The 288,358-nt window shown below is 44.4% G+C and overlaps 2 protein-coding genes and 1 long non-coding RNA gene across 8 annotated transcripts; 1 reads left to right on the forward strand and 2 right to left on the reverse strand.

Annotated features, from left to right (window-relative positions):
- Positions 1-3,648: 3,648 nt before the first annotated feature.
- LOC115086759 lies at positions 3,649-7,161 on the reverse strand. Its single transcript, XR_003855332.1, has 3 exons — positions 7,032-7,161; positions 6,300-6,364; positions 3,649-4,057 (listed from the first exon to the last, which is right to left on the reverse strand). It is a non-coding gene; the product is annotated as an uncharacterized LOC115086759 (long non-coding RNA).
- Positions 7,162-57,109: 49,948 nt separating this feature from the next.
- Positions 57,110-225,916, forward strand: LIN9 (lin-9 DREAM MuvB core complex component). Of its 5 annotated transcripts, none has more exons than XM_029593048.1 (14): positions 57,110-57,244; positions 108,002-108,096; positions 109,364-109,468; positions 117,455-117,588; positions 147,036-147,161; positions 154,957-155,114; positions 198,397-198,530; positions 208,251-208,370; positions 208,815-208,916; positions 221,474-221,554; positions 222,375-222,500; positions 222,936-223,118; positions 223,682-223,779; positions 224,548-225,916. In XM_029593048.1, exons 1-14 carry the CDS (start codon positions 57,229-57,231, stop codon positions 224,651-224,653), a joined length of 1,584 nt encoding a protein of 527 aa, XP_029448908.1. In that variant the 5' UTR covers positions 57,110-57,228; the 3' UTR covers positions 224,654-225,916. The 5 variants fall into 5 exon arrangements, with proteins under 5 accessions (XP_029448908.1, XP_029448912.1, XP_029448909.1 ...); XM_029593052.1 differs by having other exon boundaries at positions 57,122-57,244; positions 109,372-109,468; XM_029593047.1 differs by having other exon boundaries at positions 57,131-57,405.
- A 24,831-nt stretch (positions 225,917-250,747) lies between these two features.
- Positions 250,748-259,333, reverse strand: MIXL1 (Mix paired-like homeobox). Of its 2 annotated transcripts, none has more exons than XM_029593054.1 (3): positions 259,187-259,333; positions 256,692-256,918; positions 250,748-252,872 (listed from the first exon to the last, which is right to left on the reverse strand). In XM_029593054.1, exons 1-3 carry the CDS (start codon positions 259,302-259,304, stop codon positions 252,159-252,161), a joined length of 1,059 nt encoding a protein of 352 aa, XP_029448914.1. In that variant the 5' UTR covers positions 259,305-259,333; the 3' UTR covers positions 250,748-252,158. The 2 variants fall into 2 exon arrangements, with proteins under 2 accessions (XP_029448914.1, XP_029448913.1); XM_029593053.1 differs by having other exon boundaries at positions 256,692-256,921.
- Positions 259,334-288,358: the final 29,025 nt, after the last annotated feature.

Here is a 288,358-nt window from a genome sequence, read left to right on the forward strand (position 1 = left end):
TGGGGGAAGGTAAGGGGTTAATTTTAAAGGGTTGGGCCTCACTACAAAAAAAATAACTATGTGAATCGGAACCAATTCCGATTCACATCACCCACGATCAGATTTTTCCCCCCCTCTAGCCGAACCCGATCGTTAAGATGATCGGGCACACGATTCACATCTCTAATTATAGGCAATGTTAAGGAGATCAAGATGTACAGGAGCAGTTATAACAAGAAAAATTAAACCATAATTACGGTCTAGAAATTTACCCATACAATTACCATTCAAAAGCCATGTCCCCATGAAATATTATTTTAGGAGTGCGAGTCCAGATATGTACGGAGTTGAGTAGGTTCAGTGAATATATATTTAGTGTTTTGGTACATTAACAGGCATTTACACAGATAACGAAGATTAAATTTAGCCCCCCCTCAAGGTTACTTCAGCTTTCATCAATAGAAACTTTCTTCTTCACTCCTGGGTATTTCTCGTGATATCAGGGAATATCCAAATTTTCTGTCCATAAAAACATTGGGTCTGATTGTGAAAATATAGTCTCAGCACAGAGTCCCTTTCTGAAATGAATGCGAAAGAGACCAAAAGGGTAGCTCTTGTTTCAATTACCGTCTCTTGTGTTAAATCCAAAACTTCCAATATATTCAAAGACGTTGATAGATCTTGAGATTGCTGCGCGGATTTAGGTGCTGGAAGGTAATATATTTTGGTGATTGCAGGTATAGCTTGTTCTGGAAATTTCAATATATTCACCAAATAGTTCTTAAATAAATCTCTTGGTGGTACCAGTTTCAACATCGAAAAATTCAATATCCTTAAATTTGGTCTTCTCATTGCATTCTCTAAACTCTCCATTTTATTCAAATAAAGAGACTCGGATTTTATAAGATTACTCTGAACCGATTCAACTCTAGAGATTTTCATATCCATTTCTTTCATTGAGGAATCTATAGAAAGAACTTTAGTGTCCAAATTCTGTGCTCTAACAGTGTTCTCTTTCAACATACTTGTTAGTGAATTTATAGCTTTTTCTATTGATACCAAAACAGACCAAATAGTATCCAGAGTGATAGTTTGAGGTCTGACTAGAGGAGGATGGCAAATCATATGTACCTCTGGATCTCCTTTTCCTACTTCCATGGGATTTCCATTGCCGTCATGGTGAGGCTGCTTCTCCACCAAAGGGCCCGTGGAGCCTTGTAAATTAAGGCTCTCCAAAGGAATTAGTATCTCACCATTCCTTCTCGGGGCAAAACTCCTTGCTGAATCAATTTGCTCCTCTTGGTGATTTTGTTATCCAAGATATCGGTAATTTTAAATGGCGGCAGTGGGGCTAACAGCGTACCAGGGCTGAGAGATGTTTCTATGGCCTGGAAATTCGGCGTCTGCTCCTCGTCGTTTCCTGCAGCTCCTCCCACCGGTGTTGCTTGTATGGGCCCCACAAACAGCGTCTCAATCCGAGGTTGTCTATTATCTTGAATCTGAGTTGAGGTAAGGGAATCTCTCACCTTTGCTTTTCTTTTTGTGTGTGGCATGCTCAAAGGTCCAAGGAAATCAAAATTTTAAGGTATGAGGAAAGGTTTCAGGAAATCCCACAGAGAGAGAGTGTCAGCATGTGCTCTAGACGGTGGCCATCTTGATCTCCCAACACACATATTTTTACCCTCCATAAATTAACACCTGCCCTGGAGCAGGCATTAATTCTTGAAGAGCCCAAAATTTTACAGAAAAGCAAAAAATACTGCTTTTCTGTAGTTCTTGGACATAATATTGTGGCGATATTTAAAGTTTTTTTTATACCGACATTCATTTGCACATCACATCGGTTTACATGGAACAGGTATAACAACAACGTATGAGAATTACATGGAACTGGTAGAACAATAACATAATTGAGGAATGGCAACAGGGAAAGATAATATCCCAAGTTCTTGAAGGTGGATTGCAACGAGTATAAATAGGTTGATCATTAGGTGAGCATAAAGTAAGGGGCAAGGCACATAGAAAAACTACATGAACAATTGCGTACAAAAGGTTAGAGCAAAGCATTAATTAATACCATGTGGAGAGGGCATACATGGGTGGGTGGGATTATGCAAAGGCCTAGGTGTCATAGTGGATAACACATTGAAATCGTCGGTTCAGTGTGCTGCGGCAGTCAAAAAAGCAAACAGAATGTTGGGAATTATTAGAAAAGGAATGATGAATAAAACGGAAAATGTCATAATGCCTCTGTATCACTTCATGGTGAGACCGCACCTTGAATACTGTGTACAATTCTGGTCGCCGCATCTCAAAAAAGATATAATTGTGATGGAGAAGGTACAGAGAAGGGCTACCAAAATGATAAGGGGAATGGACAACTCCCCTATGAGGAAAGACTAAAGAGGTTAGGACTTTTCAGCTTGGAGAAGAGACGACTGAGGGGGGATATGATAGAGGTGTTTAAAATTATGAGAGGTCTAGAACGGGTAGATGTGAATCGGTTATTTACTCTTTCGGATAGTAGAAGGACTAGGGGACACTCCATGAAGTTAGCATGGGGCACATTTAAAACTAATCGGAGAAAGTTCTTTTTTACTCAACGCACAATTAAACTCTGGAATTTGTTGCCAGAGAATGTGGTTAGTGCAGTAAGTATAGCTGTGTTTAAAAAAGGATTGGATAAGTTCTTGGAGGAGAAGTCCATTACCTGCTATTAAGTTTACTTAGAGAATAGCCACTGCCCTTAGCAATGGTTACATGGAATAGACTTAGTTTTTGGGTACTTGCCAGGTTCTTATGGCCTGGATTGGCCACTGTTGGAAACAGGATGCTGGGCTTGATGGACCCTTGGTCTGACCCAGTATGGCATTTTCTTATGTTCTTATGTTTGAAAAGCCAAGTTTTCAGGTTTCTTTTTTTTAAATTTCTGGGTGCAGTGTTCTTGGTGCAGGTCAGGGGGCATAGAGTTCCAGATTGAAGATCCTGCAATAGAAAGTGCACATTCTTTCGTGGAGATAAGATGGGTGAGATTAGGAGAAGGGTGTGTGTAGGGTTCCTTTATAGGAAGATCTGGTGGGTCTATTAGAGGTGTAGAAATGTAGGGAGTCGTTTAGCCAGTGCATGTTTTGGTTGTGTAGAGTTTTGTGTATGATTGTGAGCGTCTTGTAGAGAATTCTGAAGGAGATTGGGAGTCAATGGAGATCTCTAAGGATGGGGGTGATATGATCTTTTTTACGAGTGTTAGTGAGGATTCTAGCGGCAGCATTTTGTAGCATTTGGAGTGGTTTAATGGCAGTTTTGGGGAGGCCTATAAGGAGGGCGTTGCAATAATCATAGTATTGTGGTGGGGAGAGATAAGGAGTTCAGTTTTGGATGTATTAAGTGCAAGGTTAAGGTTAGTGAGGAGATTGTTGATTGAAGAGAGTTTTCCCAGGTTTTGAGGGATTTGGATAAAGAGTCTGTAATGGGGATAAGGATTTGGACGTTGTCCACGTAAATGAAATGAGTAAGACCTAGATCGGAGAGGAGTTGGCAAAGGGGCAGCAGGTAAATATTAAAGAGGGCAGAGGATTCAGAGGAGCCTTGGGGAACGCCTTGAGTTAGGTTGATGGCTTTGGATTCACTATTACCTATTTTGACCTTGTAGTGTCTGTTATCTAGGTAAGATTCGAACCAGCAAAGCGGGTGGTGGGGGAGGCGAAGGTAAATGAGAGTAGGGAATGAAATATGAAGGATGGGGCAGGGGAGAGGCAGTTAGGCGATGAGGGAGGGAACCCCGATATTGCAAGGTAAAAAATTAGAGCCATTACTAACAGAAGGAGGAGATGTTTGAGACTGAGGGAAGGCTGGCAAGATAGGTTGTGTAGCCAAGGGGCTTGCTCCTTGGTTGTGCTCCTTCGGCGCGCGATGCCTGAGGTGGGTGCCATGCTTTAAAGGCCATCCCGATCGCAGATGGTGACGTCGTGGGGTGGGCGGGCCTCTGATCCGGTCAAGGAGGGGATGAACAAGGCAGTTGCGGCGGCTCCTGACCCCGATGAGTCTACGCCGATCGCGTGGAGCTGTCAGTGGGCCGAGGCTGCGAGGCAGGTAGAAAAGATATTAAGTCAGAGGAACCGAAAAAGGAGAAGCCTAAAAAAAAAAAAAAGTGTTTTTAAAGTGTGCCGGCAGTCAGGTTAGGAAAAGGGACGCTCAATTAACAAGCATCCATTTTCCTAATACGTGACTCTGCACAGGTCAGGAGAACAGACGCAAGTGAAATTGAGCGTCCGTTTTCTTAACCCACTGACAGCCACTTCTCCTGGGCGCCCAATGCCAAGGTGGCACTAGGAACACAAAACTTTCCTTAGCACCTCTTTTTTAAATTGGACGCCCAGGAGAGGTGGATCGGCGTGTGTTAAGAGAGCCGGGGGCTCAATCCTGAGCGCGTTTAACGGGTGCCGATATTGCATCAGCCTGGTGTGTGAATGAAGGAGGAAGGAAAGAAGAGAGAGAATAAAAGAGACCCTGAAAAAGGAACAAGGAAAAGATAGACAAGGGTGGGGGGGGGGGGGGGGGAAAGAGATTGAGACCAACTGATTAGAAAAATAAGATCAGAAGACAAAGATTAAAAAAACATTATTTTGCCTTTCAGTGACTGGAAAAGTGCAGTTCTTATATATTTTTTATTTTTCTGTTTCTTCAGTATTCCAGTGCTCACAGTCTGGTTTCTCAGGCTTTCCATTTCAGTTTTGTCTGCATGTTTGTTTCTAATTTGTAGTCTTAGGTAAGAGTCTGTCTGGGTTGCGCATGTGTGACAGAGATGCAGTATTTTGGCTAGCGTCTACCATAGTTTCTCTGTAGGAATTTGAAGCAGTCTGGTTTGTTCTATTTTCCCATTAGGTAGAGTATTGGTGTTCTAGGGCCTGGTCTAATGTTTGCCTTGCTGCCTTTTCATAGATAAGGTTGGTGCTGTTTGAGTCCAGAGAGTTACTGCTGTTATGGTAAGATGTTATTTATTTTGCAGGGTTTGTGTTACTTCACAATCAGGCTGATACAGAATGATGCACTCGGCCGAGCGCACCATTTAGCCCCCGTTTGGCTGTGCATTTTAGTTGCGCTATTATTACCCCTTATACTGTAAGGGGTAATAGCGCGTGCAAAACACACGGCCAAACACCCCAAAACTAATAGCGCTCATCACATGCAAATGCACGTTGATGAGCCTATTCGTTATTACCCCAGAATACTGAAAGTAAAATATGCGGCCAAGCCACATATTTTATTCTCAGAAATTAACACCTGCCCAAGGGCAGGCGTTAACCTTAGAAAGCACCAGGAAAGTGTATAGAAAAGCAGAAAAAACTGCTTTTCTGTACACCCTCAAACTTAATATCCTAGTGATATAAGTCGGAGGCACCAAAAATAAATATATTAAAAAAAATGTTTTTTAATCTGCCCGACAGTCGATGTGTTCAAAAACAGAAGCTCAATTTTGCCGGCATCCATTTTCCAAACCCATGGCTGTCAGCGGGTTTGAGAACCGAAGCCAGTAAAATTAAGCATCGGTTGTTGGACCTGCTGATAACCGCCTCTTCCGCTAATGAGGCGCTAGGGATGCACTATTATCCCTAGCACCTCCTTATTAGCGCGACACCTAATTTAGAGAATCGCTCGCCCAGGAGTAGTACCTGGGCGCACGTCGGGAGAGCAGGCGCTCAACTCAGAGCACCAGCTCTCCCACATGTTTTCTTGAATCAGCCTGAAAGTGTTTGGCAGTGAAGAGAATGTTTTGCTGTCACTAAGTTGACACCAGAATCAGATTTTTTTTTTCCATGTCCTAGTTCTGCTCTGCACCTGCTGCAAATCTTTTTATGTTGATTATTATGATTATTGTTGTATTGTATTTTTATGCATTTTTGAAAAGAGGATTCCTAAAAATATATTATGTTTTATTACGTGATTGGAGCTGATGTTTCTGAAGTGTTCTTTGCTCAGTTTTTACATGATATTGTGTATTTATAAATTGCAATAAATATAAAAAAAATAGATTAATATGGCATTTTTAATCTTGGTAAGTGCTTGAAGTAATAGAATTAAAATATTTTAAAATGTCACTCATGCATGATGGCTGTTGCAGATTACTCAGAAATCCATGTTAGGGTGCATGCTAAGGCATTCATCAATAAGAGTACAACTAGTAGGGCCTAGATCTGTATGCCTACTGCCCGCCTATGTTAAGCTTGGTCCCCCCCCAAAAAATTCAGCTCTGGTTACGCCACTGCTGTACAGTCCTTTTCACTCTGAACTTGATTTTATTAGATGTTTTAAAAGAAAATCACTTTTTTGCAAGATGTACATGCTCATTATTTGCATTTGCAGGAATCTGCACAGGTACAGGATGCATCTGTAATTGAGAGGAGAAAATATATAAAAAAAAAAAATTAGAACAGAATATAACTTCTGAATTAAGATAAAGCTCAGAGAACATTGCTTTTTAGGAATATCATCAGCTAACTTACATCAATTTTTTACAACAGAAATAAATATATATCAGGTGCTACCTTTTTATTGGACTAACTTACATTTCTTGACTAGCTTTCGAGTGCCAATAGTCTGCTCTTCAGGTTAAAACACTACTTTTCTGACAGAACAGAATAATTATATACTATATTGTGTTTTGTTTGCTCTAGAAAATATCTGTAAAAAAGTGACTGCCCCAGTTCTGTTTTATTCAGCATTTTAACTTTTAAAAAAATGCCACAAACACCTCTAGGCTAATCATTTTCTTGCCTTAGATCTACCAAAATTCATTGTTGTAACCCAGATCTATCATTTTAGATTTTTAGGTTTAAATATTGCTCTGAAAAATGAAAGATTAAAAAGTTCAAAACAACTGAGAATTTTATTTAGTCTTTTAAAACAATATTGGAGACAAAAGCATAGGCGCCTAAAAGCCTAAATAAATTATGCATAAAGCATACTGCTCAGGCCATACCTTTCTGACCTACACTGTTCCTTTGAAAGAGAAGAAAATATTAAGAATGCACACAGCAAATATACCAAGAACTCACCAGCAGCGCCGTTACAATCCTGAAGAAACATTTCCAGTCTACGGAGCTGCCAGGGAAGGGTAAGAATGCTGCGTTTGCTGTTGAGATTTTCCTCTCCTATTTATACACGTTTATTGCCATCAAACCGAGTGCAAACCCCTAAACAGCCACTAGCAAGCTCCTCCCACGCTCTCCCAAGTCCCACCTTCCCCTCCCAGTATCTGTAGCGTTTACGCTCTGCGCACGCCCCTTTTTCTCTTCCGGCCGCGTGAAGTGGATTTGACATATGTAAGGGGTGGCTTTAAGCAATAGGCCCGGCAGCGCTTGTTGCGGGCACAAATACCAGCCCAGGGGATTGCAGTCAGCAGGATCTTTTATTAGCTGGAATCTGTTCAGAGGTCAGAGCAAACTTCTCAATAACTGTCGTCACCTTAGTTTTGCTGGAAAACAGCGCGCGATCATAATAAGAGTGGATTTTTTAACATATAAAGCTCCCAAAGGGACGCAAACTGTAATGCATTTCTCCTGCTAATCAAGCCACAGAGATGCAGCCTGCTAAAATGCTGCTGCTTCCTGAGCTCTCAAAGTTACTTTCCCATCAAGCCACTTCTAATGTTTTTTCTGCTAAAAAAAAATAAAACGCAGAAAAGTTGTCGATCAGCACATCTTACCTGCTCTGAAGTGTGACACAGGCAGCTTGAGGAGGGAAGCACAGAGGGGGGAAAAATAAAGTACTCGGGCACAAAACACTGAATTAACAGGGTGCTTCCATGATCGCAGGATGCTATCAAACAGACCTGTACAAAAAGGAGCAAGGACTTTCGGTTGTTTGTGGAAATGAGCAGGCACAACAGGTTCGCTCCCCTGCAGGTTGCACACCAGAAAAATCCAGCACAGCTCACAAGCCCAGCTAGAAATAAAGAAAATTTCCAGCAGAATACAGTCAACGGGAGAAATATTTCTCATGCTATTATTTATTGCTCCAAGTTTTTTTATCCCTTGTTTAATGTAAAGCATTTGTACATGCTTGTTATTGTTATTCTGTAAACCAAAGTGATATGTAATTTTTCTACATGAATATCAGTATATAAAAGTGTTAAATAATAAATAAATAAATATTCTGTCTGCTACACGTTTTGATTCTTCTGGCAGCAAGTGCAGCGCGTAGTCCCTAGCTGTCAGGGCCAATGATGTACTGAGCGAAGAGCACTGCTTTTACAGTTCATAGCCCAGGAGCGCTACAGTAGGAATGACAATAGTAAGAACACGCCTCTGTTTTTGAGAGAGAGAGGAGAGGAAGAACATCGCTGGATTCCATATTTGCCAAACATTCAGCCCGTGATTACTGAATTCATTGGCGGATTACTTCTCTATCACTGATGTTCTTATTTACTTAAAAGGCACGGTCGGAGCAGTTGAGCATAGAGGCATAGCCTACCTAGTGGTTAGAACAGCCGGCTGAGACCTAAGAAAACCAGGCCCAGATTCCGTTTCTCCCACTGAAGCTCCTTGTGACCTTACATATAGAAACAGAGAAATGACAGCAGAAGACCACCAAACGGCCCATCCAGTCTGCCCAGCAAGCTTTTGCACTTTTTTTTTTTTTCTCTCACATACTTATGTTTCTCTTGGCTCTTAGTAACCTTTTTTATTCTATTTCCCTTCCACCCCCGCCATTAATGTAGAGAGCAGTGTTGGAACTGCATCTAAGTGAAATAGCTTAATTAGGGGTATTAACCACCGCAATAAGCAAGCTATATACCCATGCTTATCTGTTTATCCAGACTATGTAATTCAGTCCTTGTTGATTGTTGCCTGCATATAGATCCACCTTTCTTCATTCCCCCTTGCCGTTGAAGCAGAGAGCCATGCTGGCTATGCATTGAAAGTGTGAAGTATCAGTCTTGCTCCCACTTCACCCTTCATTGCCTCCGGTATAAATGTATAAATCTTCTGGGGCAGGGAAGCCACCTGAAATGTAACTTGCCTTGAGTTTGCAAATCCAAACTCAAGTAATTAAATCCAAATCCAGTTACTGATCCTACATAGAAGACAGTAAGTGGATCTGTGGCTGGCGCATTAACCCAGCCACACATGCGGCAGCAGCTAAAAAGGCAAATAGAATGTTAGGAATTATTTGGAAAGGGAGTGAGAACAGAACTGAAAATGTAATGCCTTCGTACAGAGCCATAGTGCGTCTGCACTTTAAATACCGTGTGCAGTTCTGGTCGCTCCGTCTCAAAAAGACATAGCAGACGGGAAGGTACAGAGAAGGGTGACAAAAACGATAAAAGGGGATGAAAAAAGCTCCTGTACAGAGAGAGGCTGAACAGATTAGGGCTCTTTAGCTTGGAAGAGAGGTGACAAAGGGATTGAAATTTATAAAAAACAAACAAACCACAAAACAATAATTGGGGCAGAATGGGGAGATAGGGAATGGTTATTTACTCTTTCAAACACTAGGACTAGAGAGATTAACAGGTGGATTTAAACCAAATTGTAGGAAGTATTTTTTTCACTCCGCACACTATAAAGCTATGGAATCTGTTAGTTGTCTTGACCCTGTCTTCTGCCAACAATGTGGGGTTCAAAAGAGGTTTGGTCAAATTCCTGAAGGAAAAGTCCATAAACAGTTATTAGCCAGGTAGATATAGGAGAGCCAGCGCTTATCCCTGGGAATAAATTATAAGAAATAGATCAACTATTGGGGATCTGACAGGGAACTTGTGACTTAGACTAGCCACTGTCAGACAGATTGCTGGGCTCGATGGACCATGGTCTGACCCAACATGGCACTTCTTATGAACTCTTGTGTTCATCACTGAAAGACAGTAAATGATGCCAGATAATAAGCAATTGGCCCATCCAATCATAACATAAGAAGTGTTATGCTGGGTCAGACCAATGGTCTAAAAGCCCGGATTGCCTAAAAGTACCCCACAAATCCCAGAATTAAAGTCTGTTTCATCTCTACATTTTTTATTGAGGGAAATGCATAGCTTTAGCTTGGTATCTGGGTTCAAAGCCAATGAAGATAAGTCTGAGATCTTGAATATATCAGTTAATGCCGAGTGTATTCAACATCTGAGAGTTGAATATTTTCCCTTTACGGTTCACCTGGGGGTGAAAACTGGCCCTGAGAGAAATTGTCTTTTTCATTTTAATTATGATTCTTTGTTTCAAAATATAGTCCGTGACTTGGCTAAGTGGGATAGACTGGACCTTTCCTGGTTGAGCAGGATTTCCTCTGTGAAAATTAATGTCCTCCCTAGATTTTATTTATTTTTTTCAAACTCTGCCCGTTCCTATCCCAGGCAAGTCCTTGCGGCAGTGGCAGAAAAAGATATTTCGTTTTATTTTGAAACGCAGACCTCCGAGGGTGGCAAGGGGGACCCTTTATCTGGACAAGCTGAGGCGTGGCTTGGGGGGGGGGGGGTACCTGCTGATTCCCAGCTGAGAGCGATTCTGGATTGGCACAGACCCTGGGCGGACATAGAAAGGAGCTGGGCTGGGAAGCTGTCCCTTGATATGAGAGTGGCACGGGTGCAGGATCTATCTCCTTACTTGCCAGCTACCTTTGAGGTTTTGGAAAAAGTGTGGAGCTTAGCTTGGGTGGGGGAGCGGAGATAGTATTAATGTTCTTCCTTTTTTGTTTGGAAAGGATTTTTCCTCCAGGCTGAGATCCCGCTCTCTGCTCTAGATGGGCATCTGCGGGACTAACCCTCCTGGAACAAGCCTGGGGAGGTCAAGGGGAGCTTCCCAGTCAAGTAATTCAGACACTTACTCTTTATCCCGCCGGGCATCTTTGCACTAGTTCAATGATAAATATTCAAGGGCCTTGGGTGGAAACTATTTCATGTTTTGGGTCCTTGATGGACGGACGGTAGTTCTGGATCCCAAATTGTTTCTATTGGGTATTTTGCAATCACTCCCCGAATTGGAATATAAACTCTTAATGCAAATCCTGCTTGCTGCAAAGGGAGAAATAGCATGTAAATGGCATTCTCCAGAGGTCCCTAACATGGTTTCCATTCAGGAAAGGCTTCAGAGAGAGAGAGAGTATCGTATGGAACAGATCGCTGACCCGTTTTCATTGTATTTGGCAAGTGTCGTTTAGTCATCAGTGAGTGCATATGCCAGTGTTTAATCATTTTCCTTTGGCCCTGGGCCACTAAACTGCGTTTCTTTTTTAAATTTTTCTCTGTATTGCGGTATCTAACAGCGAATATGAGCATGGTGCTATCCCTGGGATGTGATTGGGAGATTGGGGGGGGGAGGGGGTGAACAATTTATACCAACAGTTAATATCTAAAGTGGATACTTTGACTTTCTGTGTATGAATATGGTATTGCTACTCTCTGCTTCAGTGTTTTGTTTTTCTGAGAGTTTGCTTGTCCTGTATATTGATGGTTATCAATAAAAACTTTAAATGAGGGGGGAAAAAAAAAGTCTGTTTCACGTTGCTCTCCGCAAGAATAAAAAAGGTGGAGAAACCAAAGTCTATCTGGCTGGCCATTATTTATGGATCTATCCTCCCAAAATCCCTGAGGTTCTGCTATATCTTTTTTGAGGTGTGGAGACCGGAAATGCACACAATACTCAAGGAATACAGCGACCTTATTATATTCCCAGTTTGGTCTTCTGTTCCTTTCTGAATAACTCCTAACATTTTATTTGCATTTTTGGCTGCTGCCGTTTCTTTTCAATATATTTATAAATGATCTGGAAAGGAATACGAGTGAGGTAATCAAATTTGCAGATGATACAAAATTATTCAGAGTAATTAAATTAGAAGCGGATTGTGATAAATTGCAGGAGACTGGAAAATTGGGCATCCAAATGGCAGATAAAATTTTAGGCAGTGATGCATATAGGAAAAAAATAACCCATGCTGTAGTTACACGATGTTAGGTTCCATATTAGGAGCTACCACCCAGGAAAGCTCTAGGCATCATAGTGGATAATACATTGAAATTGTCAGCTCAGTGGGGTGATGCATTGGTGGCTGTATATAACTCTTGCTAGCAGATTAATCCCTTCTACAAGCTCTGCCTGAGCCTGCTCACTCTCTAGGATCTTGTCCTGGAGCTCCCACAATCTATCCTTTTGGTTCCTTTGTTGCTTTTGGCAACCAACCTTCTCTTCTAACTGGCATATGCTAAGGCTCACCCTTCGTTTCTGTAGAGCCTTATCTTGCAACAGCTTCTGAGTATCTTGAAGTAGAGATTCTATGAGTGCAGTAATCCTGTCGAATGAGCCTTCATGACTTACCCACTCACCTCCGGACATAGCTCGGCATCCACAGTGGCCTGGAATTCATCTTCCCGCTTCACCAGTTGAATTCTCATCTCTTGGATTTGGGCTTTATAATTCTTAGTTTCTTCAATTATCTTCTTTAACTCCAGCATTTCCTGAATTTGGGACCCCAGTATCCAGATCTCCTGGGTCTGGCTATCTGCCTCTCTTTTCTTTTGCGATAACTCCAGAGTAACCCTCTCTAGTTCTGCAGTTCTCACCCCGGCTCTTTCTTTCAACTCTATTCAGACTTGTTTGCTTTCTAGAAATTTAGTTTGAGACGTCTGTATCCTCACTTCAGCTTTCTTCCATTCTTCAGCCATCTCTTCCCAGATTATTCCGTGATTGTTAGTGAAGTCTACCAAAAACTGATTTAACTGCTCCCACTGTTCCCTTTCATATTTCAGCAGGTTTGAAGCTTCCTCTAACTGCAGCTCCACCTCTAATTTACCTGTAGGGTTTCTGCCGTTTGGTTGGCACAGTTCTTCCCTTCAGATTCCCTCTCTATACCTTTTCCCCAAGCTAACGCCATTTGCTTTTGCCCTGTACCTGAAGCTTGTCTGGTTGGGATTATTTTCTCCTCTTTTAACCTATTTACATACCCTTAATTTCTTTTTCTTGTTTTGTCTTTTTGACTCTGTCTCCCTGTGTTATCACACTCCCCTCATCCTGGTCTGTCACTACCCTTTTGCGCAATAACTAATGGGGCCTAGTTTTGGCAGGTGACCCAGTCTTTCCAGCCTGACTACCTAGAAAACAATCTAAGGGGTCTTCAATCCCCTCGGGTATTTCTTCATTCATTTCTGTATCATAAGAACACAAACTCCTCCTCATGGCCATTCTCTGCACAAAGCATGCAAAAGGAGAAGTCACGGTATCTGTATATTTGCTTGCACGCACGGGTACCTCAGACCCTTCTCCTTTTATAACACTGCTCCTATAAACCTTTGGCCTTTGTCTTGGCCATATACTGCCCTTTATGTCTCCCTTCTTCATAAAGATATTGCTACTTTGGTCATAAATAATGCCACCTGCAACGTAGTATTCCCCAAACTCCCGTGTTTCTGACTCAGCCTTTGTAAAGGGACAGGTTTCTGTGGCATGACCCGGTTGTCAGCACAGTAAACACTTAAACTCACTATCCATCTGGCTTTTCCCTGTCATACCTAGTTTTGGCAGTGCTGCCCCAGCTCCTCCTCCAGAGCCTTAGGGTCTGGACTTTGGGGCTCCTTCTGACGGCCGCCTCTGTTTCACCCTCTTACTTTTGTTTCCCTGTGGGATCTCCTACAAATCATTTTAAAGCCCTTTTATCTTACTTCAGCGGCTAGAACACATTCACATGCTACTCCTGCAGCGAGTGCGCCATCGTGCTCTACTGCTGCAACGCGCGCGCACCTCACTGTGCTTACAACCCTTGCGTGCAGGCAACATTCCTTTATCGTAAGAACATAAGCTTTGCCATACTGGGCCAGACCAAAGGTCCATTAAACCCAGCAAAGGCCAAGCCAGGTCACAAGTATCTGTCAAGATTTCAAAAGGTCAAAAGATTCCATGCTGCTTATCCCAGGGATAAGGCGTGGATGTCCCCAAGTCCACCTTAATAGTTTATGGGCTTTTCTTCTAGGAACTTATCCAAACCTTTATTAACCCAGGTATACTGACAACTTTTACCACATCCTCCAACAACAAATTCCAGAGTTTAATTATGCATTGAATAAAAAAATATTTTCTTCTATTATTTATCTTAAATGTATTACGTGGTAACTTCATTGTGTGTCCTCTGGTCTTTGTACTTTTTTGAAAGAGTAAACAACCAATTCGTGTTTACCTGTTCCACTTCACTCATTATTTTATAGACCTCTAGCATATGTCCCTTCAGCCGTCTCTTCTCTAAGCTGAAGAGTCCTAACCTCTTTAGCCTTTCCTCATAGGGGAATCACGTCATTGTCTTTAAGATTATTATCGCTTTTGTTTGTATATTTTCTAATTCCACTATGGGCCTTATTTTCCAAGGCTTGCGCTACCTACATCGGGGTGGAATCGGCCCCGGAAGAGGAGGAGCCGGGGCCAACTGCGAGGACAGCGAAAAGGTAAGGGCCTTTGCGCTGCCTATTTCGCGCCCAATAACTACACCATAGAAGGTGTAGTTATTGGGTGCGAAATAGGAGGTGCGATCACTGCCGGCTAGCGCAGGACCCCCCCCCCCCCCCCCCCTCATTACCGCATTTTTCTAAAGTATCGCAGGCCTGCGATACTTTAGAAAATGGGGCCCTATATCTCTTTCCTATATCTCTTTTGAAATGCGGTGACCAGAATTGCCCCCAGTACACAAGGTGCAGTCGCTCCAAGGAGTGATTTAGTGGCATTATGATATACTCTATTTTATTCTTCATTTCTTTCCTAATAATTTCTAGTATTCCATTTGGTTTCTTGGCCACTGCTGCACACTGAAAAGAGAATTTCAACATATTATCCAGAATGATGCCTAGATCCTTTTCCTGTGTGTCGACTCCCATTGTGGAACCTTGCATTGTGTAGCTATAATTTGAGTTGCTCTTCCCTACGTGCATCATGTTGCACTTGTCCACATTAAATGTCATCTGCCATTTAGATGTCCAGTCTCACAAAGTCCTCCTGCAATTTTTTTTTTTAATCCTCTTGTGATTTAACAACTTTGAATAATTTTGTACTATCAGCAAATATGATCACATCACACATCATTCCCATCTTTTGGTCATTTATCAATATGTTAAAAAGCAGATCCCTGGGGCACTCCATAATTCACCTTTCTCCATCAAGAAAATTTACCATTTAGCCCTACTATTTTCCATCTTTTAACCAGTTCTCAGTTTACAATAGAACTTAAGCTTCCTATCCCACTGACTTTTTAAGATCCTTAAGAGTCTCTCATGAGGTACTTTGTCAAACATTTTCTGAAAATCTGCAAGGTCAGGCGGGTCTTGTACCTGACTGGCCAACGTAATATGGTGTTAGGCCTTTCCCTGGCAAGCCAGGGATTTTACAGTCAGGTGAAGCTGCGGTCGCCTGTATCCGGGCTCGTGCTGCAGGAGTAGGCAAGGGGGGGGGGGGGGGTGTGAGGAGGTTTATTTTCAAACCTCGGGATTCCTAGGGAACCTATTGGTTCCCCTGTAGCCGGGGCACTTGGGAGTGGGAGGAGTTGTGGGTGAATTCTGTGATCCGGCAGGCATTTGCTGCTTACCTGCCATGCGCCTGGATGCCGATAGGGCTAGCTCCTGCTGTTTTTAATTTCAGCTTGCTGGTGGCCATGGCGTCTGAGGAGGCAGCGATGCCTGCAGGCGAGGAATCCCTGGCAGCTCCGGGTGAGCCCGATGACGTCTGGGCCGGCGAGGTTGGCAGGGCTGGTGCGATCACGGCACGTTCTGATGTGGATGGTCCTGGGGAGAGGGTCCCTGCGGGTCCAGCGAGGTTGGGTGGTTATGTGAGAGCCTCGCAGCCAAAATCGCGAAGTGGGAGGGCCCCAGGATGGCGGCGGAAGGCGGGAGCACCGGTAGTTTCCCCGGAGCTCAAACCTGAGCTCGACCACGCCCCTCCCGAGTACAGGAAGCTCCTGCACTTTTCTCGGCCCTCCCAAGGTTTCTGCTCCTTCCCTCACTGCTGTTACTGCTGTGGCTGCAGGCATGGAGCTGTCCAGTGCTGAAGCTGGGGGAAGCACAGCACATCCTGCTGTGATTCAGCCTGCTCCAGAGGAGACGGGCTGTGGGGAAAATCCGGTGCCCAGGGGGATGGGGGGGCTGATGGGACAGGACCCCAGGTCCTTCGGGAACCGGGATGTGCGGAGGGGTTTTGGTGGTCCCTTCTGGTGGGGCTCAGCAGGGCAAAAGGGGTGGCGATCGTTGGAGGGCGTCTGATCCCAATGGAGCTTCGTGGCAGGAATTGGGGTAGTGATTGGCTGGGATCAGGAGGTGCGTTAGATTACGGTTGGGGGCCCGGTGAAAATTGGGGCCCTTTCATTCGCCCGTGGGGCGAGGGGATTCCTCCTGCTTGGTAGGGCTTGGGGGAGACAGGCTTCTTTGCCCTCTTGGGGGGGGGGGGGGGGGGCTCTGCGGGCTCCTGGAGGGGTTCCGGCGTCGCCACCTTTTGCCACGGGTTCCAGGCAATGGCCCTACTTCCCGGGGGACCCTGCTAGTGGCCCTCTAGTTCCGGCATCTCCCAGGCCTTTGGCTGCTGCTCCTTTTTTTCCATAGGCTTATCCTGCCGGCGGTTTGGGAGATGGCCCTGGTCCTTTGCGGCACGAGGGGTGGCGCGGTGATCCGGTTTCAGCTGCGGCATTTACATCTGGTGGCCGTCTCCCTGCTCCCAGTGAAGTGGATCCTTCTAACAGTTTTTGAGCTCCGAACCCCAATGGTGCAGATCCTATCAGCGTTTCCTGGAACCCAACACCTACTGCGATGCATACTTTCGACTGTGCCCAGGGATCAAATACCGCTGGGATTCGCGCGGACAGCAGACCACCCAGTGAGTATGAGGCTGATCTGGGGGATTCAGTTTCATCCCAGGGTGGGGCGCTCGTCCGATCAGGGTTAGGGGATCCTTGTTCCTCAGAATCGCGGCTAGTGGCCCAGAGTGAAGGGCAGTCTGTTCCTGGGTCCTCAGAGCATAGGAAACTTGAGAAGTCGAGGTACAAGAAGAAGCTTGCTTGGTCCAGCTCCTCTGACTCTTCTTCCTCTTCTACCTTTTCTGGTCCCTCGTTAGTAGGTACTGGTGGGAAGAGTCGGGTGGGAGAGCAGGGGCAGGCGAGGGGTGCACCCGTGTTAGTCAGTCTTTCTTAGTTGTGGGAGAATGTGCCCAAGTCGCTGCATAAGAAGATCAGGCAGCGCAGGTACATTGATATTTTCCAGTTGTTAGAGGGTCATTAGGGGGAAGCGAAAGGAGAAGAAAAGAAGGAGGGGGTGGCTCAAAATGTGCTCAACTGGATCTGCTCATTCCTTCGTTTGGCTAGTGTTGTGGGCCATCATGACCTGACTCAGTATGGTCCCATGTTGGCGTATGCGGATGCTATTCTGGCAGCCAGCCAGTCATATGAGGGCTGGTCATGGCTCAATTATGATGAGCACTTTAGAGACCAGATGGAGGAGAATAAATTTATGGTTTGGGGCAGCAGGGATGTTGGATTGTGGTTGTCGCAGATGTGTGCTAAAGTTGGGCCGGCAGGCAGGGGGGGGGGGGAGGTATTGGCTTGTCTGGGGCATCGGGTGGTTGACCCTTTTGGATGGGACCTGCTCCGGCAGGGAGCAGTTGGGTCCAGTTTCCCAGATGTGTGCTGGAATTTCAACCGGTCGGCATGTAACTTCCCTGACTGCAAGTTCAAGCCCAACTGGGGTTGGGCCATCCCGCCCTCAAGTGTCCTAAGTGATCCGGCGTTGGGAATAGCAGCGGTCCCGGGGCAAAAGGCCCCCAGAAGTGAGGTATGAGGGTTGGCTCCTAACCCCATCTGCCTGGTAGCTATGGCAGTAGGGCTGGGTAGGTATCCCAAGGTGGAGGCTGCGTTGCTTTTGTTTCAGGGTTTTGTGTATGGTTTCCCTATCCCCTTCGAGGGTCCGATCGGGGTGGTTGGGGGACAGAATTGTCTGTCGGTTCACAAACTGGCTCATGTGGTAGTCTCCAAAGTGCAGCAGGAGATCGACTTGGGCAGGATCGTGGGTCCTACTCAGGCTCCCCCCTTTGAGGACTTGGTCCTCTCGCCGCTTTCAGTGGTACCCAAAAAGGAATCTGGTAAGTTTCGATTGATCCACAACCTGTCGTTCCCTGAGGGTAACTCTGTCAATGACTACATCCCCAAGAATCTTTGCACGGTGAGATACGCTTCTTTTCAGTCAGCGGTGTCGATGGTTAGGCGCTGCAGCGTGGGGGCCTTGATGGCGAAGGTGGATATCGAGTCTGTCTTTCGATTGCTGCAGATACATCCTGAGTCGTTTCTGTTGCTGGGCTTTCACTTCTGGGACTCGTTTTACTTTGATAAATGTCTGCCTGTGGGGTGTTCCGTCGCCTGTGCCTATTTTGAAACATTTAGTTCTTTCGTGCATTGGGTGGTGGCAGAGCGGGCTGAAGTGGCGAACATTGTGCATTATCTAGATGATTTTCTTTTTGTGGGGGACTCATCTTCGCCGACTTGCTCACATCTGTTGAATTGTTTCCGGAGCACGGCCGTGGAATTCAGCATCCTGTTAGCAGAGGACAAGACGGAAGGTCCTTGTACGGTATTGTTTTCTTGGGCATAGAGTTGGACTCTGTTGACATGATCTCTCGCTTGCTGGCAGACAAGGTGGTAGTTATGAGGGATTTGGTATCCAGGGTACTGCGGGCCAGGAAGATGACATTGAGACAGATGCAATCCCTGGTGGGTAGCTTAAATTTCACTTGCCGTGTGATGCCTATAGCTAGGGTATTTTTGAGAAGGCTGAGCGCTAGTATGGCGGGCTTGCGGAAAAGTGGTCATCATATTCGCGTTATGGGGAGGTTGAAGGAAGATCTCCGGATCTGGGATTGTTTCCTATCGGATTTTAATGGTTCTTTATTGTGGCAGGATGATTCCATGTCCAATCACGATTTAGAGCTATTTACGGATGCAGCTGGGTCAGACTGTTTCGGTGCTTATTTTCAGGGTGCCTGGTGTGCAGCAACTTGGCCTGACGATTGGAAGGAGACGGGGGTCACCAGGAATATTACGTTTCTCGAGCTGTTCCCCATTGTAGTGGCAGTGTTCCTATGGAGATCGCAGTTTCAAGACAGGAGAGTAGTGTTTTTGTGTGACAACCAGGGAGTAGTGGATGTCATTAACAGGCAGTCTGCGAAGTGTGTATTAGTCTCTGACCTGTTGCGGGAGTTCGTATTGCGCTGTATGGGCTTAAATATCACTGTTTGGGCTAGGCATGTGCCTGGGGTTTCTAATGCCATTGCTGATTCTCTTTCTCATTGCAAGTGGTCCTTGTTTCGGGAGCTCGTACTGGAAGCGGATCAGCGGGGAGCTTCAGTGCCGCATTTCCTTTGGAGTTTCGGTTCCCGGAGGCGTGGAAGTTGCTCCGGGCATCCCTAGCTCCATCCACCTGGAGCAGCTATGTGGCGTCTGCTAACAAGGTGGTGTCTTTCCTGGCTGGTTTGGGTTGGACAGGGGTCCTGTATTGGATGAGCACATAGTACAATTTGTTGAATGTGCCAAGGCGAGCGGGGCTTCCCGGGCGTCAGTGGGTAGGCAACTGTCCGGATTCTTCTTCTTTATGAGGGCTCATGGCTGGGGCTTTCCAGTAGGGAGATTCCTGGTTCAGCGGTTGCTGCTGGGTTGGGCCCGAGGTTCCACGGTGGTCCCAGATAAATGTCTCCCGATTACTCATGAGATCGCGGGAAAACTGTGGGAGGCATTGCTCACTACTTGCAATACTAAATATGAGTGTTGCTTGTTTTGGCTCGCATTTGTGTTCGCCTTTTTTGGCGCTTTTCGCATCAGCAAGTTGGTGGCAAGAGCTTTCCAGGGGTCCGAGGCTTCCGGCCTCTTACATAGGAATGTGAGTTTAAGGAAGGATTCAGTGACCTTGGTTATTCAGAGGTCCAAGACCGATCAGGCGGGTAAAGGGTCGCGGGTGGTGCTTCACCCAGTTCCAGGATTACAGACCTGTCCGGTGGCGAATGCATTGGCTTTCGTGAGAATTCGCCCAGAGGGAGGGGTTCATTTTCTGGTGCACCGTGACCTGCAGCCACTGACGAAGTTCCAGTTCGAGGCGGTTCTGTGGATGTGCTTGATTTCACTGGGGTTGGATGCCTCGCAGTTCGGGACTCATTCCTTCCGGATTGGGGCGGCGACATCCACGGCGAACTCAGGTTTGTCTGGGGGAGTGATCCAGAGGATTGGTAGGTGGAAGTCGGCCGCTTTCACTGGCTATGTGCGGCCCAGTAATCCCTAACTTGTCCAAAATATTAATTCCTTTCTCTTTGCAGGTGTTGCACAACAGGGGACTATGGTGTGGATTTTGGGACATTCCTACATTGCTTGGGCCCATTCCCACGCTTGTGGATGCCCGTATAGGCCGCATTTGGACTTGGAAGGTCAGGGAGTGCACATTTGCTGGATGGGGTGACGAGGGATGCTTTGGCAAGAGTTGTTGCCTGCAGGAGGGGCTCAATCGTCTCAACCCTCCAAAAGTCTTAGTCATTCATTTGGGTGGGAATGATTGGGGCAAAATGTCGGGTTGCAGGTTTGTCGGCATGATGCACAAGGACCTGTCGACTGTTTCCTGTTTGTTCCCAGACACTGTTATTTGCTGGTCTGACATTATTCCAAGGCCTGCTTTGCTTACACATAAAATTTGGCGCCGGTGTCGGACCAAGGCAAACCAGCAGATTGGCTCCTGGTTGGTGGGTATGGGGGTTTTCATATCCGCCATGACTAGGTTTGGGACCTGGAGGCTGGATACTTTAAGGGGGATGGGGTCCATTTATCTTTCGTGGGTTTGGATTTGTTTTTAAACATGCTACAGGAGGCCTTGGAATATGTATTGAGTGGGGATCCTGGCCGCACCTTTGGGGGTCGCAGATAATTTACCTGCGCCTGTGGCGGGTAGCCCAAACCGATTGGGGGAGTATGCAATTGTTAAAAGTGTCTGACTTGACAGGTGTCAGGTCAGTGCTTCCTAACTGAACAACTGGGTGCAGTTGTTGTTGGTACGACTCCTTGCTTGGGCGGTGGTCGACGTGGTTGGTCCTTTGCTTGGCGGCGGCAGGAGTTGTGGGGGGCATGATCGTGATGTGACTGCATACAGGCTGGGATAGCCTCTGATTACCCGTCTTGCTGATGGGCGGGGGAGGGGAGGGGTAATTGATTGTTACAGTGAGCTGGCTCGGGCTCCGGGATGTTTGTTAATAAAAGCTGCAGCCTGTTGATCCCAACCTGTGTTATGTGTATTTATTGTTTGTAAAGGGACGGGCGTGGGCAGAAGCGTCAGTCCTGGCTACCCATATTACTGATATTCTTTATCAGCTGGCTCACCTTTATCCACCTCTATTCACACCTTAAAAAAAAAAAAAATGTAGTGGTTTGGGTGAGGCAAGATTTCCCTTGGCTAAATCCATGTTGCTTTGTCTCATTAAACTATGACTAGCTATATGTTCAGTAATTTTGTTCTTTAAAATAGTTTCAACTATTTTTCCTGGCACACATGTCAGGCTTACCAGTGGGCAGTTTCCTAGATCACCCCTAGAAACCTTTTTTAAAAAGGGGGGTTACATTGGTCACTCTCCAATCTTCAGGTACTGTAGCTGATTTTAATGATAGTTTACAGATTACTAATAGTAGATCTTCAATTTAATTTTTTAGTTCTTTCAGCACTCTGGGATACATACCATCTAGTCCAGGTGATTTGCTATTCTTTAGTTATTAATTTGTCCTATTACATCTTCCAGATTCACTGGGATTTGTTTTAGTTCCTCTAAATCATCCCCTTTGTTTATTTATTTATTTATTTATTTACTTACTTACTTACTTACAATGCTTATATACCGCACAAAGGGTAGGGAACTATCCGTCTAGGCGGTTTACAAAAGGGTACATACATAAGCAAAATTACACATTAACAAAGCAAATCGTAAAAACATATACAGACAGATCAAATTTTATAAAAATCAAACAAAATACCAAGGTCATATGATATTTAAGCTTAATATAAATTATCACTTCAGGCATGGGTATTTGCTTTACACCTATCTCCTGAGACCTGGCCTGATTCTTCTTTCGTCTGTTGCTACCCCGACCTCTCCTGGTTTGAACTCTGTTTGCCCTGAACTTTGGCCTGACTCTTGCTCTTGAATGAACTCTGCCTGCCTCGACCTTTTCTTGCCTCCTGTGTTGAACAAACTCTGCCTATCCTGACCTTGCCTGTCTGACCACGCTTCTGCCTCTCAATCCTGTTCCGCTGTGTTGACCCCGATTGTCAGATGCTTCAGAGTCCACCCTCAAGCCCGAGACAATTTATGAATGTTGATGTTATGTTATCCGCTTAGCATGATTATTTTGTTATAAGCAGGGCTATAAGCATTTTAAATAAAGACCAAAGCAAATAATTCATTTAATTGCTTCGCTATGGTCTTGTCCTCACTTAGTGCCCCTTTTATCCTTCGATCATCTAATGGTCCAACTGTTTCCCTTGCTGGCTTTTTGCTATGAATGTACCTGAAAAAGTTTTATTTTGAAGTTTTGCTTCCACAGCAAGCTTTTCAAATTCTGCCTTTGCCTTCCTTATCAATGGCTTGTATTTAACTTCTCAGTGCTTATGCTGGTTCCCGTTTTCTTCATTCAGATCCCTTGTCCATTTTTTGAAAGATGTTCTTTTTGGCAAGAATAGCCTTTTTCACCTTAACCATGCTGGCAGTCGTTTGGCCTTCCACCTTTTTTAATGCATCTGATCTGGGCTTCCAAGATGGTATTTTTAAACAATGGACATGCCTGATGTAAATCTTTGTAGCTGCTCCTTTCAATTTTTTCCTAACCATTTTCCTCATTTTATCATAGTCTCCCTTTTGAAAGTTAAATGCTATCACAGTAGCTTTCATTAGCTTCCTCCCTCCATGATCAAGTCAAATTTGATCATGTTATGATCATTATTGCCAAGTGACCCAACCACCATTACCTCTCACAACAAAGCATGCATTCCACTAAGGATTAGGTCTAAAATAGTTCCCCCTCTAGTCAGTTCTTGGACTAGCTGCTCCAAGAAGCAATCATTTCTTTCATCTAGAAACCTTACCTCCTTAGCATGTCCTGATGTGACATTATCCAGTCAATTCTGGGGTAATTTAAATCACCCATTATTACTATGCTGCTGATTTTGTTAGCCTCCCTATTTTCTTTTAGCATTTCATCATCTGTCTGTATATTCTGGCCATGTGGACGGTAGTACATCTGTTCCCCTACTCACATTAAATTTCCATTCATAATTTTCTACAGTGCATTGTTTACTACAGAACTTTTATCCTGTTTGACTCTATGCCCTCTTTAACATATAGCACCACCCCTCCACCAATCTGATCCATCCTATCATTGCGATATTTGTACCCTGGTATCACAGTATCCCATTGGTTATCCTCCTTCCACCAGGTCTCTGAGATGCCAATTATATCTACCTCTTCATATACTCTAACTCTCCCATCTTATTTTTTTTTTTAGATTTCTAGCATTTTGTATACAGACATTGCAAAGTATATTTTTGTTTTTATTAGCAACCTGCTCATTAGTTGACAGGGGTAATTTGGAATCTTCTTGCTTTGTCTGCTCTTTGTGTAAAGGCACCTGCGATATTTTAGCATTTATTGCAACCTCTCTATTGGGATGCTCTAACTTCCCTGTTTTGTTAGTATCCTTCAAAGATACAGCATTCTGAACCATGTGCTTCTGAATGACGGTGGCTTTCCCCCCATTATCTAGTTTAAAAGTTGCCTAATCTCCTTTTTAGAGGTTAGTGCTAGTGTCTGGTTCCACTCTGGTTAAGGTGGAGCCCATCCATTAGAATAGGCTCCCCCCGGGGAATCCAAGATGGCGAACTAGCTCGGTGACGCTGAGAGTCTCTCTTTTCTTCATGGTAATTGTTGTTTCCCCAAGTTTCGATGCTGCATTCGGGTTGTAAACAGGCTCGGGAGAGGCTAGCTGCAGAAGCCTCCCCAGCAAGTTGGGTAACCGGCCGGATGGACGCTCATGTTGTGCATAGAATTGCTTACCCAGGAGAAATGCAGTCACTGGAGAAGTGCCAGGAAGGTATTGAGACATTGGACCTTCTCCTTGACTCAATAACATCTTTGTCCCTGGTTCAAAAAACTCCTCCAGAGAACCCCGCGGAAACTAGGATGGTTACACATGTTCCCCATCTGTGGCAAGCTGATGATGTCAGTAGCACAGGAGGAGCCGTGAGAGCAACATTGAGGGAAACTGCGGTGGAAGCCGTTGTGGACAGCATCGCTGGAGGGATCTCGGCAGGAGGATTGCTGCAGTCTCAAGCCAAATCTAATGTTGCGACACCTGAAATTTTTAACTTCGAAATAAAAATAACTTCGATGGCAAGACCACAGGTCTTTTCTTTGGAAACTATTTGGGAGACTTTGGTCATTTTGAATGAAAATGTAACTTTACAGTTGAAGCCATTAATTAGGAAAATGAGTGATATTGAAGTTCAAGTTAAAAATTTGCAAGATGAGAATATTAAAAGGGATCGGGTTGTGGATTCTGTTAAAATATAGGAAATTTGAGTGAACATACAACTTTAATAAAGGAGAACAAACTGTTAACTAAAAGGGGCGGATTTTAAGAGCCCTGCTCGCCGGTGCGCCTATTTTACATAGGTCTGCCGGCGCGCGCAGAGCCCTGGGACTCGTGTAAGTCCCGGGATTTTTCGAGGGGGGCGTGTCGGGGGCGGGGCCGATCGGCGCGGTGTTTTCGGGGCAAGATATGGCGTTTTGGGGGCGGGCCCGGGGGTGTGGCCGCGCCCTCCAGAACCGCCCCCGGGTTGCATCTAGGTGCGCCAGCAGCCCGCTGGCGCGCGGGGATTTACTTCTCCCTCTGGGAGGCGTAAATCCCCCGACAAAGGTAGGGGGGGGTTTTAGACAGGGCCGGGGGGGTGGGTTAGGTAGAGGAAGGGAGGGGAGGTGAGGGGAGGGCGAAAGCGAATTCCCTCCGAGGCCGCTCCGATTTCGGAGCGGCCTTGGAGGGAACGGAGGTAGGCTGTGCGGCTCGGCGCACGCCAGCTACACGGAATAGGCAGCCTTGCGCGCGCCGATCCAGGATTTTAGCAGATACACGCGTATCTACTAAAATCCAGCGTACATTTGTTTGCACCTACAAAAGTACGCGAAGGCGCCCTTTTTTAAAATCTACCCCAAAGGATTGAAAATTTAGAAAACCATATTTGAGGAAAAAATCTGACTGATTAATTTTCCTAAAGTTCTTCTAGTGTCAGCAAAGGATATGTGGAACAGATGCGCCTTGGAGGTCTTTAAAGATCCCTCAGCAAACCTTCCGCCACTATGTACCTTCAATGAAGATAAATCCAAATGAGGGACGATATTTTCAATTATCACCACCACTGAATGTTTCAGAAATTTTAGAATCTTCTGATATAACAGAGGCCCAACCTGCAACGTTAATTGTTTCCTTTGTACTTGATTCTGACAGAGATTGGATACTGAAATTGTATTTTAGAAATCATAAAGAAAAGTTTCTTCAGTTGTAAGTTCAAATATTTCCAGATGTGGCCAAAGACACCCAAAAAAAGAAGAGAGCAGTTTCTGATTATGAGACCCAAATTGCTACAAATGGGAGCTTCATTCATGTTGCAGTTTCCATATAAATGTTATATCAGGTACTGTGATGTTAAGTATATATTTTTTCATCCATCTCAACTTACTAAATTTATTTCTGATAGAATTTCTTCAGTCAATGTAGATGATAGGCTTGATACTGCACCACCTCATTAAGTTGAGAAGTTCTTTATAAATGAATGGTACAATTCTATATGCTAGTGCTTGCTTAAAAACTTTTGTTTCTTTGAACAAGATAGCCTTCTACGTGTTTAGGATTCCCTCATTTGAAGACTTTGATTACATCAACATTATGGGGCAGATTTTCAAAGCAGTACGTACGTACCCCCCGAAATCCTGTCCCAAGTTCCCCCTGTGCGCGCCAAGCCTACGTTGCATAGGCTGCCGGCGCGCTCAAAGCCCCGGGAAGCGCTTCGGGGGTGTGTCGCGGCCGGCGTGTCATCAGGGGAGTTCCATGGGCAGGGCCGTGGCCTCCGGAACAGCCCCTGAACCGGAACATGGCACTCCGGCAGCCGGCCCGGTGCAAGTAGGTAGGGGAAGGGAGGGGAAGGTGGGGGGGAGGCGGGAGGGAACGGAGGCAGGCTGCGTGGCTCGGCGCATGCAGGCTGCTGCTTTTGCACAGCCTTGCACTCGCCGACCCCGGATTTTGTTTGCGCCGGTCGCGCGAACAAAAGTACGCACGAGCGTAGCGTTTTAAAATCTACCCCTATATATTAAAACATTGAAGTGTATAATAAGATATGTTGATTTTTCCTTTTTCTTGTTACAATTGTCGATGTTAAATTTCCATTTCTTTCAAGCTTGTATTAAAGTAAAATTGCAAAAAAAAAAAATAAAAAATTCCCCCTTCCCCAGAATGTTTCTTAGTTTCTAATAAATCTGAAACCCTCTTCTTTGCACTGTCATCTCATCTACGCATTGAGACTTTGGGGTTGCGGAGATCCAAGGTTACTGGACCTGCATCTCAGATAGTCCCTGAGCCTTTGATGTCCCAGGTTTCTAAGGTTGCCTCATGGTCTGTCTCCCAGCAGTCTCTGCGGCTTAGCCTCTTCCAGACTCTTCACAAGTTTCTCCAGTTCCTCTCCAAATATCAGCCTCCCCCCCCCCCCGGCCCAAAAAGGCAGTTTCCCTAAATGAGATTTAGATGTCTCGTCAGCTGCCCAGTTTCAAAGCCATAATAGCCTCTTTGCTGCCATGTATGAAGCTGTTGCTCGAGCGGACATCCTAAAGAGATCAGAAAGGGCATCTGCCAAAAAGGCTACCTCAGATTCCATACGAGATGTTGCAGTAGATTCGGGCAACTGCAGCCCGAATCTACTGCAACAGCCATTGCCTTTGTGGAAAAATCCCTACTGTAGGATTGATTCAATCTTTCGATCCTGATGGTCCTTTAGGGCTGGTCTCCCCCTTCTACCGGGATGGTGGTTTTAAGAACTGTAGCTGATACCAAAGCATCCACTCTAGGGATTCTCAGAAGAGAGACTCCTTCGTCTCTTATGATATTCACAAGTGAGCTCTTTCAACAGCAGGCCCACTACATTGGAATTCACTTCCCCAAGACTTACGCCAAGAACAATGCCATTCAACTTTCAGAAAGAAATTGAAATCCTGGCTGTTCGCAGAAGCCTACCGCTGAAGGATCTCCTCAACCATCACTGACTCTCACTCCCCCACCCCTCCCCAATCCCTACCCCCCCTCTTTTCCCTCTCACGTTCCCCCCCACCCAACCTCACCCTTTCCTTCTCCCTCTGGACATACCATGCTAATAACTGCCTAGGATAAACCTATGTTTATGTATCTTACAGTTTTTTGTTGATTTATATATTTATCTCTCTCATTGTTTCTTAGTTTAAACTCTGTACTGTCTTCCATTGCCCAGGTTTTACGCTCCCTGTTTAATGTAACTTTACTTTCTACCTTGATGTTAATTGGTTTCCCCCTCAGTTACATTGTAAACCGGTACGATAAGACCTAGTCTTGAGCATCGGTATAGTAAAAGAAATTAAATAAATAATAAATAAATAAAATGATAGGGGATATAACTTCCCTAGATAGGGCTCTGGTCCCTTTAAAAAATCCCTGGGGGGGGGGTTTCCCATTCAGCCATCCCATTTCTTTCAGGGTTGGGTGGAAAGGGAATGCTTTGGATGGTTTACGCAGGACTTGGATGGTATCCCCTTCGACCTGCCTCTCATGCACCCAATGCTGCCGCCTCAGAAGCTCCCCGTTGTCTTCGATAGACACCGTCAGTGTGGCCTGTTCCCCCATGTTGCTGGCGTTGTTCTTGCTTCTTTATAGGAGCCTCTCTCTCTTTTTCCCAGGGGGGGGGGTGGAAGAGAGTGTGCGTGTGAGGATAACCAAAGTTCTTGATCCCATTAAGAAGTCACAAGGTGTTTGATTATACAACAATTTTTTGGTAATTAACAAAATTAATTAATCAAAATAACTATTATATAATGTAATAGATGTGGAGCTTTAGTCCTAAAACAGATTATCTGGCCGCTCAGAACTTGTCCAATTTGTTTGAAGCTCTCTATAAGGGAAAAGGAGTTTGCTCAACTTAAAGCAGAACTAGTTATAATTAAGGAGGTCAAATAGGAATTAGCTACTATTAAATGCTTCTCTCCCACCATCCAGCAAGTCTTCCCCCACTCCCTCAGAGCAATAAAAACCCCAAAACCCAAGAAATAAATGGGTTATTTGTGGGCTCTTGTAGGCTAAGACCTGTGATACTAAGATGGCCTGGAACTCCCCTCCAATACCCATTCAAAATGCATTTTCTGCATTAGAAACTTCCAGTATGCCAGGCATGGAAACTGAAATGCTATTTAAAAAAAAATAAAAAATATCACCCAACATACACCCAAACCCCCACCATACTACCAAACATCAAAACAGAAAACTCCTTCTGCTGGGGGACTGTCAAAGGTACTAACTTGGGGACTCCTTTTGAGGGACACAATAGTTAAATGCTTCCAGGATCCTCAGCTTGCAATTGTACGGATAAGCTGGTTTGCACTATCAAAACAAAAAAGTAAGGACTATAAAATCGATGTTATCCATCTGGGGACAAATGACCTTACTAGAAGCAGCATTCGAGTGGTACAAAGATTTCCAGGTCCTAGGGCAGCAGCCTAGGCTCATAGTGAAGACCATTACCTTTTCAGAAGTATTACCTGTTCGTGAGAAGGGAAAGGAAAGACTAAACCATATACACAACTTTAATATGTGGCTGAAAACATGGTGTAAAGAAGGTTTTAAATGCTGTATGTAGGGGGCTGGGGCCATGTATGGAATTAGAATAGGCGATATGGTAAAAATGGCCTAACCATCTATCTGTGGCAGGAAAAAAAGGATCCTAAGTGAGAATTTCAGGTCCTATATCATCAGGCGTTTCAACTAGAGGATGAGGGTGACAGAAGGAAGACAATGGACTTGGAATGTTGCCTGTGACAAATTCAGGAAGTGGGTGTAGAAATTAACAATATGAATCAGCTCAATAGTCTGCTTCTAAGCAAAAGTGATACAAAGGAAGCCAAGAAAAGCAGCAAGCCAAGAAAGAATAGCTGGAAAGCAATATGCACAAATGCTCATAGTCTGGGTAATAAAATTCCTGATCTCCAGGCCCTAATGGTGGAGGCAGGCTTGGATATTGCTGCTATTACAGAGACATGATTCAGTTTCTCTCATGATTGGCAGCCATACCAGGCTCCAACTTATTGAGGAAGGACAGAGATGACAGAAAAGGGGGAGGATTAGGTCTCTATGTCAAGGACAATATCCAAATGTTTGAAATGCAAGCTATTTAGGGAAAGGAGGAAACCTTGTGGGCTGTATTGAAAAGAGATGATGGCACATCTATGTACATTGGTGTGGCCTACAGGCATCTGACTCAGAGAAACTGGACAGAGATCTGGCCAAAGATATCCAGAAGGTGGGAAAAAAATACGTAAGATGGTGCTGGTCTGTGATTTTAGTCTGCCAGATGTGAATTGGTATATCCCTTCTGCAGAATCTTAAAAGTGCAGGAATCTCATTGATATCTTCTTCCATTGAGCAGACTTTTTGTTCCACCAATTCAATCTGTTTGCCAAAATCAGAAAGTCTAATTTAAAGTGTTCAGTGGAGAATGAAGCTTCCCAAAGTTGGATTTTATAGCTTGCACCACTCTCCAAGGTTACTTTCTTAATCAATACCTTGTCTGTTTCTCGTGGCACCGCTTCTTCCTCTCTTCTATCGGCCATCTTAGATTCCTCAGGCCACATTTTCTTCTTGTCCTAGTTGCTGATTTTTGTGGCCATAATGCCCTGCTTCAGCTTCTCACCATCTTTCCATACACTCCAAACAACCCTGGAGTCTTTTATTGGGGAAAATTTGAATTTGTGAGCCTAAAAAGTTAAACAAAATAGAGGGATGATGCCAGGAGCTCAGCAGCCACACATCAGCCCGAGCTCAATGCATCACAAAACCTCCAATCCAACTTATTTTAAAAACATGAAATGGCTATGTAATAAGTCTCAAGTGAGTTATGAGATCTCCCATATCTACCATTAATGGGTAATAAGGATTTTGCCCCGGGTTACAGAAAGTTTTTTTTTCACCCATAACAGATTAAGGGGCTTAATTCCATTTCTTCTTTGATTGGAACAGAAGGACAAATGTTAACATTTCAGGAACTTAAAGATGTTGTTTTTGTAGCATTAACCATTTATGTATACTTGCAAGCACAAAATTACACCCATTCCTTAGGGCAGTCAGAGCTTCAGCAGCATTTGTCTAAGAAGTTAATAGAAATGGTCAATATAGAGAATCAAGAATCTCACCCTGTTTAATTTTTATGCCACTTTAAGTCAGACAGAAATAATAGAAACATAGAAATGATGGCAGAAGACCAAACGGCCCAGCCAGTCTGCCCAGCAAGTTTCGCACTTTTTTTTTTCTCATACTTATCTGTTACTCTTGGCTCTTAGTAACCTTTTGGTTCTATTTCCCTTCCACCCCCACCATTAATGTAGAGAGCAGTGATGGAGCTGCATCGAAGTGAACTATCTAGCTTAATTAGTTAGGGGTAGTAACCGCCAGAATAAGCAAGCTACACCCATGCTTATTTGTTTACCCAGACTATGTAATTCAGTCCTTGTTGGTTGTTCTTCATTCCCCCTGCCGTTGAAGCAGAGAGCTATGCTGGATATGCATTGAAAGTGAAGTATCAGGCTTATTTGGTTTGGGGTAGTAACTGCCGTAACAAGCCAGCTACTCCCTGCTTTTTTGTGAATGCAAATCCTTTTTTCCACATTTCCTCTTGCCGTTGAAGCTTAGAGCAATGTTGGAGTCGCATTAACCGTGTGTATGTTTATTGAATAAGGGTATTATCTCCAGGCAGTAGCCGTCATTCCCGCGAGCCACCCACTCTTCATTCACGTCCTCTTGACTTTATGGATCCACAGTGTTTATCATAGATATCATTGTATGGTTTTGTATAAAAATGGCATGAGGTAGATACACACAGTTAACAATAAGGGCATATCAGGGATATTTTCAAACAAATTTCAGGAAATACCAGTCTAAGAGAAATACAATATAAAATTTTGATGAGGGATTACTTTTCACACAGGAGTGTTGTGGTTGAATAAGCACCCACAGCAGGATGATGTTCAATGTTTGTGCCAAATGTGGGAGACTGGATATCCCCTTTTGATCTTGTGAGATGATCAACCTTTTTCTCCAAAAATTGTTGAACTATATGGAGCACCTATTGGGTTGTAGACTGCAGCTGAGTGTGGATAAGATTTAATTTGGAGACATGTCTAAATTTACTGCAAGCAAATTCCAGAAAATGTGGATGAGGAAAGCTTTACTTGCTTTAAAAAAAAAAAAAAAAAAAAAAGAGAAATTACTACTTACCTGATAATTTCTTTTCTCTGGTAAAGGCAGGTCAATCCCAGCGAATGGGTTATGCACCTCTGCCAGCAGATGGAGACTGAGCAAAAGCTGATGTCACAGCTATATAGCCCTGCTCCGTCATCAGCCCACCAGTATTCTCTGGAAAAGCCAAACTGTGTACAAAACTGATTCTACTTGAACATCATCATCAACAGCCAAACAGTCATGTTTCTCAAGCAACAGGAACACTGAGCTCAGCCAAAAGAAAGAACATATCTAGCAAACTAAGGGCTAGAGAAGCCACTTTCCAGTATTTCACGAAGCGCAGGAATTATACTCTGCATAGCTCACCTGAAGAAGGCTAACCACAAATTTATGGTCACTAAAAAATGAGCTGGTAATATAAAGTTTTATTAAATTATTTGCTAAACAGTGATTATAAAATTGTCCATGCATGCAATTGTAATAAATGCCAGTATTGCTCATCTATAATAGAAGCACAAAATACAAAATTCAAAATCTAGATTTAATTTTAAAAGGAGGAAAAAGACTTCAGAAGCCAATTTGCAGGCAACCACCTTATGAATTGGACAAAATCATTAGTCATAGCTTCCCCCCCCCCCCCCTGAATCAATTGGCAGCAAACCTCAGTCTTTAATCAGTTATATATTTTATGCTTGCATTAAATCCACAGTTTATTTCAATTATCTTGTTTTTCAAAAAATGTTAGATCCTGCTAAATGCAATTTAGGGTTAAATGGTTAACAACCATCAGGGCTGTGGAGGAGGGATTTTTTTTTAAAGAAAAAAATATACCTTTTTAAAATGTTCAATGTCCACGGATACCTAACATATACTTTCTTCCAAAGATTCATAAAATGATAACACAACTACTGGGAGACTGATTGTTTCGGCAAATGATTCGCTCCTTGAACCCCTATCCATATATACTGATCATTTTTTAAAACTGTTTGTGTTTGAGATGTCTACCTATATACGAGAAATATTATCATAAATGATCTAGATTTATCAACAGAAAGCAGTTTAATTATGGCAACACTTGATGTAAACTCTTTCTATACAGTGATACCACAGGATGAGGCATTGCAAGTAGTATCAATCTGTTTGGGGGGGGGGGGGGGGGGGGGAAGGAGTATGACCATACACAGTACTGTCATCTTGCATAAAAGATCTTGTGTCATTGGATTTGAAGGACTTTTTTTTTTTTTCAGAAGCAATTATATGTACAGATCAGTGGGACTGCCATGGGTGCTTCATTCGCACCATCTATAGCAAATCTGTTCATGTTTCAGTTTGAGAAACAATGGATTAAATACTCTCCGTTTAATGAGAAGATAATATAGATGACGTGTTTTTCTTTATTTGGAGAGGTAGTGTCCAAGATTTACATATGTTTAATTCTTGGCTCAATTCTTGCGATGAACATGTTCAATTCTCATTGAAATATGATCCAAAAATAAATTTCCTTCTTGGATGTCATAGTAAGCATTGATTGCAGACAGTTGAAGACCACAGTATATAAGAAGTCAACAAATTGACATACATTATAATAGTGCCCATCCTAAGAGCCTACATGACCATTTACCATTGTCACAGTTTTTAAGAATTAGGAAGCTATGTTCCTCTGTCATTTTGTACAAAGAATAATCAAAATCATGGCAAAAGATTTATCTGAAAGAGGTTATCCTAATGCAGTGGTGCATAAAGCCTGTAAAAGAGCTCTATATTATCCTCAAGAGGATTTATTCATGGATCAGCAAAGGACTTTAGAAGATGATGAAGTGATAATCTTTGTTATGCATTATACAAATGATATCACTTGTATCTGTAGATTGATCAGGAAGAACTGGAAGATATTAAAGATTACACCACTCTTTCAGGAAAAGCAATTGCAGTTTGCATTTTCAAGAGGTCAAAATCTGAAAAAGAAGATCAGTCCAGCATATTTAGAATCTGATTGTAATGTTATTTCTAAAATGTAGGGACTTCATAAGTGTGGTTCTTGTCATGTTTGTAGTGTCATGACTGTTCTTCAAGAATTTAAATATCCTGTTAATCATCAAGTTTTTTCCCCTTAGGTTACTATTCGGATTGTTCATCAATGTTTATGTAGTGGTATATCCGTGCAACATGATTTATGTTAGAAAAACCTCAAGGAATCTTAGGACAAGGGTATCTGAGCACCGGAGTTGTTTAAAGCATCGAAGAATGAAAGTGCCTCTTGTTGAACATTGTCTATATAAAGATAATAAATTTCAACAACTCAGATTTTGTTGTTGATACCAAAAAATCCAAAAGGAGGCGATTGTGCAAGCATTCTCTAACTGAACAATGTTGGATTTACAAAATTAAAAAGTTTAGAAACAGAAGGTTTGAACATCCATCGAGTGGGGACAATTTTTATAAATGCTAAAATAAATAAACAGAATGATTTTCGATCATATGTTTTAAGCAACAAATAATCTAGTCACATCATTGATGATTTTGTTTTTCACAATATTAAATTCCAATAGCGATTAATGACAAATTCTTAACTAAACACGGACCAATCTTATTTGACTACGTGGCACATTGTGATTACACTGGGGCTACATTTAAAGATCAAAACAATGTTCTCGCAGTGCTATCAGCCATTTTTTTTTTATTTGTTAGACGAGTGCCATGATAAGTGGAATACTCTGAGTCGGTATGCTTTCGATTAGTTTATTCATTGCATTTTATGAAATACTTTTAGTACACATGCTTTATCATCCACAGTTATAAATGAGCAGAGAGCACTTTCCCTGAGGCAGTCCGTGAGGGTGAAATGCTGAGTGTTGTAACAGTCTGACAGGACCGCGATGCTGATCTAAACTAAGTGCATTATTTGAATTACAAGAAGATATTTTGATGTGATGAAGTGAGGAAGATGAACTCATGTGCTTGGGCTATATAAGGAACAATAGCCAGAGTGAACTGTAAATTTGATTGAAGTCAATGCATTGGTTTGAATGTCAGGAAATATATTTCCAAATGAACTTTTAATAAATAATTTTTTAAAACAAGATTATTTAAATAAGCTATGGATTAATGCAAGTATAAAATTGATTAAAAACAGAGGTTTGCTGCCAATTGATTCGGGTTTTTTTATGCCCAATGATTTTTCCCAATTTGTCGAATTCATAAGACGGTTGCCTGCGGATTGGCTTCTGAAATCTCCTCCCCCTATTTAAATTTAGATGTTGAATTTTGTATTTTGTGCTTCCATTATAGATAAGCTAATACTGGCATTTATTAGAATCACGTGCATAGATAATATTATATAATCATTTAGCAAATAATTTAGTAAAAATGTATGTTACCGGATAATTTTTTGGTGACCATTGTTTTGGATATATGGAGTTCCTGTTTTTGGTATAGCAACCACAATTTTAAACATCAGCAGCCAAGGGTGGGTCTGGGATTGATCTACCCTTACTAAAGAAAAGGAAATTATCAGGCACGTAGTAATTTTTCCTTCCTCAGCACTTAGGCAGGTCACTCCCAATGAGTGGGATGTACCAAAGCTAATCTCGAAAAGGTTGGGAGGCTGCCAGCATGTCCTAACAATATCGCCCATGCAAATGCGGCATCCTCCCCAGCTCTAACATCCAAGTGGTAATGCTTGGAGAAGTTGTGCGAAGAGGACATTCACCACTTGGCAAATTTTAGCAGGCGACAACAAAGTTCTGCCCATGATATTGCCTGAACCCTCGTGGAATGCGATCTAATCTGTTTTGGTAAGGCAACCTCAGCAGCCACATAGGCTGTAGTAATGACTTCCTTGATCCAACGGGCTATCATTGCCTGCATCACCAGAGCTCCTTGTTTACTTCCACCATAGAGCACAAACAGGCAGACTACCGAACAAGCTTTAGTCATCTCTAAGAGCAGCAGTAAATGACACTTGACATCCTCTGTCTCTATCCAAGGCGGGCAGGGACATGGGTTGATTCAAATGAAACTCTGAAACTACTTTTGGCAAAAAGGAGGACACCTGGAGTCACAGAGAAAAGGCTCATGGCAAGAAAGAGCCTGCAGCTCAGAGACCTGACACACCAAATAGATTGCTACCAGAAAAACTGTCTTAAAAATAAGCAGCCTCAAGTAAAGAGTATGTAGCAGTCGAAAGGTTGGATCCGTCAAAAACTTGAGGATCAAGTTAAGGTCCCAAGGAGGCATGAGAAGCCGCAATGGGGGGTGAAGATGCTTAACTCCCTGCAAGAAACAGGGACACATCTACATGGTAAGACAAAGGCTCTGCATTGACTATCTCTCTAACAAGCCAGGATTGCAGCTTGAACCTTCAAGGTGTTAAGGGCCAAACCCTTAAGTAAGCCATCCTGTAAAATTTCCAAAATCAAAAGAATATCCACTTTGGGTGGTTTAGTACCTCACTCAGAACACCAGGCCTCAAAAGACCCTCCAAACTCTAACATAGGCTAGAGAACTAGAGAAGTTCCAGGCCCAAAGTAGAGTGGAAATTACAGCAGGTGAACAACCCCACATAAACAGAGCCCTTTCCATGGCCAAACCATAAGAGAGAATCAACCCAGATCCTTATGTAGAATGAGCCCTTGATGTAACAGATCTGTCAGACAATAGTCTGAGAGGACTGTCCACCAGAAGTCTCTGGAGATCGGCATACCACGCCTTCAAGCCCAATCCGAAGCCATTAAAAAGGACGGTATTGGTTCGACTTGCAATCTTCTGGACCAGCCTGCCTATCAAAGGCCAGGGTGGAAACGCATACAGCAGGGCACCTTGTGGCTAATCTGAATAAGAGCATCTATGCCCATTGATTTTGGGTCCTGCCTGTGACTGAAGAAGCATGGGACTTTCGTGTTGTTGAATGTCGCCAACAAGTCTAGATCTGGTAGGCCCCAGCGGTTCACCAGGAGTTGAAACCCTTGCCCACTAGCTCCCATTCTCCTGGGTCCAAGTTTATCCTGCTGAGAAAAATCAGCTCTGATATTGTCCTTTCCGGGAATATGAGAAGTGGATATGCCTAGAAGATGGTGCTCTGCCCATCTATCTCCTCCGACACCTGTTGATTTTTGGTTCCACCTTGATTGACTTAAGCCACTGTTGTCACACTGTCATACATTATCCGAACTGTCCAAGCCTCTAGCTACTCAGTGAACCGCAGGCAGCTAACCGAACTTCACGTGCCTCCAGTCTGTTGATGTTCCACTGCCACTCTACTGCATTCAAGCACCCTTTTACCACCATCATCTGATAGTTAATCCCCCCAGTTCCGGTGACTCTCATCTGTTGTGAATACCAACCAATCCAGCAGCTCCAGGGAAATGCCCTTCCTGAGATGATCAGTCTGTAACCACCAGTCCAACTGGGACCTCACCTCTAATGGGAGGAGCAGCCTCACTGCATAGTTCTGCCATTGCAGACTCCATCAGGAAAGCAATATGCACTGAAGAGGATGCATAAGTGCCCTCGCCCAGGGAACAACTTCTAATGTGGCAGCTAAGACCACATAGTCAGATGAACAGCGTTCCTCAAGGATCAAACTCACACCACCAACATGCGGATCTGAGACTCTGGCAGAAATACTATGCCCTGCCTTGTATTTATTTATTTTATTTATCGTGTTTTGTATACCATCATTCGGTTTTGCCATCAGAATGGTTTACAGTAATCAGGAGAAACATTAGCTATCAAACCCCAAGATATTCTAGGGTCTGAGATGGATGCAAATTACTTTTGGCCAGGTTCACCACACAGCCTAGTTCCTGTAGCAAGAACACCACCCTCCAGGAAGCACAAAGACACTCTTCCTTGTTCTTGGCCTGAATCAACCAGTCGTACAGATAGGGGTTCTTTGCAGAAGGCCACTGTTACCAGCACCATGACCTTGGGAAAAGGTCCTGGGCACCGTGGCTAGCCCAACAGGCAAAGCCTGAAACCGGTAATGACAATCTAGAACAGCAAACCAGAGGAACCGCTAATGTTCCTGACGGGTGGGAATATGCAAATATACCTCCGTCAGATTCAGAGACGTGAAGTACTCCCCTGCTTGTACTGCCGTTATGATAGAGCACACCTTTTCCATCATGAAATGTGTGACTTGTAAATGTAGGTTGACACCCTTGAGATCCAGTGTGGGCCAAAATTACCCTTCTTTCTTGGGCACGATGAAATAAATGGAATAGCTATTTGTATTTCGCTGCCATTTGGGAACAGGAATCTCCACTTTTAGGTGCAACAAACAGCCTTTGTAATGTCGCTTCCACTTTTACCCTCTTCTGAGGGGAGATACATAGAGAGATCTTAAAGGCATCTGGTGGAATACGAAGAAATTCTAGAGCATATCCCTCGAGAACTTGTGGACTTTGTTTTGTACTATTGATTGAATGTGAACCTTTTTTAAATACTGTGTTTATCAACTGGAAGCAAAGCTTTGCCCTTGATATGCTAGAAAATGTTTGTTTTGTATGTGCAATTGAAAAGAAAAAAAATGAAGATATTTTGTGCAAATTTGTGATGTTTTGAGTACTGGACCAATGATTATAGAACTGCTAATGAAAATAGGCTTGAAGTTCACAGCTGGTTGCTATAACTTCTTTAGCTAGTGATGGGCAGTATGATGGCCTTATTTATAATATTTAATGATATGGTAAAAAATGAATGGATGGACCATATGTTCTTTTTCTGCCTTCATTACTATGTTAAGTGGGTAAAATACATTTTATGATATCTTGAATGTTTTTTTTCCTATTGGTTTTGATTTTGTATTCTGTGAGGTTTGACTCTACTGTGCAAAGTGATAAACTCCTGCTAGATGGGGGATGAAGTGATTTGGGGTAGCCAATGCAGCACTGGCCCCTTTTTTGCAGCCTTCTCCCATCTCACGTACTTGTCACAATACAAATAGAATGAAGCATCAGCAGCAGAAGCTGCAAGGAATCAGCACATGCCCAGCACTGCCTGACCTAGTGATGGGTCGCCTTCCTCCTATCTGCACACTTCCTGTATCAAGCAGAAGTGTGAGGGAGTAGGAAAGAAGTGGGCCTTAGGTACAGGCTGCACTGTGCTTGTGCTGAATCCCCTGTGAGTGGCGCTGCTGATAGCATCGGTGCTAGAATGAGCTCAATCTGCTGTCATTCTGGGAACATTTAGATGGCAGGAGGGGGTGGAGGAGAGAGCAAGAGGTGAAGGCAAAAGATGAGGGACAGAAGAAGGAGGAGAGGAGGGAGGAGGAGAGATGAAGACAAGGGAGGGAAAGAGCACAGAGGAAAAAGTGGAGGAGAAAGCAGTGAGGGAGGGAAAGAAAAGGGGTGTAAAACAGACATGAGGGAAGGATGGCTGGGTCAGTTGTTCTTTCTGCTGTCACCTACTATGTAATTATGTCTACAGTTATGGCTGGCAAAAGTTCTAGGAATCAGGTGTACGGGAGGGATAGGGGACAGGGCAGGTGGATTTTTTTATTTTAAAAAGTTGGCAGTCTTACCGCTGCCTGGCACAAAGGAGTATCTAGAAATCTTTTCTGCACTGGACAGATCTCTATGGCAGATGTGCTCATGGTGCTGGCATAGGTGCTGGCCAGCAGCAGGACAGATTCCATTCAGTTACATACATGAGCCTACTTTGGGGGGGGCAATGTCCCTCCAAAGGTGTCACAGCAGCACAGTGGGCCAGAAGAAGATGCAGTTGCGTGGCCCCATGGCCACAAGATGGAGGCAGAGTAGAGAAGAGCAGGAGCCCACACAAAGTGGAGGAAACCTCAAAGGTGGGAAAGGTGAAACAGGGAAGAATGTCGGATTGGGTCAGACTGAGTAGGTGAACATGTTCAGGCTGGGCTGGAGAGGTGGAGAGAGAACGGGCTGGGGTTGGGTTGAGAAGAGGAGAATGCTAGGGTTGGATAGGCCATTTAGAGGCTGGAGGAGTCTGGTCTAGCAGGAGAGCTTTGAGATTGGGAAGGGAGAAGAGTAGGAGATATTGCTGGGGTTGCAAGGAGAAGAGAGAAGCACTGAGGCTGGTGAGGGAAGGAAAAGGGAAGAGCGCTAAGGTCAGGCATGGGTAGGGGAGAGAGGGAGTGCATATTTGTAGGTGAGTGAGAGAAAGCTTGTGGTGTAGTGTGTTTGCAGGGTGAAGATGCACTTTTTCACTTGGCCATAGATTCCAAATTGTCTGGCCATTTTGGATAATACTTACCTTTATACAATAAAAGCTATCACAGGCTGCAGTTTATTTCAAGAGACAAAGCTACTAGATTGCTGTATGCTGTACGCCAGTTAGTAACCTGAACATAAAATGGTTTTCTCTAACTTTGCTGTCCAGGTAGAGTGTTTTTCTAATCACATGGGTTCCTGTCCCTTGTTCCTGCTTTTCTCGTGTCTGTCTTCTCCTTACTCCTCTTCCAGGCTCTCTTGTCAATTTTATTTTTTTCCTCTTTCGTTCTGCCTTCCTCACTTCCCTCAGCTTCTGACATAGATCTTTTCTAAGTAATAAGTGTTAGTGACATCATTCGAGCACTTGGGCCAGGAAAGCCATAGAGAGGAGAGCTACACGGTCACATTACAAAAAGTGAATGTGTGGTGCCATCTCCCAGCAGCATGAAGCACAGGATGTGCACCACCTTAATTGCACACCTGCAACCTACCCAAAGCTGGAGAAATGGGTTTGTGAGGTCATTTGCAGTCAGAGTCCCCTAGCTTGTGATAACTTTTAAAAGGGCCCAGTCTGGCAGGTTGCCCAAAACCAGCAGTAATCAACTGGATTTAGATATTGTAGAATCAATGACAAGGCCGCTGGCACTTAGCAGCAGGATGGTAGGGCACTTCCATTCTTACCAATTCTTTTGGTTAGATATGAGAGGGGTGCTGGCTGGGAACTGGATAAGGGATCTGGTACACTCCTCTGCTCAACATTGATTGATTTGTTTAAATGTACGAGTTGCCCAGCTTCCTAAAAACTCTGAGCAAGTTAATCTCAAACAATATTTATTTGTTTGTTTTTAGATACCGATGTTCGATTTTACATATCACATGGGTTTACAGAGAACTGAGTGGTGCAGGAAACCAAGCGTTTCCTTTTGTTTATTACAATGGAACATATAACATGAAGACTGTTAAACAAATAATCAAAGGTGTATATATATTATATATTACAAGAGAACGTCTATAACTGATAAACGGTTAAACAATAATCAAAGGTATAGATATTACATATCAAGTCGGTATACAGGGGACTGGGTAGAGCAGGTAAGCTCAGCGATTCCTATTGTCTGTTACAAAAAAAAGAACATCTATAACAGATAAGCAGTTGAACAGATAATCAAAGGTGTAGATATTACAGGTAAACAACTATTATTGATGAGCAATTAGACAGGGATTCAGGGGGGTAGAATATGGAGGTAGATGTTAACTGAAGTGGTAGCGGTAAGATTTTTCCATAGGTACAGGGGATAGGGTCGGGTTTAGGATTCGGTCACCTTATTGCTGCAAAGGCTTTGTGAAAGAGCCAGGTTTTAAGATTTTTCTTGAAAGATTGGGTTGACAGATCAGTTCTTAGTTCTACTGGGAGTTTATTCCACAGGGTGGGGCCGGCAAGTGATAGGTTATCAGCAAGGGAGTAGGAGTCCGGTGTTTGAGGAGCGAAGGTTTCTTTGGGGAATGTGGAGGTGAAGGGGAGTAGTGAGCCAGTTGGATTTGTCGTTGTGGAGAATTTTATGTATGACTGTTAAAGCCTTGTATTGGATTCTCTGTTGAATGGGCAGCCAGTGTAATTCTTTGAGGATGGGTGTGATGTGATCCGATCTTCTGCTATTTTTGAGAGCTCTGGCCGCAGCGTTTTGTAGTAGTTGGATAGGTCTAAGGGTGGATGCAGGGAGACCTAGTAGTAGGGTGTTACAGTAGTCGAATTTAGAAAACAGAAGGGCCTGTAGGATTGTTTGAAAGTCTTGTGGGTATAGAAGTGGTTTGAGTTTCCTTAGGATCTGGAGTTTGTGGAATCAGTCTCTTAGCATGTAGTTAATGTGTTTTTTTGAAGTTCAGTTGGCTATCAAGGACGATGCCTAGGTTTTTTTATTGAGGTGAGTGTTTGGTGGGGTCAATGAAGGGGGTTTGTTGGATATGTATATAGATTATATACATACACACATTATATACACATATGTAAAATAAACAGCCAACTCCTATGCATTTGTGGTATAGAGGAGGGATATCACACAAACTCTCTTGGATAAGGAGAGATCTTATAAGCAGTCATGTTCGCTGGGAAACATTTAAAACAACATGAACAGGAATAAGTAGGTGGACTAGATGTATATATTTATGAATATTTGATATTCTGCCTATTCCCAAAGTTGGTCTCAAGACAGATCATATGGATCAATTGGTCGGGGGTTTTTTTTTTTTGCTGTTATCTACTATGTTACTGTTTTCCTATGTTACTATTTACCTCATTTTCCTCCATTTCTGCCTTCTCTGCCTCTGAATATCTCCATCCACTCATACCTGGATCTCACCCCCAGGCTGGATTTTAACATTATGGCATCTATAGGCAGAGGACCAAGGGAGGGGGTTCTCGCCATTGGAAGTCAGAGAACAAAAGGGGGAGTCCTAGTTTTTGGGTGCCTTCAGAATTCGGCACCCTGGGTATGTATCTATATTACCTAAATCTGACCACTCACCCCCTCCTCCTCCACACTCCCTTTGTTCACACTTTCTCATCCTTCTGTCCCAACACCTCTCCCCTCACATCATCAGCCTGTTGCTATCTGGTTTCCTTCTCTCCTCACAGACAACCCTCTCAGACCCTTTCACCATTCCCCATCATCCCCTCACCTCCTCTCAACCATTTCATTTCCCTCACCTTCCTTATAAAGAAGGTCACTATGGTTGGGAAACTGCTAATTCTTCTTCAACGGAGAGATGTTAACCCCCCTTCCTTTTGGATGTGGCAGAATTCTATGCACCGCATGATGCAGATGGACAATATGGCCTCTCAGATTTCTCCTCAACATCGATGGAGGTTCTTATCAATTTGGACCTATTACCTGCAAACATTACTTCATCGTTCCAGAAGTCTAATTCTGAATGACTGACCGGGGTTGCAAAATGATGGAAACATTCCACACAGCGAACAGTTATCAGTTTACATATGGTAGGGGTGAAATAAAGGGAAGGGGGAATTCGGGTTGGGGGTACAGATGTATTGCAAAATGTTTGTACTGTTCTACTGCAGTGTTATACTCTGCAGTTACTCCCTGCGGTGGCTCAGAACCAAGCCCCGCAGGACGTTTCTTATTTCTGAAAAATAAAAATTGTTGAAACTAATTTCCCTCACCCTCTCAAGTTCTCTCATCATATCCAGGCTGACTTCCTCGTCTCATGCTTTCCCCATTATCCCCTCTCTGATTCATTTTTACTCCCATACAGGTGGTGCATATTTCTGTGCTGTGTATTTTGTAATGTGTGCATGTAAAAGAAAATTATCTCCTTACCTGCTAATTTTCATTCTTGTAGTACCATGGATCAGTCCAGACCGTGGGTTATGTCCCCCTTCCAGCAGATGGAGTCAGAGCAAAAACTGAGAGGGTGGTCCCTCATGACTGGTGCGCCCTCTGTAAACCTTCAGTTTTAAGAATATCCAAGCAACAAAGAAAAACCCTTGGATGGATCAATACAAAAATGAATATCAACTAAATTGAACATCAAACTGTAAATCTGAATAGGCAAACTTGCAATGTGAACTCTGTCAGTCCCCAAACAGGTCCCTGAAAGGATTACACAGTCGGAGCTGAAGGATTATCCCAAAGAAAAAAACCCCAAAATCCTTAGGGTGGGCGTCTGGGACTGATCCATGGTAGTACAGGAACGAAAATTAGCAGGTAAGGAAATCATTTTCTTTTCCCTGTACGTACCAGGATCAGTCCAGACTGTGGGATGTACCAAAGCTTCCCTTAAATAGGGTGGGCCACTGATATCCCAGCTCGAATGACCCGAGCCCCAAAAGAACCCAAGGTCTTTGACTGCAAATTCAAGCAATAGTGATGCACAAAAGTGTGCAAAGACTTCCAAGTGGCCGCTCGGCAAAATTCCTGTGGAGAGACCGCTTGGCTTTCTGCCCAGGAAGCTGCTTGAGTTCTGAGAGAATTAAGCTTTAGAATACCTCCTGGGGGCTAACACCCCATGACATTGTACGCGGTAGAGATTGCTTCCTTCATCCATCGGGCAATGGTGGTCTTTGAAGCCTAGTGCCCCTTCTTGGGACCACTCCAGAAGACAAAAAGATTATCTGATAAGTGGAAGTCGTTAGTAACCTCCAGATATAGAAAGAGGACTTGCTTGACATCTAGGCCCTGGAGCTCCTTGGAATCCTCAGCCTGGAATGATGGAAGTTCCACCAACTGATTCAGATGAAAAGACGAGACCACCTTTGGAAGGAAAGATGGTACGATACCAGAGGATACTCCGGGATCAGTAGAGCGTAGAAAAGGCTCTCTACAGGACAAGGCCTGCAGCTCCGAGATTCTGCGAGTGGAACAGATGGCAACCAAGGAAACTGTCTTAAGAGTCAGGTCCTTGAGGGTAGCGCTCTACAGCGGTTCAAAGGGTGGCCCGCCAAGAATACGAAGGATCAAATTCAAAAACTCCCAGAGGGGCATAAATTGCGAAATCGGTGTTTCACATGCTTTACTCCCTTCAAGAATCGGACCACGCCCGGGTGTGTGCAAGAGGAGGGCCATCCCAATGAGGAACTAGAGCAACTAGTCTGCCACCGGAACTCTGAGAAAATGTAAGGCTAAACCCGTCTCCAGCCCTCACTGTAGATCTGGGCTATGGTTACACGCCGTGGAGAGAGACACGAGGACTGGCAGCAAGCCTCAAACACTTTCCAAGCTCGGACATAGGACATGGGAAGGCTTCCTAGCCTTGAGAAGAGTGGAGATAACCGCCGCTGGATACCCTCATCTCCTCAGCCGGCACCATTCCAAAAGCCAGGCTGCTAGACAGAAGTGATCTACCTGGTCGAAAAATACTGGTCCCTGCTGTAGGAGGTTCAACAGATGCCCCAGGCGCAGCGGGCTGTCCACCGCTAGGTTGACTAAGTCTGCAAACCACGGCTGACAAAGCCACTCTGGAGCCATGAGGATCATAGGCCCCTAGTGACCCTCTATTCTTCGGAGCACTCTTCCCACCAGGGGCCAAGGTGGGAACACGGAAAGTAGGATGTATCTCGGACACGGGAGGGCTATGGCATAGATGCCTGCTGCTCCATGCTCCCTTCTGTGGCTTAAAAAGCAAGTAGCCTTTGTGTTCCCATCAGATCCAGATGGGGAGTCCCCCATCATGTGACGAGTAGTGCCACTGCCTCCTGGGACAGGTCCCATTCTCCGGGATCTAAGCATTGGCGATTTAAAAAAAATCCGCCTGATCATAGTCTACCCCTGCAATGTGAGACGCTGCCAGATGAGACAGGTGGAGTTTCTGCCCACGGCAATCAACCTTGTTAGTCTCCTCCCCGAGTCACATGGAGACTTCTTGTTCCTCCTTGACTGATGTAACGCCACAGTCGTGGCGTTGTCGGAGAGGATCCGGACTGCTCGGCCTTGTACTAGGGGCAGAAAACGCTGCAGGCGCAAGATGGACCGCTCTTGTTTCTAGACAGTGGATTGGCCAATTGCCTGTTCGGTGTCCACTGACCCTGCGAATGCTGACCGCACACTGCCCCAGCCAGTAAGGCTGGCGTCTGTAACGGAGTACCCATTGTGGAACCTAGAGCTCTACTCCTCGAAGCAAATGATCCAGGTCGAGCCACCAGGTCAGGCCGTCCTTGGGTAGGGGCGGTATCGGCAGAGGAGCCTGAAATTCCTGAGATACCGGCTTCCAACGGGAGAATAATGCTCTTTGTAAGGGACGCATGTGGGCAAAGGCCCAAGGCACAACATCTGTCGTGGAGGCCATGGACCTAGCAACTGGAGATAGTCCTAGGCTGTGGGAAGTCAGAAGTCCCGAAAACGCTGAACCTGAGCAAGGAGCAATTGGGCCCACTCCACAAGAAGAGAGCCTGTACCTTCTTTGATGTCGAAATGAGCTCCCAGAAAGTCGAGGGACCAGGATCCCTTCCTTCCTCAGGGACGCCGCCACCACTACCATCACCTTGGTAAAGGTGAGAGGAGTGGTTGCCAGGCCGAATGGCAGGGCCTGGAACTGGAAGTGCTGCCCAAAAATCTTGAAGCAAAGGAAGCGCTGATGCTCCTTCAGGATGGGGATATGAAGATAAAAAAGCCTCGTCAAGTCCAAGGATGCCAGGAAATCTCCTCGGTGCACCGCAGCAATCCCTGAGTGCAGAGTTTCCATCCTGAAGTGTGGTATCTGAGCATCCTGTTGACCATCTTGAGATCCAGGATCAGCCGGAAGAGCCTTCTTGCTTGGGGGCTACGTAGCCAAATAATGGCAGAGTCCTTGGTCTGGAGTGGCACCGGAAGAATTGCTCCCAGATCCAGGAGGCGGTATAGCGTTTGACGTACTGCACCCTGTTTCCTTAGTCCGCACAGAGAAAAGACAAACCTGTCTCTGTAGAATATCCAGGACGCCCTGGTCTGAGGTGAATGTGATCCACTCCTCATAGAAGAGCGACAAGCGTCCTCCTATCTGGGGAATCGAAGAGTGGGCCGGCAATGTTTCATTGTGAAGATGTAGTGACAGTCCCTTGGGCGAGGGGTGGTCTCGGGCTGATCTTGATCCCCAAAAGGAATGAGACCATGACTGCGAGCTAGACGAGGGCGACCTGTGGGTCACTGGACTGCACCTGGCGGAAGCGCCGTTGTCCTCTGAAACGGTTCCGTGCGGAGCTGTATGTTCTGGATCTCAGAGGAGAGCGAGATCTACCGGTAACCCTAAGCTCGCCGAGCGACTTAGTAAGTTGCTCCATCTTCCTCTCCAAACAACAACTTACCCTTGAAGGGAAGGGAGCCAAGTTGAGACTAGTAGAAGATCTCGCGAGACCAGTCCTGAGAAAGAGGAGGCGCTGAGCTGAGACTACGGAAACCATAGACCTGGCCAGCACCCGGAGAAGATCATACACGCGTGTCCGCGCCATAGTGCTATGATATAGCTTTATTCTAGCCTTTCCGCTTGTTTCAGCCTCCCCTGAGGCAGGTCCTGAGTCCCGAGTAGTTGTTGGACCCCACCGAGTCATGCACGCTGCATCCGGGAGCTACAAACAGCAGCCCGAACTCCCAAGGCGGACGCCTCAAACACTCTCTTCAAATACACCTCAAGTTTGCGATCCTGCAAATCCCTGAAGGCTGCTCCTCCAGTCACAGGAATAGGTGTCCTAGCCGTGACTGCTGATACCGACGCACCCACCTTCGGTACCTTAAGTAGTTCCAGGGACTCCTCGGGAGTGGGTACAGTTTGTCCATCACTCTGCCAACCCGCAGCGAAGCCTCCAGAGACTCCCACCCTCTGGACAGCAATTGGAGGAGCATAGAATGAAAAGGGAAGTCTTCGAAGGTGGCTTGAGCCCTGGTAGGACGGGATCCCCTCTCTTCGGTGCAGTGCTGGCGGCAGGAGCCTCCTGGGGGGCCTCAATATCTAATCCAGCCAGGACATGTGAGATAAGCGGAACCATCTCATTGCTCTGGAAAAGGCGTAGAACCTGAGGAGCATACCCGCTTCGACTTGCGGCCGAGGGATGTCGGGTCATCTGGATCAGGGTCGGCGCATGCAGGGTCGGGCAATCGGGGGTGGGAGGGTCAGGACGCAGTTGTGACTATTGAGGCAACCGGCTGAACCCTTAAGAGGATCCCAGAAGGGGCCACTGGGACAGCAGGGCGCATGAAATACTGGTAACTGTGTACTAGAGGCCAGTGACTGTACGCGATTCACCAGGGCTCCCATGCAACTTCCAGGAAGTTCCCCACACTGACGCACATTAGGAGGAAGGGGGGAGGCCAAAACCGCATCCATGATGCTAGGCTTAGCCTTTGGCCAAATAAGCCCATGGCATCAGCTGAATAAATTATGCTGAATGGAAAAAGGTATCCGGGGAAGGGATGGGTGCGGCAGTGGGGGGGCGGTAGGGTTACTCTGCAGGGTCGGCTCTAGCGTCTGGTTAAGTGCGGCCGGAAAGAGAGACTGAGGAGAAAGATGGCCATCCTGGTCTAGATCGGCCCGGAGCAGCGCTGGAACAGGCAAGTAGTGGATCCAAGATGGCCATTGTTCCCGCGTTGGACGGGAACGGAGCCGACCTCCTCAGAGCCTGGCATGCATTTGCGTGCGAACCAGACCGCCCTCTAGGGCTCAAGGTGCCCTACCCGCCGAGGAGGCACCGAGCACATGGGCCGTCCCCGGAGAGCCGCGATCCGGGCTCCCCGTAGGCGCTGCATCACGTCAGCCGCGGCATGGAGGCAAGTAATGAAGGGCTTGGAACCCAGACCTCCGCAAACCTTCGCTAGCAGGAAAGAAATCAAAGTCCTGCGCTGCCTGCCTAACTTTAACGTCCTGGTCTGTTTTTTTTTGTTTTCCCCAAGCCAGAGGGATGTCGCATCTCTGAAGCTTAGGGGCTGCCCTGAGGAAACGACATCTCCGGGCAGTGGGTCGATATCGAGGGGGAGAGGTTGGACCACCAACTTCACCCCTAAAGGCAGCAAATGACAGCCCTGTAAAAGGACAGTTAAACTTTCACCCAAAACGATACAGCAATAAATACAAATCAGCTGGTTTAGATCATACCTAAGCAACAGATATTTTCAAGTTCAAATCAAAGATTCTATTTCAGAAAAAATTGACCTTCAAACAGGAGTACCACAGGGATCCGCCCTCTCTGCGACACTTTTCAACATATACCTGCTCCCATTATGCCACTTACTAGCCGGCCTGGGAATCACTCACTACATATACGTGGACGATATTCAATTTATATTACCCATTGACGATACAATGGAGAAAACATTAAACATAGCGAACATGTATCTAGACATTATCAAACAACTATTAAATCAAATGGAACTAGTAATTAATATAGAGAAGACAGAATTCCTTCATCTAGAAAGGAAAAAAAAACATGGAGATCTCACACAACCCTATCACACTCAATAACAACAAACAAATAATACTTGCAGAGAAAGTATGAAATCTAGGAGTAATAGACACAGAACTAAGCTTAAAACAACATATATTGTTGAAAACTTGGTTGAAAACATGGTTGTTCAACCAAGCTTACCCAGAATAAAAAAAAAAAAAAAAAGGGCCACCAACCCGTGCCAAAGAAGACCACACTACGTCTACTCTTTTTCCTCATATTGAGGAGCTATGTTTTATACTCCCTCTCCTCACTTCGAGGAACTTCGTTTTGTTATCCTGTCTGTTCTCAGCTGCCTTTCGTTACCCCCTCTCCCAGTTTTGACTTCCCTGTTAAAATGTAATTTTCCAATCTTAACCTATTTACTGTAAACTGACATGATGTCCACAAATAATGCCGGTATATAAAAATGTTTAAATAAATAAATAAATAAATATATCCATAAAAGTAAAGGAAGGATACGCCAAACTCATGGTCCTCAGAAAACTTAAACCACTCCTAACATCCGCCAACTTTTGGTCAGTACTTGCAACCGCTAATATTTGCAAGCACTGACTATTGCAATACCCTTCTACTAGGTTTACCATACACCTCCATAAGACCACTACAAATATTGCAGAACACAGCTGCAAGAGTATTAACTGGAAAAAGGAAAAAAGAGACCACATTACGGAAACACTGGCTGAATTGCACTGGCTTCCCATTGAACAAAGAATACAGTACAAAACACTATGCACCATACACAAATTAATACTCAACGAAAATGCATACTGGCTTAACACAGCCCTTCGTGTACACATCCCCAACAGAAATCTAAGATCAGCCAACAAAGCACTTCTAATGATTCCATCAGTCAAAACAGCAAGACTAACCCAGGTAAGAGAAAGGGCATTATCCTTAGCGGGACCCATACTATGGAACTCCATGCCCTTGGAATTAAGACTACAACGAGAAAACAAATCATTCAGAAAAAATCTAAAAACTTGGCTATTTAAACAAGCCTTTCAAAAAGAGAAGGGAGAATAGATTCCAGGGAATTGCAAGGTTCAAACCAGGGAAGTGCAAGCTACAAAACACCCATACAAACTAAGGGCGTACGTTTTTTTAATTGAATTCATCACCAAAGGATAAGTTAAATCTAGAGAATGAGTCCCAGACTCAAAACTGCTATATAATTGACCTGGACACAATAGTCATCACACTCGTTTAACAACTAGCATTGATTAAAAACTATGTTACCGAACCTAATGGCACCTGTGTAAACTGTTAGATTTTAATAAAATTACTTTTTGTGCCTTACTGTAAACCGTTGTGACTGTATCCACCTTAATGAGGGTATAGAAAAGATTTAAATAAAAATAAATAAAAGATGACAGTTCTGTCACTGAATGAAAGCTCTGCCTGCAAGCCTGCAGCAGGACAGCCCATAGAAAGTAGAGCAAAGCTACAAAGAAAAGCCTTTGCCTTTCTTTCTTTTTTTTTTTTTAAATAAGATCCATCCAAGTAAAAAATGTTAATAAGAAAACAGGAGAAATAAAACAAAGACTATTCTCACAGAAAGAAATGGGAGAGAACTGAACGTGCAACCCGAATCTGCAGGAGTCAGAGAAATACTGAAGGTTTACAGAGGGAACACCAGTCATGAGGGACTGCCCTCTCAGTTTTTGCTCTGACTCCATCTGCTGGAAGGGGGACATAACCCACGGTCTGGACTGATCCTGGTACGTACAGGGAATACCCGTTGTGGCTTAGTAAAGGAACAGGTAGAATATCAAATGAATACAAATAAATCCCTTTCTATGCTCTCCTTCCTCCTAATACTCTCCCTGTCGCTCTCTCATTACCCCCTCCCCATCATCTCTTCCAGCTCTCATGCACTTCTGTGTATGTGTGTCTCCCTCTGCCAGATAGCCCATGTTTTCTTTTTCTTTGTTTTTAGTTTTCTCTTTATTAAATATTAAAAATAATTACAAAGCATTTAACATCTTTGCACAGAAATATTACAGAAAAAAATTATATGTGATTGATCAAACTGATCTTTTAACAACTTAAAGAAACCATTGTTTTTAGCAGTCCACTAGTATACATTAAAGGGGGGTGGACTTAAATACAAAGGAAGCCAATTTTATAATCCAAGAAAGATACAAAGGAAAATGCCAATAGCTTGCTTTACTCAATCCCATTTTAATTTTGCTGAGATATTGGACTAACTATAGGTGATGATACTCTCATCAACCTATTTTGGGAATTTAGCCATGCCCCTTTTACCACACACCTACATGGGTACCACAGCTGGTAATTGGCACCCAACTGCGTGGTCTCTTGCCTTAAGGCTTAAAAAAACCCCTCTTTCTCTCCTGCGTGGCTTTCACCAGATCCAGAAAGATCTGTACGAATTGGCCCAGAAATTGGGATCCCATGTTCTGGAAATATTGTCTCATACTTATTCCCATATCATTTTCATAAATAAAGGAAATTAACAAGGTGGCTCTTTCCACAATTTCTGTTGTCGACAATTCTAGAAAGTCCGTCAGATTTCCCCAAGTCAAGCTGGTTGTGGTTTCCATCTCCCCTCGATCGGGTAAAAAGGTAAAAAAATACACCTTATTAAAGGCAGGAATATCATCTGAAGCAATATGTAATACCTCGATCAGGTATTTGCGTAGAGTCACCCTAGGTAACTCTCCCATTACCTTGGGGAAATTCAGCAGCCTTAAATTTAATCTTCTGAGACGGTTTTCCAGAAATTCTGTTTTATTTAAAGCAGTACAGTCTTGTACCGTAGTAACTTGCAATTTCTGGATATCAACAAGTTGTTTTCCATTTGTTGTATTTTATTTCCACGCTCAGTCAATTTAGAGTTGTGGTCTTGAGTCACCGTGTCTAATCGTATAGAAATTTGAGTGAACTGAACCATAGTCCCATGGATAGCCAAATTTTGCTGGGCCAAAAGTTCCCAAAGCAAGTCCAAAGTGACCACTGGTGGCTTAGAAGGCATAGTTAACTCCTGTTGGTTTCTCTGTAATAACATCTCCGGTGATGAAAGAGCAGGCAATAAAGCTGACGTAGTTTTACCACCATTCTGATGAGTAGACTCTTTATTTGGAACCAGACTCGGGCCTGCTTTGTTCTCTTTGTTCTGGAATTCCTCCCAATGCTTCACACGCCGCTGCTTCCTCCATGGTTCCCGGCAGGCTCTGTGGCCTCGTGCGATCCACAGCAGTATCGACGATATCGCTTGTGGATCTCTCAGCATTGGAGGGCTCAGTGTAAGTTCCCCAGAAGAGATGGCGGCTTCTATTCCAATCTCCTCAGCAGGGGGCTGGCTTATCCTGCTTCGAAATGAGTTGAGCGCACTCGATGATTGTCTTCTGTCCCGTGGAAAGGGAGGGTGTTGAGGGAAAAACCCTCACTTTCCCTTTTTGCTTCGGAGGCATAGTACGGCAAAAGAAATTAAATTCTCTGTGGAAAAACAGCAGCGGGAGCTCTGAGACGAGCTGCTAGCAAGCAGCCATCTTGACTCTGCCCCCCAGCCCATGTTTTCATTGCTGCCTTCAGGGAGATGAAATTCATCCCTCTTCTCATTCTCCCCTGCATTCAAGCCCCTCATCTTCCTCCACCATTCAACCCCTTCCTCGCTGACCCCCCCCCCCCCCCAAGCAACCAGCACTGGTGAGAAATGTCTCCTGTTTGGAATTACAGTAGCTAGCAGCTCCCTCTTCTAAGAACATAAGAAGTTGCCATACTGGGTCAGACCAAGGGACCATCAAGCCCAGCATCCTGTTTCCAACAGTGGCCAATCCAGGCTACAAGTACCTGGCAAGTACCCAAACACTAAGTCTATCCCATGCTACTGATGCCAGTAATAGCACTGGATATGCCCTAAGTCAACTTGGTTAATAGTAAATAGACTTCTCCAAGAACTTATCCAAACATTTTTTAAACCCAGCTATTTTAACTGCACTAACCACATCCTCTGGCAACAAATTCCAGAGCTTAATTGTGCGTTGAGTGAAAAAGAATTTTCTCTGATTTGTTTTAAATGTGCTACTTGCTAACTTCATGGAGTGCCCCCTAGTCCTTCTTGTATCCGAAAGAGTAAATAACAGATTCACATTTACCCATTCTAGTCCTCTAATGATTTTATAGACCTCTATCATATCCCCCCTCAGCTGTTTCTTCTCCAAGCAGAAGCCCTAACCTCTTCAACCTTTCCTCATAGGGAACCCATTCCATTCCCTTCAACATTTTGGTCAGCCTTCTCTACCTTCTCCAGTGCAACTATATATTTTTTGAGATGTGCGCCAACTCATTCAAGAACAGGCTAATCCTTTTTTCACCATAAAACACAGGTCCTCAAATAACTGCACCACAACAACCTGGGACGCTGCGGGGAAAACCTATCATCATAGAAAACTGTGTATCAGTGACAAATGTTTTTTTTCACAGTTTAACAAATGCAATCAAAAATAGTCCAAAAAAAAAAACAAAACAAAACTTTCTTGAAACACATTAACTTTTTTAGGCAAAAAATTCAGACCGGTAACCAGACGCTGTCAGTGTTTCGGGAGTACTACCAGTGTCTCTCTGCCTCAGGGGAACTCTCCACCATCACAATAAGGATCCTTGGGTGACCCAAACCAATTTGGTTGCAGAAAAAATATCACTCAACAGCAATCCTACTCATCTCCTTAGCTGACCCTGTACTACAAGGGTTTGACAACAATGAATCAAATATCCTGGTATTAACTGATCTAACAGCAACATTTGATACAGTTGACTAGTCCCTGCTATATCACCAGCTAAGAGAAATTGGTATACGTGGAAATGTTAACAAATGGTTCTCTTCCTTCTTAAAAGACAGGACATTCCAAGTCAAACTGGGTAATCAAATTTTTGAGACCTTACCAATCGATCCAGGTGTCCCCCAGGGTTCAGCTCACTCGGCCACACTATTCAACAGCTATTTGTTGCCTGTATATGCATTACTTGCAAATCTAGGAATCAACTGTTTCCTCTATGCAGATGACATACAATCCTACACCCCTTTTGATAAAACATTTGAAAAGACCGCATCGTCTCTACATGAAGGACGTACAACATAAACTCTCAACTGAAACTAACTCTAAACCCTAAAAAACTGAAATTGTGTGGTTAAGGAGAGATAATACGATAATCAAACTGCCATCCCTTGACCAAGGAATTATTATTACGCCCTCAGATCAAATACGAGACCTAGGAATGCAGATTGATCAGAACTTTACTATGAAAAAACACATAAGCAAATTAATCAAAACAGGATATGCCAAGCTGAGAATATTACATCGGCTGAAACCACTGCTAACATAGGACTTCCGCACTGTCCTACAATCACTAATATTCTTGAACCTGGACCCCTGCAACTCCCTATTACTAGGCCTATCATCAGGGCTTTTAAAACCACTACAGTTACTTCAAAATACCTCTGCTAGACTCTTATTAGGAACAAGGAAATTCGAACACATCACCCCCTCACTAATAGCACTGCACTGGCTTCCTATACAATCCAGAACTCATTATAAAGTATTAACTCTAATTTTCAATATCAACAATATTAACTTCAACTTTACACTCCACAGGAAGCCTTAAGATCAGAAAACAAAGGCCTCCTAATGATTCCTTCTCCTCGGGAAGACACACCTAATGCAAATAAGACACCAAATGTTTTCCATAGCAGGTTCCAAGTTGTGGAACTTTCTCCCAGAATCTTTACGTCAGATAACAGAAAGAAAGAGTTTTAAGAAAGAGCTGAAAATGTGGCTCTTTAGAAAAGCATACAACTTAACATAATATACCAATATCATCATCATCCTCAATACTGAAGATAATGTTAGTGTAGAGAGCAATAAGTAATGCACAATGTAAAGTGTTTTGTAAGTAGAATTAGAATCTATATGTGTTGAACTAAAAAATGTACAAACGAACTAGATTATATCCTATTATGATGTCCTAGAACTTTTATGAATATGAACAAATAACACATTTATTGTGATTTTAGCCTAGAATGTGAATATGAAGAATATTAATGCTGATATTGTAAATGTTGTGATCTTCATTTGGAACGACAGTAAATAAAATAAATACATAAATATGATGGTCACTTTTCAGTGTCTATCACAGTATCTTGTTGTCATATAATTTTTCTGCCTTGGAGGTTTTGTTTATATATGGTAAAAAGTATGTTTGCAGGGCTTGGGTGCTACCTACTTTTCAGGAGTTCTTGTGGGTGGAGTTTGGAATTACAAGCATAACTTTTGCAATTTCAAAATTGAATGTGGATTTCCCTCCCCCTCCCAAATTTGGTCGGTGTCCCCCCCCCCCCCCCCTTTTCTGCCCCATCCCCCGCCCAGGTGGCAGTATATTGCGGGCCCCCTGCCTCTGAGGTTGTCGGTCCACCCCCCCACCCCCTTTCTTTACAGCGGCAGGGACTGCCGGCGGATGCGTGACGGGGTTGACCCCCCCCCCCCACACCCCCTTTCAGCGCCAAGAGGGCGCGCCAGGCATCGTTGGCGGCCACACTCCCCTCTCCAGGGGTGTAGCAGCAGCCGTGATTCTACGCCAGTACCAGGTAAGGTGGAGCGCCACTGCCCCCCCCGGTTGGCATACCTGAGGCGAATGGGCTGACACGAGGGTTGTTGGCTGCATGTCCACCTGCAGCCCTTTGTTTTGAGGGCCCCCCCTTTTTTTTTTTTTACTCCCTCTCTTTCTATCAGTCCCTGGTTCCCTCAGATGGGGGAAGCAGGGAATAGTATTCTCCTTCCCTGCTTTGTTTACTTTTTCTCCTCTTTACTTTCAGGAGGCGGGAGGGCCTTTGGCTGCTCTCTTCACAGGACCTGCTTTGTTTACCTTTTTTTCCCCCCCCCCCCCTTTACTTTCAGGAGGTGGGGGCGGCCTTTGGCTGCCCCCTTCACCGGACCTAAAAAATAGTCCTTCCCTCTCCTCCCTGAGAAAGATCTGTGCACAAATTAGCAGGGGCAATTGTGTGCAGGTAGTTTTGGTAGGATCTTTTTCAAAGGGAAAGTACCTGTGGCCTGTCCCTTTGGAAACTGGTGTAAAGTACCTACAGACTACATCAATATAAGTAGCTACACTATTAACTCCCCTTGTTGAAAGTTTCTGCATACTTTCACTGAAAATTACCCCAGCAACAGTAGCTACACCCATTTATTTCAAAATATTTCTTAATAGCCTTCCCTCCCAGCCCTCAAGGGTTGCCCAAAGTGGTGTACAACATTATAGATAAATAAGCAGTGCTCTTCATCATAAAGCATATGGGGACAGACTTAAGGATCTAGACATGTATACTCTGGAGGAAAGGAAGGAATGTGGAAATATTATAAAGACAGTCAAATACTTCCAAGGAATACATGGACAGGAGATGAGACTTTCAAAGGAAAAGAGACTCTGGAATGAGAGCTTATGGGATGATGATGATGATAGGGTGGAGTCTCCAGAGTGATCTCAGGAAATATTTTCTTAGGCAAAGGGAGGTGGATGTATAGAACAGCTTCCCTATGGAGGTGGCAGAGACAAGACCCAAATCAAAACTCAAGAAAACGTGGGACAAGCACTGAGGATCTTTAAAGGATAGGAAGGGACAGATATGAATAGACAGACTGCATAGGTTGTAGGGTCTTTACAGAGCAGTTCCAGAAAGGAGATTTTGAGTTGGTCCTGGATTTCTGGCAACCCCATTCCGATGCATTATGGGACCTACAGCACTGATTTAAATGGTAATATCAAAGACTATAACTACCACATAGTTTCGAAATTTAAACCAGGACAGGCCAAAAACTCCCTCCTGCAACTGGGTAAATTGGCAGCCCTGCCAATGTCTATTTATTTAAAATACTTATAAATCGCACTAATCCAAAGTTCTATGTTTTAATCATAACGCAACCAATTTCACACATAAAAAATAAATAAAATATCAACGGCAACAAAAAAAACAACAACAAAACATCACAGAACAAGTACATTAAACAAATATCCTCCCGGCACAGAAAACCTAGAGAAGAAATTCAAAGGCCGTCTGAAACCTAACGAAAAAACATAAACAGTATACCCCAATAACTATCGTCTATCGTTCGCACCTGCTAATTTGTGTGCAGCCTTTTTGGGGAAAAATGCCAGGAGTCCGTGCCCGGGTCCAAATTCTCGCCTCCAGGAATGCCTCTCCCTACGTGCACACAGGCGGGGCAATTTTCTAAAACTCCATTTCCGCGGGGAAAGTCCTGGCTTGCCCGCAGAAACGGCTTTTAAACGGACCCTCCACGTGTACCACGTCGGTGACACATGGACAAGCTGTCATGCCAATAAAGTTATCGCAAAAGTGGCTCGGGTTTCGGTGGGGCCTCGCTCGCTCCGAGGGCTCGAAGCCCCGCCCCCTCCTCTCCTCTAGGTGCAGGGGAAGACTTTGAGAAGCTGTAGCTCGTATGCGAGCGCTTCCCGCTTGCTACGGAGTTCCGACGCTGCTAGGCAACGGCGCACGGGAAAGAGGGGAGGCAGAGTGAGGCGCCTGGTGACGTCACGATCCCGCCCGGCCCGAGAGCGAGATCGTGAGCCGCGGGATCCCAAATGGCGGCGATCGGAGGCGAGTTTAAACAAAACGGAGGCTGCCTTCCGCGCGGCGGCCACTTTTCATGAAGCGGCTGAGGGTGTCGCGGACGGCGGCGGTGGGGAGAGGCGAGGAGGAGGCGCGGCCGCGGGTTCCTTCCGCGGCAGCGACGGAAGAAGAGGAGGAGGAAGAGGAGGGTAGGCGCCGTCGCCGCCGCTCAGCGCTCGCTCCTGTCACTCGCTCCCCGCCCGGTGCGGGACTCCGCTCGGCGACTTTTCCCCCTTCCTCCCCCCACCGACCGGCGGTCCTGTGTGAGACGGAGCCCGCGCCTGCTGACTCCTCCGATGAGGAGGAGGTGCCCGCTGTAACGCGCGCTGTGCAGCGGCTGCTGGAAGATACTCCGGGCGCTGCAGCGCCGGCAGAGCCTGGTTCTCTTCTCCCCCCCCCCCCCCATCCCCCTACCCCCAAGAGCTGAGGGATGACAGGCCGGAGCTGTGCAGTTGATATTGGCCACAGTGCAATTAGTTATTAAGGAGTTCGATACACCTAATCGGATGGTGTATGAGCAGTAATACTTGTCGTAGGTTGAAGTTCGGGCTGTTATGACTCTCTGGTAATCTCCTTTTCCGAGCTGGGAGGTCCGAGGGTCATACCGTCTCTGCGCTGCACTATTCCCTTGCCCACTTTTCTCTTGGTGGTGTCACTGTGCTGTGCCTGAACTCTGCTGGACCCCTCCTCCTTCGCTCAGTACTGACATTCCTAGTTTTGACCGAGTCTTGCTTACCTGTGAACCATTTCAGCCTGTCCCCCATCCCATTCATAAAGATTAAAAGCTGCTAGATCTGTCAGCAGTGGAAATCCTTGTCGCCTTTGTTCAGCAGGTCTTCTTTTTTTCAGTGTTTTGGGGTACTGGAATGCTAATCTGTTTTATAGTTCATAGAGCATCCATTGTGGATTAGGTTTCTTGTGGTGATTTGTTTTTGGTTAGGTAGGATGTATTGAACACATGTAAAAAGTGTTCCATTTTCTTGAGGAAGACAGTAGTAGCTGATATTAGTCTTAAAATATATCTTGATCAGGTCAGATTTTTGTCCAGTTGGAAAAGGGGGAGCCTATTCATTTACAATAATTTGCAGCCTGCATATATTAAAAAATGTTTGAGGTGGGGAGCATAACACACAGAGTAAAATACAATCCGAGACAAACACATCTGGAACTGGAACCTGTTTGCTAGTGCTAGCAATTAAGAAGGTGACAAAGCAGTTTTTAAATAGTACACAGAAAAAATCAACAGTCAGGCAGGTGCACATGATTTGGAGCAGGGTATCTGTAAAATATACCCTTAAACTAGAGAAATAAGTTTGTTCTGACAGTGACAAAGTGAGAGAAAACAGATTCCAAATTACTTGAATCAACTGCTAGTCAGATGGTGAAAAAATAAATAAATGTAGGTGTCTTTATGCAAATGCCAGAAGTCTAACAGATAAGATGGGAGAGTTAATGTTTGGCCATGGAGGAAGATATTGACATAATTGGCATCTCTGAGATCTGACTGAGAAGGTACAAAATATAATGTAATGACAGAACAGCGAGAAGTGGTAGTATGGTGTGGCATTACATGTTAAGGATTTCTTAGTCAAGTAGGCATGCTGGAATCCTTATCAATAGAAATTCCATGCTTGATGGGGAAAGGGGAGCGTAGCAGTGGGGGTTTACTACCATCCAGTTGATCAGGATAGTGAAACGTAATGTAAACAGACATTAGCCAGGCTAACAGGTGTGGAAACACAATGGGAAATTTAAATGACCTCAGTATTGATGGTGTGAATATCATATGAGGGAAGCAAAATTTGTAAATGACTGCTTCATGAAGCAACTGCTCCTAAAACCTGATAAGAATGGAGGACTGCTTCAGATCTGTTTCTCATTGCAATGTGGAATCTGCAAGTGTAAGGGTTAATAGTGATGGAGCAGCTTGGTACTAGCAATTATAATACTGTCAAATTTGAGATGCTTACTAGAGGGAGAATAATAAAACTACTGTGGTAATATATAGCTACAAACAGGCAATTATGATAAAATGAAGAAATTAATAAGAAAACTAAAGGCAGCAGTTTTGAGGGTTAAAAGTATGAAATATCAGAAGCCCAGATATTACTTATATTCCATAGGTTAAGAAAGAACAAGGTGTTCATTAAAAAAAAAAAAAAAAAAGGAAGCCACATCGGCACTGGAAAATTAAATGTAAAACAAAGGAAGCCAAGAGAGAATTTGAGGGGAGGCTTGCCAAAGATACAAAAGCTAATACAATTTTTTTTCAAGTATATTAAAAACAAGAAACTGGTGAGTTGGGCCATTAGATGACCAGGGATAAAATGAGCTGCATAGGTAAAGCCATAACAGAAAAACTAAATTATTTCTTTGCTTTAGTCTTTACTCTGGTGGATACTGGGGAGATACCCGTGCTGGAACCATTTTTTGTTGGTGATTAAGAGGAATAGATAAATCAATGTGACTCGAAGTTGTAGAGCAGATTCACAAACTGAATGGTAGTAAATCACTGGGTTCTGATGGTATTCACCTCAGAGTTCTAAATGAACTAAAATATGAAATTGCAGATCTACTATTGGTAACGTTTAATCTCTAATTAAAATCTGCCTCCTGTGCCTAAGGTCTGGAGAGTAGCCAATGTGACACCAAAGTTCAAAAAGGGCTCTGGTCTAAGCCAAGTAACTATAGACTGGTGAGCCTGACTTCGGTGCTGGGAAAAATTGTGGAAATTGTTAAAGAATAAAATCACAGAACATGTAGATAGACATGGTTTAATGGGACACAGCCAGCATGGATTAACCCAAGGGAAGTCTTGCCTCTCAAATCTGCTACATTTTTTTGAAGATGTGGATAAAAGTGAACCATTAGATGTGATGTATTTGGACTTTCAGAAGGTGTTTGACAAAGTCCCTCATGAGAGGCTTCTAAGAAAACTAAAGTAATGAGATAGGAGGCGATGTCCTTTTGTGGATTGCAAACTGGTTAAAAGATAGGAAACAGAGTAGCATTAAATGGTCTGTTTTTACAGTGGAAAACATTAACCGTGGTGCACTTCAGGGATCAGTACTTGGACTGGTGCACTTCAGGGATCAGTACTTGGACTGGTGCTTTTTAATATATTTATAAATGATCTGGAAAGGGGTACGATGAGTGAGGTGATCAAATTTGTGGATGACACAAAATTATGCAGAGAAGTTAAATCTCAAGAGAACTGTGATAAATTGCAGGAGGACCTTGTGAGGCTGGAAGATTGCACATCCAATGGCAGATGAAATGTGATGTGGACAAGTGCAAGGTGATGCATATAGGGAAAAATAACCCATGCTGTAGTTACACAATGTTAAGTTCCATATTAGGAGCTACCACCCAGGAAAGAGATCTAGGCATCATAGTGGATAATACATTGAAATAGTCACCAGTCAAAAAAAAAAAAAAAGCACAAAGCAAAAAAGTTAAAGAAGTGAATGTAACTTAAAAAACCAATCCATTCACCAGAATAGCATTCAGCTTGAATTTAAGTTGAAACTTGTTTATTCTTCACATTTAGTAGAAAAATAGATGAAAAAGAGACACAGATGCAACAAACAAAAAGGTCTGAGCAGATCAATTTTTCAGCATGAAATGCTTGGATCATAACGAATATATATATATATAAAGTGTCCCACTTCTTAATCGGGCCGATACAGAAAAAAGTGCGGGAGAGCCGGCAAGCGCCCGCTCTCCCGACGTGCGCACAGGCCACTCTCCTATGCGCGCGATTTAGTATCAGCCCGCATGCAAATGAGGGCCCGCGGTAAAAAGAGGTGCTAGGGACACTAGCGCCTCCTTTTTGACAGGAGCGGTGGCTGTTAGCGGGTTTGACAGTCAACGCTCAATTTTTCCGGTGTCGGTTCTCGAGCCCGCTGACAGCCACGGGTTCGGGAAACGGACGCCGACATAATTGAACGTCCGTCTTCCGACCCGCGGGCCGATTTTTAATTTTTTTTTTTACTTGTGGGGCCTCCGACTTAATATCTGCTTCTCTGTTCACTTCCCCGGCGCCGGCCGAAATTAACGCCAGCCTTTGGCAGGCGTTAATTTCTGAAAGTAAAATGTGCGGCTTGGCTGCACATTTTGCTTTTTGAATCGCGCGGGAATAACTAATAGGTCCATCAACCTGCATTTGCATGTTGCGGGCGCTATTGGTTTTGGGGGATTGTCCATGTGTTTTCGACACGCTATTACCCCTTACTGTATAAGGGGTAAAAATAGTGCGTCGAAAATGCGCTGCCAAACACGGGCTAACAGTGTGCTCCGACGGAGCGCACTGTACTGTATCGGCCTGAATGTTGGGTGCATTACGAACAAGCTTTGTTGCTGCCGATACTTCCAACTACTAAGGGAAGTTTCTTCTTTTTTAATTTGCATTAAACATTTTCAAAAACATTGAGAACGGTGGGACACTTTATGTTTAAATGATGGACCATAACCATGACCCAGGCATTTCGTGCTGAAAAATCGATCTGCACATACGGGTGTTATGTCAGTCCTATTCACAGCTTTTGTTTGTAGCATCTGTTTGTCTCAGTCAAAAAAAAGCAAACCATGTTAGGAATTATTAGGAAGGGAATGGTGAATAAAACAGTGGATGCCATAATGCCTCTATATCACTCTATTGTGAGATCTCAGCTTGAATACTGTGTGCAGTTCTTGTCGCCGCATCTTGAAAATGATATAGTTGCACTGGAGAAAGTACAGAGAAGGATGACCAAAATAAGGGGCATGGAACGGCTTCCCTATGAGGAAAGGCTAAAGAGGTTAAGGCTGTTCAGCTTAGAGAAGAGATGGCTGAGTGGGAATATGATAGAGGTCTACAAAATCATGAAAGGACTTGAATGGGTAAATGTGAATTGGTTATTTACTGACAGATAACAGGACTAGGGGGCACTCCATGAAGTTAGCAAGTAGCTCATTTAAAACAAATCAGAGAAAATTCTTTCACTCCACACACAATTAAACTCTGGAATTTGTTGCCAGAGGATGTGGTTAGTGCAGTTAGTGTAGCTGGGTTTAAAAAAGGTTTGAATAAGTTCTTGAAGCAGAAGTCCATAAATTGCGATTAATCAATAAGGAATAGTTGCTTGGGATCTATTTAATGTTTGGGTACTTGCCAGGTACTTGTGACCCAGATTGGCCACTGTTGGACACAGGATGCTGAGCTTGTTGGACCCTTGGACTGACCCAGTATGGCAACTTCTTATGTACTCTTCATGAAATGAAAAAGTCATGGGGTAGGTAACTGGTTAAAAGAGAGGACTAAATGTCAGTTTTCCATATGAAAAGAGAGAAATAGTGGAGTGGTCTGGGCATTTGTACCTGGGCCAATATTTATCTTATTCATTAATGATATGGACAAAGGAGCAATGAGTGAAATTATCAGATTTAAAGATGACAAAAATATTCAAAGTAGTTAAAACACAAGCAGATTGAGGAACTGCAGAATGACTTGCCAGTCTGGGGAACTTGGCATCTAAATGGCAGATTACCATACATTTATGTGGACAAGTGTGTTCCACATGGGCAAAATAATTCTAAATGTAGGTGCACCAGGCTGGGTTCCATATTAGGAATCGCCACCCAACAAAAAGATCCTGGAGACCTTGGGGTGTCGGCAAACTGAGGCAACTACCTTGCCCTGCCCCCCCCCCCCCCCCGTGTAACATCATTAGTCTCACCCTCTCAGTTACAGCTCACATCCAAATAAAAAAACCTATCACTGCTGCCCTGCCCCCTCCCCCCCCCCAAGGCAGGTTGGACAGGGCTGGAAACCTTGCTTGTGGCTGAAACTCAGAGATCAGAGGCAATGCTAAGCCCCTCCACAGACAGATCAGCTGGCGAGCCTGAGCTAATTCACTCTCCCTCCCATGCAAGTGAAACCGTGATCTGACCCACATAGGAGGGAGAGGAGCTTAGGGCAGGAGCGTGGCACCATCGACTCTTTCAAGCTGATCAGGCCATAGATGGAGGCGGGAGCAGCAGCTTTCTCACTGGTGAGGCAGGGAGTGGGGAGTTGGGATGAGGTGGAGAGTGTGAGGACTGAGGGTTTGAGTGGGAACTTGGGAGAGTGAGACAAAGGGATTGAGGATATTGTAGGAGGAGAGGCATGGTTGTTGCATATAAACATATTAGAGGCTCTATGCTGGCTGATTCATCCTGGGCCCTGCACCCTCCTCCTAGGGTCAGCCCTGGCTAGTGATGCTCAAAAAAGCAAATAGAATGTTAGGAGTTATTTGGGAAGAAATGGAGAATAAAACTGAAGGTATCATAATGCCTCTGTATAGATGGTACGACTGCATCTTGAATAATGTGTGCAGTTCTGGTTGCCCATCTCAAATGGTTTATAGTGGAACTAGAAAAGGTACAGAGAGAGACAACAAAAATGATAAAGGGGAGGGAACGGCTTTATGAAGAGAGGCCTAAACAGGTTAGGATTCTTCAGCTTGGAGAAGAATGGCTGAGAGGGTTATGATAGAGACTTATAAAATCATGTGTGTGGTGTAACAGATAATTAGGAGATGTTTGTTTATTTACCCTTCAGATAGTGCAAGGACTAGGAGACACTCCATGAAGGTAACAGATTTAAAATAAATTGGAGAAAGTATTTTTTTTCGCTTAATGGCACAATTGAGCAGTGGAATTTGTTGCTAGAAAACATGAGCGAGACATTTAGCATAGCTGGGTTTAAAGGGGTTTGGACAAGTTCTTGGAGGAAAAGTCCATAAACAATTAGCCAGGTAGGCTTGGAAGAGCCTTCAGTTATTCCTGGGGGGTGAACAACAAGGAATGGATCTACTCTTTGAGATCTGCAGAGTGCTTCCAGGTGGTGATGGTTGTCGTCTGTGGGTTGCCTCGGGAGTGAGCAGCCTAATACCTGGAGAGGAGAAGCCAGGCCGATGACAGTCAAAGTGGGAAGCCTGGATGTCTTCCACCTATGCTGAACAACTTCCCCTCAGGTTGAGCCCTCCGATTCTAGTGGCTGGCATGAGAAATGGGGATAAACCCTGATACCAGCAAAAAGTATGATGTTTAGAATTGGCGCAAGGGACTGAGAAGCTTGGGAGTGAGCGCCAAGGTGGTGGCGTGGATTACAATCTGGTTGACGGATAAAAGACAGCGGGTGATGGTAACTGGAGAGAACGGTGTTGAGTGGAGTGCCGCAGGATCGGTGTTGGGACCGGTTCTGTTCAACATCTTTGTGAGCGACATTGGAGAAGGGGATAGACGGTAAAGTTTGTCTATTTGCAGATGATACTAATATCTGCAACAGAGTGGACAACGCCGGAAGGCGTGGAGAGAGTGAGATGTGATTTTTGGAAGCTTGAAGAGAGGTCAAAGATATGGCAACTGGGATTTAACGTTACAAAAAAGTGGCCCTGTAGCAGAATTGCCGTGGTTTCCATCCTTTGTGGCCTAAGAATATCAGGGCTGCCAGAGACCTCATCCTACTGTGGCCCAAGAAGAGCAGGCTCTGATAGTGCAGTGTGTGTGAAAGAAAGAGAGAGTGTGTGAGAGTGCGTATGTGAGGGACAGCATGTAAGAATGAGAGCTTGTGTATATGTTTGAGAGAAGAAACAGAAAAGAAGGGACCCTGAAAAGGGAATTAGGAAAAGACTGAGAAGGGAAATGTGGGAAAAAAAGAGGCTGGGACCAACCAATTTAGAAAAATAGGTTCAGACAACCAAGGTAAAACAAATATATATATTTTGAGTTTTTAGTGATACTTGGCATATGCTTTCTTTGGGAATGTGCATTATATATTTGTATTTTATTCTTTTGTCAGTATTCCACTGTTCGGAGTCTGGTTTCTCGGGCTTTGCATTTTAGTTTTGTCTGCATGTTTCTGTTCTAATGTATAGTCCCTTATTCTGAATTGGGTAAGGGTTGTTCTGTGTTCTGCATGTGTAACTGAGGTGCAGTATTTCTGTTAGTGTGTAGTTAGTTTATCTGTAGGGATTTGTAGCAGTCTGGCTTGTTCTGTTTGCTCAGTAAGGTTGTGTATTAGTGTTCTAGGGCCTGGTGTAATATTTGCATTGCTGCCTTTTCATAGATAAGACTGCTGCTGTTTTGAGTCCTGAGATTTAGGGCTGTTATGATTATAGTATGGCAAGGTTCTAGGTGTCTTTTTTTTGCAGGGGTTTGTGTTACTTCACAAAATGTTTGGCACTGGAGGCTGTTCGATTTGCTGTTACTGATATGTGTGTACGTGAGATGAGTGAATGAATGTGTGTGAGCAGGTATGTGTGTGAACATGCAAGTGTTAGTGTATGTGAGTTTGTGTGCATGCTGTTACATGTGCATATGGCCCCTCCCCCATCCTCTAATCTACAATAATCTCAGGGTGACTGGAAATCAAAAGTTCCCAGTTATGCTGACAACTGACTGACGAGCTTTCCTCAGTATTAAATACAAGTTTATAATGGAAACAAAATGGTTGCTGGGGAAGAAGCAGGGTGCCCAGGGCTGGGAGGACTGGATAGATAGTCTAAGCAGCTCACAGTGCCACCTGCAGGCTGGAGGAGAATTCGGCAGTGGATCCTTACACAGCTACAGGGACTGGCCACTGTCGGAGATAGGATGCTAGGCTTGATGGACTTTTAGTCCTTCTCAGAATGGCATATCTTCTGTTTTTATGCCTAATGAGAGAGCGAAAGTGAGATCAGACGTCTGACTATGATGATGCTCTGCTTGATGTGGTTAGTGGCTGAAGGTAAGTTTAATCAGAGTGTTCTTTGCTCACCTTTAGTTGAACTAGTAACTGTTAACAAGGAAACTACATTTGCTTGTGTATATTCCTTTTATTTTGTCTCCAGTGTATGTTTCCTCTGACAAAGTTAGAAAACATGCTGTTGGTCTGTGGTTTTCATCAGTTTTAAAGTTACAAATGGATATGTTTTAGTGCCCTTTTGCCCATTAAGCTGCAAGGTATGATTTGCTTAGTAACACTTAAACTATAGGACTGCTAATATTGGCAGAAGGCACTGTACAAAGGGTTTTTGTTTTGTTGGTTTAAATTGGTGGTCTTTGGCCCCAACCCCTTTCTTATATTAGTAGTGGTTCTTATTCAGTGAGATTTGTGATATATTGATGACCCAAAATTGGCAAAGCCTGGTGAGTTTGTGGCTTCTCTGGGCTACGTTCGGTTGATGCAGGGTCACATTCATATAGCCAGCCAGTCTTTAGATTTATTTTTTAAACCTATCTCTGTTAAACCCAGCTGAAACATGATTTACTAATACTGAACCTCTTGGATGATCAGATCATGTTTTATCCATTCTGCAATTTGTGACTCTGACCAAAATCGCTAAGACTTTTAGGAACTTACAGGGTCATTCATTAAAAATGCGTTACGGCGTTAATGCATGCGATATTAACAGTAGCGCACGGTACAGATGCAAATTTTTGGAAGGGGTGGGATTAGAGATAAGTTAGGGTGGGATTTATGAAAATTAGGGGCAATATCGCGTGTGATAACATAACGCATGCAATAACTTCACCTTTTTTCTTGGCATTAAGCTGTGCGATATGCCCAAAATGGCCGTAATGCAATTCACGATAAATTTTTAGAATTCCATTTCGGCCATTTCTGGGCTTGGGAAGGGGGAGTGGGGGAGTGGAGAGAGAGCCTCTGGGGAGACCCTCACAGTATGCAACTATTTATATCTATATAGGAGGGCCATCTAATAGCTTGAGGTGAGGTGTTGGTGGTGGTTTACAGGCCAGTTTCTCATGTAGAGTGAGACGTACGAACAGCACAGTACACCTCTGTGAAGATTTGACATCAGTTAGAATGAGGAAAGTCTCACAAAGATGAAATTTTGTACTGTTATCTCGCCCTATCTTGATGGTACCCTGTTTTAGAGTCCATCAAGCTAGGGTGAGAGAACATTTATTTATTTAAAAGAATTTATATACCGCAAATTAGGCAGGAATCTGTCTAGCTAAGTGGTTTACAAAAAGATAAACATACTTAGTAAAAAAAAAAATACACATTTAAAACAAAGGCAATGTACATCAAATTACTACACCTCCAAAAACAATAAAAACATGTAAAACTACTTAAAAAACATTAAAAGCATATGGCAATCTTATGGTTATATTGTTGTCAATGTTGTCAAAAACTAAAAATTGTTAGGTGATGTTATATGCGGTGGCAAAGAGAGATGTTTTTAAAGCCTTTTTAAACTCTTTAGTATTTGCCATTAAACGAAGTTCTTCTGGGATGGCGTTCCAGAGAATTGGTCCAGCGACTGAAAAAGCGCGTTTACGTGTAAATTCCAGATGTGCAAGTTTTACTGAGGGTACCTCCAACATACATTTGTCCATTGAACGTAGTTGTCTTGTTGGTTTGTAGATTCTAAGAAGCGAGCAGAGCCATATTGAGTTTGTATTATGTAAAAGATTATGTATAATATTGAGAATTTTATATGTAATACGGTAGGATATAGGTAGCCAATGTAAATGTTGTAACACCGGAGTAATATGTTCTCTAAGTGGTATGTTTACAGTACACGGGCTGTGGCATTTTGGACCAGTTGTAATGGGTGTGTAGTGGATTTCGGCAGGCCAAGGTACAGAGCATTGCAATAGTCCAAGCTAGTTAATATGAGGGATTGTGTCACTGAGCAGATATCTGAAGGTGGTAAAAGAGGTTTTAATTTTCTTAGCATGTGAAGCTTAAAAAATGATTGCTGATTGTTTGTCATGGACAGTCTTGCGTCTATTATAGTGCCCACGTTTTTTGCATGAAGTTGTATTGCAATTTCTTGCCCTTCAAATGTAAAGGTAGCAGGAGGTTGAAATATAGAATTTGGTACTACCGATAGAAATAGCGATTCAATTTTTGCAGTGTTTAGTTTTAGTCTATTATGTGATAGCCAAGTTTTTATTGCAGTTAAATACAAATGAAGCAATGAAAAGGTTTTATTCCAAGTATCATTGAAAGGAAGTTAGCAAGTGGCACATTTAGGACTGATTGGAGAGGGTTCTTTTTCACTCAACGCACAATGGAGCTCTGGAATTTGTTGCCAGAGGATGTGGTTAGTGCAGTTAGTGTAGCTGGGTTCAAAAGGGGTTTGGATGAGTTCTTGGAAGAGAAGTCCATTGACTGCTGTTGATCAAGTTTACTTGGGGAATAGCCGCTGCTATTGATTGCATCAGTGGCATGGGATCTTCGGGGTGTTTGGGTGGTTGCCAGGTTCTTGTGGCCTGGTTTGGCCTCTGTTGGAGGCAGGATGCTGTGCTTGATGGACCCTTGGTCTGACCCAGCATGACAATTTCTTATGTTCTTATGAACCATAAATTGAATGTCATCGGCATATATTTTAAAAGATAGGTTTAAGCCTGTTAAAAGATGACACAGTGGAAGCAGATATATATAAAAAAGCAATGGTGATAGTGTGGATCCTTGTGGGACCCCAGATTTAGTAATGTACCATTCTGATTTTGAATTACCAACAGTAATTCTTTGAGTTCGATCAGAAATAAAAGAACTGAACCATTTTTTTTACTGTACCATAAATCCCTATTTGTTCAAGGTTGAGCAGCAGGATGTTGTGATTCAAAGTGTCAAATGCTGCTGAAATGTCCAAAAATACCATGAGATAAGTCTGTATTAGAGTCGAAACCTCTAGTAATAGTATCGAATGATGAAATCAGTAAGGATTCAGTGCTGTGTCCTTTTCGAAAACCGTGCTGATTTACATGAAGTAAGTTATTATCTTCTGTGTATTCGGAAAGTTGACGAAAAATGACTGATTCAATGATTTTTGATATTGAGGGAAGTGAAGCAATGAGTCTGTAGTTGGATACATAGTAGAAATGTCATCTTTGTGAGACTTTCCTCACTCCAAATGATGTCAAATTTTCACCGAGGTGTGCTGTGCTGTTCGTATGTCTCACTCTACATGAGAAACTGGCCCCTAAACTAACACCTCACCTTGAGCTATTAGATGTCCCTCCTATAGAGATTTAAATACTTCACTACTATAAGGGCCTTGTAGATAGTGTCAGTCTCTCTCTCTCTTTCTCTGTGCACAAGATGCGAAAATAGGAATTATCGTGGGGCGCGATATGTTTACTGCACCATGCAATACTACCGATGCCAGGTGGTAATTTTAAAATTTCCATAAACATGCCCCTTTTCTTATCGCGGACGTTATCCATGCGTTAACGCATATTGATGAATCTAGGAGTTAGCTTGCTGTCAATCTAAATTGGCAGAGCTGAAATTTTTAAATGAACTACATTTTCCCCAGCCATCTGAGAACTTGTCAGCTGAACTGAGTTTCGGAGGTCTGTTGATTCTTGCCCCTTTGAGAGAAGTTAGTACTCAATGCAACTTTCCCTGTTCTCTGCTGACTTACATCTTATGAAAGTAAAACAATCCCATCAACTTGAAAGAAGATGGAGAAGGAGTGGGTCCCCTGCAGATAAACTGCTGTATAATAATTTTAATAAGTAACATTTTGGGAAGATTATTGTAAAGACTCTTACCTCTAATCTGAAGCGCCCCCAGCATCATGCTGCATCCAAAGAACATGGCTGAGCTTCCTGTAGCTCTGAACTCCATTTATAGGTCCTCCAGCCAGGACTTCCTGTGGCACTGATTAATAACATCACATCCTGCATGAGATTTGAATTACCAACAGTAATTCTTTGAGTTCGATCAGAAATAAAAGAACTGAACCATTTCTGCTCTCCAGTTAGAAATTGTTAATCTATCCCTTTTTTTCTAACAGCCTTGTTCCACATTCCCTGTTGTAATATAACTTTTCGCTTTCTGTGTTAACTGGTTTACCCCCTAGTTTTATTGTAAACCGGTACGATAAGACCTGGTCTTGAGCATCGGTATATTAAAAGAATTTAAATAAATAAAATAAATTTAAGGAAGTCCTTTGAGACAAGCCAGCACCCCAGCAACAGGTCTCCCTGCTCTGCAGTACGTGGTGCTGTGTCTGTTGTCCTGGTCATGCCTTGTTTGCATGTATGACTATCTGTCTCTCTCTTGTGTTCCTGATCCTATCTGTGACTTCAGTCCTTGTCTGAGCCTCCTTGCTATGTTCTCTCCTGCTTTCTTCCATTACCTGTACCCTCGTCCTCCTCTGTTTGATCTCCCATTCTTGACTTCTGCTTGGTATCTGATGTCTGACTTTGCCTGAACACTGCCTGCCTTGGCCATTGCTTGGAATATGACTCTACCAAACTCTGCCAACCCTGACCATTGGCCTGAACTTGGACCCTCCTTGCTCCTTGGGAGTTTGCCTAAGTCCTACTGGCCTTCAAACACAAGGGCTCATCCTGTGGGGAAAGGGGTTGGTAAAGATGAAAAATAGACCCAATCCCTGAGTGTGTCCACTTACAGTGTGGGCCTAGTGGGTTCGCCTGAATCAATCACGCCTCAGTCCAAGGGCTGACTGACCGTGACAAAAGTAGTAACCAAGCAAATAGTTTTTTCACCAGGGGTTTCTAAGACTAAGAATCTGACTGAAGAGTTGTTCTCCATTGTAAGTTTGCTTGAACCACCAACATGTTCTAAATTACGAATTGATCCTACTCAAGCAAATTGTAAGAAAGTTATGGGAAGTGATGAGAATTATAATGCTAAATTAATTGGACGGATGGCAGACTGAGGATGGGTCATATAGTCTTTTTTTTTTTTTTTTTGCTGACATGTTTCTATGTTAGTGCATATATCACTGAAAAGGTGGCTACAATTAGAAAAAAAACCCCCTCATTTGGTGGACATAGGCTTTCCTCATTCCTTCTCTGACCTCAATCCATCCTAGTTTTCTTAAATTCGAGATAATCTCTCAGGATGATCTGCAAGATATGCTTAGGAAAACATATTTTCTCTCTTTAATTCGTGAAGGGAGAGATTCCTTAATGAACTGGTTACTCCAGATTGTTAACATGCCATTGGGAATGGGCTTTTCCCTGTACTACTCAAAGGTTTGATCAGGCCCATTCTCAAGAAACCAGGGGTAGATCCTAACACCTTAACTAATCTTCATCCACTGTCTAACATTCCATTACTATCCAAGGTTGTTGAGAGTAGAGACCACGTAGCTAACAGGCTGTGTGGAAAAATGTAACATCTTGAATCCCACACAAATGGGCTTTCGTAAGGGCCAAAGCACAAAATCGGTTTTGGTTATTGCATATGACACTAGCTCACTGTGCCAAAGAATAATTTCCAGCCATACTCGTACTTCTTGATCTAAGTGCAGGGTTTGATAACAGTTGACCTTATCATTTTGTTGAACCATCTGGAACTATTTGGAATTGAGGGGTCCGGCTGTGATCAGGTTAAGATCATTTTTGGAAAATTGCCAGCAATTGGCTTTAAGAGATTTCCATTCTCTGCCATAAGCTCTCGGTTTTGGTGTACCACAGGGTTCACTGATCTCACCACTGTTTTAACTTTTACCTAAAGCTCTTTAGCAGATCTGTTAAATTTATTGGTATCCATTTTTTCTGCTATGCGGATGAAATTCAGTAATCATCCCTAAGGTCCAGGCTAATAACACTGGGTTTATAAATCAAGATCAAGTTCATCCATGAGTGGCGGTTAGTGAATACATTTTGTTTAAATGTCAGTAAGACTTGACGTGAAACCACCTGGCCAGAATGTAGTCGTCTTTACTCTTGGATGGAGTAACTCTGATACCCGCTGACTATGTGAAGAACCTTGGAGTAACGTTTGATTACTTGCTTACACTTGAAAAACACATTTCTAATATTTCAAGAGCGATATTTTGCTTACTCCGCTCTCTTAGATGGATTCAGCCTTGATTAAATAAATCAGACTTATTGGCAATGGTCCAAGTGTTTATACTTTCTCGCTATGACTATTGTAATGGTCTGTTAGCAAAATCTGGCCATAAATTTTAGCTGATCCAAAATAGTGCTGCTAGACTTCTTATGGGCAGCAGTGTGCAAGAGCATGTCACTCCTGTGCTTTGTAGTCTGCGTTGGCTCCTTATAACCAGGCGGATTCAGTTCAAAGTCTTACTAGCTTTGAAAGCGATGTACATGTCATCTGGGTCTTGGTCGCTGAGTTCTCTGATATTTTATCCACCTACTAGACAACTGACGTCCTCTCAGACTTGTTTTCTTTCACTACCAGCTTTCAGGCCGATACAGTAAGGACGCGTAAGAAAGAGTGCGGCAGTGTCGGGCGCACCCTCGTTTGCTGCGTGCACAGTTTGGATCACATACCGCTCGATACAGTATTCAAATGAGACGCAAATGCAAGCCGGGTCCAAAGCGTGTCCATGAAGCTGTAGGCGTGCGCAATCCATTTTACTGTATAGAGCGGTATACAGCGCCTGTACAGTATCCTGGGTACGCTGGTACCTGTCATTTCAAATGTCATTCCACCAGGAAAGTGGATGGTTCTCCTACAGACTCCGCTGCCTTGAGCACCAGCGGCAGCAAGCCCCAGCAGCCAGCGATCGGCAGCAGGGAGCACAACAAAGCACCTGTGCGCGCAACTCCGATTTTCCTCCTCCTTCGGACGGCGTGCTTTCATGCGCCTGTACGCCCAATTTGGGCGCTCAAGGCAGCAGGCGCATGAACGCGTGCCGAACGTCCAGCCGGGCGCTCAGGTCATGAGGTCACGGCGTGCGTTCATGTGCCTGTTGCCTTGTGCGCCCAAATTGGGCATACAGGCGTGCGTTCATGCACTTTCGCCAGCGGGGGCTGCTGGGAGCCGCCTCGCATAGGGAGCGCCCGATCCGCCCCGGGCTGCTGAAGCCGCTCTTGCCGCTGGCTGCCCCCGGGAGGCAGGGGAGCCACGGTGCGCACCTCGGGAGGAGGGGAGAGAGGACTGGGGCTGCTCCGGAGCTGTCAGCGCGCCCGCACGGGAGACCGGCACCCATGGACGCCCTTCTGCTGCTGCTGCTGGGGGTTTGCGTGGCTGCGGCCAGGGCAGGTGAGCGGGGGCTGGGGGAAAGTTTGCCCGTGAAATTTCGTCTCTCTCTTGCCCGTCCGAAGGAGGCGGAAAATGATTTTCGCCCTGCGCCTTTGTAATAATTTTTCCCCCTTGTGCGAGAAGCATTTTTTTCTGTGGATTGGGTTGGTTTGGGACTGGGCGGCTAAGTTCACCACACTAACGCCAGGGTCAGGGTAGGCGGTAAATTTGCAGCTTAAAGATGCGGCAAAATAGCTGGTTAAAAAGGCGATAATCTGGGCGCATGTTACTGTATCGGAGTGAATAGCTAATCCGATCATTAACATAACATATATACATGCCGCGGGCGGAAAGGGATACGCGTCGATCTCAAGAAGCGGTAAGGGCGCGTAAAACCGGATACTGAATCGCGGGTTAGACATACGCGTCCAAATTGTGCGTACAGAGCGGGTTAGAAACGGGGTAACTGTGGCCACGCTTTACTGTATCGGCCTGTTTGAAAACAAGAACGAGCTCGCATTTGACAGTGTGCATTTTTGTTTTGTACTCGTGCTGTGGAATACTTAGCCCATTGAGGCCAGGCATACCCATGATGTAGGTGAATTTGAAAGAATTATTCAAACAGGCTTACTGTATTTTGTTACAACTTTGCCATATATTGCTCTGATTTTATTATGTATTTCTGACTGATTTCAGTTTTTTGTTTTTATTCATCAGACAGGTTCTATGTAGTTGTCTTGTGATTGTCTATTTAGAAAAATTCTTTGTGATGCTTGATTTTGTCACTTTGAAGTGAGAGGTTTCTAGGTTTATTTTGTGATCAATTGCAACTGTTTTTAATTATATACTTTAAAATTGATGATGAATTTTGTATTGTGTACATTTTAATTCCATGTCTAAACCATGCTCGATTTGTTGTCAGGTGTACCTTAAATAAATGGATAATTAAGATTTTAACAAACTGTTTAAATACTCTGCAAAAGTGCAGAAATGTTTTCAAGCATGCTTGCTTTTCGTGATTGTGTGGATTAACTGCCAGGTTTCCACCCTGCAACGTTAAGGCCAAATTGGGTTTCTCTCTGAGAGAGACAGAACGGTAGAGAGCATAATTAGCTTTTGACGTGTGAAAAGCTCAGATTTTGGTTTTGTTCCAGTTTGGTAATTTCCCTGGTAAAGATTCAAAGTGCTTTGCAGCATTACCTTTTCATGTCTGTCTCTGATCTTGCGTGATCCCTAGTCATCGGTACTCGGTTGTTGTAGAAATTAGATTGTCCCTGCAGGGCCCAGTTGTTCAAGCGATGTGTCTCAAAATAATAATTCTGATGAACTTTGAAGCTGTTACTTAATCCCTCAAAACCAAGATTAGTACATGGCGGCTAGGGTTGGGTTTTTTTTTAAAATTTGCCCAATGGGGTCTGATTTGAGCCAATCTACGATTCCGGTTCAAGAAGGATTTAACGTGATTGTGAATTGGTTAGAGCATAGTAAACTCCTTTTTAAGTGGTTTAAAACAGAATGGGTTTTTATTCACGGGAAGGATCAGCTTTTGCCATCATTAAGAGTAAAGAGGCTACTGTGGATTATTTGCCGAAGGTCAGAAGGTTGGGAGTCCTTTTTGATGAAGGTGTTATGTTTGATCCTATGAGAAATATGGGGTTCAAACAGACATTTTTTAAATTGTCAACATTGTAGAGTAAGAGGATTTCTGAGTTTGGCAGGATTTCAAGTAATGGTACAGGCATTAGTGACCCCGGTATTTGATGATTGCAGTGGGATTCTGGGGTGCTTCCTGAGAAGTGTCTGTTACAGATTCTGCAGAATGTGGCGGCATGGGTAGTATTTTTTAATGCTCTTGAGGTTTCAGTGCGAGACCTCTGTTGTTGCAACTCCACTGGCTACCCATCAAGGAGCGAATACAGTTGGAAATCTTGGTGTTAATGTTTAAAATCAATCAGGGTTTGGGTGCCAGCTATTTAAGAGAGCTGGTTAACCATGTTCCTAAGTGGAATCTTTGGTTGGCGCAAGTTCCAACTTACAGGGAGGTACGTACAGTGGTTTGTTAAAAAATAAATAAATAAATAAAGAGCATATTCAGAGATCGGTCCCAAACTGGGGAACTCTGTGCCGCTGTCCATTAGGTTGGAGGCCAGCTTCGCAACTTTCAGAAAGAAAGTGAAAGGATGGTTATCGCCCAGCGTGAACTGTTGATGTCAGTGGCAACGTGAGTGGTTATAGGGTCTTCAGGCCTATTTATTCTCTAGGAGTAAGGTCTCAAGATTTATGATGTTTTAATTAGTTTTTAGTTATTTTATTATTTTTTATTGTTAGTTATATAAACTGATATTGTGGTCTGGTACTGGGGGAACGGTATATAAAACTTGGAAATAAGTTAATAAATTAAAAGTGGAACCATCTTAAGGGCTGCTAAATTAAGTACTTTTTTTTTTTTTTTCTTGTAATGGAATATGTTTGGTGTAATGCCCAATTAAGGGGGGTTTATATCTATTTGGAAGAAGAGGACCAGGATCTCTTAGGTTTGGAGTGTGTAAATGGCGGTACTAAAATAGCCCGGGACTGTGCACGTGCTTTTTATGTAAACTGAGCAGAGGAAAATGCAGCACGTATGTGCTTGCTTTGTGATTTGAAAATCTGTGCACGCAAGTTACACGGTAACCTGCACGGAGCAGCAGTTACTGCCCTTAACAGAAGGCATGGGGGATTACTACCCTTAACCAATAAGCCTTGATGTTTTTTGTCACAACTGCGTCATCGCTCTCCACTTTAATGGTAGTCAGTGGGGGATGGTGAGGGTGGAATTGGATTCAGACAGCAACCTTCACAGGCCCTGACTTTTACGGTCTGGGATACTGATAGGAAGACGTAAGGGGAAAAAGCCCAGGACTGCTTCTACGGCCAAGTCCATAAGCAAAGCACGTAAAGCTGCACTGTCTGAATTTTCAAGGAGGCTCATCAGCCAGTAAAAATCTTGCTAGCTGAAAATGTTTATGGGTTATCATAAGACCTGGGATAACTGCACAGAGCGGCATTTGCTACTCTTAAGAGAAACATGGGGGTCACCTGCACGGCATGGCAGATACTACCATAAGCTTTCTGGGCAGTCTGGATGGATCATTTAGTCCTTTTCTGCTGTCCTTATTATGTTAGGAAGTGTAACTTTCTGCGTGTGAATGTGTGCATGTACTCAGCCAGTTACTTGAAGGTTTACAAATATCCAGTGAAGCCTGCACGCAGACAATGTGCGTGCAGTCTTTACTGCTATGTGGGCTGTTTAGAAATTACCCTTCCTATGGACTGGTTGCAGTGGACACAAAAAGGGTGGGAGGAACCATTTAGTGCAAGCAGTTTTCACTCCCAGCCCTTGAGAGCTGCCATCAGGCCTGTTTTTCAGGATATGCCTAATGGATATGTATGAGAGAGATTTGCATGCACACTGCCTCCATTGTGGGCAGATCAATCTCATGCATTTTTATTAGGGCTATCCTGAAAACCTGACCTGCGTGCGGCCCTTGAGGGCAGTTAGTAGTGCATCAGGCCCAGTAAGAGATCTCTGCAGTCTGAGGCGAATGTGCATGTGATGCGTGGTCTCCGTGGTAAACTGCAGGGTTTTGAGGGCAAACGGCAGAAAACTGCAAAGATGATGCTAAAGGACCCAGTGTAAGGAACAGTCTGGACCAGACAAGCATAAAATATTAAAATTATATATAGTAACAAGATCTCCCATCCCGAGAGGTGTTTGGGTGGCTCCTCACCAGGCGAGCTGGCACCTGTTGGGCCGACTCTAATCTTTCTGGCAGGTAGGAGATCCCTGTGGGCTTGCTTTCTGTGGTGCTGCTCCCACTGAATAGGGCTTTTATGAAAAAAAAACTTTTGGCACTAAATATAAAATACAAAATCGGAGCTTCTCTGTTTTGTGTGTTCTTGTTGGATCGTCATTTTTGCAATCACTGATGACTTTGCTGGTCTGTTGAAATAAAAAAAACCCATCTTTTTAAGTGAAGTCACGTTCCTCTTTTCTCAGTACAGTGTGTGTGGTTTTGGAGCTTCAGGGAGCGCTGAAATTAGCTGGCGACTTTGTGAATGAGAATCCGGAAAGCTTTTCTTATTTTTGACTCTTTCACGGTCACTTTGCTTTCAACCCTTCTCTCTGATCAAGTGCTCGTTTGCTCTTATGACAGCACTCGTTCAGTTGTGGTGGTGGCTCTGCATGTGCCTTGCACCGATGTGGATAATCATTCAGAAAGTTGGCTTAAAGGGTCCCTTCCAAGGAAGGGCGTTTAGCCCCCGAGAGCTATTCAAGAAATGTATGAAGTTAGTCCAATAAAAAGATATTCCCTTTATTTCTATTTTTGTTGTTGTTGACCTTTTATGTCCACGAAGCAAAGGAAAGATCTATCTCTCTCTCTCTCTCTCTCTCTCTCGGGTTTTATTTGCAAACCGGTACCTTAGGGATTTAGTTGCTCGTCTGTGACTTGTATGAACAAAGTGGATAGAGGTGGCGAGGCTGCGTCCTCCCCTCCCCCTGTGCTGTGCAACTTACTGTTTGTGGCTCGGCCCTGAGATGGCCGAGCTTCTCTTTATAGGGGGAGCTGCTTGGTCTGGAAGATGGTATAGTTTCTGCGATATGGCAGTAGGCCTGGGACCGGCTGATCCCGGTCGCCTTTATCTGCTGTAGGTTTTTCTGTTTCCTGTCTGGAAGGCTGGAGAGCTGTTTGCTGCCGATGCCAAAGAAAGAGCAAATAAGAAAGGGATTCAGGGACCCACTTATCCCCATGCTTATTTGCACCTGGCTGATTAAGGCTACCTCCTCGGAGATTAGCGCTAGGCAAGTTATTCCCCAGGGTAATGATTTTGGATTAATGGGAGCAATGCTTCAAGAAAGTCTTTTTTCTCTCCTATTATCATCTTCCTCACTCAGGTTTCATCAGAGAGCTGTCATAGCTAGCCTTTAGTATTTTCTCGTATTTTGACTCTTCCCCTTTCTCCACCCCTCCAATCAGGGGTGTGCTGCCAGCTTCTTCTCTCCCTGGGCGGGTCATTCTCTGTTCCCATCAAACAGTCTAACCCTGGGGCTGCTGGAAAGCCCCTCCAGCAGGGCCTTGCCTCTCCCATATGTAGGCCTCCATGTAATGAGCTGTGCTGGGCTCTGGGCACAGCTTTACTCCCAATGTAACAAGGAGTGTTGCGCACAAAAAGTGTGTGCACAGCTTGGTGCTCCTCCAGGCAGATCCCATGGTAATCAAGACATTAGCTGCTATTCCCCAATGCAGAGAGGTGGGTAGGCTTGACTCAGGTTTTCATAAAGCTGGAAATGTAACTCCTGGTCAGAGGTGGAGTAAAGGTCCTGGGGCTATGGGGCTGAACGCAGAGTTTGTAGTCCGAGGCTCCTATACTCATGATTTATGTGCATAAACATGATTTGTGTAGAGATCATTTGTTCTGTTCATAAAACGTGGTTTGTGCTCATTGTCTGCAGAATATGATTTGTTCACATATTAAAGTGTGCACAGACCATGAGCTGTGCTCCTCATTCATGTTTTGTGTGTTTGTTTATGCACCGAAATGTTTTCTGAACACAATGCACATAAATCCATGTTTTATGTGTGCTAAGCCTATTTTTGTGTTCACTTTTTTTTAATTAGCATGCTTTTTTTTTTTTAACTTCAGTGCATTAGCATACCATTAGCTTACTGCATCAGGAGTTAACTTTTTACATTTTTTATTTTTTTTTAGCATGTGAGTAAAGAAACTATGCTTTGAAATTCAGTGCTGCTCATTTTTTACTTGTGTCTTATTATCTCAGGACCTTAGAACAGTATCAGGACACACTGGTGTTTTGCAAGGTCCTGGGAAGTGTGTCGCAGTGCCAGCAGGAGGCTGCTCTTGTCTCACCATCCCCGGTGGGAGTCAGTTGACTTCTCTCTTATCAGGCCCAACAAGAGGCTACGCTGTCTTTCTTTTCCACCTTCTGATCCAATGGGAGGCTGTTTCCTCTTTCTCCCAGATTAGAGTGAGACTGCCATCCCCTGCTCTTATGGACCCGATGGGACACCCACTTTTATCTTCCTCTTTCGAGCCCAGAAGCGATGCTGCTGATGCTCTCTTTACCCTGTGGGGCCTTGAAGACAGGAACATGACGGAGAGAGGCGCATGTTCTATACGCATAGATCCACTGCTGCCGCCTCCTGCTGCTGTCTCTTCCTCTCCCTGCTGCGTCTTGCCCTCATCCTGCTTGTACGGAGCAATCTCCCTCAGGCTTTGGACTGGGCTGCTGGCTGGAAAACAGGAGAGGAAAATGTGGGTGCAGCTAGGCAGGGAGAGGTGGGGGAGAAAGGTGGTTAGGATTTTGTGGGGTAGGGAGCAAGAAATGGGGTGTGGTTGCTGTTAGGCGTGGGGAGAGAGGATGTAGGAGCTGCTAGTTGAGGAAGATTATAGAAGAGAGGGTCAGAGTGCAACTAAGCGGAAGTGTCAGGAGTCTACTGGGCAGAAAGGAGTGGGAGAATGGAAGTTTAGCAATATACCAGATTTAATCAGAGCAGAAACGGAATGAACTGCATTATAACTTAATTATATCCCGTCGTTCCGTACAACCATCACAACGGTTTCCATTTTTACAAGGTAAAAAAAAACACTATCAATGAGAAGTAAGATAAGGAAGATAAATAAAAAGTAGATAAAAATAATTTTAAAAAACATATGTAAAAACAAAGCACAAGAAGTAATAAATACATCCTAAAATAAGACAAAATAAAAAGTGCAAGGTACATGGGATTTTATAGGTATGCTATATTAAAATAAAGTAATAAGAGCATATAATACAACTTAAGAACAAATTAATTATCAGATACAACATAAGAGCTTTGATTATGTGGGGTCCTTGTATGCTTTCATAAAAAGCCAGGTTTTTACTTCCTTTCTGAAAGTGTTTGTTTGTAGTCACTCTTATTTAAAATTTTTGTATACCGACATTCGTTAAGCAAACATCACATCGGTTTCCATGTAACATAAACTGGCCAACAGGGCTTGATAAGGGAACTGGGTAGTGGGGAGGAGGGGGAAAAACAAAAGGAAAATACTGTGCAAATATATAAGCGTAATAAAATGGTTTAAAGATAGGCAAAGAAAAGTTATATACAGGTATTATATATTCGTGTATAATGAAAGATTATATACAATGTAACTTATTTACAATAAAAGTTCTGGGAAGGAGTTTGGAGGGGGAGAGTGGAATAGGAGGTATGCTTGGGGGGCTGGGGGGGGGGAGATAGGTAGTAAGCTTGAGGGGCAAAGAGAGGGGTGGGGGAGGGGTGTGGGAGAGATGGGTAGCAAGCGGGGGGGTTCATGTGTAGGCTCGTGTGAAAAGCCAAGTCTTGAGATTTTGTCTAAATTTTTTGGCGCAGGTTTCATGGCGTAGATGGGTGGGAATAGAGTTCCATAGGAAGGGTCTGGCTAGGGATAATGCCCGTTGTTTGGTGGTTGTTAGATGGTAAAGTTTGGGGGATGGAGTGTGAATATTTGCTGAGTAGGGTGTTCTAGTAGGTCTGGAGGAGAAACGGATGTATAAACTGTCTGAGAACCAAAGCATGTCAGGATTGTGAACGGCTTTATGTATGAGAGTGAGAGTTTTGAACTGGATTCTGGCAGTGATGGGAAGCCAATGAAGTTGTTTGAGAACAGGTGTGATGTGTTCTTTTCTACGGGAGCCGGTTAATACACGTGCAGCTGCATTTTGAAGTAGCTGTAGGGGGGCGAGGCTGTTCTTCGGGAGACCTAGGAGCAGGGCGTTAGAGTAGTCTATTTTGGATAATATAAGGGCTTGTAGGGCGGTTCTAAAGTCGTTAAAATGCAGGAGGGGTTTAAGTTTTTTGAGAGTGTGTAGTTTGTAGTAACAGTCTTTGATGGTGGAGGAGATAAATTTCTGAAGGCTGAATTAGAGGTCAAGTGTGACACCACTCACAAGCTGTGATATGTTGTAATTGCTGGTCTCATCAAAGTAACTTTTTAAAATATTCTTTCTAATAGTTTCCATGATTTTTCCCTGCACTAAAATCAGACTCAACAGTCTATAGTTTCCTGGATCACCTCTGGAGCCCTTTTTAAATATTGGGGGTTACATTAACTACCTTTAAGTCTTCAGGTACAACAGATGATTTTAATGATAGGTTACAAATTACCTGAAATAGTTCTGAAATTTAATTTTTGGGTTCTTTCAGAACCCTGGTATGTATACCATCTGTTCCAGGTGGTTTGCTACTATTTACTTTGTCAATTTGGCCTACTACATCTTCCAGATTCATCGTGATTTGGTTCAGGTCATGTCTGAATTGTCGCCCTTGAAACTGTCTCCAAAACGGGTATCACCCCAACAATCCTCATCAGTAAACACCGAAGCTAAGAATTAATTGTATTTCCAGGATGGCTTTATTTTCCCTAAGTACCCTTTTAACCCCTCGATCATCTAACAGTCCAACCAACTCCCTCGCAGGCTTCCTGATTCGGATATATTTAAAAAAACTTTATTATGAGATTTTGCTTCTATGGCCAACTTCTTTTCAAATTCTCTCTTAGGCTGTCTTATCAATGTTTTACATTTAACTTGCCAATACTTATGCTTTTTCCTATTTTCTTCAGATGGCTCCTTCTTCCAATTTTTGAAGAATAAGTATTGGCTAAAATAGCCTCTTTCACTTTACCTTTTAACCATGCCAGCAATTGTTTAGCATTCCTTGCACCTTTCTTAATGAATGGAATACATCTAGACCGCACTTCTAAGATGGTATTTAACAATGTCCATGCCTCACAAATATCCTACAGTTTTTATGAATTAAACATGTGAACAAAGGTGAACTGGTAGATGTGGTGTATTTGGATTTTCAGAAGGCATTCGACAAAGTCCCTCATGAGAGGCTTCTAAGAAAACTAAAATATCATGGGATAGGACGAGATGTGGATTGCAAGTTGATTAAAAGACAGGAAACAGAGTAGGATTAAATGATCTGTTTTCACAGTGGAAAAAGGTAAATGATGGAGTGCCTGAGGGATCTGTACTTGGACCGGTGCTTTTTAATATATTTATAAATGATCCGGAAAGGGGTACAACAACTGAGGTGATCAAATTTGCGGATGACACAAAATTATGCAGAGTAGTTAAATCTCAAGCGGATTGTGATGAATTGCAGGGGGACCTTGCGAGACTAGAAGATTGGGCTTCCAAATGGCAGATGAAATTTAATGTGGACAAGTGCAAGGTGATGCATATAGGGAAAAATAACCCTTGCTGTAGTTACACAATGTTAGGTTCTGTCTTAGGAGTTACCACCCAAGAAAGAGATCTAGGCGTCATAGTGGATATACATTGACATCGTTGGCCCAGTGTGCTGTGGTGATCAAAAAAGCAAACCATCAGGCTGATTCAGTAAAGTCCACGGGAGAGCGGGCAAATACTGTATCGCGCACACAGGCCACTCGCCTGTGCGCGCGATACAGTATTTAAACGATGCCCAGCGGTAGAAACAGGGAAAAGGACACTAGCGCATCCCTAGCGCCTCCTTTTTGACAGGAGCGGCGGCTGTCAGTGGGTTTGACAGCCAACGCTCAATTTTGCCGGCATCGGTTCTTGAGCCCGCTGACAGCCACGGGCTCGGAAACCGAATGCCAGCAAAATTGAGCGTCCGGTTTTCGACCCGACAGCCACCGGCCAACTTCAAATTTTTGTATTTATTTATTTATTTATTTTTAAACATTTTTTTACTCTTCGGGACCTCCGACTTAATATCGGAGGTCCCGAAGATATTAAGGATGCACAGAAAAGTTTTTACTGCTTTTCTGTGCACTTTCCCGGTGCCGGAAGAAATGGCGCTAATTTCTGAAAGTAAAATGTGCGGCTTGGCTGCACATTTTACTTTCTGAATCATGGAAGAATACCTAATAGGGCCATCAACATGCATTTGCATGTTGAGGGCGCTATTAGGTACCGCGGGTTGGACACGCATTTTCCACCCCTTGCTGAATAAGGGGTAAGGGGAAACGCGCGTCCAATGGCCTGAATGTTAGGAATTATTAAGAAGAGAATGGAAAATAAAACAGAAAATGTCATAATGCCTCTGTATTGCTCCATGGTGAGACCGTACCTTGAATACTGTGTGCAGTTCTGGTCACTGAATCTCAAAAAGGATATAGCTGCAGTGCTGTTAGAAATAGTTTATTGGTGTTTGGAGAATTTTTAATAATTTTGAAAATTTTTAATGATTGGATGTTCCATTTATCAGTTGTTTTGAAACATTTATTATATTCTAGTTTTAGAATTATTTTATATTTCTCAATGAATGTATAAATAGAAATGTGGAGACAAAAACTGGACTGGAAACAGCAATAAGCCAAACTCTGTATGCAGTACAACAACACAAAAACATTAGCTTTATGATCACTTTATTCTGTATTTGGTGAGGATCTGTCTGTGTTCTGTGTGTGTGACCCAGCTAAGGGTCTTCTGCAAGCTTATAGTTTCTTGGTAGGGATCTATAGCAGCTTGGCTTGTTCTGTTTTCCAAATAGGAGGTGTATTGGTGTTTAGGGCCTGGTGTAATTTTTGCAGTGTTGCCTTTTCATAGGTAGGGTTATTACTGTTTGAGTTCCATAATGCAGGTGTAACTTTGTGCACATTAGTTTGTGAACATTATTGCAGATCCTGGAAGTCTGATAGGTGCTATATTTTTGTTTTGCACTGCATGCAGAGCGGCTTTTTTGGTTTTCCATTCCAGTTTCTGTTTCCATATTTGTAATTTGTGGTCTTTCTCTACGTGGTGAAGGTTGAGTCTATGTGTGTGACCGAGGTGAAGTATTTTACTAGCTTGTAGGCATTTGTATCAATATTATTTGTTGTGCTTTCTCAATAGAACATGCATTGGTGGTAAATTACTGTTTTTTCATAAGGAGGTCTATTGCACCTGGTAGGAGAGAGTGTTTATGTTGCTGTTACTGAGATGTCACCAGAAATATCTTTTTTTGTATGGTAAATTGAACGGGGAATGTCCTAGTTCTGCTCTGCACCCAATGTTGGGGGTTGAGGGGGTTCCCGTGGATGCAGAGCGCATGTTTACATTTAGCCATGTTCAGTGCGTCACGCATGTGAGCACCATCTGTCAGGTGTGTCCCGACAGAAAAAAGGTTGAGAACCACTGGTCTGATATATGTTCTTATGTTTGTAGCTGCATCTTTCAGTTTTTTTCCCAACAGTTTTTCTCATTTTCTCAGTTTCCCTTTTGAAAGTTGTGTGCCAGAGCCGAGATTTACATATTGTCCCCCTTCCTGTCATTAATTCAAATTTGATCATGTTATGATCGCCATTGCCATGCAGCCCCACACTGTTACCTCTCTCACCAAATCCTGCACACTACTAAGAATTAGATCTAAAATAGCTCCTTCTCAGTTCCTGAACCAATTGCTCCATAAAGCTGTCATTTATTCCATCCAGGAACTTTATCTCTCTAGCGTGTCCCGATGATACATTTACTGTCAATATTAGAGTAATTGAAAACTCCCATTATTACTGCACTACCGATTTGGTTAGCTTCCCTAATTTCACTAGGATTATTTGGGCCAGGTAGATGGTAGTATCCTCAAATTGCTGTGCTATTCCCCATCATCCATTGGATTTCTACTCTTACACATTCTATTGTGCATTTAGAGGTAGATTTTAAAAGGAGTGTGTGCGCATCCATGTGTGCACGGTTCTCGGCGCGTGCACACATGCACGCTCATGTTATAAAATCTGTTGGCCAAGCGCACATGCGCGCTGGATTTTAAAATCCGCATGTGCGGGCGGCACGTGCAGGGGGGTGAATTTTAGTGAATAATGCTCAGCGATGCAATCGGGCCTTCCCCAGTTGCCTCCCAGTCCGCTCCAAGGAGCAGACTGGGAGGTAACTTTGCTATCCCTTACCCTGTTCTTCCTGCGTCTTCCCCTCTCCACCCCGACCCCTAACTATCCCCATTGTTTTTTTTTTACTTGTTGCTCCGCTGGAGGAGAAGCAACTTCTGCGCGCCGGCCAGCTGCCAGCACGCGCTTCCCTGGAACAGCGGCTAATGGCCGTTGTCTCAGCCGGCCCCTGCCCCTGCTCCTGCCCCTCCCTCACCCCAGGGCCTGGCACTTATGCATGTATCGGGACTTGCGCGCATAGCCGGGCCCTTTTGAAAACGCACGTGGAGCACGCAAGGCCCGGCCATGCGCGTAAGTCCCGATTTTTATGCGCGCAGACCTTTGAAAATTTGCCCGTTAGTCTCTTGCTGATCTTTATCCTGTTGGACTCTATGCCACCCCTTACCAATGTCCCATTTGTTATCCTCTTTCCACCAGGTCTCTGAGATGCCAGTTAAGTCTCATCATTCACTGCTATACACTCTAACTCTCCCATCTTACTTCTTAAACTTCTGGCATTGGCACACAGACATTTCAAAGTGTGTTTTTGTTTGTATTAGCCTGATTTTCACTTGACATGAATAATTTGGAATCTTTTAGCTCAGGTCATTCTTTCTTTCCTTATAGGCACATGAACTACTTTTGCTTTTATTGGAACCTCTCTGTTGGGTATACCCTAACGCTCCTGTTTCATTAGTATCTTTCGAAGATACCTTCCTCTGAACCATGTGCTGCTGAGTGACTGTTGGCTTTCCCTTTTGTTAGTTTAAAAGCTGCTCTATTTCCTTTTTAAAGGTTGGCACCAGCAGCTTAGTTCCACCCTGGTTAAGGTGAAGCCCATCCCTTTGGAAAAGACTTCCAATTCCCCAAAAGGTTCCTCAGTTTCTTACAAAACTGAATCCTCTTCCTTGCACCGGTGTCTCATCCACGCATTGAGACTCCGGAGCTCTGCCTGCCTCTGGACACCTGTGCATGGGACAGGAAGCATTTCAGAGAACGCTATCCTTGAGGTTCTGGATTTCAGCTTCCTACCTAAAAGCCTAAATTTGGCTTCCAGAACCTTCCTCCCACATTATCCTATGTCAGTGCCCACATGTACTACAACAGCCAGCTCCTCCCCAGCACTGTCTAAAATCCTACCTAGGTGATGTATGAGGTCTGCCACCTTTGCACCAGGAAAGCATATTACCAAGTGATCTTCATATCCACCAGCCACTGAGCTATCTACATTCCTAGTAATGGAATCACCAACTATAATGGCCGACTAACCTTTATCTTCTGGGCAGTTGCCCTAGGATACACATCCTCAATATGAGAGGTCAGTATATCACATGGAGAACAGGTCTTTGCTACAGGATCACATCCTGCTGCACCAGGATGATGGTATCTGACTAAGAGACCTTCCTCCTCCAATGCAGCACCAGAGCTGCTAGACTGGAGTTGGGACTTGGCTACTATATCCCTGTGTTGTTCTTTAACCTTTTTTCCATTCCTGATTCCTCCTGTCCTCTGCTGAAGACTACATTCAGGAAAGTATTTTTAGAAGCATAGAAAAATAGAAATAACGGCAGAAAAGGACCAAATGATCCATCCAATCTGCTCAGCAAGCTTATAGTAGTGTCTGCCATGCTGTGCAGGTTATTTGAATGCTTTTATATACCGAAGTTTGGTACAAGCCTTCACTCCGGTTTACAGATATAACAACGGTTTACATGTAAAGACAATGGTTTACATTAATAACTATATTAGAATGGTATAATAACTATAACAGTCAATACCCCCATGAATATCCGTTTCCCTGACCATAAAAGTCAGGGCCCTCAGTTGCTCTTTGAATCCATTTTCCCTTTACTCCTTGATGTGGTGCAGAGAGCAATGTTGTAGTTGCATCAAAAGTATCAGGCTTATTGGTTAAGGGTAGGGAAAGCCGCATCAGCAAGTTACCCCCATGCTTATTTGTTCCCCAGGCTGTAAAAGTCAGGGCCTTCGTTGGTTGCTGTCTGAATCCAATTTCCCTTTTCCCCCTGCTGTTGAAGTGGAGATGGAGTTGTGTCAAAAGGTACAGAGAAGGGCTACCAAAATGATAAGGAGAATGGAACAGTTCCCCTATGAGGAAAGACTAAAGAGGTTAGGACTTTTCAGCTTGGAGAAGAGACGACTGAGGGGGGGTATGATAGTGGTGTTTAAAATCATGAGAGGTCTAGAATGGGTAGATGTGAATCGGTTATTTACTCTTTCGGATAGTAGAAAGACTAGGGGGCACTCCATGAAGTTAGCATGGGGCACATTTAAAACTAATCGGAGAAAGTTCTTATTTACTCAACGCACAATTAAACTCTGGAATTTGTTGCCAGAGGATGTGGTTAGTGCAGTTAGTGTAGCTGTGTTTAAAAAAAAGGATTGGATGAGTTCTTGGAGGAGAAGTCCATTACCCTGCTATTAAGTTCACCTAGAGAATAGCCACTGCCATTAGCAATGGTAACATGGAATAGACTTAGTTTTTGGGTACTTGCCAGGTTCTTGTGGCCTGGATTGGTCACTGTTGGAAACAGGATGCTGGGCTTGATGGACCCTTGGTCTGACCCAGTATGGCATTTTCTTATCGAGGCTTTTTGATTAGGGAAGTAACTGCTGCTCCAGCAAGTTACCCCATGCATGCTTTTCTTCATTTCCATCCTCTAGCCTTTAGGGATCCACAGTGTTTATCCCATGCTCATTGCTGGAATCAGCTGGATGGCTGGCTGAGACTTTGGTGGGCAGGAGGGAAGGGAGGTTGGCAGTTCTCCTGCCCATAGGGCCGGTGTCTTTGGAGCCCTTTTCTCCAGACTTTGTGCTGCTTATGCACAAAGACTTTTTTAAAAAGTGCAGTGCTGAGGCTAAAGTGCCTTCCCCAAAGAGGGTCCTGCCCCAAGAAGAAAGGATTGAGCCTGATTCTGGGTTGGATTTTGGGTCAGACATCTCAGGGGAAGATATTGAAGACCCACCATATGACCACCTGGTGGAGCTTCCTAGGGATGAGGACATAAATGGGGATTCCATAGAGGAAAAAGAGATACCAGTTGCTGACAGGGATAACTCGAAGATGTTTTGAGTATTCAAAGGGGAGAAATTGCCCTCTGACTTCTCAAGTCCTGGTGGAACTGGGCATAAAGGAAAAAGTTAGAATCTGAGGTGGGCAGAGAGGGTTTCGGAGCCCTCTCTAGGGCCTTTCCTTTTAATAAGGCAATTAAAGCCGTGGTCTTTAGGGAGTGGGATGCTCATGAATTTGGTTTAAAGGTTGGTATAGCCTTGGTGAAATTATATCCTCTGCCAGAGGATGCTTTGGATCTTCTCAAATTACCAAAGCTAGATTCCTTAGGTATCTGTGGTGACCAGAAAGACCACTATTCCGATGAAAGACTGTTTGGCACTTAGGGATGCTCAGAATACGAAGATGTAACGTCATCTCAAGAAGATCTTTGAAGAATCAGTGCTGGCACTTCATGCTGCTGTATGCAGTTGTTTCATGGCTTGAACCTGCTTTTGCTGGATATAGTAGATTCCAGTATCTGATTCTGAAGAAGCGGTTTCAGAGAAGGGCATGGAGTGTCTGGAAGTGTGTTAACATTTATAGCAGATGCTTTGTATAGTTTACTTCATACATCATCTAGAAATATGGTGTCAGCTACGAGGCTCCTTTTATTGTGTAACTGGGCTGTGGATGTGTGTTCTAAGTCTCAGCTTGGTAATCTCCCCTTTAAAGGAAAGCTGCTCTTTGGGGAGTATTTGGAGACATTTGTCAAGCATTTTGGATATTCGAAATCCCACAAATGTCTGGAAGACAAAACCCAAGGCAGCCTGGAAAATCAGTTCTCTAGTAGGCAGAAGTTTAGGGAGGATAGACATTATCCTGGAAAGGGTTCCTATTTGCAGTATCAGTATATGTCGAAACCGCAGTCCTTTGGGGATAGATATAGACATCCACGAGAGGGAACGGGTTCCTCTTCAAGTGGACTTAAAAGTTCTCAATGACATTCAATTGGTCTATTCCCCATAGGTACCCATAGTGAGGTAGTTAGCCCAATTTTATGAGATGTGGACCAAGATAACATCAGTGGGTGCTTTCCATTGTGAGAGATGGCTACATCTTAGAATTTGCTTGCCTGGTAGTAGATGCCTTCATCGTCTGTGTGCTTCGAAACTGAAGAAATTGGTAGTGTGGTTCATGCTTTAGCATAGTCTTTTAGCAGAAGTGATTCCAGTTCCTGAGAGCGTTTGGGAAGGCATTCCATGTACTTTGTGGTGCCCAAGAAGGGAGGGTCTGTTTTGGTCTATTCTGGATTCAAGACTGTGAAGGCCTCCTTGCAGGTTCCTCACTTTGCACGGAAACTCTATTCTCAGTAATCGCAGTGGTCAGAAAAAGGGAGTTTCTGGCATCCTTGGACCTTTCTGAACCTATCTTCATATTCTTACTTGGAGATATCATGAAAGGTTCCTCAGGTTTGTGGTCCTAGAGGAGCATTTTCAGTTTCAAGTGATTCCCTTTGGTTTGGCAACGACCCCTCACATGTTTTCAAAGTGATGGTGGTAGCAGCAGCTTTGCACAGAGAAAGTATCCTAGTGCATCTCTGTTTGGACTGGTTGGTTCATGCAAAGTCAAGGGACAACTGCCTTCAGTCCATGCACAAGGTAAACTTAGGCTAGTTGGTAAATTGTGCCAAAATCGAGCTAGTTTCATCACAGAATTTGGAGTTTCTAGAGGCTCATTTCAACATAGAGATGGATAAGGTGTTTCTTACAGCAGCAGATTAAAATTGCAAAGGTAAATCTGTTAGCTGTTACAGATGAGTTTTCCTGGAGCCTGGAATTATTTATAGATGTTGGGATTAGTGCATCTACATTAGATCTGATGCTGTGGGCAGCAGTTCATGAGACTGCTGCAGAGAGCCCTACTTTCGCACTGGAGCCCACAATCAGAGAATTTTGAGATCTGGATGCCTCTGGTTGAGGAAGCCAGATTCTTTCCTGGTGGCTCTCACAGGTCAGCTTATTCAAAGGGATGGAGTTGGATATCCGAGATTGGTAATGGTGACTAAGGATGCCAATCTGACTGGCTGGGGGGGCCACTTGTCGGAATCAAATGGTATAGGCCCTGTGATCGCACATGGAGGTCCATCAATTGATTTGGAGACTAGGTCGATCAGGAAGACCTTAAAGTTCTTTCAGTCAAGAGCTAGTCAGTGGGAGTGTTGTAGGAGAATGCAATGGCAGTAGCCTACACAGACAGGGAGAAAGGAAGAGATTAGGAAGTAGGGTTATTTTCATTGGGCAGAACTTTATCTGAAAGTGTTAACGATGACCCCTGGAGGCAGGCTTAAAGACCAACTCTGTTATAGTTCATCTCAGTGCAATTGGCGCATACCACCAAGGTGTAGATGGTACGTCCATCTCTGTACAGCCTATAGATGTATGCTTCATGTGTGCCTGCTTCAGTTGAATCCTCCCCTTAGGCCTCCTGCTGTGTCTTGGAGCCTCAATGTGGTGCTAGCTCAAACCCCGACTCAGTCCATTGCATCGACGTCATCAGAGCCGGCACCGTCAACTTCGCGCCAGCATCGACCACCTGCCGCTGACTGCCCAGCATCGACGATTTCTCGGCCATCGACACCCTTTACTCCCCCTCAGGACCGAGGGGATCGCAAGGACAAACATCGCCATCGACACCGTAAGTCTCGGACCATCGAGGGAGCGAAATCATCAACCTCGCCATTGTCCGATCCGCTGTTGAAGAAACCCCATCCAGAAAAGGCACTGACCGTTTCTGCGACAGGGTCACTGAGGCAACCCTCACCCGACAGGGGATCGGGAGCCGCGACTCAGCCTTTAATGGTGGTCCTACCAGCTATGCCTCTGCCTCCCTCTTCTGTTCCGGAGCCAGGGCTGCTTGCTCCAGGTCTCCAAGAAGAACTGGTTCAGGAGGCCAACGACAAGGCGATGCAACGACTTCAGGTTCCTCTGACACCGGTACCGATTTCGGAACCAGCCATCGACCCAATTCCGGCAGCGCTGGCACCGCTGCTCTCCAGGATAGAAGCGCTCATGGCCGCTTTTCCACCGATGGATCCCGGGTCTCCGATGGCTCTGGTGCCCTCCCCACTTAGTGTCATTGGGAGAAGAAACACCGTTCCGCATCCCTCCATCGGAAGTTCTGCTTCAACCATCGGTGCCGATATGTCCATCCATCGATGCCCTCGATGCCTGTGCTGGTGCCTTCGATGCCTTCATCGGTGCCTCCGATAATTCCTTCGGAGCCTAGACCAGGACTTTCAGGTATCCCACCATCCCGTCCCCCTCTAGTTCCTAGAGGGACAGGTGTTGATCCTTATGGATACCTGGACTGATTCCTCTCCAGACACTGATGATTTACCTTCACGACTTTCACCCACTGAAAGTAGGAAGCGTTCTCCTCCAGAGGACCTCTCCTTTATAAATTTTGTGAAGGAAATGTCTGAATTGGTTCCCTTCCAATTACAGACTGAACCTGATGATAGGCTCCAGATGATGGAGTTGCTCCAATTCCTGGATGCCCCTAAAGTAATCACCTCTATCCCTATCCACCAGGTTCTTCTGGATCTCCTGAAGAAGAACTGGGAACATCCTGGCTCCATTCCTCCAGTCCACAGGAAAGCTGACACTGCCTATTTGGTGCAGTAAGCTCCAGGCTTTCAGAAATCAGTTAGATCACCACTCTGTAGTGGTGGAGTCTGCACAGAAGAGAGCAAAAAGATCGAAGCCTCATTCTTCTGTTCCACCTGGCAAGGAACAGAAGTTCCTAGATGCCATCGGTTGCCGAGTCTTCCAAGGGTCCATGCTCATCTCCCGGATTGCCGCCTATCAGCTTTATATGACCCAATATAATAGGGTCATTTTTAAGCAGATACAGGACTTCTCGGACTCTCTACCTCAGCTATTTCAAGAACAATTACAAACCCTAGTAAACAAGGGTTTTGAGGCAGGCAAACATGAGATCAGAACATCTTATGACATCTTTGATACTTCTACTAGAATATCTGCAGCTGCTATTTTGGCGAGAAGGTGGGCCTGGCTCAAGTCTTCAGACCTTCGCCCAGAAGTACAAGACAGGTTATCCGACCTGCCTTGTATCGGAGATAATCTGTTTGGTGAACAGATTCAACGGATGGTGGCAGAACTAAAGGACCATCATGAGACCCTAAGACAGCTCTCTCTCATGTCTTCTGACTTTTCTTCAAAACAGCCCTTCAGGAAGGACTCTAAGAAGTCCTTCTTCCGCCTGAAGAAGTCCTACCCGCCACCAACCAGATCCCGTGCCACGAGACCTTATCAAAAACCGCAGTCTCGTCAAACACGTAAACAAAAGCCACAAGCAGCTCCTCAACCAGGGCCTGCTTCAGGTTTTTGACTTCCATCTAGAGAGCAGCAGCCAGATTCCACTGCCTCACATTGTGCCACTTCCACAACATATGGCACTCAATCACCTCAGACCAATGGGTATTGGCAATAATTGCTCAGGGTTACCATCTGAACTTTCTCTCCGTGCCTCCGGACTCCCCACCTCTACTGATGTGGAGAACATCCAATCACTCCATTCTTCTGGATCAAGAGGTCTCCCTCCTTCTCTAGTCCAAAGCAATAGAACCCATACCATACTCTCAGCACGGCCTAGGGTTCTATTCCCGGTACTTTCTAATCCCCAAATAATTGGGAGGTGTTCGTCCTATTCTGGACCTACAGGCCCTCAATAAGTACCTCCAGTGAGAAAAGTTCAAGATGGTCACCTTGGGCTCGCTTCTACCTCTTCTACAAAGAGGAGACTGGATCTGCTCTCTGGACCTCCAGGACGCATGTACTCATATTGCGATAACTCCATCTCATAGCAAATACCTGAGGTTTCTAGTAGGCCCCAAGCACTATCAATATCGAGTGCTTCCATTCGGCCTAGCGTCTGTACCACGAGTCTTTTTACAAAATGCCTCGTAGTCGCAGTCTTCCTCAGAACCCAAGGTGTTCACGTCTACCCCTACCTGGACGATTGGTTAATCAGGGCTCCCACTCAGCAAGCTGTGACAAATCCTACTTAGTCCCATCTCAAACCTTGTCGTTCATTGGAGCAGACTTGGACACCTTGCAAGCAAAGGCTTTCCTGCCTCGACAACGAGCACTAACTCTCGTGTCTCTTGCTCACTAGCTGCAGTCTCAGCACTCCGCGACTGCATGCCAATTTCTCGTCCTCAGTCCACGTCACACCAGTGGCCCGCTTGGCCATGAGACTCATGTATTGGACTCTAAGGTCTCAATGGACTCAATCCATTCAGCCCGTCGACCGTTGTCCACATCACCGACTCACTCCGTCTGTCTCTCGCCTGGTGGAAAAATCAGATCAATCTCCTCCAGGGCTTGCCCTTCCAGGCTCCAGACCCTCAAATCACTCTCACCACCGACACTTCCAACCTCTAATGGGGAGCCCACATGGCCGATCTGCAGACACAAGGATCCTGGTCTCCAGGTGAAGCCAAACACAAATAAATTTCCTGGAGCTTCGAGCAATCAGATATGCTCTCAGGGCTTTTCAGGTTCGCCTCTCAAATCAAGTCATCCTGATTTCAGATGGACAACCAGGTGGCCATGTGGTACATCAACAGGCAAGGAGGCATGGGCTCCTTCCTTCTGTGTCAGGAAGCTGCACAGATTTGGGTGGAAGCTCTCTCCCATTCGATGTACCTCAGGGCCACCTACTTGCCGGGAGTGGACAGTGTGCTGGCAGACAAGCTGAGTCATGTATTTCAACCGCACGAGTGGTCTCTCAACCCCTGATAGCGAACTCCATCTTCCAACAATGGGGATATCCTCGGATAGACCTCTTTGTGTCCCCACAAAACCGTAAAGTGGAGAACTACTGCTCTCTCATTCGCAGCAAACACTCTCAACCCAGAGACGCATTCTCCCTCTCATGGGCAACCGGTCTGCTCTATGCATTCCCTCCACTTCCTCTTCTCTCGAAGGCTCTCGTGAAGTTATGTCGGGACAAGGGAACCATGATCCTGATAGCACCTCACTGGCCACGCCAAGTGTGGTTTCCAGTACTTCAGGATCTCTCCATCCACAGGCACATTCTCTAGGGAAAGGACCCACTTCTGATCACTGAAAACGACTGGTACCTGCGCCATCCCAATCTTCAAGCCTTGTCCCTGATGGCATGGATGTTGAAAGGTTAATCCTTCAGCCACTTAACCTTTCTGAACCAGTTTCCCGTGTCTTGATTGCTTCACGGAAGCCTTCCACGAGAAAAGCTTACTCTTACAAATGGAAAAGTTTCACGTCATGGTGCTCTTCTCAGTCCCTTGACCCCTTTTCCTATCCAATCCCGAAGTTTCTGGACTATCTCTGGCATCTATCAGAGTCAGGTCTTAAGACTTCTTCCATCAGAATGCATGTCAGTGCGGTAGCCGCCTTCCATAAAGGTGTCGGGGGATGTCCCTATATCAGTACAACTCCTTGAAACACGTTTTTTGAAGGGCTTGCTCCACATCAAGCCTCCACTACATCCTCCGGCCCCTTCTTGGGACCTTAATCTGGTTTTGGGTCGGCTCATGAAACCACTATTCGACCCTCTTCACTCTTGTGAACTTCGATATCTCACATGGAAAGTGATTTTCCTTTCGGCTATCAATTCAGCCCGCAGAGTTAGTGAATTGCAGGCCCTAGTTACCTATCCGCCTTACACAACTTCTGCAGGACCGGGCGGTACTTCGCACTCACCCTAAATTCTTACCTAAGGTAGTTTCAGATTTTCATCTCAATCAATCCATCATACTACCTAACATTTTTCCCAGGCCCCATGCCAATCCAGGAGAACAGGGTCTGCATACCCTTGACTGTAAATGGACTCTAGCATTCTACCTAGATCGTACAGCTGCCCACAGGAAAAGCACTCAATTGTTTGTCTCTTTCCACCCTAATAAGTTGGGGAAGACTGTGGGTAAGCAGATTTTCTCCTCCTGGTTGGCGGGCTGCATATCCTTCTGCTATCAGCAAGCGGGCATTCCATTTCAAGACCGTGTTAAAGCACACTCTGTGAGGGCCATGGCGACTTCAGTAGCACACCTACGATCAGTGCCGCTTCCTGACATTTGCAGGGCTGCTACCTGGAGTTCTCTCCACACCTTTGCAGTCCACTATTGCTTGGACAAAGCCGGAAGACAAGATTCCATCTTCGGCCAGTCTGTCCTTCGTAACCTCTTTATAACATGACGTACCAACACCCTTCCACCTGCCTGGTGGGGTTCAGGATGCTCTCTACCAAATTCCACCCCAGTTGTTGTGCCTGTTGCACGCCTTTGGGTACATTTTGTGCATGTTTGGACATCCTCAGCTCGGTACTTACCCATATGTGAGGACTACCATCCTGCTTGTCCTGTGAGAAAGCAAATGTTGCTTACCTATAACAGGTGTTCTCACAGGACAGCAGGATGTTAGTCCTCACGAAACCTGCCCGCCCCCCCGCGGTGTTGGATTCGTAACGTTTTATTATTTTTCGGCACTGCCTGTAGCTTTTAAATAAGACTGAAGGGGGACTCCTGCTGGCTGCAGGGTTAGTGCCATGCTGGGCATGCCCAGTAGGAGCCAGTCAAAGTTCTGGAAACTGACAGAAATTTTCCGTGATTGGGCTCCATCCTGATGATGTCTTTTATTCAGCCACTGGAGAATTTGGTTAGAGAGTTGGTGTTTAAGAGATTTCTTTATGCGGATGATGTGCAAGTGATTTTCCACACGGATGTAATCTTGAGGCTATGAGGAGGATTAATGAGAATTTAGGTTTGCTTTCCAAGTGGTTTTATAAAAACCGCTTATTGTTGAATATTGGGAAAACTGAGTGGTTATATATTGGGAAAGAGGATGTGGTAGAAAGATGATTGATATTGAGTGTAGAAGGGGTGGAGTTGGGAGCTAGACCTAAGATGATAAACTTGATGATTTGTGGTGATCAGTGGGATTTTGAGTTTCATATCTCAGTGATAATTCAACAGATTTTTTTATGCTTAGGTTGCTGAAAAGGCTTTGAGTGTTCCTCTCCTTGGTTACGTTTCGAGTGGTTTTACAGGCTTTTGTTTTGCCTTAGATTGATTAATGTAATGGGTTGTTGGTGGGGTTGCTGGCTGAAAGTATTTACAGGTTATAGATTATGCAAAATATGGCAGCAAGGTTGATTTATGGTTGCCCTTGGAAGTTCAGTGTCTCTCCTTTTATTAAAGCAGCTACATTGGCTCCCCATCCAGCAAAGAGCATAATTTAAAATTGTGTGCTTGATGTATAAAGTATCTAGAAGACAGGGAGCGAAGTATTTACAAGAGTTGGTAGAATGTTATACAGCACATTTGATGCATCTACTTAATTGATGCTTTCGATATGCTCTGCATAGTCAGTGCAAAAGCCTCCGGCCGTTGGCACAGAAGTGGTGGCATCCCATTCCAAGAACTACCTTCTACATTTGGAAACACTATTTTTATTTATTCATTTTTTTCAGGAAAAAAAAATCTGGTTGGTACAGTGTACAATCCAAGCAACCACACACATTTAAAATCAGCATGCAAGCAGATCTACATTAAAAAGCTAAACAAAAAAAAAATCATATAATCAAAATAAAACACTAACAAGCATTGATAAATTTGAAAAAAGACCAAAAAACACACTATATTCTGAACTATTATGGAAAGACAACAAATAAGCATTCAGGAAACGGTAGCAAACAAACATTCAAATACTGACAGTGTCACGTCCAATTAAGCTGCTAAAGGACCTTCATAACACCAGTATGTGCTATTGTGTTATGCACGAAATGTCCGGGTCATGCTTAATCATTGGTCCTGGCTAGTTTTCATTTGATTTTTTTTTCTTCAGTTTTAGCACATCTTCCAAGAGAAGGTATTCTATTTCAAAGCAGCAGTGGCAGCTGATTGGTGCAGACGCATCAATGTTGTGAGAGTACTGTGCTGACAGCTGCATTGATATAGTCACTGTTGAGTCAAAAGCACCTTGTGTTAAGTGCCAGATACTCCTGTGTTCAAAGGCACTGGCCTCTGCCTCATTACTTCTCTTCTCACACCTGAGACTACAATGGAACCCGGAATCTGGTGCCTCAGGAAGGGGGCACCCTGTTCGAGGGAGCTTCTACTCAGTTTGAATGTATCTGAAGCAGAAGATCGTTTGCTGGATGCAGATCCAAGTCTGTAGAAAAAAAAACATGCTGTTGAGATGCTGCCTAGGCAGCAATACAAATGAGAAAAACCAAGGCCCTATGGCCTATAAGGGAGATACGCATCTATGTGGTAGCGTGGACAAAAAGAGACCAAGGGGCTCACAAGGCAATGCCCATGTGGGAGTTCCTGCACATGCTCAGTATTTGTTAGTTGCCTGGTGCCAGGCTGTAGACGACATACATAACTTACATAATAAAATCAAGGAAAAAATTTAAAAAAGACAGTCTTTATAATAGACTAAAATAAATCAAATGAAAAACATACATGAGAGAAAATTTGCATGCACTGCCTCCATAACATGCAAATTTTCTCTCATGCATATTCATTGTGGATATTCCAAAATCCCGAATGGCTGGTGGCCCTCCAAGACAGGTTTGGGGACCACTGACTTAGAGAGAGAGGGGTCTAGTTGGTGCCATCAAATGATGTCACCCACATGTCATGGCTAATTCAGCCCTGCTTGTTGTCAGAGAAACCAGCGATTGACTAAATTAATGTTTTGGGGGTTTTTCCCCCCTCAACCTTTCTGTGCAAGCTGTTTGTCCTCTTGGCGTATTCAGTCAGTCTTTCATCAATCTTTGTCTTTTCATAGAAATGACGGCAGAAGACCAAACGGCCCATCCATTTTTTTTCTTTTGAAACTCAGTTCTCTCCATTCTCTCTATAATTCGTTTGTTTCCTTTCTTCTTCTCTGTCTGCAACCTACTTTCTTTCACTACGTCCTTCATCCCCATTCACGCCTCTCACACAGGGACCTCATTCATTCCTTCCCCTTCCACTGCAAACTCCTATTCATGCCTTTTAATTTTTTTTTTCTCTGGTCCCCCATTCAACCCTTTCTCTCCACCCCTGTATGGATCTCCACTGCTTCTCCAGGCCACCTCTCCTGAAGAAGCAAGCTGTTGGGTTCTGGAGCTGGCAACGATAGATTTGCTTTGGAATGTATGTGAACTGAGCCAATCTGTACTTGCATCTCCCTTGATGGCCAAATCCACCACTTCCTGGTTTCTGTACAGATGGTGGGGCTTGTAGTCACAGACCAGTTCAGTCCCGATGCTCATCCCAAAGACGGACCATTCCCCCCACAGCATCTTCCAGCCTTCACCAGAGATGAACCTGAGGGCCCAGCATACAGAGTCCGGGTCCACGGGAGGGGGAGCAGGTATGAAGCCTTGCTGGTGCTACTCTGTTGTGATTTTGGCTGCTGGAGTGAGGAGGGCCTTGCTGTGAGGGCTGGGATCAGAGGTGGGTGAGTGAGAGAAGCCCTGCCCACCCTGGCAGGGCCTACGGCCCTGCTCCCCTCAGCCTCTGCAGCCCTGGGTAGATGCCCCTTCACCCTGCTCTAGTTAGGGCTCTGATTTCACAGTGTTTTGTTTTTTTAATTTAAAAATGTAAATCGCTTTCTTGTTAAACTTTTTAAAACTCCCAAGCGATGTACGATTAAAATCAAAGTTAAAATACAATACATAAAACACAAAAACTTCTGCTCGGAGCCTTTATTAGGTATGAAATCTGTTGTAAACAGTACTCCTCAACCTTTATTTCAAGGATGCTCAATTCTCAAGGCACACTGATCCAAATCTTGCGAGATTCTCACTCTCCCTCCCCCCACCGCTGGCACCAGCAAGAGAGCAGCACTTCTTACCCGTGTGTTGTGCCTCGTTCTGCCGGTTTTAATTTGACATCTGAACTTGCGGGGTCAGTGGATCCTGCGCGATTACAGGGCCCCACACATTCAAACGGCGGAAGAGGTGCACTCAGGTGAGAAACGCTGCTCCTCGCCTGCCAGGGGGAAGGGAGAGTAAGGTTAGCGGATTTCTGGTGGGAGAACCTGGGACACTTGTTCCCTATAGTGGGAGATGGGATGTCTGGTGGGACTGTACCCAGGTAAAATTGTAGTAATCTACTCTCAAAATTACCTAAAAGCACATTCTTTAAGTTTTTTATTACCACCTAATATCTCTTGGGTATGTCCTGCCTACAAGAGAATTAGCTGACAAATTCCCACTGTTTCTAGCCTGGCACAGCATGTTTTTTTGTTTTTCCCCCCTTCTCTGTTTTTTACTCCCCATCTTTTTCCCTCTGTTATCCTTTTTTTCCATTTTAGTTTTCTTCCTTCTTTCTCTGTCCATCAGTGTGGATATTTTAACTTTGTTTCTTTGTTTTCTGCTTCCATTGATTCTCTCATTTCTTCTATTCCTTCTGGTCTTTTTCCCTATCTCCCTTTTCCCAATGCCTGATCTCTTCCTCTCCATCACATTACCCCCTATCCAGGATTTTTCCTCTTCCTTTCCTTTCTCTTCTCCTTCCCCTGTCCCAGGTCAGCTTTCCCTGTCTCTGGTTTCTCTTTCTCCCCATTCTCCTGCCTCTGTCCCTCTCCCCTTCTGGTTCTTCTTTCGTTCCTGAATCCTGTCTCATTCCCTCCCTGCTCCTATTATAGGTTTGCTCTTCCATCCCTTTGATCCTCATAAAATTATCCTGCCCTTCCCCTGATAGAGCGCCTGTCCTCCTGATTGTCTTCCCATTCCTCTGTTTGGATATATCAGCCGGCCTGTAGTCTCCACTCTTACCTCCCAGCATTTACTAGAAATCCCCTCCCTCAAACAAGCACGGCTATTGGAGTCTCACAAGCACATTTTTTCTATTGCGGGCCCAGCCCTGTGGAATAGTCTCCCGCTGGAAATCAGAGTAGAAAAGGACCTACTTCATTTTAGGAAGCTGCTAAAGTCTTATTTGTTTACATTGGCCTTCCTTGCCTAATGTGATTCCTTTTCACTTCCTACCTTTCAGCTTTCCAGTAGCTTTTGTTCCTTAAGTGCTACTTAATATTAAGTTACTGTTTGTCCGATTTTTATTTTGTATGCATTTTGTACTCCACTGAGATTTATGGATCAGCGGAATAGAAATTTGTATACATAAGAACTTGCCATACTGGGTCAGACCAAGGGTCCATCAAGCCCAGCATCCTGTTTCCAAACTAGGCCACAAGAACCTGGCAATTACCCAAACACTAAGAAGATCCCATGCTACTGATGCAATTAATAGCAGTGGCTATTCCCTAAGTAAACTTGATTAATAGCCATTAATGGACTTCTCCAAGAACTTCTCCAAACCTTTTTTAAACCCAGCTACACTTAACTGCACTAAAAAGTGAACCATAGACTAATAGGAACCCTAAGAGGTTAGCTCGTCTGTCCTCTGCCTTCCTGTAGGGCCCATTGTACCTATATTGCCTCATTCAAAGGCTTTGGCCCTAAAACTGGACACAGCACTCCAACAAAAGCCTTAGTGCGGAGTAGATGAGGAGAATTGTTCACATATTCTGGGTAGTATTCCCGTTTAATATGTTTTAATTGATCTGTGGTGGTACTGGAACTTCGTACTATTGAAAAAGTTATCTGGTAGTCAATTATTTCAGTGGCCTTGTTCTGAACTGAGACATAACACACAATTCTGCTGTCAAACTAGTTTGCTGCATGACAGTTGGACTGAAGAATAAAATATGAATCAAGTCTTGAAAATGGGAAGTATTTTAAGTTTGTTCTGGTTTGTTGCTGGTGCTTTTTATGATGCATATAGCTCAGACTTTAAAATCTAGGGCTTCTGTTCACCATTCAAGCCTGGGATAGAATTGGTTGAGCTTTGCTTTGTCTTTCTGGAGGTGCCATATAGTCACGTCACAGGAAAAATGCTGGGGACACTAAGAAAACAAAAACCCCTTTAATGAAATACAGTGGATCACAACTTTTCCTATCACACGTCTCTCTAAGGTTGGTTTTGCATTTAGCTGTTACCTAGAAAATCTAATGATTCATTGATGGGGGAGAAGTGAATAATGCAGAGTTTATTTGCGATATTAAGCTACTTGACGTCACCTTAGTGTAGACCAGAAATACTGGGTGGTCTTCATGGGCCAGTTGGTCTTTATCTACTGTCTTCTACTGTATGATTGTACATAAGAGCCAATTCCAGTGAACCAATTACATGAAAGCTAATATCTGTTGAACAAGTTGTACGTTCTTTGTAATCCCTGATTCCTTTCAGTCGACCAATTTAGAAATCCTCCAAAGAGAATGAAATACATGAGCTTGTGAGACCTCTTCTTACATATTTTATTTATTTAGACATTTTTATATACAGTCATTCCAAAAGATCACGACGGTTTACAAAAGCAACATTATCCCAGGACAAGCAGGATGCTAGTCCTCACATATGGGTGACGTCACCGAACGGAGCCCAGGCGGGAAATCTTTCTGTCAAAGTTTCTAGAAACTTTTGACTGGCCCTGTGAGGCCACTGAGCATGCTCAGCATGCTATGATATTCTCTGCCACAGGTGTCTCTCTTTAGTCTTCATTTTTCCGCGCTGCCGTTCGCACCGCGGACCGATAGCCCTACCGTTGGGAATATCGTTTTTGACTAAAAGTCAATTTTTTCTATAAATTCTCTGTCACGGGAAGTTCTCTGCCTCGCCGGCTGGTGAGTACTGTCTATTTCACAATTTTCGGCTGAAAATTTTTTCACACGTTCGTTTCATCGACGGCCGTCGATCGAAAATGGCGACCGGTTTTAAAAAATGTCCGGTCTGTAATAGAACTATGTCTATTACTGATCCCCATTCGGAGTGTGTAATGTGCCTCGGGAAACAACATGATGTTAATTCCTGTGAAAAATGTGCTGAAATGACGGTCAAGGGAAGAAAGGCCAGACAAGAGAAGATGGAACACCTTTTTTCTCTTCAACTAATTCCTTCTTCCTCAAAAGCACCGAGTTCGTCTCCGGCTAGAGCTACGAAGAAAATCCTCCTTAAAAAACCGCGTCCGGATGGATCGGGGGACCGTTCATCCTCGCCATCTTCTGTACGTTCTGCCACGTTAACAGAACGCTCCAAAACTAAACATCGCCATCGCCATCGATCATCCTCCGAAACACTGTCCCAGGACGAGTCGATGCCAAAGCGGTCTAAAAACCAAGAGACGCCGGTGATTGGGCCTTCGCCGCCACCGACACCAACACCGTCGTCCATGGTCGTTGCAATACCATCGCATACGCCATCGGCTCCTTCGCTCACACCACAGCTTGAATTGTCTGCAATGATTAAACAAGCTGTTTTCCAAGCTCTTCAAGAGCAACAACTCCCGACAGGCCTGTCGATGCCGACCTCGGAGTCGATGCCGATACCCTCGATATCGATGCCGATACCCTCAGTATCGATGCCGATGCCTCCAGCATCGATGCCGATGTCCTCAACATCGATGCCGATGGCTATACCATCGATGCCGATGGCTATACCATCGATGCCGATGACTATACCATCGATGCCGATACCTACATCATCGATGCCGGTGATAACACCGATGACAACAACACCTTTTCCATCAAGATCCTCAGCGGATACTATAACCACTACACCGAGAGTACTGACTCAATCTACATCGATGATTTTTCAAATTCCATCGACGAATCAAACGACTGCATCTCTGCAGCAACCTATTCCATCGGAGGAGGTCCGCGATGAAGCTTTTTATCATCGTCTCCTACAAAGATACCAAAAAGTCATCGACAAATTACCACCTATTACAAAAAAGAAAGTATCTGCTGATTTTTTCCTCGATGATCCACAACCTGGACCTTCCGGACTGCAAGCCTCTCCAGTTCCAACAACTTATAGAGAGGAATCAGAAGAATCCTGGGATGATGATGAACCCTCTCAATTTTCCTCAGAGGAATTCATGTCCAATCCTTCTTCTCCTGACCGAAGAAAGAAGTCACCTCCGGAAGATCTATCCTTCTCATCCTTCGTACAAACTATGTCTGATTCCATTCCATTTAAATTGGCTGCTGAGGAGGATACCAGAACACAAACTCTCGAAGTATTACAGTTTGTGGATCCACCCAAACAGGTACTAGCAATACCTGTACATGAGGTGTTACTGGAACTTCAAAAAAGAATCTGGGAACACCCAGCTTCCATACCTGCTGTAAACAAAAGAGTAGAAACTACTTACATTGTTCAACCAGCTCCGGGGTATCATAAACAACAATTGCCCCATCAATCTGTCGTTGTGGAATCAGCACAGAAGAAGTCTAAACGTGTGCGTCCACACTCCTCCATTCCACCAGGCAGGGAGCACAGGTTTCTGGACACATTAGGTAAAAAGATTTACCAGAGTTCCATGCTGAGTACAAAAATCTCTGCATATCAACTCTATATAACTCAACATCAAAGAAATCTCTGGAAAGAGATGGAACAATTCGTTACTTCCTTACCATCTCAATTCCAAGAACCTGCTCAAGAAATTATATCAAAAGGACTTGAAGCGGGCAAACACGAAGTAAGAGCAGTTTATGATAACTTCGAAACTGCTTCAAGAACAGCAGCAGCAGGAATCACTGCTCGCCGGTGGGCCTGGCTCAAGGCATCTGACCTCAGACTTGAGGTTCAAGATAAGCTTGTTGACCTTCCCTGTCTTGGCGACAATCTCTTTGGAGATAAAATTCAGGAAGCGGTTCAACAACTCAAAGACCACACGGAGACACTGAAACAACTGTCTCAGACCCCACAAGAACCTGCTAGTCAACCTTCTCGTCGTCCTCCACGAAGAGATGTAAGACGCTCTTACTACAGACCACGCAGGTACTACCAACCAACAAATAGAGGTAGATCAACTAGGCCAACTCAGCGTTCTCAAGCCAGACAACCCAGACCTGCCCGCCCACAACCACCTGCGCAAACAGGGCCTGCAACAGGCTTTTGAAGATTACACCAGAGAACAGACTCAACCTTGCAATCCCAAACCAAACCTACCAGTTGGAGGCAGAATATCCCTTTTTCACGAAAATTGGCAAAACATAACCTCAGATCAATGGGTTCTTTCAATAGTTGCCCGAGGTTACAGACTAAATTTCACTTCAATTCCTCCAGAATTTCCACCAACATCATGCCAACAACAAAGATCTCAACTTCATCAATTACAAACAGAATTATCCACCCTTCTGAAATCCAAGGCCATTCAACCAGTGCCTCGGAAGCAGAAGGGCAGGGGATTCTACTCCAAATATTTCCTCATTCCAAAGAAAACAGGAGGCCTACGTCCCATCCTAGACCTAAGAAATCTCAACAAATTTCTAAAGAAGGAAAAGTTCAGGATGGTTTCTCTAGGTACCATACTTCCACTTCTTCAAGCAAAGGATTGGCTTTGTTCTCTGGATCTTCAAGACACTTATGCTCACATTCCGATACACCCCCCTCATCGCAAATACCTGCGCTTCACAGTGGGTCCTCAACATTACCAATACAGAGTTCTCCCTTTTGGACTAGCATCTGCTCCCAGAGTCTTCACCAAATGTCTAGCAGTAATAGCAGGACACTTACACAAAGAAGGTGTCCATGTTTTTCCATATCTAGACGACTGGCTCATAAGGAGTCCATCTCAAGAAGGAGCAATAACTTCTCTCAACCGGACAATTGCTCTACTTCACTCCATGGGATTTCTCGTCAATTATCAAAAATCACATCTCACTCCAACTCAAATGCTTCAATTCATAGGAGCAGAGTTGAACACAAACCTCGCAAGGGCCATTCTACCCATAGAACGGGCGGAAACCCTTATTCAGTTAGCGAGGTCCATTTCCTTACGGACGCAAACCACAGCTCATCAGTTTCTGATTCTGTTAGGTCACATGGCATCAACAGTTCATGTTACCCCTATGGCAAGACTAGCCATGAGAGTAACTCAATGGACTTTAAGGTCACAATGGATCCAAGCAATTCAACCATTACACTATCCAATTCAAGTGACCCACCAACTAAGATCGTCTCTACTTTGGTGGACCAACAGGGACAACCTGTGCAAAGGCCTACCTTTCCAACAACCGGTCCCACAGACTACTTTAACTACGGATGCCTCCACCTTGGGATGGGGAGCTCATGTAGACAATCTCCACACACAAGGAACCTGGACAAAACTCGAAGCAACATACCAAATCAATTTTCTGGAACTTCGAGCGATACGTTACGCACTGCATGCGTTCCAGGATTGCCTTTCACGCAAGACTGTTCTCATTCAGACAGACAATACAGTAGCCATGTGGTACATCAACAAACAGGGAGGTATGGGCTCGTATCTCCTTTGTCAAGAAGCTGCACAGATATGGGGTTGGGCCCTGACTCACTCAATGTCTCTACGAGCCACATATCTGGCAGGCATCCACAATGTAGTGGCGGACCGCCTCAGCCGTCATTTCCAACCGCACGAATGGTCCCTGGATCCTACCATAGCAACCAGGATCTTTCAACGCTGGGGTCAACCGACAATCGACCTCTTTGCATCACCTCTGAATCACAAAGTGGACAACTTCTGTTCTTTACACAGACAGAAGAACCAACCAGCCAAGGACGCCTTTGCTCGCCCTTGGAATTCAGGCCTGTTATACGCGTATCCTCCAATACCGCTCATAACCAAAACTCTAGTGAAGCTACAACAGGACAGGGGGGCCATGATTCTCATAGCCCCGCATTGGCCTCGACAAGTATGGTTTCCCACACTTCTAGACCTCTCAGTCAGAGATCCAATTCGTCTAGGAGTAGCTCCCACTCTCATTGCTCAAGATCAGGGTCGGTTGAGACATCCCAACCTCCAGTCCCTGTCACTGACAGCATGGATGTTGAAAGCTTGATTTTACAACCACTCAATCTTTCATCTCATATATCTCAAGTGCTTATAGCTTCACGTAAACCTTCCACACGAAAAAACTATGCTTCTAAATGGAAGAGATTCACTTTGTGGTGCTCAGCAAGGGATATAAATCCTTTCACTTGCCCCGTAACTTCTCTTTTAGATTACTTATACCATCTTTCAGAATCTGATCTTCAGACTTCATCAGTAAGAGTACATTTAAGTGCAATATCTGCTTACCATAACAAGATAGCAGATGCACCTATATCTACACAACCTCTCATAAGTAGATTTATGAGAGGTTTAACTCACCTCAAACCACCAATTCAAAAACCCGTCCCAAGCTGGGACCTGAATTTGGTACTTGCAAGACTCATGCGTTCTCCTTTCGAACCCATCGACTCATGTAATCTTAAATTTCTCACATGGAAGACTATCTTCCTCATAGCTATTACCTCAGCTAGAAGGGTTAGTGAGTTACAAGCACTTGTCACATACGAACCTTATACAAAATTCCTACATGACAGAGTGGTTCTCCGTACACATCCTAAATTCCTTCCCAAGGTGGTTACGGAATTCCACTTGAACCAATCCATAAACTTACCCACATTCTTTCCAAGGCCTCATTCCCATCCAGGAGAAACAGCCTTACATACCCTGGACTGTAAACGTACACTCGCTTTCTACTTAAACCGTACTTCAGTCCATAGGAAATCCACTCAACTTTTTGTTTCTTATGATCCAAACAAACCGGGTAAAGCAGTGGGTAAACATACCCTATCCAATTGGATAGCAAATTGCATAGAGTTCTGCTATGAACAAGCAGGCCTTCCTCTTCAAGGGCGAGTAAAGGCACATTCAGTAAGAGCAATGTCAACTTCAGTAGCACATTTTCGTTCAGTGCCAATCTTAGACATATGCAAAGCAGCAACATGGAGTTCTCTTCACACCTTTGCAGCTCACTACTGCTTAGACAAAGAAGGACGACAAGATTCAGCCTATGGACAATCTGTCTTAAAGAACTTGTTTCCAGTTTAATCCCAACTCCTCCTACATCCAATGTTCTGGGATCTTCGGCTGACTCATTCAACAACAATACTTCACTGTTGCCTCAATACAAAATGACTCAGCCTCTAGCTTGCTATTCACCCATATGTGAGGACTAGCATCCTGCTTGTCCTGGGATAAAGCAAAATTGCTTACCTTGTAATAGGTGTTATCCCAGGACAGCAGGATGTAGTCCTCACAGAACCCACCCGCCACCCCGCGGAGTTGGGTCTCATACCTTTTATTATTTTATTTTTTGCTATCGCTTCATGCTATATACCAGACTAAAGAGAGACACCTGTGGCAGAGAATATCATAGCATGCTGAGCATGCTCAGTGGCCTCACAGGGCCAGTCAAAAGTTTCTAGAAACTTTGACAGAAAGATTTCCCGCCTGGGCTCCGTTCGGTGACGTCACCCATATGTGAGGACTACATCCTGCTGTCCTGGGATAACACCTATTACAAGGTAAGCAATTTTGCTTTCTCGTTTGTCTAGTGTTACGAGACGTACTGAGCAGTGTACAGATACAGAGTTGTGATCTCAAGGTCACGTACAACGATATCATTTGGAAAGACCTTTTATTGGTGCAATATGATATATCCCACGTTGTATAGTTCGTTTTCTGCATTTTCACTATGACTGCTTGCATTCTGCACTAGCAAATATTGTGTAAATTGTTGAATTTTGACCAAACTGTCAATGAAATAGGGCATCAAGAATTCATTTGCAGGGCCAGTCACTCTGCCTAGAATCACTACCAATTTATTATAAAATAGAAGTGTTATTAGGTTAACATCAAGCCTTTTGGGTGTTTAAGAAATCTGAGCATTTAATAAGTTGCAATTTTTTTGGTAACAGAAGGAAGCTTATCTGACCCATGGAATGAGAAGTACACATCACCTCCAAAAACACCTGTTTGGAAAGGCAGCAACTCTGTGGCGACCATGGAGCTGGTAAGGAAGACATGACCTATAATAGGGGGTGGCCAACTCCGGGCCTCAAGAGCCACAAAGGGGCCTGGTTTTCAGGATCTCCACAATGAATATGCATATGAGAGATTTGCATGCACTGCCTCCATTGTATGCAGATCTATCTCATGCATATTAATTGTGTGGAGATCCTGAAAACTAGGCCCCTTTGTGGCTCTCGTAGACTGACGTTGGCCACCCCTGACCTATACAATGAGAATTAGTGCATCGGTGGAAAGCAATGTGCGCTTTGTGTCTTTTTTTTTTTTTTTTTAATCTGTCTTGATTTAATGTGTTTCTTTCTCAAGCAGTCATTATATTTTAAATCTGCTGGTCTATGGTGCTTATGAAAAGCACTAATGCCTCATTTTATAGTGCAAACAGTACAACATAAGTTTCCCCATACTAACCTGCAATTGTACAGGGGAAGAGTAAAAGGGAGGTTTGTTTTGCATCCCTTTCCTTACCAGATAGGGTGTCGGTGCGTTCAGATTGTGATGGTTCTGTTTAGTAATGTGATGGCCTTTGATCAGTGGGAACAGACTATCTACTCTTTTCACATGGACCGCCAAACAGCCATCAGTAAGTAATAACTCTGTCACTGCAGCCCTGTGTAGGATACACACTGGTAGTCTAGAAACAAAAGACTTGACATATCGGTACCAATCCACTCAGCCAGCTTGTCCTATACTTTATTTTATTTATTTATTTGTTTTTATTATATCCTTCATTGGTTGAACTAATGAGTTTAATGTTTAAGATCTCCAGTTACCAAGACGGGGTAGTGCTGTCCAAAATGTCCAGTCTGCTTCCCTGCAACATGGCTACAAACCAGTTCAGCTGCTTGAGAATGTTTTTACTGCTTTAAATCAGGACCACTGTGGCAGGATGTTTCATTTCCCCTTTTTGTATTACCTGCCTTGGTGCAGAGTCATGCTGCAGAGTGATTTCAGTAAACTAGTTTGTCTGTGAAAATTTAGGAAGCTGGTGGTGGTTGCTGATTTCTGATCATAGGCAAACTCTGGTCTAAGGCTAGAATTTGGTTATCCTGGCTCCTACATATGTTGCACAGCATTTCATATTCACACCCTGTTTTCTGTTCCCTCCATCTTAAATAACCAGGTTAGGAGAACAGCTGTGGTCGCTGCCGTCAAGTTTAAAAAAACCAACAAACAAATCCCTGTGATTTCTTGAACATGCAGGGTGTACTGAGCTGGCCTGTCGAGTGCTTTACTAATTCTGCCCTCTTTAGCCCTCCAGGAATTCAAAACGGAGTCGGCCTTTTTGTGAGGAGGAAGAAAGACAGTTAAACACAAGGTCGCCCAAAAGAAATCAGAAGGTCACGATGATCCCACAGGTGTGTGTCAAGGAAATGCTGATCCTCCATCAGCAGTTTGTATAGCTTTTTTAGGTCTCTGCATTACGGTGCTTACAATTGACTAAAACAAAAATCGTTTTAAAGTTGCCCTGAGCTTATAAAGCTCTTGAAAATATCGCATACATACATGTTGGGAGGATTCCACACTAGCGGCAGCACTATATAGTGCTATAGCCTTACTTCGCTGTCCAGGGTCAGAGTTGAATGTTCATGTGTTTCAACTCTTATCACTCCGCCACGACAGTACGATGATGCTGGTGAATATGTGGCTCGTGTACTTGGAGTGACCACGTCAGCCTGCAGTCAAATTAATGCCTGGAGTCCCTCTGACACTGGTGCTCTTCAGCAGAGGAATTTCAGGTGGGTTGGTGCTTAATGGCTGTGGGGTTCTCTAGCCCTCTAGTATGAGATCCCTATCTACTCTCAATTGGCTGGTTATAACGCCCTCCCCATCCCTCCATCTTTATTTTACCCTGCTATACCTTAAAATCATTTTTATTTTTTTTTTTATAAATAAAAACAAATATCTTGCACCAGAGGAATTAACTCCCTTTCTGGAACAGAGAACTAGCCTATTCTGTCCTACTTCTGCACAGGAAAATGCTCTGTACAGCAAACATTTCAAACGTGTAGCCTATTGCTGTGAAAGAGGGACTTTTAGGAACTTCTCTGTCATTTATATTCAGTTTACTGGTTAAAATCCTCCTTTTTTTTTTTTTTTATACTCAAAACATAAGCATTCTTTATGGAACCGGCATCGTTTGTTGATGTGCTCCAGAGAAAGTCTTGCTTAGCTGTGCTTGTGTGTTTCTGTGCAGAAATTATGACAGGAGTCAGGTGGCACCTTAGGCTAACCAATTTATTGAAGCTTGAGTCTGCTTCATTAGATGCATCTGACGACGTGGACTCTGTCCTCGGTAACCCGTGCTTCAATAAATGGGTGGCACCTTGCAGATTAACCAGACTCCTGTCATTTTTGCTACACCAGACTAACCCGGCTTTCCTTCTGATGATCTTTCACCACCTGCTGAAATGGAATGACTTTTTGACCAGTAAACTGAATGCATGTGACCAGAAGCCATTTTTATGCAGTGACTCTGAGGCATCCAATTAGCGGTCACGAACTTGGGAAGATGAAGGAAGAGGATCTGCTTGCCATCTTCTTGACTCTACTCCCACTGCAACTGCGTGGACTGCTGTGGGTGGGAAGATGTTCTGGAATTTAAAGGGACTGCGGCTTTAAGTGCCGAGAAGTATCTTTTTGATTGTGTCATTGGTTGAGTACCTTTTTATGAGGATAATTTTCAACGTTGGTGTGGGGAAACAGAATTGCCCATCCTCACTGCTATTAAAAGTCTGCTCTCATGTACTGTCAGCCACATCAACAGGAGGCATTCCCGGGATCGTGTTTAGGTATGATGCAGAAAAGCACGTCCCTAGATGGCATTTTCAAATCTGCACGGATACTTTTCCAGCAGAATTCTCCCTGCAGAAGATGCAGATGCAAGTGATTATGTACTTTATACCCCCAGCAAGTTTCAAAGCAGGGGCAGATTGTGGGAAAATAGTGGCCCGGGGGGATTTTTCTCCATACTGGCCCATGGGTACCCAATTACATATACAATATAATTTACATATATAATTTACATATATATGTACACACCCCTATATTTCGGTATGGTCCTCCCATATCAACACAGTACTATTTGCCAACACTCAAAGAATAACAACCCCACCTATGAAAAAGAATACCACAAATATTACACCAGAATCTAAAATATCAATACACCTCCTATCAGGAAAACAGAACAGGCCAAGCTACTACAGATCCCTACAGAGAAACCACATGCTAAAAGAATGCTTCCTCTCAGTCTTTGCATGCAGAACACAAACTCTCACCAAATACAGAATACAAAATGAAAGAGCACAAATGACAAAAACTGAAATGGAAACTCCAAGAAGCCAGACTCCATGTATTAACAATGGAAAAACAGAACCACCATTCCTCATAAAACAAAATCAAGAAACATAAAGCATCAGTTATAATAGTAAAACCATAATAAAAGAATATTTTAAAACTACTGATAAATAGAATTTCTATTAATTAAAATCATATACATTTTTTTACAATGTCCCAAACACTAATAAAATATTTCAAAACAGCACATATATCAAATAACATTCAATAATTAAAACTAATAAGGATTTTAAAAAGCCCCTGCTATCCATAGGTGGGAGCTCTTGATTTCCAGTCACCCTGATATTGTCGAGGATTAGGAGATTATCCCCTCTCTCTCACATATACTCACGTCCATTCTCTCTCACACATACACTGTCACATACATACACATTCATGCTCTTATACCCACCATAACCTCTCGCTCTCAGGCTCTAAGACACTCTCTCCCCCTCCACCCCCCCACCCCCACACACAAACTCTTACTCCCCTGGATTTTCTCATACACACTCATGCTCTCACTCTTACTGGCTCCCTCACAATCACACAAACACACACACCCAGGCAAGCTCCCAATCATTCTCACATAAACACACACACCCAGGCAAGCTCCCAGTCATTCTCACACACACACACTGACCCCCAGGCAGGCTCCAATTCACACACACACACACACACACACACCATATACAGGCAGGTACCTATTCTCACACATGCAAACCCCAGGAAGACACCCATTCATTCTCATACACAGACACACCCTCAGGCAGGCACCCATGCATTCACACACATACACCCCAGGCAGAGTCCCATTCATACACATGCACACATTAAAGGCAGATCCCCCTCTCTTTCTTTTGCCAGCAACCTCAGAACCTCTCTCATTTCACTGCTGCCTCTGTCACTGCTGCCACATGGCTATTGGGGAGGCACCGATTGCTGCTACTGACACTGAAGCCCATTCTGCTGCCTCCTCTGTGCAGGCCCCGTGGGCTTCCACTTCCTCCATGCTGATCTCGTACATTGTGAGATCCGCATAGAGAAAGTGCTATTCTTGCACATTCCCAAAGATTACATGTGCCAATCACTAAAAAGTAATTTTTTACCTTTGCTGGCTGATCTTAGTTTTCTGATCGGTTGGTCACAGGCTTTTTTTTTTCCACCTTCCCTTTCTTATTTTTTTGCCAATTCCTTTTATATTGTCTTTTCTTCTATTTCTTTTCTCTCCATCTTCTTCCCTCAAACACAGTGTCAGGTTCTCATTCTCACATGCATTTCTCTCCCTCTCTCTCACACACACACACACACACACACACACAGGCTCTCACTGTCACATGCTGTCTCTCTCACACACAGGCTCTCTCTCACTCCCACATGCTGTCTTGCTCAAGCACAGACTCTCACTGTCATGCGCTCTCTCATACAATCATTCATTTATTTATATTTATTTAACACTTTTCTATACCGACCTTCAAGGTAATGACCATATCAGATCGGTTTAAATCGAACAGGGTAGAAAAACTGAAACAACAAAAAATTAAACATATGAACGGAGGTAGCAAAGTTACATTCAACAAGGAAGGAGAACTTGGAGGCTTAATCAGCTAGAAAGAGAGGCCTAAGGTGGCAGAAAAACTAGAAATAGAATACAATAAGGTGAGTGGGCTAGCGCTTGATGAACTTTGAGGTACAAGGTTCCGTCGATCATGAAGGAATTCATACACACAGGCTCTCACTGTCACGTGCTCTCTCATACAATCATTCACACACACAGGCTCTCACTGTCATGCGCTCTCTCATACAATCATTCATACACACAGGCTCTCACTGTCACATGTTGTCTCTCTCACACACACAGAGGCTCTCACATGCTGTCTCTGCAAACATTCAGATCCTCACTCCCACACACAATCTCTCAACTCATCTCATACACAGACACTCAGCCTCTCTCTCACCTCTGTGCCTCCTCTTCGCGGGTCACAGCAGGATGGGCTCTGCAGCGGCCCTGATCTTCTCGGGCCATGGCGCCCCTGCTACCGGGCCTTTTCCTCTTCTCGGCCCATAAGCACTGCTCCTCTTCTGCACGCGCTGATGCTCCTCCCCCTTCCTGCCCACGCGGCTCCGGCAATGTTTACTTCCGGGGCCGCACAGACAGGAAGGAGGAGGAGCATCAGCGCGTTTAAACGCGATCTTTTTCTTCGGGCCGTGGTGACGTAAGCCTCACCACGGCCCTGCCCATCTGCCTGCTATATTTATTTATTTTTAATTTTTATATACCGATGTTCCTGTATAGAATACATATCGCACCGGTTTACAGAGAACTGAACTGTCGCCTGTGGGGTGGATACATTGGAACATGTTGAAAATAAACTTACAGTGAAACAAATGGTCTGCAATTCAAAACACGATTAGCTAAAATAAAGTACAATTCCAAACATATTTACAGTGGGGTTGGTGGACCAGCGTCTATAAAGTTCGATTCATCGGATCTTAGCTCTCAGGGAACACTTGGCTGAATAGCCAAGTCTTTAGCTTCTTTTTGAATACCAAAAGGCAGGGTTCTTGGCGGAGGTCCAGAGGGAGCGAATTCCAAAGTGCGGGACCCGCAGTGGAAAGGGCGCGTTTCCTCAGTGAGGTTTTTGCCGGCTGGGTGTGTAGCATATCCTTGTACGCTCTTCTGATGGGTCTCTTGGTAATGTGCTGCTGAAGTTGGAAAGTTAGGTTGAGAGGGGAGATGTTGTGCAAGGCCTTGTGTATCATCATGAGGGCTTTAAAGAGTTTCCTGAATTTAATAGGCAGCCAGTGAAGGTTCTGGAGGATAGGGGTGATGTGTTGGTGTTTGTGCGGATCCTGGCCATCGCATTCTGGACCATCTGAAGTGGTTTGATAATGCTGGTGGGAAGGCCCAGAAGGGAGTGAGTTGCAGTAATCCAGTTTCGGGAGGATGATAGATTGTAGTACCAGGCGGAAATCTCGGAAGTGCAGAAGTGGTTTTAATTTTTTTTATTACTTGCAATTTAAAGAAGCATTCCTTGGTGGTATTGTTTATGAACTTGCATAGGTTGAGTTGGTTGTCTAGTAGCACACCAAGGTCTCTTACATGCATTGTGTGGTCGATAGATGTGATGGGGAGTTGGGAAGAAATTGGAGGGTTGAGCGGAATGCAGTTGTCTGGGGCTATTAGGAGGATTTCGGTTTTGTTAGTGTTTAGTACGAGGTTGAGGCTGGTGAGTAGGTTGTTGATTGCTGTAAGGCAGCTATTCCAATAAGACCATGTTTTGTGGAGTGATTCAGCTATAGGGATGAGGATCTGTATGTCATCCGCGTATAGGAAGTGCGTTATCTTGAGATTGGTTAGTAGATGGCAGAGTGGGAGGAGGTAAATATTGAATAGTGTGGGTGATAGGGATGATCCTTGGGGTACCCCCAGATTTGATCTGATTGGGTGTGACTCTTTGTTGTTGATTCTGACCTTGTAGAACCTGTTTTCAAGGAATGATTTGAACCAGTTGAACGCCGATCCTGTGATGCCGATGTCTGCTAGACACTGAAGAAGGAAAGTGTGGTTCATGGTGTCGAACGCTGAGGAGAGATCCAGAAGTGCGAGTAGGAAAGGTTGACCTTTTTCCAGGTTAAGGAGGATGGTGTCCGAGAGCGAGGCTAATAATGATTCGGTGTTCAGGGACTTTCGGAATCCGAATTGATTTGGGGTGAGGATGTCATTTTCTTCTAAGAATTTGGATAGTTGTCTGTTTACAATCTTCTCCATGAGTTTGGCGATCATTGGAAGGTTAGCTATGGGGCGGAAGTTGGCTGGGTCTGAGGGTGGCAGGTTGGGTTTTTTTGAGGAGAGGCTTAAGCATTGCAAGCTTGAGTTGGTCTGGGACTTGTCCTTGAGACAGTGAGCAGTTTATGATGTCTGCTACTGGTTTGGCGATGATGTTTGGAATGGAGAACAGCAGGTTGGACGGTATGTGATCTAAAGGATGAGATATATACGTGTCGCTGCTCAGCGGCCGCATGAGCCTCCTTGCGCCTGGGGGCATTGGCTCCCCTCGGGATACCACTGCTCGCAGCGCCCCCTAATACTTTGGTTGGAAACTTTATAATACAAAAAAAAAAAAAATCACGTGACAGGAGTGACCAGCCCACCGGGGGAAGCCCGATCCCCCGATAGGTCAATCCGCCCCTGTTTCAAAGTGAAAATATGCACATACTTGCTGTAAGAATTTGGGGAAAAACCCATGGGCAAAAGGTATATGTGGTCTTTGATGCAATGTGGGTTGTTTAATACTGCTCTTTCAGATCGATCCAGTAAAGTGCGGCCGCGTTTACCCCGCTCCTAACTCGCGTTCTACTCACTTTCCGGCCGCGTTAGCCCTTCCTGCGATACACTATCCCCTTTAACCTACTCCTACTGCGTCCTAAAATCCCCGGGCAACCCTTTCCGCACGCGGCATGTATATTGCACGTAAACGATCGAATTAGCTATTCTCTACCATCCAGTAAGGCGTGCCCGACTATCGCTATTTTACCCTGCCGTTTTGCCGCGCATTTAACCTGCTAACTTACCACCTACCCTTACCCCTGCGTTAGAGGCAGGGGTAAGGGTAGGCGGCAAACTTTCCCCCAGCCCCCGCTCTCCTGCCCTGGCCGCTGGTCTCCGGGGCAGCCCCAGTCCTCTCCCCTCCTCCCGAAGCAAAAAAAAAAAGTAGCAAGAGAGCGAGGGGAGAGAGGACGGCAATCCTACGCTCGGGATTGCCAGTCCCCCCTCCCCTCCTCCCGAAGCAGGGCGCGAAAAGCAGCCTTGCTCCGGGAGGAGGGGAGGGGGGACTGGCAGTGTAAAGCGACGAAGCGACTTACTTTTTGCAGCCCCCCCTCCGGACGACCGCGGCTCTCCTCTCCTGCCTCCAGCTGCTCGCGAAGATGGACGCCTGCACGGGCAAAAGCGGCCCCTGTTCGTGCAATTGGGCCGCTCAAGGTGTGACGTCACGTGCCGTGACGCCAAACGTCGTGACGTCACGCCTTGAGCGGCCCAATTGCACGAACAGGGGCCGCTTTTGCCCGTGCAGGCGTCCATCTTTGCGAGCAGCTGGAGGCAGGAGAGGGGAGTCGCGGTCGTCCTCGCAGATGTCCGGAGGGGGGGCTGGTACCAGCGCACCCAGGATACTGTATAGGCGCTGTATTAAGCGCCTATACAGTAAAATGGGTTGCGCGGGTCTAACCCTTCGCCTAACGCTTCGCAGACGTGGCTTGCATTTGCAAGCAATTTAAATAGAGTATCGAGCGGTATGTGAGCAGGACTGTGCGTGCGGGGAACGAGGGTGCGCCCGGCACTGCCGCACTCTTTCTAACGCGGCCTTGCTGTATCGACCTGTTTGTGTGCTAAATGGCCAACTATGTTTCTATTGCTGTAACTGGTTATTGTTTGTTTAATGTCCCTTTGTTTTATTGTTGCAGATTCTAATTTTTATATATGTAACATGTAACAAGTGGCCATGAAATCTATGAATGTGTGGGTTTGACTAAATAAATATACACCAAGTTTTTTGCATAAAGGCAGGGAGCCATCTTGACTTCATTCTCCAAGTATAATTCCAGAATAATATCACAAGCATCATAAATGGGGAAGGTGGGATGGGCTAGGAAGGGAAATCTGGCAGCATCTAATATATGATGGACTTATCTAGAACCAGCTGCCTCTAGGAAGAATATGCAAAATCAGCTGGGGAAGTAATGCCACTGTTTCATGTGGTAGTTCTTTCTGACCAAAGTTATATAATGAGAGTGAAGACCTCATCCTTGTGTGTTCACTGATTTCTGTAGTGCTTTCGAGACGGAGGAGAATGAGCCTAGATTGTGCTACAGTAAGTGCTCAAGGCATTGGAAATTGGTGATGTGATTTTTAGGAACCTGATTTTCTTCCAGTCAGATGCTGTCTCTCTTTAAAATGTTTCTGCTTTTGCTGTGGAAGTTCAGCTGCAAGTCTTCTCTGTTTTATTGTCTAGAAGTTTACAGCAACCATGCCAACACCAGTCAAGAAAGCCTCTCAGAAGACCGGCCTGCGGTTACGGAACTTACTAAAACTTCCGAAGGCCCACAAATGGTGTATATACGAATGGTTTTACTCAAATATAGATAAGTAAGTATTATTTCTTGTCCTCCTCAATTGTGACTTATTGTTTGGGTGTATAGAGACATCCTAGTGTCCAGTGTTGGTCTGTCTATTCCCTGTAAACAGGCTGCATGTCCTTTGCTATATTCCTTCTATTAGGATCCGTTATTACCCAGCACTTGCATTGATCTGTCTGCTCCTCTGAATGCAGGCTGTGCTGCTTCTACTATGTTCTTTCATTCAGGATAAGTGAAAACAGGAAAAATGAATGACTAATGCCATGGGTGCTACCACTTGGAGTGGATGCAAACAGTGCTGCAAAAATGGTCTTCCTCTTTATCCAGTCAGACCACTCCAGACAAACAGGTTATGCATGACACCTAGCAGGCAGGCTTACTGATATCACTGCTTATATTCCTCTGTGCTGACACCAACCTGCCAGTGTTCTGGCTTCAGCAGATGCTGCACATGCATCCCATGCTGTGGACGTAAGCCTGGTAGACTGAACAGGGAAAATTTATGGAGCTCCTGAGGTGAAAACCTAGCTCTCCCTCCATCCGCTGAGCAGGGTTCTTGAAAATTTCAAATTCCAATTGAAAGTGCAGTTCCGGAGGTGACCGTCTATCACTCACTCTCTCTGTTGAGCAATCTAGGACCAGGGGGCCTCCAGGAAGGTTTAGTTCAGATTCTTCCTCCTCCTTTTCCCCCTTCCCACCTTTCTCCCCCATTGTAGTTACTCCATTTGTCTCCTTGTTGCTTAATTCTGGAGCTGTTTCTTTAAGCTGCCTTAAATTTGGAGCAAAAAAGTTTAAAAAAAAAAAAAAAAAAAAAAGTTTCCTTGAAAGCCCTGTGTCAGCAGCAGCAGGTCACAGCAGTGTGGGATGGGATCTTAGAGCCTGAGGGAGCCTTACTTCAGCATTCTTTGTAGGTGAGTCTGTGTTTCTCAGCATGGGAGAAGGGGCCGCGCTTTGCATGCCTGCCTGCCATGTTAGGAAGGTGCAGGCCAGTGCATTTTAAAGTTTTGTTGGCAGTGTTCAGCAGACCCACTATTTTTCGTCAGTGGAGGGCCACTGTTGATGGGGCAGTGAGGAGTAATTCCCTTGCTTCTCTGGAGGCCATGCCACAGGCACAGGGCTTGGAAGAGGATGGGCCTCCTCTCTTAAGTCCAGAGGGTCTGCAAGGAACTGCATCCTTGGCCCCCTGATCAAGTGCAGCCTTATCCTCCACAATGGACCATGTCCTCTTTGACTTGAATAGAGTTTAAGGGCCTGCAGGCCTTTTGCATAGAGCAGGGGACAGGGTAACTTGCCCCAGCTCTCCCTATTCCTTCCGCACCTTCTGGAGTGGAAGCGTGCCAAGGCTATGGAGAAGACTTTTGCCCAAGGAGTTCTTCCCTAGGATTCCTTGAGCGGTTTTAAGGAGCCATTTTTAGGGAATGGTGACAAGAGAGTGAAGTTCCTCCTGATAGAGGACTGCATGCGTATGCCATGGCTTTTTTACAGGGGAAAATTGCCGTCCCCAGTTTCGCATCCCTGCGCATGTTACAAATTGCAGGGGACAAAAGGTATGAGACAGCTGCCCCAAAGGAGGCTCTCATTATGGTCAATTTAAGGAAATCTCATTTTTTTCCTGCTGCACAGGCAGTGCAAGACTTGATCGATGCGGTGTGGATGGCCCCAAAGGCTAATTTTAAAGGAGGTGGCTCGCTAGCCAGCCAGAATGGATCCTCAGATGACGCAGAAGTTCTGCTTTCCCAGGGTTTGATGCTTTGGTGTGCTCAGTTGCAAAGAGAGCTCTAAGGATACCCAGGACCAGAAGATAGATGCTGTGCTTAAACAGGCTTTGCGGTGGTTAGCATGGCCCTTCAGAGCTTGGCCTGCTGTTGTATTTTGACGAGGTCCGGTTTGCGTCTGCTGCAAGATGCGCAGTTGGAATTAGGGAGGGATTTCCTGTCTCTGGGAGCCGGAGGCTGCTTTTTTGGTGGTTGCTAGCTACGATTTAGTCCGCTTCTCTGCTAGAGGGATAGTATCCATTGTAGCAGCTCGAAGACTTCTCTGGATTCGTACCTGGTCAGTGGATAGTATTTCTAAAACTAACTTGACTAAGTTGCCCTTTAAAGATTGGTTTCTGATTAGAGATGGTCAAGGACTGTGGAGACTCGAAAATGCTGAGACTCCCTGAGGTTAGGACAAAGGCTTCAGCTTGAAGTTGTTTGTCCCGAAGTTGATATCGTGACTTCAGGAGATTTAGGAAAAGTTAAGGCTGTTTGAGGGCAGAGGACCTGAACATATTTCAGGTTCTTGTCCTTTAAAAAAACAAACACAAAAAAACATAAGAAGCCATACTGAGTCAGACTGAGGATCCATCAAGCCCAGCATTCTGTCTCAAACAGTGGCCAATCCAGGATACAAGTACCTGACGAGTACCCAAACATTAAATAAATCCTATGCTTGTAATGCTGGTAATAAGAGCAACTATTTCCTAAATCAACTTGACTAATAGCAACTTATGGACCTTTTTAAACCCAGCTAAGCTAACTGCCTTAAGCACATCCTCTGGCAATGAATTCCAGAGCTTAATTGTTTGTTCAGTGAGAGAGAATGTTCTCTGATTTGATTTAAATGTGCTACTTGCAAACTTTATGGAGTGCCCCCTAATCCTTTTATTGTATGAAAGCATAAACAACAGATTCACATTTTAACCGTTCTAGTCCTCTCATGATTTTGTAGACCTCCATCATATCCGCCCCCCACCCCAGCTGTGTCTTCTCTAAGCTGAACAGCCTTAACCTCTTCAGCCTTTCCTCAAAGAGGAGCTGTTCCATCCCCTTTATCATTTTGGTCACCCTTCTCTGTACCTTCTCCAGTGCATCTGTATCTTTTTTGAGATGTGGCGGCCAGAAGTGAACACAGTAGTATTCAAGGTGCAGTCTCACCATGGAGTGAAACAGAGGCATTATGACACTGTTTTATTCACCATTCCCTTCCTAATAATTCCTAACATTGTTTGCTTTTTTTGACCACCACAGCACACTGAGCGGACAATTTCAATGTATTATCCACTATGATGCCTAGATCTTTTTCCTTTGTGGGAGCTCCTAACATGAAACCTAACATATTGTAACTACAGCAAGGGTTATTTTTCCCTATATGCATCACCTTGCACTTGTCTGTTAAATTTCATCTGCCATTTGGACTCCTAATCTTTCAGTCTCACAAGGTCCTCCTTCAATTTATCACAATTTGCATATGATTTAACTATGAACAATTTTGTGTCATCTGCAAATTTGATCATTTCACTCGTCCTCCCCTTTCCAGATCGTTTATAAATATATTAAAAACAAAACTGTCCAAGTACAGATCCCTGAGGCGTTCCACTGAGAAAACCGACCATAATCCTAGTCTGTTTCCTGTCTTTTTAACCAGTTTGCAATCCACAAAAGTACATTGCCCCCAATCCCAGGAGGTTTTAATTTTCTTAGAAGCCTTTCATGGGACTTTATCAAACGCCTTCTGAAAATCCAAATACACTACATCTGCCAGCTCACTTTTATCCACATGTTTATTAACCCCGTCAAAAAAAAAATGTAGCATGTTTGTGAGGCAAGACTTCCCTTGGGTAAGTCCATGCTGGCTGTGTCCCATTAAACCATGTCTGTCTATGTGTTCTGTGATTTTGTTCTTTAGAATAGTTTCCATGATTTTTCCTGGCACTGAAGTCAGGCTTACTGGTCTATAGTTTTCTGGATCGTCCCTGGAGCCCTTTTTAAATATTGGGGATACACTGCCCACCTTCCAGTTTTCAGGTACAATGGACAATTTTAATGATAGGCTACAAATTACTAGTAATTAGATCTGAAATTTCATTTTTGAGTTCTTTCAGAACCCTGGGGTGTATATCATTTGGTCCAGGCAATTGCTACTCGTCAGTTTCTCAGTCTGGCCTACTACATCTTCCAGGTTCACTGTGAGTTGGTTTAGTTCATCTGAATCATCACCCTTGAAAACTATCTCTGGAATGGATATCTCCCCAACATATTCATATGTAAACATGAAGTAAAGAATTCCTTTAGTCTTTCTGTGATGGCCTTATCTTCATTAAGTGCCTGTAACCCCTCAGTCATCTAATGGTCCAATTGATTCCCTTGCAGACTTCCTGCTTCAGATATATTTTAAAACGTTTTTTTAGTATGTGTTTTTGCCTCTGCAGTCAGCTTCTTTTCATATTCTATTTTAGCCTGTTCCAGGAAGTGGGGTAAGGATGGATCCATAGGTTCCGGCTTCTCTAGAACAGTGCAATGAGTGAGTGCTTGGGGGCTCAATTTCCAGTACCAGAGATAGGCAGCCATCAGTTTCTACTTAATCAGAGGTGGGCCTAGATTACGATGGACCAGTGGCTCCTGGAAATTAGAAAAACTGGCTACACCCTGGAATTTACTGTCCCATTTCTGACACTTTTATTGTTTCCCCTTGTCTCCCAGCCGAGAAAAGAAAGGTTGTAGAGTCTACTGTACAGAGACTTCTCGATCTGAAAGCTGTAATTCAAGTGCCAATAGGACAGGATGGTCTAGGACTATACTCCATTTACTTTGTGGCTCCAAAGAAAGAGGGGTCCTCTTGCCCCGTTCTGGACATGAAGTGGGTCAGTGACTACTTAAAGGTGGCCCACTTAAGGTTGGTAATTTATGGCAGTGCAGAAAGGGGAATTTCTAACCGCTTTGTACTTAATGGAATCTAGAAGGATCACAAATATTTCCTTCAATTTGCAGTGTTGAGAGGGCATTTTCAGTTTCAGCCTCTGCCTTTTAGATTAGCAATAGCCCCAAGGACCTTTTCACAGGTGATGGTGGTAGTGGCAGCAGCCCTGCGCAAGGAAGGTATCTTGATACACCCTTATCTGGACAATTGGCTAATAAGGGTGAACTCCTTTCAGGAGAGTATCACAGCCTCTCAATGAGTAATCCAGTTGTTGCAGGATTTGGAATGGATTGTCAGTTTTCTCAAAAGCAACCTTCAGCCGTCTCAGACACTGGATTACCTGAGAGCTCAGTTTGATACAAAGGTAGGGCGAGTTTGTCTAACAGAACAAAGAGTTAAGTAATTGTGTGGCCAGATCAGAGTATTGGGGATGGAAGAATCTGACAGTGTGGTCCTATGTTCAGACTCTGTTTCATGGAGGTGTTGGATCTGGTCCTGTGGACAAGAATTGACATACGTCCTCTTCAGAGGGCCCTGCTTTCCAGGTGGAATCCCCAGTCTCAAGACTATTCTGTGAAGCTGCCAGTGCCAGAGTTGATGAAACTGAGCTTGCAATGGTGGCTGGAACGCAAGCACTTGGAGATTGGACTTGGTGCCCCCAAAAATTCTTTGTAGTTGATAATCTGTTTTAGGTCATCCGGAATCGAGTTCCAAATTAGAGGACAGCGACCAAGAATATGCATCTTCTCGTGATATCAAGTTTTGCTACTCTTATGGTGGGCACTTGTAATAGGCTTTTATGCAGAGATCGGAGGTTCCTATTGGGTTGATATGCGCGAAGTTCAGTACATAACCAGGTGGAGGAGTCATTGTAAAGTAAATTATGAATAATGGAAAACTTTTTGTTTTGGATCTGAATAGGTAGCCAATGCAGTGAATGCAAAATGGGTGAGATATGATCTTTGTGAGACATGCTGGTCAAGATATGGGCGGCAGAGTTCTGGACCATCTGCAGAGAGCGAATAGCAATATCATGTAAGCCGACTAAAAGTGCATTGCAATAGTATAGGCCACTAAATATCAAAGATTGCAAGATGGTACTGAAATCGTCTGAATGAAAAAGAGGACGAACACATTTTAGTATGTGTAATTTGAAAAAAAAATTACTTGGTTAGCCTGGTGTCAACTATTACTCCGAGGTTACGTGCTGTAGAGATGATGGGTATGGTAGTGCCATCAACATCCAGTTGGGTAGGTGGGCTGCATGTTGAGTGTAGTATGGTAGACGTGGAGAATTTCCGTCTTTGAAGTATTAAGTTTTAGGCGATTATGAGAAAGCCAACTGTTAATTGTTTTGATGTAAAGATTGACCAAGGCTAAGGTGTTTGTCCAGGACTTGGTAAATGGAACAAAAAACTGTATTTCATCTGCGTAGATCTTAAAATGGGCACCCAAGTTATTTAGAAGGTGACACAAAGGAATCATGTAAATATTGAAAAGTGTTGGAGAGAGAAGATCCCTGAGATACTCCAGAAGCTATAGCGTTCCAATCTGAAGAATGTGAGCCAATACTTATTCGATGATAATGATCTGTTAGGAATGATTGAAACCAATTTAGTACAGTGTCTTTAATAAGGATGTGCATTTGATTTGAACGAATGCGCAATCCGCAATGTATAGGTCCCTATTCGTTGTATTCCTGGGGTTCCGAAACATATGGCGAACCCCCACGAATGCAACGTATCACTAACGAATAAAACCCCCACCAAGACTTGCCAAAAGTCCCTGGTGGTCCAGTGGAGGTCCTGGAGCGATCTCCTGCACTCGGGCCATCGGCTGCCGGTATTAAAAACGGCGCCGATAGCCTTTGCCCTTACTATGTCACAGGGGCTACCGGTGCTATTGGTCGGCCCCTGTCACATGGTAGGAGCAATGCAAGAGATTGCTCAAGGACCCCTGCTGGACCACCAGGGACTTTCCGCAAGTCTTGGCGGGGGTCAGGAGGGTGGGGGGTTGTAGTTAATTAAATTTAAAGGGTTGGGATGGGTGTTTGTTTTTTTTTTTAACTTTAATGGGAAACGAATACCATACGTAACTAATGGACGAATTGGGGTCCCCCGAAAATGGATTTAACGGATTTGGGTCCCGACGAATATGAATGCCGAATCGAATGTATCCATCCCTGCTGCACATCCCTAGACTTTAATACCAATGTGTTGAAGTCTTGTAAGTAAGACTGAGATGTCAAGGGTGTCAAAAGCTGCTGATATATCAAGTAACACCAATATGTAATCTATATCGGCGTGGAAATCCCAGATTAACGTATCAAATGAAGAAAGCAAAAGGGTGGATTCGAGTACACCATTGTTGAAGCAGGTACAGGCTACTTCATGGGCAGCGTTGCGGTTGATCTCTCCTTTGGAGATCTGTAAGGCTGCAGCTTGGTCTTCCTTAAGTACCTTTTCTAGACATTACTGTCTGAATGTCAAGATTATAGAGGAAGTCTCCTTTACCTCTGTGGTGTTGTGAGGGGCTTGGGCAATGTACTGCCCTGTGTTAGGGAGTAGCTTGGGTACATTCTGTTCATCTGGACTGGTCTGACTGTATAAAGAGGAAGGTGAAATTACTTCTTACCTGATAATATCCTTTTCTTGAATACAGTCAGACCAATCCAGGACCCTCCCTATGCCGCTGGTATCTTCACTGTTTTCCTACCTTCTGTGTCTTGCAAAAGATATTTTTTTTACAGATAGATAAATGAAGTGAGCAACTTGATTGGATGTGTGTACTTCGCTCCTGGTAAGTGTTTTCAGATCTTACTATTGGAACTACTTCCATTGTTTCTGATTCCTTAATCTTCTGGTAGTTCACTGGTTTAAAAAAAAAAAAAAAGAAGAGGAAAGAACTTTAATAAGGTTTAAATATTGGTTGTATTAAAATTGTTCTCACAGGACAAGCAGGGTGGTAGTCCTCACATATGGGTGACATCACAGGATGGAGCCCAATCACGGAACACTTTTGTCAACGTTTCTAGAACTTTGGCACCTACTGGCCATGCCTAGCATGGCACTAAACCTGCAGCCAGCAGGGGTCCCCCTTCAGTCGTCTTTTTTCCGCGCAGCAGTAGCCACGCAGGTTAAGGAGCACCACAGGGATTCCTGACAGGAATTTTCCTCACAGAATTACTAAAACCTTTCATACCCCACAGGGGTCCCTCCTTCGAATTTTTGATTCCGCGGTACTCCGGTAAGTTTTTTTTTACCCGGTTTTGATCGATTCCTGTCGAGTTTGGCCCTCGTGGCCTACTGGCCGTTGACCGTACCGTGGCTAAATTTTTCAAAGGCCATGGCGTCAGGGTTCTGTCGGTGCCCGGACTGTACTCGCACCATGTCCATTACAGACCTGCATAAAGTCTGTGTAATGTGTCTTGGGTGCGAGCAGGATGCCCTGACTTGCACCAAATGTGCCTTAATGACACCAAAAGGTCGCAAGGCCAGAATGGAGAAAATGGAACTTCTCTTCCGTTCTCAAACTCAGACGCCGTCTATGGCATCGATGTCATCTGAACCGGCACCGTCCACTTCGCACCAGTATTGGCCACCGGCCGGTGACCGTCTGGTGTTGACGACTTCTCTGCCTTCAACTACCTCTGCTCCCCCTCAGGACCGAGGGGATCATAGAGAGAAACATCGACATTACAAGTCTCGGACCATCGAGGAAGGAAAATGTTTGACCTCACCATCGTCCGAACAGCCTTTCAGGAAAGATACTAAAAAGTCATTCTTCCATCCAAAGAAGTCCTATCCACCACAGTCTAGGACTCATTCCACGAGACCTTTCCAAAAGGCCCAGTATCGTCAACCTCGTAAACAAAAGCCGCAAGCAGCTCCTCAGCCGGGCCCTGCTTCCGGTTTTTGACTCCTGCATAGAGAGCAGCAGCCAGTTTCCACTGCTTCAAATACCAGTGGGAGGCCGATTGTGCCATTTCAACAACAGGTGGTACACAATCACCTCAGACCAGTGGGTCCTTACCATAATCTCTCAAGGTTATCGCCTGAACTTTCTCTCCATTCCACTGGACTCCCCACCTCTACTGGTGTGAGGAACATCTGACCACTCACTACTCCTGGAGCAGGAGGTCTCCCTCCTCCTCCAGTCCAGAGCAATAAAACCAGTACCTTACTCTCAACAAGGCCTAGGATTCTATTCCCTGTACTTTCTAATCCCCAAAAAATTGGGAGGTGTTCGTCCAATTCTGGACCTACGTGCCCTCAAGTATCTCCAATGAGAAAAGTTCAAGATGGTAACCTTGGGCTCCCTCCTTCCTCTTCTGCAAAGAGGAGACTGGCTCTGCTCTCTCGATCTCCAAGATGCATACATGCACATTGCGATAAATTCATCTCATCGCAGGTTCCTGAGATTTCTAGTAGGCCCCAAGCACTATCCATACCGAGTGCTCCCATTCGGCCTGGCATCTGCACCACGAGTCTTCACCAAGTGCCTTGTGGTAGTAGCAGCCTTCCTCAGGATTCAAGGTGTTCACGTCTACCCCTATCTAGATGATTGGTTAATCAGGGCTCCCACTCAGCAAGCTGCTCTGTCATCCCTACGTCTTACTTTACACAATCTGATTTCGCTAGGATTTCTCGTCAAACTACGCAAAATCCTGCTTAGTCACATCTCAAACTTTATCATTCATAGGGGCAGACTTGGACATCTTGCAGGCAAAGGCATTTCTGCCTCGACAGCGAGCTCTCACTCTCATCTCTCTCGCACACCAGCTACAGTCTCAGCAACACACGACTGCATGCCACTTCCTCATCCTACTGGGACACATGGCGTCCTCAGTACAGGTTACTCCAATGGCCCGCTTGGCCATAAGAGTCATGCAGTGGATTCTAAGGTCACAATGGACTCAGTCCATCCAACCTCTATCAACCACTGTCCACATCACTGACTCACTCAGTCTCTAGCCTGGTGGAAAAATCAGATCAATCTCCTCCAAGGCCTGCCCTTCCAGGCTCCAGACCCTCAAATAATTCTCACCACCGATGCTTCCAATCTCGGCTGGTAAGCCCATGTGGCTGATTTGCAAACTCAAGGAACTTGGTCTCCAGAGGAAGCCAAACACCAAATCAATTTCCTGGAGCTTCAAGCATATGCTCTCAGGGTATTTCAGGATCGCCTTTCCAGTCTGGTCATCCTAATTCAGACAGACAACCAGGTGGCCATGTGGTACATCAACAAGCAGGAAGGGACAGGCTCCTTCCTACTGTGTCAGGAAGCAGCGCAGATATGGGTGGAGACCCTCTCCCACTCGATGTACCTCAGGGCCACCTATTTGCCGGGAGTGGACAATGTGTTGGCGGACAACCTAAGTCGCGCTTTCCATCCGCACGAGTGGTCCCTCAACCCATCATTAGCGGATGCAATATTCCAACGTTGGGGGTCATCCTTGCATAGAACTCTTTACGTCACCTGAAAACGGCATGGTAGAGAACTTTTGCTCTTTCACTCGCAGCCAACACTCACAGCCAAGAGATGCGTTCTCCCTCTCATGGCCAACCAGTCTCTTGTATGCATTCCCTTCTTCTCTTGAAGACTCTCGTGAAGTTACGTCAGGACAAGGGACGCATGATCCTGATAGCACCTCACTGGCCTCGCCAAGTGTGGTTTCCAATACTTCAGGATCTCTCCATTCGCAGGCACATTCCCTTGGGAACGGATCCGCTTCTGATCACTCAGAACGGCGGGTGCCTACGCCACCCCAATCTTCAAGCTTTGTCCCTGACTGGTGTCAGCACAGAGAGTATAAAAGGAGTGACATTAGTGAGCTGCTTGTTCTGTCTCCATCTGCTGGTTGGCGTGCATAAGCTGTTTGTCTGGACTAGTTTGACTGTATTCAAGGAAAGGAAGTTATCAGGTAAGAAGTGATTTCTTCTTTTCTGGGCCCTTCTCGCTACAGCTCTGCTTATAATGAAAAAACAGTTTTCTCTCAGGTTTCTCTGGGCCTGTCTCACTGTGGTTCTGCTTGACGTGATCAACAAATCCCCTAACACACAGTTCATATGGTAAGTTCTAGGCACCCAGTCTTATTTCCCCTGGTACTGCAGCTCTCTGTCTGAATCCATTTGCTCATCACCCATCTCTACATTCACTGGTTACATCCCGGGGCCTGCTTGCTGTTGTGATTCGAATGGGGGAGTTCTCTCTTCCTCCTCCCTCCACTGATTTTGTGTATGTCTCTCTCTCTCTAGATACTTCACCAATGAGGTTAGAGCAGGGGTGGCTTGGCCTATCAGGGCTTTGAGCATGCCCTGGTGGGCTGGTAACCCCAATAACATAGTTAGTTTTGGGTGCAGCAGAGCCACTGTGACCAGCACCAGGTCCTGCAGTTTCTTATCTCATAGCATGACAGCCTCCTCTGAGGATCTTGACTTAGTCCTGCCTTGTTTTCCCCTAAGGGGAGAAAGGTGGCAGCAGCAGCGCGATGCCTGGGGTCTACTCCCCTCAGACCCTCCTGTCATCACTGTGGCAATAGGAAACACTCCCACTGCCTCCACTCCATGTTTGTTGAACACTTCTTGCTCTTCTGTCTCTTCTGCTGTTGGCTCTTGTCAAGCTTTGGCCATGGGAAAAATAAAGAGTAATTTAAAAAAAAAAAAAAAAGTTTCTCCTGCAGTGCTTTGCGAGCGAGATCAGCGTGTGTATTTTTGCATAAGGAGCCTCACCGGATGCGATCACCTACTGCCTCTTGTCAGTTGGTCTGAACCTTGCATGCCTGCTTGCCTAGGCCTGCCAGGCCCTGCATCAAAAAGATTCAGTTTCCGATTCTTATATCAACAAGGTGCTGAGGGAGCACTTTGAGAGTAATTGCAGCTTTTTTTTTTTTTTTAATTATATCTTTATTAATTATATCAATTGCAATCCATGTAATAAATAACAGGAATAATGACAAATTTTCCAAAGAAATACATAACCAAACATCAGGCAGGTAATAAATTTGCTAGCCCACATGAACTAAGAAAGGAGGACAAGCAATTTCAGGAAGCAAAATATAAGAAATACATCGTACAATATCATTGTAGAGACTTTAAGGTTAACAGCTAAACGTTAATACCAGTGTTTAATTATCTCTAAAATTAAAGTTGCTAAGAGCTCACAGGAGTTTTCACTGTCTTATCAATCAGGAAACAATCCAGATGCAATGAGTCAGAGAAGTGTTTACATGAAAACATAAGGAAAAAAAACTTTCTCCAATGTCTAATGTTCTCTGTTCAAAGAAAGAGAAAATATTTCCTTCGGATCTGAGTGGCCCTTGAAATAACTGGAAAGATCTGAATCTTTTGGCCACAAAAAGAAAAATCTTTACATTGAAAATATTTGTAAGAGACCAGATCTTTACCTTGCTAGAAGGAAAAAGAGACTAACACTCAACACACAATTAAGCTCTGGAATTCATTGCAGTTAGTAGTGTAGCTGGGTTTAAAAAAGGTTTGGATAAGTTCCTGGAGGAGAAGGCCATAAACTGCTATTAATCAATCGGGAATATAGGCACTGCTTGTTGCTGGCATTAGTAGCTTGGGATCTATTTAATGTTTGGGTACTTGCCAGGTTCTTATGGCCTGGATTGGCCTCTGTTGGAAACAGGATGCTGGGCTTGATGGACCCTTGGTCTGATTCGTTAGGGCATGTCTTATGTTCTTATCCCTACTAAAGGTAATTTGTGTCATCAGTAGAGGCTTCTAATAAGGTAGAGACCCCAGGACTTCCTCAAAGACCTATTTCCCCATTCTTACCAGTAATTATTTTCCTCTTAGGAAGATACATCTTAGAACTGGCCTTTTTTCCTCATCAAAGGATAACCCGTCACTCACACACACATTTTCTAAGTTCCCTAGGTGATAACCTGGAGATGGGAAAATTGAAGAAACTCAAATTACAAGACCTCATATATTTTCTAGCATTTCTAACTGGTTGTGAATAATAAGTTTGTCCTTAATAAATTATGTGTGAGAGACTTGAACAGAGAGAGTCTGAGAATTAATTGCCATCACAGTTTCTTCCATGCCGCAAAGTGGTTTTTTTTAATTTTCTCCTGCTCTTCCATCTTAGATCTTACCTCAGTGGAAAAAGCATGCATCTGGGAAACTGATTAATTGGTAATCTTGATAAAAACTTAAATCTCCACACATTCACAGCCACCTCGATTTTTTTCTGTTGCCCCACTCTCAGGAGGAATAATTATAACTGTAGCATTTAGAAACAGTGGAGAAGCACTGAGTAGGAAGGGGAAGGCATTCAGAGCCTGAGTATCTTAAAATGAGACTTTCAGCAGGAATCACATCCAGCGTAATTGCGTATTTGTCCCCTTTAATTTCTACATAAAAAATTTTTAGATGCCCTGTTAAAAACATCCAAGGACCAGTTCTCGTGGTTTTGGGGAATTTACTTTTTCCATTAGGAAGCTGCCTGGGAGGTTATTTTCTGTTTTGTTTTTTGTACATTTAGAATAATTTAAAATAAATCCCCTTTAAATCCTCCCCCCCCCCCCAAAAAAAAATACCCATAACCTTAGGGCTTTCCAGCCCACCCCTTCCTACCCAGTCCTTATTTTCCTGACCAACAATATAAGTAAAAACATCACTTTTATCAATTCATTGACAGGGGGATAAGAATGTGTGTGTGTGTGTGTGTCAGCATGTGAGAGAACATGTGAATCAGTGAGCATGAGAGAGTGCGAGTGAGGTAGCATGAGTATTTCAGTGAACATGTGAACGAGTTGTGTGTGTCAGTGAGAATGAGAGAATGTGTGCAAGAATGAACGTGTGTGTGTGAGTATATGAGCAAAAGAGGAGAAAGTTCGTGCACATCGCCACTCCTGACTAATCCACAACAATCTCAAGGTAACGAATCAAAAGTTCTCAAGTATGGAAAGTGGGGGATTTTTTAAATCTTTTAGTTCTAATTATTGGGTGTTTGGGTATCTGCAGTTTTGAAATATTTTATTTGTGTTTAGAAACTTTTTAAACATTTTTATGCGTTTTTAATCATTGCATGTTCTATTCATCAGCTGTTTTGAAATAATTATTCTCTTTATTAGTATGATTTTACTATTTTGGCTTGTTTTATATAATTTTATTTTTTGCTTTATGAGGAATGGTGGTGATTGTTTCTCCATTGTTCTACATGCAGAGTCTTGCTTTGTGCAGCTTCCAGTTCAGGTTTTGTCTGCATATTTCTATTTAAACTTTATGGTCATTTTATTCTGTATTTGAAGAGGGTCCATCTGTGTTCTGCATGTGTAACTGAAGTGACGTTTTCTGCTAGTGTGTAGTTTCTGTGAAGAGATTTATAGCAGCCTGGCTTGTTCTGTTTCCCTAATAGGGGGTATATTGGTGTTATAGGGCCTGGTGTAATATTTGCAGTGTTTCCTTTTTCACAGATAAGGTTGTTACTGTTTGAGCGTTGGCAGTAAGTGCTGTTTTGGTAATTCAATTAACTCATGACTTCCTGAAAGCTAGGCCCACACCCAACAAGTTTTTACAATAGGCCTAATACATCTTGGGTCCTAGTGTCTTATTTATTTTTTAACAGGGTTTTCTGCTTGGCAAATAGCAGTGCATGTAAATATAATGCACGTGTGTGCATTATATTTACATGCACTGCTATTTGCATGTTTCAGCATATTTGCACCTATGTGTGCTTTTGTGTTTGTGCCTATGTACCTGGGAGAGCAGCTTTGTGTGTGTGTGTGCGCGTCTTTTTGTGTCAGAGAGCATGTATGTTGGAGCCATAGACTGGCAGTGCGGTTGTCTTATTGCTTGGCAACAGGTTCAAGAGCTGATTGGTGGGCAAGAGACTTTTAACACCAGGCCAGGAATCTAGCATATTATGAGAGATGTAACCAAACTTCTGAGGGGCCCAACCAATTGCAAGGAGTGCAGTTCTATTTACTTACCTCTGGTCTATGTTGTGCTGTACTTCTTAGTTATTTAGAAAAAAATGGAAAATTTATTTTGGAGATTTGTTTGGCTCAATTCTTCCAGACTTCAGGTCACATGATATACCGCTTAAGGGCCGCTTGGCTTGCTTTTGGAAGATGCTGAATTACAGAAAGCGTATAGGTAGTCAGTGTCTTGAAAAGACCCCCAGACTGATATTTTCCTGCAGTCCATCACCGGTTAGAGATTCCACCCTCCGAGCCCCAATGGAACTTCCAGCCCCTTGCCTTCTGGCTCTAGCTGTGCAAGCCCTGGGAGCATATGACTTTATGAAGGCTTTTCCTCCTGCTTCTGGAACGAAAAGTCTACATGTGTGTGTGTTATACAAAATCTTTGATTTCCAGGTGGTTTTGGAATACTTTTGTCTCGTATCTGAAGACAGAACCTGTGTGGTCTGGAAAGCTTCTGTTTGGATAATTCTTGTGTTGTCATAGCCTGCAAGGAATCTGAGTACCTCTTGGCCACTAATGCTGCACAGTGAACATGAGCTCTTCAGCTCAAATTTGGCTTTCCCTGGTCCTGATATTGTCAGATGATGGGCTAGTAGATTTGTCATAAACAGGAAGATCAAAACTTGAGCTTTATAATCCCAAGAGTATTGGAGATCTAAAATTGACACTGAAAAGAGCACTGCACAGATTGCTTCGGGAAGTTATACAAAGGCTTCATTTGGAAGCCAAGTATCCACTTCACTTTGCTGTGTAGAAGCATTTATAAGGACAGGAGGGGGGGGGCGTGCTTTGGTATGACTGTCTATATTAGAGGCCTTTTCTGTCATTTTGTTTCCATAATAAATGTGTTAAGATGTGTTTGTGCTTGTAGAGGATGAAAAGATTGGGATCTTCTCTAACAGGGTCCCGTCAGGATCATACCTCCTATGGAGGACACTCATGCTACTGTATCTTTAATGCTCAGATTCCACTGTGCCTTTTGCTAATGTAACTTATGAATAACTAATTCATAAATGATATATATCCACAACAAATTAATTGAAAACAAATAATAAACTCTCTGCAATTATCGTGTAGTTCATATGTGCAGTGTGTATTCTGTGAAGTAGATAAAAACTTGATCATAAGTAAAGAATCTTGATATTTATTTCAAAGATGGTCTACTTTAGATGTCAATGTATGTCAAGATTATTTGATGTGCTGCCATCAAATCTGCGTGCAGGGCATGAACAATAACAGTATAATACATTCAGCGACAGAATTGAGAAAAATTAGAGGCTGGAGATCCCAAATAACTTCTGATTGGGTGTGCATGGGTTTAGCTCTGAGCCACTGAGGAACACACACTCTGCACTCTACTGTCCTGAACCTGGTAACATTGGGGGGGAGGAAAGGGAAGATCAGATCATACTCCCCTGAGACCTTGTCGATACCTCTGCTTCTTCAGGCTACAGGCTTTGTAGCTCCCCAACCTTGACACGATCTATTGGAGTATAGGGCTTGGTGAAGGAGCTGATCCCTTCAGTGAGCTGAAGATCTCACTGTCCTCATGCATGTGTACTCTTCCTTCCAGCATGGGAGGTGAGTCTTTCACAGAGGAGTCGAGAGCAGCAGCCGTGACAGAAGGCATTGTCACCTCTTTGTCTTGGGGACAGGGAGGGGCTCTTTAGACACTGAGGTTCACAGGAGGACTACCGCCTGAGACCCCCCCCCCAAAAGATAATGACTGCTGTAGGGAGTGAGATTCTGCTAGCAAGGACGCTATGGGAAGAGGAGAATAGCATTGCCTGTGCAAAAGTGAAAACTTAAGACGATTGTGTCCAGCCCTCCGGTGGTGATTCTTGAGTACCTATGGACTGAGCCCTAACAAAGACGAGAAACAGAGTATTGGAGTTATCTAATGAGATTTGGGCCCAAGCTTTGGGGGTAGAATCAAGCCAAACTGGAGCACCTGGAACAACAGTTCAAAGATTTGCTAGCCCGATTAAAGATGGCATTTCTGTACATTTGAAAGGAAAAGGCCCTGGAGAAGCATTCCAGGAAGACTTGGAGATGTGCTCAAGAAATTCTGTCTTGAAATTGTGGCAGTGCCAGTGGAATGGGTCTTACCCACCAACCCCTCCCTCATAACCAGGGTGTTTTCTCTACCTCTTGGGCTGTGTAATAGCAGCACTGAAGAACAGTTGGCAAGTAGGGAGGTCTCAGCAGATAATTTGAATTAGACTGTGTTCCTCCAAGACTCTCAATCTGAAGTAGTTTCTCGGGCTACCCGTCTTATGTTTGTTCTTGAATCTGATAGGAATTGAATTTTAGGAATGCTTTTCTGTTGTAAGGACAGTGGGTTTCATGGCCATGGCCATATTTCCAGATTTTTGCAGAATTACATAACAGCACCCTAAACCTTTTTTTGTTATGAGGCAGTCTCTATTGGAGCAACCTTTATGCTTACTTTTCCCTGTAAGCCTGAGATGAAATGTGCAATTAAATACATTTTCTGTGAGCCGAGCCAGCTATAGAGTTTTTTTTCTAGCAGCAGAGGTCCCAGTCAGATGTGCTGGTAGGCCGTGGCTCCTGAAAAGCCACCAGATGTAGAGGATCAGTAAGCATTATCTGCTTATATTGAGACCGATCTTTTCTGTAATATTTCCTTTAAAGAAGTGGTTGCTCCATTCACCCCTTCTTTTCCGTTCTGTATGTTTGGATCCTCCCAGACCCCACAGGATGCTTTCCTCTATTTCAAGAATTTTTTTATATTTTTATTCTTGTAGTAATTTATTGTAATATTTACTTTTTCTTTTTCAATGTTATTCTTGAGAATATATTTGCAAGTAGTATAAATTTAACCCCTCCCCCTCTAAAGAAAACTAGAGGCTGATGTACCAAATGGATACATTTTTGTTCACTATGCGTGATTTAGCATGCACTATTTTTCTATCCAGACTTTTATGCAAATAAGCCCAGTAGAAAAATAGCATGGGTAGATTTACTACTGCAAATTTCACATTGAAGTGCAGGTAATGTTTTTGTGAAATTGGCTTTGCAAAGCCAGTTTCACATCTAGTTTTTACTCTGTACTGCTAATTGAGCTTATTTGCATAATTTGACATCACAACAAATGGAATTTTGCACTAAATGTATTTGTGAAGCTGAAAAACCCCAATGTTTGCATGCTGAAAGGGAAAATAGTGAGCACTAGTTGCCATATTTGTGTGCAAAGGGGCCTTGGCATAGCTTTTCTTCACTTAGTCCATCAGCCTCTTGGAATACAGAGTGATCAGAAAAGACTGTGCTAAAGGGAGGATCCACGGATGAAGGTGTTTTTGTGTGTGTGTGTGTTTTTCTCATGGGTGTCCTTTCAGAACAGACCACAGGTTGATGCAGAGTAAGAGAGAGCAACTTTTAGTTTTAGAAGGTCTGAGGTATGCATAAGTGGGAGTGACAATGGAAACCAGTGGTTGGGTCCAGGAGCGGTCTCCACCTTCACTTTTTCACAGTGGGGAAAAGGGAAAAGGTTGGCAACCTGACGGAGACCAAGGAGTGCAAATAAAAGCAAACACTGAGCTTGTGTTTGGAAGCGTTGCAGCCTGAGGTTAGAATGTTAATATAAGGTATGACCTTCAGTTGTCATTGCCCTGCACGAGAGCACACTGTGCAGACAACAAGAGATTTGGATATGTTGAGCCAATTGATGATCTGAGTGAAGACATGCCCTGTAATACTATAAAACTGTTTTATAGCAAACTTTATTTAAAAAATCAAAACATGATGAAACGGCCAGTAATTGTAAAACTGTGTTATTTTGGAAGCCACATCTGTTTAAAGCTGGCAAACCAGATTTGAGATTCTAGCCTTCCTTAGCTGGTGGCGAAGCACTTGGGTGTTCTGTGTATATATAACTGATCTATCTTCTATAAATGTCGAAGCCCTTTTTAAACTCCGTTTTTTCCATCTGCATCTAAACTTCTGAAGCATCCTGTGTAAAGTTCTGTAAGTGTGGATTATCAGACCCTGGGAAAGTTTCGTCTCAGATTGTCCATGGCCACAGAGAGAGGAGTTTAATGGTGGCTAGAACAAATCTAAACAAAAGCATCCACAAAATAACAGACGGAAGGATGTCTGCAGAAGCAAAGCCACACCCTCTCCTCCTCTTCCTCCTGCAAAGCTTTATATGAGCTCTGCTCATGGACCATGCTTGCTGCATGTTAGCTCATAAGGACGATGCACTAAGGGCTAAACTGAGTGGGCACTGGAGCAGAGCTGCATCTTGTGTTTTCAGGGGAGGCTGTTTGTCAATACCACTGTTATCTGTGGAATCACACTGCAGAGGGAACACCCCTTGTGTGATTCCATAACAGAGTTCAGTTTATGTACTGAAATATTAGAAGATGCATAAGATTCACCCGTGTGTGCGCCTGAAAACTGGGATTTTATTGTGTGTATTGATTGTATTTTTATATATTGTAAATCACTTTGGGTTCCTTTTGAAAAAAGGTGTATTATAAATGTGAAATGAAAAATAGCTAAGCGGCCAAAACTCTTGGGCTTCAAGAGGCAACACCTCCGAAGCTAAACCCGTCCCTTTTGCTCAGCTGCCAGTCGGAGGTGCCCAGACTCTGCAAAATCTCTAGCAGTCCCCGGAGGGAATTTAACGGTCACCTCCTAAGGAAGCTTGAAAATGCTGCCATATTAGAGGGAGATCCCTAATACACAGGGTTGCAGGTATAGATCCATTCAGGTCCCTACTCTAGAAATAGGCCTTTGTCTTCCCCCATTTGTACCTGCTCCCTCCAAAGACACAAGTACCCTCTTGCAAATGAGCTAGAAAAGTAGTGTCCTCAGTGACAAAACCACCCAGTGCTACTCTTCAGCTAGTGGGCTTCCCCGACCACAGTAGCTGTCCTGCTCCTACCCTCTGACCCGAAGTATCGCCTCTGCTGTGTGCTCCAGCTCCAGTGGACAGGAGACTCAAATGGAGGTTTCCTGTGAACTATCGTTCATAGTTCTCAGAGAACTACTGATTTTCATAGGTAGTAAATTTTTCATTTATTCAGTCTTGACTCTCTGAAAATATATTTTGTATTTAAACAGTTCATATGGTTAAGCTGCTGGAGTCAAAATTTCTTTATTAACTTGGTCACTCATCACTACTGCTCCCTGTTCTACAGTAGTTTTATGGCAAATGCTAGCCTTCCACAGGATTAAATGTAAGATTTTATTTTATATTTATAGTACTTAATCAAATTAAAAAAAATAACAATCTGATATTCCTTAAAACCAAAAGTGAATGTTTTGCTGCAGCACATCAGTTTATCTACTGTGTATTTACTTTCTAACATTACAATAAACACAGTTGAGGTCCATATTTAGTGACAGACTGGATAGCAAATTTAGCTGGATAAAACTTATCTGGTTAACTTTGGAGGTATATTCAATAGTGCAGCCGCATTATTCAATATAGTTAACTATTGTAAAGTTAGCTGGCTAATTTTAGGACAGCTCTTTGGCCTGACTTGACTTAGCTGGCTACATCATCCAGCTAATTCAACTCCTTCCAGTTACGCCTCCAGAGTGCCCTTAGGTGGCTAGAATTTAGTCTATGGGCCCAAATATTCATTTACTGGCTAACTTCTCCATTAGCCGGCCTAAGTGCTCTTTGAATATAGACCTCAGTTGTGTACAATAAAATGTAAAATAATAGAAAAAGGATTTCTTTTATTTTGCTATTAGTTTTAATTTTATATTCTGTTAACAAAAAAATTATATCAAATAACACAATATATACTTGTACCAATTTGTCAAGTGTGATTTAATTACATCTTCAATATTCCTCTCTCCATTGATCTGATTATTTTAATTAAGCTCCTGTAATACATTAATATTCCAGTAAACAGTGCAGATAGCACCCCAAATCTTTGTAAATGTTTTCCTGATTTCTTATTTACCCAAGGTTTTATGCAAGGTGTCCCTGCTTTTTTTTTTCTTTTTTTTATTAAAAGAGCAATATTAAAAAAAAAAAAAAAATCCTTCTTTCTGTGGTATTTTATACAGTTCTTTCCTTCAGTCATATAATATACAAACACACTGCATCCTTATAGAAAATATCTAAAATATGTGATCTGATTTCTTTGATATATTACAAACTCTTTTCAGTTTTTCCTAGATCTGCATATCATATGATACAAAGTTCCTTTTTCACAATTAATTTTTGGGCATAAGCCATTTACTTGATGCCTTTTCTGCTTCGGTTTCTGTGGTATTAAATGTATTCTTTGTATACTACAAATGATATAGTACTGTAGTTCTCCTATCTGTTGAAATATTTCTTACCTTATCAGAAAGATAAGGCCAGTGATCATGATACATATTTATACCTGACTTTTCTTCCCGTTGTTGGATCTTATCCATCTTTTTTATTTATTTTAAAGCTTTTATATACTGAAGTTTAGCTATCTGCCTTCACTCCGGTTTACCGTATTTCTATAAATTGCTGTTTGGTGCTATTTTTTATTTTATTTAATAAAATAAATAAATTTTCCTTTTTTTATTAGCTTGCTTTGAAATGTGTTCTGAAAGTCAGACATTGTACAATTGTGTGCAAAGGTTTAGGCACCCCTGCTCAAATTGGTTCAGTGAATCAAGTGAACAGAAGTTGATACAATCTCTACATAGTATATAGTTAAACATAACATTTCTTCAATTTTTAATGCAGAAATACTATTTGCTGATTTTAACTGAAAATAAAACAGTGAATATGCTGCAATGTGCAAAGGTTTCGGCACCCTTCCGGTTGATTCATTGCTACTTTTAAAAAAATAATAATAATAAAAAATGTAAGGCCCAAAAAGTTGATTGACTTGTTAGGCCTTCAATTAGTCAGGGTAAAGATAATGGTTGAACAAATACTCTGATCTTTCTAACTTTTCAGGTTATAACTGTTCTGTCTTCTTTCAACAATCATGGACTCCTTTAAGCAGCAGTTGTCGAAGCATTTGAAAATGAAATTAATTCACCCTTAGAAAGTAGGGGAAGATTAAAAAAATAATCTCTAAATGTTTCCATCTAGCAATTTTAGTTGTCAGAAACATAAGAAATTGAAGTTACAGTATCTGTGTGCTTGTGGCTGAACAGTTCAATTTGTATTTCTTTAGTCCAAAGCCCTTTGTTACAAAAAGCTTTAAAGCTTTTCAAAGTTTTGTTTTGCATACTTTAGACAATGACTTTTGTGATAAGGTTATAGAAAAGGTTTCCTTCTGACAGCTCTCCCATGCAGATCCTTGTGTAAGCAACATTGTACTGTGGACAACCACTCCATTGTCAGGTAAACTTTTCAGCAGGTTATTTGCTGTGATCTGTGGGTTCTGTTTTTGCAGATCTGACCAATTTTTTGGGCAGTTATTAGATTTTGCTTGGTCTTCCAGATCTTGCCTTAACTTTAACAGTTCCATTTTTTATCAATGTTTCTGACAATTGAAATTGTTAGCTGGAAGCATTTAGAGATTTTTATAGCTGTCCTCTTCTTTGTGAGTGTGAACTATTTTTATTTTCAAATGCTCACACAACTGCTGCCTAAAGAAGCACAGGGTTGTTGAAAGTAGAAAGAATAGTCACAACCTGATGTTAGAAGGGTCAGAGTATTTGTTCAACTATGGACCTTCATCTGATTGACCGAAGGTCTAACAAGTCAATCAACATTTTGGGCCTTATTAAAAAGCAGTAATCAATTGGAATAAATCAATATATCCAAACCTTTGCTTATGCCATATTCACTGTTTTTATTACTTTCAATCTGTTAAAATCAGCAAATTATTTTTGCATTAAAAATTGAAGAAAAATGATGTGTTTAACTTTGTTACACAAAGATAATTATTCCCTATTATCTCAAGACCTATATATTATGAAGCAAAGATCATATTAGGCACTACCAGTGTAAAAATGCCTCCCTTGCCTTACATATAATCATCAGTCTATGGCCCGTAGGGCTGAATAGATTTTTGTTTAACTTTTTTCCTGTTGCAATTAAAATGCAGATAAGAAAATTCTTATTCTATAGGGCTCATCTTCTTTTCAAAGATCCATAATAATTGATATGTCCCTGACATGGGTCCGTGTTTTAAAGCAGCTCTGTATCGGGGGAGTTTGATTCCATCTTCAAAAAATTATGCAGAACACTTAATTTTTCTATTTTCATGTAAAAAAAAAAAAAAAAAATTCCAGACAGTGACCCCCCTCTGATTTAAACTCAGATTAAATGGTATTCTATTTAATAAAACTTGGAATGAAACATTTGGCAGCGTACGTGCACTTAAATAGTGGCCAGCACCGGGTCACGTCCGATTTGCTTTGATGCCAAAATATGTATACCAAAATGCTGGTTTTAAGAAGATATGCTTGTCTGTATGTTGAGCTAATGGCGCTTGTAAAAAAAATAATAAATTTGAGTGGTATTCAAGATGGCCGCCTAGCTGTGCATGGAGTTGCCTGCTTTTTCCTCACTTTGTTTACCTGGTGGTATTGTGCTTCATCTGATCGGAAGCGGAGAGCCAAGGAGAGGGATGTCTCAGTGCCCCCCCCCCCCCCCCCCCGGAGTGGCCTCATCATCAGCGCGATGGAAGCACACATGCAGTGGAGAGGAGCCCTTTGAACGGGGAGGAAATGAATCGTCGGAAGTCGTTGTAGAAGAAGACGCACTCGATTGCTTCCCTGATCCTTTAATACTTTTGTCCCTGGTGGAAAGGACGGCTCTGTTAACCCAGCCGTGGTGTGAGCCTTAATTCTGCCGACGGTACTTGGCGTGTTGTCAGGATGCTGATCTTGCTGAGACCGTGGTGTTTCTAGGAATCACCCTCGGCATCTGGCAGTGCTTTCGCCGATTTTCCAGGAGAAATTTCTGCCAGAGAAGGTCAGCAGCACTGTGAAGGGCCTTCCCCCCCTCAATGGGCGATGTTGTTATTGAGGGGGCTTTAGCTGAGATTCCAATAATGATAAGAGCAGTTGCCTTCACTTTAGAAACCATTTGAGAAATGATTGAGAAATTAAATATAAATGTTATAGCGCGGTTAAATCCTTGGATGTGAAGATTTAATGAGTCAGACAACCGAGTGAAAGTCTTAGCGCTGGATAATACGAGTGTTGGACGAAGCTGTGGGACCTTAAAACAGGGCATAGAAAGCGCTTCAGCCCTGCAACAAGCTTTATTGAAAGATAACAACTTTTGTCCAACAGAGTTGAACATTTGAAGAATCAAGTTCGTGGCAGGAATCTGTTTTATTAATTTTTCTAAAGTCCCTCTTATTTAAAGGTATGTGGAAGAGATTTAACAGATGTTAAAATGACCTGAACAAGCGATACTACCTACTTGAAGACCTTTCACGTAGGGGCCTGTAGATGGTCAGGACATGCAGTCTACTAATTTGAATATTTCTGAAGTGCTTGAGACTTCTGACAGTGAGCTGGCTCAGCCGGCCACTCTTTTGTACTTGAGCCTGATAGAGAATGGACTCTTAGGCTGTTCTTCAGCCACCGTTTGGAATCTTTTCATCCTATGAAAGTGAGTTTTCCCTGATTTAGCGAGACAAACTCAAAGGAAGAGGAAGCAATTTATTTTGTTGAGGCCCAGAGTTTTGCAGCTGAGTGCTTTCTTTTCTTAGAAGTATCCATGTAAATGCCTTATTAAATATCATGATTTATCACTGCTTTCACATTTTCTTAGTGATAAATTACCTCCTGTTGAAGGGACCTTGCTTCCTCGAGCTATTTGAATTCTCATTGGTTAGGAACGATGTGCTTACGATGTAAATGCTCCTCCTTTGCTAGAGTTTTTTTTTCTTATTAATTAGAGTGTGGATCCTATATGTTTGAGGACTAGGATTGTATATGGCATTGTTCTTTTCTTTATTTTCTCTAATTTTGTCTTAATTGAGTCTTAATGTCATAAAATGTTTTCTTTTTCAAGTGGAGTCTTGAAATTTAATAAATAAATTACAAAAAAATTTTGAGTATACTTAAGCTACATTTTTGGTCAAGTCTGTGGCTGGAATAATTTATTCTATTTTCTTGTAATAAAAGTGGTGTGCTACTTAATTTTTTGAAGATGAAATCTAACTCCCTCCAGTGCAGACTCACTTTGAAACAAGTATTTCCTAGCGTTGTAGCAGATGGACTCAAAACAAGTGGGTATAGCGTGCTCGTGCTAGCAGTTGGAGACGGATCTGACGTCATCACGGGTACATATACCCCCACAGGAAGTGAAGCAATTCAGTAATTTCCGTCTCCAAAGCAGTTTGGAGCTCCTTCACGCTCGCTGAGCGTTCTTCCAAATTCTAACTACTAAATTCCTAGATCCTGAAAGGAGTCAAACACATTCGTCCGCCACTGAAGTGGCCCATACCTCTGTGGAACCTCAACCTAGTTTTGGACTTTCTAGCGGGACACGCCTTCCGTCTACTTCGAGGCCTGTCCCTCCATTTGTTAACCTTGAAGATGGTGTTCCTGCTAGCTGTTTGCTCCACACGCCGTGTCTCCGAGCTACAAGCACTGTCTTGCCGTGATCAGTTTCTCCAAATCGCGCCAGAAGCCATCCATCTTCGCACAGTTCCTTCCTTCTTACCCAAAGTAGTCTTGCACTTCCACCTCAACCAAACCATCTCTTTACCTACCACAGACGGTTTGAAGAAATCAGAAGAAGGTAGAGTTCTACGCCATCTCGACATAGGCAGGCTACTGCCCAGATACCTGGAAGTGTCCGAAGCAATACGAAAGACAGACCATCTGTTCGTTCTACACAGCGGGAAGAAGCAAGGGGAAGCGGCCTCAAGGGCAACTATCGCCCGCTGGGTCAAAGAAGTTATCAAGGCAGCCTACATAGACACGGGTAAACCACTGCCTCTACTGGTCAAGGCTCACTCTACCAGAGCGCAAGAGGCCTCTTGGGCAGAAACGCGGATGCTGTCGCCTGCTGAGATATGTAAAGCGGCGACGTGGTCCTCCCTCCATACCTTCTCCAGATTCTATCGTCTGGACGTCCAGGCCAGGGAGGACACAGCATTTGCGAGGGCAATCCTACACGGACCTCGGGCAGCCTCCCGCCCAGTCCAGGAGTAGCTTTTGTACATCCCACTTGTTTTGAGTCCATCTGCTACACGTTAGGAAATGTAGAGATTACTTACCTGATAATCTCGTTTTCCTTAGTGTATGCAGATGGACTCAGCATCCCGCCCGGCTGCCAATATTCATGGGATTTCACAGGCTCAAGGTAGGCCATGTTTTATTACATAGGGCATCCACCCTGCCGGGTGTCGACGCCTTCCGGTTGAGAATCCTGGCGGTCTCCAGCTACTATCAACCGGTCAGGGTAATCCTGTTTAATTAATCGATCGGTCAGTACTCATATAGCTATGACAGCTTTGCAAGGAAGATTACTGAATTGCTTCACTTCCTGTGGGGGGTATATGTACCCGTGCTGATGTCAGATCCGTCTCCAACTGCTTAGCACGAGCATGCCTATACCCACTTGTTTTGAGTCCATCTGCATACACTAAGGAAAACGAGATTATCAGGTAAGTAATCTCTACATTTGTGTCGGGGACCCATCAGTTATTATGGGTCTTTTGAAAAGATGAGCTCTACCCAAATGATGTTACAAATAACTTAATTTTTCAGAAAGATTAACTTATTACTGAAGCTGAAGTATTTGTTGTAAACTGTGAAGGACACAATTTTAATTGCAGTAGAAAACCTCAAAAAAATTGTTGAGCCCTGTGGGCCTTAGACCAATCATTATATGTAAGACCATGAAGGCATTTTTATGCTGGTAGTGCCCTAATATGATCTTTGCTTCATAATATATAAATCTTGAGATAATGGGGGACTAATTATCTTTGGGTATCTGTTTCTCCTTATATTGACATTTCTGTGTGTGTGTATATTTAACTTTGTACCATATAGAGGTTGTGTCGGCTTCTGTTCATGGAGATATTCCTTGAAATAATATGATCAGGCATGAGTAAACTTTTGCACACAACTGTATGTGATCTGTAGCCACATACCGCAGTCTTGTTGCCCTCTTAATTATTCGTGTATAAAAGTTTTAATATTAGTCTTGCTCTTCTGTTTCCTGTTCTCTTGCTCACTAAATCCTTTTGTACTGTATCTTGCCCACCTTTTGTGGTTTTGCTTTTTTTGTTTGTTTTATTTGCCAGTTGTAAGATAGGGCCTACGCACTAAAACCCATCCTGATTTTGCTTTTTTAGTATGTGCTTCTAAACATTTCAGTGTATGCACTAAAATGCCTCCGGGCCTCAATAGTGTGTAAAGGGTAATAGCATACACATTACAAAAAAAAAAAGTGTGGTATGCATGCTGGCTGTCTCCAAATCCACGATGCTAACCAACCCTTTTGCTTTGAAGTGGAGATTGTGAGAGGCAGCCTGCATGCAAAAATAGAACATGTGGTCTGAGGCAAGCTGTTAAGTTTTGGGGTTTTGTAGGTGCAGACAAAATAGCATACCCCACAGGCTATGTTGTGCGTACTTACTAAAATCTCATTTTCATGCAGCGCTGCCCGATTTACATGGGTCTATGTGCTAATTTTAGCACATATATGTAAGGGATTGCATGCTACTTATTGAGTACATAGTATGCTGTATTTTTAGCATGTTAAATGGCTTTACCATGTACACACAGCTTCCAAGTATCTTTTCCGCCTTATTAGTTATATTCTGTTTTCCAGCCAAGGCTGTGCTTCCCAACCATCTCCTGCAATCATAATCAAGGTTTCTTAAACCATTCCAAGAGAAATTGCAATTCTGCTGCCCAGTAAAACATTTTTACATGTAGCTAGTGCTAGTCGCTGTTTCCTATAACGTAAACTCAATGTTTTTAGATTGAATCCACTGTCCTGTTTAATTGCAAAAAGTGTATAGCCCCATTCAAAGCTTTAAATCCTTTTCCTGGTTTGTTGATTTTGAATTACGTTAAATCCGCACAAGCATCTTGGAATTACTTCACCATCTGTATCCTATTAGCGCTCACTGGGACAGGGATACATGCTTTCGCTTTCCAGGTTCTTTTTTACTTTGTGTTAAGATCATATACTTTTTTTTTCTTTATCCAGTGCTACATTAAAAGCATCTTTCTGTATTTTTAAGAAATACTTAAGCTCACATTTATCTATGTTTTTGTCCAACAAGCATGATTTATTCCAGTTTGAGTATCTGGCACACTTTACAAAATGCACTAGCAACTCTATTATTACATTCAGATTTTTCCTAGTATTACCCACATATATTGTCTGTATACAAAGAGAGCGCATTAAAATCCCTTAGTGATTATGCTCCATATAACTCCCTTAGTAGTTATGCTGATAGCTTAGCAAAGTGGCTAATGGCTCTGTTGAATAACATTAGTGAAGGATTCAGAATAGTTTTTGTCTGTCTTAATACTACTTATTGGCTTATTGTACAATATCTATCCAATGTAGAAACATGTCTCAAGATTATACCATGAAAGCATTTTAAGTACCCCTCCCCAGGGAGCTGAATACTTTTTCAGCATCTAGTATGAAAACACTTTCTAAGTTAGCATGTTCCTGTATGTATAATAAGAGATCGATGTTTGTAATTTATGGATTGTATTTCTTCTGAGTGTGAGTTCTGATGGATCGCTATGACCCAGTGTTCCCAGCGACTTCTCTCCTTTCAGTGCCAGCACCTTCATGTCTGCAATCATGAGTTATACAATAGCAATCTCTGGTCTTTTCTAGGTTATGTAGTACTGTTGTCCCTGGTCGTCTTATTTCTTTTAAAGCCTCCTTGCACATCCTTGTCATAATTCTGTTTAACATCTCAGTGCACTTGGTGTAAGAGCTCTGTAGGATATCCATGTGGGCCTGGACTCTTTCCTGGTTTAAGCCCCCCCCCCCCCATACACACACATACATCTGTGATGGGTGCTTTTTGCATCTGCTTTTCCTTTTGGCGGTGTTAAGGGGTGGATAATAAAAACCATTTAAATAAGATATTACCATTCCCTCATTCAGGGGCAGCGTTCCCTGTAGCCTGCATAGTTGTAAAGTATATGGGCGCTTTTCTCATGCGCACATGCTACCAGCTTCTTTGAAAACGTGGGTAGTATCCCTTTAAAATTATCCTGAGTTGTGTGTGTGCTAATAGCAGCCCTGTGCTTTGCACATGCTCTTTTGAGCGGGGGAGAATAGCACATATAATAGTGTCACATGTGCTGGTTTCCCCTCCTGATCTCAGCATGTGAGATGGGACTCTCTCAGCCGCCTCACAGCCGGGCTAAAAGTGTGAACATGCTGTGGGAGGCCCACAAGCGCTTTTACCCTTTTAAATGGCTTTGAAAAATGTCCTCTTTGTTTCCTTCTTCTAATAGAATAGTGTATTTATGAGTGGATTACACTCTCATTAGTAATCTTCTTAAAAGTTTGTCCGTAATCCTGCTGTTCATGTCTGTTTTAATTAGCCGTGATGTGAAAGGGGCCAGCGTTTTGCCACATTCATGCATGCATTCTGTATTAAAGCATTTCTGCATTTTTTTTCTTTTTGTAACAAAAATGATAATGTTGCTGTTTGCTTTGTTGAATTAGTTGAAGACTTTCTGCTAAAAACAAACTGTAACCTAACTGGCGGTGGTTTTATGTGGGAGGGTTTTGCTAGGGCATGAATAGCACGATAGGTGAGGAAGTGCCCAACACCATGTCTGGATGTCATTTTGTAAAATCTTTTCTCTTATCCTTTTAAAGTTAATTTTGTAATACGGATTGTGACCCGTATGAGTTGAAGAACATGTTCTTTTATTAACAGGCCGCTATTTGAAGGAGATAATGACTTCTGTGTCTGTCTAAAAGAGTCTTTTCCCAGTCTAAAAACCAGAAAATTAACACGTGTGGAATGGGGAAAAATCAGGCGCCTAATGGGAAAACCCCGGAGGTAAGAAACCGAAAAGTGGGGCTTGGTTTGCGTTTTCTCCAAGCTCCTGGCACATACAGGCCTGCATTCTCCTGAAGGTATGCAATAAAGAAGCAAGAAGTGAAGAGATCTTTTATTTCACTTTTAGAGAGCAAATATTTCTCAGAAATTCTTGCTTACATTGTTGCACCGGAGTTTTGTAGGCTGGAGAAATGGATATCTATGTAACAGTCTCCTAAATCCTTGGGAAGAACACACTAAGCAGTACTCCTAATACTACTTAAGTAGCCATAGTAATTAGCTGTAACCTCCTGCAATTACTCAGATTAGTCCTCCTGGCCAGTGCCTCTGTCCTATCCCCGCAGCTCCCCCAATGCTCTGCCTGCTGTGGCTTCCAGGTGTGTTCTGATAGCTAGAATTGCCTGGAGCTAGATGTGTTTTCCTTAAAGTACAAATTTCAAGTCGTTAGAAGAATTGGTGGATCAGCCAGATGACCCTAAGGTCTTTTTGTTGCTTTAAATGACTCGAATTCTCATCGTAATTCTTCTGAAAGTGAGCAGGTAGAGGGCACTGCAGACTAATTTCTCTTTTCCCATCCAAATCTAGCTTCTCTTAGACTGCATGTGTGGAAAGTATTAGTGGGTACTTGCCAGAGCACAGCTTCATTACAGGAATCTTTCCTCACGTTCCCTGCGTATCTCCCCCTAGCTTGCTTTACAAATGCATGTTTTTGTCTTTGAGAGTAAGTTCACAGATTTTGCTGCTGAGGTATACTGCCGCAGAGGTATACTGCTGCTGAGGTATACTGCCGCAGAGACGTTTTGACTGTGAAAACTGAGGCCACTGGCTCTGGCAAGTCATATTTTTAGATGGTCAGGCTCTTAGAGACTTGCTTTATAACTATGTGGCTCCATGTCCCGGCGGACGGGCTGAGCCAGTCCTGGTTTTACCCCATTGCGTACATGGAGATATAGTTCAGACCTCCCTACCAAAGTTCCTTAAGAAAAGCATGCATGCAGGAGATTAACTCCGGGACTTGGCTCAGCCTGTCCTGGACATGGAGCTATATGATCACTGTATTGAAAATGTACTTGTATTCCCGGTTGCAAGAATTCTGTGTGAGAGAAATTCCCCTCCCCTGCCCCCGAAGCCAGCATTGGCACAGTACAGACGCTGCAGGTTCCAATACGGAACAGGATTTAGAGGCAGGAATATGTCAGCCAGTCATACACTTTTGCTGACTAAATGCCATTTGGTGCGTTATGGGCAGAATATAGCTACTCAGAGGCCTCCATGGTCTCTGGACACAAGGGGCCTGCACGGTGGGCTAGAAGTGTGTTAGAAGAATCTCTTTTTGGTCTGGTGCTGGCTCTGTGCAGTAGAAAGTAATCAGTGCTATGATCACTGACTGGCTAAAATATTTGGCTACTTCCTGAAGTGTTTGACTGCCAAGAGAAAGGTTTCCTTTGTATGCATTTCAAGATGTCTTTGCCAGCAGGCAAGGAAGTAAAAAGAGATGTCTGGACGGTTCTATTATCTTTTTTTTGTTACGTTGGATAAAACTTCAGTACCAGAAGAATTTTTCCAACAGCTCCACAAACTGTTTTGAAACTTTTTTTTTTGTTTGCCTTTTCTCCTCCTTCCTCAACACTATGGAAGTTTTCCAGGCGTGAGCAAGAAACTCCTGTCTGGAAGAGGTATATCCTTGGACCCCCCCCCCCCCCCCCCCAAGGCCCCATAGCGCATGGCGTTTGGCTGCTGAAGGGAAGTGAAGAAAGTGCCTTGATCTGCCAGGTCCATGTACTTTCTCCATGGCAGCTAATGGCTCCCTGTTAGCAGCCAGCAGACCAGTGTGCCTTGTGGACCACACACAGGCAGTTGGCCACTTTGGCTCTCCATTTAAAAAGAGGGAATCATCAGGAAGACAGAGGGTGGTATGAGTAAATCTACTCCCTCTTTCTTTTGATACATAAATACGCTTAAGAATGTTTTCTCCTAGGACAAGCAGGATGTTCCCTGTATGTACCCAGATCAGTCCAGACTCCTGGGTTTTGCCTCCCTTCCAGCAGATAGAGACAGAGCTTCGCTGACAATGCCACATAACCTGGTGTGCCACCTGCGCACTCAGCATTTCTCTGCCTTCAGCAGATGGTAGACATGCAAAACCTGCAGTCTGAAACTGGTGTTAAAAAAAAAAAAAAACTTCTTGAAGATTTCCTCCCAGGATGGTGGGGCCCATCCCTTCTGGTTTTAAGGTGGACAAGCAGGGGTTTGGGAACCCTTATTTTGCTTGGTCCTTTCCCGCTGAGGATAGAAATCTGATGAAGCCAGTTCCCTCTCCCCCAGGAGGACTTGCAGTGCCTGCTGCTACTCTTCAGTTACAAGGAAGTGATTTTTGTCTTTTCTTATAAAGTTTAAAAAAAAAAAAAAAGAGAGAAGTTTCTTTATTTGCTTTTTCTAGAGTTCGGTGGGAGAGCAGGGCTGAAGCCTGACTCGGGCATGGTGTTAGTGGCTCCTGCGATTTGAGTTCCTCAGGCGACTGAATGCACTCATGGTCTGGGCGGGCCGAAGGCATGCCGTGTGACTGCAAATGCACTGTGTGCGGCGACACGCATGTGCGTAACTCTCTCGGCCGGCCTGTGTTCCCGATGCCTCTCTGGGGGGAGGGTGATCCCGGGACAACCACGGCGGCATCAGGACAACAGCGCAGGCTTGGGTAGGTCCTTGGGTGCATCAGGGGAAACAGCTGGTCCCTTCTCGATTAGCACAGGAATGGCAGCCATTTTATCTTCCTTTGTGGCTGCTTGTGAGGCTGTGGGGGGGGGGGGGGGGGGAGCAGGGGTATCTCACTCCACTGCCCCCAGCTTATGTGAGCCCTGAAGAGGGCCAGGGCGCCCAGGGAACTCAATCAGGAGAAGACTAGGACCTCATGGAGGAGAGGCTTCTGATGATTCTACATCCTTTTCATCAGATTTCAGTCCTGTTGTTGCACAAGGCTTATTTTTCCAGGAAAGCCGCAGGGCGGCATGGGTCCAAGCAGAGGATTTTGGTAGGTCCACAACCAAGGAAGATGTCCAGGTCTTCTTAGACTACTGAGGCTACAAGGGTTCAGAGAGTCTTTAGGATGCCCGCACAGGCGAATGCAGCAAACAAACCCTCTGATTCGGAGGATGGAGTTCCACCTGGAGCCGGTCAGGATCCGGAGCAGGGGATGGGGAAAGCCCCGGCGGTAGAGAGATGATTCAAAGGTTATTTGTCTGTTCCATAGGGAAGAGTTGGGACCCCTGATCCCCTATGTCCTTACGGAGTTATGGATAAAGGTTCTGCAAGAGGAATCTGATCAGGATGACGTGGATCTGTCATGGATTGCTTACAAGGTGCAGCGAAGGCTTTTCCTTTCCCTAAGTCAGTTAAAAAGTTGGTGATCAGGGCATGGGATACTCCGGAGCCTGGTTTGAAGGTTGGTAGAGTAATGAATAAGTTTTATCCTTTGCCTGAAGACATGCTGGAACTGTTGAGGGTTCCAAAAGTAGATGCCTCAGTGTTGGTAGTTACTAAGAAGACAACCATTCCAGTAGCTGGTTCTGCAGCGCTGAAAGATCTGCAGGATAAGAGGCTCGAAGTCCATCTCAAGAACATTTTTGAGGTGTCTGCTCTAGGCATTCGTGCTGCAGTGTGCAGCAGTTTTATGCTTTGGGCTGGACTGCGCTGAGTGCAGCAGTTACAGGCGACAAATCCCATGTCTGCATTAGAAGCGAAGCGGCTGGAAGCTGTGGTTGTCTATGGAGCCGATGAGTTGTATGACCTCATTAGGACTTCTTCCAGAACAATGATGTTGGTGGTCTCGGCCAGGCAGCTTCTTTAGTTGCGTAACTGATTAGTGAATGTTTCATCCAACTCTGTTAGGAGCATTGCCTTTCAAAGGAAAGCTGCTCTTTGGAGAAGACTTGGAGAACTGATCAAACATCTAGGAGAGAATAAAGGTCATAAATTTCCTGAGAATAAGTTGAAAGGGGCAAAAGGTTCTTTTCCTTTGTGTTCTTGGTTCCGAGGGAATAGGTGTTTTTGGCAAGGTAAGGCTTCAGGAGGAGCCCAGAGGGCAGGCCTCTGGGAGGCAACAGTCCTGTGACCAGTCTTTCGAGGTTGAAAGCTGAACAGGGATGGCTCTAGCCAGGGTGATGGTGGAGCCAAATCCGCCCAATGAAGTGGGGCCAGCCCACTCCTCAGTTCTGGTTATAGGATTTGGTTTACTCCCTTTTTTACGAGGAGTAGGCCAAGATTACATCGGACCAGTGGGTCTTAAGCATGATAATTCAAGGTTACACTTTAGAATTTGCTTGTCCACTAAGAGACTTATTCATGGTATCCCCTTGTGCTTCTGTGGAAAAAAGGCAGGTGGTGCAACAAACCCTCACCTGCTTACGGATGGTAGGAGTCATTGTTCCCGTCCCCCTAGAGGTACGCAAGATGGGGCGTTATTCCATTTATTTCATGGTTCCAAAGAAGGAGGGGACTTTTTGCCCAATTTTGGACTTAGAATTAACATGCCTCTCAAGGTTCCTCATTTTTAAATGGAGACCTTACACTCAGTAATTTCTGCGGTGCGCAAGGGAGAGTTCTTGGCATCCCTGAGTTTGACTGGCCAGACCATCAGAGGTATCTCCGGTTCATAGTCCATGGGGCACATTTTCAATTTTGCGCCCTTTGTTTGGTCTGGCAAAGGCTCCAAGGACCTTCACCAAGGTGATGGTTATGGTGGCAGCGTCTTTCAGGAAGGAGTGCATCCTGGTTCACCCATATCTGGCAAGTGGCTTATTCGAGCAAAGTCAGAGGGTCCTTTGCAGATGGGCATGGACTTGGTGCTGCAGCGCTTGAGATCCCTGGGGTGGATAGTAAATCTGTCAGTCATCTTTCCCCTTCTCAGGTGTTGGAGTTTCTGGGGTGCATTTCGATACCAGGGTGGGGGAAGTTCTTTCTCACTGAGGAATGCATTGTCAAATTGCAGACGCAAGTTCATAGGTGGTTAGAGCTCTGGTACTCAGGGTCTGGGATCACTTGCAGGTTCTCTGTGCAGAAAACATAAGGTTCACTCCAGCTACGATGTTTTCAAGAAGGCAGCCAGAGTCTCTGCAGAGATCCCCTTATTGGCCGAGACAAGTCTAATTTCCTCTCCTTCGGGAATTGTCCTTCCAGAGACCGATCAGTCTGGGGACTTCCCTCAGATTCATCACGCAAGATCAGGGCAGGCTGCGGCATCCCAGCCTCCAGGCCCTGTCATTCACAGCCTTGATGTTGAGAAGCTGATCCTGCAGCTGCTTGATCTTTCTGAAGATGTCTCAGATCCTGGTGACTTCTAGTAAGCCTTCTACTAGAAAGTCCTACGGACTGAAGTGGAGGAGGTTTTCCTTATGGTGTGAGCAGAAGGCCCTAGATCTGTTCTCCTGCCCCACACAAAAACTGCTTGATTACCTTCCGCACCTATCAGAGGCTGACTTAAAAACCAACTCCGTTAGAGTACACCTAAGTGCAATTGGCACATAGCACCAAGGTTTAGATGGTACACCCATCTCTGTACATCCTATAGATATATGCTTCATGTGGGGCCTGCTTCAGTTGAAGCCTCCCCTAAGGCCTCCCGCTGTATCTGTGGTGTTAACTCAGCTGATGAAAGCTCTCTTGGAGCTGCTGTGCACCTTTGACCTGAAGTACCTGACCTGGAAGGTCATATTTTTTTTTGGCAGTCACTTTAACTCGCAGGGTCAGTGAACTCCAGGCTTTAATGACTTATCCACCTTATACTAAGTTTTATCATGACAGGGTGGTCTTGTGTACTCACCCTAAGTTTCTGACTAAGGTGGTGATGAATTTCCATCTTAACCAGTCAATTGTCTTGCCAACATTCTTTCCCAGGCCCCATTTGCACCAAGGTAAATGAGTATTGCACAGTTTGGATTGCATGAGAGCCCTAGCCTTCTACCTGGAGCAGACAGAAGCCCATAGATAGTCCACTCAACTTTTCATTTCTTTTGACAGGAATAGATTGGGAGTTACCATTGCCAAATAGACACTATCCAATTGGCTAGCAGATTGCATCTCCTTCTGTTATACCCAGGCGGCACTGTATCTTGAAGATCATGCCAAGGCTCAATCTGTTAGAACCCACTTGAGAGCAGTTCCCGTGGAGAAGGTCTGCAAGGTTGCGATGTGGAGTTCTCTCCACACATTTGCATCTCACTACTGTCTAGATAGGGATGGCCGACATGACATTAGGTTCAGCTAGTCTGCCCTCCGGAATCTCTTTGAGGTGTAGAACCCAACTCTCTCTGCCTAGGACCGATTGTTTGGGTTCAGGCTTTCTCCTTTTTTATTACCAACAGCACTGTGGTTTTTGTGCCCGTTGGCACATGGTTGGTCATTGTTGGTCCCCTTTTTGTGTTGGGGAGCAGCCTGTAGCTAGGGATTCACCCATGTGTGAGGACTACCATCCTGCTTGTCCTAGGAGAAAGCAGAGTTGCTTACCTGTAACAGGTGTTCTCTTAGGACAGCAGGATATTAATTCTCTTGAAACCCGCCCACTACCCCGCGAAGTTGGGTTTCTCCTTTTTTTGTTTTGTTTATTATTTTATCGTAATTCTATGTTATGACACTGAAGAGGGACCCTGTGTGGATGCATGGAATAAGGCATGCTTTGACATAAGATTTCCATGCCGGGCTCGATACGATGATGTCACCCATGTGTGAGGACTAACATCTTGCTGTCCTAGGAGAATACCTAAAAAACACGAAGGTAGGCGGTCTAAGAAGCTGTCAGGAAGAAAACCAAGATTAGACGCCACAGTCTTTTTCAAAAGTTTATTGGAGTGGAGACGTATGTATTTTAAAAGCCCGACTCTGGCCGAGTTTCGCCGTTAACAAACAGCTGCCTCAGGGGCTAAAAACAAATAATAAAACACATTAACATATGCAAAAGTGAAATAAAAAATCAATCAAACCAATAATGTTAAAAGACCATAAAATACCATATATATCTAAAAGATGTACATATATCATAAAAAGGTGACACCGAACCGTGACATTACTACACGGAAAGAATAGAATTCTTAACATAAAAAAGTATAGATTCATTCAAATAGAAGGTTTGAGAATGATTATTTTACACAAGCCTTCTATTTGAATGAATCTATACTTTTTTATGTTAAGAATTCTATTCTTTCCGTGTAGTAATGTCACGGTTATTTGTTTTTAGCCCCTGAGGCAGCCGTTTGTTAACGGCGAAACTCGGCCAGAGTTGGGCTTTTAAAATACATACGTCTCCACTTCAATAAACTTTTGAAAAAGACTGTGGCGACTAATCTTGGTTTTCTTCCTAGGAGAATACCCGTCACAGGTAAGCAAGTCTGCTTTATGTATAGCAACTGTGAGTTTGGTATAAACTTTTCTTCATTACTCATTAATGAAGGCAGATCTGGAGCCACTAAGTGGGTTATAAAGCCCATCTTTAGAACGTGCAGTAAAAATAAGTGCAAATATTGTATGCTGTACACCCCAGACAGAGCTCCCGTCTGTGACTTCTGGGCAGCTGAGAATGGAAATAGAAGGAAACCTCATTTTTGTCGCATTAAAAAATAATTTTTGGGAGACACCGAACTTGCTCCGTGTTTTGTGGCATTTTTCCCTCTTTTTTTTTTTTTAATTCCTGCTTTAAAAAACCCTGCCCTTATATCCCCTCGAATCCTTCCTTGCCATGATTTGCCTAATTTGGCTTCAGGATTTTGACCACATTAACAGCATGTGATTTTCTCATGCTGACCCATAGGTGTTCTGCAGCGTTCTTTGAAGAAGAGAGATCAGCCCTCAAACAGAAACGGCAGAAAATCCGCCTTCTACAGCAGAGGAAAGTGGCGGACATATCGCAATTCAAAGACCTTCCAGAAGAAATCCCTTTGCCTCTGGTTATAGGAACCAAAGTCACAGGTACGTGTTTAATCCCGGAGAGCGGAATCCTGTGGTCTGCTTTGAACGCACTCTGTTTGATTACTGGTGTCAGAATAATGTCCCAGTAGAAAAATCCAAGTCCCTAAGAGATTCAGGGAATTAATGACCTCTTGCAGTTGCAAGTCGTAGCGTGATCACTCTCCAGTTTTGTTTTACCCGAGTACCGTTTTCCTGCTGTGGTTTTGTTCTATTAGAATGTGCAGTCTCAGAAAACCAAAAAGGATGGTTTTGGGGATAAGGGTTTTTCACTGTTTCGTTAACTTGGTTTCATCTCTCCCACCTGTCCGGATGTCAAGGGGTCAAGCATTCAGTACTTTTTAGACAGTGCAGCCTACTTCAGTCTTGCTTCCACTTTTTCAGAAACAGGAAAGATTAATGTAAAATCACAGTTTGGCAGAGAGCTGATTCACCAGCTCTCTTTTCATGGAAGGAGAATTCAAGGACAAATCTGAAATTCTGAAAAAGGGTTCTCTGATTCATCTTGTAATTAAGTCAGAGTGCTCCTAATTTCATCATTAGTGGTTCCTAGCTAATAGGGGGAATGATTAGACATCTCTTGAAATGATCCTGCGACCTGTGCGTCAGTCTAAATTCTGTACAGATGCCATTGGTAAGTGTTTTAACATCCGTAATTGTAAATTATACCCATGGACCTTAAGGAAATTTAGGAGACTTTGGTTCTTCTCCTGCCCCCACCCCCCTACCTTTTATTTAACAGAAGCATCACAGTGAACCATAGAGGATCCTTTTATTTCAATAGCTTTGGATGAAGATACAGCCATCTTTAAAATATGAGAAACCATACTAAACACAATACCCTGCAGCCAAGATGTATATTTTCACGCTGTAACACCCTCATCACTTGCATTCATGCCCTTTTCATTCAAGAGCGTACACACTGAGATTCTGAGGGTAATTTTCAAAGGCATTTCTGCTTTACCTGTGACAACAAGCCCGTATGTGCTGTGTCCCCATTTATCCGGACTGAGCAGAGGCTTTCCCAGAGGGCGGACTTCAGGACAGGTTTGGACTTCTGCGCTAGACTTCTGCATTTTCATCGTGCACGTGTAAATATTCCTGAAAACGTTCCTTGCACGCGCTAGCAGGTGTAACTGCACGAGGGGTACATTTAAGGGGATGCTTTTCAAAGTCCGCTTTTGAAATTTGGCATCAGCGCCACCTAATTAAGGCAGGCTTTTATAAAACTACCCCCTGTGGGGGCAGTTTTCAGAAGTGCCTGTCTTGTGGCAGGTCAAATATTTTGTACCAGTTCTCAAAGCGTGAACGGCCTTTCCCTTTGAGAGTTGCCTCAGGAACCCGAACCCACAGAGATCCACGCCTGCTTTTTCTACAGATACTTTTTCCCCCTGAAAAACAATGAAAGTATATGTGGTGTTGCCTCACCGACCTAATCCCACCCCAAGAACGCAAGGGTCCTTTTACCCACATTTTTCCTGGAGGCGTTCTTGGGGTGGGATTAGGTCGGTGAGGCATTCCCAGCTGCCCAGAAGTCACAGACGGGAGCTCTGTCTGGGGTAAATCGCTTTTGACAATTGCCCTCTATGACTTGATGTCCCTTTAATTTTTTCGAGAGCATCCTTTAATTATAATTAATTTTCCCATGGACTCTCCACAGACCTCTTGACTTATGCTCAGGCTGGTTTGATTTTGGATGGACACGTCGAGACCCATAATGTCAGGGCCATGGCTGCATGGTTGACCCTCAGAGGTCAAAGTTTGTTGAGATATGCAGAGCTGTGATGTGGACTTCTGTTAACACATTTAAATTGCGCTGGTTAGATGAAGGCTCTCAAAATGACAGCAATCTTGGGCAGTCCATTCTTTCAGGTCTATTTGAGGGTTACTGTCCAACTCAGCCTCCCAAATGCCATCATTTTATATTAAGGTTTTGGTTTTTTTTTGTTTAAAAACAAAAATTAAATGAGTTTTTCACCCACCAATAAAGTTGTTGTGCTCTTTTAAAGGGATTGTTAATGTTCCCTTTTTTTTGTTGAAGCCAACCTTAGTGATTCACCTTGCCTTCAGAGAAAGGGAAGTTCCTTACCTATGACATGTTCTCTGAAGATAAGGAAATCGCCAATCATGCACACCCTCCCACCTCCCCTTCTGGAGTAAGAATTATTAGCTTAGTAAACGTGAGGCATACTGTGGTGACTTGGAAACTGCTACACATGCCCAAAGGGGTCTTTGGGCTTTCTTAAAAAGCTCTGGAAACATGTTTGTGTCTGCACTCTCTCTCTCTGACATCACTCATCAGTGTTTCTGATGATTCCTCTGTCTTCATAGAACATCTATTTCAGGGAAGCATCTTTTCTTTCTTGACTAAATTCTGTAAAGCAAGGGTAACTTTCAAATTATCTGCAGACTTCAGCTTGAATTTTCAAAGCGGATATGTCAGTTTTGAAAATTTGCTAGTGAGCCTAGTATGCATGCCGACATAAGTGCACAAGTTTCCACTTCTGAGAGTAGAATTGTGTATGCTTTTGACAATGAAACGTGTGTGCATTAATCATTTTCCTGCCCTGCGCTATCCGCCTGGAATGCTTCTTGCAAGTGTGCATAAAAGTACTTGCATTATCAAGTTGCGTACATACTTCTATATCCATTGGCTCCCAGTTGATTTTCAAAAGGTGTTGTATGTGAACAAACTGGGTTTCATGCATGTAAATCCTTTTGAAAATCAACCTCATAGTGTCTGGCTTGCAAATATTCAAATAATTGGTGCTATGGTGTATTGAATTTGTTCTGTAGTTGCTCAGATGCAAATAAACATGCATTCCCAAAATCTGTGGCATCTTATTTCATTGTCTTAATCATGATCAAGCCTTGAAAATTGAAGTCTCGATACTTGATGTAAAAGCTTGGTGAAAATAGTGAACAAAAAGGTTGAAGACCACTTATTTGTAGCGCTCTCTACGTTCTTCTTCAAAAGTTTATTTAAGGAGATGAGAGAGAATATTGTTGGTCTCTCTGATTCTCTTAATCGCTTGGTGAAACTGCACCTTGAGTACTGTGTTTGATTCTGGTCGCCGCATCTCAAAAAAGATATTGATGCACTGGAGAAAGATACAGGTTAGGGCTGTTCAGCTTGGAGAAGAGATGGCTGAGGGGGGATGTGATGGAGGTCTATAAAATCATGAAGACTAGAACAGGTTAATGTAAATCGGTTGTTTACTCTTTCAGGTAATACAAGGACTAGAGGCACACCATGAAGTTAGCAAATAGCACATTTAAAACTGAAGAAAATTCTTTTTCAGTCAGTGCATAATTAAGCTCTGAAATTTGTTGCCAGAGGATGTGGTTAAGTCAGCTTATCTGGGTTTAAAAAAGGTTTGGACAAGTTCCTAGAGAAGTCAAGTTGACTTAGAAAATAGCCACTGCTGGGGGGCGCTCTCGCCGCGGAGCAAGATGGCTGCATGACTTCGTTGCTCCTGCCTTCCCCGAGCCCTACTACAGTGATATCTAAACTTTAAACCCGACAAACCTGATTCCAACACTAAGCAATCTTTAGCCACAACTTCAAAGATGGCCCAGAAGAAGAAAGGGCCGGATTTCAAACAATTTGCCTTCACAAAAAGTGCCGACGCAGATGACGGGCCTAGCAGCGCTTCTGCAGCTCCGGACCCGAGCAGTCACAACTCTGCAGAGGAGTGCGAGACGGGAGATGCTGGGTCTGGGTACTCAGACATCCCCACAAGGGATGAATTCCGACGCTGGTTCGGAGACCCTAAGACAGGAAATAAAAGAAAATAAACAGGACTTACTTCATGCAATGGACGAAATACGTGAGGAGATGGCTGAGATCGGGAGGCGCACAGATGACTGCGATGTACCCTTGGAGGATCATGCTATCAAGATCTCTACTCTGAAAAAAGCATCGGACCAAACACAAGCAGATTATGCAGCTTTCCTGCAAAATTAGAAGACCTTGAAAATCGTGGGCGGCGTCATAACCTGAGATTTAGAGGCATACCCGAAGCTGAGACATATGCTGATTGCGGGGCCACTATTCAGAGACTTTGCTCTTTTTTACTTTCACAAGATGGCGTCGATTCAGGAGAAGCTGCTACAGCCACCATCGAATTAGACCGGGCTCACCGCTTCTTGAGCCCAAAGATATCTGGTAAGCCCAGAGATATAACAGTGTGTTTCACTAAATATGCTACTAAAAAAAAAATATACCAAATTGCACGAAAACTCACCTCGTGGGCGTGGGAAAATACAATATTCAAATTTATACTGATCTTTCCCCAATGACTTTGAAGAAAAGGCTGGAGTTCAAGGAGGTTACCACGGTTCTGCGTAAAGAAGGGCTTCGCTACTGCTGGCTGTTCCTTTTTGGGATAGCGATTACTATAGATGGCACAACATCAAAAACTGTAACTGTAGACAGTGCTGTGGCCATTTTGAAAGCAGCGGGCCATCAAGTGCAACATGTGGCTCCAATTAAGAATACTTCAGTTCCCTTGACGGAAACCCCGTGTTGGCAGAGAGTCCGAAATGGTGGCAAAAGATTACGCAGACAATCAGGAGATAGCACTTCGGATCAGGACAAAGGGAAAGGATGAGTGGAAGTCCTTGGCTAGAGTGTTATTCCTATCTGTTTAGACCTATGGTCTGAAGTATGGGACTTCCATATATCTATTTGGATCTGTCTCATTGCAGTTTCTTGTTATTATTGTTGATGGTTATATATATGCTCTAAGGTTTGTTTGTTTGTTTGTTTGGTAGAAGATGGGGCTTAGGGATGGGTGGGGGTGGGCTCTGCAGGCGATCACGCCCTCTATAGCCTGCACAGGGGTGCTTTTAGCATATGTCTGTGGAGAGCACTGGGAATGTAGAGGGAGGGGGGGAATTGGAATTGGGGTAGTGAACAGGCAGATAATGTAGGGATTCAGATATAAGTGTATAAAGATCTTTTTGGAGTTTATTCTTTCCACCAATATAATACAGGGCATCATCACTCAGTTGGCATACCTTAGTCAGGGTCTACAGGTGGGAGAGAGGTTTTCAGGAGTGCAGGAGGGCATCTGGCTTGAATGCTATGTAGGGGCGCCTGATGAACTGTTTTGTTTATCCTCAATATGTTGAAGCTTAAATTATGGGGTCTCAATGTCAAAGGCTTAAACAGCCCTCATAAGCGGCAGATCTTTCACTCTGTGGCAGATATCCTGTTTCTCCAAGAGACACATCTTAAGAAAAGGTATGAACATTTGCTGACCTGGGCTCTTTATCCTCGCCAATTTCATGCAGAAGCTTCTAAGTCGGCAAAATACGCGGGAGTGAGTATACTACTCCATAAAGACCTCCAGAGTACCGTAATTAACACAATAGCTGACCCTCTGGGGCGATATTTGGTATTACAATTGGAAATTGAGACTGCCATCTATACATTTCTAAATGCCTATGCTCCCAAAACTACCCAACAAATTTTTTTGGCTAAGTTGGGTGATATTCTGGATAATATAGCACCAGAGCACTTGATTATAGTAGGAGATTTCAACCTCGCCATACAACCTCACCTAGATAATTCGGCGGGAGAGGGAGGGGGAACATCGGCCGACCGCAAGTATCTTCGAAAATTTATTCGAGATAGGGACCTCTTGGATATATGGCGCCACAGGAATATAACCTTGAGGGATTACACTTTCTTTTCCCACCCGCACAAAACTTATTCCCACATAGATTATTTCTTAGTGGACAAGTCGCTGAGCTTACAGATAGTTCAACCGACCATCGGATCCATTACCTGGTCGGCTCATGCCCCTATAGGTTTAACGTTGCACTTAAGCTCTAAAAAGGCTGGTCTTCGGTTTTGGCGATTGAATGACTCATTGTTAGCTGATGATTCGTTCTGCCAGACAATCCATGCAGCCATAGAAGAATATCAGCAATTTAATACTGCACACTCCCATTCTTAGCCGCTCCTATGGGACTGTTTAAAAGTAATTCTCCGAGGCAGATTTATCTCCCAAGCTTCATACCAGAAAAGAGTGAAATGTGAAAAAAATTGAGGCACTATTGTCTGATATTTCACAGTTAGAGAAACAACATAAAACTACCTTATCTTCTAGGGTATATTCTCGACTTCAACACACTCGTAATGCTCTGAGTTTATTGAGAGCTGGGGATATAGCACACCAGCTACAGCTTGTGAGGCAGGAACATTTCGAATGGGGTAAAAAGGCTGGACAATTATTAGCTCGAAAATTGAAACGCCAAATTGCGCAAAGCCAGATAACGCGGATTAAGGCCATAGACGGCTCTATGTTGGATTCGGCTGAAGCCATACAACATAGATTTCAACAATTTTATGGCACACTCTATTCCGCTGATTCTAATATTACAGAGGATTGAATTGACGCTTATCTTGTGGATATAAACCTCCCACAGCTCTCCGAGGCTGAACGGCTGACTTTTGAGAGCCTTATTACACCCATCGAGGTTCTTCATGCAGTTAAGGCACTTAAAATTAATAAGGCGCCCAGGTTAGATGGGTATACAGGCTTATTTTATAAAAAGTTTATTGATCAGTTATCTCCCTATTTGTTGGAGGCTTTTAATGCCCTACAGGGTGAGGCCTGTTTACCACCAGAAGCAAATGTGGCGGGAATAACTATCTTGGCCAAACCTGGGAGGGACCCTGCAGATTGCGGGTCATATCAACCGATTTCATTGATAAACATTGATCTGAAAATCTTAGCGAAAATTTTAGCTACTCTCCTTAATACGGTTATGACTAAACTGGTGCACCCAGATCAAGCTGGATTTATTCCCGGGAGAAAAGCAGCGGACAATGTCCGGAAAATTATAGATCTCATGTGGCAAGTTACACAGTCTAACACGCCAGCAATATTAATGGCAGTTGATGCTGAAAAAGCGTTCGACATGGTCCATTGGCAATTTCTGTTTAAAACCTTGGAAAAAATGAACTTTGGTCCCAAATTTTTAAATTGGCTCCTTAAATTATATGATCGACTACGAGCTCGGGTGAAAGTCAACTGGGTGTACTCCAATCCTTTCCCTATTGAGAGAGGAACCTGGCAGGGATGTCCATTATCCCCACTATTATTTGCCCTGTTTCTAGAACCTTTTACCACCAAAATCAGGGGAGAGGGGGGTCTATCACTGGCATTAGAGTAGGAGAGATGGATTACAAGCTATATCTCTTCGCAGATATTTTATTTACTCTATCCAATCCAGCACACTCATTAGCAGGTGTAGTTGCTCAACTCATGGAATATAGTTCAGTCTCTGGTTTTCGCCTGAATTTAGAAAAATCCGAGGTGTTGAATATTTCATTGCCTCCGGACCATGTTCACTAATTGAAGCAACAATTTTCTTTTAAATGGGCTGGGGCCAAGATAAAATATTTAGGAATTATGATAGGTCCTAAGCTATCTGACCTATTTAAATTGAATTATGTACCACTGGTAGCCAAAGTTTTTAGAGGTTTAGATCAATGGGACAATCTGCCCGTCACATGGACTGGGCGAATAGCGATTTTAAAGATGTCCGTTTTACCCAAATTTAATTACTTGTTTCAGACATTACCAATTCTAATTCCCACGACCTTACTGAAAAAATGGCAGAGACGCTTTTTCGCATTTCTTTGGAAGCAGAGGCCTCCTCAAATAGCGCAAGCGATATTATACCGCCATAAATTGAGAGGGGGGATGGGGGTTCCAAAATTACAATGGTATCATGCAGCAGCTCAAATTAGTTTCATTTTATCCTGGCACAGAAAAGCTGAACAACCTCTGTGGGTGGCTATAGAGCAAGCTATACTGGGTCACACGCCTCTCCAAGCTCTTCTTTGGCAACCTAGGACATTGAGAATCGAGGGTTCTTTTACCATCTCTTTACACACTACCCTTCAGAGCTGGGACAAGTGGAAGTATCTCATTGTAGGGAACAGGCAATATTTCTTTAAAACCCATTTATTCTACAACAATAGATTTTCACCAGGCTGGGATTCTCCTAGTTCCCTGATCTGGAAGATGAGTGGCATTCATACCTTGGGTCAGATATGTAGTAATGATGATGTTTTCTTTTTCAAAACTTCAGAAGACATATTTGATCCCATCCTCAGCTTTTATTACTATCTCCAACTCCGTCATTTTGTGGCACAGGAACGTATTCAAGATGATCTCAGGAAGGGCAAATCACAATTTGAAGGCTGGTGTGATTTAGCTGACTGTATCAAGGGAGGATTGTCTAAGATATATATATATATTACTACAAGGGTCCTTAACAGGGAGATCTGCTTATACTCATAAACGGGAGGAGGAGCTGGGCCAAAACTTCACAGATGAGGATTGGGATCAGATATGCTCCAACACCAAACGCAGCTCTATTTCTACTTCCCTTACTGAAAATGGATATAAAGTACTGTTTCATTGGCATCTTACCCCATACAGAATGCATAGAGCGGGTCTCCAAGCAGATGCCTGTTGTTGGAAGGGGTGTGGACAGACAGGAACATTTATCCATTTATGGTGGGAGTGTGTTCATGTCCAGAGACTGTGGCAGGATGTTATGGACATTATCTTTTGCACAATTCACAAGAAGGTGGTACTGTCTCCTGCTCAGGGCTTACTTAATGTACTGGTTGATGGTTCCCATTCTGAGAGCTTGTTGATTAATCAATTCTGTATAGGGACCCGCTGTATTTTGGCCGCCTCTTGGCGACAGTTAAGAGTTCCCACCAAGGAAACTTTGTATCAGAAACTTGATGTTATGGGTTCCATGTACAAGATAACAGCCCAAAAGCAGCAGCATCTCCCTAAGTTTCAGCGGATCTGGCAGCCGTATATTACATGGAGGGAAAGCATGCAGTTGGATAATCGTGTTATTGACTCTAAATAACAATGCCCACACTTTTGCGATGACAAGATAGTGGTTACATCTTTTTAATTCCTTTTTTCAGTGGTCCACCATATACCTAAAAGTCTTGTCTCTTAACAGACCACGGATGCATAAGACAATTACGCTTGCTTGTAGTATGACAATGTGTTTAACTAATTATGTTGCTTATATACATTATTCATCTCACTTAGAGGTATTTGGATTTATTACAAGTGATGACTTTACAATTTCGAAGTCGAGGGGTACACACGTGTTTCACATGTTATGATGCTTTTTGAGTCGGCATAATCTATATGGTAGTGATTCTATATTTACCTGTTTTGCCTTGACTGTATTTACATATGATGTGCTTATATTTGTTGTTAAACTGTTCAATAAACATTACAAAAAAAAAAGAAAATAGCCACTGCTTTTTACTGGCATCAATAGCATGGAATCTACTTAATATTTGTTTACTTGCCAGGTACTTGTATCCTGGATTGGCCACTGTTAGAAACAGGATGCTGGGTTTGATGGACACTTGGTCTGACCCAGTATGGCAACTTATGTTCTTATGAAGAATCCCCAGTAATGAAAAAGGTCCTATGTAGTTTAGCAAGCTGTAATGATTTAAACGTTTTTATCAATGCCAACCAGTCTGCCAGTTCCCTGTACATACCCAGATCAGTCCAGACTCCTGGGTTTTGCCTCCCCTCCAGTAGATGGAGACAGAGAAGTGTTAACGGACTCCATCCTATACCCCTGAGGTGCCGCTTAGAGTCTGACATTATTTCTCTGTCTCCAGCAGATGGTGGAGGTACAAAACCTTTAGTCTGGGTTTAGTGTTAGGTTTTTAGTTTGTTGGTATTCGTTCCTTAGGGAATCTTAAAATATAACAGAAGGCTAAAAGGACAAGGATTTAAAAAAAAAAAAAAAAAAAATCAAACAGGAAAAAAGAAGATATCTCTTTAAGCCTCCCAGGGGGTTGCTAGGTCCTGGTGGGACCATCCCCCCCTGGTAGCAGAGGCTCAGGGGCAGAGGGTTGAGAGCCTTGTACCTGCCTACGGCTGAGGGTGATACCGGGGGGCCCAGTTCACTTACCCTCTGAAGGTTTGCACACAAGAAAAAGGTCAATGCTAAGGTGATTTATTTAGTTTTTTCAGCCGGCCCGGCGGTCTCTTTCGGCCCTCCTTTCTTCCGATGCTGTTTTCGCTGTCCGTTTCAGTACCTACGAGCTCCCGGGGATTTGGCTTCGTCGCGCTGGTTCTTTTCTCGGGCCCAATCCCAATTTAGCTCGGCGATCATGCCACGTGGTGCGGCCTGCTCTGCGTGTGGCTGTCGCAGGCCGGAATTTGTACTGGCTGCTTGTCGGGCAGTGAAAGCACTTCGGGGAACCCGATTCCGTCGAAATTACAGCGCAGCAGCTCTAGAGAACTCAGGGACCCTGGAAGGGTAGAATTGCTGCGGCTTCCTCAGGACCCTTTTCTACTCAGCGTAGGTACTGAAGCCTTGCTGCGAACATTCAGAAAGCAGGAGAAGGCTGCCCTGGGGGAGGGGAGCTCCCCGCCACCTTTTTCGCCGCATCCTGCTGTCCTTGGGGGGGGGGGGGACTTGCTGGCAGCTCAGATCTCTTCCTCGGAGGAGGAACAGGGGAGAAAGACTCAGATGAGTCTTCCTCCTCATTCTCCTCCGAGTTTGTTTTGTTAATGCATAAAGCCTTCAAAGCACGGAAAGCAGCAAAGAGCCAGGGTACTAAGGTACGCTGTGGGGGGCGGGGAAAGAGTCCTCGCCACTCCACAAGCGTTCCAAGGCACATGGTGTCATGGAAGCCCTCAAGGCCAAATGCCCTCTCTGGTCCCTTTCTTGTCCAGGGGACAGTTTGGATACAGAGGGGGTGGATGAAGGGGAGTCTTCTCCGCAAGCCCCTGGTGAGGGAATGGAAGCGGATCAGGATCTCCAGCCGGCCAAACAGGTAGGCGCGCCTCTCGTAGAAGGCGATGATCCCAAGGTGGTCCGACTGTTCCGAAGGGATGAACTAGGTCCGCTTATCTCGGCCATTTTGAAGGAGCTGGGCATTGAGGGTTCCTCCAGAGGATTCACAGTTTGGGACTATGGATCCGGTGATGGTGGGGCTCAGGGTTCCAGCTCGATCTTTTCTGTTTCATATGTCCTGCTGTCACTCCTTGTGACCTTGGGCAAGTCACTTTACCCTCCATTGCCTCAGGTACAAAACTTAGATTGTAAGCCCTCTGGGGATAGGGAAATACCTACAGTACCTGAATGTAAACCGATGTGATATCTCAGATCAAATGTTGGTATATAAAAAATAAATAAATAATGTCTTACGGATCTTTTGAGTGGGACACTCCGGACCTTGGCTTAAAGTTAAGTCAGGCTATGGACAAGTTATACCCACTTCCGGAGGAAGCGCTGGACCTTCTTAAGGTCCTTAAGGTGGACGCCGTGGTCTCGGCAGTGACCAAGAAAACCACCATCCTGGTAACAGGAGCCACTGCCCTGAAGGATTTGCAGGATCGCAAATTGGAATTGCACCTTAAAAAGGTTTTAGAGGTTTCAGCTCTAGGGGTCCAAGCCTCTATGTGCAACAGTTTCACGCTACGAGCCAGTTTCCGCTGGATGCAGGATTTACAAATCGCGGCATCCCTTTCTGCGAGTGAGGTGGGGCAAGCTGGGTGCCTGGAGGCAGCGGTAGCTTACAGTTCTGACGCGCTTTATGATCTGTTATGGACTTCTGGCAGGACTATGGTCTCGGCCGTGTCTGCCCACAGGCTCCTCTGGGTTAGACACTGGGCGGTGGATGTATCATCTAAGGCTCAACTGGGTTCCTTACCCTTCAAGGGTAAGCTGCTGTTTGGGCAAAAATTGGAACACATGATAAAATCTCCAGGGGAGAATAAAGTCCATAGGTTGCCAGAGGATAGACCCAGGACGAGAGGATCCTTTCCTCAACGGGCGAGATTTCAGGGAAATCGCCGATTTCGCTCTTCGCGTTCCACTGATTCATCTTTTCAGCAGGGTCCCGGCCACCAATCTTCTTGGAATCAGTCCTTTCGAGGGCGCTGGCCTGCCAGGGATGGAGCCCCGCAGGCTCATGGGGGGCCCAATGAAGCGAGGCCGGTCCACTCTTCTGTCCCAAGAATAGGGGGGAGGTTATCCCTTTTTCTAGAAGTGGGCCAACTTAACCTCGGATCAGTGGGTCCTCAGTATAGTAGAACAAGGCTTCGCATTAGATTTTGCTCGGCCGATCCATGACCGGTACATGGTTTCTCCATGCGTGTACCACCAAAAACGCTGGGTGGTACAAGACACACTACAGCGGTCACAAGACCTAGGCGCCATAGTTCCGGTACCCGCAGGAGAGCTCAGGTGAGGGCGCTACTCCATCTACTTTGTGGTGCCCAAGAAGGAGGGCATCTTCCGTCCCATCCTAGACTTAGACGGTCAATCGGACTCTAAAGGTGCCTCGTTTTCGGATGGAAACTCGTTGCTCGGTAATAGCATCTGTGCACAAAGGGGAATTCCTAGCGTCCTCTGGATCTGACAGAAGCTTTCTTGCACATTCCTATACTCCCGGATCATCAAAAATATCTGCGATCCTGGGGCATCATTTTCAACTGGCGACAGCGCCCAGTCTTCACCAAGGTGATGGTGGTTGTGGCAGCAGCCCTGCGAAAGGAGAGGATTCTGGTACACCCCTACCTGGACGATTGGCTGATTCGAGCGAAGTCAGAACACCTTTGCAGGGCAGCGGTGCAGAGGGTGCCTCAGATGTTGAGCTTGTTGGGTTGGGTGGTCAACCCCGACAAGAGTCACCTGGTTCCCTCCCAGTCCTTGGAGTTTCTGGGTGCTCTGTTCGACATGGTCTTGGGAAAGGTTTTTCTTACTGAGGAAAGATTGTCCAAGCTTCTCACTTAGGTGGAGTCCTTGCAATCCATGCCTCGTCCCAGGGTCTGGGATTATTTTCAGGTCCTTGGTTCGATGGCTTCCACGCTCAAACTGGTGCCTTGGGCTTTTGCACATACGTGTCATCTTCAGTCAGCTTTGCTCTCCTGGTGGAATCCGCTCTCCGAACAGTTTTATCTTCTCCTTCCACTGACTGATTCGGCACGGTCCAGTCTTCTTTGATGACTGTGCCCAGATAATTTACGACGGGGGTGGATTTGGAAATTCCATCCTGGACAGTGGTAACCACCGATGCCAGCCTCTCCAGCATCTTCGAGGAACGGCAGTGCAAGGTCAGTGGAAGAGGTCGGAGTCTTCTTGGTCGATCAATCGTTTGGAGACCAGAGCAGTTCGGTTGGCGCTCCAGGCCCTCCTTCCTTTGGTAGAGGGGAGATCAATGAGAATTCTTTCCGACAATGCGACGACGGTGGCTTACATCAATTGTCAGGGTGGAACCCGGAGTCGTCCGGTGGCGACAGAGGCTCGACTTTTAATCAGCTGGGCAAAACAGCACCTGTACAGGATAGCAGCCTCTCACATTGCCGGAGTGGACAATGAGCAGGCTAATTTTCTCAGCCGCCACCAGTTGGATCCGGGAGAGTGGGAACTCTCCGAGGCCTTCAGTCTCCTGTGCAGCCGATGGTCCAGGCCCGCAATGGACCTGATGGCGATGTATCACAATGCCAAAGCTCCTCTATTTTTCATTCGTCGCAGGGAGCCAGGAGCAGAAGGTATAGACGCTCTGGTACTTCCCTGGCCAAACGACATTCTGTTGTACGTCTTTCTGCCGTGGCAGTTGGTCAGGAAGGTTCTATGGCGCATCAAGGCTCATTCGGGCAAGGTGATACTCGTTACACCAGAATGGCCGAGGCGCCTGTGGTTTGCGAACCTTCTCAATCTGGCGGTAGACAGCCCACTGAGATTTCATCCGTCCCAGAGTCTGCTGCGACAAGGTCCTGTTTATTTCACAGCGGTAGATCATTTTTGTCTAGCAGCATGGCTTTTGAAAGGAGGAGATTGAGGAACAAGGGTTACTCGGAAGAGGTGATTACCACGCTTTTGCAGTCTCGTAAGACTTCTACCTCCATAGCTTATGTCAGAGTTTGGGGTGTTTTTGAGGACTGGTACCTGAACCACGTGGTGCAGCCGTCCAGGGCTACTATTCCAGATGTTCTGGCTTTCCTGCAGGCAGGTCTCTCTCGCCCTCAAAATTCATGACTTTCAATATAATGCTAAGGCCCTCTTTTCCCTTGTGTCTGAACTTACCAACTCCTCTCCCTCGACCAGACACTGACTCCAAAGACAAATGTAACAACCTTGCCCTTTTCTTCAACAATAAAATATCCAAACTCTTGTCAAGTTTTCCCTCTGACACTTCCTACTCATATGTCTTTCCCATAAACCCCAAGGCCAGCCTTGACCGCCTCGAAACATCAGCTTCTGAAATAGAATCCCTAATAAAGAAAATTAAACCCTCCTCACACCCAACTGACACCATCCCCACCAAACTACTACTATCCATCCCAAACATAATAGCCAAACCCATATCTGAGATCATTACTTGCTCCCTCTACTTTGGTAAAGTCCCCACCATGCTAAAACAAGCTATTATCAAACCCATCCTAAAGAACCCAATCTCGACCCAACAGAACGCTCTAATTTTCGACCTATCTCAAACCTTCCTTTCTTAGCCAAAATCATTGAAAAAGTAGTAAACATCTGTCTCTCTGAATACCTTGACAAACACAATATTCTAGTCCTCTCTCAATTTGGATTCCATAAATTCTACAACACAGAAACACTCCTGTTATCACTCACAGACACCATACTCAAAGGTATAGACAATGGGCATGCCTACATCCTAGCAATGCTAGACATATCATCCGCTTTCGATACTATCAGCCATACAATTCTATTAAACCAACTCACAAACATAGGCATAACAGGAACCGCCTTCCACTGGTTTGAATCCTACCTCAAAAACAGACACTACAAAGTCAAATTGGATAACTTTGAATCTGACCCCATCGACCTAATCCAAGGTGTACCTCAAGGCTCCGCCCTATCCTCTACCCTCTTCAACATCTACCTGTTACCCCTCTGCCACCCCCATTTCATCTATGTTGACGAAGTCCAAATTCTCATCCCTAACACTGATACCCTACACACCTCCCTAAAAATATGGGACAAATGCATTAAAGCAATCAATCAACTATTCATGAAACTTAACCTCTCACTCAACACTACCAAAACAGAACTCCTCATCTCTCACAATCCCCTCACCATTACCCACTCTCCCACCAACACCTTGCCCCCTCCCACACTTATCGCACAACATGTACATAATCTTGGCGTTACCTTTGATAACCAACTAAACTTCAAAACCTTCATTACATCCACCATGAAAGAATGTTATTACAAACTTCACGTCCTGAAGAAACTAAGACCCCTCCTACACCTGAATGATTTTCGTACAGTCTTGCAAGCCTTAATTTTTTCAAAAATTGACTATTGCAACTCCCTTCTCCTAGGCCTCCCTGCCTCTACCATCAAACCCCTCCAAATGCTACAGAATGCTGCAGCCAGAATCCTCACGTATACACGTAAGAACGACCACATCACATCCATTCTAAGAGACCTACATTGGCTCCCCATATTCAGCAGAATTCTTTACAAAACCCTCTCCCTCATACACAAGACCTTACACAACCAAAACTACCAATGGCTCAACGACTCACTCCACTTCCACACATCCAATAGACCACCAGATCAGCCTATAAAGGAACCCTCTACACTCCATCCCCCAAACTCACGCACCTGTCTTCCACAAGAGATCGAGCGCTATCAATTGCAGGCCCCATAAACTGGAACAATGCCGCCTGACCTCCGCATGGAACCATGTACCCAGAAATTAAAAAAAAAAATTAAACACATGGCTCTTCAAACCGGCGTTCACTTAATGCCCCGTATCTACTTTTTCTCTCTCCCCCTACTTGCTTTGATCTAAATATGATCTGTATACCCCTGTGAAATTATATACTCTTGTTATACTCAATTTTAATATTTTTATTACTACCTCCCATAGTTATTCCCCCTTGTTAACCATTTTTTAGATACCTTATACTACGTTACTCTCTGTTCCATGTAATTGTTCTTTTCCTACTGTTCCGTGTAAACCGATGCGATGTGTAAACGGTTATCGGTATAAAAAATGCCTTAAATAAATAAAGGTCTAGCCTTCAATTCCCTTCGAGTTCAGGTGGCAGCCCTTGGTAATTTTCGGGGAAAGGTACAGGGCGTAGCTCTAGCGGCTCATCCGGATGTGGTTCGTTTTCTGTGGGGCATTAAACATCTGCATCCTCCAATTTGGAACCCCTGTCCTTCGTGGAAGCTCAATTTGGTTCTCCGTGCCCTTTGTAATGCGCCTTTTGAGCTGCTAAATCAGGCGACTCTGAATGACCTGACATTGAAGGTCGTGTTCCTTGTGGCTATTGTATCGGCGCAGCGTGTTTCAGAACTACAGGCCTTATCTTGTCGGGAACCCTTTTTAAGGATTTTGGGGAAAGGAGTTTCTTTACGCACGGTTCCCTCTTTTCTACCGAAAGTGGTGTCTTTTCATTTGAATCAGACGGTAGAGCTCCCGTCCTTAGCTGGCCTTGATCTTTCTACTTCTGAGTCTAGGGAGTTAAGATAGTTGGACGTCCGACGCGCACTGCTACGTTACTTGGAGGTCACGAACGGTTTTCATCTCTCGGACCATCTGTTTGTCCTATGGAGTGGTCCCAGGAAGGGTCATAAAGCTTCAAGGGCTACCATTGCACGCTGGCTGAAGGAAGCCATCGCTTCGGCTTACCTAGTTCAGGGCCGTCCGATTCTGGTTGGTCTCAGGGCTCATTCTACTCAATCGCAGGCGACTTCGTGGGCAGAATGTCAGCAGGTATCGCCGCAGGAAATCTGTCGAGCAGCTACGTGGAAATGTCTGCACACATTTGCTGGGCATTTCAGTCTAGATGTCCGGGCCCCAGAGCCCAGTTCCTTCGGGGCCAGTGTACTCCGAGCAGGACTCTCTGTTCCACCCTGGTTAGAGAAGCTTTGGTACATCCCAGGAGCCTGGACTGATCCGGGTACGTACAGGGAAAGGAAAACTTGTCCTTACCTGCTGATTTTCGTTCCTGTAGTACCACGGATCAGTCCAGAGTCCCACCCATGGGGAAATGGAGAGTCCGCTCAGCTGGTTGATGTTCATATTCTGCATATTTATTGAATGCGTTTTCATATTGTGCGCCCACCTTCAAAAGGGTAAGAGAATGGGCATGTTTTCGTTCATGTTACCAGTTTCATTCCCTCTGCTCTACGGGGGGAGGGGGGGAATTATGGTTGTACTAGTTTACCTTTTTCTGCTTGGGTACAGTGTAATACTGACAGACTCTAGGTGGCACCTCGGGTTTAGACGGAGTCTGTTAAAACTTCTCTGTCTCCATCTGCTGGAGGGGAGGCAAAACCCAGGAGTCTGGACTGATCTGTGGTACTACAGGAACGAAAATTAGCAGATAAGGACCAGTTTTCCTATAGCTCAGTTGACAGTGAATGTTACATAAAGTAAACCCTAGGAAAGGTATGCCTCCAGTTCTTTACAATGCATCAGTTTTACCAGAGTTATTTTCATTTTCTTGCTTTACCACAAAAATTTAGAAATGGCAGCCTTAAACATCAAAAAAAAAAAAAAAAAAAAGCCAACCACCTTAGAAACAACCGCATAGGTTGTAGGAATTTAGGCATTAAAATCATTTTGAATAAGACACTCCTGCCAAACAATGACAAGGCTCAATTAATTTTTAATACTCCTTTAAAATTCCAGATATTTAATTCAGCTACTTGCCCATTTTATAGGAAAACCCTCCTGCCAAAGATCCATCAGACAAGGGTAGTGCCTCAGCTGTTTCCCATTTCAAAGACATTCCTGCAAACTTGCCAAAATATGCAGTCCTGTTTATCCTTTGCAGTGGTTTCTGAGGGTTATCATCAAGAAGGGGAATATTTGCAAAGTGTGCAACCTTCAATTTCTGTACTGATTTTAAGGGGGTAATTGTATAACTCTGCGTGTACTTGTTAAACTTTACTGCTAATTTTCAAAGTGATTTTATGTGCATGGTTTTCGGCCTATTAGCAAGTACCTTAGCTAAAATCTTTAGGTCCTGAGGGTTATGTGTCCTATCTTTTTTTTTTTTTTTTTTTTTTTTATTTGATCCTCTTACGTTATCTGAATTTTTGAGAGGATAGCAGCAATAATTGTTGCAAATAGTTTCTATTGACTCATTGTTGGGTGAAATAAATTATTTATCTAGATTTACGCTATGATTATATGGTGTGTCCTTTTTTTAGGGGCTTTGTTGAGATTGATCAGTCCATATTTATTTATTTTTATTTATTTGTGGTTTTTATATACCGGTATTCGTTTAGTAACATCACATCGGTTCACATTCAACAATAATTCACAACAGCGCTATATAAATATAGGTATTAGCAGTGTTTTACAGATAACATTCAAACTTAATATAGTAATGACAAATCCATATAAATGCAAGGGGTTAACCTGGTGGAAGGTAACTATACAAGAAAGCTAAATACAAGAAAACTATCAGATTAAAAGGCAATGTTATATTAACTAGAGGAATAATTCTCATGGATCTCTTATTTGGTGAAATTGAATTAATGGGCTAATATCTCTAGGGGCACCCTAGGGGCATTGATTATTGCACATTAAGAAAGCATAAGAGAAGGACAAAATCTAACAGAACTTGAAAACCTGTTATCTGCGTATTGAGGTGAGTGGAACCTCAATTTGATTGGTACAATTAAACTAATATGAATAATAGCTTGCAGAAGTACATCTCTGTAAAGGGGGGAGATATTCTAGGGAGGAACCTATTAGAAGTTGAGGGGCATGGCATGTCAGGCGCTGGAAGGGAAGAATCGAGAGGAAGGAAGGGGGCATATCTGCGAGGAGGGTGCAGATATGAGAGATTCATGAAGGTGGGGTTGTGAGATCAAAGGAGGATAGCAGTGCTGATATTTGATTGGGGTTGTGGGGGTCAAAGGAGGATAACAGTGCTGATATTTGATTGGGGTTGTGGGGTCAAAGAAGGATAGCAGTGCTGATATTTGATTGGGGTTGTGGGGTCAAAGGAGGATAGCAGTGCTGATATTTGATTGGGGTTGTAGGGTCAAAGGAGGATAGCAGTGCTGATATTTGATTGGGGTTGTAGGGTCAAAGGAGGATAGCAGTGCTGATATTTGATTGGGGTTGTGGGGTCAAAGGATAGCAGTGCTGATATTTGATTGGGGTTGTGGGGTCAAAGGAGGATAGCAGTGCTGATATTTGATTGCAACTACCTTATGTAAAAGCTTGTATGAAAAGCCATGTTTTGAGTTTTTGTTTGAATTTCTTTGGGCATGTTTCTGGACGGAGATCAGATGGCATGCTGTTCCAGTTTGAAGGCCCAGCTATGGTCATGGCACGCTTTTTGGTTGCGTGTGGAGTAGAGTTGCTTTGTGGGAGGGTGTGTGTAGTGTGGCAGCATGCTGAGTTCTAGGGGGCCTGGAATGCTTGTGGGAAATGCAGGGCATTGTTAAGCCAGGTCATATCTTCAGTGTGTAGGGTCTTATGTATCAAAGAGAGTGTTTTGTACATAATCCTTTGCGCAATGGGCAGCCAGTACAGATCTTTGAGAATGGGTGGTAGGTATAGGACTAATGTGGTAGGTATAGGACTAATGTTCTTTAGATCCTTTTTTCTTTCCTTTTCTCTTTTTATTACCTTATTTTGTTGTATCTTTTCCTTGTGGATTCCTTGTAGCTTTATTACTACTTCTTGATATCCTGCAATTCCATATATATCAAAGTGGGTTACAATGAATGTGGTCTTTCAGTGAAGGTATAGCGTTATTCAGAGGAATGGCTTGTAACCAACTATTATAATTTGTTTTCATTATGTATTTTTTGACTCATAAATGAAATAGATTTGTATTTATTTTAATTTAAGAACTGATATGCCAGGAATCCAAGGGTCTAGGCAGGTCACAAATGCATATATTCATAATTTAAGAACATCAAATATGATAAAAAAAAAATAAGTAGCTAATGGACAAAGATTAAAAACAGAATCGTAAAAACAAAAAATCTGTGACATTTAAAAAAACATTTTAAAAACAAAAATGTACAATCATGTATCAGACACTTCCTTATATAATTGTAGGGATATGAATTTGTTACATCCATTTCATCAACTTTCTAGTACACACGGGGAAACAGTATGCATGTATCTCATTATTAAAAAAATACACACATACTCTCTATTTCTTGCGTCTACTAGAAAGTCAGCGAGGAATGCGCGTACCTGCTGAAATGGATATGATGAATGCACATACCTAAATAATTGTGCCTTGAGGTGTTTTCTGATTGTTTTCATGTTAATTTCCTTGTGAATTGCTACTAGGAGAAAATTTTGCTAAGTTGGACCTGTCTCATGAATCGACTAGCCTGTTTGTATGAAAACTCGGTATGTCCAGCAGACAGACCACTAGATCTTAATGTTCAAGCTGATAAATATTTAGCAAAAAAAAATACTAGCTGGTGCGGCACCACTCATGGCCTTATATATTAAGGAAAGAACTCAAATTTGATTCTTTGTGCCACAAGGAGCCAGTGGAGAAACCAAAACTGGTAAGATGTGATTGACCTTTGATGTACCAGTTAGAACTTTGGCAGCCAATTTCTGTATTGCCTCGAGGGTCTTAATAGTGTATTTAGGCAGACCCATATAGAGGGCATTACAATAGTCGAGTTTGGTTATACTAAGGTCTATAGGACAGTTCTAAAATCGGGCGGTCGAGATTGTTTGTTTGTGTAGGATACACAATTTCCAGTAGGAAATGGATTTTTTAAAAATAATTTTAGGTTTTGGTTAATCAGTGAGATGAGACAGCATGGTTCAGATAGAGAAATATCTCTTTATTTTTTTTTTCCAGAAATAATTGGAATTGTCTCCAGGTTGGAATATAAACAGAGAGCCTACCTTTCTGTTAAAATCACAGAACATGTTTTGAAGGGGTGTCTCAATCAAATCATTAAGTATTTTTCCCATATGTTCATGGGGCATTTCATAACTGCTCTTTGATTACCTGTCCAATCTCTATCATCTGGATGATTACATTCAACTTTTTGTAATTGATCTGTTGTCATGTTTGGTAAAACCATTTTGTAAGAGAGTCTTGGTCTTGTTCAATAGCATCAAATTCTGAATACAATTTAGTGCAAAAGGATTTGGGAAAACGTCTTCTGTTCCAAACAGCTCTAGCAGAATTCCTAATTCCAGAAATGTAATTTGAGACTTTCTGGTTTCAAACTAGTCTAAAATTCTACCTGGTTTATTCCCAAATTTGTAAAGCCTAAAGCTAAAGTAATGTGCAGAAGAGAACTATTTCTGAAGTAAAGAATCAAGGCCTTTTAGTTGTTTTTAACTATCAGTAGGATACTCTGCATATGCATTTGTTAAATTCAATATTTATGCATCCCTGGAACAAATTTTATTAGAAACATGAGAGAATATTGTAAGTAAATTTAGGGGTGCAGGGACCTGTCTGCTACAGGACACTTCCATTTCCCCTCAGGAAAAAGACATGTTCTCTTCAGAATTAGACTTTTATTTGTCAGGTTTGGCAGAATATAGCACTTAGAAAATAACAATTCCTGTCTCTAACATCATGGCCACTAAGCACAATTTACCCTAAAGAAAGCTCTATACCATGGATGGTTTCAAATATCCATAAACCTTAGCCTGCTTAATTTATTAATACTTACGACTAACTTACTTACTCCTGGTCCCAACTTCAGGCGATATCCCTTTGTTCATCTCTGAAGCAGACGCTGGCTAGAGGTCTGGAGAATGTGGGCAGGAGAGTAGCCTTGCTTCTTGGGTCTGGTGCTGGCAGATCTGCAGGGCGGTCCGGGAAAGAGGCTTGCTTCTGGGTCTGGTACTGGCAGAGCTACCGGACTGCTCTCCGCTCCTCACTACTTTAGACTTCTTGTCTGTTCGACCCCAGACAGGGTGTCTCCTCTTCCTGGTCTCCCTGGCCACACCTAGTCTTCTCCCTCCTCGATAGCAGGGGGTGCTGGGCTGCTTTGGGTTCCCTCTCCCTTTTTCCTTTTTTGCCCCCCCCCCCCCACCTCGTCTTATACTTTCCAGCTGATAAATATGCAAAAGCTCATACATAATCATGTGGTGGGTGAAGGGTCTTTGCCGCATTGCAAGTCTGTTTCCCCCTCCCCATTACTTCTGGGGGGGGGGGGGGGTCCTGCCATTTATGCTAAGCTGAATGCCAGAGTCAGTGTTTTCTCCATTTCAGAGTGCTCCCCCTTCATCCAAGAGTGGGAGTCCTTCTGACCTTTGGAGTTCCCTTGGCCAGTCCATGACTCCTGCTTATGAGCTTAAGTGGCTGTATTGCCCTCTGCCTTGGTTTTATTTACACAGGCTCTTACAAACAGGCAGATCTTGATAAATATCCTTGAGTTCTGGTTTACAGTTCTCATCTGGCCAAAGTTTCTTTTCTTTAGCTGTGACAGTGTTTTTGGCCTGTCAGCACATTGATCTGCTTACTACTTTGGCTATTATGATTCATATTTGGTGCTTTCAGTGGTAAAACATGGGATATCTCCCTACAGTATGAGCCTTAAGAATCGGTTTCCCAAAAACTTGACAGGCCAATTGCTGTATGTTTTCCATCTCTTCTGAAATTCAGGCTCATTAAATAAGTGGGCCTTAGTAGATACCCCTACAGACAACCTCTCGAATACTAGTGCATGATTAATAATGAGATTACTTCAGTCTTGGTGATGAACATAATTTGTCAAATGTATACAAATAACATTGGACATTCAATTGGTAGGAAGATGTTAGAAAATGTTTGTGGAAGCTTCTCAGACTTCCCATAGTTTATCTGAAAGTAGAGACTGAAATTGTATCTGATTTCATAGTGAAGTAATAAGGTAATGGTGAATCCTTTAAAACACACATCTGTGTGTTCTTTAATAGAACTTTTATTCTGAAAGCAAACACAAAGTTGTGAGAATGGGATCTGGTCCTGCCTTGTGGCCATATTACCCTCCAGCAAATATGGAAGGTAACCACTCTGAAAACAAACGAGTCCATTAATGGAGGCAAGCCTGAACACAATCTTGTGTAAAATTAGAGAGACTAACCAGACAATATTAAATAAGATTGGTTGTATTGCGAATCGGAGGTCTAACAGAAGGGAATAATTGAGAAAGATAACATAGAGATTGAAACTGAAGTTAAACATCTCCAAAAGACAGAGGAAATCATGGCGAGATAGTGGAAGATCAAGAGAACTGAGATTATAGGTACAATTTTAAGATTTTTTGGGATCCCGGAGGGAGAGGAGAGATCTAATCTGTCATATTTATCAGAGTTGCTGATTACATGTTTCCAGACAGAAGCACTGAAATATGAAGTACAGTGTACACATAGAAACTTGGCCAAAGCCAGAGGAAAACTAAAGGCAATAATTGCTAAGTTACTAAGAAACCAAGATAAAGAAAATGTAATAACACAGGCAAGGAAAACTGGTTATGTGAAATATAAACACCAGAACATTTTTTTTGTATATCTGAATATTAGCACCAAATGTCAGAAATGAGAGAAGGTTCTGTTTGAACATGCACTGGAAGCTGAGAAATATCTGAAAGCCAGATTGAGAGTTGCTGGTAAAATAGTGGCAGCCCTGCTGAAATGGGAAGCATGGAGTAGAGGATTTAGTGGCCCCAGAGATCAGTAATACCAGAGAAGGCTCTTCAGGATCTGAATTGAAGCAAAGCAGTAGCTTTTTCAGAGGAAAAATTGAAACTTGGAAAATAATGCATAAATGGAGATGAGGGAAACCCCCACCATACTGCTAAATGTGAAGACCAGCAAAATAACATAGAGGGAGGCAGATAGCAAGAGGACAAGATGGAGGAACCTGGAGTACGGTGCACAGGACAGGTTGAAACTCAAGAACCACCATTGCTGGAAAGAAACACAGGGGACGAATTTTGGAATAACTATTAGCTGCCAAGTTTGTACTGACCAGAAATTGGAAATCTCTCAGTAACCCAACTCGTAATGAATGGATAGTTACAGCTTGAAAAATGGCTTTTGAAAAATAACCTGTTCCCTAAAAGAGGACTATAATTCTTTTGTGACTAGCTGAGCTACATTTATGTATATGCTAAAGAAAGACGGAGATGAGGAAAAGGTCATGATCTGTGAGTATTTCATAAAATCGGGCAGACTTAGTGTTCTCTTTTTGTTTTGATCTTATCTATGCATTACAGAGCATGAACTACTCATTGTAATGTAGTAAGAAGATATGATGATGATTGAGACATATATATGGATGTGCACCTGGATATTATGGGGTTAATTTCAAAAGGTTTCAGCACATAAAGTTAAGTGCGTAAGCATGTACGCCTATAGGTAGTATTTTCAAAAGCCAGGAGTCTGTACATATTAGCAGTGTTGCGGGTAAATATGAAAAGGGGAAAATAGGAGATGGTTTACTGACAACTATTTATTTATTTATTTATTTATTTTTTCTTTTTATATACCGAGGTTCTTGTATCAGATACAAATCACTCCGGTTTACATAAAACAGTGAGATGCCCAAAAGGAAGGGGCTTTACATATAACTATAAGACAACAGGCTTTACATATAACTATAAAACAACGTACAACTTGAACATGGTATAGAGATAGTTACAAGATAAGGAAAAACTTTTGATATCAATATCATATTATAGTGATAAATAACGATGGGTATGATAGTTTTGAAAATAAGCTAAAATAAATAAAGGTAAAGGTAATGCAATAACACACAGTATAAATACGAAAGTAATAAGCGCAGTATATACAATAAAGCATATTATCTTTTGGGACAAGGTTCAGAAGTTCACACGTTAGTATTTCATAAGTTGTATGCATGCATACATTAGCAAACGTACACACTCTTTTACACCTACTGACTGAGTCATGGAACTGAAATTGCACTTGTCTTTTTGTCTGCAGTTTTTGGATGTCAGGTCTGAGTTAAGTGATGGGTGGAGGAGGTGTTGGCAAACTGATGTTGAAATGTTTGCCCACAAATAAGAGTTTTCGTACATGGAATATGCACTTGCCTTATAAAATACCTTCCTCTGTACCTGGCTTACAGTAATATTGCACATTAGTTATTTTGTGCATAAAATATATGGGTGTACTTTTGTAAAATACAGCTAGAAAGTATGTGGCTCCCTGTATTAAAAAAAAAAAAAAAAGTATGTGTACTGAAGCATAAGTGCATACTTTGGGGGCAAAGATACAATACAGTATTTTATAAAACGTGTAGTTCTGGCCATACAAGAGCCGCACAAGAAAACAGACATAACTTGTGTGTGCACACGCACATTTCCATGTGCTGACTTACACACATTGTTGAAATTCACCCTCCCTATGCTTAAATTACTTTATAAGTCATAAAGAAAAAGCATATAAACCTGGAATATCTATAATGAGATTGGGAGAGAAAAGAAAAATCATGACTATCAGGATTGTGAACCTGCCAAGCATCTTTGACCACACGATTGATATGCATGTCCAAGAAGTTGATTTTAACTTTGTCTAGTAGTGACAATGAGTGGAACCACTAATTCTTAAGTCACCACCAATGACAAAACGATGGTCCATAAAAACAGATAGCTTATCTACTATCAGGGAAAAAAAAGGATTGTCATAAACTATTGGAACATAAATATTACATTATTAGGCTAGAGAGGGTATTGCAAATACAGATCCCAGAACAAAAACATAATGCACCAGTTTTGCATTGCACAACTCACTGAATCTGAAAGAGAAAAAGGTAAAGCAGTAACATCAATCAAATATCCCCTACTGTGAATCCTCTTCTCATCACTTCACTCTTTTCTCCTGGTGAAATATACAAGCCCCAGGTTATAATTCAGTGATCCACAGATGCATCACATATTGTAGCATATTTGGCTGCTGATTTAAATTTCTCACTGGCACCTTTCCTGAAACAGGAATTCTTGACCCGTTAGTCACAGGTGTGTACCAGTCAAGTAAAAGCAGTTTAGCTCAGTAGATTAGGATTTATATCCATCAGGAAGACTCTTGTAGATCTTGAGTAATAGATTTTGCTGTACTAGCTGTGATTCATTTGGCCTCAAACCCACACCATGTGCCTGGGTTCTTGCACTAGGATTGTATACATGTTGGCCCGCAAGATCAGAATTTCAACATTAAATTGGATGTCCTTCTATATGTAGCACCACATGAGGAAGCTTGCATCTTGATTTGCAGCCTTTGCTACCACCCAAAGCCATGTGCCTTATGTAAACTCTGGGTTGCCATATTAAGAACATAAGATATGCCATATTGGGTCAGACCAAGCCTAGCATCCTGTGTCCAACAGTAGCCAATCCAAGTCACAAGTACCTGGCAAGTACCCAAACGTTAAATAGATCCCAAGCTACTATTCCTTATTGATTAATAGTTTATGGACTTATCCCAACCTTTTTTAAACCCAGTTACGCTAACTGCCGTAACCACATCCTCTAGCAGTGAATTCCAGAGCTTTACTATGCGTTGAGTGAAATCACATGCTCTGTTCAGTGGCAAGCTCTTTCAGATAGTGTCAAACTCCAACTCCTGAATATTGCCTCAGGGCAAAGACAGATGATAAAGCTGCTAAGTGTTTCAAGTATTGGACAGATTATAATCTTTTGAGAGTAAAATGTTTGTTTTCCTAGCGTGTAGCAGATGGACTCAGGACCAATGGGTATAGTGTACTCCTGATAGCAGTTGGAGACGGATCAGATTTCAATCTGACGTCAGCCCTAGTACATATACCCCTCCAGGAAGTGCAGCTCTTCAGTATTTTCCGTCTCCATAGCAGTTAGGGACTACCCGCACACTCTCACAGTGTTAGAGTAAATTTAACAGAGAAATGGAAATGGATGGCTGTCCCAGTTCTGCAAGAAGTGGGCAAGAATTATGACCAACCAGTGGGTACTGCAGGTGATCCGCTTCGGTTACGCCTTAGAATTTTCTCACCCTCCCAGAGACGCCTTCCTGGTGTCGCACTGTTCTTCCCTAAATAAGCGAACCGTGGTCGAGGCCACATTATGCCGTCTGATAAGCCTCAGGCCATCGTTCCAGTTCCAGAGACAGATCAAGGGGCCAGACAGTACTCCATGTACTTTATGGTACCAAAATAAGAGGGGACATTTTGTCCTATTCTGGACCTCCAGCAAGTGAACCAGAGTCTGAAAGTTCCTTGTTTTCGAATGGAAACCCTGCGCACAGTGATGGCGGTGGTGTGCAAGGGAGAGAGTACCTAGCCTCCTTGGACCTCACAGAGGTCTCCCTCCATATCCCAATCCGGAGCGATCATCAGCAGTTCCTGCGGTTCTCGATCCTGGGACAGCATTTCCAGTTTCGTGTGCTCCCCTTCGGGCTGGCATCAGCACCCCGCTTCTTCACCAAGGTGATGGTGGTAGTTGTGGCAGCCCTCCGGCGGGAAGGAGTGTTGGTTTACCCGTACCTTGACGATTGGCTCCTCTGGGCGAAGTCTGAGAGAGACTGTCAGCGGACAATTTATCATGTGACCCACATGCTGCAGTCGTTAGGGTGGATGATCAACCTTGCGAAGAGTCATATGATTCCCTCCCAGGTCCTGGAATACCTCCTAGGGGCTCACTTCGACACTCGCCTGAGCCGGGTGTTTCTGATGAAGGAGCGGATGCGCAAATTGCAACAGCAGGTGAATTGCTTGAGGATGACACAGACTCCTACGGCCTGGGACTATCTACAGGTACTGGGATCCATGGCCTTGACGCTAGATCTTGTCCTGAGGGCGTTTGCTCACTTGAGGCTGTTACAGCAAACGCTCCTGTCCCGGTGGAGCCCAGTGTCTGAGTATCAGGTGCAGCTGCCCCTGAGCTCGCAGTCCAGATCTAGCCTGGCATGGTGGCTAGTGGATTCCAATCTGCAGTGAGGAATGCCCCTCGAAACCCCAGACTGGGTAGTAGTGTCCATGGACACCAGCCTCTGAGCTGGGGTGCGGTGTGCCTGGGCAGCGCGGCACAGGGCGTGTGGTTGGAGTCAGAACGAGGTTGGTCCATCAACCGCCTAGAAACCAGGATCTGATACAGGGTTGGATGGTTCGAGTGTTTTCGCCACCACAGTGGAGTACTTCAACCGCCAGGGTGGTATAAAGAGCCCTGCCGTAGCTCGAGAAGATCATCTTCTCTTCACCTGCGCTGAATGCCATCTGGAGGGCATCGCTGCCTCACAAGTGGCAGACGTGGACAACCTCCGTCGGGACTTCCTCAGCAGGCAACAGCTGGATCCAGGAGGAGTAGGAGCTGTCCAGAAAGGCGTGGAACCTCATTTGTGCTAGATGGGGGGACTCCCCAGTTGGACTTCATGGCGACCCGTCTCAACGCGGAAAAAGACGCGTTTTTTCAGTCGAGGGAAGGAGATAGGGTCGGTAGGTCTCAACACCCTGGTGTCCAAATGGTCGACAGGGATTCTGTTGTACGCCTTTCCTCCTTGGCCTCTTATCGGTCGAATCCTCAGACAAGTGGAACAGCACAGAGGTCAGGTAGTGCTGGTGGCTCCAGAGTGGCCACATCACCCTTGGTTTGCAGATCTGGTACGACTAAGCCACGGACGGGCCCTTACAGCTGGCCATTTACCGGACCTGTTGTCAGGGTCCCATCTTCTCTGATTGGGAGGATCGCTTCTCTCTCGTGGCTTGGCTTTTGAGAAGCAGCATCTGCGCCTGTAGGGGGTATTCAGAGCCGGTGATTGCACGCTGCTACAGGCCAGGCGCCCTTCCACTTCCATGGCATACGTGCAAGTGTGGACAGTGTTTGAGTCCTGGTGTGCACAATCATTCGGTAGAGCTCTCTGGCTTCCCAGACTGGTTCTGCGATTCAACAACAGATAGAGACCTGCATTTGTTGGATGTGCATCGGATTCCATTGCACTATTTGAAGATCACCAATCCCTTCCGGAAATCGGATCATTTATTTGTTCTGTTTGGTGGTCCTAGGCAAGAGAATAAGGCAGCCAAGGCCACTCTGTCTAGGTGGCTGAAGGAGACCATTGCTTCACATACATTTGCAACGGCTGCTCCGTCCCGGTCAGCTTGACAGCACATTCAACATGGGCACAAGCGGACTCTTGGGTGGAGTGCCAGCTGGTTTCGCCACAAGAGATATGTAGAGCCGCGGTTTGGCCCTCTCTGCATACCTTTTCCAAGCATTACCGCTTGGATGTTAAAGCGCCGGAGGACTCCAATTTTGGGGAATGAGTGCTTTCCCCCCCCCCCCCCCCCCCCCCCCCCGAGTAATGTGGCTTTGGTACATCGCACTGGTCTGAACTGATCTGGGTATGTCCAGGAAAGGAAAATTGGTTCTTGCCTGCTAATTTTCGTTCCTGTAATACCACAGATCAGTCCAGAGGCCCGCCCAGATTTGACTGCCAAAAGATTGGCTGACCCTTAGGTGAGCTACCCTGTTGAAGAATTCTGAAGGAAGTGCTCTTTATTCCGATACTAACGGAGATGGGGGTAGGATTTCCAACCTTAGGGGAATCCAACCCTCCTGTTTTTTGATGTTTGCCTTGTTCGGGGTGAATAGATGTTTAAGGTTGTTTAAAGTTAGTCTCAGTGGTTTTTTTGCTTGGGATTGACCAATACTGAGGGACTGCAGATGGCACTAGGGTGATATAGCCGTGCCTTGAAGTTTTGTTCTCTGCCTCCATCTGCTGGTGGGAGTGCATAACCCACTGGTCTAGACTGATCTGTAGTATTACAGGAACGAAAATTAGCAAGTAAGAACCAATTTTCCTTTAGTATTCAGACATGCTTCAAACATTTTCATCCAAAATGATTCAATACAATCCTCTCATTGGTTTAAACATTCTGCAAAATCTGAGTGTTTCATGGACTTTAGCAGGAAAGAGGAAAACCATATTTCTTTTTTATGCTGCTCCAAGAAGAAAGAGGCCAGCTCCCACCTGCTCTCACAATTTTTTATGAGTTGTCTTGAAACAATAGGAGCTTATTACTGTTATAAGCTGCAAAAGTTGTTGGAATATAAGTCCCTAAAATATGGACCTTGTCTGCATACCCACCTAGGTTGTGTACAAACCCGTTTCTGATGTGATTGTCTGTAGTCTGCAAACCCAATTTCCTTATCCTGCTAGACCTGTCCAGCCACAAGGGTTTACACCACCTACTAGCACAGTGGTAGCCAACTGTTCATGCACCAGGATCCAAGGAATCAGAATGCACAGCACCCAAGAGCCTCCTACTTTCAAGAACCAGGGGATGGAAAGAGGGGAGGAGGAAATCTCATTCCATTCTCCCACCTATCTCTCTCTTTCTCAGGCCACCGTCTGCCCCCTCCAGCCTCTCTTGGCAGCCTCAATATAACATCCCCTTATGAGAAAAATATTGGGAGCTCAGCAGTCCCAACATAATGCCTCCCATCCCAATCTTTGTGCTACTTTGTGCTCCACCCACCCATCTTTTTCTCTTTCCTGCCCCCCCCACTCCTTCTCTCACTTCTCCTCCCCTCTAGTACCTCTCTGGTACCCTGTGCCATCACCCCTTCTAGTATTCACCTTCCCCAGTCACCTGTGTGTGTGTGTTTGTATCAAATTCTTCCCCATTCCCACGTCAGTCACCATCTCAAGCTCTCCTCACCTTATGCCAATCACATCTCTGGCTCTCATTCTACCCCCACTTCATCTCCTAGTTCTTGTTATTCTCCTTCCCTACCTATGGCTCTGTGTCATTCATTCTTGTGCCCTCTTCGGCTCTGACTCCTTCTTCCCCCTTCACCACCTCTGGCTCTTTCACACCCTCCTCACCACCTTTGCCCCACATGGTGCAGCAGTTACTAGTACCCTTAACAGAAGGCAACATCACTTGCTGCTTTGATGTCAATGGGATAAAAAAAATTGGATTCAGCAACAGTGTTGCGTCCATCGCTGCCCGACAGCTTCACTCCGCCTACCTTTCCTTTCTTGCGGCTCCTCCTGCTGTTGACAGATGCCTGGCTGCTGCAGCGTCTGCCTGCCGTCCTCTCCGGCATCCCCGGACCAGCTTGGGCGCTGCCTCCCGCCATGTTCTTCTTCAGGTACCTTAGGGCGCGCGCGCCGCGAGACCCTCATTCTTATTTCCTCATTGGCGCGTTCCTCTGGGGCGTCCCCCCGAGATGATATCACACTGCCCGGATATTTAAGACTATACTTTATTGCCAGCCGTTGAGTTAGCAAGGGGAATCTTACGGATGGGATTTGCTCTCTGTATCCATCTACTCTGCCTTCCAACTTCATTGGACTCTTTCTGCTAACGGGGTACCCGCTCTTCGGGGGCCTCTCTGCTTCTTTCAGGTCACTATCAGGTAACCGGTACTTGCTCCTCGAGGGCCCATGTTCCCTGACTCGCTGCCTGCATCTATCTCCTCCTTCTACTTGGAAGAATTCGCTACAGACATCAGTGAGTACTACTACCATCCTCTCCTCAGAGCTGTCTCCCTGGAACCAGGTACTCCTCGAGGGCCTGCCTCCGTTCCAGTGCCATCTCTTACATGGAACCGCTGTGCGAGTACTTTGCCAACAAGTCTCTCTGCCTCCAGGGATCTGGTACTCGCTCCTCGAGGACCAGCTCTCCCTATCTCGGGGCTTCTCCATATTTTGGACTCTGTGAATGTTCTATTGTACTCACTATCTCAGTTCTCTCCACTACAGCACTACTACCGGAGGAATCTCTGTTTCAGCACCCTGGGGAATACTAGCCCAGCCGGGCTACATCTTCTACTCACCACTGCCACTTCTGGTGGTTTCATAAACTGTCTAAATAAAGATCAAACTATGTGTTTGTGTGTCCAAGAGCTGAGCCTGACCTGTGGCCCCTCACAGGACTTCCCCGCATGGGCGTGGTCAGCTGCCACAGTGTCCAAGGGTCCACCCAAACCTCATTAACTATAACAAACAGCCAGCCCTGGGCCATGACTTTTACAGGCAGGGATATTGATTCGCAGACACTAAGGGAAAAAGCACAGGACTGCTTCTACGACCAAAAGCAAAGCATGTTCAAGCAATGTTGTCTGAATTATCAAGAAGGCTGCTCACCCTGTAAAAATGATGCTAGCAGTAATTGTATTTGTTATGGGTTTGACAGTTGCTTGGTTTTGAATGTAAATATTACTAGCCTCAAGGCATGGAGCAGCAGTTACTACCATAAGAAGCTTGCTGGGCAGACTGGATGAACCATTTGGTCTTTTTATGCTGTCATTATTATGTTATGTTACTGTCCTGACCCCTTTTCTGGCTATTTCACCATTCCTGCCCCATAACCTCTGGCTTTCTTTCACACACACACACTCTTCTCTTCTGATTTTTTTCACATCCCTTTACTGCTTTTGTTCCAGTTCTTTTGAAGCCTTTCTGCCCCATCACTGGCTAAATTATGTCACCTTCACTCTCTCCACACAGTTCCACTCCCACTTGGCTCTTGTGCAACTCTCCATCCTGGCCCTCTTTCTCTTCCTACATTCCCTAGCTCTGGTCTCTCTCACCTGTTGCATAACACATGTCAGCCTGGACACTGGGGATGAATTAAGGTGCCAGACATTCCAGTTTGCATTGTTGACTTGAGGGAGATGGTATTCATTCCTCCTCACCCACAGCATTAGCTACTTCTTTTACTATCCTCCAACATTCATCCCCCTTCAACTCTTCCAATATTCATGTTGCTCTTCCCAGGAGCATTCCCTCTTCACCGCCCCATTCTCCCAAGCATTCATCTCTTCTTGCACTATGCTTTCCTCAAAGTATTCACACACATCACCCCCTGATATTCAACACTCACACTGCTTCCCCCCACCAAGTATTCATCCTCTTTCAGCATTCACCCCTTTCCTGCACTATAAATCATTCTGGCCTGACTGGAGCTCTGGGTGACACCCTCCTCCCCTCTGCTGTTAGCTGAGACCACAGTGATATGCTGGGCCTGAGGCAGTATTCCCTCCAGTCTCTCCTATCTGATAGCAAAACAAAAGAGCCTTCTGCTCCAGGTGGGGTGGCTGTGGACAGAATGGAAAGGACAACCAAGCAGGGAGCCGACTGGCATTCGTTGCTGTCCTGTCAGCTATAGCCTCATCCCTGCCTCCCCTATCTTCCAAAGCTGCTAATTACAGACAGAAGGGGGAGCAGCAGTATAGGGCTGGGCAGAGAAAAGCTTCCTGCTTTAGCCCCCACCCTGCTTTTTCAGCTGCAATCAGCAACACTGTAAGGAGAGGAGGGGCTGAAGCAGGAAGCAGAATGCTTTGATCTGCTGTGTGCTCTCTGCTCCAGACCTGATTTTCCTGCCCTCTGTAATGGTGCTCAATGCCATCAGAACAGGAGGGCAAGAGCCACATTTTGCACATGAAGGCTCCCAAGCCATAGATTGGCCACCCCTGTACCAGCAGATGGAGACAGAGGACACATCTTTTCCTGTGATATCACTAGTATGTAGGATGGTGCAATGAAGGCCAATGCCAGTATTGTCTGTCTCCAGCAGATGGTAGCAGTTCTAGACTGGTACAGTAAGAATTCCTGCTTCCAGGCTTAGATGGAGTGCTTCTCAGCCTGGCTCCTTGTTTTTATATATTTGTTTTAATTTATACTCTATCTTTTACCCCGTTATTACAATGACAAAAATCAAGAAAACATTATAGATGAAGGAAATAAACAACTTCCACAAACAATCTAAAGTCCCTAGATGCATAAATGGCAAGTCTACACATTAGGGGGGGGGGGAATGAAAAATCTCTCCAGTATAATAAGGAAAACACCTATGTCCTAATACAAATCCATCTTCATCAAGAAACCTCTAGATCTTACTAATATAATCAAATTGACACTCTAAATTCCTAAACAATAATTAACCCATATTTTTATCCAGTAGGAATCTACCCAGATGAAGGGGATCAAAAAAAACCTTATTCCCTTGATAAACTCTATATTTACAATTAAACTTAAAGAAATATGCCCCCTGAGCCAACACTTGTTTCTTCTAAAGAGAACTTTCCCTCCTTAACTGAGTAGTGCTGAAGACGTCAAGTAAAATTTGAACTTTTTGACCACAAAAAAAACTTTCTCTATATTTGAGATACTGCTTAAGTCCTAAATCTTTATCCACTTCAGAGCAGAAAGTGACTAGCAACGTAGGTTTAGTAGATGTTCTTCTTGTGACCTGTCTTTAAAAAAAAAAAAAAAAGTTGTTTGTCCAAGGATACAAGAGTATCCAAATCTCCATCTTCTCCACTGTCACCCCTCTTCATCCTAGGGAGGTAATAAATCCCAGAGAAGGTCATGAGCTTTTCTTGCGATATCAGTACTTCCTGCAAATATTTCTTGAATAATTCAACTGCAGATAACCTAGTAATAGGGAAGTTTTAAAAGATACAAATTGCTGGCCTTAAGCTTATTCAGTCCACTCCAACTTATTATGAAAGGATAAACTATCCTTTATAGGCTGCTCCAAATGCCTGTAAAATAGATTCTTAAAGATGATACGTTCTCTTTCCAATTGTACTATCTCTTATCCTGCTCAGTCAGGTTAGATTCAGCACCAATTGAAAAATCACATAAATGTGAACTAGAAATAATCAAAATTTTCTCAGTTCAACTCCCCACCTGCCAGACATCTGAAAAAGAGATGATGGTGGGAGTATGGGACAGTATGGGAGTATGGGACAGGTACTGCCTCTGCAATTAAGGAACTCCGTGTAGAATCTAATGCTTGAGGCACATTCTCTCCCCATAGCATCTCTACCACACAACACCTCAGAGCCCTACACCAAGCCTGTCCCTCCCCTTGTCTTCACAGCTTCAGCTTCATCCAAGGATTCATGAACCGCAGGCTGAGGAGTTGAGTGCTGATCATCCAGTGAGAGCTCTCTTCCCTATATCAAAGCTTCTCTAATCATGTCCCAATCTACAAGTGATCAAGGGAGGAATTTTCTCAGTAGGACTCAGCGATACCCCAGAGATGCCAAGGAGTCATCGCTAACATCGCCCACAATCACTCAGACAAATGCAGAACATGTTGAGCCATCAGTCCAAGTATTGAGAAGAAATAATCTGAGTTCCCGATTGGAATGTCTGTTCGGTTGGCCATCTTGAACTTTTCTCAGACTATTTCCCTAGTTGAGCTTTCCTGGGGCCAAGCTCCTTGGTTCTGTGCCAAACTGAGTGAGTCTAGTTATGTCTCCCGAATTCCCTGAGGGGCCTGGTTGAGCTTGGGGGGAAGCAGGCTATCTCAGGAATTTTTTTTTCTTTTGAGCAGGTGACTTTCTCCCAGAGAGTTGATTTTGCCTTCCCCTTGACCCCCGCTCCCCCCTTTTCTCTTTATCATTTGCCTTTGTTTGGCCTCTGTCATCTTATTAAGGTAAAAGCAAAAAAAAAAAAACCCCAAAAGGACAGCTAAGCGGATAGCAGAGAAGCGGCTAGCAGCTTCAGGGGGTAAGTCAGCTATGTCTGTACTTGAAATTGCAGGGGAAGGGGAGGAGTAATTATGTGGACAAGAATGGTCCAGGGCCTCTATTCAGGCTGTCTTTCTCAGTCCTCGCTTCTTTCCCATATTAGGTGAGTTGTTGACCAGGTCAGCTGCAGTTGCTTTTTTCCTAAGGCCCTGTTCTAGCTCATGTGGACAGTCCTTTTCTGACCTGCCTAGGCATTAACTAAGTACAGTGAAATTTGTCTAGTTAGTTACTGTATAAATCTTTTCCTGCTTGCAAGTTAAATCTTTTTTTCTATGATGGTTAATAGTGTTTAGTTTCTTGGCTCTTTGTCGTGCAACAGATTACTGATCCCACTATTTTCTGAATCTAGTCTGCGGTTGCAATTCTAGGAGCTGTGTCTTCCTTGGGTTGTGTAGGATCTCAGTGCCCTAAAATCCACCAAAGAATAGCTTATGGGCAAGATACTTACCTAAAGGCAAGCAGGAACCCAGTTGATGGGTAGGCGTTTGCCATTGTGCATGGGAGGGGGAGGGGTCATAGATGCAAGTGGGCCTGAGCAGTGCTTGGTAGGACTCTTCAAGTGTCCATGGGGGTTAAACCTGAGTGTGGGTGCTCGGAGTAACCTAAAAGTATCTAATCCTTTTCAAAAGACTGATAGGCTGTTTGTGCTATTCAGGAGGGCATTGTAAAAATGAGGCAGCTTCTAAGTCATTTTTGTCCTAGTGGATTAAGGAGACTATTTCCTCTGCCTTCAGATGGACCTCAGACTCATTCTACGAGAGCTTAGGCTTCTGCTTACATGAAAACTACAACTCTTGCCTTGGAGGACATTTGAAAAGTGGCCACTTGGTCTTCCTTACATTTCTTCACTAAATATTATAGGTTGGGTGTACATGCCAGGAGATGTGACCTTTGGGGAAGGCATTCTCACAGCAGCCCTGTATTCCTCCTACCCACGTTAATTTCAGCATTGGTGGTTTTGGGAGGGGGGGGGGTTTACTTTATTTATACCAATTTTACATTATCACAGGTGAAACTTGTCAACCGAAATATTGAGATTTCAAAGATAAAAACATTCCACAAATATATATATTCTGAAGAAAATTGACATCTCAGTCTATAGCCCTCAATCAAAAAGAAAAAGGGGAAAGAAGAAAGGAAAAAAAGATATTAGATGAAAAAAATACAATCATGAAAGAGTGGCAATAACAGGAAGTCCAGAAACATTCCAGACGCCGAAACAGTCCCCTGTTGCAATTGGACAACTCAACTTCTTCAAATCTAAAAAGGCTCTCCTCTTTGAAAATGGAAAAGTTGTCTGGTGTGAAAAAAACCCCATAAATTAATTTGTACATATGTTACTAAACATTTACACAGGTAATGCAAAAAAAAGGATAGTGTCAAGATCTTTAGGCTCTTGGTGCACAGCCAGAAGAGATTTCCTTTTTTTCTGAGTTGATCTGGTTACATCAGGAAAAACACCCAGGTGCATTGCCCCATAAATTCCGCAGAAGCCTTTTGAAAATACATCTGAAAACCAAGTCCAAATCTTCTTTGGACACAAGGGATGCGAATAACATGGCTCTATCAGAATTTGCAATCTGTTCTTTCCAAAACTTCCATTGAATTCTGGCTGTCTCCAGTTGTAGTAACAATATCATTCTGAGGTGAAATTTTTCTTAACAGGCAAATTCAGTGGTGGGACAGCCTCAGTAAGTATAGCCAGAGCCTCAATGAAATATTTTTTAAAGAATTTCCAATGGAACAAACCAAGATGACTTTGGGAAATTTATAAAGCATGAGTTCAGTTGTCCAACCTGATTTTCCAATTGATCCAAGCAGCTTATGAGTTAGAATCTTATCTTGACCCAAATAAATGTTAACAGCTTTAACTTCCTTAATCTCGTGGCTTATCTCCAGAATTTTCTTATTAGACTTCTAGGAGTCATCCTCTTGTTTCTTAGTCAAAAGTTTAACTAATTCTGCCAAAGAAGTAATATCCTTAGAAATAGCATTAAGTGAAGAGTCCAGCTGAACTAAAACAGTCCATATAGTGTCCAGGGTTACAACTGGGGTGTTTAACAAAAGGAGGCAGATACAATGGGTCTTGAATCAATGGAAAAATCACAGTACATACCTTCTATTGAATCTAAATCCTGCATAAATTCTGCTACTACAATAAAACCCCTCCAGCTGCTTCAAAACGCGGCGGCGAGAATCCTGACGAATACTAATCGGAGAGAGCACATCTCTCCCATATTAAAAGATCTTCATTGGCTCCCAGTAAACTTTAGGATTCTACATAAATCACTTACAATCATTCACAAAAACATTCACCATCAGACGCCTCTTGACCTGCTACACCCTCTCAAACTTCACTCTACAGCCAGACCCTTAAGGGAAGCCTACAAAGGATCTTTACACGTTCCTCCAATCAAAGCGGTGCACCACTCAAATATTAGAGACAGGGCATTCTCAACAATAGGTCCCTCCATCTGGAATGCCATGCCCCCGGACCTCAGGCAGGAAACCTGTCTCCTAACTTTTAAAAAGAAACTCAAGACATGGCTTTTCGGTCGAGCCTTTCCCTGTTCTTAGTCCAATAGCTTGACTCAGAACTGTTCCCATCTCCACTGTAATTAAACAAACACTAAGACACACTAATACGTCATAACGACATTGGCTCCTTTGCCTCCCTCCCACACCCTCACCTGTATATAGTATACTATCTCTGTTCTCCCCCCTTTATTTTCCTATCCCCAGTTTTTGCTCCCTTGTTATAATGTAACTTTATGCTTCATCAAATTTTGTCTTTTGTTAATTGGTTATGGTTAACTGCTTGTTTGATGTAAACCGAGTTGATTTGATTTGTATCAAGAAAGTTGGTATATAAAAGCCTTAAATAAATAAATAAATTAAATAAATAAATTCCAGGACAGGCACCTCTCCTCTGGATTCCCCAACATCCACAAATGCTCGTGCTTCAGTGACTTCTTCGTGTCCTGCAGCTCATCCCCTGGCATCGTCATCTGTAACAAGCCTACTTTGGGACCTGGATGTTGAGAGCGAGAGGCCGATGGCAGAGAGGCAGGGGAGGGGGGGATTATCAGAGACACCTCTTCTCCAGCTGGGTCGAACTCTCCCTCACTAGACATGGCAACAGAGACAGCCTCTTCTAATCCCAGACCTCGCTCCAAGAAGGTGTTCATACTCTACTGAATCAATGGTGTAGAAGCCAATGCAGGTAAATTTCTAATCTTGCCTTTTCCCTTGAAAGGTGTCTCAAATCAAATTTAGCAGGGAAAAAGTCATGCCACCATCTTGACTCCTCCCCCTGGTCAGAGCCAACATTGGTTCTTTGTATGTTGTATTATATTTTTATATTATGAATATTTTTTCTGTAAACCTCTTTGGGCAGTTCTGTATTTGGAGTTCAGGAAGCAATTTAATATGAAATTTTAAATGAATAAATAAAATAGTATGGGCTTGGGCACTTCCCATTTGTCTAGACTGGGCTAGTAAGATGATAAGGAAAGAGAAATTGTCTTAAGCCTGTTAATTTCCTTTCCTTGACTCCTGCTAGACCAGCACAGAACTCTCCTGGGAAGTCAGTGGCTATGCTGTTCTCTGTGGTTATTAGGTCTTCTAGAAGTTTTCTCTCATTCTCTGTGGGGAAAAAGCAGAGTACAGTCCTTCCTCTCACTGTTTCCTTCTTTTGTATTCCCAGTTGGGATTTGAAGGGGAGGGGAGTTATCTTGGAGGATTTTTCCCTATGTTTTTGAGGGTGGGTGTTTGGGGTTTTTTTTTTTTGTTTTTTTTTAGTAAAGTTAAATTTTAAGGGCAATATTCTACTTCTACTTCTTATGTTAAATACTTCTTATGTTAAATATTCTACGTTCTACTTCTTATGTTAAACTTCTATCATCTTCTTCTTCTACTCCCTGTTTTAGTGTAACTTCTTTTTCTGTGCACTTGTTATAATTTGTAATTTATACTCTCATGTTATAGTTATGTACGTTATAATGTATTGCTCACCCCTTGTTATATGTAAACCGACATGATACGAATCTCCGTGAATGCCGGTATAGAAAAACACAAATAAATAAATAAATAAATAAATAAATAAATAAAATATTGTTGCTTCCACTGCTCTGACATAAGTATGGCTTTGGCTTACTCTCCACCATCCTATACTGTAGACTAGTGATGATGTTACAGGAAAAGTTGTATCCCTGTCTCAATCTGAACTCATGCATCTAGACTTGGCTAGCAGGATTCAAGGAATAGAAATTAACAGGTAAAACTAAATGTATTCTTATGATCCAGGACTCAACAAAGTTGAATCAATTTGTATTATTTCATGGAATCTGGGAGACAGATTTACTCTATTATATCTCCCTTGATTCTCCTGGCTTTCAGTATTTATTTTGTATTGATTTTATTCAAATCGACTTTTAGCCTGCTCAATCAGATGTATTTGCTGGGTTACAATAAACAGTTATAATAGTTACATTAAATGACAGTTAAAAAATAAATCTTAACTTCATAAAAATGGAGTGTGTAATGTAATGTAATGTAAAAAAAAATAAAGTAAGACAAATTAAAAGGAAACATCATAAACCACAAAGAGTCTTTCTTATGCCAAAGTGGTAGTCCTATTATCATTTGATGTGTGCAAATGCCTGATTGAAATAAAATGCTTTCACTTTCTTCCTAAACATTGATAGAACTGAATTGAGCAAATCTTATCAGGTAGCTCATTCCAAAGAGCGGGTCTTGCTTCGTAAAATGTCCTTTCTTTCATTTCATCTAGACGCACAAACCAATGAGATGGAATATCTAGCAGATTCCGTCGGCAGATCTTAGTGCGCACTAAGGTTTATATATTTTCAATATATTCCAGAGGTAATCTTGTTCCTGAGTGATTCTAAGTCAGCTGGTGTGGGGAATCTCTTCCCCATCTGCCAACCATGCTGTATTTGTTTACAAGCCCTCTTTGGAGAGCTTGCCTTCTAGTGCTGCTGTAGCACTTTTTAAAATTTCTCCTCTGTTGTGACCAGAAGACTCATTTTGCTCCATCACTAATTTAATCTCTGGTTGCTTCATCCTGTCTCTTGGATTCCTTTAAGTTTTCATAGACATTGCAAGTAATTTGTCACGATAAATTTGTCCATACACCACTTCCATAGATCTGAAAAATATATTAACTACATGCCAAATGTTGTGATTATTTGGGAGCTTCACTTTTAGCCACTGTTCCCTCAAAGATGATCACATGACTCCACAGAGGACCCTTTCTGAAAAACCTTCAGGATCCCCTCCCAAGCAGAAAATAAAAATTCATATTTAAAATGTCCCTCACCAACAATTAGGCACTTTTTTTGCTTTCAAAAGCAACACAAATGGAAAATCTTCTCATACTATCACAAGACTTAACCCTGATTGTTTATCAATTCAGGAAACTAAACTAATCTATCTGAAGAAGCACACACACATTGAGTTAAAAAATGTTTTCATTTTTCCCTTATTTGTGCACTTGCTGGATCAGTTTTTAGCCACTTTCCAAAGGGATCCTGTGTGTGTGTGTCTTTCCCTAATGATGTCAGTATGTGATGTCTTATCCATATCAAATTTTCAGGACATGTGAGGAATAAAATCACAGGGCCTTTTGATGGACACAGCCAGCATGGATTTGCCCAGGGGAAGTCTTGCCTCACAAATCTACATTTTTTTTGAAGGGGTGAATAAACGTGTACAAAGGTGAACCGGTAGATGTGATGTATTTGGATTTTCAGAAGGCATTCAACAAAGTCCCTCGTGAGAGGCTTCTAAGAAAACTAAAAGGTCATCAGGTCTTGTTTTGTGAATTGCAAACTGGTTAAAAGACAGGAAGCAGAGAGTAGGATTAAATGGACAATTTTCTCAGTGGAAAAGGGTAAACAGTGTAGTGCCTCAGGGATCTGTATTTGGACCGGTACTTTTCAATATATTTGTAAATGATCTGGAAAGGGGTACGAAGAATGAGGTGATCAAATTTGTGGATGACACAAAATTATACAGAATAGTTAAATCTCAAGAGGACTGTGATAAATTGCAGGAGGATCTTGTGAGACTAGAAGATTGGGCTGCCAAATGGCAGGTGAAATTTAATATGGACAGGTGCAAAGTGATGCATATATGGAAAAATAATCCTTGCTGTAGTTACATAATGCTAGGTTCTATCTTAGAAGTTAACCACCCAGGAAAGAGATCTAGATGTCATAGTGAATAATACATTGAAATAGTCTGTTCAGTGTGCTGTGGCAATCAAAAAAGCAAACAATGTTAGGAATCATTAGGAAGGGAATGGCGAATAAAACTGAGGATGTCATAATGCCTCTGCATCGCTCCATGGTGAGACTGCACCTTGAATACTGTGTGCAATTCTGGTTGCTACATCTCAAAAAAGATATAGTTGTGATGGAGAAAGTGCAGAGGAGGGCAACCAAAATAAGGGGCATGGAACAGCTCCCCTATGAGGACAGGCTAAATAAGTTAGAGCTGTTCAGTTTGGAGAAGAGATGGCTGAGTGAGGATATGATAGAGGTTTACAGAATCATGAAAGGTCTTGAATAGGTTAATGTAAATTGGTTATTCACTCTCTCAGATAATAGGACTAGGGGGCACTCCATGAAGTTAGCACGTAGCTCATTTAAAACAAATTGAAGACAATTCTTTTGCAGTCAGCGCATAGTTAAGCTTTGGAATTCGTTGCTAGTGAATGTGGTTACGAAAGTTAATGCAACTGGGTTTAAGAAAGGTTTAGATAATTTTCTAGAGGAAAAATCCATTAACTGCTATTAATTAATAAGCAATAGTAGCTTGAGATCTATTTGTTTGTATACTTGCCAGGTACTTGTGACTTGGATTGGCCACTGTTGAAAACAGGATGCTGGGCTTGATGGACCCTTGGTCTGACCTAATATGGCAATTCTTATGTTCTTATATTATGTGTTTATGAGGACATTAGGACTCTGACAAGTGTGTGTTTTGAGATCCACACATGCCTGTGGACTGAACACAGGCGCATGCATGTCCCAAAAAAATAGGCTTCTTTAGATCTGAGGGGAACTTGGGGGTTTGGTTTGGTTTTTGGGGGAGTGGGGGGTTAATAAAGGGACCCACAGTTGGAGGTTGAATGTTCAGTTTCAGAGGAAACCTGGAGGCTTTTTCTGAACCTGAATCGTGGAGTACCCTGACTCAGTAATGAGATTAACTGCACAGCCTGCTTTTCTGTACTGTTCTTTTACAAAAGTTAAAATCTCTCTTGGTATGTTTAGTATAAAAGTGTATTCAGGGTGAGTCTGACTTAATATATTATGCAGTAGGAGATGTTGATTTGATCTTCAGCCCAGACTTCTGTTCTTGAGGCTCACCAGGAGCAAAGTGGCATTTGAAGCCCTCTGGAAGAAGAGAAGCTCTTATTAAAGCAGCCAGTGAGCAGTTTTAGAAGTCGCTCTGTTATGCCCACAGAAGGATATTATAGTAGTGCTTTGACTATAATGGTAAAGGAATATAGAAGAAGGAAAGTAAAAAAGTGAGGAACCTCTGATGAATTTCTGATCTGAGCCAGATGGGTAGAGGGAAGAAACCTTGAAGGAGTTGCTAAACAAAAAAAAAAGTTCTCATAGCATTTTCCTTATTTGCTGTTTTAGATGCAGATGTTTTGAGGCATTCTAGTTTGACAACTGGCTTTCTCTGAGAGATACAGCAGTAATATTAATCCTTTTTTTTTTTGTTTGTTTTCTTTCAGCACGATTGCGTGGAATCCACGATGGCTTGTTCACAGGACAGATAGATGCAGTAGACACTCTTAACTCCACTTACAGAGTGACTTTTGACAGGACGGGTCTGGGCACACACACTGTCCCAGATTATGAAGTTCTTGTAAGTATTCATGGCCTCGAGGCATTACAACAGGACAGGGAAGCAAGGGTAAAGACAAATTTTGTAAGGTTTCTGGTATTGTAGAAGGAAGGGAAAATGAGTAGACAAGATGAGCCTGGCAGTCTTTATCTGCCATCATAATCTGTTAAATAATTCCATCACCTGCCCAGTGTTGTAATGTTCCACTTGAGCCAAAGCTGAATTATCTTGGTGCTGTTATGGAACTAATTTTACAGATGTTCTTTCAAGATCAGTAGTGGGATGCCAGTTCTTTTGCTAATCCATCAGAGCACAAGTCTGACAGCCCAAGTCTGCCTTTCATAATCTTCCGTCAGCACCCAAAGCCATATGATGATCTATATCATCTCAGACCACTTTAGCTTGGAGGCATGCTATATGTTTTCTGCAAACATATTTTTGCATGCCGCCTTGATCAGGGTGCTAACGTGACACAGAGCTGAAAATGTAAATAGATTTTTTTTCTTTACCTACTTACTGTTTCTGTGATATAATTAATCCAACTTCTAATATCTGTTTGAGAAAGAGATACTCTGTGTACGCATATCACACGCACGCATGCTAAAGTTGTCTGAGATGATATAAATTATCATATGGCTTTGGATGCTGATGGAAGATTATGAAAGACTTGTGTTGTGATGGATGAGCCAAAAACACTGGTATCCCACCATTGATCTTGAAAGAACATCCGTAAAGTTAGTTCCATAACAGCACTAAGATAATTCATGAAAATGCATGGACATCCACTAGAGGGCGGCCTCGACAGAGCTTCACAAAGATCATAGAGCTTTGCTCTGCGCGGCTGTTCTGTCTTTCCTGCGTGGCACCATACTCAGAGCAGCTCAGTCACTTCAAGCAATGAGTGCTTTTCAGAGGGAGCAATGAAGCTGTGGCTGACTAGGCAGCATGGAGAGAAGGCCATAGTATTGGTGACAAGAGAAGAATTTTACAAAAGATTAAGAAAGCAACAAAAATTATGGCATTCATAGGCAAAAGTGGGGGGGGGGGGGGGGGGGGGGGTACCAATTTTTATGCATCTTCATAATTAGCAGCCCTAAGTAACTGCCTATGCCTAAATCTAGCTCTGCTTGCCCTCCACCCCCCAACCAAGCAAAAGAAATGTATTCTTTGCAAAGAGAATACCTATTTAAAAGAAATACATACATGAAACTGTTTCCACTCCCATCATGTCAGAGTATCTGTTTCACTGAATCCTATGAATGGCCACAAGAAAGCTTCCTGGCAAAATGTGTTTAGATTGGGAAATACTGATGAAAAGCGAGCCCCATAGTTGTAAGGAACTTGCAGCATTAATGCATAGGGTATGTCAGATTCTCAGCGTGGCAGGGACAAGTAGTGTGATCAGAGCTTGACATGGGATGATTGCTGTCTCCTAACTTGGGCATCTATGAGAAACTAGTTGTCTTGGATCATCTTTCTCTCAGTCTCAGGGCTTCACAGAGATTCTTTCTTAAGTTTTTTTTTGCATCTGGTTTTTTCAATCGCGTTTTTTTCTCTTTAAAAAAAAGAGCACTTTTCAGTGCTCCCATGCCTCTGCACGCACCTTGATTCAAATTTTGCCAGTGCGGCAAAATTGTCAGCAACGGATGGCCACAATTATTGTTATCTATGCCTGGGACTGGATCCACGACCAGGGTAACTGCTGATACTGCGGCTGCATGTCTCCCCAGGCTCAGAGGCAGAAGGCCATAAAGATTGCCAAACCAACACTCCTCCCACACCTCTCTGGGGCCTTGCTCAGACAAGCCGGCCAAAGCCAAAAGGGCTTCCTCTTTACAGCCCCCGGGGGGGTCTGGCACAGTGGGCCGCACATCTGAGGCACCAGATAGGCCCCACGCTGTGGAAAAGCAGCAAGCATCGGGAGATGTGCCAAATGGATGCATGAGTGCGTTGGGAGCCTCGAAGCAAGCACGAGCTCCAAACAAGGGATCCAAATCAGCGTCGTCGACCGCTAGGCCCGCTGACGATCGCATCAGTGCTATCTTCCCACCCGATGCTGGAAGCCCTGACACAGTCAACGCAAGAGGAAAGATCGACGCATTCGGCAGTGCCTTCAAAGCACCCGGTGCCCCAGGCTGCAGAACCTCACCAGCACAAGACGCGGCCAGCAGAGGAATAGGCCTTCCTACCAAGAGAGCTTCTTGAATTGGAGATTTCTGATGTTGAGCCCCTCTTGGGGCATCTATCGTCCAACTCATCGGAGTGTGTATTATCGGACCTTTCCTCCGACTCCAAGCATAAGATTTTATTTATTTTATTTATTTATTTAGGTTTTTTATATACCGGCATTCATGACAACAGTCACATCATGCTGGTTCACAGTAAAACAGGGGTACATAATAAACTTCAAACTGGAACTATGGTGCGGAAAAAAGCAGTTACATATAACAAGGGTGGTTGAACTGGGCGAGGAGAGAAACGAAAGGAAAGGTTAACGTTGGCTAACGATAATTACAAATAGTTAACATTGAAATGGCTGAGTTTTATGTATTGATGGTGAGAGGTTAAATTATTTGGAGTCCAGAAATGCTTGTTTGAACAGCCAAGTCTTGAGTCTTTTCTTGAAAATTGAGAGGCAGGGTTCCAGTCTAAGATCGGGGGGGATAGAGTTCCATAAGATGGCTTCTCCTCAATTAAAGGAACCCCTGTGGAAACAACACAAGTCTTCCCGAGGGGAGGAATACATGTGGCACCGCGTCTGGGAGCTACTTTCGGTCATCCTCCGGGTGGCAGTCTCCACCAAGGGCAGAGGGCGACAGATGGGGTCTGACAAGCCTACCCTAGCATCGCAGGCCATGTCTTAGATCTCCCAGATCCTTTAGCAGTTCTTCCATACCTGGGAGAATGCAAATGAGGGTCCGTCTAGTCCTCCCCAGGACCCCCTGCTGTAACCAAATAAATCGCCATCACAATCTCCCAGGGACAGCTCCCCAATGGAGTCTCCTCAACCTGACTCTGCACCAGAGGATTGCCCCACCCCCTCTCTCCGGGGTCCTCTACAGGGATCCCCTCAGACCCATCTGAGGGGCAGCCGGAACCCTCCTCTCCCCCAGAAGCCCTTTCTTATTCAAAATTTGTGGAGAAGGTCAGGGCTTATACTGGATATCGAAACAAGATCCCGGACTCCCGCGCAGAGATTTTGGGTATTCTCAAAATATTTGAAGTTCCAGCGGAGCCCACTGCCTTGCTGTCCCATGCTTTCTGTAAACCGTTGTGATGGTGAATTAACTTAACGACGGTATGGAAGAGTTTTAAAATAAATAAATAATAAAATGCTGTCCTGGATACCATAATGGCAAAGACTTGGGATTCCCCATTCTTGGCTCAACCCACCTCTAGGAAGACTGACCTGAAGTTAAGGATGAGACAGTCACCTTATTACAGCGGTGGTTGTAGAGTCTGCAAAGACGACTTGCCCTCCACTCCAACACTCCACCAGGCAGGGACTGTAAATATCTGGATGACTTTGGGAAGAGGATGTACCAGACAGGCATGCTGAACGCAAAGATACAGCAGCACCAATTTTATATAGCCCAGTACCTATAAGAGTGCCTGCAGTCCTTGAAGCCCTACCTCGTCCACAATGCTTCGGACGGGGCTCCCCTGCAGCCGTTCGTGGACCTGGAAGAAGGCCTGAGACATCTACTGTGAACAATTTACGAAGCCTTTCGGACAGCCCAAACGTCAGTGGGAGCAATTGCAGCAAACGGCTAACCTGGCTGAGGGCTGGCGCCATTTGAGAGGATGTCCACGAGAAGTTTGCAGATCTTCCATGCAAGGAAGATAACTTATTTGGTGACAAGCTACAGGAGACAATCTCCCAGTTAAAGGAGCAGAATGTGACTGTCCTCTCTCACTGGAGGAGCAGCGGAGCGCAAGTAGACAGTACCCTCAAAGCTACTATTGCCCATACCAACACAGGTGCCAGTTTTGGGTGTTCCCCACCTACTGCCCACCCATCTACCAGCTGATTAGGCAACAGTCCCAGCAACCACCTAACCTCGGCATGCTGAGGGTGCCTCAGCAACAGCGCCTGGCTCAGCCCACCGAACCCAAGAACCAGCAGGGATTTTGAGCATCCTGGGGCCACCACTACAACAGCCAGTGGGGGGAAGAATATGTTTTTGGGTTTTTTTTTCGTTTTTTTTTTTTCTATAACTCTTGGGCGGCGAACACCTCTGATTGTTGGGTACTCAGCATTGAAAAAGAAGGCTACTCCCTCAATTTCAAAAGCAAACCTCCCTTCCCCATCTGGGCCATGCCCAGGGTTCAGACACCAGATAACCCTGCTCCAGGACGAAATTCGAAACCTCCAACATCACTCGATTCAGCGGGTACCCTTTCACGAGCAGAACAAAGGGTTTTACTCCCAATACTTCCTCATCCCCAAGAAAAAAGGGGGGCTTCGCCCTAACCTGTACTTATGGGCCCTCAATAAATTTTTACTGAGGGGAAAAATTCAAGATGTCTCAAGTCTATTCTGCCTTTCCTTCAGCCCAACGATTGGATATGCTTGCTGGAACTCAAGGATGCTTACTCCCACATTCCGATGCACCCTGGGTCCTGACATTACCTCTGTTTTCAGGTAAATGCCTGTCATTACCAGTACAAAGTCCTTCCTTTTGGACTTTCGTCTGCGCCCAGAGTATTTATGAAGTGTCTGGCTGAAGTGGTGGCCCACTTGAGGAAACGGGGCATTCAGCTGTTTCCATACCTGGATGATTGGCTAAGACTCTCATCGCGTGCCACCCAGTTGCAACAACACCTGATCTCGATAGTCTGATGCCTGGAGAACCTGGGGTTCCTAATCAATTACGAGAAGTCCAACCTCCAACCCACGCAGGTGCTCCAATTCATTGGAGCATTGATGGACACTACGATGGGAAAAGCGTTTCTACCGTCCGACCAAACTGGGGCAATACAGTCCTTAGCAGCACAGCTCATGCGCTGCAGGTACCCATCAGATCCTGACACTGCTAGGCCACATGGCAGCAGCTGTGTACATGGTTCCACACACTTGCCTCCACATGCGACGTCTGCAGTGAGGCCTCAAGCAGCAATGGATTCAGTTCGTCCATCCATTCTCCTGGTCAGTGCACTGCACCCCCTCCATGCGGAAAGAGCTAAACTGGTGGCTGACCCCAGCCACCCTAATGACAGGGGTATCATTCCACCCTCCAGCCCATCAGATCATTCTCACCACGGACACCTCCACCAAGAGTTGGGGAGCACAACTGGGACCGCTACAGACACAAGGCCTCTGGTCGCCATGGGAGCGATCTCAATAGATCAATTTCCTGGAACTGCAGGCTCTAAGGAACGTCCTCCGCACTTTGTCACCTCATTTGCAACAAAGTAGAGATGATCTACACGGACAACCAAGTGGCCAGGTTCTGTATCAACAAAGGAGGGTCTTGGTTCCTTGAGCCTATGCCGGGAAGCTGTGATAATCCTGGAGTGGGCGGAGAAGTAATCAGTTTGCCTACTGGCCATGTACCTCCCCGGTGTGGCCTACACCAGGATGTAGCGAACAATCTGTTCCAAGAGTGGGGGATGCCCAGTATGGATCTCTTTGTGACAGTGTTCAGCAGAAAAGTGGACAAGTTTTGCTCCATTTACCCAAGCAGGGAGAGATATGCCCCAGACACATTTCTCGTTCCATGGAAAGCAGGTCTGTTTTACAGTTATCCCCCAATTCCTCTGCTGTCACGAACGGTTCAGAAGTGCATGGAGGATATCGCGGACCTCATTTTCATCGCCCCAGCATGGCACCGGCAGCCCTGGTATGCTTACCTAGTGCAACTCTCCGTGGCACCTCCCCTCCTCCTACCAGACAAGGAGGACCACCTGACCCAGGACAATGGAACCCTACTCCCCATGCATACCTCCCTACACCTCACTTCTTGGAGGTTGAAAGGTCGGTATTGAGCCACTGGAAAATTCCAAAAGAAATACAGGATGTCCTTGTGTCATCTAGAAAGCCGTCTACTAGGAAAAACTGTCAAGGCAAATGGACTAGGTACTTGGCCTGGTGTAGAAAGCAGGAGATCGACCCCTTTTCCTATTCACCACAGTTGCTATTGGAATATCTACACTCGCTTTTTCAATCTGGATTAGCAACGACATCCCTGCGGGCAATTGCGGCCTATCATCACCCGCACAATGTCCTACCAGTCATGCACCATCCCTTGTTCTCATGTTTCATGAGAGGACCCCTCAGGCTACGTCCACCGGTGGCTAAACCTCCAGTGCCATAGGACCTCAATTTAGTCTTTGAACATTTTATGCTGCCCCAGTTTGAACCTCTACAAAGTTGCCACATGAAGTACCTTACATTGAAAGTGCTTTTCCTGGTGGCGGTAACCTCAGCCAGGCGGTTCAGTGAGCTACAGGCCTTAGTTCACTATTCCCCCTACCTGTAGTTTCATCACAACGTGACTCTAAGGACGTATCCTGCTTTCCTACCAAAGGTGGTCTCCGCTTTCCACCTCAACCAGACTATAACCCTGCTGAAGTTTTTCCCCGAGGCCACATACCAATGAAAGGAAGAGATTGTTCCACATGCTGGACTGTAAATGTGCCTTGGCTTATTACAAGCGTCAAACGCAGTCAGAAAAGTTTCCCAACTATTTGTATCTTTCAAGCTGAAAGCTCTGGGCCGTCCCGTAGCCAAGCGGACTCTATCCAACTGATTATCGCAGTGCATAATTTTCTGCTGCTATCTGCAGTCAGACACTCGCGGGCAGTCCAAAGGTCCATCAAGTGAGGGTGTTAGCTGCTTCGGTGGCCCATCTTCATGATGTTCTGCTACTAGATATTTTCAGAGCTGCCACATTCTTTGTTGCATACCTTCACATCACATTACTGCCTAGATCAAAAGGCTTCTTTGGATGCAGCCCTCAGCAAAGCAGTACTCCACTCCTTTTCCAAGCTGTCCACACTATGGAACTTGAGCAACTGAATTCGCAGGCGCATAGCCAATGCCATGTTCGGACTGCAACTTCCGCTCTGCATTATTAGCTGGGGACTCCCAGACAACATGGCTAATCCAGCCTGTTTATCTATGGGGGAAAAAGCAAGTTTGCTTATGTAAATAGTGTTTCTGTACATAGCAGGATGAATTAGCCATGCTGGACAGCTTCGGTAAACCACTTTTTACAGTATCTGCTTTGTTATGGACTGAGAGACAGATGGTGCCGCGCGGGAAAGACAGAACAGTCACGCAACCGCATAGAGCAAAGCTCTGTGATCTTTGTGAAGCTCCGTTGAGGCTGCCCTCTAGTGGACATCCCCAGACAGCATGGCTAATTCATCCTGGTATCTACAGAAAACAGTTTACGGTAAGCAAACTTGCTTATTCATTGAAGAAGGAAAACTATGTATGGTGTAAAATATTTACAGTCTTTATCAGTTTGTCAAATATTAAGTCATGGTTGGTTGAAGATATTGCAGCCTGTACACACATGCACAGTGTATGTTTTGAGCCCTGCTTAGAAACACAAGGGCAACTGCCAGTCTGTAACCAAAAGCAATAAGTTTATAGCCCTATATTCAGAGGAGGATGAACAGCTATTCCAGAACCAAAGAGACTGCTGCTGGGCTGTAGATTGTAGTCCAATTCCCTTAGCACAAAAATCACTAAACACATGTCCATGTTTTTAGGAAAGGAGGCTAAACCTGATGCAGGTTTCTGATGGGTAGGTCTAGGATAGCTGTACAGTAGAAACCATGCATGTTTCATCTTTAATATAATATTAAAGAACATTGTGCACAAGGAACCAGACACTGGCAAAGATCCTTTCTAGATTAAAGTGCATTAACTGACCATCTTTAGAGTTAGTCCAGCTTTAATTTATGTTGAGTGTTAACTGTTTTGTGGATTTGGTTTCAAAGCCCCATTTAGCTCCTTGTAGCTGCCATGCTTTTGGCTCCCTGAGATGCTTGAACCTGTGTTGGTTTGTCACATTAGGCCTGAGATTCAAAAGATATAGTTTCCTGAATAAGAGTTAAATGCCTAGATCAGAGCTTCCCAAACTTGTATCCAATGTGACCCTATTTTTAGCACTTGAAAATTCATATGACCCCCAAAGGACTGTCAAAACACATTGGCAGGGTTGATGCCCCCTCCGACAATCATGCCACTCTCACCCTTACCACACTCCAGTTGATCCCCTCTCTCAACTTCCACCCTCTCTAGTCAGTCCTCTCTCTCAAACTCCACCACCTCATGGGGACCTCTTCTCTTAACCTCCCAGCATGCTTCCTCTCTCAACCTCCATCCAGCCAGTTGATACCCCCATTTCCTCTCACTTCTCCAGCTCACTCCTCTCGCTCACCTCCAAGACTTTCTTATAAACCCCAACTGATTCTGTCACCCACATCCCCTCTCTCTTACCTCCAAGCCTCACCTCCTCCCTTCCTACCGTTCTGTCAAATCCCCACAGCTGATTCTCCCCCCCCCCCCCGGGCCCCCTCAGCTTCTCTATTACATCCCTCAGTCAATCTTTCATTCCTTCTCTCACCTTCACAGCCAGTCCCTCCCAAATGATCCAGTTCTCAAACCCCACCCCCCCCCTGCATTTGATCCCTCCCCTTCAAACAGCCCCTTCTCTAAACATCCATTTAGCAAGGGTCAGTAGCATTTTGCCTTTTGGGCCAAAAATGGATGACAACTGGTGAGAAGAGAGGGCAGGTTGATGAGGCAGCATTATTTTCTTGGGAAGGTTCAGTGGTGGGTGAGGAGAGAATCCATGGCAATCTCTACCAGTCTGTGCACACTCAGCTCTCCCCATCCCTTATGGCTGGTCCTAAGCCCGATGATGAACTTCAAGTGACAGCAGCATTAGTAATGAAAGTCAGCACAGGGTCTGTGCGCCAGTGTAAGCTCATAGGCCTGCAGTGACCCCAATCCCTCCTCGTATAGAAACACACGTGAGGGCAGGATCACTGCAGGGCCAGTGAGTGCACCCTGGCTCACGGGCCCCATGCTGATTTCCACTACTAATTCTGCTGCAGTTGGTGCCTAAAGACTTCTGCATTTGAGGCACTTGTTATCCCAGCTGAAGGTTTTGTGACCTCCATCTGGGGTCCTGACCCCCAGTTTTGGAAACCCAGGCCTAGATCTTCCCGAACAGAAAATTCTCCTCTGCTCTGTGCTTAAATTTAGGTACCTTAAAAGTAGGTGGGGGGAGAGCAACAAAGTTAGGCCCTCAATGCTGATTTCCAATGCTGGTGCATAATTTAGGAATTTTAACTAAGGGCAGGCGGTGGCTGATCTAAATTTCAGAACCTCTGTTTAAGGAACCTGAAGTCAGGCATCTATATCCAACCGAACATTATGGTACCTTAGATCAGGTGAATAAAGGCACCTAAACTGAAGTGGCTTTTCTTGCAATTGCAATCTTTTTGGAAGCCTATAAATATGTGTTAATATGGAAGAAAAACTGAGAAAGTCACTATCATGGCAGCTGTGATGCACGAGAGGTTTATGATGTGCAAAGTGGAGAAAGGCGTTCATTTCAGAAAAGCATTGCAAAGAGTAGCACTCGCCACTGAGCTCCTGGCCCAACAATGAGCCTTCTGTCTATAAATGTGATGCCCATGAAGCTCTTGCTAAGCTTGTGGGCCTCTCGTAGAGCTCTGATTCACTGCATGATCTGCTGCTTTTTTCTTTCTGAGCAGAGTAATGAGCCTCATGAAACGATGCCCATTGCTGCCTTTGGACAAAAACAACGGCCTTCCAGATACTTCATGACGCCCCCACGGTTGCATTACACGCCTACAGCCCAATCACCTGTTACGGTGAGTAGCTCTGCGCATCATTCAAGCGGATGTGAAAGACATCCTGTTCCGAGATGAGGTGGTCCGAGTAGCTTGGTGGCAGTGCAAGAGTTGGGCTACCTGGACTAGCTGGTGCTGTGTAATGTGGAGCTAGAGCTCATAGCTTCTGGTCAGCCTGAGAGCAGAATTAAACAGCTGCACGTGAATCTGTCCCCTGCTGTGTCTGTACCTGGAAGCCCCTAAGATGTCTGGATTTTGGGAGGGGAAGTTAAGTCGTATGGGGAGAAAATCCCATGAGGCGCAAATGATGGCCAGTCCCGGTGCCATAGAAGCGGAAAGCATTGTTCAGGTTGGTAGGCACGTGGGGCTAGGAGATATAGTAGAGGCGAATATAAGAATTGTGAGGATGTTGCGAAAGGTCAAAGCCAAAATATAGCAATGTTTGCATGTAACTTTCTTTCATAGGACAGTGAAGCATTATTGGGACAGTCTCCCTGGAAACATAAAATTTCAAGTTCGGACAGTGAAACAATAGGTGGTTTTCCAGTAGAGTTCCTTATCCAGGTGGTAAGTGTTAATGACTCCTCTGTCTGTTTTACAGATAATGCCTTCTTACACCCAAGTCTGAAGTACAGAGATACAGAAACAGTTGTCATGCCTTCAGCCTTACATAGATAAGAGGCTTAGTTATCTTTCTAAAGGAAATCCGGCCTGAATTAATGATAGCACTAAGTCTGATATGCACTGAACTATGCTGTCCATTCTTTTTCTATTTTAGTTACACAGTGTAGGGTTTGTAAAGTGTTAATCTATGCCCAGTTTTTAAACAAAGTCTTCCTGGGCTTAGCTTGGTGGATGAAATGCAGAGTGATTCCTGGATTCAGGAGTATCTTTGGATATCTTTCAGCCTCGAGGACTAAACTTGTACCCACTCTGTAATATGCAGTGTTTCCAAAGCATCCATGATGAGTAGTGACATACACTATGTCCATTAACAAAAAGTGCTTGCAACAGTTTAAGCTACTTCCCAATCTCCTAGGGACAGCCATGTTTACAGTGAATCTAATTAGTCTTCATTGGCTAGGATATCCTACATGACCTCATAACATTATACTACTACTTTTTATAATGCTACTAAAAGAATGCAGCACTGCAATGGTGATGATTATTCAGGAATAAGTCCCTGCCCCAAAGAGCTTACACTCTAAATGGGTATCTGAGGCAGTAGGAGACAGTGACTTGCCCAAGGTCATAAGGGAGTGTCTGTGGAAGAAGCGGGCTTCCCTAGTCCTCAGCCCATTGCTCTAAGCACTAGGCCTCTCTTCTTCCCCATGCATATATGAACTAATCAGAGAACTGAATGGAGTTTGTACCTTCAGAATAGGTGTTTGGAGTTGTGCCCGGGATCGCGGGCCAGCCATCGGCCGGCGTGCACAACTTGCGCCTGCCCAAGGCAGGCGTAACTGGGGGGGTGGGAGAGTTAGGGGAAGGGAAGGTGGGGGGGGGGGGGGGGTAGGGAACAGAAGAAGGCAGCACAGCTCGGCGCGCGCAAGGTGTACAATCGTGCACCCCTTTGCACGCGCTGACCCCTGATTTTATAACATGCGCGCGGCTGCACGCACATGTTATAAAATCGGGCGTACATTTGTGCGCGTGTATGTTTTAAAATCTGCCCCATACTGTAGATATTTCAGTTTTTATTGCTTCTTGGACTTCAATGCCATGGCAGAGCAACCATGGTCCAATGATTTCACCATGGATGTCCCAATGCCTGGCCTGGAGCAACCTATAAAGGTTGGAGATTGGTCTGCTCTGGAGCAGGAAAGTTCTGCTGCCTCAGTGAAGACTCTGGCTGAGCTCCCGCTTGGCTCTTTGTCAGGGGATTTAGCCCAGAGATCTGTGGCTAGCAGTACTTTCTTTTGGGGGCTCGCTGGCTTCTATGCAGGAGCAGCCGTTGTTACTAGATCCACCACAGCTGTAACGCTGAAATCTTATGTTGAGGTTGGAAGCTGCAATCACTAGCACATTTGAAAAAGTTCAAGTGGATATTGCTGGAATTGTGGTTATGAACACAGGAGGAGTAAACTTCTGGGAGTTTTAAACAGAGGATGTTTTGGAGAATAAGATACAGAACTTACAAGCAAATTCTTCTGTTTCAGTAAAGAGCAATGTTTTTGCTTAGGAGAAAACTTGAGAATTTTGAAAAAGTCGTCAAAAAGAAAAAAAAAAAAATCTTAGAATTATTAATTTCCAAAAAGTGATAATACTGCACCAGTGGAGTTCAAAAAATTATTTGGAGGTTTTGCAAATCTCTCCCATCCTCAGAAACCTACACTGGTTACCAGTTAACTTCAGAATTCTATATAAATCAATCACCGTAATACATAAAACTATCCATCATCATCTTCAACTCGACCTGGAAATCCCATTCAAACTCCACTCCTCTAACAGACCAACTAGAGATATTCTCAAAGGCACCCTGAAATTTCCCCCTACTAAAGCCTCACGCCTCTCGACGACCAAAGACAGAGCATTTTCGATAGCTGGCCCATCCATCTGGAATAGCATCCCTTCAAGTCTTAGAGTGGAACCTTGCCTGTTAACTTTTAGAAAAAGACTTAAAACCTGGCTATTTCACCAAGCCTTCGCCGACCCACCATACAATCACTAGTTGTCCTTCACTCTTACCCGTTATGGTGATTACACTCACTAATGGACTCTGACACCTCCAGGTTAAAGCACCATTATGCGTTAACCCGTACGCCCTATGGTATCACCTCATATTTATTTCCTGCCTTATCTTCTTTCCAGCTTGTTGCAAGCTTCCAAGTTCTCTTACCCTGTTAATTGTAACTTTTTGACTCATTCCTACCTACTGTTTTTTGCTGTACTTGAATTGTTACCCCAGTTATTTTCTTGTTAATTGTAAACCGATCCGATATGGTTATTTACTATGAAGGTCGGTATATAAAAACTATTAAATAAAAATAAATAATAAATGCAAAGAGATCTTTCTCCAATAAATCAAACAATCTACTTGAGAAGAAAATTAACAAAAGGCACAAGTTTTAAGGAAGAGTGATTCCAAAGTGCATTCCTTCTTTGAAGCTTTGTCTGTTGGAGAATCCCCCAAAGCAGGATTCAGATTTGAAGTCCACTGTCTTATGGGTCTCCTTTGTGTTGGAAGCAGATTCTAATGCTGTTCTTCTCTGTGTTTCCTAAGAGAGGGCATTTTTTTCATGATTTTAAGGTTCAGATGTTGCTCAGGCCTTCCTGCAGTTAAGGCTAGATGTTCTTGAGGTGGGGTGTTAGCTAGCTATGTGTAAAATCTCTTCTTTGATGATCTGGATTGAGTTACCGCCTCCTTTTTAAAGGACAAACAGTCTAAAATGTATTTGAGTACTGTTGTGCACAGCACTCATTCTGATTTATCGCTTCTGTGAGAAGCGAGCGCGCTTATGTTTGTCTTTAAAATATGGCAACTTTAATTTTGGGTTTTATCCCAGGACAAGCAGGATGATAGTCCTCACATATGGGTGACATCATCAGTTGGAGCCCTGGCACGGAAAACTTCGTCAAAAGTTTCTAGAAACTTTTGGCTGGCACACTGAGCCTACTGAGCATGCCCAGCATGCCATGATATTCTCAGCCACAGGGGTCTCCCTTCAGTCTCTTTTTTTTCAGCCTTGCTGTAAGCATAGCAGATTAGGAGCTCTGGGAATTTTTCCCTCACTTCTTTCCTCAGGGAAGAAAATATTTTCAGTCACAAAATAATTGTCATCGGGTCTCCCTTCGACATAGTATTGGTGAGTACATTTTTTGAATCATTTTTCGGTTGATTCTGGTCGCCCTCACTAATGGTATCCGCCGGTCATCGACCGTTACTCGGCCTAACTTTCATCATGGCCTCCGGATTCAAGAAATGTCCAGATTGTAACCGGACTATGTCGATTACCGACCCCCACAATGTTTGTGTTTTGTGCCTGGGATCAGGCCACGATGTCCGAGCTTGTTCAACTTGTGCCCAGCTGACACCAAAGGGCAGGCGTGCCCGATTGGACACGATGGAGGAGTTGTTTAAAAAAAAAAACATTGTCATCGTCACAATCGTCATCGTCGACATAGTCTCCAAGGAGAATATCTCTCTTGGTCGCAAAACATCGAGGAGAAAAGAGGACCGGTGACCCGTCCGTCACAGACTCCATTGGTGTCCTCCATAGCGTCTTCCTCGGCATCGAAGGAACATAGGGAAAAAAGATGCCATCATCATCGTTCCACTGACCCATCGGATGGAACGGCACAGCCATCGACATCGAAGGACAAGCGAGTCTGGGTACTGGAACCAACACACCCTACCATACCCGAGGAAGCAAGGCGCTCTCCACCGGGCTCAGTGTTAGAGACTGTGCCACCACGCTCAGTCGTGGAAGTGCCAGTAGCGCCAGTCTTACCTTCCCCAGTGACAGTGGGCCCAGTCCCAGTTTCCAGGGAAGAGGTGACTACCATGGTCCAGCAGGCCATTGTCGAGGCTTTTCGAAACTTCCAGCCTCCTTCCGTATCACCGGTACCAACACCGACCCCAGCATCGACATTGGATCCGTCGATATTTCAGCCTTCGCTGAACAAAATCGACGCCTTGATCGGTGTATTTCCTCCACCGGCACAGACAACGCTGGTACCTCCAGTGCAACCATCGACTCCATCGATGCCGGCGCATCCACCGGTGACTCCTTCCATTCCGATCCCAGGTTCATCGGAGGAAGAAGACAGGGACTCTGATTCCGTCCCAGGACCATCGGGCCTTCACCATCATCGAATACCAGCAAAACCATCGATGCCAGAAAAGATCCCTCGATACCAATGCGTCCCGGTCCATCAGGTGATACCCGGCATCAGTTGCCATAGAGACCCATCGATTCTCCATCAATGCCTTCATTAACTCCTATGTTGCTAAAGCAGATTCCATCAAAATCTGCTTTTAAGACAAAGCATCATCTACAACCAGATGATCCTGAATCACCTTATCCTCAGTATACTCCCTGGAAGGATGTGGATACTGATACTGAGTCAGAAGAATTACAGTCTGAGCCTTCTCCGCCAGAAGAGAGAAAAGTTCCCTCCTGAAGACTTGTCCTTTACAAACTTCATTAAAGAAATGGCGGACACAATCCTTTCCAATTACTGACGGAGGAGGACACAAGACACAAGGCCCTAGAAGTCCTTCAATTCATTGATGCACCAAGGGAGGTAATGGCAATACCAATCCATGAAGTCCTGTTAGAACTCCAGCAAAGGATGAGGGATCATCCATGTTCAGTATAAGCTGTAAATAGAAGAACAGATGCCACATACCTGGTGCAACATGCTCCAGGTTTCCAAAAGCCCCAACTGTCTCATCACTCTGTAGTCGTTGAATAGGTTCAGAAAAAGCCAGGAAACAGAAGCCACACTCTTCTGTCCCACCAGGAAAGAACAGAAGTTCTTAGATACCTTAGGAAGAAAGGTTTTTCAGGGATCCATGCTGGTATCTCGTATTGCGGTGTACCAGCTTTGTAGGACACAGTACCAAAGAAACGTGTGGAAGCAAGTTCAAGGTATTGCCGATGGTCTCCCTCAGCAACAACTGGCTTTGAACACACTAATTGCAAAGGGGCTTGAATCTTCAAACACGAGGTACGGGCAGCTTATGATTCTTTTGAAACATCTACTCACCTATCAGCATCAGCAATTAATGCAAGGAGGTGGGCTTGGCTTAAGGCCTCGGACCTCAGACAAGAAGTCCAGGAAAGACTGGCAGATCTCCCTTGTACTGGAGAGAATCTCTTCGGAGAAAAGATTCAGGCTACCGTTTCTCAGTTAAAAGATCACCACGAGACACTCCGCCAACTCTCCAAACTACCATCGGATCAGCCATCCTCCCTAAGAAAATCAGCTAGAAGGGACACCAGGAGACCCTTCTATAAACCTAGAAGATATTACCCACCTGCTTCTTCAGCGCGTTCATACCTTCCACCTCAAAGGGGACGTGCACGCCAACCAAAACAACAAAAACCCAACCACCACCACAAACTGGTCCAGCAGTGGGTTTTTTAAGTCAATCAAGAGAACAGAGGTATTTCCAACTACCCTATGCCCTATTTACCAATAGGAGGTCAACTCCATTTCAAACACCAGTGGAGTCTTATTACAAAGGACCAGTGGGTATTAGCCATACTAAATTGGGGATACCATCTAAAGTTCAAAGCAATACCCCCGCATTCTCCACCCATTCCACTTTGGACAAGCATGGTCATCACACCTCAACTCCAAGTAGAACTCTCTACTTTGCGGACTGCCAGGGCTATCGAACCAGTTCCCCGGTCTCAACAAGGAAAAGGGGTTCTATTCCTGCTATTTCCTAATTCCAAAGAAAACAGGCGGCCTTCGCCCTATCTTAGACCTCCGCAATCTCAACAAATTTCTTCACAAAGAAAATTTTCAGATGGTATCTCTGGGAACCATCCTTCCATTGCTTCAACAGGGAGATTGGCTCTGTTCTCTAGATCTTCAAGACACTTATGCACACATACCAATTTCCACACAACATCACAAGTATCTACGATTTGTAGTGGGAAGAAATCATTACCAGTATTGAGTCCTACCATTCGGACTTGCTCTGCTCCTCGAGTATTCACAAAATGTCTAGCAGTGGTTGCTGCACATCTAAGAAAAAACAGCATTCATGTTTTTCCATACCTAGATGATTGGCTAATAGAAGTCCATCCAGGCAGGGAGCTCTGTCTGCCTTAAAAAGCACAATAATCTATTACACTCCCTGGGATTTCTCATCAACTATCAAAAATCCCACATCGATCCATCTCAACTCCTCACATTCATCGGAGCTGACCTAGACACCACAGTGGCGAAAGCTTTTCTTCCAAACGACCGTGCCAACAATCTAGCACGTTTGGCGAACTCTATAACCCAATACCAGTTCGCATCTGCCCATCAACTTCTAGTGCTACTAGGACACATGGCCTCGACAGTACATGTTTACCCCTATGGCGAAATTAGCCATGAGAAGAACTCAATGGACTTTGAAATCTCAATGGCTACAAGCTTTCCAACCACTGTCATACACAGTTCAAATTACCCACCAGTTACGTCTATCGCTCCACTGGTGGACAAATCAAACAGCATTGAAAGCTGGTCTCTCATTCCAACAGTCAACTCCACAAGTCATCCTGACCACAGATGCCTCCAACTTGGGATGGGGAGCTCATGTCAACAACCTTCAAACACAAGAGACGTGGACTATGCTCGAAATGAAGTGTCAGATAAACTTCTTAGAACTTCGAGCGATGCGATATGCCCTTTATGCCTTCAAAGACTGCCTCTCAAACAAGACTGTGCTGATACAAACGGACAACACAGTAGCTATGTGGTACATAATCAAACAGGGAGGCACAGGCTCTTATCTGCTCTGCCAGGAAGTGATGCAGATTTGGGCTTGGGCTCTACAGCATTCCATGCACCTCCGAGCAACTTATCTGGCGGGCATACAAAACGTCCTAGCGGACGATCTCAGTCGACATTTCCATCCCCACAAATGGTATCTGGATCCACGTGTAGCGAGCAAAATCTTTCAATGCTGGGGTTGCCCAACCATAGACCTCTATGCATCCAAACTGAACCACAAAGTGGAAAGGTTCTGCTCTCTCCATGATCGTCGGCAGGCATTCCCTAGGGACGCCTTTGCTCGCCCCTGGAACACAGGACTTCTATATGCATATGCTCCAATCCCGCTCATAGCCAAAACTCTCGTGAAGCTACAACAGGACAGAGGAACAATGATCCTCATAGCCCCGTACAGGCCTCGACAATTATGGTTTCCCATACTCCTCAATCAGAGAGCCAATTGCCTAGGCACAGCGCCCACTCTCGTAACTCAGAATCAGGGCAAGTTGCGTCATCCCAACCTGTCAACTCTTGCCCTGACAGCTTGGATGTTGAAAGCTTAATTCTGCAACCACTTAATCTTTCGACACAAGTCTCTAAAGTTCTCGTAGCTTCACGAAAGCTTTCCACACGTAAATCTTACCACTTTAAGTGGACTAGATTTACCAAGTGGTACACACAGAAAGGTTTTGACCCTTTCTCTTACCCCACTCCTTTATTAGATTACCTATGCCACCTTTCGGATTCTGGTCTCCAGACATCCTCTGTCAGGGTACACCTAAGTGCCATAGCAGCATATCACAAGGAAATAGGGGATACGCCAATAACAGCGCAACCCCTAGTAAGTCTGTTTATGAGAGGCTTACTTCACCTTAAGCCTCCCATTCGACCACCGGTCACTGAATGGGACCTAAATATAGTACTGACGAGACTCATGCGGTCACCGTTCGACCCTCTGCATTCCTGTGATGAAAAATTTCTTACATGGAAAGTATTTTTCTTAGTAGCCATTACATCGGCTAGGAGGGTCAGTGAGTTACAAGCTCTCGTCACATACTCACCCTACACAAGGTTCCTGCATGACAGAGTAGTCCTTCGCACTCACCCCAAATTCCTACCAAAAGTGGTAACAGATTTTCACATCAATCAGTCAATAGTCTTGCCTACTTTCTTTCCAGACCTCACTCTCACCAGAGGGAGAGAGTTTTACACACCTTAGATATTAAACGTGCGCTAGCTTTTTATCTGAACCGCACGGCGGTCCATAGGAAATCCACCCAACTCTTTGTTTCTTTTGACAAAAATAAACCAGGAGTTGCGGTAGGAAAACAGACTCTCTTCAACTGGCTAGCAGACTGTATCAAATTCTGTTATGAAAAAGCGAACATTCCTCTCCAGGGGCGAGTAAAAGCACATTCAGTAAAGGCTATGTCTACATCAGTAGCACACTATTGTTCAGTGCCCATTCTTGACATATGTAAAGCTGCAATATGGAGTTACCTTTGCAGCTCATTATTGTTTGGACAAAGAAGGACGACAAGATTCAGCCTTTGAACAATCTGTCTTAAAGAACTTATTTCCAGTATAATACCAACTCCTTCTACATTCATCCTGCTGTGATTTCAGGCTGCCTCACTCTTTCCAGCAGTACACCAGTTGTTGTGCTTGTTGCACAAGTTGTATGCTCTTGGTATAATGCAAGAATGACTCAGCCTGTAGCTTGCTAATCACCCATATGTGAGGACTAGCATCCTGCTTGTCCTGGAATAAAGCAAAATTGCTTACCTTGTAATAGGTGTTATCCCAGGACAGCAGGATGTAGTCCTCACAGAACCCACCTGCCACCCCGCGGAGTTGGGTCCGATACATTTTATTATTTTATTTTTTTAGCTCACACATACTGCTACAAACGAGACTGAAGGGAGACCCCTATGGCTGAGAATATCATGGCATGCTGGGCATGCTCAGTAGGCTCAGTGTGCCAGCCAAAAGTTTCTAGAAACTTTTGACAGAGGTTTTCCGTGTCAGGGCTCCATCTGATGATACCCATATGTGAGGACTACATCCTGCTGTCCTGGGATAACACCTATTACAAGGTAAGCAATTTTGCTTTCTTTGCACATAGTATTATGTGGTTAATATTTCCTTTTCTTTGTATCTTTTCGATCTTGCTCTTCCACAGCCTTGGTAGTGAAGTTAAATTTTAGGCCATAGGTGTGCGGTTTTTAGTGCATTATTGTATGCATAGTTTCGATATGGCTCATTTGGTCAATGGAGGATTTTCCTTCTAACGTTGGAACGTATGAAAATAAATTTAAATATCCTTTTTTTAACTGAGGGAGACCCCAGAGGTTCGAAATATACGGGACATTATACAAGTGGGGAAGACTAAAAAACCTACCATCTCTTACTACTATAAAGAAGTGAAGAATCTCGAGGATTCAAAACCTATGGAATTAGCATATGCTAAATGGTTATCTTGGGGCCTTTTTTCACTGTCATTGACTGAATTTAGGAAATGTTTTCAAGAATTACCTGGAATATCTGAGAATGTTATATTGAGGGAAATTCAATACAAGTTTCTTTGGCAAAGCTATATCACACCCATAAGGGCGAAACAAATGCACATTGCGCAGTCTGACCACTGCCTCAAATGTGCGACCGCAGCTAGCCATTATTTTCATTGTTTCTTGGGACTGTGCAGTAATTTCTCTCTTTGGGACACGAGTCAGTTCCGCTTGTGCCATCTATTTACATAAGGTTTTACCGCTTAACCCTAACCTTTGGCTGTTTGGTTTATCAAAAAAGCAGGGTTGGTGGGAAAACAGATCATACTGACTCACTGGTTGCAACCTCAAGCTCCCAGCTGTGATCATTGGTTTAAAAAAATGCTGCGTCTTTGCTCCATGGAGCACGCCCTTACTACAAAAGCAACGCCAAAGAGAATTGTAGACACTCCCCTAATTTGGGTGGGTTTTATTGCCTACCTTACACCAAAGGTCGGACTTACAAGAGATCCGTGGTGCCCACCAAAGGATGATGATATCGGTGAACCATGATATTCTACCGATGGCTGCCCAAGATCACACTGGAGATTTGATTGTGATTTTCCTGAAGACTAGCCCACTACTACCCATGGACTTTATTCACAGGCAACCGATACAGGGGGAGGGGCTTAGGTTCTTCATAAACAAAATTACATATATATGTCATTATTCTTGTTGATGTTAACTGTTTCATTGAATAAACAAAATTTCCATTGCCCATTTTTCTTTCCCAATGAGAGATTACTTTTGCAAGTCCTTCCTACTTAGCTGTTCCCGCCATTATGAATTGGAATAAATCGGGGTGCTGCTGGGCCGACCTGCCCCAGAGCCGCATGCAGTTGGAAGCCATAGTCTGAACAAAAAATGGACTCTGGGCTGGTAGCTTTTAGAAATACATCGTGTGAGTGTGACCAGAGGTGAAATCTGTGCTCTTTAGTCCCATCAACAGTATGGAAATTCTTTTAAGAATTAAGGAGGAGACCTAGGAAGAAGACCAAAATAAGTAACTGAGCTAAGAAAAGGGCAAGATGATATTTTGAAGACTTTAGCTAATAATTGCTACCTTAAACAATTTAGAAGGTAACCAAGTTCATTGATTCAGGGCTTCCACATCAAAGCACAATGCCTGGTTTGAGGTTGTGGGGGGAGAGGATTTTTCAGTGGTCTTGTAACACCGAAGGAAACTGTGCAGTCTTCATCCAAGAGCACAGCACTTTTGGCCTCAAGCCTCAAAAATGCAACCAGACCCCATTGGTGGCCATCGCTGGCCAAATCTGAGAGACACCTTCTGTGCCAGTTTGAGCTCATTGACTCCGCAGTGCACCCCAGGCTCAACCAACCCCAACAGACAGGGGATCTGAACCTGGATCCTCCATGCTACAGTCATGGGTTTTTTCATTTTCTGGTATTTGAAACTAATGCAGGTGGGAATGCCTGTTCTCCTCGCCTGAATGGACTTTCCCCAGTCCTGTTACTGTGTCACTGTCAATACGCAGCCTGCTCTTCGGTAGAGCTCTCTCATTGTCTTCTGTTCTTTCTCCATCTTCCCTGTCACTCCACCTCCAAATCCAGAGCTGGTTTTCCTCATTTTTATTTTCTTCTTAAGAAATCTGTCAGTCTTCTGCTAGTTCTGGCATGGAAAGGCCAACTCAGTTTCTCCGGTCATTCAACTGACCAAAAAACAAACACTCAATGGCCCCCAAGCCTTGCACAACAGCTTAGAATACAGTTCTTACATTTTCTTGGAAAAATTGCCCTATCCTCCACTGGAGCATTCCCTGATGCAAGCAACATTCTCCTAGTGAGGACTGAAAGCAAACCTCCTCCAGGTCAAACTTTACTTCAAAGAAAGGCTAGAGGGCTCCCCCTTCAATGAAACAGGATGACTCTCAGCTTCTTGCTGAACTTCGCATCATGACCCTGCCTTAAGTACCTCTGCTACACACACCAGTTTTGTCTGTCCATCTGTTTTTTGTTTTCTTTTGTAGAACCCAACTCTTTTCCCGCCTAGAACTGTTTTTGGGTCAGCTGCCTCACAGCCAAATGGGAGAAAGTTGGAACTTTCAGCTCTGTGGGGTTTCCTGCTTTGTCTTGTTTTCAGCAGCCTGTAGTTAGGGATTCACCCATGTGTGAGGACTGCCATCCTGCTTGTCCTCAGAGAAAACAGAATTATTTTCCTAGGACAGCAGAATGCCAGACCTCGTGAAACCCACCTGCCTCCTGGTGGGAGTTGGTTTCTTCATGGATTAGCGCTCTCATGGACTGAGGGAGGGTCTCTGCCTAGGGCGCAAGGTTATAACTACCGCTGCACATGCTCAGTCGGGTATGCTGAAAGCTCTAGAATCTTTGAGATCAAAGTTCCGGACTGGGCTCCATCCGATGATGTCACACATGCCGTGAGGACTGGCAACCTGCTGTCCCCAGAGAACCCCTGTTACAGGCAAGCAGCTCTGCTTTCTCAAACACACGAGCACAGTGAACCAACCAGTGGGGGAAGGCAACTCTAACAGTAGCTGCTGCCATCACATCTTGCTCAAACTTCGAGCATGTAGCTGGTTAACTGAAAGCCAACCATGTGTTTGAGGAAAGAATAATTCCTCTCTAAGGTTAACAGACATTTCCAGATGCCTAGTCTGTGCTGCAGTACTCCCTTTCTGCCTCTGCAAAGCTCAAATGGTAGCGGGGAAAAAACATTGAAGGATTAAAAGTTTGCCCTTTTTTTGTTGTAAAGGCCACATCTCTGGGACTTTTTGGTCACGGAGCATTACTCAAGTACGCTAGCACACTTCCTAGACACAATGCTAGACACTCCCTAGACATTGTCCTAGGCTAAACACCATGTATTCTGCCTTTGAAAATGAAGACCACTCTTAATCCATATTTATTAAACTTTGTCTGCTGTTTCAGTTGAAATTGTAGTGAGGCAGGCGCATGTTGTGATGTCATCAGCTCATCATTGTTAAAGCTGCCTTGTCATTGATCAGTGCTGCCTCAGGTCTGGATTTGCCCTGAAGGGCTCTGAAGCAGGGTCATACGAAGCCGTCATGGGGTTTGGTTTTTCTTGCCCATTTTTTGACCAGTTATAAAGCATCTGAAACCGACAGGGTTGGTGATTTTTTGAAACTGTCTTCTCATTTGTAGACCAGATTATCCAAAATCCTGATGATCAAAAAGGAGCACATCAAGCAACTAAGAGAGATGAACACAGAAGCAGAAAAACTGGTATGCTTGCTCTCTCTTTTTTTTTTTTATCGCGTGTAACTAACTTTTAAAACAGCCCCTTGCAGTATTGCAAAATCCAAGTCTTTAACAAGCAAACCTCTGTGAGAATTCTGTAATCTTAGCAACTTGGGAGACCCATTTTATTGTACCTGATCCGATGTGACAAGAACAGACAGCTGTGCTTAAGGTTCACTATTCTTGAGGCTTATAATCTGATACAATCCTCCTATCTGGGATATTAGGAACACTCAGCTCCCTCCCACAGCTCCTCATTTTGCCCCCTGGAGGCACTTAATTTCCTTTCTGATAAAGCTGATGGTTTCCCAGCTGATTGGACAAACAGTTCTGTGCTGCCTGGGTGACCCCTGGCTGGGAAAGAGCAACATTGGAAGATTCAGTCTTGTGCAAGAGTTCCCTTCTAGTCTATATCCAGCCGCAGCCTTTGGAGAAGTTAGGCAGATAGCTCCAGGTAATTAGCTTTATCCAATTGCATCTATAGTCTTGTAGCTCCATTTTCTTTAAGAGCTGCAGACCTACAAGGCCATAGATGAAATAAGGGAAAACCAGACCTGGATCAGCCTCTTCAGGTTGACCTGGATGAAGTAGCAAGTGCTTGCTGAACCTATCCTTTATGACCTGGAGCTATCTGTCACCTTCACCTCGACTCAGCCCTTACAAGTGCCTGACCTTGAGTGACATGGTGACTGTTTGTGCACCTGCTGCTCTCACTACACTGGCATGCTTGTGGGGGGGGGAGAGGGGCAAGGGGTGTCTCCTGTTTGAAAAGGTTAAATAATGCATTTCATCTTCCTCCTTACAGAAATCCTATTCCATACCCATCAGCATTGAATTCCAGAGGCGATACGCAACCATTGTGCTGGATTTGGAACAACTGAACAAGGACCTGAACAAAGTTTTACATAAAGTTCAGCAGCACTGTTACGAGGTAACGCATCACAAAAGTGAGCAATTTAAGCTGCGCTTTGTGCAAAGGGAGCTTTCTGCGTCGAGAGAGAGAGCACGTGGAAAGTAAAGTTTTCAGAATCAAATCAAAAGGTCTGTAGCACCGTGCGAAATGCTCGAGTGTTTTCTGCACTTTCAACACACACACAAATGTATCTCTGTGCCTGGGATGCATCATGAGGAAAAGGATACCTCGATTAGAACAGTGTGATCCCTTTTATAAGAATTAAATTAAGGTAATAAGGAAAGAGTGCAGTAGTTCTCTCAGTAGGCGATTGAGGGGGAGAGGGAGGCGTGTCCGTGAAGGCCATGCTGTTCTCCATGAGAGCTTTACTTTCGAGGCTGACAGACATGCCTGTGCAAATGAGGGGGGCACACGTGTGGTCTAAGCCCGCAATGCTGTTTTCTGTGTCGGCAGCTTGCTCCAGACCAAGGCCTTCAGCCCGCAGACCAGCCCACAGACATGAGGCGCAGGTGTGAAGAGGCAGCCCAGGAAATCGTGCGGCAGGCAAACACCACCGTCACAGGGCAGCCTTGTGTAGAAAGCGAGAGCTTGACCGATTTGATCTCGAGGCTTACAGCAATCCTCTTACAAATCAAGGTAAATTTCTGCTCCGGAAGCAGAGTGAGACAGGCCGGCGAAGGCTCCTCCCTCGCTGGTACTGCTGTGCGGCTCTATCGTTCTTTTTTTTTTTTTTTTTTTCCTGTCCTGTAAACCTTTGAGGCAAACTTTGGTGATTTTGCCCTGGTTTGTAATTGAACCTTAGCTGCTTGTAAACTTGCGTTTCTCTTACAGCAGCAGTACTGACTAGGGCCTTCAAAATATTAACTTAAGTCTGTTTTTTTCATTTTTATGATTACTCTTTAGGTTTTTCTGTTCACCATATTTTGTTTATAACTCTCTCAGTAAACGGTATGCACCTTTTTATTGTGACGACAGTCCCCGTATGTTGAAATTCCGTTATTGTCTTCATGTTTTCCATGTACGTGTGGGATGCTTGCATGCAGTTCTGATTGGCGTCTAAAAAGATTTTGCTCTAGGTGCTGCTTTTCCGAGTGGTCAAGATTACATTTAACATGTTTATATATACCTTGCTGCTGTGCATTTTCTACTTCCCAAACATAGCAGAGCTGCCCGGCTAATCTCTCTTTTTCCTCCTGCAGTGTCTAGCAGAAGGAGGCGACCTAAACTCATTTGAATTCAAGTCATTAACGGATTCAGTAAACGATATCAAGGCTTCGATAGATGCTTCCAATATTGGGTAGCTACTGTTTACTTTCCTTTCTGCATGCTCCTCGTCATTCCCAGACATAACGGAGATTTCTTCCCAGCTGTCACGTTTCTAAAGATGAAAGCAATTCCATGATTGCATTTAGTGCCATTAGTGTAGAAAAACATAATCTAAGACTGCCTATAAATGCACTCTCTTATCCCATACGACAGTTCAGGGCCTTTATTATAGTGCGTTCTTACCCAGGACCAGATTATTGATTTCTGCTCCTCATAGTATCTGTTTGCATGTGCTGCACCTTCCTATTAAGGACACCTATATTGTTCCAGTACAAGGTGTTGATGGGTCAGTCCATGACTGGCTTTTTTTCTTAAATCTTTCCAGCCATTTCCTGTGAGTAAGAGGTGGCAATGATTAGCTGCAGAAATACAAGAGTCATTTGGTGACTGCAGAACTCTACCGCTGACCTTTCTTCTGGTTCCAGAAAACTGGGAGCCTTTATGAAGAGGGTCTGAATCTGTGTGTAGTACCGTAGCTTTGTTTGTGCTGGTGACAGTGGTGATGATGAAACCCAAGGTACTGTTGCCACGCTGTGACATGAGAGAACGTGATTTGTGCTCTGCTGAATGTAGTCTAAATTCTAATTCTGTTTTCTGAACGTGCAGTCTGCAGATTAAGAGCATTTGATGGCTAATCCTTGTCATAGGCAGTTTCTGTATCATGTTATGTCTCAGAATATGTTTGTATTGGTTCTTTGAATGACGCCTTTCACTATTTTTCTTCTTTCCTTTTGTCCAGCTGCTTTCAGAATAACGTAGAGATCCATGTTGCACATATTCAGAGTGGTCTCAGCCAGATGGGAAATTTACATGCCTTTGCAGCCAACAACACCAACAGGGACTGAAAAAGAGACATCTGAATAGCGGCAAAGTGAAATGCACGCACTGGGCAAATCTGGTTCCTTCCCAAACTCTGGATGCCAAATAAAGAAAGAGAAAAGGCTTTCTTATATTTTCTTCTTTTTAGATGATCTGACCAGCATTACTTGACATTTTCTGGGTTGTGACACAAGGACAGAAGATTTTACATTTAGTAGCATGTTCACTGCTTCAGCTGGACCATGTCCAAGTCTGTTCTCATGGAAGGATGCACAAACCTCTCTTAGCTGAGACCGGGCTCTGGATGAATTGTGAGCAGTCTATGCATGCAGCTGTGCTGGTGAAGATGTGTAGGGATTTGAACCTGGCTCCTGGTGAAGTAAGTGTGGGCGGAGGTCTGGTCCCAGCTCTGCTGGTGGAGCAGAAGGTGGAGGGAGTCTGGTCCCAGCTCTGCTGGTGGAGCAGAAGGTGGAGGGAGTCTGGTCCCAGCTCTGCTGGTGGAGCAGAAGGTGGAGGGAGTCTGGTCCCCAGCTCTGCTGGTGGAAAGGAAGAAGGTTAAGGGGGATCTGGTCCTGGCTTTGCTTGGTCTTGATTAGAACTCCAGTGCCAAGTAGCCAGCAGTCTGGACTTTATTCTGCCAACACTGAGAAACTTTGTGCATGAGTTTCTGACCCACCTTTGAAGTTGTGCAGAAAATTACTTAGATAGGCTTTCTCCCTTAAGAAGAAATACAGTACTGTGCATCTCCGAGAGAGGTGCTTCACCCTGTGCTAAAGATATGCTCTAAAATGAGGAGCTGGCTGGCTGGCTGACATCTGGTGGTTGAGGAAAACAAATCACAGTGGAGACATTTTATGGTGCAAGTTTTACACTGCCTCTTCCTTCATTAAAAAGGGATGGAGGAATTGATCTTGCTGCAGTTACAAGCTTTCTTCATGTGTTCCACCTTTGTATACCTTTTTAATAACCTGTTCTCACCCAAACATTGATGTCTACCAACGAAATATTGGGCTGCCCAGTGCTAGGAACTGCAAAACCAAGTGTACAGAGCTGCCTCCGAGCAGATTCTCAAATGTTAATCTTGTATATAGTGTGTATTGGATTGTTAGTTTAATATAGAGTATTAAAAACTTCAGTGTAATTGTTCTCTGATTTGGAGTTTGGGAGATGCTAGAGAAAGTGAAGGGGGATGTTTATGATTCTTTTAGATGCCTCATCAAATGGGGCCTTTTATATGTTAATGTATAAAGAAAATTAAAAAAAAAAAACAAAAACAGGATTTTCATGTTGAAAATTTTGTATAGTTTAAAATAAGGCTTCTGTATCCCTTGTTGATTATATTGTGCCACTGCAGACCTTTAGTGTGAAATTTGTATTTACCTGAATTTGTTCTGCTAATTAAGAAATATAAATCTTTTATTCTCACAAAAAAAAAAATGTTAACCGTAAATAAAATGAGTTCTGGAAGTTGATATTTTCAGAACTGCAAACACCTTCTAGCATCTATAAATATGGATCAGCGGATGATGGTTTTAAAAAGAAAATATCTGAATGTTGCCAGTCCCTGAACCGTGCAGGATTTGCTTGTCTTGATAAAGTGGTGCAGCCCTGAATATACTTTAAGCCTCTCATTCCTCTTCAGCCAGCCACACCAGTGCAGACCCATGGGTTATGCTCCCCAACCAGCACTACAACAGGTTTGCTTACATCACTCCTCATATAAGGTCCCTGCTGACCCCAGCCTGCCACTATTCTATCCCCAGTAGATGGTAATTCACTTATTAAAAACTGCAACTTCCATGCACTTGGCGTTCAGTGCAGATCAAGGGTTAAAATAGATATAACAAAATACAATAAAAACATATATTACATTTACATAAAATCCTTTTAAACATAGTACGCAAGCATAAGCATCCCGTGGTATAAGATGAAGCCTGGTCTAAGCCAGATAAAGAGAAATTTGGAATTGTCGTGGGCTGCTCCTGAAGTGACAATCAGTGAGCTGATTCTCTCCTAGTTGAGCATAACCCTTCAAACAGGGTTTTTTCCAGTTGTGGACAGGTTTCCTAGTGTGTGAAATTTTCCCTTTCCCCTCCCCACTTCCTCACTTTTGTGGGGTCTTCTTTTCCCCTGCTCTTAAGAATCTCCCCCTCGTCTCTCTCACTTCCCTTTCTTTTGGTTGGTACTACTGCTGCCCTATTTAGGCTGGACATTAAAGCTGCTGTGAAAAAAAAGGAAACGTTTTGCTGAAAAAGCATTTGGTGCAGGTTGGGAAGGGAGCTCCAGCAACCTGTTTCTCCTCAGTAGAGGCAAAGGACCACTTGAATACAGGTCAGTTCCAAGGAGGGGGGTAGCCATAGCAGTTCTGTCAGAGCATGGCAGGTGCGCTGGCTTGGGCAATGCTTGTGGCACATGTCTGTCAGCTTGGAGGAGGGCGAGAGAGGACATCTGTGGGATGCACTGAATTTCAGCCTCACAGTTTTTGCTGACTGAACATTGCAGAGTAGGTGGTTACGTCAGCAGAAGATTCTATCATGGCAGGGTTAAGGAAACCATCCACAGATCAATCAAGACATTGATCTTGGCAGAGTGGGATTCACTAGATACCAATTTGAAAATAGGCAAAGCTTTATCTTCTCATGTCAGAAGAGATGGAAATGCTGAAGGACCCTAGAGTAGATGCACTGCATTATGCGGTCACAAAAAAATCACTATTCCAATGGAGAAGGACACAGCTCTCCAGGATATGCAGGATCAGAAGATCACGTTGTTACTTAAGCAGGTGTTTGAAGCTTTCGATTTGATGATACAAGCCATGGTATGCAGTAGTGTGGCAAGGACAGGTCTGCATTTGTCTCAGCATCTCCAGGAAAGGTCCTTGGAAACTGTTGAGATGGAATTGAGAGGCAGCTCAGATTTAATTGTTGCAGATTTGTTGTAGGCTTTGACTCAGAGTATGGCCTCGATTATAGCAGCCCCAATACTTACTTTGGATAAAAAACTGGGTTGTGACTTCAGCATCTAAGCACAGCTGGTCAAACTTCTTTTCAAGGAACAACTTCTATTTGGGTAAGCTCTCAAAGTTGATAAAGGCCTTAGTTGAATCTAAGGTGTCTAGACTACCCAATGACCAGCCTAAAAGAGTGTCTTGGGCAACAACAGAGAACCTGTTTCTCCACTCTAAATGTTCTAAGCCCTAGAAGTCCTAAGATGGTCAGTGGGGTAAGCATTTTATTAGGTTCATTCCTTTCTAGATGCTGAGAGGAAGCAAAGGCAAGAATTCTCTCTATACCAGAGGCACTTAAAATTCCCAAAGAAGGTATAGGGGCCTTTCTCTGGATCAGAGGATAGGAGAGCAACTAGCAGCCTTTTACTGGAAATGGTTCCAGATTACATCAAATCACTGGGTTCTAGAAGAAGGGGGACAACTGTGTCTTGGAATTTTCCCATCCTATTACTGATGTCTTTAGTGTCCTCTTGTCTTCCTCTTTTGCATGGAATGACTATACTGGACCATCTTTAGCACACAGGAACAGTCAGTCTGGGTCTGGGGTCGAGGAAGATATTCTATCTACTTTGTCGTCACAAAAAAGGAAGGCTGCTTTTGGCTTATTCTAGGCCTGAAGCAAGTTGACAGGGTTCTGAAGGTTGTTCACTTCAGAATGGAAACTTTGAAGCTGATTATGATAGCAGTAAGACCAGGGGAATTCCTAAGGTCCCTGGATCTGGTGGAGGGTTATATTTATGAGAGGAACATCAGAATTATCTGTTTCAGGGTTATTGGAAATTATTTCCACTTTTAGGGGCTTCCCTTCAGCCTGGCAATTGCTCCAAGAATATTTTCCATGGTGATGGCATCCCTACATAGAAGGGATTTTGGTTCATCCATATCTGGACGATTGGCTGATTTGGGTGAAGTCTGCTCTGGAAAACAAAGCAGCAATGGCCAGATAGATGCAGCTGTTGCCGAAGCTGGACTGGGTTGTCAGTTTTGCCAAAGTCAAGTTATTTCCCACCTAATCCTTGGAGTATCTGTGGGCACGTTTTGACATGAAGGTCGTGTACAGATGACAAAGGAAAGAATTTAGAAACTGCAGAGGCAGATGTGCAGTTTGTTGGTCCAGAAGCCCAAAGTCTGGGATTGCTTTCAGGTATTGGGATCTATGTTGGCAGCTTTAGACTTGGTACTTTGGGCGAAAGTGCACATGCATCCCTTGCAGTGGGCCTTGCTATCGAGGTGGACCCCCTCAATTGTTGGCAGAACAGACCCCAGTGTAAGCTTGGATTGGTGGCCTGTGGTCAGGAACCTGAAAGTGGAGAGGGACCTCAATTGTCCTATTTGGGGTGATGGTAATGACTGATGCCAGTCTCTTTTGGATGGGGGACGCATTATTGGGATCAGGTAGCCCAGGAAATTTGGAGTCCAAATGGTCCATCAGTCAGTTGGAAACAAAAGCAATAAGGAAGGCACTTCTAGAATGTGCTCCTCATGGTCAAGAGGTCTGCATCCTCTCAGGCAATGCAGTGGTGTATATGAATCATAAGGGAGGGACCAGGCATCCTCAGGTGATGGAAGAGGCAGCCCAGTTGCTAAGGTGGACAAAGAAATATGCAAGGGTTCTCTTGGCAGCTCACATAGTAGGAATAGAGAATGTTCAGGCAGACTTTCTCAACAGGAACACACTAGATCCTGGAGAGTGGGGTCTGTTGGAAGAGGTTTCCTCCTGGATAATAGCCAAATGGTGAGAATGAGAGATGGATTTAATGGTTTCAGCATGAATGGCAAGGAAGTTCTTCAACTAGAAGAAGGAACAGAATTCATCTGATCTGGATGCCCTGTTTCAGGAATGGTTTCCAGTTCCAAAATTTGCATGGCTGAAAAAGATAGTCACCAAAAACATTGTTTTAAGAGTGAGATGTTTAACGAAAACCCCTCTCATTGACTCAAATGAAAGACCATTTAGGGATCTGAAAACCAAATTCAGCCAGATTGAGGATTACTTTGTTTCCTCCATGGCCCTTGTTGGGCAACGAGTTGCAGAGGATATCCAAATATCAGTCTCTCATTATTTTGGTAGCTTTTGATTGACCAAGGTACTCCTGGTATGCGGACCTGGTGAGATGCCTGTACTCTTAATGGGCCTCTGGACTGAACCAACACTATTTCAGCATCCAGTGATGTATGAGGACTCCTCTCAGTTCTGTCTTACTTGTATGGCCCTTGAGAGAGCATGTTTGGCTAAAAAGGGTTACTTTTAACATGTAGGGAATACTCTGTTGCACTCCAGGAACATTTCTACATTTCTGACATATATGAGAATCTAGAGGATTTTTGAGGCATGGTGTACAGATAGTAATCTGGCGGCAAAGAGAACTTCAGTAGGGTCTATCTTGGACCCGTAAAAGAGTTTGGTTAAGGGTTTGGCCCTGAACTCCATGAAGGTACAAGTAGTGGATATTGCTTGTTGAAGTGGCCACCTTATGGGCAGACTATCGATACCTTGCCCACATATGACATTTCCTAAGAGGAATGAAGCATATTCAGTCTTCCATGCGGGAATTGGTTCCTTCCTCAGATCTGAATTTGGTTTTCAGATCCCTAAATGGTCTTTCATTTGAGTCAATGAGAGGGGTTTTCGTTAAACATCTCACTCTTAAAACAATGTTTTTGGTGACTATCTTTTTCATCCATGCAAATTTTGGAACTGGAGACCATGTTGTGTAAGGTACAGTTCTTGAGTTCTTTCCTTCCCAAGGTAGTATTTCAGTTTCACTGAAATCAGATGTCTCCCCTCCTTCAAGAGAAATTTGTTAGGAAGACTATTAACTGCTTCATTACCTGGATGTAAGAGGACTTTTCTTTGGTATTTGAAGGTGTCCAATTACTTCAGGAATTTGTATCTTTGTTCTTTTCAGTGGATACAGAAAAGGCGAAGCAGCTTCAAAGACATCAATAGTTTGTTGGATTAGGGAGACCATAGACTCAGTTTATATAGCCAAAGGGCTGTGGGCACACTCCATCAGCGTGCAGGCTTCATTGTGGGTAGAGCTCTGCTTGGTATCACTGGTGGGGATTTGCAGAATGGCAAAATAGTTTTCCTTACATTCTTGAGGCATTATCATCTTTCTGGCCAAGCCAGAGAAGAGGCAGCCTTTGGCTTGGGGTTTTTAAAAGCAGGGTTGGCAGTATTTCATCCCGATGAGGGATAGCTTGGGTGTATCACATGTCTCTGGACTGGTCTGGCAGGATGAAGAGGAAGGAGAAATGTATTCTTACCTCATAACTTCCTTTCCTTGAGTCCAGCCAGGGTAGTCCAAGACCCTCCTAGATTGCCACAAGTTTTCATATCTGCTGATTCAGATATTCAGAGTGAATGCTAATGACTTGCAGTGCAGAATTCATAGTAATCAGCTGCAGCTAACATGTTCCTCATGTTGGTTTCCTCTGTTGAGATCTGATTGCTGTTTTCTTTGGAAGTCCCCTGCTTAGGGAGGGGTAGAGGGAGCCTGTGACATTTTCTTAGCTTGTTAACTGAATACTGGCAGGCTGAGGTTAGCAAAGGACTCTGTAAGGGGTGACATCAACAAACCTGTTCTCTCCTCTGCTGGTTAGGAAGCGCATAAACCCATGCATCTAACTGCTCTGGCTGCATTCAAGGAAAATAAATTAGCAGGTAACAAATTTCTCCTTCGAAAAATGCAGGATAGACTTATGCCCCCCAAAAAATCAATTTTTTTGAGTATTGGCACTATTTGTGTCTTTTAATCTTATTTCTAGGTTTCCTTTCTTTGTATCCTAATTTATTATGTTTTACTTTTTTTTTTCTTTCACTGATCCCATTGGTCCTGCTTTACTTAGAGTGCTGTGATGCCTATATGGGGTTCTGATAAGGATCAGTACTGTAGTCCCTGATTTTAATTAGAATCGCAAAGGTGGCTAAGTAGAAGGAATGGTAAAAAAAAAAAAAATGTAAGCTTATTTCCTTCTGAAATAAAATTTTAAAAAATCAAAAGAGGGATCAGTTTTTTATATTACTATCAACTCTTGTTACTACCTAAATTTTTGTAGGGTGGAGCCTGTACAAAACAAAGCAAACTTGTACAGCTGTTTTCATTGGCCTGTACAGCCTTGGTTCCTATACAGCAGTAACAAGCCATGGGTCTGATCACCAAAAGCCGCTCTCTTCTTTGATTGGAAGGACTTGGGGGCTCGGTGATTATTTTAAAACTGTAGGAAGCAATGAGTTAATAGATTCGTTCTCAAACACTCTAGGATTCCTAGAAATGTTACTATTGTCCTGTTACATGGGCGGCATGGAGGGAAGATTGAAAAGTACAATAGTTGAGAAATTTATATAGAGATCTCAAGTATATTTTCTGGCATAACTACATTTTCCAGGAAAGCAAAACAATAAGACCTTGCACTATTTTATGCTTTCCTTTCGAAGGCAAAATATGTTTTCGAAAGCCTCAAACTTTTGAAGAATCTCTCCAGCAATGATCGCCTGCCCATGTGGGTGTGAGTACCAACAAAGAACAGTGAACCTGCTTCCTGGGAATAGTCTGAGAGGCCCAAGTGCCAGATAGTGTTAAAGTAGGGTGTGGGATTGTTCCTAATCAGCACTGGGTGGGTTGTTGAGGATGCTTCAGTCCTAATGGAGGGAGTGAGAACCCAGCTATCTGACCGCTTGTTAGGGATAATGGATTTTGAAGGGGGCTGTAGCGACCGGCCCCAAGGCATTGTAACTGCAATGGCTGAACAAGCGGGGTGGTAAGAGTATTTAGAAACAAGTCTTAAAGAAAAAAAAACCCAAACAGTATTAATGCTTCAAAATCTAGCAACAGAATAGATCATGAGCCTTGTTTTCCAACTTTTCTCTTCCCTTTGCTCTCTCCCAGTTCCTAGATTTTAAACATTCAGAGCCATGTACTTTTATCCAACCTCTTCTGTTCCTGCTGCTGCTCTCTGTCACAGGTGCTTGCTACTGCTTCAGCTCCTAGGCTATTCCAGGCATCCGCCATCCTCTCTCAAATTTCGTCCAAGCCCCCCCTCCTTCCATCTTCATATTACGATCCCCTTGAAACTATGGAAAAGTAAGTTATTGAAGCCTGTTAAGTATTTAAATAATTTCTATTGTATCTCTCCTGCCTCTGACAGCTACAGTTTGTGTATAGGGTTTGTATTGCATGCTCTCTACTATTTTAGTAGCCTTTCTCCAAATTGCTGCTATCTTCTCAGTGGCCTTCTGAAGTCAGTGAGGTCTCAGTCACTTATATAAGGACAATCTCACCTCTTTTTTTTTTTTCTTCTCCTTTGGATATCTCCACTTATGTACCTGAACATACTATTAACATTTCCTGCTACTTTATTGCATTGGCTGGATACCTTCAGCTCAGCTGTAGGATCTTTTTACCTTTGAACAGTTCTTTTCCTAATTGATAAGTGACAGTACACTAGTTGCCATTGCTGGTTTTTGATGGTAACATTTCCTCTACTTAAATGATATCCCTGTACAAAATAAATTACTATTTCAGTATATATATTATAGTGCCTTGAATCAAGTTCTTTTACAATAGATGTAGAGTCCCTGTGCTAGAGTGCATTCAATCTAATTGGGATACCTAAACTAGTGAGAGAAAGTGAGTCACCCAAGCTCTTGACGACTCTCCTGGCAGAATATTCAGATCCAGGTCATTGGGGTCCTAGTTCATTATTCTAAGTACTGGGCCATCCACTTTCATTTCTGTAGCATTACAGAAGTTGGGCAAATAATTCTGCAAGAGCTTTTACTCTGGCCTATAGCAGCAAATGTCTTTACCCATGGTGCTGAGCGCAGAAGATGCATGGCTGTAAATATCATTGATTTGTTGGACCTCTGGCTTCTCCTTCTCTCTTGAGCCAAAAGCTGTGCCCACTCCTGATACAGCACCATCAAAATCTATAGCATTGTGCAAAATTACTCATGCCACCAATGCCCCTTCCCAAAGCCCATGCACGCTGGAACTGATGCAATACAGTGTGCTCAGCCGAGCGCACTGTTAACCCGCAGTTGGATGCAGGTCGTAGAGGTGCTAATAAGGGGATTAGTGCCTCTACGACCCGCGTCCAACGTGGAGTGAAACTAATAGCACTCATCACATGCAAATGCATGTGAATGAGGCTATTAGCTATTTACTCCCAATGCAAAAAAAAAAAAAATGTGCATCTAGGATGCACATTTTAGCGATCAGAAATTAACGCCTGCCCGAAGCAAGCGTTAAATCCTGAGCGCACCTAAAACTAGTACAGAAAAGCAGAAAATGCTTTTCTGTACTGCCTCCTACTTAATATCGTTGGGATATTAAGTAGGAGGAACAACTTTTTTTTTTTTTTTTTTTTTTAAAGCAGGGCAGTCTGCTGGAGGAAGCGGATGCTCAGTTCACAAGCGTCTGGTTCCTGAACCCCTGGCACATCCACAGGTTAGGAAAACAGACGCTGATAAATTCAGCGTCCATTTTCTGAACTTGACTGCCCCACTGTAAGGAATGAATAAATCAATATTAAAGGGTCAGGCACTTAATATTAATTTATTCACTCCTTCACATATTGCCCATTGGTCCTTTTCACTGACATTTGTCAGTGAAAGGACCAATCCCCTTTCAGGACAACCTTCTGAAAGGGGATTGGTCCTTTCACTGACATGTGACAGTGAAGGGACCAATCGGCAATAAGTGAAGGAGTGACTAAATTAATATTAAGTGCCCGACCCTTTAATATTGATTTATACACTCCTTAGGTGCTGGTCATCAGAGTCGGAGAATGTACGCTGAATTTATCAGCATCCGTTTTCTTAACCGGCGGATAGCTGCTGACAGTGGACCTCTCACGGGCGCATGCTGTCAAGGAAGCGCTAGGGTCGTGCAATCGCCCCTAGCGCCTCCTCGACAGCGCGAGCCCTAATTTAAATATTGCATCGTGGCCCCAGGAGAGGTGCCTGGGGGCGTGTTAAGAAAGCCGGCATTGAACACTCAGCACTCACTTTAGCGCAACTTTTTTGCATCGGTCCCCTCTGCGTGGGAGCACAGAGATGTTACATGACTACGGGCCTGAGGTAATAAAGCATGCTAAAAAACATGAGGTACATTTAAGCTCAGGTTTCCTTTACTCATTCGGTCAAAGCATGCTAATCCAAAAAAAAAAAAAAATGCATGTACGCACATGTAGTTCATATGAAACATGATATATGTATATAAAATAACTGAACAGACACACTAGACATCATAAAGTTTAAAAAAATATATTTTTCGTTGGGGAAGGCATTTATTAGCACAATTGTCACTAATCCTGTGCAAAACTGTCATATGTGCAAAGATTTATTCTTCTGTAAGTATAATCGCCGCTATTTTCACAGTGAATTTCCCTTTAGGAAGACTTCAGAGAGAAGAGCATAGAGCATGCTCAGTTGGCTGCTATTGCTCTACAGCAGCCATGTTTAAGGGCAATGCACATGTCCCATAGTTGAAGAAATTGCAGGTAGAATAACTGCAGCCAGCAAAAGGATGGGATTCCTTTAGTCCTGCATAGACACCACAGGAGACAACTGACCTGTGCTACCAGTAGCGTAGCTTTAGGCCAGAAGCCAGTGAGAATTCAAATGGGTTGCAGGCAGAGCCAGCGCATCCCTTTAGGTGAACTAGGTGGGCACCGATCAATAGGGGGTGCTGAAGAGCAGCCATGTGGGGCCGTGCACGGAACCTATCCTGCTCACAGCAGAGAGGAGCAGCGATCTGGCAGGCCGCGAGCAGTGCCCATCCTGCTGGTGGCCCAGAGAAGCACCTACTTGGGTGTGAATGGGCTTGGGTGCAAGACAGAAGGCTTGCCTAGGGCACCTAATACCCTTGCACCAGCCCTGGCTGCAGGACTCAAGATGTGGAACCTTTCCTTTCAGATGGACTCCTAAACGCAGAGCCAAAAGAAGCTTTCTTCAGGAACTGCACCCCAATGCTGGAAGAAAGTTACCAAGTAACAAAAAGTCTGAACCCTGAGAAAGGGGATGGGGAGATTGTTTGTTTGGGGGTTTTTTTTTTTGGGGGGGGAGAGAGTTCTGTTACAAAAATCTGAAAGATAATTGTAGAGAAATAACACTTGTATTAATTTAATGAATGTTTTATATAATGTTACTTTCATCACTGAGGAAAAACAAGTTTTCCAGTGCAAGTTAGATTTTTGGTTAAAGAAATAATTGTGTCTCTCATCTTTCTGACGTTGCCTGAGAAGCTGGCAGGTACTTACTAAAGGGAAAGCAAAGCACTCCTGATCTGAACTCTGAGTAAATATTCCATAAGCTCTTTGGGGCAGGTGCTTTTTCCAGCAGGAGTGTTATAAACTGGTATTTATATGCCTGTTCATGTAAGCTCTTTGGGGCTCTTACAGTAGCAGCACAGTTGCCCCCATTTTGCAGCATTTGCTGTATTATGCAATTACTGTATAAGGGCTTCTCCCAGGACAAGCAGGATGGTAGTCCTCGCATGTGGGTGATGTCATCAGATGGAGCCCTGTCACGGAACACTTTTGTCAAAGTTTCTAGAACTTTGACTAGCACACTGAGTATGCCCAGCATGCCATAATCCCTGTGGCCACAGGGGTCTCCCTTCAGTCTCTTTTTTTCCGCACTGCAGTTTGCCTCCTGGGTTAGGAGCTCTGTGAGATTTCTCTCACCTTTTTTCCTCACAGAAAGATTTAAAATTTACTTCTTTAAAAAGTCCCTTACAGGGGTCTCCCATCGCGCTCTGTTCTCTCCGACGCTCGGTGAGTACTTTTCCCGTGTCTCCGGTCGGTTCCTGCCGCCTTATCAATTGGTTCCCGCAGGTCACAGACTGTTTTGTGCCCTTTTTCGACATGGCGACTGGGTTTAGAAAGTGCCCAGAGTGTCTGCAAACAATGTCCATCACTGACCCGCACACCGTGTGTGTCCTGTGTCTGGGCTCTTTGCACAATGTCCGCTGGTGTTCTGACTGTGCCCAAATGACTCCGAAAGGCAGATGGGCTCGTCTTGACAAAATGGAGTCTCTTTTTAAATTAAAACCAACTCCATTGACTTCTGCCCAGTCATCACCGACGAGTAAATGGCCATCCACTGATAAACCTTGCCGGGAGCAGCAGGGAGACGGTGACCATCCATCATTGACGCCATCCAGGACATCGATAGCAGTATTCTCGGTGCCAGGGAAAGACCGGCCCGAGCACCGAGGGAAACATCATCACCGGCACCGATGTGAGTCCATGCCCGGTGCTGGTGCCAGCGCCAACATCTAAGCAGCATTGATGGCTATCGAGCCACCTTCAAAGAGGAGCCCCTATTCTCCTCTGCACCCTAGACCCCGAGGCGTTCCCCCACTGATATCAGTGCTGTGTACTGTGCCTCCACAAATTCCTGTGGAAGGGCCAGTAATGCCTAGCCTGCCACCCCCTGTAACTGCTCTATCCACATCAACTTTCAGGGCGGAACTGGACATCCTTGTCAGCCAGGCAGTCCTTGATGCTTTCCGAAACCTGCAACCGCCATTGATGCCGGCCCCCATACCGGCACCGACCCCGGAACCCATAGATATTTGCACCGCTGCTAGACCAACTTGAAACCCTCATCGGCACTTTTCCAACTCAGCCCGTTCCATAGGCACCGAGTCAGCCATCAAGATCTCTACAGCTCCCAATACCCGTTCCGGGCTTCTCGGAGGAAGACGACACAACTTTTAGTCAGACTCCAGCTTTGATGCCGGAACTGCTTCCAGGTTCATCGGGGCTCTCGAGGCCAAAACATCCTCTGTTCCCCTCTATGCCATTGATTCCATTGACGCCTCCATCAATGCCGGTACACCCTCCATCGAGGTCTCCATCGATGCCTACGTGCCCTGGAATGTTAGACATTCTCCCTCCTTCAAGAGCTCCCTACGATCCATGGGAGAATGTGGACACAGATACATCCACATCAGAGGACTTACTTTCAGAGCCTTCTCCTCCCAAAGAGAGACCACGGTCTCCTCCTGAAGACCTTTCCTTTGCCAATTTTATTAAGGAAATGTCTGAAACCAATCCCTTCAACCTGGTGACAGAAGAGGACACCCGTCACAAAACCTTGGAAGTTTTATAGTTTGTTGATGCCCCCAAGGAAATTATGGCCATTCCAGTGCATGAAGTCCTGTTGGATCTCCTTCACCGCCTATGGGAGCATCTTGGCACTGTCCCACCAGTTAACAGAAAGACAGATGCAACATACCTGGTGCAACATTCTCCAGGTTTTCAAAAATCACAACTTCCTCACCAATCTGTTGTGGTTGAATCCGCACAAAAGAAGGTCAAGCGATTGCACCCGCATTCCTCAGCTCCACCTGGTAAAGACCAGAAGTTCCTGGATGGTCTGGGTCGGAAAATCTTCCAAGGCTCCATGTTGGTATCCCGTATAGCCGCCTACCAACTATATATAATACAAAGAAATCTATGGAAGCAGGTCAAGAGTTTGTGGACTCCTTGCCTCAACAGCAGTAAGAAAGCCTGACTGCCATCATCCACAAGGGTTTGAAGCAGGGAAGCATGAGGTAAGAGCGGCATATGACTCCTTCGAGACTGCTTCCCGATTGTCAGAAACAGGAATCAGTGTTAGAAGATGTGCCTGGCTGAAAGCTTCTGATTTAAGAGCTGAGGTCCAAGATAAGCTTGTGATCTCCCGTGCACTGAAGCCAATCTCTTCAGAGATAAAATACAAGATGCAGTGGCTCAGTTAAAGGACCACCACGAGACCCTACATCAATTGTCTACAGTCACTATGGACGCTCTCTCCTCATCACGCAAAAGCATGCTTCATGAAGGGACCCTAGAAGACCATTCTACCGCTCACGCAAGTACTATCCTCCTGCATCTCGAGCGAGACCAGCCAGAGCCCTCAAAGGGGACATGCATGCCAGCTCAAAGCACCCGGAGCACAACCAGCCCCACAAGCTGGTCCAGCCTCCAGCTTTTGATGCGTTTCCAGAGAACAGCAGCCAGTCGCCAAGGAATCCAAGTCCTGTAGGAGGATGTCTGCACAACTACCAACACAATTGGTGTCTCATAACAACAGATCAGTGGGTAATCTCCATCATAGCCCAGGGGTACCGTTTAACCTTCCTCACAGCACCCCTGGACTCTCCACCCAATCCACCATGGGCCCAAAAAGACCACACATTGCTTCTAGAGTCAGAACTTTCCACCCTTCTGCAAACCAGGGCCGTAGAAGCCGTCCCCCTGGCGCGGAGAGACACAGGGATCTACTCACGCTACTTTCTGATTCCAAAAAAATCGGACGGTCTCCGCCCCATCCTAGACCTCCGCAATCTCAACAAATTTCTTCAAAAAGAAAAATTCAGGATAGTGTCTCTTGGCACCATGCTTCCCCTACTACAGCAAGGAGATTAGCTCTGTTCTCTGGACCTTCAAGACGCCTATGCACATATTGCCATATCTCCACATCACCGCAAGTACCTGCACTTCACAGTGGGTCACAGACATTTTCAATACCGAGTTCTGCCATTCGGTCTCGCCTCAGCGCCTCGAGTGTTCACAAAATGCCTAGCAAAAGCACCGTACATGTGTTTCCTTACCTGGACAACTGGCTAATAAAGAGTCAATCCAAGCAAGGAGCTCTCAACTCTCTTAAGCTCACTACGGATCTTCTACACTCGCTAGGATTTCTGATAAATTACCACAAATCCCACTTGAATCCATCTCACCTCCTTACCTTCATCAGATCAGATTTGGACACCACAGTCGCAAAGGCCTTCCTGCACAACGACCGCTCAGATATACTCTCCAAAATGGCTACATCTCTGCGCACATACAAAACAGCCTCAACCCATCAATTCCTCATGCTGCTGGGCCACATGGCTTCCACGGTCCACGTCACTCCTATGGCCAGTCTAGCCATGAGAATAACTCAATGGACTTTGAAATCTCAGTGGCTCCAAGCCATTCAACCTCTTTCATCCCGGATTCATGTAACCGATCAGCTCCGCCTGTCACTTCTCTGGTGGACAAACAGAGCCAATTTACTGAAAGGTCTTCACTTTCAGCAACCAGTTCCTCAAGTGACCTTAACCACGGACACATCCAACTTGGGTTGGGGAGCTCACATGAACAACCTTCAAACTCAAGGTACTTAGACACAACTCGAAGTACAGTTTCAAATCAACTTCCTAGAGCTTTGAGCCACCCGTTATGCTCTATATGCGTTCAAGGACTGCCTTTCACACAAGACTGTTCTCATACAGACGGACAACACAGTTGCAATGTGGTATTTGAGCAAACAGGGAGGATCGGGCTCTTATCTGCTCTGCCAGGATCTGCGCAGATCTGGGCCTGGGCTCTTGCACACTCCATGCACCTCCGGGCCACTTATCTGGCAGGCATACAGAATGTAGTAGCAGCTCACCTCAATCGATGTTTCCATCCCCACGAGTGGGCTCTGGATCCCTGTGTAGTGAACAAAATCTTCTGTCGCTGGGGTCTACCAACCATCGCCCTCTTTGCATCCGAACTGAATCACAAAGTGGACTGATTCTGCTCCCTGCATAGCAGCAAGTCACGCTAGCCATGGACATTTTTGTTCACCCCTGGAACACAGGCCTCCTATATGCGTATCCTCCAATACCACTAATAGCCAAAACTCTTGTGAAACTACAGCAAGACAGGGGATCAATGATACTCATAGCCCCATACTGGCCTCGACAAGTATGGTTTCCCATGCTTCTCAACCTCTCCATCCGAGAACCCATTCGCCTGGGCACATAACTGAGCCAAGGCATATTAATCCACCCGAACCTTCAGACCCTGTCCCTCACAGCCTAGATGTTGAAAGCCTGATCCTTCAACCGCTCAATCTTTCAACTGAAGTCTCTCAAGTGCTTGTAGCTTCACAAAAACCTTCCACACAAAAATCCTATCATTCTAAGTGGAATAGATTTACAATGTGGTGCATGCAAAAAAGTATCAACCCCTTTTCCTGCCCCCCTCCATCTCTATTAGACTATCTCTGGCACCTTTCAGACTCAGGTCTCCAGACTTCTTCGGTACGGGTACACCTCAGTGCCATCTCAGCGTACCTCAAGGGCGTAGGGGATGCTCCAATAACAGCGCAACCCCTTGTGAGTCTATTTATGAGGGGCCTACTGCAACTTAAGCTCCCCTACGGCCACCGGTTACCGAATGGGACTTAAATGTAGTACTTAGAAGACTCGCGCGTTCCCCATTTGAGCCTTTGCACTCCTGCAATGTTAAATTTCTTACATGGAAAGTTCTCTTCCTAGTAGCCATTACATCTGCTCGAAGGGTCAGTGAGTTACAAGCACTTGTCACATACTCACCCTGTACAAGGTTTCTCCATGACCGAGTGGTCCTACGTACTCACCCTAAATTCCTTCCCAAGGTGGTAACCAACTTTCACCTGAATCAGACTACAGTCTTACCCACCTTTTACCCAAGGCCTCACTCTCACCAGGGCGAGAGAGTTTTACACACCTTGGACTGTAAATATACACTTGCCTTTTACTTAGACCGCACTGCAGTCCATAGGAAATTCACCCAACTCTTTGTTTCTTTTGATAAAAACAAACCGGGAGTTGCAGTGGGCAAACAAACTCTCTCCAATTGGCTAGCAGACTATTGAATTCTGCTATGAGAAAGCAGGCCTATCTCTCCAGGGCCGAGTGAAGGCGCACTCAGAGCCGTGGCAACCTCAGTAGCAACTATCATTCAGTACCGATTGCTGAGATCTGTGAAGCTGCAACATGAAGCTCTCTCCACACATTTGCAGCACATTATTGCCTAGACTGAAAGATGGCAAGACTCTGCCTTTGGCCAATCCGTCTTGAAGAACTTATTTCCAGTATGATCCTAACTCCTTCCACATTCATCTGCTGTGATTTTCAGTCTGCCTCATTTTTTTTTTGTAATTTAAAGTTTTATTGAGACAACAACAATTACAAACAGAACAATATACACATTAGACAATGGTATAAATGAATCTGAGTACAAAGAAAATATCCCCTTCTACAAGAGTGAAACTGATGTAATCTCATAACAGAGGGGTGGAAATAGGAAATAATAAACCATTACAAACCCTTAAGTTGTGTCATTTAATTGCGTGCCCCCACAAACCCCCCCAGTCCCTATGTTACCCTGCTAAGGTTGAGTAATATTAGTGGAGAGCATATATAACATGTATGAGATAAAATAAAATAAAATTACCAGTATGGGTTGGTTGCTATCTAGGTAAGTGTGTGCAATAACTAAAACAGTCAAACCAAATTTGCCTGCCAAACAGTATACGGCTGCCATATCTTTCGAAAATGCCCAATGGTTTTCTGTTTTTGTGCTGGAATCTCTGCTAATAAATACATTTTCCCTAAATTGTGTTGTATTTCAGCGAGCCCCGAACTGAGTGGAGATTTCCATTGCCTTGCTATTGCTAGCCTAGTGGCGGTAAAAATGTAATTAATTAGTCGACTCTCGCCACATTTGGTTGGTAAGAGGTTAATGCCCAGCAGTGCATGTTACAGGGCTATTACTATTGAAGTTTAGGCTGCCTCATTTTTACCAACAGTACACCAGTTGTTATACCTGTTGCAAAGTTGTACGCTGTTGGTCCAATTTAAATATGAGTCAGCCTGTAGCTTGCTAATCACCCACATGTGAGGACTACCATCCTGCTTGTCCTGGCAGAAAGCAGAGTTGCTTACCTGTAACAGGTGTTCTCCCAGGACAGCAGGCTGTAGTCCTCACGAAACCCACCCACCACCCCACGGAGTTGGGTCCGAAATTGTTTTATTATTTTATTTTTCGCTTGCAACTTTTGCTACAAACGAGACTGAGGGAGAGTCCTGTGGCCACAGGGATTATGGCAAGCTGGGCATGCTCAGTGTGCCAGTCAGAAGTTCTAGAAACTTTGACAAGTGTTCTGTGACAGGGTTCCGTCTGATGATGTCACCCACTTGTGAGGACTATATCCTGCTGTCCTGGGAGAACATCTGTTACAGGTAAGCAACTCCGCTCTCTCCAGAGGAGAGAGTTGCACTTGCAACAATTCTGTTTCTCTGAGCAGGGGAGTCCGAGGTAGAGGACCTCAGGGCAGATGAACTTGGGGGTCCTGAACTCTGGCACCCCCCACAATGCTTAGCTCAATTTTTTTTTTTAGGCTTGGAAATGTAACTCCAGGATCAGAGATGGAGGAAACTCCCGTTTCTGTGACTAGTGTTAGTTATGGTACTGATTTGGGGTTTCACAAGTATGGTGGTCTACCCTGAACCTGAGAGACCTGCATCCAGGGCCTCCAGTTCTGGGACCGCGCTGACCCAGTACTATAGACCAACACTAGCCTCAGAAATAGTTAACTTTTTATGCCACCTCTGACCCAGGAGTCAAAGTTTCAGCCATAAGAAAACATGAGTTGGGCTTTAGGAGTAACGGCTAATGCCTTCATTAACAAAATATTTCCAGGGAGCGTGCTGATCTGTGTGCATATCACTTCTGGAGCATGTGTGACGCTGTTTTTGTTTTGGGCTGTTTGTTGTGTTATATTAAAATGCAATCCATTGAGATATAGGGATGATTCGAGGATAATCAAATGTATGACATCTAATGAAGCAAAAGCATACTGAAAACTTTATTACATCCGTGGTGAATTTATGTGCACACAAATAGGAGTTTACATGTGCACTCAGCCTAGCGCCCCTTATTACGTCCCCCGCATTAAGAGCAAGGTCCCAGTGACCGGGAAGCATATCATAAGCCATGTCCGTTTTCACCCCCATGTGTTGTATTGCAAATACCTGCCCAAGGCTGGCAGAAAAATAGTGCGACCTAGACGGTGCCTTTTTAGAGCACGGGTGCGTTCTCAGCTTTACGTAGTTTGGTTTGGTTCTTCTACGACTGTGAACTATAAAACAGCAGTTAAAAAAAAAAAAAAAAAAAAAGTGTTTGGATCATGTACTTAACTGTTAAAGTCGCTCTGTCTTATTTTTATTTCATTGCTGAGGCTGTATTTGGTTAGTTTCTTTGCCCGCTCCTTCTGGGTAGCCACACTCATTAGAATGCATGCTGAAGCTGCTAATCAGAGGCCATGTGGGCTGATTGTCATCAGAACCTGTGTCCTGATGGTGCTGGGGCAGTGCCCTTGAAATGGGAATGAGAAAGTCACGCACGCAGACGGTTTGAGGAGGGTTGTACTCTGGGCGTGGCCCAAGCTTTTCTGATTTATTTATTTTTTTAGCTTACTTTCCAATGGAAAAGGTGGCTTCTGAGATTGCTGTGGGTGTATTTTCCTCTCCCTAATAACTTTTTTTGTTTGGTGTCTTAGCCAAACCAAATTTTTAAGACACATCGAGGTAGGACATGAGAACTCTTAACAGGTTTTTTGCTTTTTGGGGGGTTTTTCCCCCCAAATCCACACCAATCCATGGATCGGGAATGCATGCACATGCATGTCCCAGAACCAGGCTGTTTTAGTTCTGGGTGGACCTTTGCGTTTTATTGCAATCCTATATCCTAATCCAGAAAAAACTATTGAGGGATTTTGTTTCCTTCTGAACTAGACAAATCTGTTTTTATTTTTACTGCTTTTTAGAAGTCCAAATCTAAAAAGACAAATCTGATTTTTTTTTTTAAGTTTACACTGAATAAGTTAGAAATTAAGTCTACCTTCATATTGAAAGCAAACTCCAAAAATACACTGTTTTGATCTTGTAATCCAGATTTATATTCTAAAAAATTAGGTTTGTGTATATGTATGCAAAGTGCAGTATGAAAATGCTTTGAGAAATGGTTTTAACACCCAGAGCTGGAGAACTTGTGGAACTTGGTTACAATCAGGCCAAAACAATATGGTGCGCTTGGCCGAGCGCACCGTTAGCCCCTGTTTGGCCGCGCGTTTTCCATGTGCTATTTTTACCCCTTATACAGTAAGAGGTAATAGTGCGTGGAAAACACACGTCCAACTCCCCAAAATTAATAGCGCTCATCACATGCAAATGCATGTTGGTAAGCCTATTAGCTATTCACCACGATACAGAAAGCAAAATGTGCGGCCAAGCCGCACCAGGCAAGTGTACAGAAAAGCAGAAAAAACTGCTTTACTGTACATCCTCCGACTTAATATCTCATAGCAATAATAGAAAATAAAAAAATCTTCTTTAAAAAAAAAATACTCGCGCGTTGGAAAACGGATGCTCAGTTTTGCCGATGTCCGTTTTCCGAACCTATGGCTGTCAGTGGGTTTGACAACCGACGCTGGTAAAATTAAGCGTCGGCTGTCAAACCCGCTGACAGCCGCCGCTTCTGTCAATGAGGCGGCGCTAGGAACGTGCTAGTGACCCTAGTGCCTCCTTATTAGCACGGGCCCTAATTTGAATACAAAATCACGCGCCCAGGAGAGGTGCCTGGGCGTGCGTTAGGAGTGCAGCTGCTCGCCTCTGAGTGCCGGCTCTCCTGCGCACTTTACTGTATTGGCCTGAATCTGAGTACACAATACAAACTCTATATACTAAACAATACAATCCAGATGGGCCAGATTTTCTGCAAGATACATGGCTGGTACAGATCAGTCCTCTGGTTTTTGATTTGGTGGGTTTCATCATTTTGTGGGTCATAGTAGAAGCTGGTCTGCTCCCTCCAGTAATATGAGTAGAGGACATCCTAGGCAAATCCTATAATACCCATTTTTTTTTTTCAAATACAAAATGAATAAACATATCATACAAAAACATTACTCCAGCACTGACTATAGACAGTAATAATAAGAATGTCTCCACATATCACCTCCCTCAGGTTCCTTCACAGCTGAGCAATATACAGGGGCAGTGACATAAATATACCACAACACCAGCACATGTCAAGTACTAGCATCGATTGTGAAATTATTTGCTCAGTAGGCAGAATATTTCATATGCCTTTAGCCCCTACAATAATAGCTCCTCTGTAAAGTCAAAAAGGACCTTTTTTTGAGTAGTTTCAAATTGCTCTCTTTTTCCCTATTGCTTGGTGTAAGCAAGTTGGGTAGTTTCTCCATGCATTCACTGTTCAACTACTTCTAACCTTGAATGAGAAAGGCTGCTAGCTAGGCAGGCAGAGGGCTGTAGGCCTGTCTCTCAGATACATCTGCATGCAGGACTGGCTCAGTGTCTTCCACTGAACAAGGAGCTTTGCGAACCCCCAGCTAAATGGCAAGTCACTATACCCTCCATTGCCTCAGGTACAAACTTAGATTGTAAGCCCCCTGGGGATAGGGAAATACCTACAGTACCTGAATGTAATCCACTTTGAAGCAGTGTGAAAAGTGGAATATAAATTAAATAAATGGCAAGTACTGATGCACTACCACAGCTTCCACCTGCTCTCAGCTGGTACCCCCCAATCCTCACCCTTAAGGATCAACTGCTGATCTGGATTTTTCTTTTTTTTGTTGACCCAGCAATTTCTCTGCTTGAAACCAGAACCAAATCTGGGATGTGGTGCCATAAGCCAGCAGTCCCTAAGTGACATCTAAAATCAGCAGGGGGGGAGGGGGAAGGGAGGCAGCGTTCAGGGCCCCAGAGATGTGACAGATAGACTGTCAGTAAAAAATATTTCTAGAGTTAGCAACCTTGCCACATCCCCAGGAGCTCCACTGCCTACTTCCTCGGCATCTGCATCTGTCCCCCTGCGGAGTGAAGGGTGTATGAATGGTAAGTGGCTGTGGAAAATCCTCCCCCAATGTATCCTTGCTGTTTGTCCCTCCCCTTTCTGACTCCTCTCCCAGTTCCCTCACACACCCTTATCCTTTGTTTCTTCCCCCTCATACTCCCCCTCCCCTCTTTCCTGCATGTCTTCCTCTTCTGCTAGTGGATTTGGGAACACCACTCCCACCACCTTCTGACTTCAAACCTGCTGGCCGCTGCATCGATCCTCTTCTGGGGGCTGGGAATCCTACTGGCACTGATGCTGCATTGATCCCTCTTCTGCCAGCGGGGGTTGGGAATGCCGAGGACACTTCACGGCCACCGCTTCCATGGTTCCCTTCCACCCCCTCTGCCAGCGGATCATAAAAATTGCAGGTCACACTTCTCACAAGAGGGGAGGTGCTACTCCTGCTTATTTGATTTATATTCCACCTTTCAGCCCTTCAGAGCAGATTGCATTCAGGTACTTAAGATATTTCCCCAGCGGGCTCACAATCTAAAGTTTTGTAGCTGAGGTAAGGGAGGGTAAAGTGATTTGCCCAAGGTCACATGGAGCGGCAGGGGGGGATTTGAACCCTGGCTTGTAGCTCGCTGCTCTGACAATTAGGCTACTCAAGGTGGCTTGTTTGGTAGTTTGTATCTGAGCCACGTGGCTGTTCTCACTGGGGTTTTTACACTGTGGACTCTTCTTCCTTTCCTCTGTGTCCTCAGGCCCAGGTCCTGGGCTATAACTTATCCCTCAGTGAGCCACTAAGAAAAATCCCAGTTGAGCAGGGGAAATCCCTGTGTGTGGAGGATCCAGAGACTCAAAATCAAAGCCAAGGCCCACATGAGTTGAGTCCTTCCCTGTCCTGTGTCCCAAGGGTGGAGATCCAGATGGTGGTGTCCAAAAGATCTTGTCTCGGCTCCTCAGCCTTCTTCTGTTGTAACCTCTCATTAGGAAAAAGTCAGTACTGAAAAACGGTCTAATACAGCCCAGCTTCACATAGGAGGAGGGGCGGCATTAAACCTCCTCAGCAAACAAATAGTGCCAAAATACTTCTGTGGCGAGGAGTCACGGCTGCCCTGCCACTTCAGGGGAACGGATACACAGGGCTTCTCACCTTTGGCCTCCAGATTCAGGGCACGTCCCTCACCAGTACCAACCAGGGTCTCACTCAGTGTGCAACCAACATTAGTGGGAACTGGAGACTTATTTAAAACAAAAACACATACCCCAATACTTTTACAGTTTAAAAATTTCCCCAAGCAGTACTGGAGAAGTTACTTACCTGACAATTTCTGTTTCCTTAGTGTAGACAGATGGACTCAGCACCAATGGGTTATGCTCCCCTGCCAGCAGATAGAGACTGAGTCAGATTGCAAAGCTGACGTCACCCTACATCCACCCCTGCAGTGACCGCAGCCCTCTAGTATTCTGTTCAAAAGCCACTGTGGACATCCTAGTGAAAAAAAACTGATTTAAAAATATGATTAAAATAGATAACCATGGGAGTCATGTGATGTGGTGGGCTGGAGTGGCTGCTTCCTCCTGAGCACCAAATGCCACGCTCTCACCATCAGCTGTAATCATCCTCTTCAACCTAACTTTTCTTCTGGTGGCCACCCTGAGCATCTACAAAGATTATGTTGATAGTGCCTTATGACTAAAATGTTGTCAGGGATGCCTGTTCAGGGTGGAAAAAAAAAAAAAAAAACAGGATAAAGAGACCCCCGCGGAACCGAAATTAAAATGGCAGCAGCACGAGGCCACACTGAGGAAAAGCTTCCACACAACTTGGTGATTGTGGAGATCGAAGCGGTGGTCTTAGCAGCGCTTCATGAAAAGCTCACGGGCATCTCTGCTCAGTTGGGGGGGGGGAGTAAAGATGGTACTTACAGAGTTAGGCCCTCATATGGAGCAGGTAGAAGGCCACGTGTCTGTTCTTGAGGATAATTCTCTGGGCAGTACTGCCAACATGGTGGCTATGGGAAAGACCCTGGCAGAGCAGGCCGCCAAGCTGGACCAGTTGGAAAAAACAAAATCACTTGCGGCATTTTAATCTACAATTTTTGGGCCTTCCTGAGTCCTTTGATGGTTGGAACCTTGGCAACCTGTTAAGAGTCCTGGCTTCCTGATGTGTTGGGCCTCCTCGATCTGAAACCTAGTTTTTGCATTGAAAAAAAGGTCACCGTCTTTGGGTAAGGAAGGAATCTGACGCCAGACTGTGGATTGTAAACACGAAAATTCTCAACTTCACGCGTCAATTGGCATTTGTGCAGGCCTGCTGCAAGTGCCCTGAACTGAATTACCCCATGCACTAAGTACGTATACTCCAGGACTATTCAGCCAAAGTCTCTGCACTTCGCCAGAGTTTCTCCCCTGTATGCTCTGTTCTATTCAAGCAGAAAATAAAAAATTCTCACTGCAGTTTCTGGCCAAGGTAAAGGTCTGGCATGAGACCCAGAAATTCATAGACAAACTTTCACAGCCATATTTTCAGGATATTCACAATGAATATACATGAGATAAATTTGCATGTAATAGAGGCTCAGCATAAGCAAACTTATCTGCAGATATCCTGAAACCCCCACTGGCTCTGGAGGCCCCAGGCTAGGTTTGGGAAGCCTACCCTAGCAGCAGTACCTCCCCTTTCACAACAATCCTGTGAATATCCTCCATTAAATCTCTCGTGTGTGTGATGGGAGGTCTCTATATTATGCCAGTATAGATGTTCCATTCCCCCTTTTCAGATTAACTCACAACACCTCCTTACCTCAAACCCAGCAGTAATGTTGCTTTAATACTGTTCTTTATATAGGCCACACCTTTCCTTCCTAACCAGATAGTAGCCATGTATAACTAGATCATACTTATAGTTTTCTGAAAGTAGGTCTCAGACAGCTATATTCCATACTATGGGTATTAGCTTACCTAGGGGGAAGAAAAGCAATATTTGGAAAGTTGTTTGTAGATTGATATTTGTCTTACTGGAGGGTTTTGCTCACACATCCCCCCCGATTCTAGTTTAAAGCCCTCCTCAATAGGGTTGCCATTCTGTGTTAAAAGATGCTGCACCCCTTTGACAAGTTGATCCCATTTCTGCTCAGCAATTCTTGAAAACATCCCATGATCCAGGAAGCCAAACTGCCCAACCTCAACATCTGCGATGCAACCCGACTGCAAGCTTCCCTGCCTGGGCCTTTATCCTTCGTTGCACAAGTAATGTTCTCCTCAATCCTCCCAGTTACCTGCTCTACCCTCTCTCCCGAGCCATTAAAGTCATTTTTCATACACGGTGTGGTACCTTGCACTATATTGTGTGCAAACATGGATGAGCAGCATCAATCGTGGCCCGTAGGCTTGAGGATTCTTGGCAATCTCTCCCTGTCTTGGATTTTGGTATTTGCTCTTGAATTCTGAAAATGTTGGCCTCTGCCACCCTGTGACTGTATATTTCCTATTGTTACAGTCTGACCCCCTTTGAGCCTCCTAGCATGACTGTTCTAGCATGTAGAGTAGAGAGGGCAAACTCCAGTCCTTGAGTGCCACAAACAGGCCAGGTTATCTACAATGAATATGCATGAGATTTGCATACAATAGAGACAGTTCATACACATCTCTTGTGTATAATCATTGTACATATCCTGAAAATCTGGCCTGGTTGTGGTACTCAGACTGGAGTTTACCACCCTGAAGGATGCTCACTTTATCTGCATTATGTATACATGTCAAAGGTATTTGAATGTTTGGATTAGTTCCTGGCCCCTGAAATACAATCTTATTTGTTAAGGCTCCTGGTATAGGTTGCACCAGTTTAGTAGCCCTGCTTGGGCAGGTCATCTATCCTGTTGGCATTATGGCCTTCACCATAGTAGTCCATAAGAATTATCTGAGTAAACAGGCACTCTTCTACTTCCCCTATGTACCCAAATAGGAGACCTCTCACCACTGCCTTGTCAGCGTGAAGGCTGATGAGTACATGCAACCCTTTGATCTTCATAGTGTAGTGCCACAAACCCTTGCATTAAAAAAGGGATGCCCCATACACTTCTGCAACAGGAAGGCAGGCCGTAAGCCTGAATGTGGCAGAGAACTTGAAGTACTTAACATTTTAGCGTTTCTCTTTATTTGGAGGGTGATCTACTTGGCTGCCACCACCACACCCTCAAGGGCTTTTCAGCCTCTTGAGCAAGGTGGTAATTCCACCTTAAATTGGTTAGAGGTCAGTTTAGTATGTTGTCAGTAATATGTTCCTAATAGTATACTGTTTAATTCTAGTATAGCTGGGATCCCACTAAAGATGCATAACTTCCTGGTTGGTGCAGCTTGTGTTCCCATAGTGAAGTGTGCCTAGAAGTCCTAAGAACCCCAGTGGTTTATGGCACAGGATGCCTTGCCCTCCTCAAAACACAAGACCTTTTCAAGAAGGATGTAAGTTTTATTTGGTCCAATAAGGCATGTTCTCCAATTTACCAGATTTTAAAGCAAAAAAAGTCAAATACAAACAGTATAGCTTGAACAAAGTAATCTGAAGGTATAAATGTCCAAATTTCACATTTAAGCTGGAGGCCTGAAGTACAATTTAAGAAGGCTGTCCCCCACCCTCCCTCTGATTAACACCTCTGAGGGAGACCTTGGGGTTATAGGCGAGATGAACCCCTTTTACATACATGGGGGAAGTGTTGGGATAGTAAGCTGCCTTCTTTCCAGCTCAAATGATTAAGGATTCTAATTCTGTAGGGTTCCAGTGACTAACTTCTGTGACAGTGAGCACCAACAATGGATCTAGAACAGCCAATCAAAGAAAAAAAAAATCTTAAGCACATGCATCCTAAAAAGTGAATCAAAAGCTGAAAAGTGCCCTTCTAGGATATGTTCTTTAAGCAAGAAGTTGTTTTACCTCCCAAATGAAGCTACGCAGTGTGCCGGCCTGAAGTGGCACTCCTGAGCTAACTTTTTAAATTTGTGGTAGACAATACAAAAACAGATTTCCAGGGCATTTATCCCACCTTCAAATATTTTAAAACAGTAAAACTGAGTGAATGAGCAGGCAGCTCCTATCACACTCAAAAAACCCCCCCCCAACATCCTTCATTTGACATACACCCTTACGTGAATGCAATTCTGTCTAAGACACATGGAGCAAGAAAAACCTTGTATGGTCCATGCTAGAGTTAAAAGCAAGCCTGGATGCATCTGCAAAAGCCTTTGACATAGGACTCTGCCCAGGCAATGGAGCTATTTGTTGGTTCCTGCTAGTGACTCCATTTCTTGTGTGTCAGAATATAACTACAAGGGAACTGTCAGTCTAATGCCAGTTTGCTTTACATTAAAAAGGTTAAATCTTAAGTGTAATGCAGTTACTGCAGTAAGAGTGGCACCCCCCCCCCCCCACTATGTACAAGCGGTGAGAGAAAGGTAACTGCTACCCGTGCACAGGTCCACCCACTGCTGGCACAAGTCTGGCAATAAATGAAGCTGGGCATTCATCGTGCCTTGTAATCATTAGAGAAAGGAGATTGAAAAACCAGCCACCACTTTATATAAAACCTGACCTAAGATTTCCACACATTTAAAAAAATGTAATGGCTCCAATACCGTGTTTTAAAAGCACTACACTAGTCACCCCCACCTCACAAGAGCAGTGTTGCAGTCTCATCCCAGGGATGCAAAACGTCACTGCAGAAGTCTGCTACATTTCACCCCCCACACACAAATTCATCGACTCCGTTTGCAGTCAGACTACTTTACCCCCAACCTCGCCTTTGCAAGAAGTCTCCTAACGGAGAAGAGCTCCTCTTGCATTTTCTATGGGATGAATGCCTGTATTACAGGTTACAGAGTACAGAGCTGGCACCGTCTTCCCATTCCGATCCTGACTCGGACACTCTCTCACTTATGCTGCTGTCTGACACGGGGGAATAAGGCCCGTGGACACTGCCCGACAGCAGGAAGTTTGCCTGAGCAGAGTAGTGCCCCATATGGCCAAACCCAGGTGCCATGGAGGGAGGTAGTGGGGGAATAGTCACTTTCATCTCAGGTCCAATGGTCCTGTTGGGTGGGAAATTGTCAAACTCCATCAGGTTTCCAGGTTGTGGGAGGATTCTGGAGCTCCACCTGTTGGCATCTGAGCTTCCATTCTTAAAATACATTTTTGGCATCATGGCTGTATAATGCTGGTGGCTGCTCTGCCTGGGCTTCTGCCTCTGGTAAGAGTCTTGGGGTTTCTTGTACTGCACAGGGAGCCAGTGCTGAGTAGCTGCACAGTTGTCAGAAGACATGGGGCCTTCATCCTGCTGGCACGAGGCTGTGCACTGGCTGGTCCAGGAGGGCACTAGCTGCTGGATAGAAGGTGACGACAGTTGAGATGTAGATTGTGGCTGCTCTTGGATTATGGGGCCTGGCAGCTGTGGTGTGGGCGCTGGAGGGTACTCACAGCTGACAGAAGCAGCACTGGTGGGCATATGGGCCATCACGACTTGGCGAGTGGATGTTACTCTGCTTTGACGCCGCCATTTGGCACGTCTGTTCTGGAACCAAACCTGGGGGAAAAAATGATACTATTTAGGAACAGGTCTTATGGACTGTCCACAAGACTTGAAACCCACAAGTTAATCACCACAAGCTGGACAGTATCTTCCCCAGGTGAGTTACATTCCCAGCCTACCGCAATGCTGAGAATGGCATAGAAAGACTGGCCTTACATGTCCTATGTGACACCAGAGGGTCAGAAGGAAAAATCCTGAATGAGCATTGATCAGATTAAATGAGAAATCTTTTTTCAGGCAGCATTTGCAGTGCCTTCTGACAAGGATATTATTCACACTTATTTTCTCTAACCTCCCACATTGTTGTGAACTCTGCATCCTTGCTACCTGCAACAATTTTCAAGAGTATGCAGAGTTTCACTCTAAATGAATTTAAAATGTTAACTGCATCTGATTCCAAAGGATCACACAAGGCAACTCTGAAAATTGCTGAGTACAAAGAACTAGCAGTCATTTGATCCTGCTTCCCCCCAGGTATTTCTCATGGACTGTGTAGATTTGAAAATGAAACCTAAACATCCCCCTGGGAACACCTCCTGATGCAGCCACATGCATTTCATGGAACCCCATATGTATGATTAGCTGGTTCAAGGGTGGGCAAAATTCAAATAGCCCTTAATCTGTCTATGCACTGCTGCAGGACCTGCTAATGAGATTTTCCTAGAAATCCCAGACAGATGCCATACTGGGTCAGACCAAGGTCCATCAAGTCCCAGCATCCTGTCTCCAACACTGACCAGTCCAAGTCACAAGTATCCAGCAAATCCAATAGTTATTGATCTATTGCATCTCACGCCCAGGGATACATGGTGGCTTCCCCAAGTCTACCTGGTGTATTAGTACAGGGAAAGTGGATGTGAAGAAATTTCTGCACACATAGGGATAGTTAGCCCCACATTAAATGGAATGCTGCCAAGAAAAGTATAAGGCATTGCTTTGCCTGAACAAAACAAAAAAAAAAAGTTACTGTGAAGAGGTATTCTAACTAGATCACAAGAAGTTTTTGTTTTTTTTTGTTTGTTTTTTTTTTTTTTTAACTATGCACAAGCAGCTGCTTAGAAGATAGACGTTACAGTTTAAAGATAAGGTAGTGCCTTGCCTGGAGAGGCAATGATGTGAATAGAGTATATGACTTGGGCACTGTATCTCCTTGTCGGGAGGTGTGAGGGAGGGAGGCAGGGTGGTTGAGCTGAAAAAACAGGACGGCGCATGTGTAAGCCAGATCAGTTTGAGACAATATAAAAAGTAGATTGCAACATAACAAGCGGAATAGATGAATGATACCCTGAATTGATCTGAACCCCAGCACTGTGCCACAAGTGAGTGAGACCTACTCAGGATTCACCCAAGCTGCCATATGACCAAGAAAGGACTGGACAGGAGACTAAGAGCCCATCTGATCACATGCTGAGCAATCATTGAAGTATTATCCTTGTAATTATATCTTTCCCTCTGCCTTTTCTTAGGCCATTCTCACAAGTGGCCCTATAACACCACACTTATCAGAATATTACCTTTGCATATATTGCATTTAAGACAATTGTTTTTACCAGAATATACACTTTCAGTACTCTTGTCTTTATTTCCACTGAGTAACATCAGGCAGCACCAAAAGAAAAAAAAAAAGTTTACACCTGGCTAACAACTTTGACTTTCCTTCAGGAAAGTATCAGAAGAGACAGTACAATCTTCAGTGCTAAGAGATCTCAGCTCAACATATTTTTCCTAAATGCATAGTGCAGTGGACTTTAAATCCTTTGGAATCTGATTTAGTTTTTTGGTAGTTCAGATTTTGGGACCAAATGACTCCAAGACAAATTTAAGTTCTCTTTTGTTTGAATGTTTAAAGAATTGATTCCTGTGTTTTGGTACAGTGAGACCTACTTGGGAGAGCACTGAGAACATTTGGTTTAGGTCCCATGTTACGAGAATCTCTGGCTACTTTCACAATTCTGAGACATTTTGTTAAGTTAGACAAATTCTCCCCTTCTGCACTGAAATGTTTTTGATCACCACAAATATTTTCCTCCAGTTTGAGGTGTGGTATTTGATTTGCCACATTTAAAACACCCTTCCTAAAACTGATCCCAAAGCAACTAAAAAAAAAAAAGAAGGTTTATATAATATGCAATTAGAGCTTCTGATATCTGGTTAAACTGCAAAATTTAGGTGCTTGTTTTACAGTCAGGTATATTTGAAAGCATCGAGAACAGGGTTTTAGTGTTTTCACATCAAATACCTCTAGGGCACTTTCAAGTTAAAGACCTACAGAAAATCCCAACACAAATTAACCAAGCCAAGAGTGAGAGAGTGGAGAAGGGGAGGAGAGTGGTGACGTGGGAGAGCTGCTGGACCCACTTCAGGGAAGTCATCCAGCCACTGCTTGTGCCTCTTCACTCCACAATTTTGGGGGCTTTTCAGCCCCCCCCCCCCCGGAGGTTTGTGTGTTTAACTGAAAGGGAGCCATATATATGGTGGTAAAATTAGTACCTTCACCATTTATTCCCCAAACAATGGCCAGCTTGAGAATGCAAAGAAATAAAAAAAAAAAAAAAATTGCTTTAACTCTTTTAAAGGGACAACATAATAGCTCCGTACCATCCCTGCAGAAAGCCTCTGCAGTCACTAGGACATGTTTGAAGCCCTGTTCTGGGAGATCTAGAGTCTTATGCCTGGACATTTAGTTACAATTGTCAAGATTTTCCTCTTCTAGTTCAGAATGTAAGTCAAACACTAAGATCTGCAGTCCCTTCAGTCACTACATGTGAGGCAGATCCAGGCTTCATTGCATCTGCTTTTAGCTCCAGTGGACAAAACCAGAAGTGGAGCAGCCCTCTCAGGGCTGACCTGGATCAGGTAGCAACATTAGGTGCACCCCAAGTCCCACCTGCAGGGGACACGATTACAGGTAAAAATATGTACCTGACAATATTTAATTTTATTCAAACAGTTTGAAATATACAATATATCCACACAATACAATATTTCTATGTTTCCCCCAACTACAACTGTTGTGCCATGGCTGAAAGATTTAGTTTTAGCTGCCAATTTCAGGAATAGGAGACCTGAGTTTTTTTCACTAGGGCTGCTTAATGAACCAGTTAACTAAACTAGCTCAACATAAGGGCTGCCAGCTATGAATATTCGTGTTTACCTAATCAGTTGTGGTGAAGGGAGAGCAGCAGCCAGCAGAACCTCAAATCTAGTGACCTGCCAACCCACAGTCAGCCCCAGAAAGACTGACGGTGGTGCCACAGCCACTCAGCTTTGAAGCAGTAAAGATTCAGCGAATCAGTGCAAGCTAGCGAGTTTGGTTGTTCCACAGCCCCCCCATCACCTCCATGGGCCAGGTGTAAAGAGGAGCCGTGGGGGAGGAGCCTCTGCCTGGACTAGCTCACAGGGCCTGTGTCACTTCACTGACCATGCCTGGCCACCACCAGGATCAGCCCCAACAACATCTGCAGCCTCACCTTTTGTAGGAAGAAGGGGGAATAAGAGCACCTGATGGATCAGGTTTAGGGATTTTAAGAACAGCCGGCATCTTCTTGGCACTCAGTTATAACAGGAAGTAGGGTTGCCAAATCTGCCTGGTCACTTTCAGTTTCCACACGGATGTGGGTGGAGCCACCCATTGAGTGTTTTTTTCCCCCAATCAGCACCCAAATAACCTCCCAATCCCAGCAAAGTCAAAGTAGCTCACAAAGCAGATACTGCAACCACGTCCCTCACATCCCATCAGTTGTGATATTTCAGTGAGTAAAAAGCACTGCCAGCTTAAAAAAAAAAGCTGATGCCTGGGACAGAAGCTCTCACCTGAATTCTGGATTCTGGGAGCTGCATGAGGGTGCCCAGCCTCTCCCGGAGATGGATATCTGGAAACATGTTGATCTTGAAGACCTTCTCAAGGACATCCAGCTGCTCTTTTATGAAGTTGGTCCTCTTCCGGCGGTGAGATACAGGGGTCTTTGGATGCTGCTCTTGGGGTTTATGTTCAGGTACAGGGAATGAGACAACACCACTGCCTCCATCTGCTTTTCTTTCTTCTAGGGAAAAAAAAAAAATGGAGAATGAGTGAACCAGTCAAGAAAGTGTAAACCTAAAGCAGATGCCCAAACACAGGGAAAAGCTAATGAAATGCTCAGCCTCAAGTGTATGTGCAGCCAATTGCAGTTTAAGTAGCTAAGAAAACAAGTGCATTGGATACATATACCTGGATCAAAGTGAGAATTTTCTTCAGGAGAGTTTAGCTAGATACCATCCTGTGCCAAAAAAAAAGCTGTTATACTGCAGCTACAAAGATGAGAATAGCTGTGATTCAGGACATCTATTTCAGTGCTTAGCATACAGAAGTATGGGAGCTGCACATGTCCAAAAATCAAAACATCTACTTGTGTCACAAATAAGCACTAGCGCTGCTGCATATTCAATTTCTACCAGACTGTGGCCTTCCAATGACTAGCATTACTATACAGCACACTCGTCTCCAGCAAGTGCAGGAAAGCCTAGATGTGCAGTATCCTATTATGTAACGTATGTTTTAACCTCAATGTCAAGTACTTGGTATATGTGCCAGACTGTTCTAAGGAGTGGGGAGCTTTCTAGTAGAATTGTGTCTACTGCTGATCATTGTATTTTGTGTCATAGGATCCTAAAGGCCCATTTGCTATTGTACAGGACTATTAGAGAAACATGAGCTATCAAGGTTACAGACTTTGTGCATTTCTTTATGTAGTCTGTGCCACTAAATGCTCTATCCACTAGACGGAAGTAGAATAAACCCTTATAGGACGTCAGTGCCTCTAATAAAGAGAAACATTCTCTTAGCATCTCCCATTTAATAGTCTTTTACATAGGATAGAGAACAATAGGACCAGGAGGAAGTTTTTGACCTAGGAACCAAGCTGTTAGACTGGATGGCAAAGTAAATACATAAGTTAAAAACTGGAGAACACCCCCCCCACAGAGATCTATTGAATTGTTCCTCCAAATTGCATCACTTCCACGGAGTCTTTGCCCAGCCAGAGTGAGGAGCAGGTGGAAAGACAGCAATTACCAGTTGTGTCACCTCTGTCTGCAAATATTTAGCTACTCCTTACAAAGTGAAAAACAGATCCATTCCACCACACCAGTGCAAAATGGGCAAGGGTGCAGAAAGCTAATACTGCAGTGCAACAGCCTCAAAGAGTCTGAACATATCCTCCGTGCATCTGGCCGTCTTAATTCAGCAGCAGAAGCACCAGGATATCACTGAACTTGCACAGCTGTCTTGAGCAGGGGCGGGACTAGCCATGGGCACACAACTCATGCCTCCCAATCTCAAACAGCTGTTATCTATTCCAGCCCCTTCCCTCCAAGCAGCCTGCAGGAACAGGAAGGGAGCACACAAATTATGTTCTTCTCTAGATTTGCCCCCACCCTACAGGAAGGATAATAAGTTATTCCAAGTCTAAGGGTGGGGGAACCTCATGTGCCAAGTCTTAAGTTTCTAGCAGTGCCTTGGTTTAAAAAAAAAAAAACAAAAAAAAAAAAAACCAACCCACTACTAGCCACACTCACAAAACAGAAAGTAACAACCTAGGGTGAGTGAACAGATTTTCCATGGTGCACCTGGCAGTTCCACAAGTTTCATAAATTTCATTTCACTTGGCAAATGCTTTGAAATATTAAACAAATAATAACCTGGCTGGTTTAAGGAACATAAGAACATGCCATACTGGGTCAGACCAAGGGTCCATCAAGCCCAGCATCCTGTTTCCAACAGTGGCCAATCCAGGCCATAAGAACCTGGCAAGTACCCAAAATCTAAGTCTATTCCATGTAACCATTGCTAATGGTAGTGGCTATTCTCTAGGTGAACTTAATAGCAGGTAATGGACTTCTCCTCCAAGAACTTATCCAATCCTTTTTTAAACACAGCTATACTAACTGCACTAACCACATCCTCTGGCAACAAATTCCAGAGTTTAATTGTGCATTGAGTAAAAAAGAACTTTCTCCGATTAGTTTTAAATGTGCCACATGCTAACTTCATGGAGTGCCCCCTAGTCTTTCTATTATCCGAAAGAGTAAATAACCGATTCACATCTACCCGTTCTAGACCTCTCATGATCTTAAACACCTCTATCATATCCCCCCTCAGTCCTCTCTTCTCCACATTAAAGGGTAGAAAAGGCAGCGTGACAGCGGCTAAACTGAATGGGATAAGGCGGGGGGGGGGGGGGTGCTCCCAACATTCAAAATACGGTGCAAAACAGTTTAAATAAAAAGCCCCCCCCCCCCTTCCTAGCTGGTGCCCCGCGCGCTCTGACCTGGGAGGAGGAAGAGGGGCGGCGGCGGCGTGGAGGAGGAGGAGGAGGAGGCGGCGCTGCAGCCGAGGTAGCACTCGTTCATCCCGCCGAGCAGCTGCTGGACTGTCCTGCGATTCATCCTGTGAGCGGCTGTGCAAGAGGGGTGCGCCTCCCCGTCCCCTTTATATAGAGGGAGGGAAGCCAGGCCTTATGCGACAACGGGGGGGGCGCCAGACCTAACGTTTCCAAAAGTCTTTAGCGCCTGAGGAGCCCGGGCAATCCACATCCCGGAGAATCATTGTGTTCCTGGGGGGGGGGGGGGGGGACGGACAACCAGAGAAATACACATTTAAGGTGGGACGTGTTTTCACGAGGTTCCCTCGGATGCAGACTACTCTGCTGAGAGAGGGCAATTTACAGCGACTTGGAATAGGCCAAGGCTTCGTTTTGATCATGAAGGCCAAGCCCCCGCCCCCCCCCCCCTACTTCCCTCACAAGACATCTTATAAGTGTAAGAAGCGGATCCAAGCCAAACGGAGGGTTACTTTAAATGCATAATATGAACGACCTAAAGATCTGAGGCACCTCCTTTTTAAAAGACGTAACACTACTTATTTTTGGGTCCGAACAATAGTTTCTGCCCGCAAGGGCACCAGTGGGGCCTTTCCTGAATAGCAGCAGATTGAAGCTTTGAAGCAAGGTTGGCGAGGTGAACTTTCGTGGAGTATACGCACATTTTTCAGAGACATTCTTTACATTAAGTTCACATTTCCAAAATGGGTTTGTGTGTGTGTGTGAGAGAGACACGGGGAGGCCCTATCCGTGAGCAAAGGCGAGGCTTTGTGTGTGTGTGTGTGTGTGTGAGACCAAGGCAAGAGTTGTGCGAGGGTGGGGGAGGGGGCTGTCTGCGCAAATGAAACAGCGCGTTATGTTTTTGAGAATGAGCTTGCGCGTGTTTGTTGAGTACCCGGGTTGATGACCGAGATGCCCTTCTTTAAACGTGTGCATGTGAGATGTAGGGGATGTGTGTTTGTGACTGAGGCAAGGAGTCAGTTTATGTTTCAGAAATGGAGTCCAGGCGCCTTTCATTTTACACATGTAAGTTGCGTTGCATAAGCTCAGCCGCATAGGAAGAATTCACCCTTATGTGGACTCGGATGTGGGAGCGGCTGCCATCCTGCTCTTTTGGACATGCATGTCTATTTTTCCAATGTCATGGGACTTGCACACAATTTTCCTGGCAACAGAAATTCACGTGTGAGTTAGAAAGGATGGAAATCGGTGTCCACACAAGGCATTCTCTAGCTCGTCCTGTAAAAAAAAACAAACCTAAAAATGATCTTTGAAGTAGAATCCTATTGTAACAGGAATTTTTATTAGTGAAATTCATTGTATCCATTCATTCGGGACCTGTTCTTTTATGCCATAACATTTAGCTTTTCCTGTATTTGTTACATTTTTCTGAAATACATGGCCTGCAGATTTTTTATTATGGTTAATACCTCCTTGGTTTAAAAAAATGATCCTTCTTACAGTCTACTCTCCAGGTTGCATTTATACCGTACAGGAAGTTTGCTCCTTGCTATAGAATTTCTAGAGACATTGTGATTCCTTTTTCCCCTCTTTTTTTTTTTTAAATGTATTGTAGTTCATTTCCTTTCTCTTGTGGATAGGATAACTGCTTTATAGATTATAAACCTGTGTGGTCCCCCACAGCAGTATCTTTTCCTGTTCATTCTGAGTGACCTCCAAAACTCTTCTCTGATTGGAATGTTTTTTTTAAATAAAATAAGCTTTATTGATAAAAAAAAAAAATCTCTAAATTTTACAGAGTGATCATTTGATAAATTGTGAATCACTCATTCCACCATTGCACGTTTTCAAGTGAAATCAGATGGGAGGAATGCTTCTCACCAGTTGATGTTACTTGAAAAGTTGGCGTCCTCTTGCTCTTTCAAATGCTAAAGAACTGTCTTACACAAAACAAATTTTAAAAAGTGTTAAAACAATAAATACAACATTTTTATATTTCTAAAGAGCAGTATCAGAAATTAGTGTGCACTGCAATAAGGTAATCACTGACTCTTGCCTGCAGTGGGCCCCCAACAGTAGTCAGACAACAGCACAGATGTTATGTACCGCGTCTTAAAAGTTTTTTAAATTTTTAAACAGCAAAATACTCAGGCGAAAAAACTATCTTGAATTATACTTAGCTTATTGCTGGTGCTTAATATCTTGTATTGTTCTCTTGTTTCATGGGCCCAACACGGCCAGTGTTTTGACAGCATTACGCTGACTTCATCAGGCGTCAAAATGAATCTCTATTTAAAAATGAAAAACGCTAAATACTAAATGTATTTATTAGGTTTTTTTCCACATTTTTATTTTTTTTCTGTATACATATGAGGTGCGAGTTTACTTGTATTTTTCCATTTAAAGAATGTTCTTAGCTGTATGGGGTGATTACTTAACAAACCCTTTCCCCCAGAATTAGGAGTTACGTAATAAAAAAAAAAATCTAAAATAAATCTGAATAATAAATGATCTAAGAACTTAAATATCTCTTGTTTGAAAACAGTCAGAGCTGCGCTTTCTATACTGTTTTTCCTTTTTTTGGGCCACAGGTGCTATTTTTGGAGGCAGTGACTTATTTATGCCCTCGTTTCCTGGCCGTGGTGGGATGAGGGTGAGGGGTTTTGCTGCTGGCTATTGCATTATGGATATTGCACTGTAGGAAGGAAAAGGGGAAACATTTGGAAATGATTCATTGTAGGTGAGCTGTTTGTTGTGCATAAGCGTTAATTTCACTATTCGTTTGTAATGACTTGTATGGTTCTTTCATAGAATACACGGTTTAAAATAAAATAGCATCAAACAGATTACGCAACTGTTGTAACTGGTGGTTTCCAGACATTTATATAATGTAGATTACCATATTAACAGTGGAATGCATGTGGTGCTTGACCACTACTAACTTGTGTGCCCAATTCAGCCTGTTTCTGGGGTGTTATATAGCTTGCTGGTACCAACCTAGCTACCCCATACGCTGCAGGATCTGTAAATTGAAAAGTCTTCATTCCTCATCTTTCTTCTTGGGCCTGTTGATAATGGCCTAGCGCTGGAGCAAGCTCTGAATCAGTTTACAGCAGGGCCCAGGTGGACGTAGTCTCCTCATGATCACATGAGGTGGCTTAAAATCGTTCCCTGGGTGGGCAGTAAATAGAACAGGAGTGCCGAACAAAAAAAACAAAACATTTGCATTGTAAGCTGTGATAACTAGATCCCACATATGCCAGTATGCCCCTGACCCCTGCTCTCTGGCGCACTCTAATGGCAGGGCAGATTCACAGATTCAATTAAAAAAATAAAACAACTTATAAAAATATAATCCTGTGCCTCTTAACAAGTGTCACGGTTTGTGAATCATCCACAGATATATATAAAAAAAAGAATTGCAGCCTACTACTGATATTTTATTTTGCATAGATAATTTAGGGCTTGATTAACTAGGAGTTTTTTTCCCATTCTCTAGCTATGGGAAAAAGAGCATAGTAAATAAAGCCCTTAGTGTTTAAAAGGGTGGCCAACTCTGATCCTGGAAAGCCACAAACAGGCCAGGTGTTCAGGATACCCGCAATGAACATGCATGAAATAGATTTGCATTCAGTGGAGCCGGTGCATGCAAATCTATCGCCTGCATATGCCTTGTGGATATCCTGAAAGCCTGGCTCGTTCGTGGCTCTTGAGGCCCGGAGCTGGCCACTCCTGAACTAAGCAGAGACTGGTGTGTGTTTTCCCCCAAGAGATGCAACTTTTAAACAAATGGCTAAATTAGGTTTCTCCCAAATAGCTAGTAAAACTATCAGCCAGTTATAAAAGAACCAACTCATTCGTAAATCAGTCCTCCTTGTAAATGCATCATACACGTACATTTTGTTATGACGAGACTTCATACATGGAGAAACTGTGAATTAATAGGGAAAACCGTGCCGGCCGTAATCATTGTCTCAAATTCACTTTTTTAAACTTTTCTTCTTCACCATAAACCTGATTTAAACAAATATTGTGATTATTATAAGTCCAGTGCCTTCTTAAAACATTTGAGAGATTGCATTTTGCTTAATTCAAGTCCATGTTACCCACCCTAATCTTGGCTCAATGCTGTATTCATTTATACAGTCCCAGTAGGCATAAAATGTGTTGAGAAACTTGTTTTTATCTTTCAACTCGTTCTACGCCTAATGGGATTGTATAAATGAATACAGCAATGAGGTAAGATTAGGGGGGGATAGCGTGGACTTTTATTTTAAAACAAGCCACCTTCTTTCCGTATTTTCTCAGTTTCCGTGCAGTTACGGTCCCTTTTCCTTAGCTCTGGAGCTTAGGATGTTGGTCTGCTGTAGCCCTACACACCTATGAACGTGTCTTAAGTGAGAGCTCAGAAATATATCCCAGATAGAAAGAAGTTTGAGGGCTGGAACAGCAGGAGCTGATGGGAAAGCAAGCAGGCTTTCAAGTCTTATTCTTGGCAGTATAATAGGGCTGTTGTCAGCCTCCAGAGACTTCTCAGCTGGCGACCCTTTCTTGTGCACTGCATTTGCACACTGAATATTTTGTACTGGGCTTCTTGCAGAGGGAAGCTTTTTCCCCCAGCTCTTGCCAGGGTACTGTCAGATTATTCAGTACAGAGCAGTCAGAAGGGGCGAGTGCTCCCCCCTGGTCTTGCTGTCATGTTGGCTCTGCACGGGAAGCTGAAATGACAGTAGGGCCCAGCACCTCTTCCCCTTCCCAGCAGGGCTCCTGTTAGTCTGCCCCAGGCCGCTGCTAATTGTCTGCAGGGCTGGAATGGAGATCTGAGATGCAGATACAGTGCTGCCCGAGCCTGCCTCGCATTTCAGGGGCCACTTCTTTCCCCGCCCCTCCTCAATCCACTTAGGGCAGGCTGCTCCGATCCTGGCATCCCAGAACTGGCTCCTGTTATCCAGTTTCTTACAGTGCGTGGCCTATGCAATAAAGTGCATTTAGCGAACGCCCAGTTTTACCTGCAGTTGTGTGCACATTTTTTTTTGTGTGCAAATGTTACTCCCATTTCTTTTTTTTTGGACACAAAAGTGTGCCGGTAAAACTGTGTGTCCTGCTTAGTCTCCTCACCTGGAAACCTCATACTAGTGAAGACGTTAGCTATTACCTCCCTGTGCAGACACAGGTGTCTGCACAGGGATGGTAATAGCTAACGTCTTCACCTGGTAATAGCTAACGCCTCACCTGGAAACCTCATACTAGTGAAGACGTTAGCTATTACCTCCCTGTGCAGACACAGGTGTCCCGCCTTACCCAGGAGGTGGAGTAAAGTTTCCAGCGTTTGTCAGTCTATGGGCAGAAGCTGGAGTGTGGGCACCGGGATCCGTAATCCGGATTGATGTGCCAAAAACACGCTTTGCACACACGCACACAGCAAACTTTCTGAGCATAAACAGCTTTCTGTACTGAGAGCCTGTATTTGCTCAGCGTCTTTTCTGTGCACAGGATGAGTTTTGTGTGCATAATATGTTACGGGAGAGAGTCCCCCACGTCCCGCGTTGTGGGGACCTGTGCCAGCAGGCCTGTTGCAGAGCGCCGGGTGCACATTTTTTCCCGTTAGGTTGCTGCATGGGGAGTTTAAACATTTTTTTTTTAACCTGCGCAGTAAGAGACTGCCTGCTGAGTTTTGTGCCCGGTTTTAACCCGACCCATAGTCCATCGGGCCCAGAGATGTTTAACCATGGTGTGAATTTTATTTATTTAACGTTTTTATTTATATATATACCGATGTTCGTTTTCACATCACCTCGGTTTACGCATCAACAGTTTGGTAACGAAAGGGAAATACAAATGAACGGTTTAGGTAACTGTGGGAATATTAACGTGAATTGTGCCGTGTTCTGCCCCGGGCGATGGGAACGCTCTCCCCATCTTTCTCTGGGGCTCCTTCCAGAACTGGGGGTGGGGGGGGGGGGGGGAGATGAGGGAGCAGCTCCTAGCCCCTTCCTGAGGCTGATATTTTTATGTTTTATGTTTATTACTGTCAGGCCAATGGAGCGATGTGAATCTGATGGAGGGAGACAGAGTTTCTCAATGTTTATTGGGAGGAAAGAGAAAGAGCTGGCCCTGGCGCTAATGGGGCCATTTAGCATCTTGTGGCACAGGCCCGGGCTCTTTGATCCCCTCAGGGGCCCCCTGCTGGCCCAAGTTCCTTAAGCTTTCCCTCCTGCTGGGCCCTCAGAGGACCTTCCTCCAGAGAGCGCATTAGAGCTGCTGCTTCCTCTCCGTCTGAGCCCTGCCTTTTCCCCTCAGGCGGCCTCACTTTTATTTAGAATGAAAGGCACCCACTCAATATAGGCGCAACCTCCTGTTTCTCCTTTTTATTATTAATAATCTTCGGCTTGTGCGATCGCCGTGTGAGTGAGCGTGTGTGTGAGTGAGCGTGTGTGTGAGTGAGCGTGTGTGTGTGAGTGAGCGTGTGTGTGAGTGAGCGTGTGTGAGTGAGCGTGTGTGTGTATGTGTGCGTGAACGTGTGCATGTGTGTGTGTGAGTGAGCGTGTGTGTGTGTGACTGAGCGTGTGTGTGTATGTGTGCGTGAATGTGTGTGTGTGTGTGTGTGAGTGAGCGTGTGTGGGTGAGTGAGCGTGTGTGTGAGTGAGCGTGTGTGTGTGTGTGTGAGTGAGCGTGTGTGTGTATGTGTGCGTGAACGTGTGTGTGTGTGAGCGTGTGTGTGTATGTGTGCGTGAACATGTGCGTGTGTGTGAGCGTGTGTGTGTGTGTGTGTGTGTGAGTGAGCGTGTGTGTGTGTTTGTGACGTGACGACTCTGAGAGGGGAAGGTTTTTGCGCATGTGCACCCCCAGGGTCAATAGACTCTCTTAGTTTTGCTCCTGTTGTGGTTGGTTCCTATGTCACGTGGGTTTATGTCCGGGCCTGCGTGGGATTCCCATGAAGATCAGAGCCCCTCTGGCAATAGCCAAGTAGAAGAGGCTTTGAAAACTTGTAATCACGAATGCTGTCTGTGGGGTTAAATAACTGCCCCTCCCCCTCACACACACTGTGCATGGATTTTCCACGTTATTTTGGAGATTTTTGCCTCCCTGGCCCTTTGCTGCCAACTCGTTGATTTTGTTGGAGACTCAGTTGTACTCTAGTGAAACAGTTAGTTGGGGGAAACTCCAACAAAGAGTAGAATCCATGCATCCAAAATCTGAAAGCTCTTTCTCACCTGGCTGCTGGACTACAGGACAAGTGACACCGGCTGTTTCATTATCAGTGACTTTGCAGAAGGGAGGACTGTACCTTAAATGTAATTGTAAGTCAGTGCTTTACCCACCAACATAGGCTTTTGGAGAATTGCCTGTCCAATGTGCAGCTAAGGGCCCACTCCTGGGGCCTCTGTGCATGGATTTCTGATGGCGGCAGGGAGCAGGGGTTTCCTAGGTGGAGGGGGGGGGGCTTTTGCACTTACACGTACGCTTTTGAATGTTCAGAGGACGCATGGACTTTTTTTCTCGGAAGAGCTTACCTGCACAGCTTAGCAGGTGTAAAACACATGCAGGCAATTTTTCTGGGATAATTTGAGCAGCGGTGTAAAACCTGCTGGTGACCGACTTGGCAGCGATGAGGGAGGGTTACAAGATTTCTCCTTCCTCCTTTCCCCCCTCCTCGATGATACTCTTCTGCTGTGTTCTTCACATTCACAGGCCCGTGCATTTGAACGCGCATTGTCTGGGCGCAAAACTTAACTGCGTTCCTAAACGGAAGTACTGGTTAGCCCCCTCGGCGTGGAAATCCCATGCAAATGAGGGCGTTAAGCAGAGGAACTGCGTTTGGCCAGTCACCTTTTATAGCCCTGGAAACTTAATTCCTGGGACAAGGTTGCAGTTAAGTTTCCAGGGCTATGAAAAAAAAAAAATAAAAACTAGCCAGGAACTTTCCAGGTAAGTGGTGGTGGCCGTCGGCACTTAGCCAGATAAATACTGATTTGTCCCTCTATCTGGCAGTAGGAAGCAGGTTTGCTGCTACTCGGCTGGATAAGTGGTGGCAGCAGCAGCCTGTCAGGGATGCCTGTTCCTTCCCGAATTAAAATGTGCGTTTGGCACAGGCCGAACGCACATTTTGAAGGTTACGTGCATTTTTTTTAACTCCCGATGCGTTAGCATAGCATCAGCTTATCTCATTTGGGATTTAAAAAAATGATAATCCGGGCATTCCTCGTGCCCAGATTACTGCATAGGCCTGTCAGAGAACTTACTGCAGTTTTAGGGGATTCTTTAAGATCCCGAGCCAGTTTATTCGATCAGCGTCAGACTAACCCAAAGCAGTTTTAGTGCCTGAGCACTAGGGAATGTAGTGCTCCTTTCTTCAGGTGTCAGGTTGCCTCTGTGGCCTCAAAAGCTGCGGTACTGCGTCGTCTTTGGATAGTTATTTTTTTGGGTGGACACGCGGTCCCGTGAAGACTCCAGCTCTCTCCAGGACCAACAGAGCTTGGCACCGGAGTAGTTCTGTAAGTCGCCAGGAAACATCAATAACCTGGAAGAGGTGACCCTGTGTGGAGCTCCAGAGTTTCTTAAAACCTTTTTTTTTTTTGTTTGTTTGTTTGCAGGGCATCGTTTCCCATGCTGAACCCTCCGGGTTTTCTGGTGCACATCAGCCTTGCCAGATGGGTCAGAGTTAGCAGTGAAAGGGCACTGCTGGTGGTGGTCGTCTCTCCCCCGGCCGCAGCGATCGGCAGGTGAGAAGCAGCCGCTGCCCAGCATACTGTGGCTCGTTCACAGGCGGCGGCGGGAAAAGCTGAAAGGCCACGTGCGACCTGACGGCATGGCCTCTCGGGTCTTCGCCGAATTCTCTGTGGTGGCGTGAATGAATCACGATGAACTGATAGGATGGGGCCTTTCGAGGACAAGATAACCCAGTGCCTGTTTTTAAATTCCCCTCTCGGTGCATCTTTGTGCTGTTCTCATGACCCCCTCCGTCGGAGCGCGCTGTACCATATCGATCCGACAGTGAGGTGAGACGGGAATCTGAATATTACTTTTCTGTGGTGAGTGGTAAGGGGGAAGCTCCCTAGTCCTGCTCTGCACCTTTTTGTTGAAGGAGTTTTCTGTGATCACAGGATATTGTAGAGGTGTCCCATCCTGTATGGACCCCAGACTTCACGCTCGCTGGTAGAGAAGACGTTTATTGATTGATGCTCTTGAATAACTGTAGTGGTAGTTTTACTGAAAGGTTGAAACTGGCCAGGGCTTTCTTTGTAGCACATAAAGTCCCTCTGCCAAGAGATGTCACTGACATACCTGTCCAGCACTTTGTGACAATGATGCAGGATGTTTGTAGCGGTGCCTCCTGTCTCTGTATGGAGGGAGGTAAGAGGCGGGTGTGGAGCGAGCCATGGGATCCCCACCAGGATCAAACTGGGTAGTTTCCCTGTCACAGGCCCTATATATATATAAGATGACTCCCTGATGACAGCTGCATGGGCACGTTGAATAGAGATACTTTAAAATGCAATATTTAACAGTGTGATGTCCAGTTGTGTTTTTACAGGATTGTTTTGGGGAAGGGAGAAGGTGTTGACCAGGGTGAGATAAATATCAGAATCTCGGGAGGGGGATGGGCCCATGCCCTGGATTTTTTTTAAATAACCATCAATGCCTCTGCTTTTCCTCTCATTTTTCCCCCTTCCTCCTCTTTGCTGCTGTCCTTCCCCTCTTCTCTATGTTCTCTCTGTAATCTGTGACTGTTCTCCCTCCTCTCTTCTCTCTCCTTGATCTCTTCTCTCTCCTTGATTTCCTCCTTTCCTCCTCTGTGCCGTTCTCCCTTCTCTCTTCTCTCTCCTTGATCTCTTCTCTCTCCTTGATTTCTTCCTTTTCTCCTCTGTGCTGTTCTCCCTTCTCTCTTCTCTCTCCTTGACTTGCTCCATTCCTCCTCTGTGCTGTTCTCTCTCCTCTCTTCTTGATGTGCTCCATTCCTCCTCTGTGCTGTTCTTCCTTCTCCCTCCTTGATTTCCTCCTTTCCTCTTGTGTACTGTTCTCCCTTCTCTCTTCTCTCTCCTTGACGTGTTCCATTCCTCCTCTGTGCTGTTCTCACTCCTCTCTTCTCTCTCCTTGACATGCTCCATTCCTCCTCTGTTGTTCACGCTCCTCTCTTCTCTCTCCTTGACGTGCTCCATTCCTCCTCTGTGCTGTTCTCCCTCCTCTCTTCTCTCTCCTTGACTTCCTTCTCTCCTCCTCTATGCTGTTCTCCCTCCTCGACTTCCTCCTTTCTTCCTTCATGCTGTTCTCTCTGCTTGATGTGTTCCATTCCTCCTCTGTGCTGTTTTCTCTCCTCTTCTCTCTCCTTAACGTGCTCCATTCCTCCTCTGTGCTGTCCTCCCTCCTCTCTTCTCTCTCCTTGACTTCCTCCTTTCCTCCTCTGTGCTGTTCTCCCTCCTCTCTCCTTGACTTCCTCCTTTTCTTCTGCATGCTGTTCTCTCTCCTTGATGTGTTCCATTCCTCCTCTGTGCTGTTTTCTCTCCTCTGTCCTTGACTTCCTGTTGTTCTCCCGCCTCTTCTCTCTCCTTGACGTGCTCCATTCCTCCTCTGTGCTGTCCTCCCTTCTCTCTTCTCTCTCCTTGATTTCCTTCTTTCCTCCTCTGTGCTGTTCTCCCTCCTCTCTCCTTGACTTCCTCCTTTCTTCTGCATGCTGTTCTCTCTCCTTGATTTCCTGCTGTTCTCCCTCCTCTCTTCTCCTTGACGTGCTCCATTCCTCCTCTGTGCTATTCTTCTCCCCCTCTTCTGTCTCATTGACTTCCTCCTTTCTGCTGTTCTCCTTCCTTTTCTCCTGCATGCTGTTCTCTCTCCTTGACTTGCTCGGTTGCTCCTCTGTGCTATTCTTCTTCCCCTCTTCTGTCTCCTTTACGTGCTCCATTCCTCCTCTGTGCTGTTCTCCCTTCTCTCTCCTTGACTTTCTCCATTGCTCCTCTGTGCTGTTCTTCCTCCTCTCTTCTCTCTCCTTGACGTGCTCCATTCCTCCTCTGTGCTGTTCTCCCTTCTCTCTCCTTGACTTCCTTCTTTCCTCCCCTCTTCTCTCTGCTCTCTCCTTCAATCCCCCTTTCCTCCTCTCTCAGCCAGCCACCCCCTCCTCTTCTGTGTGTTTGCCTCAGTAGCTGCAGGAGACAGGAGATAAGCAGCAGCTTTTCTGCCAGCTGATCCCATCAGCCTGAGAGACAGAATTCGGGCTGTTCCAGCACCAGCTTCCTCCCTGTAGTTGCTGCCCTGTGCACTGTGCACTGGGTCTTCCCAGCTCTGGGCAGCAGGCAAAGCCAGCGCCAGTGAAATAAAGCGTGCTCAGCTGTGTGCACAAGTTGAAGTTGGGTTGTCCCCACATTTTTTATGTATGTAAATTTGCTACCAATTTTAACAAGGGGGGTCAATATTCAAAACTGGCCAGTTAAGTAACAGCCGGCTAAGTTTCGATGTACATTTAGCGGCATATGGTATAAGTGAACGTTTAGCCATGTAAGTCTAACCAGCTAAGTTTAGTCCTGCTCTATGGCACGTCGAGCTTAGCCGTACAACCTATGTGGCTAAGTCCAAGAGTCAGCAGTGAGCCGCATGAGTTGCACAGCTTAACTTGTTCGCCCTGTTCCATCCACTTCGGGCCCACTTTTTATGCTGCTAACGTTTTAGTCCTACAAGGGACTTTATATGGCTAAGCGGTGGCCACTGAAGGTGTGCGCCTATTCGGTGGCCTCTACTTGGCCGCACAAGCCCCGCATATCTGGCTGAGTAGCGCTGAATGCGCTTTGAGTATTGACCTGAAGGAGTTTAGCGCACCCATAGCGTGCAGGCGACCATGTGTTAGCATGTGCGCACAGATTAGCAGACCTCCGTGCAAGGCCCCCGTTAGTCAAGCCATGAGCCATCACTCACTACTGCAGGGACTTAACTCAGGTTTTCTTAATGCTGGAAATTAACTCCCGATTAGAGGTGGAGTAAAGCTCCTGGAGCTAGTGTTAGCCTATGGGGCTGAACTCAGAATTTAGGAATATAAAACACAATATATAAAATCTGAAATTTTTTTTTTTCACTTAAATCATGTTTCAGTCACACTAAGCCTGTCTTCTGCAGGCATTTTCTGGTTTGTGTGTGTGTTGTTTTTTAAACTCCCCATGCATTAGCACACCATTAGCTTATCATGTCGGGGAGTTAACTTATCTTTTATCACAGGCACATTAGCTCATGTTTTATTACATTGAGCTCTCAATTGTTAAGCAAGATCAAGTGGTTAGAGCAGCAAACTGCAACTGAAAATGTATAAACTCCGTGCAGGGGCATTGTTTGCCCTGGGAATACAAGTGGTGCCCCAGATCTCAAACAGACCCTTCTGTTTACTGCCCCAGCCCCTCCCCTCCTGTCCAGGCAGCCTCCAGGAGACAGAAAGGGACATGGAACAATCGTTTTCTTCTGGGCAATGTCCTGGCCAGGCTCACCCCTTCCCCCTCCCGTCTCCGCAGGTGGGGGAGGGCTGAGATGGAGCAGACACCACAAGAAACAGGAGCCCTTCCTTTCCTTCCTGCCCCCTCCCGCTACAGCCTCTGATCCCAGGACCCTGGGCTGGTGTGTGTGAGAGAGGATGAGGTGAGGAGGGGGGCACCAGAAGGAGCCCCCGTCTCCCTGAAATCAGCAAGGCAGACTTGGGTGGTCTGAGGTGATGAGAGAGAGCCAGGGATTTGGGGGTGCGTGAGAACCATGTGAGTGGAGGGGGAGGTGTGTGCAGGGGCTGAGTGCCTGGGGGGGAAAAGGTGCAAAAGAGCTGTTGGTAATGGGGTGCAAGAGAGAGCCAGAGTGGGAGGGACTGTGTGTAAGAAAGCCAGAGGTGAAGAGAGGAGCAAGAGCTGGTATTGGGATGGAGGTGGGGCAGACCTAGTGATGGTGTGTGAGAGGGAGCCAGAGGTGATGAAGGAGGAGGGAGGATGACAGAACCCGAGGTGAGGACTGTGGAGGATGGTGTCAGAGAGCTAGAGATAGTGATGGGGGGGGGGGGGGGAGAGAAGAGCCAGAGGTGTGATAGGGGATAGACTAGGTGATAGAGAGAGAGGGGTAATGGAGGTGATGGAGGGCTAGTGTAGGAGAGCCAGAAGGGATGACAGCCGGACAGGGTATTTTAAATTGTCCCCACAAGGCCAGCAGGATCTCAGTAATACTAGTGTGCTGAATATGGGATTGTTCTGGGGGGGAGGGGAAATATATGGGCCCAGACCCTTTAAGCAGCTTGCAGCGCCTCTGGAGCTAGGGAGCTGGATGGGATATAGCCCGTTATATTAGGGGAGCTCAGCCAGGCTCTGCTGTTTGCTCAGTTTCTGACTGAAGAAGGGAAGATGTTGTCCCTTTTCATAAAAGCAGCAGTAAAAGATAGGACAGTAAAATATCTCCAGGCCAGTATTCAAAAAGCCATTTAGTGGGCAAGTTCTCCGGCTGCAGTTAGCCGGAGAACTTCTCCCATTTATTCAGCGGTTTAAAGATCCCGCTGAGTATACTGTAAGAGCTTAAAGTTAGAGAACAAGAAACCTAGCTGGCTAAGTTTGAAAATGTATGAGTTATCCATCTAAATGGCTTTTGAATATTGACCTCCTTGAATCCAGCAGGTTTACTCCCAGGGAATTTCTGCTTGAAATGCATTAAAAATTCTGCACACAATCTTTTACAATTCTGTCGACTTTAATTTGTTCAAATAACATAACAGACTCTGTCTTTGAACAATAATTAATTTATGATGCAATGCAGAACACAGTTATTACTCAAAGATGCCTAATTTTGTATATTTTAATGCAAAATGTTCCCATCATAAGGGCTGACCCTTTCCCAAAAATCGCTCTCTCCCCCCTTTGGCATGAACCACTCCTCAGGCCTGATCACTACCTCTCCCTCCCCAGGGCAATCTCTTTCTCAATGCCCCACCAAGCTCATCCTCCCACATCTCTCTCTCTCTCTCCCCTCCTCCCCCAGCTTTCTCACTGATTGCTTGACTCCCTTGCTGTCTCTTGCTCTATCTCTGTCCCCCCCCAGGCTCAAACCCCCTCCCCAGCAAGACCCCTTGGTTTTTCTCTACTTCTTCTCCAGGATTGACACCCCCCCCACTCAGCTTTCTCTCTCTCTCCCCCCTCCCCAAATGTTCTTTCTCCCTAACCTAGCAAGACCCCCAGCTTTCTCTCTCTGCCCTCCCCCCTGCCTCCAGCTCTCTCTGCCTTGTCACTGATGGATTGTTTTTTTTCTTAAACATTGAATGTTGAGTTATTTCCAGTTGATTCAATGTTAGTTTCTGTTTTATGGTGATATTTGTAGCTTTGTTTTATTGTTCAAACAGTGGAAGAGGCAGGATGTAAAAGTTTGAAAATAAATAAATACTGATGTCACCGAGCAGGACAGAGACGTCGACGCGATCATACCTGCTGATCCCGAGGCGGCAAAACAGGGCGACAAAGCAGAAGGAGGCTAGAATGCGGGTGGAGAGGCCTACAACCAGCAGAAAGAAGGTGCTAGAGCCTACCTGTCAGCGAGACATCATCTGGAATGACGCGTCCAATTCCGGAGGCCGTTACTCCGAAAGGATACAGACAGAGGTCCGCAGATGGGCTCCTACACCGCTGCAGAGCCGGCACCAAAAGCCCTGTGAGAGGAGGCTTAACCCAGAGAAGAGAGGGGGTGCGTTAGGGACATTCAGGTGCCCTCAAGAGGGCAAATTTCAAAATCCATTTATCCGGGTGAGTGCCTGGGAACTGCCCAGGCACTCACCCGGGGAAGGTGCACGCAGGGGGTTCCGCGTTAGGAGGAGGCGTAGAAGTCAGGGGAGGAAAGCAGTGCGCATAGATCGCACTTTTAAAATCTCGTTAATTGAGCGTCTCTTTTCCTGACCTGACCGCTGGCAAGACATTTTAAAATTTATTTATTTTTTATTACCTAACTCCTTTTTTTTTGGTTCCTCCGACTTAATAGTGCCACGATATTAAGTCAGAGGAGCTGCAGAAAAGCAGTATTTTCTGCTTTTCTGTTTACTTTAGGGGCTCCTCAAGGCTTAACGCCTACTCCGGGCCAGGCGTTAATTTTTAAGAGTAAAACTGTGCATGTCGGGCGCACATTTAATTTTTCCGTAAGGGGGTAATAGGAAATAGCCTCATCAACATGAATTTACATGTGATGAGTGCTATTAGCTACGCTAATCCCCTTATTGCATAAGGCGTTATGGAGGCGCGTCCGGCCGTGGGTTAACCAGTGCGTTAGCCTGAGTGCACGGTATTGCATCGGCCTGTTAGTGCACGTGCAGTGCAGAAACAGGTTTATTGTATGGTGTTGACAACAACCCCAGCTTTATACAAGGTAAAGGGAGAGGAATCAGTTCAGGATAGCATTTAATATAATGCAGAGGTGGCTTGGCCCGGGTGACTAGAACTGTCAACCTGTTTGTAGCCCCTGAGGATCGGAGTTGGTCACCCCTAGACTAGAATGACAGGTGGGGGGGGGCGTCAAGTCCTGCACTTGTCCCTACCTCCCACCCTGTGACTCAGTGGGAGCTGAGTCACAGCTCCCACTGCCTCAGGCACCTACTTAGATCATAAAACTCTGCACAAACAAACACCCAAGAAAGAATGGAGTTTTATTTGAAGGACTGTATCTAGCATTGTTGCCATAATGCAATTAGGCACCTTCCCATTCTCGGGTGGGGGGTGAATGAGCTAAGTGCCTGTTATTGTACAGCCATCTCGCCAGGCTTGCTTCCTGGAAGGTGTCACTAGCCCGTCTGCCCGGGGATAGCCGGGTTGCTCCTTTAAGCTGCCCAGGGCTCTGATGTGGCTGTTTGATGAACAATCGAGGGGCCCCTTAGCTCTGAGATTAAGAGTCAGCAGCCTGTGACGAGATGGCTGATATCAGAGCTGTTGGGTTCACAGGCACATCCCACGTGTTCCTTTCTGTCTGATGCCTTTTGAGGCTTTAAGGTCATTCTCTTACTTTTTAAACCTTTCCTGCTGCAGGCCTGTGAGCCCCGGGGTTATTATCAGTGGGGGTGCAGACAGGGAAGATACCAGAAGGACAGAGCAATGGTGTGGGGGGGGGGGGGGGGGGAGAGGGAGAGTAAGTGGATCAGAGGGGAAGATAAGGGAGAGGAGGCTTGGGAAACAATGGGAGGGTAAGAATGATTATCTAGTACAGCACTTCATTAGTCAGCCTGGGCAGCCCCTTAGGCTCTGCTCTCATTTCTTATGGAGATTCCAGTTTACTTTCAGCAAGGGCTGGGAAACTGGGAGGTCAGGCCTGCTGAAATATGCTTGATGCACGTCTGGTATTTCGGTGAATCGGGTGGGGAGGTAGCGAGCATGGCCTGTAGTTCATATAGCACTGAACTACTCCTCCTACTCCTGTTTATCATTTCTCTAGTGCTATCAGGCCATGCAGTGCGGTACAGTGCCTGCTCCATGGAGCTTACAGTCGGGTGAGCTTCCAGTTAACAGTTATCATCAGACACACAACTTCAGTTCCTGCCTCCTGTGCACTATCTTGCTCTCCTCTTTTGAGCAGGCCATGTCATCTCCCTGCACCTGGGTAGTAAGAACTGTAATCCTAGCCCAGTTGTACCAAAGAATACAAGAAATGCCATGCTAGGTCAGACCAAGGCTCATTGAGCTCTGAAAGTGGCCAATCCAGGTCGCAAGTACCTGGCAGATCCCATAAAGTAGATCTAATTCCTGTTACTCGCTCCCAGGTTTAGCAATAGCTTTCTTTAGTCTTCCTGGCTAATAATGTGTTATGGATTCTTCCTCCAGGAACTGGCGCCTTCATCACGTCCTCTGGCAACAGATTCCACAGCTCCATAGTGCGCCGAGTGAAAAAAAACAAACCAACTTTCTACTATTTGCTTTGAATCTGCCGATTGTTAGTTTCATGGAGTGTGTCATCTTTTTAGTATTATTTGAGAAGATAAAGTCGTCATTTACTTACCTGTTCCCAACCCGCTCATGATTCTATAAGCTTCTATCCTGTCCCCTCTCAGCCGTCTCTTTTCCAAGCTGAAGAGCCCTAACCTGCATAGCCTCTCGTCACACGAGAGCTGTTCCATCCCCTTTTATCATTTCTGTTGCCCTCCTCTGCACCTTTTCTAGTTCTGCTACGTCTTTCTTGAGATGGGTGACCAGAACTGCACACAGTACTCAAGGTGCGGTCGCATCTTGGCACGATGCAGAAGCAATACGATATTTTCTGTTTTATACTCCATTACTTTTCGGATCATTCCTAACATGCTGTTTGCATTTTTTACCACTGCCGTGCACTGAGCCGAGAGGATTTCAACGTATTGTCCACATGGACTCCAAGGCCCTTTTCCTGCGTTGTAACTCACAATAAAAAACCCAGCACAGTGTTCCTGTAATTGGGATAATTCTTCCCTATCTGCATCACTTTACACTTTTCTGCATTAAATTTCATCTGCCATTCAGGTGTCCAAGTCTCTCAGTCTCACAAGCCCTTCCGCGGTTCCTCGCAATCCACTGCTTTTTTTTTTTAACAAAAAATGTTAGTAATTTTGTATCCGCTGCAAATTTGATCACCAAACTCATTGTTCCCTTTTCCAGATGATTTATGAATAAGTTAAACTGCACGGGCCTCAGTACAGATCCCTGTGGTGCTCCACTAACGACCTTTCCCATTTAGTCCTACTCTCTGTTTCCTGTCTTTTACCCGGTTTCCAGCCCTCAATAGGATATTGCCTCCTGTGCCATGGCTGGCAGGGAGTGGAGGAATACCTAATCGATAGAGCAGTGGGCTACAAACCACAGAAGCCAGGGTTCAAACCCCACTACCCACTCCGTACGACCTTGGACAAGTCACTTTACCCTCCATTGTTTCAAGCTGGGAGTGTAAGCCCTTTGGGGATAGAGAAATACCTATAGTACCTGAAAGTAATCCACCTTGAAATGCTGAAAAGAAGCATATAGATAAAAAAAAAGTTGTCAAATACCTTCTGAAAATCCAAATACACTGGATCACATGTATTTATACCTTAAAAAAAAATACTAAAAGAGGTCACTAGTCAAAGACATCTAGACAGATAACTCATAAGTTATCCATCTAAGTGGTAAGATTTGAATATTCCTCTTGCTTATCCAATTAGCTGGATAAGTCATTATCTGGCTAAGATTTATCAAAATAAGAAAGGGGCGTGTTGGGAGTGTTCCAGGTCTGAGTCAACTTATTTGGCTGACTCCAAATATTATTTGGCTAATTCAAGATGTGCCTGCAGGCGGTCTAAAGTTATCCGGTCCCCTGTGGCCAGATAACTTCAGCCTTAATCGGCTTTATTCAAACAAATGTAGCCATGGGCCTAGTTGCCCTTTCTCAGCCTCCCACCTACCTGTGCTAAAACTATATGGCCCTTCCGGTTCGTGACTGCAGCAACCCCCCCTCCTCCTGCCACATCAACGTCATCTTATAAAAGTATAGTTTAAGGGCCCCGTGCTGGCCTCCCCCCGCCTGCTCCTTGATCCTGCCAAAAGTATCCTTCCTGGAGTCCCCCTTCCTCCCTGTCATTCCCCCCTACCCTCTCGATACCTTTTAATCTGCTCATCTTCAGGCAGGTCACAGTAGCAGCCTGCCCTGGGCCAGGCCTGCTGCGTCTAGGTGTGCCAGGGGAGCTACTCTGGAAGTGTCCGCTGAATGTTGGCGCATGGTCGTAATGCAAGGCTAATTATATCATCCCCTTGGGTAGAGCAGCATTCAAAAAAAAAAAAATTAGATCCAGCTTGCAAACCACATGGGCTCTTTTATGTGCAAAAGCAGCTCTTAAGTGCCGCAAACATCTGACACCCAGGAAGGCTGGCTGGGCACAGTCTCCCTCCCACCCCCCTCCTCTTCCGCGCCATGTGCCTTCGGGTGATTCTCCCTCTTCTGAGTACCCAACACAAGGCAGAGGTTATAGGCTGCTTAACGTCGGCCATGAGCTGGCTGCTTAAAAAGAGCAGGATCGCTGCCTGCGGGCGTCGCATGCTGCCTGCCGGACTTGGTAGTGCTGCAACAGTCTCGAAGGGCCACTCTGCTGGTCCTGAGGAGTTCGCTGTTGCCACTGTGGCCCCTCTACTGTCCTCCACTAGTACCTGCAGACATCGGCGAGACGCTGGGGAGGGGGTGGGGAGGAGAGAGCTGGGGCTTTATGGGTAGAGAGCGCGTGATGGTAAGGGGAAGGAGAGAGGGCCTGGAGGGGGCCTGGAGGGCAGAGGGTGAGAGGGATTCGGGGGGGGGGGGGGGGGAACACGACGACACCGGTGCTAGGCAGATGGCAAGAAGAGAGGGAGGCCAAATTAGCAAAAAAGCCTGCGATGGAAGGAGATATGTTGGGTCTGCGGAGGCCTCGTCATTTGTGTGTGTAGATGTTATGCTGGGGATGTTAGGATGGGGCTGCTGGGGTCCCTGGCATTAGTCATAACAGCCCTCATCCCCCCACAAAAACAATGACTGTAGGAGGAAATGTAGTTCTAGTTCTCCAGTTTTGCACTACATGAAAGAATGGGAGAAAGAATGTCATCGGTTGTCAGGCAAGAAGCTGGTGGTGGGGTGGGTGGTGTGAGGGCAGAGGCTGGTTGGTTTGGTCCCTTCAAACTCAAAGGTCTTTCCGCTGCCCCTACATAGATTTGTTTGGTTTTTTTTTTAATGTAAGAAAGCTCGTTGGGGTTGAAGTCAGCTGACACAGTTACAAGTAGGCACTTTACGTACAAGTTATCATCCAGACCAGCAGCTTCAAACGACGTGATTCGGCACGCCACGTTTCCACAATTATACTATGCGTCGGTTCCCCTCCCTTAGCCTGGCCAGCGCAGTGATGGCCCTCGACTGGGTCTTCCTTCAGAGCTTGGAGAGCGGGGGGGGGGGGGGGGTGTGTGTGTGTGTGTGCTCCACGGCTGTGCGGCAGCTGTCACCGGAGGCAGGGGCTCCGTCCCAGGGGCTGGGAATGTTGTGTCTGCAGCAGGCCCGGCCCTGGCCAGGCCCAGGAAACGGGAGCTGGGTTTGGCAATCGAGCCTGGGACACCAGGCTCGATGGACACCAGGCTGATCCTCCCTCTGTATTCTGCAGCATCAGGTTTTGTATTCTCATAGTAGGCAGGAGGAAAGGAACAGTTAAAAGTCTTTTTCCCCCCCCAAAGGGTTAAAAACAAAACACAAATTTCACATATTTGTGGCATAGGAAGATTAAAGGGTAACAACATTTTATGAAACGCCTGGTCCACCTCTGTCAGTTTAAGTGTCAGATGTCTGAGGGGCATTTACTTCTCTAACATGCATTTTGCATTCTTGTCAGGTTGGAGCTGCAGTGTCTTTTCATGTTATGGTGATTCTGCATTTGGCCAACAGCAAAGGAAGTTCAAGCTTTTTCCAGTGATATTTTCCATGCCCAGTCTGTCCGACAAAATCTCCCAGCGGAACACCCCCTTCTTCGCCAATAGAAACGAGGCTCCCATGATTTCCCGGAACAATCGAAGGGGCTTTGGCCACTCTCAGATTTCATGGCCTGACCTTTTGCCGTCTCCTTTAAAGCCAAAAACTGCAGAGTTGGTTTTGCTTTGCACCCAGCAGGTTCCTCCCTGCTCCTTTTGGGCTGTTGGAACCAGGGCTGGGATCTGGTGCCACGAGCCTTCGGGCAACCACCGGAGATTTTGCCCTGTTATTGTATGTCCCCTCCTGACTTACTCTAGCTCGGTCACTGCCTAGACAGTCCTCGCTTACCAGGGCCACCTGCCAGAGCCCTACAATCACAAGCCCTACATAACCATCCCTGGGATGCTCCTCCCACCAGGGGGCAGTGAACGCTGCCTCTGCAACATCCTCAGCCAACCCAGGGAACAGCAGGTTAATGTGATGTTACAACACTTTCATGCCTTAATATCGATGTTAGTTCTATTTGGACGTGTAAGGATTCTTTCTGGCTTCTGGAGGATGCTTAGTGGAAAAAGACCTGAATGACAATTGGGGGTGGGGTGGGGGGAAACAGTTGTCACAGCCCAAGAAAAGATATTCAGGACATGCGGGACAAGAGGAGGAGCCACCATGGAGAGCCCATTTAACATCTTCATCCCGCCCCCATGGACCTGCCCACAAACGTCCATTAATTCAAATACACAAACAACGTTTATCCCTTGCATCGCTCAGGTTCAAATGTATTTACTTCTGCTAAAGGCTGGTGTATGTTCGAGCCAGGACTCTGGTGCAGCTGTGCAACTCCAAGGTGTTGCGGACGATGGGGAGCGTAAGACCCTTTTGCCGTGACACAGTTGGCAGAACCTTGTGGGCAAAGCCCCAGGTCTGTGCAGACAGCTGGTGAAAAGAGTCTTTGTGGGGGCCAGGCTAAGGCAAGAGTCCGAGGTGGTCAGAGTCAGGGCAGGGGGCTAACGGGGCACAGTCCGAGTCCAAGGCTAGGGTGGGATTCAGGCGGCAAGCAAGGAACTGAGAAGGTTCAGAGCCAAAGAGACTAGACAGAAGGGCGCAGGATACAGGGGAACAGGAAGGACAAAACCAGAGACAACCAGGGCAAGATTCCGGGACGCAGGTAAGACAGACACGAGAAGACGGACAGGGCCAGGCAGAAAGACAAGCAGGACGGGGCAAGGCAAAACTGAAGACTGATGAAGCAAGGCTGAAGGTGAAAGGACCTATTGCTGAGGCGGTCCTGAGTTGCACGGCCGGGTGACATCATCAGGAGGTGCCAGGGACGTCGGTTCCCGCCACAGGGACTCTGTAGGGACCATGTCGTGCGCGCAGGTGCAGGGTGTTTCCCTGCCATGAGGAGTGGCGGTGTTCAACTGGCGGCGGGCAGTGAGTGAAGCCGCTCCCGGGGACTGTACAGCCAGTGGTAAACTTAACAAAAATCATATCTATGGGAGGGATTCTGACACACACAACGTTTTTTGGCTTAGGGGAAAAACAGGAAACAAGCAGAAATAAACTTGCTATCATCCTGGAGACCCTAATGTTCAAATATTGATTCAACAATTCTGCATAGCTATGAGAATGGAGATTGCTTTGCTCTGGAAACACGATTGCCTCCCTACCGTACAGGGAGTATTACAATGCTTGGACAGAACCTGCACCATGAACAAAATAACCACTGTAAAACATCACAAGATTGGTAAATTTAATCTAATTTGGGACCCATATCTGACTTGGAGACAATCTGATTGGTCATGATACCTTCCGGGAGAACTAATTGAAGTTCCTAGCTCATTATTCTCAGACTTCTCGACCATTTTGATGATACGCACTATGCTGAATGAATTCAGCTTTATTTCCAGGTTTGCGTGCCGCAGCAAGGGGAAGGAGGGACCTACTATATATCTCTGTAAAAATCTGTTTGCTGTCCTTGTTATATATTTGTATGCATTATGTGGTGCTTTGTTGTTCCTCTGTTTTTGCATTTTGGACATCAATAAAAAATGTGAATTAGAAAAAAAAAGAAATAAACCTGCTTCTTTAGTATAATTTAATTGATTATACATAATACCAAACAACCAAAGCATAGTAATGCAGGACTCTTTACGTCATGTCAATAAAACAAGGGTTAGCATTTTGCAATGCTAACTCATAAATTCATCCCCCCACTGCAATCACAGCAAATAAACCTGCTTTTTTTTAATCATATCTGAAAACAAAATGTTGTGGGTTTTTTTTAATATAAACTGCTGAAAGTTTTCTATGCAAAAGCCACTTTTTAAGGGCCACTGCTGTTTTCCCAGGTCAGATCACGGTGCTTGCTTTTTTGTTTTCCATTTTATGTGTGGCCCAGCAATTTCTTCCTGCTCTTTTGCTCTTGCAGCCCAGTTGGAACCAGATTTAGCGTATTTGGCAACAGCACCGTAAGTATTCATTTGCAAATACTTCGTATTTCCCCCAGTTTCATAAACTTTGTTTTGCTCGGCGGTCCACGGGTCGGCCCCCGGGAACCGCAGCTCTTATCTTAAACACCAGGCCGCTCATGCTGCTCCTGACGTGTGGAGAAAATGCCGCCAGCACAGCTCCTGAAGACCGGGTGGCAGGACGCTGTTGGCTGGCACGCGCCGAGCCTCTCCTTGGGTGCGTCTGCACACGATCTCTCCACTTTTAAAGGGGCCGCAGCGGGAAAAGCCCCTACTGATGACATCAGGGCTTTGGCCCAATAAAAGGGCAGCGTCCCAGTCACTACTAGCTTCAGCAACAGATCCAGCTGCGCTGCGTAGTGCGTGCTGCTTCCCAGCATCCTGTCTTCAGCTTCACTCTAGCTCATCTTCAGTTCCAGTCTAGCCTGTCTTCAGTTCCAGTCTAGCCTGTCTTCAGTTCTGGTTCAGTTGTCTTTTTCCACGTTGCCCGCCTATTCTTACCCTCGCCTGCCTGCCTTTCCGTCCCTCCCGCCTCCCCTCAGACAGATACTCGGTTTGACCTTGGTTTTGGACCTCCGAATACGCTTGACTGCTGCCCGCCTCTGACCATCGCTTTCACCTTTTCATTTGCTGGTTTGCTCTGTCCATCCCCTTTTTTCCACCTCCTTAGACTATATTCTCATCAAATGCCTTCTCAGCATGCAATGACAAACGTGAGTTCTTTTTAGAGCAGAATACCGTGAAAACAAATCGTTTGCTCTTCAAGCAGCCCAGGTTGGCTAATTACTTTGCACTTACACAGTTCCACGATTAACACTACTGTGGGAGAACTGATGCAAACCTGTACATCCCACCTGGATATTTTTTTACTCGACAAAATCACTTATATTAATAATGACCATCATCAGGGATGGTGAATGACTTTTCCACCCTTGTAACAGGTTCCACCCATGGACAATACTGATCTCAGAGGGAAGTTGCCACGATGCACGTTAGCAGCATGGGATGCCGGTTATGGCAAAGTCTTTACATGGGGAGTGGTTAAGGGTTATGTACTGTTCAGGACGCTGCATTCTTTTCACACTTCATCACAGCCGCCTTCGTTTTCTTTGTTTTGCTTTGGTAGTTGTCATTTTTTCTCCCTGCTTTTCTCCTATAATCATTCCTTTTTTTGATCCTGTGTCCTCTCCCTCCCCTCCTGTTACTTCCCTTAAACATTTCTGCGGCACATCCTCAGCCTCTAACCTGCAAAATCCCTCATCCTTCTTACTTTTCCATTTGTCCTGTGCCTCCCACTCCAACTTAAAAAATGAATTTGGCTGTTGTGGTCTGAGGAGGCTTCTTCCAGTTGGGGTGTGACTATTGTAAGCTGGCTGACCGATGATGGCAGAGGAGATGAAGTGGTATAGGTAGGCATTTTGTGGGGACACTTGGCAATAGAGTTCTGTGCAGCTGCCAAGTGATCCAGTTCTTAGAGGGAAATTTTAAACCAATTCTGGACTTCTGATAACCCCATCATGGTGCTAATACTTGCTGCTTTGATGGTATTTTTAAACACCATTGTGATGATTTTGATATGAGTCTCTGCACAATAGAGGATTTAAAGCTCTGAGGCAAGATTTATTTAGGTGCAGGTTAATCCGAAGCTGCCTATTTCAAGGCATTGTTTCCAATGCCTGTGAAGGAGGCTGCCAAAGATGGGCCTCCCTTGCATGCAGAAACTTCCATAAAATCCATTGTGGTCATCGCATCCTGCAAGTGGCCACACTAAAAGTGCCTGAAATTAATGTAACAGGTTTTACTGTGCGTCAATTGACAGGGAGGGGTGATTGTGAGTGAGGTAGTCCTTTTGTCACCTGAGCGCAGAAGGGGAGGGGAGAGTAGAAGGAATGTTTCAATCACCCTTAGGCCCGTTCTTAAGATGCCTTATTGTGTTGGCATCGGGGGATTTGGGTTGGTTGTCTTCATGGGCTTGGAAAAGGGTTAGGGTCCATAACCTTGGCAGGAAGACTTTGAGGTCTCCCCCGCTTACTCAAGCGGGACCCCAAGGCTGCGTCTTTCTAAGGGTGGGAGCGCCTCATGGTTCATGTACGTGTCCTGACGGACATGGGCCACTGCCCTGAAAACAAATCCTGTTCCAAACTGCTTAAATCAGCATTATAGAAGGGTTGGATAGGAAGGACACCGAACAGAGCACCTCTTTCATTGCCCACTTGCTTGTGAACTCTTCAGTACTGTCAGTGGATGTTGCATAGTGGTACTCCGCCCGGATCTGAGAGCGCACCAGTGATCTAAAATGAACCTCACATTCCTCTGGGTTGCCTCCGTCAAGATTCTTTATTCTGGTGTGATGGATTGTGCCTTTGCAGAAGCTGTAAAGAAATTGATTATGTGGTCCCAGGCTCATCTTTTGAGGTTCTTAGATGCGGTGCATCCTTACACGAAGACATGGGCTAAAATGTAACCAGAACCATAGGAAGAATGCTTTTTAGAAATGCGAAAAATGAAGTCAGGCAAGAGCAATATAGAAAAACTAGCAACTGTACCTGTTCTACGCCCGGGCAGCGAGCCTTTCTATTGACACATATGCTCCCCCTCAAATAGGCTCCCTCTCTGAAACCCACACTCAAGCATCCCCCGCACTCCCCCTCTTACCAACCAAGCTGTCTCTCGCAGTCCCCCACACCCCCTCTCCTCTCTCTCACACATATTATCTCACCGGCATCCCCCTCCCCTCATATAGGCTCCCTCTCTGTGAAACCCACACTCAAGCATCCCCCCACCCACCCTCTCTTACCTCCCATGCTCTCTCTCACACCCTCCCCACCCCCTCTTACCAACCATGCTCTCTGTCACCCCCCCTCTCTCACACACACATTCTGTCTCACCGGCATCCCCCCCCATGCTCTCTCTCACCCTCCCCGACACACATTGTCTCTCACCAGCATGCCGCGGGACCTGTGCCGTTTGCGGTGAAGATGAAGGGCTGACGCGCCGTTTGCGGCACACAGAAAATAGCAGCGGAGACCCTGGCATGCCGCGAACGGAGCGCGTCCCGTGGCACACGCTCCGTTCGCGGTGAAGATGAAGGCTTGGGCACGCTGATCGCGGCATACGGGGACTTCCCTTTTCACTGCAAACAGCACGCCGGGCCATCATCTTTGCCGCGAACGGAGCGTGTGCCACGAGACGCACTCCGTTCGCGGCATGCCAGGGTCTCCTCAGGTATTTTCTGCCTGACCCGCGATGGCCGCTGTCCTTCCGGTTTTGAATAGTCTTCCGGTGAGGGAGGAAATCGGTGAGGTGAGGGAGGAAATATGTGGGAAGGAGGAATTCTGCGCAAACGCTGCATTCCGCAGTAGCACAGAATTCCCCCAGGGGTACCTCTTGTAGCTGGTGTTGTGACATGACCGCTGTACGGCATGTATGAGACCCCAAGGCGGCCAGGGAGCCACCTGCACTATCTATCGGCAGGCTGGGGAACATGTGCGAGTACTGACGGACACACTAACAAGCCCGATATATTATAGCGCCATCTATAGGAGGGCTGGGGAACATGCGTGAGCACTGACGGACACACTAACAAGCCCGATATATTATAGATATGGGACAATGTGACCTCTGCCTTGCAAAACATGCATTCTCTTCCAGTCCTGTTTATGTGATCCTGAAGGCTGCCGGTCACTATGGTGCCATGGGCAAACCGCAAGCTTAGGTCCCCTTGCAGTGCTGATTTAAAATGGAGGAAGCAGAGACTACAATCACCACAATGCATGGGGATGTAAGTCCAAGAACCCATACTGGCCAACGGTCTCCTTTCCGGAACTGGGTCACTTGGCAATTCTGGTTTGATAAATGGTTTCAGCTGTTACTGCTTTTCAGGTCATTGTAGCCATGGCTATGGCCAGAGAAAACCTCTTTGCTATCTTGATAACAAAATACATCTTTTTTCAGGTGAGGTTAAAAACCCTGAACGTGCATGTCAAATGTATTGCCTATTTCTGCTTCCTGCCCCATACACTGTCATTCTGTGTTTTAACTTCAGCATGAAACCATCTACCGTCACAATCCTGGTTTCTAGATAGTCTCCCTGTCAGGAGAGGTCCTCACAGAGCTACCCTATCTCCTGTGCTAGTGACCTCCTTGATGCTTCCATGACTTAGCAAGGCCAGCTCTATTTATCCCTGCCTTTCCAACAACTTGGGGCTTCATTGAGTCACCTTGGCTCCTTGCATTGCCCACCTTGCTACTATATGGTGTGCTTGACCTGCCTGTACCGTTCTCTGGCCTCCTTGGCCATCTTGCTCTGCCTTGTGACCTTATTGCCTTCTAGTATATCTTGGCCCTGCTTTGTGACCTATTTAGGACCTCTAGTCTGTGCTTCCTTGTTTTGTCTTCTATGTTCCTTGCTGTATTTTAGTTCTTGGTTTCCTGTGTTTGTATGTTCCTTGCCCCGTTGCTCTGTTCTGTCCTGCCCATTCCTACCACTGTTCTGTTCAGTCTTTGTCTTGAACTGCCTGATCCTTCCCTGTGGGCCTTATAGCCTATCCCTTGTCTCCCATTGCTGCCTTGCCTTCAGGTCATCCTTGTCTCCTATTACAGCTGTGTCTCCAGCCCCTATCTGTCTCCAGTTCCTGCCTATCATCAGTTCCAGTCTGGTCTCCATTTTCTGTCTTGCCTATTATCACGTACTGTGGCAGGAAAGTCCTGCTGTCCCCCAGAACCTGCGGGCTCAGTCCAAGGGGTAGAGAGCTGGTCAGGTAGAAGACCTTGTCTTGTTCTGTCTTGAAGTCCTATACCGCTACTGCTGGGGGAATATCTGAATTCAGCCTGCCTGACCATGACACCCTTGTACACAATTGTGATAGAGACTTTCTGTAACTTACTCTTCCAGTGCAGATTCCCTAGAGATGAAAGTTGAGAGTTGCTTTGTTCCATCAAGGCATGTAATAAATTTGATCTTTGCAATTGAATTTCCTTTCAATGCAGTACTCTTTCACTCACTGCTATCATTTTGCCTTTTTTTTTTTAATGAACAGAATAGCAAAAGATGGAACAGAGTACTGAGTTGTTATCTTCATAATACAGTATGACAGGGCTGGGCAAATAAAAGTACACTGTCAAAAAGGCAAATAGAATATTAGGAATTATTTGAAAAAGAATAGAAAACAAACCTGTGACTATCATAATGCTTTTGTATATAACTGCACCTTGAATACTGTGTGCAGTTCTGGTTACCCCATCTCGAAAAAGAGATGGTGGACATGCAAAAGGTACACAGAAGGGTGACAAAAATGATATAAGGGGATGGAAAAGCTTCCTTATGGAGAAAGATTAAACGGATTAGGGCTCTTTAGTTTCAAAAAGATACAGAGGGGATATGATTGAAATGTATAAAATCAAAATGGGGATTCATAAATAAATAAACAAACAACACTAGCACTAAGGAGACACTCCATGAAACTCACAACTGGCAAATTTAAAACATCATAAATATTTTTTTCAGTCGGCACACAAGAAAACTATTGAGTAGGTTGCAGAGGACATGGTTAAGGCAACTAACATTGGGGTTCAAAAGAGGATTGGCCACGATTCTGAAGGAAACGTCCATAAACAATTATTAGCCAGCTCAATTTGAGAAAACCAGCGCTTATCCTGGGAGTGAAAAATAAGAAACAGATAAACTATTGGGGATCTAGTCGGTAATTGGGACCTTGACTGGCCACTGTCAAGAGACAGCTCGATGAACCTTGGTCTGACCCAGCATGACACTTTCTTATGTTTTTATGTTATCTTAGCATCAACCAGGGAATCTACATTAAATAATTTTCAGTCAACTAAAAGGGATTATCCACCCTACTGACATTTGGCTATACTGCAACCTCCCCCCCAAAAAAAACCTAAAACAAACCAACCTGTTTTTGTCCCTCCAAAAGGCTTCCTTATATTTAATGTTCAGATAGAAATAAAAGCAAATAGAACTGGCATGTATGGAAAAATGGAATACTGCAAATGTTTTGGACCAATACGAATTTTTTTCAAAAGACAGCGAGATCCATTGCCAAACACCGATCAAAAAAGCCAGAACCCACCTTTGTTTCTTTTAAGATAGTTAACAAAAAAGCTTCTAAGTATTATTGCAGCTTGTCCAAAACTAAATTCTCCTGGCACAAAGCACATCCTTGCCCAAATTGCCACATGACCCAGTTTTTGGAGACAGATGTTTGGTCTGCTTTTTTAAACTCAAATTCCGGTGCCCTATAGTATTTGTGGTTCTGCTTCCTCCATTTGAAATCAGCATTAG

This window comes from Rhinatrema bivittatum, chromosome 3, assembly GCF_901001135.1.
Source record: "Rhinatrema bivittatum chromosome 3, aRhiBiv1.1, whole genome shotgun sequence".
NCBI classification, from domain to species: domain Eukaryota; kingdom Metazoa; phylum Chordata; class Amphibia; order Gymnophiona; family Rhinatrematidae; genus Rhinatrema; species Rhinatrema bivittatum.

Coding starts and splice junctions, on each gene's coding strand:
- MIXL1 (XM_029593053.1), bottom strand. CDS start 259,304: ATGAATCGCAGGACAGTCCAGCAGCTGCTCGGCGGGATGAACGAGTGC. Junction 256,922..259,186: donor GCCCCTCTTCCTCCTCCCAG/GTCAGAGCGCGC, acceptor TTTTTTCCCTAG/AAGAAAGAAAAGCAGATGGA. Junction 252,873..256,691: donor TCCCAGAATCCAGAATTCAG/GTGAGAGCTTCT, acceptor TTTTTCCCCCAG/GTTTGGTTCCAGAACAGACG.
- LIN9 (XM_029593047.1), top strand. CDS start 57,294: ATGAAGCGGCTGAGGGTGTCGCGGACGGCGGCGGTGGGGAGAGGCGAG. Junction 117,589..147,035: donor TTTTACTCAAATATAGATAA/GTAAGTATTATT, acceptor TTTTATTAACAG/GCCGCTATTTGAAGGAGATA. Junction 223,119..223,681: donor CAATCCTCTTACAAATCAAG/GTAAATTTCTGC, acceptor TTCCTCCTGCAG/TGTCTAGCAGAAGGAGGCGA.